This window comes from Eucyclogobius newberryi, unplaced genomic scaffold, assembly GCF_026437365.1.
Source record: "Eucyclogobius newberryi isolate DKJ021-1_F unplaced genomic scaffold, fEucNew1.0.hap1 SCAF_10, whole genome shotgun sequence".
In the NCBI taxonomy this organism is placed as follows: Eukaryota; Metazoa; Chordata; class Actinopteri; order Gobiiformes; family Gobiidae; genus Eucyclogobius; species Eucyclogobius newberryi.
The window spans coordinates 28,089,937-28,298,929 of NW_027315724.1; the positions used below are offsets into that span (position 1 = coordinate 28,089,937).

At 39.4% G+C, this 208,993-nt stretch overlaps 16 protein-coding genes and 1 long non-coding RNA gene across 34 annotated transcripts; 4 read left to right on the forward strand and 13 right to left on the reverse strand.

Annotated features, from left to right (window-relative positions):
* Positions 1 to 20,882: 20,882 nt before the first annotated feature.
* Positions 20,883 to 22,205, reverse strand: fam181b (family with sequence similarity 181 member B). The gene has a single exon (XM_072453182.1). It carries the CDS (start codon positions 22,049 to 22,051, stop codon positions 21,113 to 21,115), a length of 939 nt encoding a protein of 312 aa, XP_072309283.1. The 5' UTR covers positions 22,052 to 22,205; the 3' UTR covers positions 20,883 to 21,112.
* Positions 22,206 to 25,699: 3,494 nt separating this feature from the next.
* On the reverse strand, positions 25,700 to 39,532 carry prcp (prolylcarboxypeptidase (angiotensinase C)). Its single transcript, XM_072453388.1, has 9 exons — positions 39,326 to 39,532; positions 35,865 to 36,005; positions 35,683 to 35,784; positions 35,429 to 35,610; positions 35,035 to 35,192; positions 34,251 to 34,423; positions 27,060 to 27,227; positions 26,657 to 26,844; positions 25,700 to 26,497 (listed from the first exon to the last, which is right to left on the reverse strand). Exons 1-9 carry the CDS (start codon positions 39,503 to 39,505, stop codon positions 26,269 to 26,271), a joined length of 1,521 nt encoding a protein of 506 aa, XP_072309489.1. The 5' UTR covers positions 39,506 to 39,532; the 3' UTR covers positions 25,700 to 26,268.
* A 555-nt stretch (positions 39,533 to 40,087) lies between these two features.
* On the reverse strand, positions 40,088 to 42,946 carry rab30 (RAB30, member RAS oncogene family). Of its 2 annotated transcripts, XM_072453432.1 has the most exons (5): positions 42,784 to 42,946; positions 42,062 to 42,160; positions 41,904 to 41,987; positions 41,642 to 41,825; positions 40,088 to 41,554 (listed from the first exon to the last, which is right to left on the reverse strand). In XM_072453432.1, exons 2-5 carry the CDS (start codon positions 42,152 to 42,154, stop codon positions 41,304 to 41,306), a joined length of 612 nt encoding a protein of 203 aa, XP_072309533.1. In that variant the 5' UTR covers positions 42,155 to 42,160; positions 42,784 to 42,946; the 3' UTR covers positions 40,088 to 41,303. The 2 variants fall into 2 exon arrangements, with proteins under 2 accessions (XP_072309533.1, XP_072309526.1); XM_072453425.1 differs by lacking the exon at positions 42,784 to 42,946 and having other exon boundaries at positions 42,062 to 42,166.
* A 309-nt stretch (positions 42,947 to 43,255) lies between these two features.
* ndufc2 (NADH:ubiquinone oxidoreductase subunit C2) lies at positions 43,256 to 45,580 on the forward strand. Its single transcript, XM_072453442.1, has 3 exons — positions 43,256 to 43,511; positions 43,681 to 43,824; positions 45,435 to 45,580. Exons 1-3 carry the CDS (start codon positions 43,370 to 43,372, stop codon positions 45,482 to 45,484), a joined length of 336 nt encoding a protein of 111 aa, XP_072309543.1. The 5' UTR covers positions 43,256 to 43,369; the 3' UTR covers positions 45,485 to 45,580.
* A 1,794-nt stretch (positions 45,581 to 47,374) lies between these two features.
* cfap45 (cilia and flagella associated protein 45) lies at positions 47,375 to 50,398 on the forward strand. Its single transcript, XM_072453415.1, has 10 exons — positions 47,375 to 47,493; positions 47,568 to 47,712; positions 48,147 to 48,317; positions 48,400 to 48,578; positions 48,653 to 48,782; positions 49,260 to 49,406; positions 49,501 to 49,614; positions 49,714 to 49,907; positions 49,992 to 50,216; positions 50,291 to 50,398. Exons 2-10 carry the CDS (start codon positions 47,674 to 47,676, stop codon positions 50,346 to 50,348), a joined length of 1,257 nt encoding a protein of 418 aa, XP_072309516.1. The 5' UTR covers positions 47,375 to 47,493; positions 47,568 to 47,673; the 3' UTR covers positions 50,349 to 50,398.
* Positions 50,399 to 51,560: 1,162 nt separating this feature from the next.
* Positions 51,561 to 67,037, reverse strand: LOC140366943 (clathrin heavy chain 1-like). 3 transcript variants are annotated; one of them, XM_072453214.1, is made up of 34 exons: positions 66,682 to 67,037; positions 65,466 to 65,673; positions 63,390 to 63,658; positions 63,143 to 63,304; positions 62,955 to 63,068; positions 62,671 to 62,844; positions 62,227 to 62,424; positions 61,944 to 62,144; positions 61,701 to 61,853; positions 61,384 to 61,506; positions 61,163 to 61,300; positions 60,866 to 61,030; positions 60,601 to 60,781; positions 60,338 to 60,501; positions 60,138 to 60,263; positions 59,913 to 60,055; positions 59,596 to 59,830; positions 59,355 to 59,477; positions 59,123 to 59,268; positions 58,799 to 58,982; positions 58,525 to 58,717; positions 58,261 to 58,418; positions 57,799 to 57,963; positions 57,608 to 57,715; positions 57,361 to 57,528; positions 57,127 to 57,276; positions 56,906 to 57,037; positions 56,703 to 56,813; positions 56,401 to 56,571; positions 56,085 to 56,306; positions 55,453 to 55,473; positions 53,561 to 53,598; positions 53,375 to 53,450; positions 51,561 to 53,037 (listed from the first exon to the last, which is right to left on the reverse strand). In XM_072453214.1, the coding sequence occupies exons 1-33, from the start codon at positions 66,721 to 66,723 to the stop codon at positions 53,420 to 53,422; spliced, it is 4,917 nt and encodes a 1,638-aa protein (XP_072309315.1). In that variant the 5' UTR covers positions 66,724 to 67,037; the 3' UTR covers positions 51,561 to 53,037; positions 53,375 to 53,419. The 3 variants fall into 3 exon arrangements, with proteins under 3 accessions (XP_072309315.1, XP_072309297.1, XP_072309307.1); XM_072453196.1 differs by lacking the exon at positions 53,561 to 53,598; XM_072453206.1 differs by lacking the exons at positions 53,561 to 53,598; positions 55,453 to 55,473 and having other exon boundaries at positions 66,682 to 67,036.
* Positions 67,038 to 67,458: 421 nt separating this feature from the next.
* On the reverse strand, positions 67,459 to 86,456 carry vaspb (vasodilator stimulated phosphoprotein b). Of its 2 annotated transcripts, XM_072453403.1 has the most exons (14): positions 86,227 to 86,453; positions 76,089 to 76,260; positions 73,994 to 74,174; positions 72,727 to 72,793; positions 71,737 to 71,840; positions 70,882 to 71,177; positions 70,475 to 70,581; positions 70,330 to 70,384; positions 70,220 to 70,247; positions 70,092 to 70,131; positions 69,928 to 69,975; positions 69,255 to 69,324; positions 69,113 to 69,170; positions 67,459 to 68,720 (listed from the first exon to the last, which is right to left on the reverse strand). In XM_072453403.1, the coding sequence occupies exons 1-14, from the start codon at positions 86,229 to 86,231 to the stop codon at positions 68,686 to 68,688; spliced, it is 1,266 nt and encodes a 421-aa protein (XP_072309504.1). In that variant the 5' UTR covers positions 86,232 to 86,453; the 3' UTR covers positions 67,459 to 68,685. The 2 variants fall into 2 exon arrangements, 1 of the variants encoding a protein (XP_072309504.1); XR_011928098.1 differs by having other exon boundaries at positions 69,928 to 70,131; positions 86,227 to 86,456.
* A 3,729-nt stretch (positions 86,457 to 90,185) lies between these two features.
* snrpd2 (small nuclear ribonucleoprotein D2 polypeptide) lies at positions 90,186 to 91,784 on the reverse strand. The gene is made up of 3 exons (XM_072458589.1): positions 91,653 to 91,784; positions 90,728 to 90,907; positions 90,186 to 90,571 (listed from the first exon to the last, which is right to left on the reverse strand). Coding segments are annotated over exons 1-3 (357 nt in total). The 5' UTR covers positions 91,655 to 91,784; the 3' UTR covers positions 90,186 to 90,396.
* A 4,080-nt stretch (positions 91,785 to 95,864) lies between these two features.
* Positions 95,865 to 97,169, reverse strand: foxg1c (forkhead box G1c). The gene has a single exon (XM_072458601.1). The coding sequence runs from the start codon at positions 97,114 to 97,116 to the stop codon at positions 95,923 to 95,925; it is 1,194 nt and encodes a 397-aa protein (XP_072314702.1). The 5' UTR covers positions 97,117 to 97,169; the 3' UTR covers positions 95,865 to 95,922.
* Positions 97,170 to 98,830: 1,661 nt separating this feature from the next.
* Positions 98,831 to 100,546, reverse strand: pglyrp5 (peptidoglycan recognition protein 5). Its single transcript, XM_072453226.1, has 4 exons — positions 100,495 to 100,546; positions 100,216 to 100,411; positions 99,489 to 99,607; positions 98,831 to 99,423 (listed from the first exon to the last, which is right to left on the reverse strand). Exons 1-4 carry the CDS (start codon positions 100,499 to 100,501, stop codon positions 99,248 to 99,250), a joined length of 498 nt encoding a protein of 165 aa, XP_072309327.1. The 5' UTR covers positions 100,502 to 100,546; the 3' UTR covers positions 98,831 to 99,247.
* Positions 100,547 to 100,925: 379 nt separating this feature from the next.
* polr2i (RNA polymerase II subunit I) lies at positions 100,926 to 102,383 on the reverse strand. Its single transcript, XM_072458613.1, has 6 exons — positions 102,195 to 102,383; positions 102,000 to 102,054; positions 101,842 to 101,915; positions 101,696 to 101,770; positions 101,574 to 101,625; positions 100,926 to 101,470 (listed from the first exon to the last, which is right to left on the reverse strand). The coding sequence occupies exons 1-6, from the start codon at positions 102,254 to 102,256 to the stop codon at positions 101,408 to 101,410; spliced, it is 381 nt and encodes a 126-aa protein (XP_072314714.1). The 5' UTR covers positions 102,257 to 102,383; the 3' UTR covers positions 100,926 to 101,407.
* Positions 102,384 to 102,504: 121 nt separating this feature from the next.
* LOC140371468 (complement C1q tumor necrosis factor-related protein 2-like) lies at positions 102,505 to 103,246 on the reverse strand. The gene is made up of 2 exons (XM_072458626.1): positions 103,165 to 103,246; positions 102,505 to 102,959 (listed from the first exon to the last, which is right to left on the reverse strand). Exons 1-2 carry the CDS (start codon positions 103,217 to 103,219, stop codon positions 102,565 to 102,567), a joined length of 450 nt encoding a protein of 149 aa, XP_072314727.1. The 5' UTR covers positions 103,220 to 103,246; the 3' UTR covers positions 102,505 to 102,564.
* A 1,411-nt stretch (positions 103,247 to 104,657) lies between these two features.
* Positions 104,658 to 105,018, reverse strand: LOC140371471 (uncharacterized). Its single transcript, XR_011928473.1, has 2 exons — positions 104,755 to 105,018; positions 104,658 to 104,722 (listed from the first exon to the last, which is right to left on the reverse strand). It is a non-coding gene; the product is annotated as an uncharacterized lncRNA (long non-coding RNA).
* A 2,707-nt stretch (positions 105,019 to 107,725) lies between these two features.
* On the forward strand, positions 107,726 to 110,453 carry lbhl (LBH regulator of WNT signaling pathway, like). 2 transcript variants are annotated; one of them, XM_072453237.1, is made up of 4 exons: positions 107,726 to 108,239; positions 109,434 to 109,505; positions 109,597 to 109,897; positions 110,158 to 110,453. In XM_072453237.1, exons 1-4 carry the CDS (start codon positions 108,198 to 108,200, stop codon positions 110,226 to 110,228), a joined length of 486 nt encoding a protein of 161 aa, XP_072309338.1. In that variant the 5' UTR covers positions 107,726 to 108,197; the 3' UTR covers positions 110,229 to 110,453. The 2 variants fall into 2 exon arrangements, with proteins under 2 accessions (XP_072309338.1, XP_072309345.1); XM_072453244.1 differs by having other exon boundaries at positions 107,751 to 108,239; positions 109,430 to 109,505.
* A 495-nt stretch (positions 110,454 to 110,948) lies between these two features.
* Positions 110,949 to 112,378, forward strand: c5ar1 (complement C5a receptor 1). Its single transcript, XM_072453255.1, has one exon. The coding sequence runs from the start codon at positions 110,949 to 110,951 to the stop codon at positions 111,975 to 111,977; it is 1,029 nt and encodes a 342-aa protein (XP_072309356.1). The 3' UTR covers positions 111,978 to 112,378.
* A 602-nt stretch (positions 112,379 to 112,980) lies between these two features.
* dact3b (dishevelled-binding antagonist of beta-catenin 3b) lies at positions 112,981 to 124,936 on the reverse strand. Its single transcript, XM_072453268.1, has 4 exons — positions 124,618 to 124,936; positions 115,867 to 115,981; positions 115,355 to 115,462; positions 112,981 to 114,840 (listed from the first exon to the last, which is right to left on the reverse strand). Exons 1-4 carry the CDS (start codon positions 124,846 to 124,848, stop codon positions 113,339 to 113,341), a joined length of 1,956 nt encoding a protein of 651 aa, XP_072309369.1. The 5' UTR covers positions 124,849 to 124,936; the 3' UTR covers positions 112,981 to 113,338.
* Positions 124,937 to 125,834: 898 nt separating this feature from the next.
* On the reverse strand, positions 125,835 to 171,945 carry gramd1bb (GRAM domain containing 1Bb). Of its 13 annotated transcripts, XM_072453279.1 has the most exons (23): positions 171,513 to 171,941; positions 166,801 to 166,890; positions 163,811 to 163,837; positions 142,622 to 142,832; positions 141,992 to 142,012; positions 140,989 to 141,012; positions 140,533 to 140,553; positions 139,422 to 139,445; positions 135,682 to 135,766; positions 135,279 to 135,382; positions 135,104 to 135,199; positions 134,398 to 134,478; positions 134,202 to 134,317; positions 133,439 to 133,601; positions 133,174 to 133,363; positions 132,045 to 132,188; positions 131,847 to 131,965; positions 131,388 to 131,530; positions 131,201 to 131,304; positions 130,335 to 130,635; positions 129,380 to 129,487; positions 129,178 to 129,301; positions 125,835 to 128,525 (listed from the first exon to the last, which is right to left on the reverse strand). In XM_072453279.1, the coding sequence occupies exons 1-23, from the start codon at positions 171,920 to 171,922 to the stop codon at positions 128,439 to 128,441; spliced, it is 2,793 nt and encodes a 930-aa protein (XP_072309380.1). In that variant the 5' UTR covers positions 171,923 to 171,941; the 3' UTR covers positions 125,835 to 128,438. The 13 variants fall into 13 exon arrangements, 12 of the variants coding, with proteins under 12 accessions (XP_072309380.1, XP_072309398.1, XP_072309390.1 ...); XM_072453297.1 differs by lacking the exon at positions 140,989 to 141,012; XM_072453289.1 differs by lacking the exon at positions 139,422 to 139,445.
* Between the last annotated feature and the right edge of the window lie 37,048 nt (positions 171,946 to 208,993).

The window sequence follows — 208,993 nt, forward strand, 5'->3', positions numbered from 1 at the left end:
GTGAGAACGCCATATTGGACAGGCATGTTATAGTGTTCAAATCTGCCATAGGGTGCTTGTGTTTTCTTAAAGCCAGGTGCCCAAAGTATAAGTACACATTTAGGGTCATGTAAAGCTGGCGCTGAGACGGGTAAGCAGCTTCTATTGGACAAACAGATGGCCTCCCGCTGCAGACGCTACTATAACCACAGTGATCTATGACTGCATTTTACTTTAATGTTAACTGTGTAATTGCTTTTCTTGGCTGACTAACAAAGGCCATTAAGCACATGTTTAAATATAATATCTTTCTATGAGACTGTGAATCTAATTTCTCTATCCAATTACACAGCAGATATGATTTATTTTCAGATATATTTAGATGCAGTAAGAAATTACAGTGACATGGAAATAAACCTACGCTGAGCTTTCTCTGTTTGTTCCTGTTTAAATGTAATCCTTTCAGAATGTGCCAACTTCAGAATGCTAAATAACATGTTGTAAATAAACTATATATACCGTAATATGTATTTTGCATAAATGGCTTGTTAGCCCCGCAATAAATGTGAATGCAATAACCCTGCAAACGTAATCATTTACCATAAATAATAAATTCCCTAAATAAGAATTTCAGCTCGTGCAATAAATGCTGCTGCTGCTGCATCACCACCACAACAGTTTGAGGTCCAATCAGCAGAAATATGGACTTGAACTCCTGATACATTAAAGACATTTCAGGAAGCTTTTTCACACTCAATACTGACAGTGGCTCTACAATGTTTCCAATAAATTTAACCAGCGTAAACTCAGAGGTTTTAAAACTTAAAACTGCATTGTAAAAGCCCTGCAGGTTCAAATCTGCCAAAAGGCATTTATAGTGAATGAGACTGGGATTCCACTGGACCCAGAAGTAGCTAAAGTAAGTGGTTGTAAAGGTTTATTAAAACATAGTCATCTGGCCATTGACTGAAAGTATCTGAAAGTATCGGTCATACATCTGGATCATAAAAGCGCCTCTGGGATTTGTAAACGTGCCCTCCTTGTATAATTAAATACATCTCACGTCAATTTGCTTTCCTTTTTAACTCCACGATGTTCCTGTTTGTTGAAAAGAGGGATGTAATTCCTCCTTCAGATGAAAGTTTCCACAGAACCACAGGAGACTAGCCGGACCCTTCTGTGGCCAGTGTCCAGGTAGGACTAGTTAGCGTCTGGAAAGCTCTGCAGCACCAGGGCTTTGTCATCTATAACCGCAGTTCTCAAACTTTTACACTCACAACCCCAATAATGACAATCTTTGGCATTCGCGACCTCCAATTATTTTCAGGATATAGGCCTAAAATTTGGCAGCTCAACAAAAAATATCCTTCATTTACCACTGCGTTTGAATCTTGTTTAAGACTATTGCATAACGTTTCAGTTTTCCCCCTATCATCTGACCCCCAGGTTGAGAACCACTGATCTGTAAGAACGAACAGACAGAGGCACCCTTGCCATGAAGTGTTTTTGTGATCCTAGCTGTATATTTTGGTTTTATTATCAGCTCACGACAGAATTTACAATTTCAATACATACCTGCCACCTTATAATCAATCTCCTGGAGTCTGCATATGTCACAGTCACACAAGCACATTGAAATTCTTTTCAAGACACCCAGTCTTTTCTTCCCACATTTGCATTATATTTACTCATCGTGCTTGAGCAACTTATTCAGCGCCTGTTTAGTAATCAATAGAAAGTCCCCGTGAAATGTATTAATGAGGTCAAAGCAGGGGTTGTTTTCACATCAACTTCACCTGACCAGAATAAAGCTGCTCTGTGTGCACGCAGACTGCAGGGCTGCGGGCAGAGATAAATGTTTATTCAAATGATACGGACGAGACTTCAAGCTTCTGCTCAGGGAAAAGCAGAAAATCTCTAATAACCCGAGGTGACTGAACTGCCACTGCATGTTTTATAAAACAGTGAAATGAATAGGAATGGCATAACACTGTAGCTGCACTCAAAGCCACTAGGGACTGTCCACCCCACGGAAAGAAGAATCTCTGAAGTGCTTTGGAGGCTTATTACAGGGGATTCTACTAACCACTGGTCAAATACACTGCGTATAATGATAAACACTAGGAAAGTTTTTTCATATAACTGGGTCAGGCAATAATACACAGCTAAACAATAGAGCATTGACATTTAGAAACCTATGACTGTTTAGATTTACAAACATGCTCGCGGCTCTGTACTCTGTTCTCATTTTCATACATACACTCGCAAGTATTTCGTGTACTAAGTGAATCCGCTTCACTGACACTGCCCTGGCTCATTTTTTGTTAAGAGGACACTGGGTGACCTTTAAGTGTGCCGGCTATCATAATGTGATCTGAAAAGGTCACGGAGGATGAGGCTCATTCTAATGATATTTGTTCTGATTGATGGAACCAGAGATGTAGTTACACGTAGAGCTAAAAACTGACCAAGTTAATATTTAATGGAAAACTATTAGCCTAAGCCTTAAGAGGACTTTAGTTATGTGCTGAGCGTAAAAGTCTGGAGCAAGGGTCGTGCACACTTAACATAGCTGCATTTCGTGTGTGTGGGAATTTCATAAGATTTAAGGCCAATGTACTGAAGAAAAATACTAAAGCTGAACTGTATGGTCATCGATATTGATTTTTAAATGTTTGTTCTACAAGACCTTTAGTTAGCATGTTGACAATTTAACAATAATTTCGTTTGTACTATTTGAATGTTTTATATAACAAGTATAGACAACATTTTTGGGATTTTATGACTATAACGCAGGGAAACAACCAGCCACTAGAGAACAGCAAAGGAGTAAATTTGTTTTAGTAGATTTATTTGCTCTTAAATTTTGTGGTTTATTAGATGAGCCCTGTTTAAGAAGATTCATATTGGTCAAGCAGTCCTTTTATGAGCGTCATCTTCATCAACGTCATCAACGTCATCTTCTCTCATCATAAGCTTACTCAAAGTTGAATTTGAATTGATTCATACATGTTTGAATAATCCTGTTTTGTGCTGCATTTAAGCTTTGCAGAAAATTATGGATTTCACCTACTCCCTATCTCCGCCCACTTCTCAATAATCTGTGCCATCAGGTGCTTGCTATGATGAAATGCCACTAGGAAAAGGCGGGGCTTCTCAGTTTGTCTGTTTTTACTATGAAGTCCATGGAACTGTTTCTATTATCAAGCCATTTTAGATCAATATTTAAATTTACTGTACAATGAACTAAAGGTGAAATCATGATCTATGCATATTACAGTTTATTACCAGAGTGAAAGTGTACTATCTGTAGTCAAAAAAAGTACACTTACACGACTCAATTACAAGTACTGCTGGCAAATCTGTAGAAAACGTAAAGTGCACAAGAAAAAAGAAAACATAGTAGTTGTTATAAGTAACTTTTTTTTCAATATAATATTAGATCAGTCTTGATTTTAAAACAATGCAGGCAATGTTGGCAATGCAGTGATGTTTGAGTGTTTGCAGGTTTAACTGTTGTACTCAGTTGTCACGGTGATTTCAAATTTAACAAATTACAGTAACAGGGCTAATATTTTACTCACAAGTACATATTTTTAAAAATCTACTCATAAAAGTACAATTACTCAAACAAATCTACATACAGTAACATATGTATTTTCCGGACTATAAGTCGCACTTTTTTCATAGTTTTGAACGGGGTGCGACTTATACTTATATTTATACTTATATATACTTATGCTTATACTCCGGAACAACTTATATGTGATATGATTTGTCATTTTCACACTTTCAACAACATTTCATACTCCAGTGCAACTTATATATGTGTTTTTCTTCTCTATGATGCATTTTTTGGCTGGTGCGACTTATACTCCAAAAATATCACGTCTACAAAGCTTCATACGCATTAAAAAAAAGCGTCTGTAAGCTTTGAATACTGAATCATTTCAACTATAACTTTCCCTCTAAAACATACCTCAGGGCTACACTCCATGTCAATCGTTTCTCTTAATTACGGCGAGCGCTTTAACTCAACAGTGACGGTCATTCGTGTGAACTTAGTGGTTGGCAGGTTCGAAGCAATTTGGGCTCAGATGACAGATTAAAAAGGCCCATTGCAGTTTAATTTGGGCCAGTGTCGACAACAGCGATGAAGTGTGTCGGACAGAAGGGGGGACGTGAGCGCTAAGTGTAAAGCAGAGCTAGTTAATGTAATGAACACTATTTATTTATGATTAATGTTTTTGGACAATAGATCAGACCAACTATTTTTCCTCACATCATAAGACACACTTCAGTTAATCTTTCTTATTAACTTTACTGACAAACATCTTGAAAAACATATCCTCCTTCCACAGATCTGGCCTATAACTCAAGCCTTATGGTAAATCATTCTAAACATAGCAATGACAATGGAGACAAGAAGAAAGCAGCAAAATCACATAGTTTACTTTTTAACACATTATAGAGCAAATATGACAGATAAGGTCTTATTTAACGGTGAAGTGGGCTTTTCCTTAGTGTATTTTCTTCATATATAAGACAATAAAAAGGCAAAATCACAAAGTTAACCTTACATTTATTTTCATATAGTGGGAGATCAAAGCCATACAAGAGAAAATTGAACTTAGATTTACACTTCAGAATGAATATTAAACTTAGACGTACTATTTTATCATCACTCACATTTTCATTGTCAATACCAGCAAGCTATACATCATATTTAAGGCCTTGCAGACATCACCATCCCCCAATTTCAGAACTACAGTATGTATTTGGGCCTCAAAACTTCTGCCATGGACAACATAAATTGGTATCTTTGGAAGCAGGGGAAAAGGGATGACACCAAACCTACAATCAGAACTGGACTTACAATGTAATGGACGTGCGGAAGATGGAAACAGAATGAGATTTTGACTCAATTTGGAAATAGGTGAATTTAACAGACTTTAACATGGTTGGGCCACTATTTGGGGTTTGATCTGTCGTCATTTAGTTCCTGTGCTACCTCTGTTCATCTTTCTAAATATGGCTGCTGCGGTGAGCCATATGTTAATGAACCCCTATTTCCCAACAGGGCAAGATTAAACATCACACTATTCTTGTGGTCTATAGTATTAGCATCTTGTTAATGGCGGTTGCATTAATATGCGTTGTTGTATTTGCATGCATTAATACATCACATAAGGACAAATGGAATTGTGAAGGCGGTGTCCTAATTATGGAAACACAATATCAACAGTTGTAATACGACATGGACCTGCAGCATACAAAGTAATGTCAATATTTTGCTGTAAGGTTAAGTCATTCTTGTACCTAAATATGTAGACGTGGCTCTATTTTGTGTTTGTCTTTTATGCAGTTTTAATTTGACACGTATTCCATTTCCAAACAAAATCCCTTAAAGTGGTCGCTTTTCTGATGGGCTGTGTCCGTGATGTTACTGCTTATTCGTCTGGAATGTTCCACAAAACGGCATCAATCTTACTTATGTTGCATTTATTCAAATACAGAAGTCGCTGTTGCTAAAAATACTTAAATAATGATTGTGAGTGGGTGCAATTTTCCATAGATCCGACCTGTAAGTTGGCATGACAGTCTTCCATGGAGATAAGAGGTGATGGACCCTCTATTGGAAAAGTTACACCTTTAACTATGCAATAATAATATAGTGAAATCTTCGTGTCACACTATCATTCTAGTGATGCTCTTTGTCCATTTGAGGACTACTAATTTTAACTTTTTTGGTACAGAACAGTTTAATTCAGTTTTTTCAGTTTTATTTCTCAGTAAATCTCATCTCTCTTCCATCTCTATGTGTACATGTGTTTACTTTATTTTTTCATAAATAACAGGTGACGCTTTCTCATTTTATCTCTGTTCACAGCAATTACATCTCACACATAATATATATACATGAGTTGAAAGCAGATGTCGCTGGGAGGAGTTCCTATTTAGAGTTAGTGCACTTTTCCAGCTAACATCAAAGGTTCCCAGGCACCAAACTGAAGATAAACAGTTTGTTGGAAATTGGGGCATGCCATCATTCATAAAATCACTTTGTTCAACCTGCCACAAAACACAGAGGCCCAGCGCGAAGCATCTGTCTCCACCTGGACACGAGCACGCCTGGTAACATTCATCAAATAATCTTAACTAACCTAAATCACACAGCACTGGGGCTATGGGGGAGCTCACATGATCTAGGCTTGAAACAGCATGCAATAACATACATAAGTTACAGGGAAATGCATGCATAAAGTGGTACGGAAATAGCATTGTGTTGTGATAAAAGCTGCAGCATAACAGATGAAAAGAAACAATTTATGCCGCTACAATTGCGTGCGTGTGCTGATAATGCACGGGCGATATTAGCATTTCTTATATAATGTCTCGAGATGCTCAGAAGGCTGGAGCAAAACTGTTCCCATTCACACTTGTATGCTGAAAAACCTTGGCACGGCTCTCCAAAATGTGGCCAATTTTTGCTGTTTGTATTTTCATTTAAGGGGAGGAAAAAGTAGGCGACAGAACACTCCAGGTATTGTGAAGATCCAAAAGGAAGAAGATAAAGAAGAACAAACAAGGCTCGCGGGAGCAGCGCTAACACCACCTGTCACTGCGCTGTGATCTGCAGTGACATGAATACCACATCCAGGCAGCCATATTGGTAAAGTTACACTGATAGCTCTCAATAGTTAATCAACAGCTTTATGTGTCATACAGTTTAGCACTTTTTTCTTTTTTTTTACTGTGCTGTTATATTTGTGGATGTATAAGTGACAAATTCAACTATAGAGACAGAAAACTATCCGTGTATAACAAACTTTCTGAATATACTGTGATATGTTTTAACAAATTAAATATGATGACGGTATTGTTGAGTCATCTCTCAAATAGATGTTTAAATTATTGGCTTTACTCAAAATTTGAATAAAACAACTTTGGTGCAGATCCTAAACATGCTTTTTCAATTTTAAATCGTGTCAAATAATGAAATAACTGTACCACTAAACAGACCGGTGTTTAGATTTGTTTAGCTTTAACGTACTGCGCTGAAAATTGTAAATATAACTACCGGTATGAGTTTTTTTGTGAGTGTGTGTCAATTAAAAATACAATTCATAATACTTTCTAACGTTAATTAATTACTAGCATGCTCTTTTATTTTCTATTGTAGATGCACATTTTCTTTAACTTTTTAGAGAATCAATGCTGAGTCAACTTCTTCTGAAATGCATGTTTTTGCCTAATTTTCTGCTCAAAGCGGCGCCTGAAAAGTCAGTTTTTTTCCCCTGCAATGTTAAAGCAGCAAAAACTGAATAAGAATTTTTTTTGTAAGACCTGCAGATTTAAAATGAAGAGTGTAACTTTCAAGTCATTTCAATGGCACAATACTGTTTTCTCATAATATGTTTATGTATTTAAAAGTGGATCACTGTTATTATGTATACCCAGCATTTATGTCATCGTCCTCATAATGCATCTTAATTTTACATTGATTATGTCTGTAAAAGAGCCTATAATTTAATATTCAGCAAAACAAGCAGAAATTTAGAAATAATAAAAATATAATCAGATTGTTCTTTGATTGATTCTTTGACAGGCTTCTCCAATTGTTTCTATTTATTAATGCATACGTGAGATGCCCTTCCGGCAGCTGTAAATGGAGATTTGGAATGATTTGTATCACCCGGAGTCATAACCGCTTAGGCTTTAAATTGGCTTGAAACTAATTCTCAAACCTTGCTTCCTTCAGATAAAATAATACATTGGAAAACCCAAAGTAATAATAATAATAATAAATATAGCCGCAAGCGGCAATGATCGGCCCTCGCCACGCCGCCGCCACACCGCCGCCACGCCGCAAGAGGAGGGGGCGCTAACGCGCCCCAATTGTCCTTTTATCACGCCTACTGCTGAATCTGTGACGCTGTCACATGTTCTCCCCTTTGTTTTACCATCAAAAAGCAATTTTATTTTGAATTCTTGGCAAAATGTGCGGCTTTGCCGCACAGACACCGTGACTCTTTGAATGAAAATGTGGATAACTTTTGATGGTCCTGAAGATGAGTCTCACCAAATTTCAGGTTAATAGGGCTGACGCCCTGGGAGGAGTTTGTGAAAGTCTAAAGTGTAAACATGTTCTGGCCCCATTGGAATAACATGGGAGGTTTCGGTCATCGTTACGGCAACGCCATAACAATTATGACATGGGTCTCATTGACTTTTTTGATGGGGATGCTAAAATTGAGTTGTGTGTCAAATTTCATATAATTTCGCAAAACTAAACATTTAACCTCCATATAAAATCTGTAGGGGGCGCTGTGGCGCCAAATGAATTTATTTCACTTCAAGTAGGTTTAGGGCAAAGAGTTTAACAACTGATTCTAATTTGACGCAATTCGGACTTTATCTGCGCAAACGGCAGAAATTTTAAATATGGGAGATTTCTGAAATTTTAGTTACAGTTTGCGGCTTCGCCGCACAGAGACCGTGAGAGGTATCAATGTAATTTGGATAACTTTTGATGTCCCACTCCTCAGTAGCATTTTCACCAAATTTCAGCTTTTTAGGGCCAACGCCCTGGGAGGAGTTCGTAAAAGTACGACGTTTGGAAAAACTCCGAAGTCATGTTTAGCCATTTTTGAAGTAATATGGCCGACATTTGGTTCGGGGGACGGCGTTGCCGTAATAATATTTTTTACTTCTCTTGTCACCATCTACCTCTGCGCCAAATTTCATGATTCTACGATCAGATTTTTTTTGGGTCATTTCCCATCTCTCAATGCATTTTTGGTACATTTGGTGGCGCTGACGCGCCAATTTTTTTTATTTTAGAAAAGGGAAATAGCCAGAATGTAGAGAGGCACGATTTTTAGAGGTGTGCAAATTTTTGTGACTTTTCGTCAATGTTCACTGGGTGAAAAATAGGGGGGTTGGTCCCGAGAAGAAGAAGAAAGAAAGAAAGAAAGAAAGAAAGAATAATATTCCGATGCGAAAACAATGTTTCCCATTTTTCAAATATCATAAACTATACATTTTCGGAAAGCGCTCGCGCTTTCCTACCTCATGGTGTGGGTCCCTGGTCACTGACGGGTACTTTCGATAATTTTGAGTGGGCTCCGCCCACTTTGTGTTTTTGGCCCTCTATACAGTAATAATGTTCAATTTTTGCATTACATGCTTATATGCACGGAACATGCAAGAGATGGGGAACGTATTCGTGAGCTACTTAGCGCAAATGAGTGCTTTATATGGGGATGACGACCGCTTCGCGGTCGTCATCCCAATGTAAAGTGCTCGTTTAGTGCGAACTTTTGCACGGGCTTCGCCCGTTTACAACGGTAATGTTCCATTTTCCTACAACTAATTAGTATGCACGGGGCGTGCATGAGTGGAGGAGTGCGTTAGTGAGTGTTTGGAAGTGGGCGAGCGCTTCGCGCTCGATTTCGTGCGCACTACGTGCGCACTTTCGCAGCCGTGCTTCGCACGGCCTTACGAGATTAATAGGCCTCTCGCCAGCTTGTGGCGCTCGGGCCTAAATATAGCCGCAAGCGGCAATGATCGGCCCTCGCCACGCCGCCGCCACGCCGCCGCCACGCCGCCGCCACGCCGCCGCCACGCCGCCGCCACACCGCCGCCGCCACGCCGCAAGAGGAGGGGGCGCTAATGCGCCCCAATTGTCCTTTTATTACGCCTACTGCTGAATCTGTGACGCTGTCACATCTTCTCCCCTTTGTTTTACCATCAAAAAGCAATTTTATTTTGAATTCTTGGCAAAATGTGCGGCTTTGCCGCACAGACACCGTGACTCTTTGAATAAAAATGTGGATAACTTTTGATGGTTCACCCCTGAAGATGAGTCTCACCAAATTTCAGGTTAATAGGGCTGACGCCCTAAGAGGAGTTTGTGAAAGTCTAAAGTGTAAACATGTTCTGGCGATTTCCCCATTGGAATAACATGGAAGGTTTCGGTCATCATTACGGCAAAGCCATAACAATTATGACATGGGTCTCATTGACTTTTTTGATGGGGATGCCAAAATTGAGTTGTGTGTCAAATTTCATATAATTTTGCAAAACTAAATATTTAACCTCCATATAAAATCTGTAGGGGGCGCTGTGGCTCCAAATTAATTTATTTCACTTCAAGTAGGTTTAGGGCAAAGAGTTTAACAACTGATTCTAATTTGACACAATTCGGACTTTATCTGCGCAAACGGCAGAAATGTTAAATTTGGGAGATTTCTGAAATTCTTGCTACAGTTTGCAGCTTCGCCGCACAGAGACCGTGACAGGTATCAATGTAATTTGGATAACTTTTGATGTCCCACTCCTCAGTAGCATTTTCACCAAATTTCAGCTTTTTAGGGCCAACGCCCTAGGAGGAGTTCGTAAAAGTACGAAAGTCCAAACTAGAAAGTTGAACAACTGATTCAAATTTGGTCATAATCGGACTGGTTTTGATCAAATGGGAGCAATTTTTAGACCTGCAATATTCCAAAATAAGTTGTCCAACTTTGCGGCTGTGCCGCACACAGACCGTAAAAGGTATCTCCAAAAATTGGATAACTTTAGATGCCCCACTTGTCCAGAGGACGTACGCCAATTTTGAAGTTGGTGGGCAAAACGCCCTAGGAGGAGTTCGTCAAAGTTTGACGTGAACAAAATGGCTAACACAGCGTGTTTTCATTTTCAAAGGAAGATGGCGGCCATAGGGTAAGTCTGGGGGCGTGGTCACAATGATTTTTTTTTTTTGTCCTCACGAGAGGAATGCGTGTCCCGAATTTCGTAGCTTTACGACAAAGTTGACCTCGGGGCGTCTCCCATAGGCGCAATGTATTTTGACTTTTGTCGGTGGCGCTGTCGCGCCATTTTTTGACGAAAAAAAAAAATGGCCCAGAAAAAACAAAATTTTTCGCCGATTCTGAATTTTGGGCAAAGTTTGGTGAGTTTTTGAGCATGTTCAGGGGGTCAAATTAGAGATCAAAGCGCTGAAGAAGAACAAGAAAAAAAATATATATATATTTTTAGCAAAAACAATATAGCCGTTTCCACTATAACAACAAATTATACATCGTTTGAAAGCTCTAAGCCTTCCCCATGCCGCCATGGGGTGGAATCATCATTACGAGCGCTTACGCGCTCGTCACTCCCTATTCCGTCGGGATGCCCCGCCCACTCCCCATAGACTTCCATTGATTTGAGCAGATACAAGCATGGCCCATGCCTGCGGCATGGATTCTCGCGTACGGGACGATGCCAGGAGGGTTTTTGGAGGAATGCAGCGCTTCGCGCTGCTGTTGTCAACAATTAGTGAATGGGCTACGCCCATTCACTAATTGTTGACTATTTCTGTCATAGCAGGAGTAAGTATGCATGATCCATGCCTTCGGCATGGGCTAGTTCATTGTACTTGCCAGGGGCGACGGGGTACCAAACACCCGCATGTTTGGTCAGACAGTTGCAACGCTGCCGAAGGCCCTCCGCCCTGCTGGGGCTCGGGCCTAATAATATTCCGATGCGAAAACAATGTTTCCCATTTTTCAAATATCATAAACTATACATTTTCGGAAAACGCTCGCGCTTTCCTACCTCATGGTGTGGGTCCCTGGTCACTGACGGGTACTTTCGTTAATTTTGAGTGGGCTCCGCCCACTTTGTGTTTTTGGCCCTCTATACAGTAATAATGTTAAATTTTTGCCTTACATGCTTATATGCACGGAACATGCAAGAGATGGGGAACGTATTTGTGAGGTACTTAGCGCAAATGAGTGCTTTATATGGGGATCATCATTACATGGGGTGGAATCATCATTACGAGCGCTTACGCGCTCGTCACTCCCTATTCCGTCGGGATGCCCCGCCCACTCCCCATAGACTTCCATTGATTTGAGCAGATACAAGCATGGCCCATGCCTGCGGCATGGATTCTCGCGTACGGGACGATGCCAGGAGGGTTTTTGGAGGAATGTAAAATGCTCGTTTAGTGCGCACTTTTGCACGGGCTTCGCCCGTTTACAACGGTAATGTTCCATTTTCCTACTACTAATTAGTATGCACGGGGCGTGCATGAGTGAAGGAGTGCGTTAGTGAGTGTTTGGAAGTGGGCGAGCGCTTTGCGCTCGATTTCGTGCGCACTACGTGCGCACTTACGAGATTAATAGGCCTCTCGCCAGCTTGTGGCGCTCGGGCCTAATAATGCCTTACACTTGCAACCCGCTTTGCCAGCTCGACAAAGCCTCTCAGAGCGCTACTTCAAAACAATGTATTGTGTTTTAAAAATCTGTTGACTTCATTTTTACCAGGACAATTACATTTTGTGCGTTATTAAATAGGTTAGCGTCACATGGCTGTTGCTGCAGGATTGAGCCAGGGCTGGGAATAGTAATGTCGAGATGGAAATAGACGACCCCTAGATATTTCCTGGAGATAGTCTGATAGCGGCATGTCCGACGTCCTTCACCCCTCCCTCCCTATGGCCGAACCAGGATAATTACCAGGGAGGAAATCTGTGACAAGTAATGGGATTTTGTCTGTGTTTTAAAATGATTATGCTGCCCGAGGGACGTGCAGGTGCTCTAATAGGTATAATACTGCTTCTATGTAGATGAAAGGCACATCTCTTATATCTAAGGACCTGCCTTCCGCCACTAATGCCCTTGAACATTAGCACCGCACTGCACCCTGGAAGGGATTTTGCATTACAAGATGTTCCGACATTTAATTCAGACATAATTGCAGCGAGCAACAGGCGGGCGGCATGCTTGGGACTTCATAAGTGTGCAGCGCCGTCAAACGTTTTGGCAGCCAATCTTGACGGTTTTCGCAAAGTAACATCTATTTTGAGGTGAGACTGTTGCTCACGTTCCCACTTTGCTGAATACGAGCAAAGTTCACAAAGAATAAGCGTTATCATGCAGCGCGCGGAGGCAGACAGGGGACACGTTCAATTACCACAAAGCAGTAACACCCAGACGTCGGCTGAGGTGTGAAGGAGCTATCTGCCTCCTGAACGCTTAATGGAATTAGATACTCAAATAATCCTCCTGGTTTCTAGATTTAGCCATGATCATAAATATTCTCTCAGTGAAGCAATGATTTCAGGTTGTAGGTGGATAATATTAATATACACCAAGCAGGCATTACAGTGGAACCAGCTGCTGCCCAATACACAGCAAACTGTTTACAGATTTTACAACTTTACACTCTTTTGGGAGATGCTTTTGTGACATTATAATGATTTGATTTGTTACTCAAATGCGCATGCTTCCTTTTTTTACACCTTTACCATCAAGTTTGTCTTTACAAAATATTTTCTTGCTTCTCAAATTATGCAACAATAGGGTAGATACCGATGGTGGAAGAAGTACTCAATTTTAAAGTAAAAGTAAAGATACAGGAGCCAAAGAATACTTAAGTAAAGTTATTAGGTAAAAGGTACAAAAGTAAAGGTATTGAAGTACCCATCGAGAACTATTTCAATCATCTTGTTGGATGAATGTGCTGATTTTTGTTCCACAGAAGCGACTGAAATTGATTTAATATTGTTTCTAGTCTTTTTGTTCAAGCAGTGTTTCTGTTTGCTCAAGACCCAGACTTAAACTCAAACCGCTTGGCTGGATGTGACCAAGAAGAGGTTCAAAAATAACCCTTCTCTCAAACCACACAGACACCTTCTCTCAAATGTAGTGAAGTGCCCAATGTAAAAAATGATTGAAGTAAAGTACAGAAAGGCCTTCTGAAAAATGTACTTTGTTACCTTCCACCACTGGTCGACACCAGATCATTTTAGTTTCACTGGGCTATTCTCGCACTGTCAGGTAATCCTAACCTCCTAATTATCAAAACACTCTGCTGTAGGCCTTTGAAAATTAACAACCTTTTATGAACTACTTTTACTATTCAGAAATGCATGTGTGGCTACATCCCAGAAGACAGCACAGATTATAAATTACTAATGAAACGTTGCTTTAAGATGAATATTTTACCAGCTTTTCTCCGCAATAGGTAATGCTGTGTTTAAAAGGTAGCCTGTCACCAAAGTCAGAATTTGGTTGAGCGAACACGCATTGAATCGCATTGACCACTTTCATTTCCATGCAGCAGCAGCAGCTGGAGTGGAGCGGCCAATCCGAACAAACAAACAGTAAATAAATAAGCGCTTCTGATTTGTTTTATCTGTCAGCAGTCAGACGAGGCGCGGGCTTGCATTTGAAACCACTGTATTACTGCAACAGAGAGAGACGGAGCTAATTGTGTGTTGTGGAAGTCTCTCAGAGCTGGGACCTGACACACGCTTCCCTCCTCTTCAAGTCTAAATCACTACTATTTCAACAAAAAAAAAAACATATTGGTAACGTGGCACGGAGCTTGCAAACACGTCCGCCCTGGTTAATGTGAATTCAGCTAGAAAGCTTCCTGCCAAAGTCATGTTGGTTTTACACGCATGAAGCTAATCAGCGGTTATGGGAATATGCTAATCCTGTCTGCATGTGTTTGGGGGATTTGGAAGAGGGTAATGACCATGTTACCCTGTGGTTGTTGTGCCTGGAGGGAGCGGGATGGTTTGGATTTGCAGTGACTGACACTTTTTGTCCCAACTTTCTGTTTGCATTATATTAAAAGTGCACTTTGTAACTTCTCTGGTGGAAGTCACCTGCTTATAGTGACCGTCCACCACGAGGTACATTTACCGTTAGTTTTTTCCATAGACTTTCCCAAAAAATTTATAATCAAAATAATTATAAAATAAAAGTTTGAAAGCTTGCTTGTTGCTAATTAGATGTGAAGTAACTAAACACAATAAAGACCTATAATTTGACCAATATTCTTGTTTTGCGCCATCACTCTGGTCTCGTTGTATATTTATTTATTTATTTATTTATTTATTTATTTATTTATTTATTTATTTATTTATTTATTTATTTATTTATTTGGTCAGGACAGTGCATGTTTACCTACGCAGACACGGGGAGAACATGCAAACTCCACACCTAAATTGTATCTATATCACTTTTATTCCACACATTTTGTATTGCATGCCCTTAGTTTATCCGATTTTAGCTTAGTTGAAACATTTTACTATTATTATCATTATACACTGTTTTATGTTGCACCTGTAATGGCAGAAAATGGGTCATGTCATGTCATTCTAATGTTGTTTTAGGCCATGACATGTCACGGAATTAATATCTTTGTTGTTCTCCTGTGTGCAGATGGGATAAGAATATGAGGTCCTGATTATACTGAATATCTACTGTCCGGCGCCTCTTAATCATCAATTAATGCGTCAGGACCGGATTCGGTGTGGAAATGGTCTTTGATTAAACCTCTGAAGAGATGGCTGGAACCGTCACAGACGTGATAGTCTGGTCTCTTTTTGAGCTGATTTGGGTTGTGATTATGTTATGTTTGTTACCACCTATAAAAGGTGTACTTTGTAAATTGTAAAGTTAGGTAGGGACAGAACGACCTTGTCTTAGGGAGAGAGAGGGTGTTTATCCACTGTGCACGTGAATAAACTTCCACCTTTTGAGAGAGACCGAGAGACTGTTTCTGCTTCAAGTTATTGCCTGGTTACTCTTTACTTGATTATTGTTTACAGGAAACTGCCGTAACACACCTTAACGCCGAATCAATAACATTAATTCTTATTCTGATTCAAATTTCTTAAAACCTGTTCTGAAACCTTATAAACCACTAAGTTATGAAAAGATTAAGCCGGACTTTAAATTCTAACATTAATTACCACATTCCCCATGTGTGGACATTAAAGGTTTATCTTATCTTATCTTATAACTGTTATGAAAAATGAACGGGAACTTTATTTCCGAAATCACAGCGGGCTTCAAAGTGGGCGGGACTGTCGAGCTCTATGACCTTGGGATGTTTCACTGTATGGCAACTATCTCCATGGAGACAAGCAGGTGGCGCCACCAGGTCAAGTTACAGGTCAGATCTGTGAGAAGGCAAGCCAGTGCACAGTAAGAATTCCACCTCCACCACCATCAGAAAAGCTCCTTTAAGCACAATAAGTACGAGGTTAGTGATGTAAGAAGGGCAATTGTCTTTGAAAAAAATCAGCTAAATCACGGTGCAACTGGTTCATTGTAGAGACTTTTGAGCCTCAAAAAGTGATTCCTATAATGAGGAAAATGACAGAAATTTGGTATGACGTAAGGTTTGCGATGCAATGAACAAGATGTATTTCCGACATATGGCATTTTTCACACCTATAACCATTCATAAAAGTGCACATTCAGTTCTATATACATGCTATGATTCAGACATGTTGTTTGATGAGGCACTGACAATATTAATAAACCATGGATTCTGATTATGTAAATCGTCCGGGCTAATGAGAGCTGAAGTCTTTGAGTTTCCAGTTAGAGACGCCAGCTTTGGTCTGAGCTGCCGCGAAGACACAAAGAGATAGAGAAATGCAATGCAATACAGTGTCACCTTCAACTGGGATTGCATGTTTTGATAGTAGGAACAGCTAGTGCCGGGAAAATAAACGATGAAAATGTCCTTGTAACCTTATGATATGAAGTCACTGTTAGGATAAAATTGAAATGTGTGTGTATGTTTTCTATACTACAAGACAAAGTGTAGGGAGGGTCATAAGTCTGTTAGCATTCATTTTCTTCTGCATTTCCCATTATTAATATTGTTTTTATGTAGTTTTGCCTAATATTGTTTGTAAATATTGAATTAATGAGAAGTGTATGGAAATGTTGCATGCTTTGGAGTGAGAAAGTGGGATCACAAGCTTCCAAAAGACAACAAAATCAAATCAAAATGGAAAAAGTAAATGTGTTTGCTATCATCAGATTGCCACTCTCAGTTTGACATCTCACACATAGAAGGAGTTGATTAACAAGTTTTAATTTTATTGTAAAAAAAAAAAAAGAGAAATCACTCCTGGTGTAATAGAGCAGCACGTTATCTGAACTGCCGACTTTAATAACTTGAAATGACTGTGATGGATGTATAACTCATTTACATAAATATTAGGTTGGGATAAGATGGAAAGTTTTAAAATACGTCCAAACCAAATTCATCATTCCCAAATTTAAGCAGGGCATTTTTGATTTTTTTTTTTTCAGAGCCCCAGTGCCTTGTCCAGTGGCTCATTTTGTGTGCAACTTTCTTGGTCATAAAGCCTCAAAGTTGTGGCTGCTACTCTGATGGAGCATGACCGCAGATAAGAGGAGCAACCTGGGGAAGTTACATGAAAAAGCATTAGTGCAGCGGGCGTGACCTCAGTAAGATAGGCTGCTTCAAAATAGTTGCATGGTCAGATAGGATGAGACTTCTCTTTAGTGAGTGTATGTGTAAATGGTACAAATACATCGATATTATGTTTTATAAATTTAGCTTTAGCATTCAGTGACACAATTATGTTGGTAATCCAATAACAAAAGACAATTTCAAACCAGTAAATGCACTATGCTATTACAGAGCTAACTGCTGTAATGTCAAGCTCGCTTAAACCAGGTTAAGCAGAGTAAATGTAATTTAAATGTAAGATAACAGGACAAATTCAAACTAAAACAAAGTTCAAACTACAGGTATATCTTTTTGCTGCATAAATGTAGGCATGTATTTTCTGCCTAAAACAATACATTTCTGATACTACCGTCATTAGTCACTAGTCGAATAGTTATACGAATATTTCTGTTGTACATTGAGACTTATACAACATATTACATTTTATACAATACATTTTAACTAAATTAAGGTTGAAATATTGTGACTGACTGATATGGTAATATTTAATTACTGTAAAAAATAATGTATTATTTTAATGACATTTCCATTCAATAATTTCACCGTCTTTGTGATAAAGGTCTTTTCATGTGTTTTAGAGTCAGTTTATATATTATAACGGTTAAGATGATCAAAATATGATTATGATTTGTTGATTAATCTTGACAGGTCTGTCCGATACAATTTGCCACTGAGTGCAATGCATAAACTGATTAGACTTTTTTTTTTACCTTAAGAGCTTTTAATCATCATATTCACACATTTCCAAAATGCTGCCATAAGCCTAAAGTAATATTCAAAATGGCTCCATTTATCCTCGTATGCCGAATGAGCGATCTAATGTTTATTAATCTGGATGATTTGATGATGTCTATCAATGTGGTTGACATCTGCAGCGGTTACTATCCAGCGTTTCCTTTAATACAGTCTGGACTTCTGTCACAGTGTGCTATTGTTATCACACTGTCAAAAACACACAGATGTAAGCAAGCGTCCCCCCAACACCCCGAGGAGCAAAACAGAGTGTCTACTGAAAACGAATGCAGTCTTAAATGGAAAGCATTGAGACATGAAATACATGCAAGAAAAATATTCTGCGCTTTAAGCAAATTGTCTTTTTGGGAGGAATCTCACTTCCACAGACATGAAAGGCAGAGGCACAAATGCATTATTGATGTAACATTAATGCTGCCTGATACTTACTGTTATCACTGTGCAGGCGAGCAGCTCTGCACTGGAGGACAGCGTGAGGCTCATATCTCTTTACTCGACCTTGTTTACAGTGAGCAAATCCCATTGTATGTGAGGCCTTGAAGATGGCAGAACATACAACATTTTTATGATGAGAGAAAACGTACCGATAGGCATATTGCTGACAAAGCAGCCAAATGCATGTCCTGGAAATCCTGAATAAAGTTGCTGCCAGTGCACAGCATGTAATCCCAAGTGTATGTATTAGTATATTTTATAGTTCAGGTCACACATTACCATCCACCCACATAAACACAAGAATCATTTTCAGCAGAGAGCTCATCTATTATGTTTCTTCCAAATGCCACAATATTTGCTTCACTGAAATATATGATGCTTTTCATACATTTCAGGATAATTATAAAATAGAATTAGGGGTTTTATGGTATCTTTGGTCTCATTTAAGTGTCACTGTACGCTTTACTTTTGTGATCTGTTAAAAGACAACCACACAGAAAAGAACAGTCCGTTGGTGCCGTTGGTGGCCATAGGGTCGTGAGTTCGATACTTTGTTGTGTGACTTGTATAGTGAAGAGATTCTTTTGGCATGAATCCTCCACTTTGAGAACTGTACTTCATTCATTTACTCATAATATATATATTTTTTTGCCAAATAGGATCCAGAAAGGAAACCAGCCAGCTCGTGGGCCACGGATTTCACTGGTGTGCTGCTGCGGAGGCATGGACAGAGTTGTGAATCCACTGTGTGCCTGTTGGTGTTAACAAGATTCAAAGATGAAGGCTGTGAAAGGTCAGTACCAGGCCAAGTATGGATAGATACTCAATTTCCAGCCCTCAACCAAGAAAACAACTCAAAAATGCATAGGTTTTTCCCTGGTTCATTCCACACTGCAGCAATATCTCCGCGTGCCTTATGTTTATATATACAACAAGTCCAATCTCACACACACATATTTGCATTTCAGGAATCATATGCCATGCCACACATTATCGAAGTTTACCTAGATATCTGGCACTTGTTATTCAAGTCGGTGCCAGCTCAGATCTTCCTAATCACTTTGACAAACATTACATCTCCTCTGTGCCTTAAATCAAAGCTGGATACTGTGGTTCCATAGAAGTTAATCTGGATATATCAACCACTGTCGACTCAGGGATAGGAAATCCATATATTTCTGTGTGTGCTGTTTGCATATAGGTGTTGTGTGTCCCGAGCTAACATTAACCTAGGAACAATGCCAGATATGGGAAATAGAAAGAATCAGACAGTTTTGGTCGAATCAACCTAAAATGAAAGCTGAGATGTATAATCTTTCAATATGTAAAAAGGATTAATGCTTTATCGCTGGTTTTATATCAGTCTGTGGTCTATTTTAGCCCAAAACAGATTTGCACAGTATTGTATTGTATTGTATTGTAAGCTTAAAATACTATACTCTAAAGCACCATACTCCTTTAGACATAATATCTCTCATGACATGGGGATGACTTTCATTATGCATGGGAGTGGTGGCACTGGCTGTTCTGTAGAGTGTTACTGCCATCTAGTGGGAATATGGAGTACTGAGATGTTTTGTCCACCGAAAGAAGTGGAATTATTTAGGTCAATTTGGTGAACGAGTTATCAACACCCACACAAGACATTGAACAGGGCTGGAGACGCATATAAACTGTCCAAAAACTGGATGCATTTTATAAAACAAATCCTGAAACCGAACTACTGATCCTGAGCGGGCTTGTTGCTCTTGTCAACCTTCCCTAAAATGTTGCCAACATTAGTGACCTGTAGCAAGTTAATTTATGCCTTTATTCGTCAACATTGTTATGTGCAACATAGGGTCAGCTAAGGTTCAGTCATCACAGGACTGTCAGGCCAGGCATTTGAAGCAGTAGCCTTCCTGTTATGATTTGGCCTGTTATGATTTATTGTTTGTACAGCTGTGGAGTTTTGGTGAAAAGTATGATTATTCTATGTTTTAATGTAGTACTTTACATTTAGGGGATTTATTAACATTGTTATTATCTTTTATCTTCTTGATTCTGAGAGAACGTTTACATTTTATATAAATATGTAGTATAATTCAAGTAGCACCAACAATTTTTATGCTTATGCTAGTTTTATTAAGACCGTCTTAGTTTTAGAAGCCAATGGCTAAACCATCATGATTTTTATTGAGAGGTAGTTTCATAATACAAAAAAAAAAAAAATTAAAATTGCAGAATGCTTTATTCAATAAGCATTACTGAATAACGATGTGATAACATTAAATAGATTTAATTTTCAATTTGCAGTGCTTTTACACAATTGTGTAATGTGTCATTGAGCTATCTATTACATATAAGGCCTATGAAGACGTTGGCAATAAAGACCAGCTTTATTTACATTGTATTAAACATTCAGTTCTGTACAAACATTTATCTGTCTAACATGACATGTCATTAAAACAAATAATTTACTACACGGCTCTTTCTTGTCAAGTACATTATAGGCTATTTAGAGCATAATTTTATAGCAGTAACTAAAGAAAGCCAACTCTCATGTTGCTTGCATCAAACATCAAATGTTTTTTTCTGCTTAGGTAGAAAGGCGATATGTTGAAATCCAGCTCGATAAATGAAATATGAAATAGTCTTCATAGTCTCATAGAGATGAATAATTAGGCCTGCTGAAGGCCCCACTTATATCATAAGTGACCTGAGGTATAGAGCAGTCAGTGAAGAAGTTTGGGAAGGCCAAAGTGCACAGTGAACTGTCCTCCATGGGCCCAGAGGTGGCATCTGTGTGACAAAAACCAGACGCCTGTGTGTTTGAGAGTTTGGGCTCAGCAGAGTACAACAGACCTCCAACTAAATGCTGAGATTCATAGGATGTTGGTTCTAGTCCTCCCATCTCCGAGTGCTCTCGAACTGGCAAAGTTTGATAAAGGTCTTGCTCAGTGACCATGCCGCTATAATCCGGCCCTAGGAGCTCAAAGAAGTCCACCGGCTCTGCGTTTCCTCTGTCCAAGTCCTTAAGCATAACCCCGGCTGTGGGGCTGACACTGGAGCAGTTGGCAGGCTCTGTGAAAAAAGATGGGGGCAGGTTGCGGTGCCGGAGGGGTGGCTTTTTGGCTCTCTCGCCCCCTCTGACATCCTGCACGGGGCTGAACAGAGCTGCAAGGCTTTTGCTCTGTAAGTTGGCGTGGACCCCATCGCGTTTAGGCAGGTTTTTACTGTGCAAAGTGCTGCTGGTTTGGGCCATGGGGGGAGACCCGTTCCTTTTCACAGATGGTGATGGTTCCCCGGCGTTGCTCGGTGCGATGATCCCTGTGCACCTTTTGATCTGTTTTTGAAGATACTTTCTGTGGTTGACTTTTCTCTTCGACTTGACTGGCTTGTCCAATGCCAGTTTGATGTTGCTGGAGGCAGAGTCTATGAAGCTGAGCAGATCTCTGGTGGTTTCTTTGTAGTCTTCCTCAGTCTCCGCCTCACCCAGGATACTGCCGTCATCCAGACTTTTCTCCATATCATATTCCATCACTGAACCATGAAAGCAGAAATTAAAAAACTGCGGGTTCATGATTGCTGCCTGCACAGCCATAACTCTGTTGGACCCAGAGGTGACACTTGTGGCACGCTTTTGTTATCCACGCACCAGAAAGTTTTCTCTTCAAAGCATCTCTCGATCTCCACCTGGTCCTGATGCAGCTCATGTGCTTCCTGTAAACATCTCAGAGTAGAACTGGCCCAGCTCGAGGGAGATCTTTCATGGGGAGGGGCCAATGATGTCAGAACATCAAAGGGGAGGGGCAAAAGGGGGCCGCGGGACTTAACTCTTTGCTTGGGCCCGACCACCTGCATTTTAAGAGGGATTTGTAAGCGGCTTCCTGCTGAGCTGAGGACAATAACTTCTGTCAAAACTTCCCTGTATAGTTAAGAGTACACATAAAGCTAAAACCCTTTGATGTAATGGGAGAATATTACTGTAACAAGTCTGAATTCGATCTGGATTCATACCAATGAATATAGTATTAAACTGAATTTGTTTATATATATATATATATATATATATATATATATATATATATATATATATATATATATATATATATATATATATATATAAACTGTAAATTAATATTGTTTCAGTGTCATCGTTTTAATTTTATTATTTGCAGCCCATTTCATTATGACAACTATTGTATTACTGTCTATGTGATACTGCTATGAGCTCTCAAGGCTACAGTAATGATAAAAGGTTTTTGTGTGGGAAAATGACTGTGCCCAAACAGATGCCACTATTTGGGAGGATCTCCCCAACAGTTTACTTGTCTTAATCTGCTCATGGCAAAAGTTGATTTCTAGTGCATTCCCAGGCCAGTGGGAATTTCTACCCCGGCCTGACAACTATTATGGGCTGCCTTTGACATAAAGCCTTACAGGGTCTAAATAGCCCCTATTCTTCGGGCCGGCAGTGAAAGGGAGCTTTGTGCCAGAGATTCATTAAATTGCACCTCACAGCCCCTTCGTAAAATGGGTCTCAATAATGAACAGTCGATTTAACTAGAAAAGCTGCCGGAGCTGTTAAATTAAAGGGGAATAAAAAAGTGCAGTTCGGGCTCAGTGTGCCAGAAGAAATGTTGAACTTAAGAAATCCTGGCTATGAAGCTGCTGTTGTAAACAATAACTCGTACTCGGCCTGGGCTGGCCATGATAGATAATGTCTCCAACGGTTTCATTGTGAGATTGTCAGTGAAATGCCATTTACTGTGAAGCTAATGTAACAGTGGTGTTACAAGTTATATTATTTATGTAACGTACAATGTCAAATATTTTGTTCAAAATTGTATGAAAGGATTTTTCTGATTTGTTTCAAGAATTTTCTCATTTGTTTTATTCCTTGTTGGGCTCATTCAACATACGCTAAAAGAAAATTATTGTTTTGTTTATATTGTGTCAAACTGTTTGTTAGTTACTGAACACTAATAATAGAAAGCATAGCAATTATGAAAAAACAACTTCCTGTTTGAAAACCACAACTTGGAGCAAAAGCAGGTCTCTTTTAAACTTCTATACCGTTGTCCTGGAAGAGAGGCCAGAAACTCTTTGTGTAAAGTGTTGGGCGTCTCAAAGCGGCTTCTTAACGCCTGCCTGAAGTGATTTTGTCTGCTTCTCTTTCCTTGGCATTTGGCAAAGTGAAATCATCACAGTCACGACAGCCATGTCCCCTTCTTTCTCTAGTGGATGAGGGGCTTCGGGTTTTGTGCTGGTGGGTCATTCACATCACAGGGGCTGACGCACGGAGCCCGGAAACAACGTTCTATTGTTGCTTAAAGGGGTGAGAGGGCGCGAGGGGTTGGGGCTGTGAGGGGCAAGTTTGAGAATTTAAGGAAAAGAAAAGCACCGTTTTGAAGTTTTTGAGTTTATTTTTAAAGTATTATCTAGCTTTTGTTTTGGTTCTTGTATTTTTATTTGTATTCTTTTTAAAAGCCAGTTGTTGCTCCGTGTATATTGATGATGATTTTGAGATCTTTCAGTACAAACCAGTATCGATCAGTCTTTCACTATTCATTGATTTCAGCTTCTTATTATCAGTGACATTTTGAGGACTTTTGACCATATTAAAACACATCACTACACAGCACCTACCCATTTATCTTGGCTTGGGACTGACAAAAAGTCTACACTGGCATGTTAATCCTTTGTAATTTATCTATTAAAAAAAAGTTGTCTTCTCTTACATACTGTATATTGTTGTATATATTGGCGTATGATTTACCCCATGTGTTCTTTCAACCCTCTTTATTCATCCAAACAAGCACAAGTAGTAAGTTTGTATGCACCCTTTGAAGATGAATTGACTATTTGCTTTCTTCTGCACTAGAGACAATCATCACTAATCTGCTCACCATAGATAATTAGTAAAGACTCTAGCCCCATATTGTTTACATATTGTTAAACATTACCAGTCAACCCTCAGTAGAGAATCCCCTTATTCAGCAGCACCAATCGGCTCTGGGGGTGAGGGGTGGGGCTTGGGTGCTCTGGGTGCTCTGGGGTCTGGGGCATGCACAGGCTAATCTCTTCCTTTGCTAGTGTGTGGTCCCATTCAGTGTCCTGGGACGTACTAGAGCTTTGGGTCGAGAGAATACTAATAACACAGTTGATTGATGGCTGGTGTCACAGACTTAGAAAAGGCTGGTGAAATTAATTGCCTCTCACAGTCCTGAGAAAAGTTAAAGCAGTGCAGACTTCAACGACACTTCCTCCCCCATGTTTAGCTACATTTCCTCACAACTGATTCACTCAGGCCTGAGGTTTTTGTGTCTATTTGGGAATCAACCCACATACCAGTGTGAGACATGCTGCTTTATGCACTGTATGTGATCTTTGTTTGTGTACAATTTGACCTTATTCTAGTTAGTTTATTCTTAGTCTACTTTTAGGATAGTTTAATTAAAAAATATATAAATATACTAATGGTGAGACATTTTATCCTTTAAAGTTGTTTTGTTTGTGCCAGTCCCAACCGTGGATAGATAACCTGGTTGTGAGTTGGAAAGCATCTAGAATTTGCTGTAGTGGCAAACAAAAAGAAAGTATCTGTTTGGTAACAAATTGTCAGCTTCTTCAGTAAATAAGTTTAATTTTTTGTATCTTATATTATCTGCCTGGATGTCTCAAAATTGTCACTGTTTAAAACAGAAAGTAATATGTTTTTAGTAAAAAGCTTGTAATTTGAGAAATGTTTCAAATCTTATAGAGGATGCCAACATTTGAAGCTGAAAAAGCAAGACTAGGTCAATTTTAAGCTTAATTTGAATTCTTGAAGAAAATGTGACTTCTCTGTGAACTACAATGGACTTTTTCTTCGCTTTTAACCTTCCATCCACCTTTGCTCTCCCTGGGAGTTGTATTAATAATATTACTCGCAGGGGGCAACAGACTGGGTTCTATGGACTTCCCTGCTGCTCTAATTCAGAGCATTTTAATGGTGTCGAGTTAAATGAATACGAGCCAAGGAGAATCCCACAGGTCAATCCACAGGGGTAAGGTCAGCCAGCAAAGATGCAATAACCTCCCACCACTTACTTTATTGGCCTCCTCCGATTGGCTTTTTATTAAATCTCAAACATGCATTTGTTCTGCCAGACGTCCAAAGTGGTAAAAAACAGCTTTAGTCTGTGCAAGGTGTGACAGACTGACCTGAGTCTATGATTAAAACACAAAACAAATTCAATATATTTTCAAAAAGCTTTATTGGAAAAGGTAATTAATGACAACTCATTGTGGGAAAGACATTATTTTCGTCTGTAGTAGAAAAAACAAGTTTGAGTGAACAATAATTTGAGGTAGAGACACATTTTGCATAATTTTGTCAGATCTATATATATATATTGCCAAAAACACACATAGGCACAATATTTTACATTCTATTTTCAAACTATTTAATCTTTGGGTCACAGAAAAAGCTTTTAGTTTGTATCACATAAAACAGGACTACATTTTGTGTAGCATCCTGCGTGAAACCAAGGTAAACACTTTACATAAAAAATCAAACAAATGTGCTGTTGAATGCAAAAAGCAGAACACCCTTTACCTAGATACTGTATATTGATTGAATGGCTAATGGGTAAAATCTGATTCTGAAGCACTTTAAAACGGCAACGCGAGAATACCTTTGTAAGCAAGGAATACAAATTTGTAGAATTTTTAAAAAGAACTTAGTCTTTGGCTAAAGCAGAACACTGTGCCATTATAAAAAGTACAAAAAACATCATTGGCATCATGAGCTGTTTCCCATGATGCTTTGTGCTGTTAGAGTCTAGAGGTTAAGTGGGAACGGCGAGCTCTTTTCGCCTGCCTGATCCACTCTTTAAAGTACCTGATCTCTAAAGCCCGGGCCGCTCTCACCGCGGGAGGGTCGAGATCGTCGCTATAGCGCAGGTCCAAGTGGTGCGCTCCATCAGGAATCAGAATGGACACCAGAGACTCCGAGATGCTGTGAGTCACTCCTCCAGCCGACCACGGGTCCAGGTCTCCATTACTGTTGTACAAGAAAACACAAGCAAATCGTGTGAAAAAAATGTGGTGGACGAAGAATTACCGGGTACTTATTACTTCATGAATAGTTATTACTCTCTTTCTGAAACCGGCCAACATTGCAGGGTTGTTTTTTACTGTCGATGTGGCAGTTGTCGCTCACCTGAAAATGATGTTGCTGTGGGCGCTGATGTCTTTGCCCCCGTAGACAACTTCTGCCCAGTCCGCGCGGGGCTGCACACCAAACATGGCTTTACATTCATCCGAAAAGGCCTGGAAGTCCCACTCCTCTGGTTCAAACATGTCATTCACTCCATCAGTGCACATGGGCATCACCATCTCCGTACAGGCCTAGAGGTGACAGGAGGAGGGTCAGGCCGGGGGCAACCATAACATATACACACCTTGTATATATAGACACAGTCGCTCAAAAATACAGACAGAATGTATCTATATCAAGTGTATTGTAAAATAAACTGTGACAAAAATGCAAAAAAAGCAGATTTTGTTTTATTTTCCATTAATAATTCAAAAAATATAAAAATCCTGGGTCCTTAGTAACATACCTGATAGAACCATCCCAGAACGCCGAGGTTGCCAGTGGCGGTTTGAGAGATGTTGAGACAGGAGCTGCCTCCGGTGTAGTTATAGTAAACCTTAGCTGCTTGAGACACACCTTTCAGCAGAAGTTTGTCTGATGCCATGGAGTCCATGTTGAGTGACTTGCACACAACCTTCAACATGGTCAAAGGAAACACAAACAAAGAGATTACACATTTAAACTTGTGTTTTACAAATTACAATCATTAAATGACAAATTAATGGTTAGTAATAACATCAGTCTAACAGTTGGGCTTATTCATTTTTAACACTAGGACTCCCAGAATTCTGAAACTACTAGAAATCCCAGAGCAGTCATTTTGACCTCTCCCATTAAATCCAATATAATTCTGAGGGGAGTAACTGCCATAGGATGTTGGTTGCCTGAAATACATTGAAATGAATGGAGTAGTCAAAATTTGCATCTTTTGTTTTTTTTTTTAAAAAGGAAGAAAAAAAGGGGGGGAAGGTCTAGAATAGGGTTGCAAAGGGGTGGAAAATTCAAGGACGTTTTCCCAAAGGAATTTAGCTTGGGAATTTGGGAAATTTAAAACAAAACAAAACAAAGAAATAGATCTAAATGCTTAAAAAATACACAATATTTTTTCCAGATTACTTTACTGAATGTCAATCATTGACTTTTAAACTGTATAACAGTTTCTTACTTATTTGAACCAAAAAATCTAATACTGAAACCCCAACCACACAGATCTAATTAAGTCCTAATTATCCCACTCCTCTTTATTGTCACCGTTAAATTTATGTTTGTTGAGTCCCGAAGCTGTAATTTTTTTGTTTGTGATCCTAAATACATAATCATTTGCGCTCAGATGCGACTGATCATAATCAGTTTGAGGATCTTTGAGACCCATAGTACCCGAGACACTAATAACACCATGTGACATAAACAATTAGAACACACTGCTCTACAAGGCTTAAATACCATATTACTAGTTTGCCTGGATGCCTAAAACGTTTTCCTCATCCAGCCCTAGTGGTCACATCTTTTATGCTGTTACTTTCTTGGCTCTGATGGTAAAAACTTGACAGTGTATTTGCATGAATTCAGGTTGTTATGCGTCTGTATTTTGTACATCACTCCTTGTCCAGAGACAAAGACAAGAAACGGATTAATTTCCTGTTCATTTCTAATAATGACCTTAAATTCCTGCTATTGATAACTATTATGATTTATGTTTTCAGTCTATTTATATAGTGCTTTTCCACCTTCAAGGCACTCAAAGCACTTTTACAAGGCAATGAGGGTGAAGTGTCTTGCTTAAGAACACAGCAATATTTCCTCTAGCGCCTCATTGTGGCACCTGGTGACCGGGCGGGTTCCCATCCAAGCACATCCAAGAGGCAGATAGCGCGCTGACGTTTAGGGACGGTCAAACATGGGAAAGAATCAATCTAAAAGCGATGTGCCCATTCCGGAGATGCCTGTCACGCTGGCAATGTCAAATAAATATGGGAAAGAGTGTCTGGAGTGTTTGGTTTTCCACGGACAAAGTGTATGATTCATGTCAGCAAAACTGTTAAATTGAATGAATAGAAATTAAGGTTTTGTGATTTCTGCCATGTCTTTGTGATTTTAACAATTTTTTTCCTGTTGGGTGAAGCACTTTGAATTGCCTTGTGTACGAATTGTGCTCTACAACTAAATTTGCCTTCCCTTGCCTTACTAACCAGGCCCTGTCCTCCTTAGCTTCCAAGATTTGACAGGATTGGGCATTGGCAAGAAGGTACGGCAATAGTTCTTATGGAAATGTTCCAGGTTTTGCAAACCCATTCCAGAATTAAACCACTTAATAATGTCAACAACTGTGTCAAGTCCTCACCCTTACTGCTGGCAACATACTTCCCTAGAGCCCCAGAAAGTGTTTTTCACATAAACTCTGGTGGCGCCTAATTTGCATACACAATTCAATGAGCCTGAATTTATTGCTCCGATCTTGGCCATTCACACACCCACACTGAAGTATTTGCTCCAACCTCTATCTTTTTCTTGTAGTTTCTAGTATTTTCCTTGGTGCTACATTGATTAGCCATAGATGATTTCTCCAGACTTCGACTAATATTTGAGTTTAAGCTTTGTGCGATTCTGGTGCGTGTTGTTATGGTGGCAGAGTTGGCCGTTGTTGTAAGCTTTTTGTGAGGGGTAGAAAAAGTGGGCTCTCTTGTTTGGAGGTGGGACCCTGCAGTCTGTTACCAGGGCTTTTGTGTGTCAGCCCGGGGAGGAGTTGGTGGTCGACGGATGAGGAGGGCCACAGACATGTCCGATCGAAGATTTGCAGTGCGGAAAAAAAACAAAACAGCATCACCAAAGCATCTTCTCCTCACTTTTCAGACAGGATTAGCCGTATACATTCATCTCTGCCAACAGATTTCCCTGCTTTAAGCCTTCAATAGCCCGTTCTCACCCTCACTCAGATAATCACATTAGCTTTGTCATTAAAAAAAAGGCTCCTCTTTGCACCCATTGCCTAAACCGCTTAAACCACCCATAGGGGTCGCATACATTACAGGCAGGTTGCCAAAAATCTTTAAATGGCCTTTTAGTGTTTATTTCAGCAAATACAATGCACCTGGGGCTATTCAGAGGCTAAACAAAAACATATGAAGTTAGCAGGGGCCATGCTCAATGTGGGGGACTGGTGATGTATTCAAACAGTCGGGATCAAGGTCAATAGCGCAATGTGGTTTATGCACGTGATGTACTGAGGAGGCCGAATACTCGCTCACCCTCGCGGAAACGGTCACGGAGACAAAATGTAGGGTAGAAAAATAACAAAGAAAGCAATAATTGATTAAAAAAGCGATTATGTTAAACTACTGTATTTATACGCAACCGTAAACTCAGTCGAGGTAGTAGGAAATACCGGTGGATTGATTTTCTTTGAGTTGTAACCGTTGTAACCCTGGACTACTTGGTTGTGCGGTTGTTTTGTTAAAAGATTTACTGTATATACAACCTACAAGGCCGATGTAATCCCTAATTCATCCAGGAACGGTCCATAGTAGAAAAGGTTTCAAAGCTACAGTGATTTAGATGACGTTTATAAAATTAAAGGCAAGTAATTTTAATCAGATGGAGCTGGCATGAGAAGCTGTACTTTTTTACTGCTAAGTTTAAAGTATAAATAAGAAGTGCAGTAACCTTTTCTACTGAACTAAAAAGCCATTCTCCAGCCACCCAGCGAAAGGGTGACTTGTTGCACATGATTGATTACACAAATCAACGTACTTTATATTACATTTTGGCTGTATTTGGGCTTTTCTCTAGTTCTACATTGAAATGAATTGAATTCCCACTTAACAGGAAATGAGTGGGTTAGCAGCGGTCAGAAATAAGTGTGGGCGGGGCAGAATAAGCTGGATTGTAATTGTATTGAATTAATATTTGAATCCTACTCGCAGTTTAAGTATAAGCAGACCATCGTCTTGTCCTTCAATGCTATATTTATATACCATATGTGCAAGTTTTGTGGTAGTTCAGTGTTTGTTACAGTGCTTTTGAGTGGGAGCACTGACCATTTGTATAATGGGCCCAAGAGCAATGCTGGGCCCTTTACTGCGTCTCATAGGAGAAGACCTCGGAGATGTGCTGGAGTGTGCAAATGAAAGGGAAGCTGGTACAAGCAGAGAAAAGAAAGCGGGATTACGTGTAGCTGCGCATCTAAAGAATACTTCAAACCAAACTAATAGAGCTAGATCCTTATGAATATTGATGAAGCTAATTGACAGCTGTGGTAAACTAAAGCTCCAAAGACCACAACAAACACTTGTAACACAATTGGCTCGATTATTCATTCAATCCAATTAAAGAGCGACAGTCAGGCCAAATTGGACGCCTTTAAGCGCTGAAAAACACTATTCAAAAATAAAAGTGCTCTGAATCTAGTTTGATCTCTAAATATAGCAGAGCAGCAGGCACTCAACACCATGAGGGAAAATAAATGTCATATGCCTTTAAATTATAACTCATGGGTTTCAGCTTCCTTATAGAGGCCATTTTGAACATTATTCACAGGTCAAAAGATATATTTGTTTTGAATTGCCACGCATACTACGCAATTGTTTATTTGTGTATTTTAAATTCATTTTGTTTTATGTTTAGTTCAAATCAGAATCGTTTTAGTTCCATTGTCAGTGAGCAAAATTCACAAACTAGGAATAATAATAAGAAATATAGCCGCAAGCGGCAATGATCGGCCCTCGCCACACCGCCGCCACGCCGCAAGAGGAGGGGGCGCTAACGCGCCCCAATTGTCCATTTATTACGCCTACTGCTGAATCTGTGACGCTGTCACATCTTCTCCCCTTTGTTTTACCATCAAAAAGCAATTTTATTTTGAATTCCTGGCAAAATGTGCGGCTTTGCCGCACAGACACCGTGACTCTTTGAATAAAAATGTGGATAACTTTTGATGGTCCACCCCTGAAGATGAGTCTCACCAAATTTCAGGTTAATAGGGCTAACGCCCTGGGAGGAGTTTGTGACAGTCTAAAGTGTAAACATGTTCTGGCGATTTCCCCATTGGAATAACATGGGAGGTTTTGGTCATCGCTACGGCAAAGCCATAACAATTATGACATGGGTCTCATTGACTTTTTTGATGGGGATGCCAAAATTGAGTTGTGTGTCAAATTTCATATAATTTCGCAAAACTAAACATTTAACCTGTTACCATCCACCTATTTTCGCCCTGTGCACAATGGTTGGACATACCCAAATGGCATTGCTTATTAAAAGAGGATCTTATGTTCCACATGCAAGTGTGATGCATCATTAGAAAGCTTAGGCCTTCTAGTTTCTGCAGATGTGCACATGAACACTGCCAGGGCTTCAGAACTTACACTACAGAGGCCCAAACATAAACAAAACATCCTTTTTTAGTCTCGCCTGAATATTGTTAATTTGTAATGGTCCTAAGCATGACATACTTCATTGTGTGCATATGCTGTTCACTGTACATGATGTTTATCTTGTTGACAACAACTGTGTAAAGTTTCAGATGTCTAGGAACAGGCATTTTGGTGCTGTTGACCTTTTTGTATCAAAAAGTATATTCGGAACAAGTGATCCAAATATGTGCCAACTGTGCCAAACTGTTTTATTACAATTTTAGCTCCTCTATGATCATAAAACATACATTTTGATGTTTTGTAGGCCACTAATAGCAATTATAACTGCTAAAAAAAATATATGTGAAAATGTGTAAATATGAGTTTACCCATGAATTTCCCATATAGAGGTTAAAAAAAAAAAAAATAATAATATTTTTATTTTATTTTTTTATTGGTATAACAATACATATATCTAACAAAATGCACGTCCAAAAGGCTAATAAAATCAGAAAACGTTGTGCGCAAAATCCTGCCGAGAAATCTGTCTCTTTACAGCCTTCCCGGAGCCTTACGCACGAGAATACAGAAGATTCTGTGTCAATAAGCCCTTTGTCCCGCCCCTCTTTCTAAAGCTATTCTCATTGGCTAGAATAATATGTCAATCAAACTCAGCTACGTCATTCGCACGCGGCGCTATTTAGATGTAAACAGACTAATCCATGTGCGTCGCAAGCGGCGCATTTTTTTTTGCGGAGGCTGTAGCAAACAAACCAGTGGACAGAAAAATTGGTGGATGGTCTCATTCTGTAGGTAACAGTCTGAAGAAAAGAAGGATATCCAACATTATTTTATAGGTCAAACAGGTAATTTGTTATGGACGGAGAAATGCGCCGGACAAGCGCATTCTCGTCCGACGAGAAACGAAGAAAAGTTTGTTTACTTGACAATATCTCGAAATCGGATAACTTCAGGAAAAATACAAGTGGATATTGTTTTTCAATGGTTCCTTACGGACAGACTGAGTACAAGGATGTACAGAATTAAAGCCGTTTCGTCCGTCATAAACAGCAAACAGGTAGGACATGCGTTTGTAAAAGTTGAGACTTTCTCACAAACTATTGGCAATTGCTTCTTGGGGCATATTTTTCAATGTAAATCAATGACATATTCGTTTTGATGAGAAAATAAGCTTTAAAATGATGTATGGCTTGCTGGTATTGACCACGGAAATAAAAGTGATGATGTAAGAGAATATTTGAGATATAGAAAATGTTCGCTGGCAGACAGGTGGGTGGTAACAGGTTAACCTCCATATAAAATCTGTAGGGGGCGCTGTCGCGCCAAATTAATTTGTTTCACTTCAAGTAGGTTTAGGGCAAAGAGTTTAACAACTGATTCTAATTTGACGCAATTCGGACTTTAAATTTGGGAAATTTCTGAAATTCTAGCTACAGTTTTTTTTTTTGGGGTCATTTCCTATCTCTCAATGCATTTTTGGTACATTTGGGGGCGCTGACGCGCCAATTTTTTTTATTTTAGAAAAGGGAAATAGCCAGAATGTAGAGAGGCACGATTTTAGAGGTGTGCAATTTTTTGTGACTTTTCGTCAATGTTCACTGGGTAAAAAATAGGGGGGTTGGTCCCGAGAAGAGGGGGTTGGTCCCGAGAAGAAAGAAAGAAAGAAAGAAAGAAAGAAGAAGAAGAAAGAAGAAGAATATTCCGATGCAAAAACAATGTTTCCCATTTTTCAAATATCATAAACTACCTCATGGTGTGGGTCCCTGGTCACTGACGGGTACTTTCGTTAATTTTGAGTGGGCTCCGCCCACTTTGTGTTTTTGGCCCTCTATACAGTAATAATGTTCAATTTTTGCATTATATGTTTATATGAATGGAACATGCAAGAGATGGGGAACGTATTCGTGAGCCACGCAAATGAGTGCTTTAATGTAAAGTGCTCGTTTAGTGCACACTTTTGCACGGGCTTCGCCCATTTACAATGGTAATGTTCCATTTTCTTACTACTAATTAGTATGCACGGGGCGTGCATGAGTGGAGGAGTGCGTTAGTGAGTGTTTGGAAGTGGGCGAGCGCTTCGCAGCCGTGTTTTGCACGGCCTTACGGGACTAATAGGCCTCTCGGCAGCTTGTGGCGCTCGGGCCTAATAATAATAGTACAATGCAACACAAAACTGAATACAATACAAGCATTTGAAGTTATGAAACTGTAGTAGTACAAACAATCCACTAAATACAAATTCTACTTTCTCAATTATATATTGTCTTCATCTTGATCTGGTGCAGTACCTGGATTGGCCATCGGGGAAGTGGCTGGAGAAAGTTGGCTTCATACGGATAGTCCACCATGGCCAGGTTCACCCACGTTTCCTGAAGCCAGTTTTTGAAGCTCACCACGTCCTTCTTGTTTTTGAGAGAATCGCAGAGACTAAACTCCTCTGACAGCCACTCGAGACCAGACACTTGAACAAAAAAAACATGTACAAAATGTCAGTTTAATCACCGCATTTCTAACATAGAGACACATATTCGTAGATGTTTTTTAAATAGAAAATGGTTGATGATTCTAAATATACAGAATTGCCAAACACAAGGTCTTATGCTGGTAAAATGCAGGTTTATTTTTAATCTTATTGCAGTAAATGTAGCTCTGACTTTCCAGGACATTTCAACAAATAATGCACAAGCAATCTATGCAAATGTTGGTGCAAAAAACACATTTACTTTGCAAATGTAACAGAAACAGTCTCTTTTGCTGTGCTCGGCGGTGTAAGGAGCAGGTAGAGCGTGATGTATGGGGCTCTCAGCAGAGAATTAAGTGCAGCGCCTCTCTTTCCAACCTGAGTGGAATACCAAATCTCTGAAATGGTGTGAGTTATGCGGGTTGTAAACTTTAAGGATCCGACACATTCAGTTTCTCAAGCTGTCCGCTGTGGCTCCCAGACTCAGCACTGCCTGTTCAGCAAGCTGTTAAAACCTACAACTAGTAATGATTTTTACACACTCTATTGGCCCGCTTTAATTCACTAAAAGACTGAATATTAGGAATGTGTAAATATTGGATGCGACATACCAGAGGAGGAAATATTATTTATGGCTTGCCACGATTTTCTGATGTTCACTTCACAGTTAAAGCCACTTTTGGCAAAGTCTTGAGTTACTGTTTTGTAGAAGGCTCCACATGGCACCATACCAGGGAACTGCCATATTGGAGCGGAGGCTGCCAAAGCTCTGAAACACAAAGCCAGTTCACACTTATTTTTCAAACTTGGTTGCATATGCATTACCTTGGGTACAGGCACAGCAATTAAAAATCTGAAACACCAGGCAGTTTAATATGAATATTGGCAGTTTTTGGGGGACTTTCTGTCTTCTTGTGGGTAAAAAGATGACTAAAACATTAAAAAAAAAGGTTGCAAGCAATGATTTAATTTGCTAAAAAGTACATATAGCAAAACTTCACTTACCCGACAACTATATTTGGGTATTTCATTCTAAACCAGGCCGAGAGCATCCCCCCATAGGAACCTCCGATTGCAATCACAGGACTCCGTTGGGTTCCCGGTATGATGCTTTTTAAGTTTTTAATCAGAACTGCAAAATCTGCCAGTGCCTGCTCTGAAGTCAGGTAGTTCAGATGTTTGCTGTCCTGCGAGCAAAAGAGTACAAACACATAACGCCAGGAAGCGATTTGCAGACGTATTGTAACTGAACCGCTTACACTGTACGACGCCTCTCCGAACGGCATAGATTCTCCATAGTAACGGTGTTCTGCAAAGATCAGCATGGCGCCCAACTCCTTCGCAGCCTCCCACATGAATCCCTGGAAAACTCAAAACGTGTTAAAACCCATCGCAGTTGCGGAGTTGCAAATGCCCGCTGTACTTTCCCCCCGAGACTTACTGTGTTGTTGCAGAACCAAGCGATGTCGCCTTCATTGCCAGTGTAGAACAGAACGGGACCTCCAGGTTGGTGCCAGTACTTGTCCGAGAGGAGGTAGCGCTGTTTGAAAGTTCCATCTTCGAGGAATCCAAAATGGTCGATCTGGAAAATGGAAAACGGTTTGGTGCAATTTGCTTTCCTAGTCTTCTCGCAGTGATTTGCTTGACTTTGCACATGACCCCAGTCTGCTAGAACTACTTTCTTTTCATACCAGTTTGATGGCGGGATCACTTTTCTCATATCAAAGCAGAACTTCAGTTGACACCAATATGCAGTATGATTGAGATCTATTGACTTTGCTAAAACATGTCCCAGGACTAATAATTATAGTAATAAATAGCAGACGATGTTTCAAAAGCAGTTTCATGTGGAGACTGCCACGACATTTTCAATCTGGTGGTTTGAGCAATGCTAATAATATTAGTAATAAATGCCAAAAGAAATTTAGAACGACAAGATCAAAATGCAACAAGATTATTAAATCATATTGAAATCAGGAGAAGGATTTTGTGATATTTGACACCAATCTGCAACTATGGGTTGGATCACTGATAAAGTAGCCTTATTTCTAATGTTTGACTTTATTTTTAGGATAAGGTCCAGGCACATTTATTTGCCAGGCCAAAACGTAGGAATCTACATTTACCGCTGCATTCGAAGGGTGATAAAATGTGTGTAAAACCACTGCATACAGTTTATTTAAAATACTCCCATCCCCAGGTAAGAACCACTGGGTTAGATGACATTAGACACGGGAAGAGAGCAATTATCATTATTATAATTAGCTGAAAAACAACGATTTGACTGAAAATAATGCTTAAGAAAAATGGCATAATATAAAAAGTGCAGTAACTATAGACTAATTATAAAGATCATGAATAGGCCTATATATTTAATCGTATCTAAACTCGTCTTGTCTGTTCTTCGTGCTTTGTATTGTCTTGTCTTATGATATTTGTGTCTTGTCCCACCCCCAGCACTTTCTATTGACAATTATGAATAAAAAACAATAGAATATGTCAGAATAGTCCGCTTTGCGATGTAGATACAGTGTGCTGGACCTGCTGTGATCAAAAGCTTGGCCCCGCTCCAGATTTGGGGCTGTGAGATGACAACTCTTGACGTCGGAATTTTCTGTGTAATTAGCTCCAATTTGTATGAAAAATGTTGGTGCCAGTTTAAGGGAAGCCGCATTAGTTCCACTTTAGCTGAGTTCTCGGAATGATCAAACCTCTGGGATTCTGGGGTATCTTCCCCCTTTCAACTCTGTTTCCTGTGTTCTCATGCAGACAAAAGGAAAACAAAACAACTTCACAGCGAGGACGACCCCATGAGGCTGAGGCCACGCCAGAGTTATCCAACGACTCAAACCGCTCCAGCAGCGCCTAATACTAAATGTTTTTGTTTAGTGATTTTTTTTTTTTTTCCCACTCTTCTGGCTCTCTAGCTCTTCTCAGGGGAAACAAAAGAGGCAGCAATTTTATGAGCCAATGACAGCTAAAAGATTCTGGGGCCTCAATGTGTTCATTCAGCCCTCGACTCCTTGGTGTTTGGCAGTGCTTTAAAGTGTACGAGGGCCTTGAGAACGTTTAAATGGAGGTTGGCAGAACACTGGCTCACATGTAATACCCCCTTGTCAAAAAAAACCCAACAACTACTGAATGAATGAAGAATATTGCATCTCAGCCATAGAAGTATTGGGTAAACTTGTGCAACTGATAACAACAAATGACTTCTAATTCTATGAAAATACAGAAAATTAAACATTGCAAAAAGTTGAATGAGTAACTTTTGCCCCCACTTAATATGCAGATCACAAATCTACTTTTTATAAGTTTTATAAGTAATGCAGACATTGATGACTAGTGCCCCCGTGTGGTGACTAGTAGTGGTGTCAAATTTACAGTGTTGAAAATTGATCATTTCATACTTTGATACCTTTGCATTTTGCTGTGTATGTATGTATGTGGCAATGTGTGACAAAAGCAGAATGACAAATCATAGGAGGGGTCCAGGAGTCTGCGAGAAGGATGCTATAAGACACTTCCATTCATTGTCTTGTGCAGAGAGTGTTCAGGAGGATTTCCTGTGGACATCGACTGATTAGTGGCTGTGCTCTTCCTGGCATCCGCTTTGATTGAGGGTGGAGTAAGGTTTAATGAGTTACAGAGTTTAGTAGTAGTAGTAGTAGTAGTAGTAGTAATAGTAGTAGTAGTAGTAGTAGTAGTAGTAGTAGTAGTAGTAGTAGTAGTAATAGTAGTAGTTTAGTAGTACTGTAATGGACAAAAACAATGCTTTACGTTGCTATAGCCCACTGAGGAATATGTTTATTACGCTCAATAAAAACACAGAAGCACAAATTATTGTATTTATCGGAGAGAAAACTTGATCGAACAGGATGCTGCAGTGAATTGTGAAAATCTGAAGGAGAAAAATAGGTTGACTACTGTAACCATGGCCTTAAAACTGAGCTATAATTGAATTTAAGTGCAACATTATATAAGAAACAGTTTGCATTTCAGTAGGCACACTGTACTATGCCTTTGTTTAGTCTCCCCTTCATTCAAAGCAGACCTGTGCGACTGACTTTATGGGTGAAGCTCACAAGTCAAGTCTTGCAGCTGCGCTCAGATACCACACGCAACTTGAAACATGACTCTATGAGAAGTTTTGCTTCATAGGCAGTGTAAAGCTTAAAAGAAGCCCGTGGACTTATGTTCTCTTTACATTCCCTTGGCCCTTGAAGCCCTCTGAGGCAGACAGCCAACAGGATATTACAGTAGTAGCAGCAGGAGCAGACTTTTCACTACAGGAAGTCATCTCAGATTACAATTGTCTCGCCACAGCACATAAAAAATAACTGCTTAATTAAGACAGTATAGAATTAGTGCAGGGTTGAAATCATATGGTGGGTGTGTGTCAAACAGAAGGGTATAGAGCCACACTGCCGGGATACAACCTGATACAGTCCTTGTTTTGAAGGTCTCAAGTCTTTGGCATCCAAGTCCAAGTCCAAGTCACTATGCTTTGAGCTTCAGTTTGTTTTTTTATATTTTTTTTTTTTTTTTGCAAATTGAATATCCTAAAAAAACAAACACAAACACGCAGGATAAAAAATTGAGAAGTTGAGAGTGTATCAACGCGTTATTACCATGTATCTATTATATTACGGTTATTACCACAAATAGACATGACAGGGAGACATGTTCCAGTCTGTCAAATTAAGCACTGCACTTATGAACTCACAAGGCTCCAAATCAAGTCCAAACAGAGTCCAAAAAGTCTAATTCAATCAAAAATAGTGGCTCCAAATGAATAGTGAGTCACGAGATGTAAGTCCACACCTCTGTCATGTCAACACAATAAACACAAACAATGCAATAGTAAAGACTAATATATGCCTAAAATAAGTCTGCACTCACCTTTTGATCAATGTACAATGTTTTATAGCTTATTGGGCTCTCTCTCGTGCGGGTCAGTCCTCCAAACCGCGTGAAAAGTTTGGATTTGAGGGCGATCGCGTGTGGAGATCCAACACAGAGCGTCAAGATACAAACGTATGTCACGAAACCGTCCGAACGCGCAAAAGCCCCGGTCCTCATTGCGGCCGCGTGCGTGCGTCTGTCCGGTGTAACGGCAAATGGATGGACCGCGCGGGGTTTATGTTCTACTCATGACAGCGCGTCTCGTGAGCTCCGCGGGACGATGACACCGGTCGGTCCCGTCCCGTCCAGAAGAGGAAATGAGAGGTAAGATATTGTCAGCTCAGCAAATCCGCGGTGGTGTTGACAGCACGTGATCCCGACAGACGCAGACGCTCTTCCTCCTGACTGAGAATATAAGCTCATAAACGCCTTATTTGACATACAAAGTCTACTCTTTTTAAGCCGAGCGGAGCCGGCAGCAGACTGTGTCTTGTTGTAAATACACGCGCAGGGGCTGATGGGAGTTGCAGTTCTGTACGAGGAAGTAGCTAAAATAATCAACTTATTAGACACTGGTGGTGGACAGAAAATATTGTTCAAAAATAAAAAAAATCATTTACAGCTTTGCAACCATTTCGAAATCCATACATCAAAATTCATGATATATAAACATTATAGCCGTAGAAGATAAACTACATTCATAGCAAAGGCAGATATCTCATTTTTACATTTTATGCAGGCGACACAAAAAGACACACATGGGCATTGTATTTCTTTTTTTTTTATAGACATGAAGTTAATAGAGATTAACAATAAGTAACACGTTGGATCTAGATTCAAATGCAAAAGATAATGTCAGCCAGTTTAACGAAACTAAAATATAAAAGCAAAGTGCTGAGATGTACTACAGTTTTGTACAATAAAAGACACATTTTTTTCCGAAATGTGCAGTGTATGGCATTGTGCAATATGGTACAAACCAGTTATGGCAAATGAATGTAACATAGACACTACATATGGCAAAACATGCTGGAGCGTTCATTTCCACAATAAATGCACATCTCAACAGAAACTACAAGAATGGCCACTTACTGGCATAGCAACAACAAAGGCAGGAATAGTCACATCAGTGCAGTTAGATCAGACAAGGTCAAATTCAAGGTATAGAAAACATTTGCAAAAGAAAAATGACAGCGCCAATTTCCTTTTCACTTAAGAGCCACTGGCTAAAGACAAGCAAATAAAATCAACGAATTACATTATTTAATACAGTTTCAGTGTAATAGCCTATTAACTGTATGCGTTCACTTAATTGATGCTGTTAACATTAAAATATTTTAGCAGCAAGTACAAATCTTCTATAGGTATCAACTCCAGTATTTCACAGTTAAAAGAAAGAAAAGAAATTGGTGCAAATAACTACTCATAAGAAATTAAAAATACTAAGAACCATGTATTCTCAAAAATTGTAGTGGAAAACACATGATTGTGCAGACCAATGGAAAGTTTGATTAGAGTTGGTGTTTCCAACGGGTACTGAATGTAAACATATTTTACACTACTCTATTCATCTCATTGTTTTTACAATTAGTGTGGTAAGATCAGTGACAAAACCTGGCCTTTTAAATCACATAAACACTGCTGGTGAATACTGATGTTAAATGCAAATGCTAAACCGCTATAAAAGAATGAATAGGACAAAACAGAGCCCTACTCGGATTGCCAAGATGCATCAGGTGGTCAGACTGTTGCATTGCGGACAATATAGTCCATGGCAGCATTTTAAAATGCTTCTTTCTGGCAGGCCAAACCAAAGTTGACTAAAACTCCTTTTTGTTTTAAAAGGCGTGGGTATTGGATATAAATGAGAGGACTTAAGTGGTGGCTTGACGTCACCAGAAGAGACTGAGGCATAGAGGCTCAGCCATCTGCCGTCTGCTGTCAATTTATACTGAGTTACAACAGCCAGAAGGCTCTAATTGACGTTGCAGCAGCTCAAGTAACTGATGGTTTTACCCTCACCAGGCATCGGGGCAGTATCATTGTTATCCAGCTTGTTTTGCTTAGCCTCTCGGATGAGCTCACAGGCCAGGTCGAGGAAAAGTTTCTCAACATTGTCAGACTCTTTGGCGGAAGTCTCCAGATAGAGCATGCTTTGAGCCTCTGCAAAATCTTGAGCTCTCTGTCGGAGAACCTCTCTCTTGTCTGCAAGGTCTATTTTATTACCTGCAAAAAAAGACATTTGATTACGGGATTGACCAAACATAAAGAAAACATGAACTAACCAACAGAAAAATATTAATGTATGCTTACCGACTAATATAGTCACAACTTGGTTGTTGGCATACTGTTCAATCTCCCTCAGCCACTCGGGAAGGCACCTGAAGGAGTCCTCACAGGTAATGTCATATGTAAGAATGAGAGCATTGGCACTGCGGTAATAACTCTGAGTAATAGAACGAAATCTCTCTTGCCCAGCTGTGTCCCATATTTGTAGCTAAAAAAAAGAAAGAGTAGAATTTAATTTATGATAGAGCTTCATACTACATTATGTGAGAATAAATGTTGCCTTTACCTTGACTTTCTCGCCTTTGATTTCAACGGTTTTAATCATGAAATCTACTCCAATAGTTGCTCCCTGTCCAGGTGGAAAAAGGCCCTGGAATAAGACGTCAATATTCAGTTAAAGCATTTTATTACATGAAAACCATAATGCCAACTTGTGACTCATACCTGAGTGAAGCGCCGGACGAGGCAGGTTTTCCCCACTCCTGCATTTCCAATGAGGACTATTTTGAACAGGTAGTCATAGTCTTCCATACTCATCCTCACCTGCATCCAAATAACCATAGCATAGTGGAACGCTGCAAACACTGTTTATCATAACAGGCCAATAATTACAGATTTTTTTTGTCCAATCACGTTTAATAGTGAATAATCACCTGGCTTATAACAATGTAATGCAATCCAATACAAAATCTATGCCATCATCTAAGTATTCACATCTAAGTGAGAACAGAAAGATTAGGGTACGCTCTGTTGAAGTCCAGTGGATGGCCATTTAATGCTAATCAGGGTTCATAAAAATACAACAATGCAACAATGTGTTCAGGCAGTTATCTTTCCTGACTTGGAGTAAAAATCATTTTTATCTAGGCAAAACCAACATTGGTTGCAGTAATACACGCGCATTTTCCTTTGCTCCGTTGCATCAGCATCGTCATCATGTTTGCGTAGCAGTTTTGCACTAAATGTTAGATTAAGTTTGCTGGGAATCTGCGGCACCTAATTTTCAAAGACATATTATGTATCAGTCAGAGTCGAGCAGTTAACGGTTTTGGAGCTAGCGCCGATAGCAACAGCGGCTACCGGTGACCATGGCCATTTGGGCCCTGCGTGCAGATACATTGCATCTTTGTTGATAACATTGTAGAAAATAATATATTTGCACTTACCAAAAACACGGGGAAGTCCCCGCTTTACACCGTCTGTGTATGCATAGGTGAGTGTATCAGATGGGTAAAGCTGCAGCAGGGCAGGGCATGTCCCTGTGCGTCTCCTCCGCAGCTCCACAGCCTGGACTAAAGAGGACTGCTTCCCTATGATGTCACCCATACGCGCTGTGTGCTGCGTGGGAGCATCAACTCAGATGCACTCTGCTTCAAGATTTATGCTTTTATTGTGGTGTGAGGTGTTGTTGGATAACTATATTACAAAAAGTGTTTTTTAACAAGAAGTTAAAATATCGTGAAGCTAAATATGGCTGTGTTTAATTTCAGACAGAGACACATATATATTCTACCTAACTATAAATGAACCAATGCGCTTGCATGCTGTCTGCTGCAGTCAGATGTTTCCATAGATAGAAAATACAAATACATCTGATCCTGGGGCAGTTACAAAGCGGAACCATGTTCGTTCAAGTTTTACCCGGACACTTTTCCCGGTGCACCGCTGTCCTTGACTTCTTTCAGTTGGTGTTAGCCGTGGAGCTAAACTGCACACGGAGGTCAGAGGTTTGCGAATCAAAATTCCGTAAAGATGGTCCTTAGTTTACCAGATGAGGCCAAAGCTCTGCCGCCTCCGGGGATCGTGAACAGAAACTCCGTGTGGCTCGGGGCTATCGGCTGGTGCGTGGCCATGTTTCAAAACGGAATAAACAACAGGCCGCCTCTCAAGTCAGGTCAGCATCGCCTCTGTTTGCGACACAACTTTACTGTTCACCCACTGTATTTCTGAGCTGTTTAAAGACTCCCAGAGAGCAGGAAGTCTTTATGCATATTAGTAATGTGTTTGCACGGGCCACATTGTGTTACATTGTGTGTTATGTTCTAAATGTCCTCCTTTTTCAGGTGCCCATCGGCAGGCTCTCTTTGCTACTGTTGGCTGGTTCCTTGGATATCATCTGACTAAAATTGAAAACTATACATATGCCAAACGTGACCATGAGATGAACGGTTATATTAAGCTTCATGCAGAGGACTTTGCACCAAAGGGTAAGTCAAAAATGAGTGTCATAAGAAATGGGATAACTTAAAGCACTATGTAACTTTTCTGGTGGGGGGGTCGCCACCTGCTTGTCTCCATGGAGATTGTATTGTTTTGCTTGAGTTGTTTTACACTGACTACAGTATTATGGAAACAAACAAGTGATGCCTTAACCTGACTCATGTCAGATGAAGTCTTGCAATATTTATTCTACAAACTGTCGAGAATCCATCTAGTTGTGCTTACGCATGGGTCTGTTACAATATCTGGATCTAGCTTAAACCTTTTGAGAGTTGGACTAACTGTTTGTGGCCAGTCAATTGGAACTGCAGCAAAACTATCCTTTTCATTTTCCAATAGAGCGCAATGTATAACAAAAACTGTTAGTACTGAACACTCGCAATACTGACCTAACCTAATACTGATGTGCAATTCTGTCATATGTGCAATTACTGTGAAATTCATGTGTAATCTATGTGCTGTCGTGACACATATTCATGTGCAATTACTGTCGTTATCACATGCAATGGTATTTATGTATTTATTTATTCATTTGTCTATGGGAGTTTTTATTTATTTATAGGAGATCTTCTACTGAAAGTGTTTTTCAGACTTCCTATAAGTGATCTGTTCTGTTCTTCTGTATCTACCTCTGTATCTACCTGCGTTGCACCAATGAAATTTCCCCATGTGGGACAATAAAGGAATATCTTATCTTATCTTATAAACAAACCGCTCATGTTTGGCTGACAGGGCACCTACAGCTTTAACGAAGGTCAGATTTTTGTGGGGATTTTAGCCTATTTTTGGATATTTTTTCCCCCGGTTCAAAACCCTTCAGTTTTCTTAAAAAATGGTTTTAAATCTTTAGCTTCGGCTCACTCTGCTGTGCTCTAGCAGCTGTGATTGGTCAGAGTGGTCGCTTGTTGGTACTTCCGGGCCAACCAACTACTAGATGTAGTTGGCTGTTAAAGACAAATGCACTAGCGAGCACGCCCCATTAACTTGAATGCACCGCCCTCTTGCTCGTAATTGTGGTGGTGATGGTCTTGGTACTTTTAATGGCCAACTGAAAAGGTGCATTTACCACCACCTACTGTAGTTGTACATATGTGTTTTACACTATACTGTAAAAGAGAGAAGGAGCGAGTTCATGTGACAGACCAATCGCAGCGCAGCATTGTAGTTTTGGCGGAAGTCAAAAGGATGTAAACCAACATGGCGACGCTGACAGACATATTTTGGCCTAGTTTAGCAGTTTTACGTAGTACTTTGTTAATTTTTTTCAAAACGTGCACATAGGAGAGCTTTGTGTATTTGAGGACAGGGATTTTGTGATTTTCGAGATTATAGCACGTTTAATGAAATACAGTAAATCTAAGATGTTTAATGACATAACATCAATATGGAAACAAGTTGGCAGATCTAACAGTAGAAAGGTTACATAGTGCACTTTTAATTGGAGTGGAGAAATGGATTTGTCCAGATTGCACTGTGCATCTGTAACGCATATCTGTGTGTGCTATGACAATTAAGAGTCAAATAAAAAATACAATAAAATACATGATTTTTCAGTGTATAGTAGTAGTATTTACCTTTTTTCCTTTTCCATAAACAGAGAAGAGGACCTTTGCTGAGATCGTCGAGCCCTTCCATCCTGTCCGCTAAATGCTTAATTCACTTGGCATTTATTGGGAATAACTATGTGAATTTGTTCTGTTCTAATGTATGTACATCAATATGTAAATAAAGAGAATACATTTATTGGTTTGTTGTCATATTGGTTGCGCTGACCTTGTTATAAGACGATGCACATTGCTTGGATTTAAATTAAACCTTTTATTGTGGTTTCACCCTTAACCAAAAACTCAACATTCACTAAGAACCACATCCTCAGAATACAGTGTCGCAAAAGAAGGGAGCGTGTGGTATAATTAGGGTAGTTACTGTCCTGCTTCCAAACTTTATTAATGAAAACAAGTTTTTGCCTGTTTTCAATTCTAAATATCAATAGCATTTATAGTATGTCAAATGATAATTATGAAGATAAACTTTTACACACTGTATTATGTCAAAATAGGTTTTACTCACAAAATATATGGTTCTCTCTGGCCTACTTCACTCCAACCCTAACCCTGCAAATCGAATAAACTGTTAAGTTAGATATTTAATTAGACAAAATACTGCAGGTCCATCCATGAGTTTCAGAATCATGAGAAATTAGGACTGTTGCCATACCAAATACATTTAAATTGCATATCTTTTGAATGGGAAAAAGGCCTAAACATGCTGTATCCATACGTGTCATGCAGCACGTTATTATGAAATGTACATTATAATGTAATTATAATATAATTAGTAAATTAGGTATGAATGCATTGCACACTGTATTTAGAGCTGATTGGCCCAAGATGGCAGCGCACCATTCCATAAAGCACTTGTCTCCTTCCCTTCGAGGAGCCACTCAGGGAAGAGTCACGCTGTTTCCGATTGGCTCTCTCTTTCAAGTGGGCGGGACTCCTGCCTGAGGAATCGAGGAGTTGAGGCATCGAGGACGCAAATGAGCAGAAATGAGACGCGCTCTTTGAATCCATCGCCACCTTGCTTTTGGCGTAGTTACCATGGCGACAGAAACATAACACGTCAGACCGAAGTGGGTTTACTTTGAAGTGCTTCCGTGTGCGTAATGTGTTCTTTTATTGACGCATATTTGCTGTGAAGTGTGTTAACTTTAAAGTGCCGTTTAACCAGTAATGTAACAGGAAGAAGAACTTGGATACCGACCGCAGAAGAAGATAAATTACAGATCGCATTGTGAAAGAGACAATTAAAAATAGGGGCTGAATAATTGTTTCTTTGGAAGCCGTGGACATGGTAAGATGGCAAACTTTCCCTTGCACATTTTCAGCACCTGCTCCTAAACACAACTCTGATCCAAGAACGTCGTAATTGCAAAATGTAAATTGATGCCGATAACTGCGTAATGCATGGCCATATTGTGTACAGTCGCCATGACGATTATGTCACAAATCACCAACATTCCGCCACTCTGAGAACTAGGGAAATCCTGAAAAGACTGCAAGACCGAGGAACACCCAAAGTAATGCCAGTTTTGAGACGAAAAATATCTTCAAAAAGAAAGAAAATAAATATCAACATAACAATACATTATTATTTATTGGCTATATTCATTTTTTATATATTTTTCATGTCTTCTGAATTAAACCAGAAGCCAATCATATTCTGACCCCCAGCATTTTGTCATAATTGGCTCGAGCCTTCCAGAATGGAATGGATTGAGACATTGTTCTTATTATTCTTATTATTTCACATTAATGTTCACCCCATTGCAACTTTTGTAGTGCTCAGTCTCCAGTAGTGCGAGTTCCAGGCTCAGCGGCCGCTCTCAACGCTACCGCACAAGGGCCTCCACGTCTGAGGTGGACGAGAGCCTGTTTGGGAGACGTGTATGTTTATTTATCCGCACATTCTTTGTCTAAATTGGCATAATACGTTCAAGGAATCACCAATATTTGTGTTCTTTTTATTCAGAAACCAGCAGCCTCAGATAAAGACAAGCAAGATCCCCCAGCAGTCAATCCAAAAGATGGTTTTCAGAAGAAGAAAAATAGGGAAACTCTGCAAATCATCACCCAGGACCTTATCCGTAAGCTCAGGTATGTGTCAAGTATATCTCATAGAAACTCTTCAACATTTACAATAAAGTGTAGCTAATGTATGCTTCTTTCAGGGTCCCATATGAGGATCCTTCAGGACAATCTACGATTCTGCCTTCTACTGTATTGAACCAGACCAAAGCCAGTGCCCGGGTTCTGACCAAAGAAGAGATTCAAGCCATGAAGGAGGATTTGCAAAAGAAAAAGGACGAAGAAATAGTAAGTCACAATACCACATAGGTCCTCATGTTTTTCTGATTGTGACTTTGCTTGGTGTGATAGCCCTGTGGTAAATATTGATCATAATTATACATCAGTTAAGTGGCAGTTTGTGCAGAAAAATTGACAAATGAACATCAAATATTGTAATAAACTCATCAATAAGAGACCATTTGTTTGACAGTTCAAACAATAATTTAACAAAATAAAGGTGTTATGGGGCATTATTATTTGTCAGATCATGACCCTGTTGGCCCTTGTTTACGTTACAGTTGCTAGGTAACTGGAAGTACCTCAACCCATGTCACATCTGTTGCTCATGTTCAACCAGGAAGTAATCATGTTCTTAGTTTTTAGCCTAACCTGTCACTTTAAACAAATATGTATCTGTAATTTGATGTTTTGTGTTGTCGTTTTTTTTTTTTTTAATGTAGGTGGCATCAGAGGTGAGGAAGCATAAGATAATCGAGGCAGATCTGTTGAAATTTGCAAATCCGACTCTGACAGAGGAGGAGCTGGAGGACCGAGATAAGACTCAGTTAATGTTGGACAAGGCCCAGGTCCTCAGGATGGAGCAGGAGGACGAGGTCAAACAGCTCAACAGAGTAGGAACTTTGCAGACCCGCGTGTTCATACTGTGCGCCGATGCAAATATAACACTAATTGCCCTCTGGGTGTTCTCGTCAGGTGATTCTAGAGGTGAAGTGTCAAGCTTCTCGTGACGCCCAGATGCAGGAGAAGGCTGTGATCCGAACAGAGCTGAGTGAAGAGGAGAAGCGTCTGGACGTCATGATGGAGGTGGAGCGACGCAGGGCCATAGAGAAAACGGAGCGGGTTACCGAGCTGCGCAAGATGGAGAGCTACAGGTCTATTGTCCGCTCCACAAACTACAATATGACTCCAACATACGGTCTGTTGATGAGACGTCTACTCTTTTTAGCGGAATGCAAGAAATCTGCAAACAGATCAAAGAGCGAGAGGAGGAGCGTCAGATTGAAAGTGAGATGAAAGAGTTGGAGAAACAGCAGGCCCGGGAGAAACAGCAGAAGATGATCATGGAGGACCTTCAGGTGACATTAGAATTTATTATAATTTAAGTACTTGTAGTCAAAGGTGTTCAGTACTCTGTTACATTTACTTGAGGAAAGTTTTGAAGCAATCGTACTTCGCTGAGTAGTTCTCAGACACCATACTGTTGTTGTTGTTGTTGTTGAACTATTTGAGTACAGTTTAGTTTGAAGGAACAGTACTTTTATTGTGGAAAAAGTTTTGGTTAATTATTTTGAATTATTTGAACATTTGTTTCTTGCATCTCAGATGTGATTTAGTTTTTTTTTCCCCTCATTGTTGTCTAGTATTTGTCCTTCCAATTACATTAACTTCAAATTATAAATCAGTCAAGATAGTTGCTCTTACTTGAGCAGTAAGTTCCTCCAACTCCTTGTTTACTCTTCTCTGGACGGCTACTTTGTAATAAATATTTCTACTTGAGTAATTATGTTAGTTGTAGTAGTAATAGTAGTTGTTTTACTTCTCTGACGTTTTAGGCGTTGGAGAGAAAGAACAAGGAACAGCAGCAGCTACAGGAGGAGGTCATGAAAATCAACGCAGAGACTCTGAGAGCCAAAGAAAAGAGGCTGGAAGAGGAGCAGCTCGCCACTGCGCGGGCAATGGAGTACGTCAAGAAAAAGATGGTAATATCAACCAATCATAATAAAATACAAACATACTCCGCCTGCTTCAATTTGAAGGTGTTATGGTTTCCCTCATCTTTCCTGTTGTTTTTAGGAACGGGAGGCCAAGCATGAAGCCGAGCAAAACCGGATCAAGAAGGAAAAGGAGTTGGACATTGCCAGGCTGAGGGCGCGACAAGAGAAAGCTACAGACTATAAGGCCGACCAGGTCAGAAACACGGACATGACACATGTTCCTCCTCAGTAAAGAGTTTCAATTATTCATTTAACTGTGTGTTTTTCCCCCTCACCTTTTGAACAATAAAAGGATGAACAACGCGCTCGAAGAAACCAAGAACAAATAGACAGAGAGTGGAGAAGAAAAGAGAAAGAAATGGTTGAAAAAAAGGCTCAGGATCAAGCAATGTTGAAAGCTGCAAGAGCTGAGCAGATTCAGAGCAAAGAGCATCTCCTGTCGATGGAAGCTGGTCGGGAGAAGGTGGAGTTCGAGAGAGTCCTCAAGTAAGTCGTGAAGTAAATCTTATAAAATGTTTTCTATTGGACCACATACAGTAGATGACCCTGCATGGTAATAATATGTAACAGAGTGCAACAAGAGGCAATCCTGAGGGAGCAGGAGGAAGCGGAAAGGCTCGCGTTGCAAGCGCGGAGAAACGCAGACGCCATCCGTCAGCAGGTGAAAGAACACGAGCTCCTGGCCATCTCCAAACGCAAAGAGATGTTCAAAGACATCGAGCAGCAGAACGAGGAGAACCGGCTGCGGCAACTGAGACTCTGCGAGGTCAAGGAGAAGAAGCTGAACGAGCTCAGGTGAGACAGGGATGGATTACATTATGCACAACTTTAAATTAAAATATTATATCATTGTGTCTTTCTGTCTGCAGGGCGACTGGGCTTTGTGAGAAGTACTGCAATGCAGTGGCAAGGAAAGCAAAGTTTTAAGGAAAGGAAAGTTTTAATGCACAAATGGTACGACTGATCTACAAATGAGTTTAAATTAATAATAAACAAAAGTGTGATGACTACGGAGCCCATGAAGCATATTATAGCATATTTTAAAAATAGTTTCTTGTGCTCCCGAGTGTGGATTTACATAGCGCGTTTATCTACGTGCTGAAAGCAGCACGTAGATAAACGGTTTGGCCACATTCATATACTATGTGCCGCTTTGTGTGCCTTGGAGACCCATTTGAATACAATGGGAAAATTATGCACAATGTTTTGCTCCTTATGTTTTAACAGTTACAAACAGTTGGACATAAACAGGCTACAGTGATGACAGTTTGAGATTTCATTAATTTTAACTTATGTTGCCTAAATAAAAGGATTCACATTGACCACACGGATGATGCACTTGGGATGACGCAAGAGCCCTTATTTTTTTTTTGCCAAAGCCACTTGTGGGCTCCGTAGGTGACTAAATTGCTACAAATAAATACAATATATGATGAGAAATGCATTTGCGTTCATATGTTAGTACATGTTCACTAAACACACACACACCCAAGAAACATGGGACAGTAGGTTAATTTTTAAGTAAGCACACAGAAGGGTGCACGATATTGGAAATTATAGCGATATAGCTGTTGAGTACTGCAATAACATCATTAGTACAATATTAAATATGTGTGTGTATACACACACACACACATATATATATACACAAACATATACATACATATGTATGTACATATATACATGTATATACACACACGTATATACACACACACGTATATACATATATACACACACACACGTATACATACATATACACACGTATATATACACACGTATATACATACATATATACGTATGTACATACATATACACACGTATATACATACATATATACGTATGTACATACATATACACAGACACAATTTCACTTAAATAAAAACAACCAGCGATAAGAGACTTAATCAAGTCTAATTGAAGTAAAATTGTGAATAAAATATGCCTTAAACATTTTGAGACAGTACGTTTCTGTCAGATGGAGGACCTTGACGTTAGTGCAGTATTGTTACTTTTGTGCAAATAGCATCAGTCTTTAAATAATAAAATGTCATCATAAACTAATTTAATCCAAGCATATTGCATGTACTACAGAAATACTTACATTACATATGCCTATACAAAATAAAAGAGCAGATAGTGTCCAATTTTTAGTTTTTATTTCAGCTAGTAGTTCCCTTTCAATAAGGTCATGTTCTTCCATTTATTAATGACATCCCCTTAATTCTTAATATGCATGACAACAGAAAAAATGAACTCAAGGTAGGGTTAGATGACACTTTACACAGCTTAAAGCATGTCCGGGGGTGAAGTACATCAAGATAAGTACAGGCTGTAACACCAACCATTCTGGACAAATAACTGGATGTACGGTCAACTAGTTTCTTCATCATTATCATCTAACACAGCTTACAGGAGTGCTTATGGAGCTAATCAAGATGTCACCAAGACACTGACCTGCCGCCTCTCGCCTCCTCGCTGGACCGGAGGAGGGTTTGGACAGGTAAGTGTGTGGAGGAAAGATAAAGGGGGACCTGTTAAAGTCTGTAATGGGTCAAGTTCACACCTGTGCACGCAGAAAAGTAATGGTGACCAATGGGGAAACGGCACAACACCTGGCATACAGGGACCTGAGCACAAGGAGGGTTAGAGTAAATACACACAGTACGTTTAAGGGAGCCGCGGTCCTGTCCTTGCACATACAGAGTCTCACACAAGCACTGTACACGGCACGAGAGGTCACCTAATACATGGAGCATATGAAGGAGAGCGAACATCTACAGGTGGGGCCCGGTGCAGGCTCATAGGGAGTTAAAATCTTTAGACACACACACTTAGCACACACACACATACACCCATCATTCAAATTGTGACATACTGCTGTATGCTTTATAACTCCATAAAGCTACACGCCTGTGCAGAATATACTATCATTACTTAGTGTTGCTAGCTATAGCCATTGGAATGGCAATATATTGTTCAAATATTATATGTTACCTTTTTTCCTCAGAATATACAATGATGAAATGCATTATACAGACAATGAGACAATGTAACCTTCACATATTCAGTACGTCAAAATTAAGAGCTCATCTACTTTAATTTCTTCATGAGTGCAAATCCAATGCTCCTCCACCTACTTCAAAAGGTTCATTGCTGAGCTGCAGCAAGTCCACCTCTGCACTTTAAACAATAAAAATAAACAAACATACACAAATAACAATCTTCTAAACAGGAAATCATAAATATGGAATGTGAAAAATAAGAAGACATGGTCCAATTTCTTTTCAAACAATACAAATAAAAGTCCTTGGATGTGTTCAAATGTTCTCTTAAATCACAGAACAGTGAAAATAGTGCTCCGGCAGAGTGTGGCTGCTTGTTTGTCCCCTGCTGTGGTAGAAGACCATTAGGAGGCTGGTGAGGAACAGAGAGACCGATGGAGATGGAGGAGGGGTCGAGTTGTGGCGGCTTAAGAGGAGGCGACTTCACATGCCGTAACCAAAGCCGGGCTGTGGGGGCGGGGCATACCCTGGTGCTGGGGGGTACCCATACCCATAGGCCTGTTGAGGGGGCACTGCCACGTTGGGCCCCGCGGTGAGCATGAGCTGAGGAGTGCCTGAAACCAAGACAAATGTGTTGAGGAAAAGCAGCAATGGCCGAGTCAACAAGACATCAGATAACGGCATCTTCTTTTTATCTACTGCCTCTTGTAGTATTAAATCATTTAACTTAATAATGCCAGTCTTTGTTGTCGTCGCATGTTTTACAGTTTGTATACTCCAAATAACATCTACAATTATCAAAATAAATATGATTGTCAACTGGTCGCAGTAATTGACTCATCTTTGAAGCCCTAACTTTTATTTAGACATTAGTATGTGTTTTACTCTCAAATAACCCTGAAAAACATAAAATATTGACCTTGTTAAAACCGTAACAATTAAGTGTTTTACCGTAAACAATTGGTTGTGACTCGGTGGCCTGTTCCTCTTGTTTCCTCAAGGATTCAGAGGCTTCAAGCTTGTCCACCTGTGAATAAAGCCACATGCGTGTTAGGGCTGAGCTGACGTGTCCTGCTGGAGGTTAAGGAGAGGCTCACGGAGAGCGTGGGCTGAGGCGCAGGTTTGGATTAAACTGACCTCTGGGTTATTTCACTGGCTGACGGATGGGACCATTCCTGATAGTTGAAGATGAATACAGTCCAGATTTAAATGCACTGGCCTTCATACTCAGAGGCACACTAAAGGTTACAGGGACTACAGCTAAGAAGAACTATCTGCTACTTAAACACTAAATCACTGCATGTTCTCATGTGGAGAATGAGGCGGTGTAATCAGGATTTAAAGCAGGAAAAACACATCTAAAAAGGGAAATAATGGTCCCACCATCCAGCCACTAATATCAGCTATTCTCAGTGATAAGTGTAGAGAACCAACCCTCACCACCAGACTACATACAGTAACAACATTAACATACCTGTATGATAAGTCAGTATAAACTAATATAAACTAGAGATATTGACTCATTTAACCGACTCCTGAATCCTTTTATGCAGGTCTTGATTAGCAAACAAATTAATGTGTGTAGCTAGGAGAGAAAAGCAGGAACTATAACTGTAAGCAAAAGCAAAATCTGGCTTTGGGTTCAGTTCTCTACAACACGTTGTTACAGGTTACTACATTGTCAAACAATCAGGTTAGGCAGGCTGTTTAGAGAAGTTCAGGCCGTTTTCTTTAGTTTGAGAAAAAGAGGGTTGAGAGACATGCGGAAGCGGCCATTTCTGTTATTATCGTCTTGAGGAGTGCATGAGAAAGATAAGACAGAAGCGGAGAGCCAACGTGGAAGGAGTGAGGGTGCGGGATGATTTGTAGCCAGTCCAAAGTTTTCAGAAGCAAGCACAGCCAACAACGATGCTTTGGAGCCAGGCCTTAGTGCTGCTCAGGCCGTTTCATGCCCGACATACAGGAGTTTACATGTACGCTCCCTCAAACTCCAACGTTATTAATGACGGACCAAGCATTAGCTGAAGTGTACTGAAATACACATACCGTTGCGTTGGGCATTAATATACAACATGTCCTTCAGTATAGTCTTTAGACACTGGCATGACGTGTGATAAAGATTAAAGCTACCGTTTGTTTATTTTAGTTCTGCAACAATAACTGAAGTGAACGCCTTAAAATTATTAAGAAAGTAAAGTTAAAGTAAAGTAAAGTCTCTTATTTTTGAACATTTTGTCCAGATATGTGAGAAAACACCCTGGAAACAGCTGGGGAGTTATCCAGAAAGATGCTTCTTAACCCATGCATCAGGAGAACTTATAGTTTGGGCATGAACAAAACACATCACAGCAACTCAACACGCCCACAAAGAGGCTTGCTCGTCTTGTAAGGGGAAAGTAGACAAGAACCACATCCTTAAAAAGCCAGGGGTACACGATTAATTTTGACTCTTTACATAATTCCCCACTTGTGCAATGACTTGAAAATTTGGATTTAACCACTTCGTCTATGTCGTCATAGTCATGCAAGTTAGCCGATGCTAGTGCCACTTGCCAACTGTTCTGTTAGTTATAAACGTGAAATGAGGGGAATGTGTCCCGTACATGGCTGAGCTGCCGGTGTGTTTGTTTTTACCTTACATATTTGCGAATGTAGATGCAGAGAGGAGGGCTCTCTGCAAAGACTGTAAAGTATCAGACACTGCTGCCGTCTGTCGCAGCTCGTCTTTGGAAGCAAGTTCTCTTGTTAATTAATCTTGGGAGTCGTACATCTCAGACGTGCAAAATGACATAGTGTACACACAGGTTAACATAGACAGCAGCCTCCTGAGGCAGAAGTGTTCAGAGCATCCCTCTGGTGTGAGACAGAAAGTAAGGCTTGTGGAGATGTGGGTTTGAAATCAGAAGCAGCAGTGTGACACAGGGAGGTTTGTCATGCAGTTTTCTACTTGTACCCCTCCAAACTACAGGCTACAGGACGAGGACAAGGGAGGGGCCAAAGAGCGACTAGAAAATGGATTCGACTTTCACCTTTTCCTTTATCGCATGAACCTGTAAAGGAAATTCAGAGAGGCAACTTAAGGAGGAAAGAAAAACAAATAGAAGTCTCCCAAAGTATAAATTTATAGTAAGAAAAGAGGAAAAAACAGCACTCACCACATAAAAAAGCAGGTAAAATTGCTACTTTTGATACAAATGTAAATCTAAAAAAAGGTTTTGAAAAGTAGGAACCAAAAGTGTCATACTTTTTCCTATAAGAAATAAATTGAATAGTGTTTTCAAGAAGCCTGCATTTTGCAAAAGAAAAAAAAAGACTTTGAAATATAAAATGTAGCTGGTATTGAAGCCACATAAAAAATAAAAGAGCCGTTATAAAACCCCATAAAACATTTGTATGAAAAAGCAGCGTTTGATGGAAAACAAAATGAGGGGAAATTTGTATGACTGACAGAAGCACTGACAAAAGGAGATATGAATCCTGTGGCTGTGTTAACCTTCAGAAATCAGGTCTGCTGCAAACATACACGTGAGATGTATGGCCCTAAAATATACAGTCAGCTTGAAGACTAAATAAAATCTTAGCATAAACTGATACAATGACTTAACCCAATTGCAAAGTGTAACGTGTTTACTTTACATATCTTTTGTACAAAAACACCCACCTTACTGAGGTACTCCCTCATGACCTGGATGAAGTACGGCATGGAGAAGTCCATGATGTTGTGCCTCCAGGCGGTCTCCAGCACCACATCAGGCCGCAGCAGGTCGTAGCAGGTGAATAGACACGCTGCAAAACACTCCTTCTTATCTTCACTCAGAAACCAGGCCAACAACTCCTCTGCCAGCTCGATGTCTTTGGACTCAGACGCATACTGCATCGCATCCTGGAAAAAACAATAAAGAAAAAAACAAATATAGAACAATCAATCATGGCTGATTTGATTATTGACAGCTGTGGAAAATTGTTTCTGTAAGCACCTTGTAGAGCTTGTCCTTCTTGCACAGTTCCACACTCTGTTTCCAGCGATTGTTGCCTTTGAAAAGGTATGCGGCAATCCTCCTAAACTCAATCAGCTCATGCTTCTCCAGGCCCTGAGCCAATGAGATGTTGTCAAAGTTGTCATAGGCGTCGATGGATGTGCGCAATGCCTGGATAGAACAACAACAATTTGACATATTTTTCAAGCAATATAATGTTTGAAGTAAACAAGGTTAGGGTGTGTTAAAAAAAATGCATACTAGAACAATATGTATGTTGTATACAGTACAATACAACTTACAGCAAAGTCTTCCTCAATGATGAAGAGATTGTTGAGAGCCTCATTGACACCCTTGTTGTTGTGATTCTGGACTGACCGCAGGTATGGCTTGACAAGAGGCAGCTGTTTCATCTATGGACAAGTAAGATCTCAATGTATGATATCGTTCAACTGTCACTGTCCAAGTTGATAACGTGCTTATGCGCAGGTATATTTTCACTAACCTTGCTGAAGAAGTTGACAGCGCGCGTGTGGTCGAGTCGTGGAGATAGAACGATCAGAAGGTCATTCAGTAATAATGGTTTGAACTCCAAGTAGAACTGAGTAGCTTTGTAGTACAGCTCCACATTGGCCACCTGCCACAAAAAGCAATATTAAACATTTGTGTAAAGAGCTAAAGATTGTATCTGTATTTTCTCCATCCAGCCTCCATGTCATTATTTACCTTGGTCACAATGTCTTTGAACTGACCCTCCTTCCATGCATCAGCTGGGTGATTCATCATGGTGATGATGGCGTTGTCATACTCTTCGTACTTGTCATAAAGGAAAACCAGCTCTCCCCATAGATGGGCCTGCTCTGCTGCCCTGAGAACCTAACACAGACATTTTGTTACAGGAACACTAGTAAACAATAATAATAAACAACTTCAGGAAGCTGCCTTTGATTTTTAGCGTACCTTTGGAATGTTCACACGGGACCAGAAGAGCTCTAAGTGCTCCCTCATTTTTTGTGGTTTGAATTTGGAATAAAGTATGGCCAGCTCCGTAAACATCCCCATGTGTGCACGCTCCAGTCCCAGGGCGGCCTCCAGCATGGTGATCAGCTCTTCAAAATATCCACGATCCTAAATGTGAAGGAAAAAGGGTTTTTGTTGTGTTATGTTGCTTTAACATCTGCTAAACTGTCACATCCACTGAGCATACCTGATAGTAGTTGATCAACTCCTCTAGTTCGTCAGCGTGCACAACTATATGCAGCCCACACATCTGAGCCAGGCGGAACTCTTTCCCATCCACACATGCAAAACACACCTGGAAAAAAAAAGACAAATGATCAAATATTAATATCTTGATTATAATGAAGAAAAGTATTGCGAAAGGTAATGGTGTTTTACCTCCTTCCAAGTTCGTGTGCTGTTGGCTTTTCGAGCCCCATCCACAGCGGCTTGGTACTCTCCCAGATGCACCAGAGTAGAAGCCAGACGGCCAAAATTTGACACATTATTGTAGAGCAACTTTGCAGCGTCATACATTTTGTCATCATAACACCGGTCACCAACCTAAGGGGAAAAACATATCATATTAAGACTGCACGGCCTGGCGCTTTTCTTGGGAATTGGTACATTTTGTTTTCGTATATTTGTGACAAAATCAGAACACTGTCTGCATGGAATTTTAAGAACATTTTATTGATTGTGAATGCGAATCAGAGCGCCAAGTGTTATACTTTGAGATGAGAGAGGCAATGTGGAAGGGTTTATGAACTATGTAAGAGTTAAAATATCTATCAGCTCTTTTGATGTTTGAAAATCAGTGTTATAATAAAGCTAGCAAAATGCAGGTTTTAGGACACGTACTTGTTGAATGTGTGCATTATTGGGACCATTGATGAACTCCTCCAGCTCTGCCAGGCGGTTGGTCTTGGCCAGGGCAAAGATCAGCTCAGTTTCAACATACGATTCACGAGCCTTCTTTCGGGCCATCTGCAGGAACTTCACCAAATCCTCCCAGTTCCCTGAGAAAAAAAGCAACCAAATTAATGATGTACTATGTAATTCCTTATAAAATAAAATATTTTGTACCACTTAAATTTAAAAAAATCCAAAGATCGTTTCTCTTACCGCTTTGAGCTGCTGCTTGTCCCACCTCGATGTAGGCGGAGGGGTCATCAGCCTTTATGTAAGAGTCAATGGCTTCTTTGACCAGGCCCTTCTGGAGCTGGGCTTTTGCCAGCTGACTCCACACTGGAGGCTCATTGCAGCGCTCTGCAAACTCATACGCTCTGTCCAGATTACCAATGTGCTCAATCAAAACCTAGAGTAAAATTAATAAAATGTCAGATAGTGTGAAATAATAGCACGAGAGAAACTCATAAAAGCACAGTAGAGCTTGCACCTGCACTGCAGAAGTGTTGACATCAAATTTTCTAAAAATAGCAAAGGCCTCCTCAAACAACTCATTGCTGATGGCGATGTTTGCAATGTCCGGGGCGTCATAATTGTCAAGACGGTTAATGTACTCCATGACACGTGTCCGGTCCGCCTTAATAGCTGTCAGGATAAGCAGATTCTGGAGGTTTCTAAAACACAAATTTTAAATATTTTTAGTACATTAAAATAATTCTGCTTGAAATTGAAATGGCTTGAGTTCTGCAAAAATAAATTTAGAAAGGCTGGAAAAATAAATTTAGAAAAGTTGGGAACATCAAATCCTTCTCACCTGTGTTCACTAAAGACAGAATTATCCAGGACAATCTTCTCCAAAAGCTCAATAAGCTCATTGGGGAGGTCAGCGGTCATGAAGGCCTTGACTGTGACTGACACTTCCTCTGGATCCTGGGTTTCTGACAATGCCGTCTGTACAACCTGTGAATAACAAAGACCCAGTTAAAACAACTAAAACTACAATCGGATGGCGCTTGTATTCTAAGGGTGGTCTTTAAGAGCCAGACCTGGTCAATGAGTGGTCTTCTGAAGTTGTTGGTCTCCAGAAGAACACTAGCCCACAACTCTGGGTTCTTGCGACGCACAAGGTATCGAGATAAACTCTTGAACAGGGAATTCTCATTGCAAACCTGACAAAAAAGGAGATTCAGCAAAAATGATCGTTAACAGAGGGCATCGTCTTATCTACCAAATGACCCTTTATAAAATATAAGATTATTTATTTATTATTAATTATTCCAAACTTACATTAATGAGCTCCTGATCGCACTGTCCCCGCTCATAGGCCACACATGCCAGGTGCGGGTCCCTCTTTTCGCAGTATTTGCCAACGACGCGGCTGTCGTAGAAGGGATTCTCTCTCAGGAAGCGCTCAGGGTTGTTATTGCTGTCGATGTAGATCTTTGCTAGTGCATTGTGGGTAGCAGGCTCTTCACAACCTTCATGTATACGAGCTTCCAGCCAAGGCAGAAGAAGTTTTAGTCTAAAAAGAAAAGAATCGTGTGGTTTATTACATGTTTTTGGTTTTGTGGTGTATGCTGCATTGTTTAATTATAACTGCGTACCGATTCCTTTTCTCCACCTCTGCAACCAGTTCATCCGTGGAGAATTGCCCTCTCACCACCATGATCAGGTTTTTTATTACATCTTCTGCACAGTCTACATCCAACAAACCTCCAATGACAACAGGCAGTCTGCTTGGGTTCACCTGCAATTACAAGTTCAGATCAAATGAGCATGACGCTGTTGCTAGCCTTGTTGACAACATATCTAGAAATAGAACAGATTACCTTTTGCACATAGATTTCAATGTATTTCTGCAAACTGTTGCGGTACAGGTACAGGACCAAGTCATGGACGAAATCAAAGCGGTCACACACAATGATTAAAGGCAGTTGATCTGTTAACTTAGCTTCCTAAGAGAAAAGAAGATGTATATTAAATGTAAAACTGGTCTTCAATCGTTTTAACAGTAATGTAAATGTCTTACTTTGAGGAAGTTCTTCACTCTTTCTGGATCGTAGCAGTTGCTCTCTCTGCAAATCCTCTCAACCTCTTTGATCTGGCCAGTTTTGCAGGCGGCCTGAATGTACTTGAAGTGTACCTCTGGATCCTGGCTGAAGTTTACAATGGAACCCAAGAAGTAGAAAAGACCTACACAAAAATAAAAAATAAAAAGCGAAATGCTCATAAAACCCACACTAAAACTACTTTGGCTTTATCAAGTTAATCAAGATGCCATTTTATTCTCACCCTCAAAGCTTTTGAATGATTCAAATAGTTCAGTAAGCGACTGGGTTGTGAGCTGTTCGTGGTATTTGGAGGCCACTTGGACGCAAATCTGAAGGTTTTGACGAATATTGGCGGACAGCATCGCACGAAGACACTCCAGCGAGTCCTCCACTGACAGAGAGCCAAAGTAATTCACCAACCACTGTAAAAATATATCGATGGATTAGACACAATTCACGAATGAGTAAATATAATTATTAACAAGAATTGGTACGCTCTATTGTACCTCTGGGTTAAGGAGGTGAGTGTGCACGACGGCTCGTTTGATATCGTATAGGTCAGTGTAGTGCTCCAGTGCTCTCTGAAGAAGTCCAGCTTTTTCACACAGCTGAGCCACATGTGCACGGTCATAGTGGGTGAACATCTGGTTACCCAGGATGGCGTCTGCGACCTGAAATAACATTATTGCGGAAATGTAAAGGCAGATTTCCTTTGATGATTTCTTAACCTGAACATTAAACTAGCAATAATGAAGAAAATTAACTATTATGTGAAAGGTGCCCACAGGGCCTGGCTTATGTACCTGAGGTGCGTGGACTAAGTTCATTTCTAGCAGGCGTGTCTGCAGAGGTCCCTCCATGGGCCTGTTGTTCTTCAGCGCGTCTAGCAAGAAGGATGTGCATTGCTGGATCAGGTTGTACTCCATGAACACATCAACAATCTGCAAGCACAAACATAGAATCAACAGTTCCATATTGACTTTCCTACAGATCAGAAATTATACGTTATATGTTTTAATTTAACCTGTGTGATGTCAGCCAGTGGCTCCTCATCTTGAACAAGCATCTGGGAGAACTGAAGGCCCTGTTCAGGGCTAATTCGCATAACATTTCTAAGCAGAAAAATCCAGTCTGGAGTGTAGCCCACCTAAAAGAAAAACAGATTAAAATATAATTCAATTATTATTTATAGACCTTTATTTAACCAGGAAAGTCCCACTGAGATTTAAAGGAAGTCCTGGCCCCAGAGGGGGAGGAGCCTATTGTACATGTTTTAGTGTTATTAGTATTAAATAAATAAATCTTGCTTCCAAATTAATACTTTAAATGACGAATACAAACCTTCTTGGCATAGAGGACAATCTTCTGAAACTGTCCGGTTTCTGCAAAGCACTGAATCACCTTGTTTGGGACATTGGCTCTGAGGTAAACACTAAGGGCAAGAGTTGGATCAACTGACTTAACCAAGTCTCCAAGTTCCTCAGAGCATTCCAGCTAAAAAGACAAAAAAAAAAAAATCTAAATGACTAAATTCACAGAGAAACATTTTAAATAATGCACCGTAACCTTGAATACTAAATATACCTTGTCCTCTTTTAGCCATTTCTCCAGGAGCTGCTTGCGTCCCTGCTGCAGGACAGGTCTACAGAGCTCCAGAGACTCAAATTTGTTCAGTTGGCCTTGGTCCAGCAAGATGCCAAAGTACTGAAGCAGAGGGGAAGTTTGACCAGGCTGGGCCGGGACACTCTGAAAGCGACGGATGGTGTCTGGGGTCCGCAGAATACCCTAGAGGGGTTGCAATATTGTGAGTTTGTCAAGAAATCTGAGCAAGAGTCATATTTAATGCATTATAACATATGGGCAGTACCTTGGGCGCATTGGCTGCCACCTTAGCCGCCTCAGAGTAATTGCCGGCAGCAAAGAGCGTGTTAAACTTGCGAGCAAAAAGCTCCTCGGCACCAGCCAGGTTGTTGCGGACAGCCATGCGAAGAGCGAGATCAGGGTTCTGGAGCACATTGGTGATGTAAGGAATTATGTTTTCCTCTTCTACGCACACTGACAACACCTGGAAAAAACACATTTGTCAGTTTAACCATCTGGGCGTATAAAATATTCAGTACAAAAAAGAACCACAAGAGACAGCAGATGAAAATCTATTTAATTTGTATACAGCATTAGAACAGTTAATCTTATATATCACTTATGCCAGGAAATTTATTTGGAGAATGTACTGAAATGTACATGGAGGCAAACAGACTTACACACTTCACCAAAGCCATAACAACATTTCCAACATGCAGGTTTGCAGTACCTGTCCTTTTCTGTTGACTCCAATGATGCCAGCAGTGGGCTCATGTGGAGCTGTGACAAAAATGGTCTCCCCGCTGATCCTGTTCATGTAGATACAGGTCCCTGTCTCAAGGTCATAGAGGTGGATGTAGCCATATTTGGTGATGAGGAAAACAACGTCTTGCTTGGAACTTATCTAAAGATTAGTAAATAAAAGAAAACAAATCAGAAAAATTTATATGTAAATTAATAAGTTTTACTGTTAAATTTTACTTTGATGAAAGACTTAAAAGCAAGCAATCAAACCTGCATGGCAACAGGGAAATCATTCTGTGCTTCTGGGGGAAAGAAAACATCTACAGCTTTCTTTGGGAATGGCTGGTTTCCAGTGGGAGGAGTGCCCACCTCAATGATATGCAGCTAAAAACAAATTAAGAGGGAAATAAATATACAATTGTACAAGGTAGAGTTAATCCTTTAACATTAATCCATACTTTTCCTCCTGCCTGTCCTCGCACTGCAAAGCAAAACAGGGTCGACTCCTCAGTGTTTCCTTCCATCTTGAACTGTGCAAAGCCTGCAGCGTGACCCTCAATGGGCTGAGACACCTTTCTATCAACTGAATACAGTTGCATGGCCCCAACCACTCGATTTTGCTAAACATATATAAAAATAAAGACAAACATTTTAAAACACAGCTCTAATCTAAAAGCCACAAGTATAATTTATGTATATAATGACCTGTGCCGAAATACCAATAAGAAGCAACCACTTCTGTTTGGCGTCAGTGCGATAGTTGATAATCTGACAACCTGCAAGACTAGAGTGGCGGTCAAAGACTTTGATTGGTTGCGAGTCACCCTCCATGCTCCAGTGGTATACTGCGTTATCTGTGACTAGTGCCACCGTGTTGAGGGAAATCCACTTCCAGAAGGTCACGTCATCTGTCATTGTGTGGGCCTTCATCTTACTCTTCATCTCAATATTAAAGATCTGCAGGGTCTTTGCAGCTGAAATAGTAAAAATAGAAATTGAATTTAAATGGAAATAACAAAGCCATAAGTGTAGAAATGACCACCACCAGAAATGTCTTGAATCTAAAAAATGTATGTGCAACCAATTTCAACAGCTGAGGAAATGCTGATGTGTGAGGGTCGGATTTAAATCACACAAAAGACTACACAACAAGCCAGTATCAGGGTCAAAACAAAGAGGCAAGACCAACAGAAGGGCAATCAGTGATGGATCTGCATTCAGTTACCGCTGATGCAATAGCCTGACAGGGAGGACAGTTGAGGAAAACCAATGCTTATCTATTATGAAGATGGGATTTACAGTCAGAAATGAGCAATGGCGACCAATTATGTATTTTAATGAGGAAGCAGTCTTGCTGCTGCAACCATAAGACCAAATAGTGTGAGATTTTGGTGAATTTTGATGAAATGGTGCAGTTAAATCATACTATAATTATAATTCTCAAAACTAAAATCAAAATCACACTTATCTTTGAGTTTATAGACTGCAGATGCAGTTGCTGGTTGCATAACATTAAACTTGTAAAACATACTATTAAAAACTAAATTTGAATGCAAATCAGGCAACAAAGCACACCAGCGTGATCATGGGGAAAGACTTTGTAATTTATTATTACAGCTGTGTTCATATAGTGCAATAGCTGCTCGAACTGTCTGAAGAGATACTTAAATATTAGCCTGTTTATATCTACCCTTTGTCTCCAGTGGAGTACATTTCTAAAAAATATTTTCTTAATTTAATCACCACCAACATGCATGTGTGTACTTCAGTAACCCATTAATCTACTCATAACAAGCTCAAAACACCTACAAGCACTTGTTTTTGCGGTGGAGCAGTGTTAATCCATCGCAAAGCACTGACTCCTAGTGATTGGGAGTTTCCATGAGAAAGTTTACTATGGCTTTTATGTGTTAATGGGTAGCGGACGTAATAAAGCCCAAAATGTTTGTGTTCCTCCGTTTCTGTAAACACAGTATTTTATATTGCTACCAACCATTTTTCCAAAGATCTATTGCAACTTTCTTCTCTAAAATTGTTTCTAACTTTCTGAAACAATAACTTTATTATAACTTTGCAAGCTTAAAGTCTGACAATATACAAATTTGGCACAATTGTAACAAAAATGTAGTACCTGATTTAATATTTGAAAAATCAATTTTAAAATAATTTGATGGCGTGCTATTGGAAACAGAATGGACTAAATACACAGCATAGAAAATGGTCAATAGCATTGTAAAATATGTGTAATAAATAGGAGAAACACACATTTGGTTGAAAGGAAAAGGAAACAGCCATTGAAGCTGCTCTTTCAATTGTACTGATTTGCCTTGTAATTGTGAACACAAGCATAATTTTATTTCAATCATCAGTCCTGTGCAAAGATTTGACAGTGCATACAAATTAGACTTGAATAACTCATGATATGTAAAATTCAACTCACCGTCTGCAAACGAAAGAAAGCCGGAAGAAATGAAAAAAGAGCAAAAACAAGCAAAATAGACATAGGATTCATGGCTGAATGGCATTTTCACTATTATTTGCTATCACTGAATGCGTTTTCTAGGGAAAATGTATTTTTACAGTTACAGCTACATAAACAAACAAATGAGATGACCTACATAAACATCAAATAAAAGCTGGGACAAGTACGTGATTGGCTGAAAATGCAAACAAAATGTAGGGGGCCTTATATTTGCCCAAAATATTCTATGACTATAATGCCTAACTGACCCTTTTCTAGATGAATTTCATTTTTAGATGTCATGACGAGCTGCAACGTACCTTTAAGTGCTATAACTTTACTCGCTGGGTTCATGATGGCGCTGTCCGCAGAGATGGGCCTCCGGATGGGATTGTTAGGATCCGCCAAGTCAATGATGACCACCTGGGCCTGCTCACCCACCTTTTCCCTTATGCAGATGAACTTGTCAGACTCCATCGTGAGTGTGCTGAAGCCAATGTTGGCTGGGTTGATTCCCAGATTCTGGAGCTGAGATTCACAGTACATGGAAACACAAGAGAGGTTTTTAGTCAAAAAGTATGTTCAAAATATAATTGTGACTATATTTAAAATTATTATTATTGATTTATGGTTATATTAAATCGACTTTCATTAAATAAAAGATACATCATATTTATCATCAGTACAATTGATTTGAACTAGTGGGGTAATGGTAGTATTTTCCCTGCAGAATAATATTGCATCTATGAGTCTTTATTGATACTCATCTACTGGTGTTTCATTGTGCCATTTTATTATTACAAAAAAAGTTTTCCCCCTTTACAATATGGTTCAAATGGTTTAAAAAACTGCTAAAATTGTCATCAATATGATCAATTAACGTGAAATTGTCTGCAGACAATCTAAACATCGAAAAATGTTTTAGTGACAAGCCTACGTTAATTTTTGTACACACGTGTATGCAATGTTGGAAGGGATTAAACTATCAGCTTTGAAAATAAATAAGACCATCTTTAAAGGAATACAACGTCCCGTCGTGACTAGCGGTTTAACTGCAGCTGAAATGTCACTTCAGTCTGATTACATTCATGTCAAAATACACAATGATGCACATTTAGAGGTGGTGCACATTGAGGTGGCATCCAGTGAATTTACGTGACCTAGTTTACAAAAAAGTATTGATGTATCGTTAGGTTAATGCGGCTGATGCATCACCCGATCCTGAAGCTAACACCTGTTAAAAGAGGCGGCGCACAATCGGTTTATTTCGCAACGTCATTTAAATATAGGAGGATATACATTAACCTAGTACTAAATGTATTACTGACAATGTTGTGTTCGCACAAATGTCATCACAATCAAGTGGAAGAGCCGCTAGTAGCGGAGGCAGGCTATTAGCTCGGAGCTAAACGGGGGAGGGGAGGTCATTCATTTGCTGCGGGATTGACGTTAGCTTTAGCAATCTGTCAAATTTCTAAAATGCACACTGTATCAAACAATATTAGCATGTGTGTAAATGAAGCTTGGTCTACGCACCTGTAAATGCTCCTGGAAGCGGATAGGCAGTATTTGAGCCATATTTCTTTCTGGAGCCTCGGTGGAGTCTTGAAATACAGCTAGCTGTGCGGCTAGCTAGCAAAGCAGCTAGCTACGACCTCCTCACCGATGTGTAGGTCGGAGCCAGGCAGTGTAAAGGCGGATCACGGAAAAAACTATGTACTTATGATTATTGCTACGATTTCCGGAAACTACGGTCAGTAAAATATTCCTGAACGATGCCGTTATGTTGGTTTCGTCGGCCCCGCATCAATGGATGTAGCGGTGAGCGCTGGTCTCCGTCAAAATCCGCAATGGCGGAAACTGCTCAGCGCCTCCAATCCGGAAGCATCGAGAGCTGGAAGGACACTGGTCCAAGATGGATGAGAGCTATCTAAGCTTTGATACCCTCATTTACTGACATGTATTTGTGTCAGTGTAACATAGTGAAAATCAAGTTTAGAATAAATAAACGTTTGTCATTAGTCTATTTCATGAATTTCTTATCTGTTTTACTACTGTAAAACTGTTAATTTAGAAGTAGACCACCAGAAAAACATTACTACTTTTGCTTGACAATGTGACATGCATCAACACACAACTAGAAATAGGCTAAATACCTCGTGCATTCTCATGGTGGTGAATTAAATAAACCCTAGTGAGCTATTGCCTGCGCCTTTCGTTTTTCTGCCTCTTGAGACTTCTAAATATATCCAAGATAGCGTGTTAAAGTTAAGCATTATGCACTTTGAAAAGGGTAAAAAGACAAGACAAGTATTTGCATTTTAAAAAGCAGCTGTATTCGACTATAAAGGCATTTCTAATCCAGTGTCTCTAAGCCGTTCTCTTTATTTTCAGTGTAAAAAGCCTAGAATCTATAGAAAAAAAGTAGTACACCCAAAAGGACATCTCATAAGAAAACAATCAAATGAACCAGATACCCATTCACCAGGCAGTTCAATTAAAATAGAAACACCATTTAATTACCCTCAAAAGATATATATTTCCATATACATATATACTTATTCTCAAGGCTGTTGGTCTTGGCCAAATAAACTGACCTCATCTTGGCCATATCAATATCTCAACATTTGAAAACAACTAGAATGGAAATAAGAAGCACAGTAAAATACCACTGGCCACAAGTAAGATCTCATTTTGAGTGAGGAAATAGTCTATAAAGGCAGTGTGACATGCACACAAACATCCTCCAAAACAAGTGCATAGACACATAATCAATAATACAAAAACACTCAGGTTCCCTTTGCCCATCTTCTCCATACACAGCACCTTTGATACAGCAGTTAGGGTTTAAGTTATTTTCACACAAGCTCATATTTGCTGTCCAAAGTTTCTTTGTGAACTATGGCATCTCAGGTGCTGGTGCATCTTGTTTCTTTTCTCCATTTCACCTGGTAACCTTCTCATACATTTCCAAATTGTCTGTAGCACTTCTGACGCAGTGGTTGATTTCAGAAAATGCAATAATCTGTTGACAATCACAGCATTCCAGCATTTTGTTCTTACAGTAAATATGGTCATACATTATCCCTGAATACAAAAAAAAAAAAACCTGATTGAAATCAGCCTTATAACAAATAAGAATTAGCAGGATTTTTGTGTAAAAACATGGTTACGCTGAATCAAAATATTAACAAATGGGAAAGAAAGCTGTGCCTATTGTTCTACGGCCCATTGTTATTTTAATCATCAAAAGCACAACAAGAACATACAAAACAAGGACATATGGCATTGCCGGTGCGCTTTTGGTGAGTACTGAGGCCGTGCCCGGGATACTGTATATATGAAAGTGATTTTGCATGACATAGTACACATAAGCATTTGTCTGATCACGTGTGTATGAGGAACCGAGTATCAGCGAGTTTAAGTGTCCAGGAGAAAACGACATTCCTGGGCTTTAAGGGAAGGCGCAGTGAAGATGGATTCCTTTGGCCCGGAACCGCATTTTATCTCTCCCTCCGTTACATCTGATACACGCCACAATTACGTGTCTCTCTTTTGTAGCTCCTGAATAAAAGCTAGAACCAAAAAATTAAGCAACATTAGTCATCTTTTACAGTTTTACACAATGGCTTAAAATGCACTGCGTAACGTCTCTCCATGGAAATATTGTTGTTTAACTTGGAAGTTCCACAGTGGCATTTAACATCTCAACAGACAAAAGCATGGAACGCTACCAGGCTAAGTTACAGGTCAGATCTGTAGACAGGCGAAACCACTCAAAGTAGGAATGTGTTTATCGAGACATTTTTGGACGATAAAATAACAATAATTGAATAAATGCAAGCTCGATATGTTAAATGTTATAGTGTGGAACATTTCAGACAATGTAATAACATTATGGGCATTATGAGGTGGCAGACCTCCCACTAGCAAAGTTATATAGAGCACATTTAAAGTTAAATCTCACCCCCAATTATCTCCTCTTTCACCTTCTGTAATTCTTTTCGCACCTCTTCAAGGATCTCCTAAAAATAGAAACAAATAGAAGAGCATTATATTACTTATGTATTTATGAAAGTACATCAAATGTGTAGTTTTTGGGCACAAACCTGTTTCAGTTTTTCTAAGTCAGAGTCCTCAAAACCACCACCTGAATCATTGTTGCCTGTTGGCTTTGGTCTAACATAATTCAAAAAAGAAAAATTGTTAGTTAGTTTGAGAAACAAAACAAAAATTAGATCTGTTTTTTTGTTGCTTAACTGCAAGAGAAGTCACCACCATCACAAGGAAGAAGGAACATTTAAGTTGTGCAGATAGAAACAAATCGTTAAATCTTTGTAATTATTATCATTATTATTTTTTTCGACACTGCATTAGTCACAAGTGTTCCAGACTTTCACCACAAAACATCTATACAGAAAGGTTGAATGAGGTGAGTCATTAACAGTTTTTTTCCGCCCTAATCCCTATGAGCACATGCCATTTCCCCCTCTTCCTCTCTCCCTTTCTCTCCCTCCGTTATTTCCCTTTTTCTTCTTCTTACGGTATAGTGTAAAACGCATACTTTGAACACGTACAACTACAATAGGACTGGCGGTAAATGCACCTTTTCAGTTGGCTGCCAGCCGGCATTAAAAACACAACAACATGCCATCTCCTTCACCATTAGAGGGTGCTATCTGTTACAGAATAGAAAAGCCCAGCAGTTTACAGCCCTTTGCAAACCTGAGGAAGGAGAAAGCCAAAGGAACTGAGGAATGAATGACGCAACAATGAATATACCTGGAACCTGAGGAAACGGAGTCCATGTTCTTGCTGATGGAGTTATTCCTGTTAGTAAGACATAGACTGTGTGCTTAGAAAGGTGATGGGAATGCGGAGGCCCTGGTCCATGGAGGAACATCACACAAGACCAGACAAAAACAGACACGCGTTTTGACACCCACCTGATCATTGAAGACTTCTCCCAAGGTCTTCTGACGGAGTCTGTGGACAACAAGAAATGTCTGGAATAAATTACAAACCCTTTTTTAAGATTAGATTTTTAAAAACATATTTGTGGCAAAGTCCTCACCGCTTTGATTTGGAGAGCTCAAATCATCCTTACAAAACAAACACATACAGTTAATAAGTAGCAGTTCTTGACAATCATGTAAATCCAAAGCAGAAAATCGGAACTCCTACATTATTTTCATTTTTTTTTAAAGGTGCCTTCTCACCAGAATTTGCAGCTTTTCTTCTACAAAAAAGCAAGTGTTATAGAAGCCAGCTTGGTGCAATTGGCATACAATACATTTATTGCTTGATTGCTTGTTCTAGTATAACTCACCTTCGTGCTAAAATGGCACTCATCTCACCCATCAGACCTGCTCCTCCTCCACCACCGATCGAAGAATTACTGCTGCGACTTGCATCAGGTTTTGGTGAATCCTCCTGCTGAAAGAGAAACAGAAGACATGATTATAATTTAGATATAAATTCAGGAAAAATTGCAAGCATCAAAATGGCCTTGACATTACAAGGAATGTAAAAGTAACAAATTACAAGTGAGGCATACAGAAGAAACATTGTATAATACAGTGTTCCAGAAGACTACCTTTGAAACTTTTTCTACAATGTTTTTAGAAATACAAAGAACCAGTACACAGCAAGTACAAAATAAACTACAATATTGTATGAATATGTATTGCTCAGTGCAAAGGGGAAAATATATAACTCCATTATTGGTCAACTGACCTTTGAAACTTTCCGTAGCTTGGTTGCTGCTAAAGCTGCCGCTAAGCCCCCACCTCCTCCCAGACCGCCGCCTCCATCTCCTCCACCAGAGGGCAGTGGTGGTGGTGGTGGGATCCCACCTGCAGGAGGGGGACCTGGGGGTGGAGGAATGCCAGCGGCTGGTAGGCCTGGTGGTGGAGGAGGGGCTGGAGGGGCAGGAGGAGCAGGTGGGGCAGGTGGGGCAGGAGGGGCAGGTGGTGGAGCAGGTGCTGCAGGGGCCATGGGTGGAGGTGGAGGGGCTGGAGGGGCCATGACGACTGAAAGAGAAGAGGACATTTACTACATGTACAAAGGAGACAAAGATACCACTCCATGGCAACAGTGGCTGAGCATTTTTGCAGAAATTAGCACATGGCTACATCTGGTGTGATTACACGCATTACACAACTGTACACAACTGTACACAAATATACACAACTGTACACAAATGTACACAACTGTACACAAATGTACAAATGCCCTGACCATAAACCTCACTAATCTATGTATACATTGTAATTATACAAGTTGTTTAATGTGTAATCATTATTGCTAAGGTAATAATTAATGGGGATCCAGAATAAATAAATACCAGCTGATTGTGTTTACACAACTTATCAGCAGTGTTGGGTAAGTTACTCACAATGTAATACATTATACATAGTCATAGTGCTAAAAATGTATACATTGTAACCACTCACATTATTTTTGAGTTACTTTTGATGAAATTAATGAAAAGAAAATTCTTGGAAATTAAGGGTGGCAAGATACAGACTGGATAATGGACATAATACCTCAAACCTCATATTTAGTCTTCTGGATGTGACTTTTTCTGACCTGCAGCTGCTTGTCTTTCTCTCTCCAGTCTCTCTCTTTCCAGGCGTTCACGCTCCAGTCTCTCTCTTTCCAAACGCTCCTGCTCCAATCGTTGTTGTTCCAATCTAAAGATACAAAGCACAAGGTCACCAAGGTTCTCTAGTAGACTTATCATAAATAAAAAAATACACTGACAAAGATTCAGATGAATTTAACCATCTTAACGGACATATAGAGTTGCTCATTTGTAAACAACTCAATGCACATGATTTAGCGGACTATATGCCATTTAATTAATGAACATCTGGTAGGCCCACAGCTGGATAAGATGGCCTAATTCAAGCTGGATCACATTGCCTCTGTCACATCTCCCTGTTTAACACAACTCCCACAACTGCTCTGTGTAAAATACTATTAATATCATTGTTTGTTGTCACAAGCTAACTATGAAGATGAGATTAAAATAGTTTACCCAGTTTACAAATTACACATATATATAATAAAAGATTAGTTTAAACCATACTAAAGCAATTATATCAATACTACTTTACTATTAACAGTCACTAAGGAGGATTTAAAACACGAGGTAGAACACGCGCTATCTGCCTGACCAATCAAGTCTTATCCTGCAAATGATCTTCTAGTCTAAATAAGATTAAAAGGTTATGCCAAGTGTATGCCTGGTATCACCACACAGTCTCTCTGTAGAAAGATACTGGTGACTTAATATGAATGGTGTATGTTTGGCTGTCAGAAATATAAACGCTACTGGAGCTAAAGCAGGTTTATGCGCTGTCAGGCAAAGGGCATTAAATCCACATATGTATGTGGCATAAGGCAAACCCAAGGTCAGAAAAAAAGATGTGCATTTAGCTATAGCATTCAAATTAGATTAAATTAGTTATTCAGGTGCATTTTTGTCATGGAAACAAATTTCGATTTTATTGTTAATAAAATTGAAACCTAAGGATAACTATACTATGGCCCTCAAATTGGAGCGATCAACATTACCTTCTTTGTTGTTCGATCTCCTCTTGAGAGGGTCCATTTGGCACTGCTCGAGGAAGAGTTGCATAACCTGGGGGGAAAGAACTTCCATGAGTTCATCAGCACATAACTACTTTGACAATTACAAATCATATTTTACGTCATTATAATCTTAGCAGCCTCCAGTTTGCCCTTATGGTCCCTACAACTATGCACAAGGGGAAAGTCTAAGGCTCCATCCGAATTGGTTATACAAGTCTAGGAAGCTCGTTTCCTGATCATTGACCTAGATGTGTGTGATCATCAGCCATGTCAAGGGCCTTCCAAATTTACAGCAAATCATTTAAGTTAGGAACGAGTCAAGAAAGGCGCAGTTAAGCTTCTTTAGCGTAGCAACCGCAGGAGCTTCCTAACCAGTGCTTAAGAGGCATGATGAGGCATCCCAACACTCAATTTGAAGAATTTACAAAGTACACTTAAAACATATCCTTTTACAAAAATCATCTGTATCAATAGACTCCATATACCCACATCTGCCCATTTTGTTATGAGTCTAAAATGTTGTGCACTTTTGTTAACAACGCAAAAAAAATCAGCGCAGATCTTTATTTAACAGTAACAGTAATTTAACTCATGCAGTTACTTGTGTTATTTAGGTACAGTCGTGATGGAATCATTGATTGCAAACCTGAACATTTTGTTTCTCAAATTCTCATGTCAGCCCAGTAGAATTGTGAAGGTTATTTTGTGTTTTTAGTACCAAATATTTTATTTTAAACTGAATATATGTATTTTAATGTTTTAAATTTGAATTATTTGAACGGATTTTTTTTAATATCCAATCAAGTAAAAGATATTCATCATTAAATATGAAAATTATGTTGAAAAAGTCAGTACAGTGCGCCATGCTTTAAAAGGATCAAGCTGTAACAGGATTTTAATCTACAAAATACACATAAACATCCCCAATGTCTTAATGGGAGTAAATGTTTAAAATATATATATATATTCCTATATGTTTTGTTTGTGTGTAATGTCGTTTTAATGCAACGCAAATTTCAAATCCTGGATCTGACAAAGTATTACCTATATATTATAACTCAAACACACACGGAGTTCTGCTGTGGGAAGACTAATACTTTATTAAGGAATTAGACTGAGCAACTCAGTAACTCATTAATGGACATGTGGACTTTAAGGATTCTACGGGCCCCAGACTTATAAGGAAAGTCATGGCACAAAATGAAGAGCAAAAGTCTTAAGTCACCTGTTTGTTCATGTATTGCTATACCTGCATCTGCCATGGAGTTGAGCACCTCCAGAGCATGGGCCATGCCATTGGCAAATAAAGTCGCATCCTCCTTGCTGCCAAAGTTGAGACCCCAAACTTGTCGCGCATCCCGCCATTGGTGAAAGTTCGGTGTGGCCTGGTTATACTTTAAACTTCTTACTATTGGACAATTTATTACCACCTGCAAAACAAAAGAAAACAAATGATGTGCATACTAACGTATGTCATAAATAAAAGAACAGAAGTTGGACTTGACACTGTTGATAATACATTTAGGCATACTGCCATCGTTTTATGTGGCTTTAAAAGAATGATTAGTTGTGATTCACACCTTTTTCTATCTAATCTAAGAATAATGATACAAAGAATAACTACAGCTTTTGCCAAATAAATGAGAAGCACAATAATTATCAAATATTTATTCCAGCCAGTCGGGTGAGTGAAGACCACAAAACAAGGAAAAATAGTTTTGGTTTAGAGGGGAGCCTGAAAGTGCCGAGACAACACTAGTGTCTAGATTCCACAGAGATGGGGGAGTGGAGTAGAGGACAACAAACACAAAGAGGCCAAACAAGTTTTAAACCTGTCCATTCTTTAGGCATTTCAAAAAATAAACAAATCTCCAAATGGACAGAGGTACATTTGAAGGATGGTAGTTTTGAGTTACTTCTTTTATGTTTGAGTAGTTGTACATTTTCTATCCATGTCTCAAATAACACACAGTGAATGAACACTAGGTCACAGGAAATGGTTGACAAGGCAAACTATCTCACAGGAAAAGCAATCCACTCTAAAAAGGCATCCCCGGGGAGCTATTTCAGGCCTAAATGTTTAAACCGTTAGAGACTGAGGCAGCAGGGGGGATCTAGTCATGTCCCACCCAAAGTTACTTTATCATACTGTAAATCTGCTTGCTCAACTTTAATTACTCAAGTGAATGTGTGTTAATTATAAGCAGTTTTGGTCATAAAAATGGCCAAGCACAAAGCCAATATAATATACATTTTCTGCTACTTTGTCCAAGTCAAACATTTGAAATAAAAGTGAATACCAATACTAATTAAAGCCGCGGTACCAGCAATGATGGCTCTCGCCTCCCGTGCGACCGTGTTTTGATCTTTAGACTAGATCCTTGGAAGACGAGATCCTTGGAAGACTTTATTCTTCTAGACTTTATTCTTCTAGACTTTATTCTTCTAGACTTTATTCTTCTAAGACTTTATTCTTCTAAGACTTTATTCTTTTAAGACTTTATTCTTTTAAGACTTTATTCTTTAGACTTTATTCTTTAGACTTTATTCTTTAGACTTTATCAGACAATGTTGAGTTTTTCACACAATGGGTAGGTATAGAGTAAATTTGTTACATGGGTATTAATTATTTCCAATCAGACCCTAAAAACGTATTAGTGAGTGAAATATGAGCTCCGTAGATCAATTCCAAAAGGCGTGACTTGTCCTTGAAAAAACAGGAAATTAAGCCTTTTTGAGGGCGTGTTACGCGGAGACCATAAGGAATATCAACATTGTTTTGAATATTTATTCAATTTCAATGTCTTTAGATGTCCGATTGTCGATCTGACAAAAAACCTAGGACAAGTACGATTTTGAAAAAAAAAAGTAAAACGTGGCGGTGCCACTTTGATTCGACATGGCTGACTTCCCGTTTATCTTAGAGCAATGCTGCCAGGTGCGTTTTACTCGTCAAAGGTAGCTCTATCACTGTTCCAAGTGTCATGTGCATAGGCCAAAGATTAAGCATTACCTGTTTTTTATTATTTGAACTAGTCAGCACTGTTGCGACGGGCGTTCTTGCAACCTCCCTTTTATTCAAGTTCGGGCCGAGCCGATCGCATCTATGTCCCCATGTGGGACTTTCAATGTTCAGGGGGTCAAAAATGCCCGAGTTGTGGCAAAATGACCGAGGAGGAGGAGGAGGAGGAGGAGGAAGAGGAAGAAAAGTATTTTAATTTAATTGATTTAATTTATTCCCTTCAAATTAACTTATATTAACTACTTACGGTTGCTGATAGCCCTAGAATAATCAGCATGTTAAGTCACTAAAGAAAGGTTCATGTAGCACAAAGCTGACATACCTGCTGGTCTGTTTGCATCTTTCGTCCCACTATCCTGAAGGCATTGTTGGTTGGGTTGTGATAGATCTGAACTCTGCTAAAAGCTTGGGGTCCATCACCTGCAGGAAGCCACTTCTTATTGCCATCATCATAGATCATCACAGTGGCCCGAGCCTGGCAAATACTTGACTCACTGTAAAAAAGCCAACATATAAAGATTATTAGCGTGGACAAATGATGAGCCATAGTGAGTGCATTCAGTTCGCAGATTACTAAAAGAAAGATATTCTATTTGAAAAAAAGTTGCTGGGCAGTAGACATAAAAAAATTAGGCAACAAAGGCAGGAAGTAGTGTCTAGGTCCAGTGGATACAAGGCTTCACCTGCTCTGTATCATACCTACAAAAATTGCCCTATTTGTACACGCTTCAAACCTGAATATCAACACCGGAGAGAGGCAAACATAGTTATACATTGGTATTTATTTATAACTATTCAGAAAGCTTAACATGAAAAATGACTTGACTTGAAGCATTAAATGCATCGACATGCTTTCCCCCGATTCCTGATAAAGTGCCTTTATGCCAAGGATGCAGTTAAGTTTATAAACTAATAATTATACTGCCCAATCGCCCCACTTCCCTTCTTCTAACCCCTGCGCGTTGCTTATAGTCCCATAATCCACTTCTCCCCCCTCCATCTGTCCCACCCGTGATACAATCTGCTTCCTGTGACACAGCTCTGCAGACACCGCCCAATTCCTGTTGCCCAGGCTGCCTAATAAGGAATGTTTGACTTTAAAAAAAAAAAAGTATATATATCAATGTTCACAGGTCTAGGATGCTCCCGTTCAACTGCTCAAACTTAAGCTTTCCATTTAGAAGTTACAGCATTATGCAATTTTTAAAATAAATAAAAGATTATTACCAGTGCAACATTTATTGGATTTCGCTTGAATGTTTGATTTTATCCAGATAGATGGACATTGTTTTCCAGGTCACATCTCATCCAGCCAAATAACCAGTCCACTAATCTCCAACAGCACAACACAGATACTTTGTATAGTAGTGTCATAATAAGCTGCAACAAAATATATGTATTATTTATATTGGTACAACTAAGACCACTCAGACATTTAAACTAGTATACAAAATAGACACTCATTTGAGCAAGTACTGTTATTGAAAAAATACTAATAATAATGTTTTTAAAATTACATAATTGGGACAACATTTTACCTTTTCTGAATAGTTTTAGAATAGGCATTATCTTTTCTCAGGCACCATGGGAAGACATAAAGCTAATGTGTAGGCCAGGCGAAGCTTATTGGATAAGGAGGAGGGGACAGACATAGGAACGGGAAACAGTTGCATTTTTAATGGCAGTGAAAGCGAGGATTCAAAGTGAGACTGAGAGTAAGCGATTGCATTATTGATACAACTACGGACACTGAGACCTTAAAAGCCGATATGCCGCACACAAGGACAGGCAGGTGCACACAGCCACACACCTGTCAACCTGCACCACACATGGGCCACTGAGCAAGGCCCGCTGGGCAGGAGTTCCCTCCATGGGTCTTGTAGTACGGTAACGAGACGCTGGCCTTATTGGAATAAATCATGACAGCTGTAACTATAAACAATCTATTCTGGTCATTTTGGACCACAAGCCAAAAGTATGAGCTGATGGTGCTAAGCTAACCAAGTCAGCAGTGTTGCCCCAAGATATTTTTATCTTGACCACAAATGCGTCAGAAGCTGATGCTCTAGGAGGATTTGATTAAAAAAACAACCTTAACAGCAACAGAACTGTGGTGTATATGATGTGAATATGAAGTAGTGCTCTGAAGTATTGTTTGGAGCTTCGTCATCCCTGTGCAGTGCTGGTCAGTGAGGGGTTAACAGGAAAGCGCAGTGCAAGACTGGAGCACTTAAGACATGTCTGTATAAGGCTGTGCACTAAGTGCTGGCAAGTACAGTCAGGCCCAGTGGCTGTGTGTCCTCCCTCTGCTGGTGTTTACCTGACCCTCCCACTATACTCCGCTCTCACTAAAATAAACCATAAGAACAGTGGCTCAAAACCTCAAATACAAAGATACTTCTCATTGGGTAATATTTTCAAATACAGTTCAGGTGACCGCAAACATAACCCCATATTGGTAAAGCGGACAATGCATTTATTATCAGTAATTGAACATTCACACAGAAAGGGACGGCAACATGATGATTCTGTAACTGCTATTGTGATTTTACTAGTATGTGTGTGTGTACGTGTGTGTAATTTATTCACATGTAGGGATGTCACAATGTAAAATGTTTGCATTATGAGTATTGTATTGTTTAATTTAAACGTCTTGATTTAACTATTAACACCAAGACCAAACAGCAGTAAAATACATCATTTTTGATAACATTTCCTCTGGTCTGTGAGCGGCTTTATGAAATGATAAAGTTAATAAGTTAATAATACACTTATAATAATACAAGTTAACATAAACAGCATCCTATAAAAGCCTTTTACATTCAGGTTTACACTTTCAGAGTAGACCGAACTAAAATACTTATTTTTTTCATTTTTTTGTGTGGGATTATAATGTGACCTGAATAATCATGATGATCGATTAATCAAGGAATTAACTGCAGGGATACAATATTAACGGTAAACCATCATTACATTATTAATACACATCCATACAATAACACATTGTATTTTAATGGAGAAATTGTATAACAAAATGTTAGATCAGGTTTAGGTTGAGGACTGAAAGGACATTCATCTATTGAACCTGGCCACTAAACCAACATTTGTTACTTTGCACAATGGAAGTGAAAACAAGAAGTGAACAACAACCAGAGCCAATTTGGAAAAACCCAAGTCTTAACAAGAACAGGAGTATCAAATTTGTCAAGGGCTAGTTACGCAAGTGTGGGAAATATGTTTGCATAATACATAATTATTGCTCATATTCATATTTTTTATAGAGAACTTTACCTTTATTCAGAAATGGAGACTATTGTTAAATGAAACAACATTTACAGTCTTTCTCCTCATCCGCATGTTGAAGCATGCCACTCACAGCAGTCACACATGAGCTTGCTGCGGGCTACTGCTTTCCGACATCACGAGTCAGCAACAGAGACAGACCTCTATCTCAGCCATTCTCCAGAATTTGTTGTAAAACTTTGATTTGCAACGACATGGCCAACGTCTGCACAAACGTGTCTCCACTGCTTACAAAACCTCCTGGCATTCTTTCTGCGCTTACTCACTCTTTGCCTGGCACCGTTAGAGGTGACTTGTGGGATACTCGCGTCCAAAACCCATTCATCCGCATGCAGGCTGACCACTTCACAGAAACAGTTCCCTGCCGTCAGTCATGTGCATGTGGCAGGGGCAAATCTGGCACTCTCAATACCCATATTTGGAAGGAACTCACCTCTGTGTGCTTTTCTCTCTGCTCAATTCCTTTTACAGGTTGGTGCACATCCCCCAACCGACTATGAGCCTGCTTTGGTGAATGAAAATAAATCTACACAGCTGTTCTGACTTGCACACAGCCTTTTGCCTCGGAGCACGATGACTTAGAAAAATCTAGAGTTGACTTGAGACAAAGATACAGCTGAGGCTAGGGCAAAGACTACACTATGAGAACTGTTATAGCACATTTTTCAGCTGTTAAAACTGATAAATGAAGAAAAGGGGGGCGGTCATATAAAAAAAATTGTGTAAAATAGGCCTGAAAAGATTAATCGCAATCAAATTGAAGTCTTAGCAAAATGTCCTGAAATACAAGTGATTCTTTTATTAGTTTTATCCGTTTCAGTCTTTGACAATTCTCCAGGATGCATGAAATGTGAACAGAATTATATTATTGAAACACAAATCTAATCGCAAGGCATTAGACATTATCCCCAAATCGTGCAGCTCTATTTTAAAACAAATGCCCTGCCTCTCAAATTCATTCTTTCAAGATGTTTGTTTTGACCCATAAGATATAGAAGTGCCATCTACTAAGACTGTATATCTGTGTTGCTCAGATTTATTGCTCCCATTGATTACAAATATGCAGAAATCAAGCCAAAAATAATACTTTCCGTTTTGAATTAAATGGGCTCTTGTTTTTATTACGCCGAACATCAATCACAAAACATCACACATCATCTTTCTGTACACAGCTTACATTTTGACTGTGCAGACATAGTTTCAAATAATCAGTTTTAACAATGACCCAAATGATGATTATTATTATTTATTTATTTTTCTTTCATAACCGAGGCAAGGCAAGTTTATTTGTAGAGCACAATTTGTACACAAGGCAATTCAAAGTGCTACACACAACAGGAAAAAAATGCATTAAAATCACAAAGATATGACAGAAATGACTTCATTTCTATTCATTCAATTTACCGTATTTTCTGGACTATAAGTCACACCGGAGTATAAGTCGCACCAGCCAAAAAAATCCATAATAGAGAAGAACAAAACATATATAAGTCGCACTGGAGTATGAAATGTGGTTGCAAGTGTGAAAATAACAAATAATATAAGTGTATAAGTATAAATATAAGTATAAGTCGCACCCCGGCCAAAACTATGAAAAAGGTGCGACTTATAGTCCAGAAAATACGGTAACAGTTTTGCTGACATGGATCATACATTTCGTCTGTGCTTCGTGATCCGCCAGATGGAAAACCAAATCTATTGGACCACACTGTGCAGACACTCTTTTCCATATTTATTTGACATTGCCAGAGTGACAGGCGTCTCCGGGACGGGCACATAGCTTTTAGATTGATTCTTTCCCATGTTTGACCGTCCCTAGACGTCAAGGCGCTATCTGCCTCTGCACACCTTTGTGCTGAGCGTATGTATCTTTTTACCACAAGCAGTCTTAGTATGACTTAATAGTTTATCAGTAATCAGTGCATACACCAGACATGGAAACAAACATTAACAGTCCTTTGTTAAGTTGGGAGTAAAAAAGACATGCGTTTGATATCAGCTTCACAAAAGTGCAATCCATTATGCACCATTAGGCAGTGGTCCTCCTCTGATGCTGACCGTACAATACATCACCACTGCCTTCAAACCCTGAGAGTATTTGGACTGACCAAAACAGTAGACCAAGACCACCGCTGAGACCATTTCCCACACAGGCACACAACTAGGGATTTCAAGATTACGCAGTTAAACGTTTATGTAAATTGTAAAGTACTAAAAGGGTTAGACATCTAGGGTTTCATAGATTTTGCAAGCAATAAAACGAATATAGATCTTGTGTGAGGAGTGTGTGTGTTTTGTACAGTGGCCTCCTGATCCTGCTATATAGAGGGATGGGTCAAATGCAGAAAATGAATTTATAAAAATATACCGGCTTACCTTACTTTATTTCAATTCAATGTGTAGTTAAAATGTAAACCTGTCCTACAAAAGGAGAAGTAAATTGCTTTTTTTGTTTTTTCAAAATCTATGACTATTTACATCATATTAACTTACATAAACTCAGTGTTTGATTGGAGATATATTTGCGGAATGGTCACCAGATATGAAAGTGAATTCAAGTTTTTACTGTCATTTATTGTCACTGTACAATTGTGATGTTACTTCAATAATAATAGTAACAATCAAATCTGATATAGTGACATCTCAAACTTACAATTATAGCACCGAGAGAGTCTTCTTCTTTAGACTAAGGCCAAAATTCTGGATTACAGTTTGAACGAACGCTCAAAAAAGAGGTTTTGTTTACAGCTGAGGAACCTATTTTAGAATCAGAATCAGAATAGTAGGCATGTATTAAAGAAAAACTATTAAAATCTACAATGAGATAAAAATAAAAACAGGCTTACTAAGTACACAAGCTTACCATGTACACAAATTCACAAACAATAAAAAAGGAAGTAGATATTTAAACCTTTCTAACGTCTTCCTAGCTCTCACGATCCCTTTGGCTCATCACTAGTATTCCCCTGCACAGCTAATGAGCAGCTCTCATCACAGAGTGACTCATGTGGCTCTTTCTTACAAGTTTGAAAAGATAAAATGTTTAAACAATTAGATGAAGACTGTTGAGGAAGAGGTCTGACTTTTTTACAAATACACTTTCCAGGGGGGAAGACAAAACATACCAATTATGAGAGAGAGAAAGTTGGACAGCTTTAAGGTTAAGCATTGAAATGTTAACAAGCAATGCCTAAAACCTCTTTTCCAAATGGAGGATGTTCCAGCACAAACAGTGATGCTGCAGCTGTGGCTGAATGGTGCCGGACGAGCTTAAGTAATCATGTAATTAGATAATGTGCTCATTATCAGAATCTGAATCGGCTGTGGAAGACCAGGGTCCAATCTTTCAAAAATCTCTCCGAAATGTTGGCCGTTATTAGATTATCTTGCTCATCCTCTTCGGTTGGACGTTATCAATTATGCATTACTAATACACTATCAATAGTAACCTGGACACTAGATTTAAACTACGTCAAACAAAGGTAAAAAAGAAACATTGTTAGTTGTTGAGGAAACTAATGACAAAGTGCACAATAGCAGGTCTTGTAAGAAAGGCCACACACTAATCCACATCATATAATGGCCTATTTATGAGTATGAGAAGTGGGAGGACCAACTGGGTTAAATTGTTACCGTTGTGGAGGGAGTCACCACACAAACTTTACAATATAAGAGTGTTTTAGTAATGAGTGAGTTAAGTGTTGGGCCGACAGGCTGCCACACATCAGGACAAATGCAGACTTCCGTGAACAGGTCATAAATGTCAATGGAACATTTGTGTGGAACTATTCAGTGTAAAAACTTGAGCTGAATTATATTTTTTATAATTATGTTTAACAATGTTAATATGAAAGTTGCAAGCATAGTCATCTAGGGATGGGATCAATATAAATAAAACTACAATTGTTTTGCGTTGAAAATTACAAAGAATTAGACCTTTACCTTCATATCAAGATTTATTTTTACTATCATTACAATAGAGTCATCAAATGATGAAAGTACTGAAATCTACCATCTGAATGAATCAAATTACAAATATAAATGGTAACTTTAAAATTAGTTTGGTCCGTATAAAATGTGATTTTGCCCTATTTAAAAAAAAAAAAAAAGATCTTGCGCAGCTTTAGCCATAACAAATATTCATGAAGCAAGAATGTCCCAGTGCAAACAAACACTTAGTGTAGGACAGGCTCATTTCACAGTTGTTCTTAGCAGTTGCTTTGGAACTGCTTTTGCTAAAAGCGTTCATGAAAAACACTCACATACACAATACAGTGTGGCATTGCTAAGCATGAAAAATAACTGCTACAATGCTGCTGGACATAAGCTCATGATGCCAAACACTTAGTGGAGATAACAATATTAACATCACTGGTGAAGCCACAATTCCTTCCGGATGCCGGGACACAACGAAGACTAAATAGAAGAAGGCCATTTCCTTGCTTTTAAGGCTGATCAATAAGTTAGTTTCAAGTCTACAAAGTGCGTAGGATTGTGCTGCGGCATCAGAGGGCCCTTTTTGGCATCGCTTGCAGGTATGTACAGAAATGAAGAGGAAAATCATTAGACTGTAGACAGTGTTACACAGCATATTACTCCTGTCTGCTCGAGCACACACTTCAGAGAGAAGAGTGAAGCAGCCGTACTCCAGTCACGTACAAGAGTCAGAGCAACCTCGTCACTGAATCACAGCAGAAGACGGTCACAGCTCTAACAATAAACACTGACTCATCACACAGGTGGTGCACTTCCTGTGTCTGAAACAATAGGACAGACATGATCAATTGATGAGGACCTTAGTGCAACAGTCAAATGAAACGGGTCACGTTATTGCACAATATGACCATATTATGAGGCCATATTCTAAATTAAGGCAAATGTTGAAATTATGTCTTAATTCGTGGCTTTCAGATTCTATGAAGTGATAATGTTTCACAAGGAGCAAGAGTCATTTTCCTTATTTATTACTTATTTACTTTACCTTTCATAATATTTGTATTTAAGATACATCTGTTTGATTATAGTAGTCAATATTACAACACAAATCAGTGAACCAAAGTCATTTTATGTGCCCCCCATACAATACAACATACAACACTGTTATGTCATGGTAAGTCATGTTATGTCTAGCACAAAACTATACCAAAGCATTATGGTCAGTCACAGGCTGTCAGACTTATCTGTTCCACTTGGTTAATACAGTCCATCTACTAAGTAACTATTGAAAAAAAGGCTATTCACAATCCAATCTATTTTCTTGGACACTTCAAAAGCCGGTCTGGTTTGTTTCTTTGCCACTTTAACCATGTGTCCCATGCAAACATCAACATACATGTCCAGGCTTACATTTTTGTATTAAAATGGCAAATTAAAATCCCAGGCAATGCAAAATCAAAAGTCTCGGTGTGCGTTTGCATTTATTTGGGCTAAAATTGTGAACTTTTTGTCCAGTCGGTTGGACTTCTGTGTCAACATTTACATTCCACAGAGACAATGAACATAAACATGGAGCAGCATTCCAGTCTTCACCTATTATCCACAAGGTGAAACGAGCTGGCTATAGGCCTCACTCAGAGTGACCACAGAAATATCTAGAGCTTGACCTGCAATCAAAAAAACACAAAAGGCCATCCCAAAAGTAATAGATGAGAGTTGGGATGGGCGATATTGATACAAATTAATATCAATATTTTTAGCAGCGTCTCGATAACAATATACAAATTATATTTTCACAATGCATCAAGAAAGTGTTAAAATAAGTCTGTGAATGTTCAAGTGCCACACAAAATGTGAACCATAAATGGCAACAATATCCCTTGGGAGACGGCACAAAGTTTTCAAGCTCTTTTTTCATATTCAAATCCTAGACAATACACTCAATATTCAAAATTATATTATTATTATTATTATATTTCCAAAACAACAATTGCATATTTAAATAAATCTCACATCTCTAGAGGAGTATTGTTAAGTGCACAAAGCTATCCGTCCAATGCCAAATGAATCACTGTTACAACTGGAAAAGATGTGCAGAATAGATACTACAGACCAACCCAATCTGAGACCGTCACCGAAATTGCAGTGAGATAAAGAAACTAGTTACACAGGTTATCGACACTGAAAACAGCACATTGTTCCTGACTCAAATCTAGATCAGACAATGTTATCTACAAGCGCAAGTGGGGGAAAAGCAGCCCAGAGAAACCCCAGCCCCAAAGCACTGGTTTCAGACCATGTAATTGCCAACTGCACAGGCTGTAACAGGATGTGGAATTTGTGGACATGCGCTTTCCATGGAGCTATTCAGTTCCTGGTGCGAAGATCTACGTTGCCAAAGAGAGAACATGGCAAAAAAAACAAAGTGCAGGTTTAATGCTGTGGTTGTGTGTGGCAGCAACTGTGCAAGTGGAACTGCTGCTGCTGCTGCTGCTGGCACATCAGACCAGGAATTTACCACACAAATGGACCATGGACAAAAATAAACCACCTTTCTTTTTCCAATGAATGACCAACTGTGAAAGTGCTACACCACATATCTGGATGACAAAAAGATAATTCCACCAGTGCAGAGGGGAATGCATTCAAAAGGTTTTATTTGGTACTAAATTGTGCATTGTTTGCCCTGATGCGAACTTGGGTTGATCCAGTGCCAGTGATTGTTTAGTTCTAGTCAAGTCCGGGTTTAGTTTTGGTTTAGTCCTGGTTTAGTCCCGATTCGGATGTTGTGTGTGCGTTGTGTGCGTTGTGTGCAAGTGTAAACGCACCCCGAGACGCACAATTACATTATGTGTGCAAAAGCCTACAACTGTGATCCAACCGACTTGACCAAAAACAATCCTGACAAAACCAGGCCAGCTTCAAAAATCCTGCCAAAACAAAGCGCTATAAAACACGTTGGGACAGAACGCTCAACTGAATACAACACAAAGGTCATAAAAATAAAAAACTGCTTCGCCAAACGTCACCAAAGTTGGAACGCCGCGATCAACTTATTCCCAAGTACAATTTTAGACAAGACGTTCGCGTCCCGGACAGGTTCATCCACACCCATGAACTATGTCCTCTTTTTTGTGGAGGGGGGTGAAATAGTCGGCGAAGCGCAAATGTAGCCTGGGAACACAATGAAGATGAAGGGGATTTGAGCCGCTTTTACCCACCTCATTGTTCGGCCAGAGTGGAGAGGTCGAGTCCGCCCGCGCGTGGAACTTTAGCTGACTTCAGTGCGCAAATCCCCGCGTTTCAGAGTCAAAATAGCGCCATGAGGATCGCCCCGCAAGCCGAAAACAAATGTATCTAACCCCGCATGTGTGGCAGTCGGTTGCGGGATAAAAGAGCACACCTCGACGATTTCCTGGTTGTGTGGAGCTGGAGAAGAAGAGGAGGGAGGGACACACGCGCGCGCCCACACACACCAACCAACCAACACACGCGCGCGCGGGGGGGAGTCTACAGTGGCGCGCGCGCACTATTTCTGTTGTGCTTTCTACGCGCCGAACCAAAAGTACACGACTCCGCGGAAACACGCACGCGTCTTCTCCCGTTGTTTGTGAAGCGGAGAGGGGTTAAAACAAAAAAAAGCCGCGCGCGGGATCGTGGGACTTTTCCGCCGCGGTCCGGTCGGTCTTGTCACGGAGTAATAACGTGGCCCAACCCGCCAGCTTCAAAGTGGCCCACAATCCCAGGGTGCGTTCGCGTACGTCGGGACGCGGCAGGACGCAAACCGAACACAAGTCAGTCATGTCCTTATAGATCCATGGTCGTGTCCAATAAATGTCGACAACTGGCCTGACAAATAGTAGACTGCGTGTAAAGACAACGAAAACTTTTTTTAAGCTGGCTGTGCGTTTGACTACAGTTGCTATGAGACAGGTTCGGTACTTGGTGTTATGGGATTGCGCGTGTCGGTTTTTACGTCAAAGCAACATTTTATCCAACCAAAGTCCAGGCCAAGTCGCATGGCCCGTGCTTCTTCAAGGGGTGTTTTTAATATCGTTATGAAAGGAAAATGCATGTTGAGTGTCTAATACAGCCTAAAGATGTATAGATGCAAGTTTATGAAATGGAATGATAAAAAACTGAGACGGCAATGGTGTTGTCTATGTGGAGAGTTTGGTTGTTTGTTTGTTTGTTTGTTTGTTTGTTTGTTTGTTTGTTTGTTTCCAGTAATAAATACAACATGGCCTGGACGCATCTGGGCCAAGTTTAGATTTTTTGTTTTTGCCAAAGCAAGATCTATCTATAACTATTTGCCCATGACAGTAACTTCCACTATAGGCCACTATAGCCTATTAGCAATAGACTTAATCCCTTCTTTATAATAGCATTAGCCTAGCCCACAAGAAGTCATAATGATATAAACACTACTTAAGAGCGGTCCAAAGGTTAAAACCACCATTTAAACATAACTACTGCAAAAAAAGATAGAAAGTTGTGCAGTAAATTTACGTCTTTCCATCATTATTTTTTCAGTGATAATTTCACATTTTTCATTTGGAAAAAGCACTAATAAGCCTTTGTCTTGTCAGAAATTGTACACTCACTCAGCCCTTTGCCTTCCTAATGGAAGTAGCAGTGGAAGAGAGGATGAGAAAGGAATGCATTACGTCCATGGCATGTGTAAACATCCAGAAAGCTAATATGCCTTGGTCTCACCACGGCACAGACTGATAGACAAGCTGCTGACTGCTCTCGGCAACTGCAAGAGCCTGGTATTATTATAACCCTTCTGCTAAATACACTATATTAGATTCTGGGGTTATTGGATAGCTTAATGGCTATAACGTGAAAAACATTGCTGGGATAGCTCTTTGTACATGTGTCGTAGTTGTTCTTCTTTTCTGTGCTTTTTAAAACCATAGCCATAATTTATACTTTTGATGTTTAGCAAAACATGAGCTAAACATGGATAGTAGTAGTTCTAAATAAACTCAAAAGATTAAGCATACACACATTTAGAGAAACACTGGTCTGTAAGGAGACTTCCTTGAGTTGAAAGGGTCCTTTGTCTTGAGGTCAGTGGTTCAAAACCATTTGTTCCTCAGCGACCAGTGATATGCAGTAACTGACCAAAACATCCTTCTCCTATACATGAAAAGCAAGTATTTATTTTTAGTAATTCTTTTTCATTAATAAAGATTAAAGAGCAGTACTAAGCCTATAAAATACTGTAAGCAATAACACTGTAATCCCTTCATTATAACTCAACAAATGGAACCCATAGGTTGGGAATCACTGCATTAGGCAACTTAAGTCCTTACTATAGGCTACAGTAAGATAATTTAACCTCACAAAACACATGTAGGTGTAAATCGGATATAATATATATATATATATAATCTTTAACCAGGAATGTTCCATGAGTCCCAGTCCCAGAGGGGATCGTGCTGGACCTCAGTTGGACCTCTTATCATTGTCCCAGTATATAATAGTGTAGTGCAATCCTTTTCCACAAGATGGCAGCATAGGTTCTCTTTTTAACCTGCTACGCTACAGGTTTGATCCCAGTTCAATTGTATAGGTTAAATGTTAATATGTTTACGGTACTGGCAATAATCAAAGTTTAGTCTAGATACAAATCTTACGCGTTAAAGGCCTATCTGGGCTTTTAATCTTGATTTTTGACTGCATATTCTTCTGCCGATCTTCAGGCTTCTTGTTATCTTAAAATTAAGATCTAGAACTGTTTAATACATGCATGGTGGTACAGTGATTGTTGTTGTAAATACAGTCTGTAGCCCCACACCTGATCCCAGAGTGTTGTGACAATGTTTCTCAGTTAAAGGTGACTGACGTGTGTCCTGGACGCACGGTACCTGGCCCCGGGCTCCTCTCACCTCGGGCCCGCTCCGCTGAAGGCTCTGGTGAAAACAAACTGCGGCGAGGATCCGGTTTCTTGGCCGATCGATGAGCTGCCGCTGCGGTGTCATGTGGCTCAGGATCTCGAGTGTCGATGCACGGCCGATTGCTATCATAATCACACTTCCCCCCGCCTATCATTTAGCTGCTGAATAAAACATCTGGCTTCCTGCGCCCGAATCTGGCCCAAAACACTTGAGCTTAGCTTTCCTCGATGTCTTTGGTAATTAGAAAACTTTTGGTAATAAGGTAGGCCTACATTTTATACCCACCGGAGGAAAATTAGTCCTCTCTGCATTTGATCCATCCAGTGGGGGCTGCACTAGGTTTGGTCAGGACTACCGTGGAGGATTTGACCTGTTTTAGATTGGGTGATGGGCATCGCATCCCAACACTCAATATTTGCACGGTACAAAATAGAGGTGCTGCTGTGGTATCTCAAACTTTCGTTTTTTGCTCTTATATTTCAACCTTCTGTTGGCCATGCATTTTTAAATGTAGCCTACACATTTGGAGATGAATTGTCCCAAATCAAAACATAGAGATCCAAATATTAAGTAAGAATAAACTCGACTCCCCCCGGAGGAGTTAGAGGAAGTGTCTGGGGAGAGGAAGTCTGGGAGTCCCTGCTCAGACTGCTGGCCCCGGATAAAGCGGCAGAAGATGGATGGATGGATGAAACTCGACTCACAAAGGCATTTCAGACCTCTCCATGGCCCAGAACTAAAGGCCTATATCATAAGTTGTGTACAGGTGACTGCCTAAGGGCACGGTTATCAGTGAAACCAGAACATATTAGCAACACTTTCTTTCAAATATTTTGTTTCTTGTTTATGTTGGCACAAACACAATACTAAATTTGATCACACAATCAGAGTCCAGTCGTATTAGTTAACCGCTTTATCAGCAGAACGGTTAGATGCCACGCACAAGGAGAGTAAGGTGAGCCTTGCTGTTGGCTATTAGCACAATTAACAAAGTGGTCAGGAGGGGCCTCCGAAAAGAGGTGAACAGCCTCAAATGGAGCGATGCGAGGGTGTGAAGTAACAGTCGGCACATCTGGTCTCATCTATAATGCAGCAGGCCTTTAAACGGCAGTTTGTCACCTATTGAGCGCTGTTGGCTGAAATCAAGCCCGACACCCAAGATGCCACTGGGAAAGAGTGACAGAGGGTATGAAGGAGTGCGATAAGGATAGTGAAAGTAGAACTTTCTATAATTAAAACATCAGAGGACAAAAATAGTCAGTAGAAACTTAAGGTTTATTCATTTAATCATTTTATTATCTAAAATGAAAAAGATTCCCAAATCAAGGCCAGATTATTCTCTTCTTCCTAGAAGTCAAAATAACAAAAAACAAAAATAAAAAAAACACTTTCTACAAAGCACTAAACATTTTGTGCCTGAAATTTTGTGATTCAACATCAACCGATAAAAATGCTTTCAGACTCATTCACTTGGACGTAAAAAGTTCATTTTCCAGTGATAAGAGGATTTCTCAAAACGACAATGACAGAATCTCCTCTGAGGAACATTTTAGAGATGTAACGATCCTTATTCACAGGCTTGGACTTCTTCTTTCCCTTCCCGCTCTTTGGCACTTCAGTCCACATCTCCTTTACATTTTCAAGGACCATGTTACAATGTCTGCAACAATATAATAAAAAAGGACAACATGATCAAATACATAATTAACATACTTTCTTGAAAACTGAAAATGCATTATGTGGAAGTATAACAAAGCATTGTTTAATTAAAGCTCAACTTAAACAGTGCGTTAAGTTTAATAATCTCTTTTGTTACCTGTCAAATGCCTTGACTCTTCCCAGTAGCTTTTTGTTGTTGCGACAGTTAATCAGGACCTGTGTGTTGTTTTTTACCGACTGTGTGAGCACAGACAATGGACCAGTGTTGAACTCCTCTTCCTCACGTTTCTGCAACTCCTCTGGTGTCATCTCTGATTTAGGCTTGGTTAAAAGACTCCTGCAAGTGACACAAAAGTTAAGTTTAAAGCAAGTAAAACAATCTTTCATGCAGTGTTTTATGCAAGGTATCATCACTGCAAAAAAAACATTTACATGTTAATGAGAGAAAGATAAAAAAAAATAAGTACGTTTCCTGAATACACTAACATTTACTTTGGTAGAAACAAATTGAATACGTTTAATTATTTCAAATCTAAATTGTGTTCCGTATTGACAATGATGTATATGGGTGCCTTTAATGTGATCATTTATAAATAAAAAAATATATTTGCTTTGTTCAAAAACGTGACCAAACATGTTTTCCTTTTAGATCGAGTTCATGTCTAAAATAACAGGCGTTTGCATAATTACCTATTGTTATCAAGGTCCAAATATGAAAAAATGCCAGAAAAATATTTATGCTAGGGGAAATAATGTGCAGCCGCTTTCCGTATAGCATAGGCTAATTGTAGCATTGAGCTAGGTTTTGCTGTGGTGTTTTAAAGTCTATTAAAATGTCCCGCTTAACTTTATACACGGACCCAGATTTGTAGCAAAGAATAGCGTTGTGTGTGCAGTGCATAGACTTTATATAGAGCCCATGGTAGAGGGGCTAAAACTCTGAAAACAAACGAAAGGACGGCGGCGGCGTGGAGTCGGTCATTATTCATTCCAAAGAGGGATGTAACCAACAAGCGCCACAACATTTTAGAGTGAAAATTGCATTTACAAAGATATGCAGCTCAAAGACGTAGTGTACTTACATTGTTGTTGTCTCGAGTTTAACGATCAGAGTGTAAAAAACTTGAAAAAAGCCTCAAACGCTTTCTTCGTTCAAGCAACGATGAATTCGAGCGGCTCGTGTATAACAACTACTTCCGGGTAAACAACTACATGGTATTTCCGGGTTGACTTTTTTGCCGCTACCGTTTATTCTGTGTTTAGTGAATGGATCTATTGTGCCATGTTTCTGTGCCTTTTCCTGTTTTTACTCTTATTTAAACAGCGTAAACGTGCGTATTATTAACACGAGATTCTGAATTATATTTAAATTAATTTACAAAGATAAGCTTAAGTAAAATAGTTAATATTTTCTATGATTAAATTACTCAGATAAGTCTGTTTTTTTTTAAACATTCAGCACAAGAGCACGGATGTAGTAGATACTACACAACAGCAATGAGACATGTCTCATTGAGAGATTGGTTTTCTGTCCAGAGACAGAAAGACGCCTTGAGGTGTACAGCCCACTCCACGTCATTTCAAAGGGTGGTACATATACCTGTGGAAGCCACTTGTTTCCAAATAATAGATTACTGTGTTCAGCTTAGAAAGGCAAGTGTAAGGGGTTGATTTCCCAAGCTTTAGATACCTTATATCTAAAGTACAAAGTAGTAGTGTGTGGTCCAGTATGTGAAGACATGCTTCCTGTATGTAGGCTCTGATAATGTAAGGCCTATACATGATTACGTGCTTATTTCATATATTCTGTAGATGCCTTTCTTAAAGCCCTAGTGGGTAACCTTTTACATATTTTTTTGTTGTTTTTGTTGCACTGAAAACATGTCATACTGTCAGCAGGCTTGCATCTTCACAAACTTACTTAGCTTGGAAGAGTCTCTACCCGCTTGTCTTCATGGAAATGTTGTTTGTTTAACTGTAATATGCCATAAAAAAAAATATGGCATAAAATAAAATAGGCTATACGATCAATGCATAAAACATCTATTTCCTCAGAGAAGTGTGGTTTTAACATAACACCTACTGAAAGTGACGTAATAAAAGTTGTATCCTTCAGATCCTTTCAGAGGTCCAGAATTGCTGTAACCCATAAATTCAAAAAGCTATTTGTCTGATTACTGCCAACTTGACTAAGAATGCCGAGATTTTAAGTAATTTCAACAGCAGATCCGTCAGAGCTCTGCTGCCTGACAGCCAACACTATCCTCTTACCAGTCTATCCTCAGGGTAAAACATCAGTTTCCAGCAGACTTGTTGGTTCACTGTTCTGTCCCTTTACACAGCTCATGCCAGAATTGAAATTATGTTTATCCTCTTATCTAGACATAGAGTTTTGCCAACAGCCGTGTCAGTTACCTGATCCAGCCCAGTCTGATTTAACCACAGGCGACTGCATGTGTGACTGAGACCAGAAAGGTGACGGACTGCACTTTGTTACAAAGAGTCTTTTGTTTTAAAACAGGCAGATGTTCATAAAACTGCTCAATATATCCAAACACATATATCATTATTATGATTATTTTGCTTGCAGGGCCCAAAAGGTGAGGAAAAGTTCGTCCTGTGGTTCAGCAGTTTTGACACAAGCTTCTAAAAGTTATTACCATTTCACAACTGTATTTTTAACACTAGGAATCCCAGAATTCTGAAAATATTAGAACAAAATAACTGCTCCCATTCAAACCAACTGCCATAGAATGTTGGAAAATAGTTACATTTGAAAATTACACAGAAATTAATAGAGCTGTCAAAATGACTGGATAAAAGGATGGCATTTTGTTATAACCATGTGTTCTTGTTCATTTATTTTAGCATTTCATTGAAATAAGTAAACATATACATACACTTTATTGTAATTTATATTATATAGCATCACATATAATTGATAGACTATTGGATACATGCATAGTTCTTTTTGTGTGTGTCAAATAGAAGTTAACAGTACGGTGCATGCAACTAACTAGAGAGACTTAATGAAAACACAATTAAAAATGCAACAGCCAGTTTGCTATTTTTAATTGCATGAAAAGAAATAATTCAGGTATATGACATTTGTAACATGAATCACAAGGAACACTTAATACATATTTTACTAATATCTACATTGACTGATGTTTATTAGTTATTTTTTTGCCTAAACTACATCCATGTTAATGATAATTTAAAAGACAAATATAGCTTGTTGGTGCCTATTAACTACTGTATTATTTAACAGCACGCAAACATTTGCATGCAAGAAAACATTAAAATTGGTGTAACAAAACTATACAAAATTGAGGCAACAATTTCAGTCCAACATATTTGGTTCAGCATTTTTGATAAGGCTTTTTCTATTTTCAGATTTTTCTATTTTATATTTTTGACAAGAAAAAAGTGCAAATCGTAAGAAATTATTATTATTATTGTTATTATTATTAGTATTAATAATACATGTTAACAATCATAATAATAATTACAATGCTATTATAATACTACTACTATACTAACAATAACAACAACAATAATACTTACTATTATTATAACAATAATAACAATAAATATAGCCGCAAGCGGCAATGATCGGCCCTCGCCGCGCCGCCGCAAGAAGAGGGGGCGCTAACGCGCCCCAATTGTCCTTTTAGTACGCCTACTGCTGAATCTGTGACGCTGTCACATCTTCTCCCCTTTGTTTTACCATAAAAAAGCAATTTTATTTTGAATTATTGGCAAAATGTGCGGCTTTGCCGCACAGACACCGTGACTCTTTGAATAAAAATGTGGATAACTTTTGATGATCCTGAAGATGAGTCTCACCAAATTTCAGGTTAATAGGGCTGACGCCCAGGGAGGAGTTCATGAAAGTCTAAAGTGTAAACATGTTCTGGTGATTTCCCCATTGGAATAACATGGGAGGTTTCGGTCATCGCTACAGCAAAGCCGTAACAATTATGACATGGGTCTCATTTACTTTTTTGATGGGGATGCCAAAATTGAGTTTTGTGTCAAATTTCAGATAATTTCGCAAAACTAAACATTTAACCTCCATATAAAATCTGTAGGGGGCGCTGTGGCACCAAATTAATTAATTTCACTTCAAGTAGGTTTAGGGCAAAGAGTTTAACAACTGATTCTAATTTGACGCAATTTGGACTTTATCTGCGCAAACGGCAGAAATGTTAAATTTGGAAGATTTCTGAAATTCTAGCTAAAGTTTGCGGCTTCGCCGCACAGAGACCGTGACAGTTATCAATGTAATTTGAATAACTTTTGATGTCCCACTCCTCAGTAGCATTTTCACCAAATTTCAGCTTTTTAGAGCCAACGCCCTGGGAGTAGTTCGTAAAAGTATGACGTTTGGAAAAACTCCCAAGTCATGCTTAGCCATTTTTGAACCAATATGGCCGACATTTGGTTGGGTGGACGGCGTTGCCGTAATAATATTTTTTACTTCTCTTGTCACCATCTACCTCTGCGCCAAATTTCATGATTCTAGGATCAGATTTTTTTGGGTCATTTCCTATCTCAATGCATTTTTGGTACATTTGGGGGCGCTGACGCGCCAATTTTTTTTTATTTTAGAAAAGGGAAATAGCCAGAATGTAGAGAGGCACGATTTTTAGAGGTGTGCAAATGTTTGTGACTTTTCGTCAATGTTCACTGGGTGAAAAATAGGGGGGTTGGTCCCGAGAAGAAAGAAAGAAAGAAAGAAAGAAGAAAGAATAATATTCTGATGCGAAAACAATGTTTCCCATTTTTCAAATATCATAAACTATACATTTTCGGAAAGTTTTCCTACCTCATGGTGTGGGTCCCTGGTCACTGACGGGTACTTTGTGTTTTTAGCCCTCTATACAGTAATAATGTTCAATTTTGCATTACATGCTTATATGCACGGAACATGCAAGAGATGGGGAACGTATTCGTGAGCTACTTAGCGCACATGAGTGTTTATGAGTTTATATGGGGATGACGACCGCGAAATGTAAAGTGCTCGTTTAGTGCCCACTTTTGCACGGGCTTCGCCCGTTTACACCGGTAATGTTCCATTTTCCTACTACTAATTAGTATGCACGGGGCGTGCGCGAGTGAAGGAGTGCGTTAGTGAGTGTTTGGAAGTGGGCGAGCGCTTCGCGCTCGATTTCGTGCGCACTACGTGCGCACTTTCGCAGCCGTGCTTCGCACGGCCTTACGAGATTAATAGGCCTCTCACCAGCTTGTGGCGCTCGGGCCTAATAATGACTTCTCAATCTACAGGCCTCAAACACTGCTGAATTTAAGTTAGAGAAAAAAAGTGTCTTCTTTTTCTTAAGACTTATTCTATTTCTCCAGATTCCAAGATGTTGGGCTAACTTGAGGACAATAATTTGTGAAGTCACTACATCCTCCGAGCTCTGAGAAACGTTTGGTGAGAAAGTGTCCCGGAGAAGTTTTCGATAAGGCACATCCCTCCGGGGCCGGACTCGGACCAAACGGGATTTGGTGTGAATAAAAGTACCTGGCTTGTCCTGTGATCCTATTAAAAGAGCACGGATCGGGCAGCGGAAGAGGGCACGTGGGCATGGATGTGGAGAAAGTGCATGAGCCACCGACTTGATGGCGGCGGGCTTGAGCGCAGCTTACACCAATATAGGACATCTCCTGGTGCGTCTGCACAAAACGCTCTTTGTCTGCGGCAGTTGTTGCGCTGAGCCTGGACCGCTGCGAGACAACAGACGCGGCTTGGTTGGAAAAGCTGGGGTGCGCGCCTAGATAACTCCCCGTGCCAAAGTGCGTGCGCACTGGTGATTGAAGCGGCAGAAACGGCGGCACAGGCCAGTAGAAATGTCCTGCCGTGGCCAACGTCACGGCGGAGGTGCTGGTGATCGGCAGGCGACCCCCCTTTTTTGCCCTGGAGCCTACGGAGGTCCTGCGTCTCAGTTTCCCAGATGTGCCCCCGATGAAGACGTCCTCGCTGCAGGGATCCAACATCCAGTAGTTCCCTTTGCCAGGGTCGTCGTAGTGCCGCGGCACCTTCACAAAACACTTGTTTAGGCTGAGGTTGTGCCTGATGGAGTTTTGCCAGCCCTGTCTGTTTTGTCGGTAGTAGGGAAAGTTGTCCATGATGAATTCGTAGATGCCGTTCAGAGTGAGTCTTCTTCCAGGGCTTTGACGGATTGCCATCATTATAAGTGCGTTGTAACTGAAGGGTGGTTTCTCGGATTTTGAGCTTTCGTCGGGCTCAACAATATCTTTCTTTGCTTCTTCAATGCCCGTAGATATTTTGGCACTTCTGGGCATGGCATTGTTTCGTTCTGTTGACAGTTTCAAAGAGTCACTGTCAATGTTTTTCACCAAGCTCGGTGTCTCTGTGCGCGTTTTTGGAGGTGGCGGAGAACATTCCCGGTTAGCCATGAGGTCTTGACTCCATAAGAGATTGCTGATGCTAAAAGATGACTTGTGGAAATATCCACCTGGAATTTTACAATCTTCCATTGTTGTGTATAGATTACATCCAAAAACCATCCAGGGCATAGGACTGCATCACTTGTAGCCGCTTTGCGCTGGTCCACAACTGTGCGTAAAAGCGCACAGAGAAGTCAGGATCTGAGAAAAGTGATGAGACACATATCTGAGCGGCAGTAGAAGTCCACACACAATATTAGTTAGTAGTAGTTCATACTTTATACACGTACTGCATTTCAAAGAGTCAACTACCAATTTAAACTCACCTTACGCACAGGAGGAGCTGAAGGGAAGGATGTCAGTGTGACTGATCGGTGAACTCCACAGCGCAGTGATAACACTTCCGTGACTCATGAAATTTAACCTTCAAACACACGCCTTGTCCTCTGATTGGACTCACTGTCAATTTGACTCTCTCCCCACCTTTTGTAGACAGCATCACACAGTATCAAGTCAAGAAGAGAGTATGCGAAATAATCAAAAATGGGTTTGTGTTTCATCGACATTGTCCAATATCAAGTATTGGACAATTATGTCGATGCATTTGGATAATGCGATATATTGTTCTGTTGCACAAGCTAAGACCATTTATTTTATTTTACCGACTGAAAAGTTACAATACATTTGTGAACAAAAAGAAAATGGTTACAAAACAGATTTAAATGGCATGTAGGGACTCATTAATTCTATCTTTAAAGAAGGGTTTGTGATGCATTTCATACGACACACAATTAATTTACCGCAATCCCTTAATGTTAATCTTCCAAGCCAGGAGGGGAAATGGCAAATAAAGCTCAAATAGACATTTAAAAATAAAAATAAAAACATGTTTTAACGCCCTTATATAGTACCGCAAATGAAGTAGCATTGTGACAACTGTTTAACATTTGTATGTGTTCCATGTCACATTCCTTATTGCGCTTAGAGCAACTTCAGCCCACTTCAGTTCTTTCAACTGCTGTATTAAGTTACATTGATGCAGTCGCTAATTCATTTTGATATGGTTGTCCCCAGATATTCTCTTTACTGCACAAGCCAGTACTTGTTGTGAATATTTCTGGTTTTAGAGAAAGCACACTTTGTGTCTCAAAACTGGTTATCCCCTCTGTCGAGTTGAGAGACATTTCCATCACACCATTTTAAATAAAATACACATTTGATGGAGTCATCTTATACCAGTAGTTATAAAATATACACATAACCAGTTTGACTATATATTTGATATATATATATATATATATATATATATATATATATATATATATATATATATATATATATATATATATATATATATATATATATCAAATATATAGTCAAACTGGTTATGTGTATATTTTATAACTACTGGTATATATATATATATATATATATATATATATATATATATATATATATATATATATATATATATATATATATATATATATATATATATATATATATATATATATATACCATTGTGTACTATGTGCAATATTTTCAATTTAAAAATGTCAGTACAAAATGGAAACTGGTCTTTATGTGGTTTTAAACTTTTAGATAACTAATATCTATTTATTTTACATTTTAAAGTGGCATCAAGTTAAAGGAAATATTTATCATAGTTTTAAATCAGTCAATTGGCAATTTGTGAAGAAACAATTACTACTTCACAGGAAGTAGAGCTGAGTTCTAAAATAGATTTCCTCTGTCATCAATAAGACTTACCATCCCACATGCACGGCAATTTACATACAACTGACACATGACAGTTTAAACAAGCATTTAACTAAATAAAAGTCGTGTCAGGTATTATTATTTGTTTAATCATAAATACTGTGTACTTTACATGAATTTTAGTCATTGTTAGTATGGTTGCTAGGTAACAACGGTGGAATTACATCTGCTGCTCATGTCTAACCAAGAAGTACAATTAAAAAAACTTAACCCAAATTGCTTAACTTAAACTCATAGTACATGAATAATAGTGTGTGGCTGCGCGCCAGTCAGAAGAAAAGGACCCTAAAACCACTGAGTGCAATGCTGTAGCACCCCCTGGTGCATCATGAGAGTAGTTTGTGTAATACAAATAACGAGTAATCTGACACGGACTACGACAGAGTCTGAGGACTACGAAACGTTTGAGGATTAAAGTCTGGCGGTAATGCAACACTCGGATGCCAACCGCCATAAAACAACAACAACAACAACAACAAGTTTATTTATTTGATCTCAATTGCGGCAAAGCTGAGTAGAGGTGGGTTCCTGGACAGGCTGTATTTCCCAGATCTTTGTGCCCAAACAGCAGAAAATCAGGGAGAAGAGACCCCTGAGAGACTCCCATCACAAGGAGTTGTTTGACTGATGTTAGTGCCTCTGAACTTGGACTTTTATCTGAATAGAAAAAGTTTTTATCTATTATACATTTTGCTATCAAACCAATAATTATGAGTGCTTACCAACAAAATTCCCCATGAAGGCGATCCCTAATGAGTCATCATTGTGGCCCTTGGTGTGAGCTCCAACCACACTCCATCCTCTGCCTTCATACACAGTGCCATCATCTCCTACAAGAAAGCTAAAAAAAAACATGTACATATGTCTTAAAAGTAGCAATATGTATATATATATATATATATATATATATATATATATATATATATATATATATATATATATATATATTGTTTGCAGGGTTGGGAAAAATACTAGTACTACTACTGTATTCTTCTGAATAGATTACTTTCACGTTGAGAATATATTTGAGTAAAACACGGCATAAGATTTAAATCGCTTTTTGTTTTTGTTTCAATGTTTGTTATGCATTTATTTATAAGATAATCTTTATCACAAAATAGAGAAGGAAAAATTATACCATCACAATAAAAACTGTGTTTTCTACTTTTCTCACTAAAGACTTTTGAAGACTAAATTGTGTGCTCAAATACTGTGATGTATTCTTCTGATTCTAGAAAAGTAACTGCATTTTTAACACCACCAAATGAAAGAGTAACTACCGTATGCCAAAATACAGTTACTCTAAATACACATTCTGAATATGTATTTTCTGTACATATATTCAGCTACTTCCCAACACTGATCGTTTAGGAAAATTCTAGTACAAATTGCTTTTTTCCACTTTTAGCGTAGCATCCTAGATGTTAATTTTACTTATATAAAACTCACTTGTATCCTATGTCATCAAAACGTCGTTCTTGCATATGCACTCTCTGAATGCTTTGAAGCTCAGTGAAGCTCTCAGATCGAGTTTTGTAGTGTCTCATTGCTGTGTGGTGAATAATGACTCTTTTCGCTGGTGATTTCAAGTCGTCTTTATGCTTTGGCGTAAGGGCTCCCCATTGTGCACGGGAAACAATATTCACTGAAACATGACACATTAATATTATTAGAAATCAAGCATACTATTATTAAAGTACTATTATTAAGAAATGTGCCTTTCCTTACCTGCCATGACTAAACACGTCTGACTACTGAGAACAGCTTCTGTACCTTTTTTATTGTTGTACATAGGAGGTGTGGCCTGGGAAAACACACACGGTGTGGGCTTGCCCATAAAAAGCACACCAGCCATTAATAAAGGTTGCATAGTTGAGTCAGATGTTGCTCAACTGAAACTCAAACTGTTTGAGAAAGCCCAACATACCTAAATGTCTAAGAGTCAAGTCAACATTCGAGTTTTTCTGCCAGAGGATCAGACTTAACAGCGTTGTGTGGGTGTTATGTACAGTATACAGGAAGTCTAACGAGGAAACCACTGATACTGAATAAACATAATATTAGTGTCAATAGAAACGGCAAAGGCTCTTGAGAAAAAATTGAAATCTGAATTTTTTTTATAAATAAAAGATTTCTATTAAAAAATAAAATAAAAGACGTTAAGTTGTGAAAGATCAATGTTTTAATCCAACAAAACAGACAGCAAAATGTCAAATACTATAAAAACGATCAATAAAAAAATCATGACATGTATACAAGTCATTAGGGCTTTACAGGTTTTTTGGAGAAAAACAAAATTAACTGGAGTATTGCAATTAGTCTTGACATATGTTTGAAAAGTAGGATTCTGTTCAGAGTGCACATTGTATTACAAATCCAGGAGCATTTGAACATTTGAGAGGAGACTGAAATATGAACTGTTGAACTAATATAAGAATCCTATGCATTTTAGAACATGTTTGTAGGTCTAAACAACAGGTACAAGAAGATTTTTCTTTACAAAAATATTTTGCTCTTTCTAAATAATTGCAACCTTTGCAATTATCAAATTGCACCAAATCAAATTGCAATTTTGAATCAATTATAATACATTGTGCAGCCCTACAATAATAGTTTTGGAACAAATAAAATAAAAACAGCTTCACTCTGTCCATCGGTGTCCACAGTGGGGTGCTGTGCAGACATAATAAAGACGCATGGCATCCTGGGGAAAAAAAGTTAAAACTATATTAGTTTCGTTTACATTAAACAAATGTTCAGTAGATTATTTCAACAAAACTAAATTAATTAACTTATTATTTACATACCTCAGCCTTCATACTGTGAGATTGGAAGAACACTGCCTCCTTGTGGCCGCATCTGAAAGGACAAATTGAGCATAAATTGAACGTTGGATCAAACGTTGGATAGAATACTTAGTGAAACTTACTTAGGACAGGGGTGATCTTCTGTTCTCGGTAATGTGGGATCTTGAGATACATCAGCAATAATTTGGGTCAACTCACTGAAAAACAGAACGCGACATTAGGACCAAAACATTTCACACTTATTACGTCTCCGGATGATGTTACTTACTCGACTTCATGTGTGATCTTGTTCACATATATACAGCTATTGTCCGCCTCCTGTTGATAGTCACAGTTTCTACACTGCAGGGTAAACACATGTTTAGCATTCATTAATACTGTATATAGCAATAGTTAAAGCCCTTCTGGTTTGGAATGGAAACCTACCGCATAAAGCAAGATACGGTTTTCTTTGTCTTCTTTTGGGTACAACATGTTGTTACTGAAGAAAACACATTATAGTTGCATTATTCATCACTTTAAGACACGCTGATCTCTAAATTAAAGCGTGGAGTACGTGTGTAGCTTTAGCAAACACGAGCTAACATGACACAAACTACTCTTAAATCATCATCCGCTCACCATTCTTGGCAAAAGCGTATTCCGACGAAGCCCGGCTCGTAGTTTCCCGTCTCCAAATCCATTGAAAATCCACTAAAACGATTTAAATTTACACTTTAGTGGCAAACGTGCTGGTCCTTGAGTGATTTGAAAATAAAACGTCTGCGCATGCGTGCGGTGCAGGGGTTTGAAGCATTGCGCCCCCTTTTGGTTTGGCGATGTCATTACAATAAAGTGGAAACGACACGAAAACATATCTATTAAAGATAATCTTAACAACCATATTTATTCATTTTTTATTGGTGTATTGATACCAAGAATTGCAAAATAGAAGCAGCATGAGAAACAATACAACTGGAACATGCGCTGGCCGTCGGAAGCATTTTTTTTTTTACCCTAAAAGAAAGCCGGTGAAGACTGTATCATTGTCTTCAGTGGCCAGAATGTCATATCTGCTCCCAAAGACCTGAATCCACACCTCGTCTTTCTTCGACAGCTTCAGCACACTGCTCATGGAGGCCACCTGGGTGCATCTGTCGTCCCCGGAGTTGGCGTGATAAAGGGACGCAACTTTTTCTCCGTTGTGGTAAATGGCGCAGTGACCGCGTCCGTAGATTGACGCGTTAATAGCAAAGTAGTAGACGCCATCTAGTGGACAGACGAAGACACCACTTTCTCCGTTGAAGCCGTGTCCCTCGTTCAGTTTGACCATGGTGAATTTCATTGGTCCTGGGTTTTGGGGACGGCTGTGATCAGAGCACAGTTTGGCTGTGAATGCAACTCTCCCTGTTGATACACGAATGCAACAAGATGCTTTATTTTACAAAACCCAATCTCTGTTATATAGTTAAATAAAAACAGAAATAACAACAAAAACAACAAACATCCATATATATAATAGTAATTACATGTTTAATGGATATGGTGACGGCCCTGGATTCGAGAAATGTATAGATGGATAGAAATGTAAATGTATAGAAATGGTATCTACCTGTAGAATAGTCCCCACGATCCATGGCTTTGTGTTGGTCTGGCCTATTGCACATGAATGAAAGGAAATTACAATCATTGTAATAAAAGCTTGTTAGTAGCAAATTTACACACAAAAAATGCCAACATATGTGTACACTGTAAACCACAATGATATGGTTTCAAATGTGTTTAGTCTTGTATAAAATGTAAGCTATTTCTTATAGTTGCACATCTCACTATTAGCCTATATGTTGCATGAGTAAAGTATCTGCAGAAATTATCTTATTGTTGAATGGGTTTTGTTTGCATTGTATTGTTTCTCACTGTAAATCAGGGACTGTAGATGGAAATTAGCCACTGAGCTACAATCTGGTGCAGAACATCTTTGTTTTTACCAGCTTAATTTCTCTGTACATTGTCCCTTCAAGTGATAACCAAACTAAACAAGAAGGCTACACCCTCCACCTCCTAAAACAGAAGAAAGCATACTATATTATATTTTAGCCACATGTATTTGCTATATCATTGGACAAGGCTCGCCCCTGTTATATCTTAACAGAAGAGGATCCTTACCTGAAAACATCCAGCAGAAGAATGCTCCGGAGTGGAGAAATACTTGCAGACACAGGAACAAGTCGTCTTTCTGGTTTCAGGGTCCCTTCTTTACAGATTCTTCAGTGGCATGTTGGATAATTAAAACCTTAAATCTTGCCTTAAATATTTTTTTGTTAGGATTTTATATACATATTTTGTGTGTTTTGTTTTTGTTGCTTTGTTAGTTTTATAATTATTATTATTATTTTTTTTATCAATAACTATGGTCATGGAGGTGTTGTTTGTTGTTTGTGTGTAAAGCACTTTAAATGTATAAAAAGAGCCATACAAAGAAAGTTTGATTGATATCCTTTCTATTGCAGTTATATTGCATGATCAGCACAAAACTCCCATCGTGCACATCTCCAGTTTGCATGGCATTAAAAAAAAATACACAACAGACTATTTATGTCACTCGACTCAGTGAGGCGATATAACCAATGCAACTTTTACATTTTTTTTAAAATTTTGTTATTATTTTCCATGTTGTTTATTGCGATTTTGTGGTGGTATTCGGAAAACACTTCTGGTCAGGTCCAGCCATGTAATTTTCTAGTTGTTGCAACAAACTGGTTTTGGGGTTGCATCATTCTTGCTTTTCTTCCTCAAAGCATGAAGACTCTGAAGCATCTCATAGTTCTCATTCTTACAAAAATATTTTTTTGTGTAAGAAAAAATAAGAGGTGAAAATAACCAATACTGTGTGTCCGAGATGAAATAGATTAATATGACAACATTATATTCAATTTCTTCCATTTATTTTTGTCCTGCTCAAAATCACAAGTTTAAAATAAAACCAAAATATGCACTGATTGCTTCTGCTTACCAAATGGCCTTAAGTGTAAATGCAAATCTTCCGTTCAAGCTTTATCGCGACAAAACAAAATCATACTACACAGAATGCATTCCCAGGATTTAGTTTCACTACAAAACACCTTTTATTAAGTCAACGACACACACATTTGACATAATTTACTGATTTACTGTAATATTCAGTTTGAGGTAGAGTTAAAACTTAAGAAACAACTAAGAATAAAGCATATTATCCCAAATAAAAACCAACAAAGACTGTATCATTGTCCTCAGTGGCAATGATCTCATGTCTTCCATGGCCCCACAGATTGACCCACGCTTTATCTTCTTCTTTTAACTCCATAATAGTGCTGATGGTGGCAACCTGAGTGCAGTCGTGTGGATGACTCGTATCATACAGTGTTGTCACGCTCGCTCCGTTCTTGTAGATTTCGCAATGGGCCCGTCCTGCCACCGACATGTGCACAGTAAACTATTGCTAATTAAATGAGAAATAACTTTTAAACTTTGCTACTAAGATATAACGTAGACCCAGGGCCGGCCCAAGCCTTCAGGGGGCCCTAAGCGAAAAAAAAATTGGGGGCCCCTCACCACGTTATCAGAATCAGTTTTATTGCCATTGTCAGTAAACAATTCACACATGGGAACTTTTTTCAACGCAAACAAAGCGCACCAAAACTCCAGGGCATCCAGTTAGTTTATTCTCAACACCTCACAAGCTCAAATATTGATAACTTAAATCCCACAATGTAACTTGGTATTCCGCTGACATCACCTCTACTCCCTGTACAAATAACACACGTCCCAGATATGTTTTTGGGCGTATTTGTGGGCGTTAAGGGTCTACAGCCATATTAGCACATTAGTTTAAATTAATGAACCTTTTTCGTGTATTCTGGTGCATTTTAATGTGGTCCAGCCGGCTAAAGTAAGAGTAAAATGTTGAGGTTGTAATGCTATAAAATGATGATGTGATAAAACTGTGCCAGGAGAAAATGATTAAAGCCAGTTATTAATACATTAGTGTACTTAATTACTCAATACAATATTGGCTATGAAAAATAATTATGATCAAATTGATTCATTTTAACTGAAAATGTAAAAGTATTAGTTATCCTTACTAATTTATCTTTTACAGCTCCCAACTGTTCCTTCTTGCCAAAGTGACAAAACAAGTTATATTAAATTAAACAAATGGCATAAGCATTGCTTGATTAACAATTAACACTGATAAAACAGTGCAAAAATGTTATTCCCAGAGAATGAACAGAACTAGAAGTGAAGGTCCAAACCCAGCTATAGTGAAGAGACTGTTTCTGCAACTTTGCCACTTTTATATACAAATATATAGTATTATTCTATAACAGACGTAATCATAATATGTCTGGTTATTTTTCACTATCAGTTTATTATAATTTATAACAAATAGTCTAATGATGCTTTTTAAATAAATTGAAAAGTTTTATTGCTCTATCAAAAGTTAATTACAATATAAATGTTTGTTCTGATCTGAACATCACACACTGGACTCCTGCATGAAACAATGCTGCGATGTGATTGGCTGATGGACCTTACATGCATAAACCTTTACGTTCCTCTCATTGCACTTTAAGAAGTCAAACAGACATCACGAGTCACGATTGATCTCACACATGGTGATGTGAGAGAGAGGGGACCAAACTCAAACCCGCTCATCTCTAACTGAGGCTGCACAGGGGCCCGGGACAGGGGCCCGGGACAGGGGCCGCACACTGTTCACTCCAAAGTCTCACGTCAGAGGTTCTGGACGAGACGGCGCTCGTCTGGACCGGATCTCCGCCTCTTAGTGACCCGGGGCATAGACGCCCCTCACCGGCCTCACCTGCAGCTAACACTACCGGGCTGGTGTAAATGTTAAGTTTAATATCTTTCATTCAGACATATTATTGTGCGCGGGGCAGAGCTCTCGTCGCCTTCAGCCTGAGCGAACTAATGTGACAGAATCGTGTTCTTTCAAACAGCAGCATTAAGCGTCTCTTTGTAAGAGAAGTTCAATACCTGGAGAGTGTTGTTGAGTTTGCAGTTTCTTTACATCGTCAAGAAGTTTCTTCTTTCGTTTTTCGGCACCGGGAGATATATTCCTCTGGACATGACATGAGGACCACGCAGGGACCACGTTGTGTTGTGTTTATGTTTTGCTCTCGAGCTCCTCGCGCACAATGAAGTTGCCCAATCAGCGCAGGTTTGGTGTCTCGGTTGCCAGATTGTCATTACAAATAAATGCGGTTTGTGCGTCATGTTACCGCTGTGTGCGCTGCCGCGCCAGCAGCGCTACTACACTAGTGGCGCACGCTGCGCTTGCACTTCGCATAAGACGGGTTGCCAGATTAGGGGCCCTATTAACGCCTCGGGGCCCTACGCGGCTGCTTAGTTCGCTTATAGGCTGGGCCGGCCCTGCGTAGACCTCTGGTTATGTACAGTGCAACAAACGGACAACAATAAAGAGCAGATATGAAGTGTCACATGATTACTGCAAGTTAATGACACATGTACAGGGTGTGCAGCCTTTATTTTAAATCAGCAGGAAGAAAAGACCTCTCCATATCATTCCCTCAAGATAGAAGGCTTGGCTTCACACTCATATCTTTGTATGCTGGGGCACTGACTGGTCTATAACACTTTGATATTACTATAGTGTCTCACAGCAAAAAAATCCACAGGTTTGACACTGTGAGACATTTCTATTTGAATAATTGTGTGTGAGTGGCCGGGTGCTCCACTAAAAAGATTAGAATATTATACTATGTAGAACTGCAACATCAGAAACACCCCATCCAAGTGTAAATCATATATAAAATATGTTTTCTGTTTTTTTAATTGAACTTTGACCAAAAATATTCACACAAAACTGATGCGATTCCTTCCTCCACTCTGCATTAGCTGTCCATATTTAGCTTATGACTTATCCCCCAGAACAGATTAGACGCTCCTGTTAGCAGTTGTCTGTTTAGCAGTGGCTGTTATATGCTATATATATCCGCCCCCTCCCCATTACTCAGCCCTTGATCCCTGGGCTAATTCCATGGACTGTCCAAATCTAAATCCACTGATGCAGAAGAGTTGGAGAAAAGCGAACAACTTGACTGCAAGCACAAGACACATATGAATGCATGTCCAAATCTGGTGTGTCCATTGTAGTGCAGCCTGCCTTTATCCCACACATGCAACAGTTCAAGTGCTAGCTCACCAGAGGAGATGGTCAAGCCCCAGTGACGTCAGCCGTCCCGCCACTGTATAATCGAAAGAGACAGTAATCCCGCTCCTCTCCAAAGCCTGCCGGTGGAATGGACTGGTCCAGAGAGGAGAGTTGCGGACAAAGGATGGAAGTAAGAGTACATGGGCGTGAATGCAGGCTTTAGGATTTGAAGAAACAAACCAACAAAGTGACAAGTTCAACCTGTGTGACAGGAGCACCTGAAAAGCCATTTGTATCCTGGGACATTTGACGGGGTAAACCCTTCCACACCCTCATTGCACCCTGGAGGCCAGAAGCCTCCCCGAGGGCCCGGTAGAGGAAGAGTGCTATAGCAGCATCCCGTTTGCTTCTGCACCCCCTCCGGAGGCACGGGGGCCCATCCCACAAGAGTCCAGGTTCACTGTGGAGCTATGTCGGGACAGAGATCCGGGCTGCATAACTTCAACCAACAGGTAAAACGATGAACTCTTCCATTGATAAAAAAAATAACCTAATGCTTCAGTTGACTCAATACTCAGTCAACTCAGTCAATAGTCAGTATAATGGACTATAAAAATATTAAAGTCTGTGTGTTTTTAACAAATGTCTTATGAATGTCATTTAGCCGAGTTATGACAGATACTGATCAAACACACAGGATGTGACAGTGTAGGCCACTGTTTGATATCTGAGGGAACATCACAACTTGACAGATAGATTTCCTGTAATAATGTTCCATTTTTCGGCTGAGGCCCACCACAGACAGGTGTTCAGAGACAGCCTATGGCAGGGATTACATGGAATGTAAATTACATGCACACAAAGCTGGTTAGGCACAACATGAATGGACACTTTCTGTAGCTATATGTAAAGAAGAGGTTCCAGAGTTTCCATTCATGTTGTGCCTAACCAGCTTTGTGCAGATTGGAAACACAGTTGTGGTCAGAGTAATATCAGAAAGATAGTGCACGCTCCAAGGGCCAGAAATGACAGCAACCCCTTAAATCTAATCCTATTTAGCTGTGCATGTTGTCCTCATTCAGCAGCAAAGTGCATATAACAATTTCTCATCTGAACCACTAAAATTACATTGTAACATGACATTACATGTAAACAAAATTACATTTATTAATATTATCATTCCACGTTTTATTGGCTAACACTCAGATTGGATTGAAGACTATTATTATTATGTTTTTAAGTATATCAATGACTTGAAACTGGCTCCAAAGGAAATTCAGACTCTTGTCTTGCTGCTTCAAACAACAAACTAAACTGAGATGCTATACACGTCAATTTATCTCTTGAGGGTTTGTATTCCCAGCAACAAAAGATATATCATCTCATTGCCATTTGACAAAATACGAATAAATTATTTGTCCTTAGGCTCCCTTTTGCTAAATGAAATGGGAGATCATAATCCATTCTGAATGCCCTTTATCCGTGCTGTACCACACATAACTCAAACTAACCAATGAGATTGGGGAAATCTATGGCCAATCAAATGGCAGATTACAAAAGATACTTTTTGATGGATTTATTTATGGATTACCACCTGCCTTTTTGTGAAAGTAAACAACCTAACCCCAAACACTGCATAACTGACACGTGACTCTTCTTTAAAGCTATACACCATAACTCCATAAGCACTGATTGTGTGCAGGCAGCTGGAGGGCATGGCTGGGCACGGCCTAAATGCTGCTGACATACATGACAATGACCAAAGAATACCATTTCAGGTAATTCATTGTTGTTTTTTATACTTAATGTAGGATTATATTTTCTAAAATGTGGTTAAATACTTGCATTGAACTTCCCTGTCCCTTTCAGATCTTCCCTGAGCCAGTGGAGGTCGTCTTGACCCCTCAGCCCCATTTCAACCATATGGAGCAGAACCAGGAGGAGAAGGAGCGGCTGCCCTCTATTGTGGTGGAGCCCACTGATGTGAGTGAGGTTGAGAGTGGGGAGCTGCGCTGGCCCCCCGAAAACATCGACATGGATGACGATGAGGAGGACCTCTTCCTGGAGCAGTGCATTCCTCCGGCAAATATTGCAGACTGGGGAGAGGAGGAAGAGGAGGATGAGGAGACTTCTGTCATATTCAACCCACAGCCTGGACTTACTCTTATTGGTATGTTTGTTACAAGGTGACTGAGGGATTATTGAATGCTTGTATTTAGGAACCTAAATTCCAAAGACAAGGTGCATGATAGATACATGTACTCAGGTGCTGGCGAAGAGAAAGAGACTCAGGTAATTCATGGCTTGCATTTATGGAGTAAGTGAAAGCTTGGAAAGTTTTGAAACACTTACCCCATATAGTCAGGAATCACCTGGAAATCAATGCTAATCCCTTTTCAAACCAGTCTCCTCTACATTTTTCTTTTACAGATCTTCAGTCAGATGCATTTCGAGATGACACGCCCACACTGCCACCGAGCAATGCGTCAGTTCTCAAATGACTGAAATAACGTTGATGATGATGTCACTGCCCTAAAGATTATTAATACTGACTTCAAACTATGGGCGATGTCAGTCTACTCATTTCAAAAGTGCACATTTTTATTGCTTATGTTTTAGGTTTTCTTTATGTGTGTCCAAAAAGTCAGTCTGTATAAGTATATGAGCGCCACTTTTCTTTTTTCCTCTGTTTGTTGGGTGTATGAAAAGTAATGACGATATTTGTAACAAATTCGTATGAGTATGTTTTTTTCTCCCAGTGAGCTTCCAATGTAAAGGCAGCTTGAGTTATGATTGAATATGTTATGACACTAGGCTAGTGGTAGTAGTCATTTCAAATGAACTGTAAATATGTACAATTTTAATGTGTTTTTGTGTGTTTTTCTCGCTTCGAAATAATTAGCTGAATGTTGACTCTAAACTTTTAGAAACCAATGTCATGCATTATTAAAGCAAAAATCTTAAGAAAAAATATGTAGTTTTCATTTTATTCTTTACTGTTTAAATATGTTTTGTATAGTCAAAAGGTTTGATACGATCTTGAGCAAGTGTATTAAGTCATGGGGCGGTGTTTGAAATGGTTTAAAAGCGGAACAATTGCTCAACTTCCTTTCACTGGGAACTGCAGCATCTAGAAATCATGTGAGTACGACTAATTAATGACATGATATCAATGAATCTGTAGTCTTTAATTTAATTTAGTTTATTTTTTTTCAGTAACAATGGCAGACTATGATTACAACTACACAGATGTCTTAACAATCCCTGATGTTCTAGAAGGGGCCACTCTGATAACACCCGCTCAGATTGTATCATTGGCGTGCTATAGTGCAGTCATCCTCCTGGGGGTGCCTGGCAATGCCCTGGTCGTGTGGGTGACGGGCTTCTGCATGCCCCACTCGGTCACCTCACTGTGGTTCCTAAATTTGGCCCTGGCTGACCTCCTGTGTTGCCTGTCCTTGCCTCTCCTCATGGTGCCTCTCGCGCACGATGACCACTGGCCCTTTGGCCCTCTGGCGTGCACCATCGTCAAGGGCCTGTTCTACCTGGTGATGTACTGCAGCGTCCTCCAGCTCGTCCTCATCAGCGTGGACCGTTACTTGCTGGTGACGAAGCCGGTTTGGTGCCAGAACAGGAGACGACCCAGAAAAGCGGCCTGGGTGTGCGCGCTCGTCTGGTGCGTGGCGCTCGTGGGCAGCACGCCGCAGTTTCTATTTTACAAAGAGGTTGACGCGGGGCTGATCAAGAAAGAGTGCGCAACAGCGTTCCCAAAGGCAAAGGGCCTCCCGTGGATCGTTTATTCTGTCCGTTTTGCGCTGGGGTTCGCTCTCCCGTTCCTGGTCATCTGCGTGTGCCACTGGAAGGTGTACAAGCGCGCGGGAACCGGACTCTCCCGTGGGCCCCGCTCCAAACGCACGCTAAATATTATAATTGCCGTGATGATCAGCTTCTTCTGCTGCTGGATCCCACTGCACATTGTGGACTTCATTCTCCTCGGGACCCCGCGCGACTCCCCGCACAGGCCCAAGGTGTTCTTTGCGCACACTTTGACGCTTTGTTTGGCGTACGTCAACAGCTGTTTGAACCCGCTGCTTTACGTGTGCCTGGGACGAGGCTTTAAAGATAGAATGCACCGGTCCATTCGTGGGGTCTTGAATTTCGCAACGGAGGAACCGCAAAGCAGGACGAGCGTCACCAATAATGAATCGAAGAGCACGAGCACCAGCGTCAGAGAAACCAGTAGAATCTGACCAGAGTTAATGAACAATGCTTCAACTTTGCGAAATGTTCAGAAATACCTAAATATTATGTGTGGTTTTGTCTAAAAAAAACACCCAAAAGCACATAATGTTAAGAGTAATATCCATACATCAGCACAATATTGTTAAGCAGTCTATAATTATCTTTTTTCCTGTCAGCATTTTCGCTTCAGTGCTTCTGTTCCTTCCCTTTTCCCACAAAAATAATTTCAACTGCAACACGATTAATTATAAAAGCAACTGTATAGCAATGTTGAAATAGCATCTGAAATGTTGGATTTTGTTTTACATAAGCCAGTGAAATATGGCCTGTACATTTCCTGTCAGTCAAACCCAGAACTTGCATTTTTACCCGCGACCACTAGAGAGCGCTACAGTACGAGCATAGTAAATACACAGTTCTCAATTATGTTACCGTTGTGTTCCAAATAAAGTCATATTTCAATGATATGTAACAACTGTGGTTTTATTTACAATCGTCCAAACAAGGCCACATGATGTACGTCGTATTTACAACATTATCATACTGTCTTGTGGTTTTTCTGATGTTTTTGCACTGGTCTGAAACAGCACATTGAGCTTTAAAATGAGCTTAGTTTATACAAAAAGAGGTAGTGAGAAATGAGGCTTGATTTTCTCCTGAATAAGCATAATGAGGTCAACTTAAACCAGAGAAGTGTCTTGTGCGGCTCATAAGTAAACATAGCAGCAGTGTTCTCAGTAGGTCCAATAGATGTTAATGGTTATGACTGATACAGCATCACAATTCACTTGATGAATTCACATTGGTGTCACTATAATAGCAATATCAAATGAGTGTTCAGTGAAGATGGAACTATTTTTTCTTATGCTAAATATTATACCTTTTCTTTGCTTTTTATTGTATATTAACATTTGAGCTGTAGAGGGTTGAATAATTAACACCATGATTCATCATTGTGGATACTAGCTATGTGAGTTTTTTGCAGCTCATGTTTTTATGATATTGTTTTCAGGGAATATAACTTTTGGGTGATTTCAATATGATTCTTTATCGTGAACTTTTCGGTAACAGTATATCACACTTAAAAATCTGTTATTGTGGCAGGCCTATAGTCGCCTAAAAACATTTTTAGTCTTACAAGATAATGGGACTGGCCTGTTTGACATGCAAATGTGAAAAGAATGTTTTTAGTGAATATGTCAGACAGATATTTGGGTGTAACGCGGACATTAGTGTAGAATTAAGCCGGATGAATCCCTGTGGTGATGATAAAAAACAAAAACCACACACATGACAATTTACATTTGCGTTAGGTCCGTTGAAAATGGCTTTTAAAAATCATCATTAGGTCAGTGAAACGTCTTCTTTCTCACACAGTGGTCATGACTTTTAGCGACCCTGAGCGGAATCGCAGGATCTTCTTTTTGAGTGCATGGGAGGCTTTAATCTTCACAAAAGCTTTGGGCTGGGACGAGCTGCCATTCGCTGCTGCAGTGGCCTGAGGAGAGGGCGAGGAAGAGGAGGAAGACCCCATGGCCAGTCGAGGGGGCAGCTGCTGAGGCCACACCAACCCACCGCTCTCATCCGAGTCACTGGACAGCGAACTCGACCCCGGAGAGTAAACCTCGCTCATGCTGGACTCAGATTCAGGTGGGGCAGTGCGCAGGTATGCCCCTTCCTCCTCCTTACACAGAGGTGCCCTCTGCTGGTAGTCACAGTGCTGCCACTGTTGTCTTGGCTGCTGGTAATGGGGATGGCTTTGCTGTTGGTACGAAAGACCGTTGCGTTTTCTAGGTGGTCGTCTGTTCGCTTGAGGTGTATGGGATTCGCTTTCGTCCTGGCTCAGCTCCAGATTCGAGCACCAGCGTCTGCTGCCACTGCTGCGACCCATTTGGATGGCCTGGTTATAAGCAGGGTCCGCTCTACCCTGGGGGCGCTCCGTCGTGCTGTATCGCCGTTCAGGTAGCACGCGTTGACTGAGCAGGCTATTTTCAGACTGCGATCTGTTCTTGCCATTTGATTTCTTAGCTTTCTGTCGCTCATTGTGGTTCTTCTTGGACGCTTTAGCTTTATTTTGGTGCTCAGGGGAGGTGATAGTTTGAATGGGTCGTGTTGATTGACCAGGAATGTAATGCCGTGGAGATTGTAGGGCGGCGCGACCACCTTGTCCGGGAACAAACTGTGCATTTACAAGGTTTGTATGAATAGGAGGTTGTGGCTTTCTGTAATGCTGGGGGGATGTGAGTTCACCGCAAAGGCCAAGAGCCCCTGCACCACAGTTGGGGTCTAGGAAGGGCAGAGGTGACGGTAGCCTTCCAGCAAGAGAGTGCGGCCTAGATTGGGGGTAGGGTAGAGCCAAAAAACAGTCCTCCTCCAATGATGGGGCCTCTCCGCCACAAGCCTCCCCTTCATACAGGTCATAACCCCTGATTTGACTACTGGGATGTCCTAAAAGGTCAACATTAGGCTGAAGGTACGGGTCAAGGGGGCGTAGCTCGGAGGTAAACGATGGTGTCCGGCGGTGTAAGGATGAGTTGGAGTATGGGGAATCAGGGCTAAGGGTGGTGCGAGGTTGGCAGGGCCGGGGGGAGAGCGTATGTCTCTGGATGACACTCAAAATGTATCCTTCTACCCTCAAAGCCTGCTGGTAGTCTTCCTCTTTTAGGGCCTCAGTCTCCTCTAGGTGCGCGTCCTGCTGCTGATGTTGTGGCCATGTTTGTGTGGTCTTAGTGGGGTCCCAAAACCAAGAATCAAGTCCTGAACCTTCCTCGGCGATGCCCTCTAGAGGTGGGTACGGAGCTGAGAACGACCGAGGGAGAGTGGTGCGAAGAAATGGGATCTCTATGTTGCCGTTTGGGGAAAGTGAGTCACCTGCAAGTAGAAAAAAGAAATAAAAAAACATTGAAATTATTTTGGAAAAGAACATTAGTAAGATTGCACGAGCCAGTCTCTCTCCAGTTCAAATGCAGAATGGTCTGGAATCGGATCATAAGGGAGCGTTAAACTTACTTGGGACGGTCCAACCACCGCCGTTAATTTGTAGCTTGTGTTTCTCAAATGCGGTAGACATCTCCTCTAGAATATTCTCATATCATTCAGAACAAAATATTTGACTTATTTTACTGCAGTTACATAAAAGTTTAGTAACTTCATGTTATTTTTGTTTCCCTTATTACTATTAAACCGCCATGTTGTTTTTTTTAGACATAATGGACCATGCATTTTTCTGATTGGTTAGTCTGACTGTTAATCACGCCCATTGGAAATTTGTGCTGGATATGAGTCTTGGCTGGCCAGGCAAAAGGATTGCAGCAAAGTCACTCTTACCATTTAAACAAATATAAATATCTACATTTATATTTGTATATATTTACTGTTTTCTTACCTGCAGACTTCGGTCTGTCATTGCCGTATGCCCATGATGACTGTGTCTCTGTGGGCTCCGCAGAAGATCTCCCCTTTGGTGAATGTCCCTCACTAGATTCGTAGAAACCTGTGAAAAATTAATTTTGCATTTACTGTACGATTGTTCTGCTTTTTATGTCACATTGTATTTCACAACAAGAAAACCAAAACACTGGCATTTAATTTAAAGCTTTATCGACCGCTTAAAATCTAGAATGGGGGCAAAATGAAGAAGAATAAGATAACTCACATTAGATCTAAATGCTAACGTCCGCCATTGAAATCACAATTGCTTTAACTTCACTTTTGACTGAATTGAATGAATGTTTTTGTTCACCACTTTTAAACGGTCTCATATAAGCAGACAATAGTGTGAAATACTGTGTCAATTTCACAATCCATTGCACACTGACACACATTTTAAGGATATTCATGTAATCATCTCCTGTACGGCAAAACAAGCACGGCATTATCGTGTGAGGGGCTGTTTACCAGAACTGGGGCGACTGTCGCTCCCGTCTCCCGCGTTGTCGGTGTCTATCCTGAGCTCTCCCACCTGCTGCTCCAAGGACTGGATCAGGGCCCATGGGTGGCTCTGAAGGGCGCTCTGCAACAGAAACATAGTACATGCTCGTTTATTGTGCTGTAGAGAGGAAGGAGCAAACAACTAGTAAATATTCAGACTGTACTTGGACTAAAATGACAGGTTTGAAGAGCTCAGCTGTGAGATTTACTGCCTGTTCCTGCACCTGCAAAATCAAAAAACTCACTTGTGTATTTAAGCCTTTATTTCTAAGACAAAAAAAAAGAAAAAGGAGTGAGCAAGTTAAATGAGCAAGAAGTTATAAAGTATTTTTTAATGAAATTACATGGCCTTGGTGGTACATCCCAAGATAGTTGTGTTTTAATAAGATGTTATTCAGATAATATACGTTTATTGTCATATTTATGTTAAAAGCTTTTCCTTTTTTCCCCTTTTCCTTTCCTCGGTTGCGTACTCTTTTCATGACTCAATATTAAAAATAACCATGACCCATTAGTTTTGTAGTGTTTTTCTGTTTCTATGTGTCCACTCACATGGGCAGAATGTTCCTTTTGCACTATTTGCACAATAAAATAAATAAAAGTTGTATCTATTTCAGCTGAGATGACAGAAACAACGATGCTCGAGTGCGGAAACACAAAGGTTATCTAAAGGCCATCTCTAAAGTGCATCTTCGTACAAATCTGTGTGTCTTATGTAAGCAAGCGCACAGAGGGAGCAGCCGACTGGAACAAATATAATTCAAACAAGAGGCTGAAGCTGGAGAGTAGTCCTGTGCTGCTGAATTAAATGTATTTTTATTCAAGCTCAGTAGTTGTGTCGATTTATGTTAATTTACTTTGAAGTATTGCAAAGTTTTATTTTGGTAAGAAGGAAAGTCAAATTTTGCACAGCAGTAAATTGTAGTATGTTGAGTATTAATCAAATATTTATGGACTTTTTCTAACCCAACTGGAGTATAATAGAAAATCTAGTAATAGTTGTAAGAGTATAGTAATGGATATTAAGTGTATTGGTAATGATAAGGTCACATAGTTTTTACATTTTTATAAATACTTTTGAAGCTCCACAGTACAGATACCACACAATTCATTACATGCTCCAGACATTTGAAAACATATTTATTTTTTGTTTGGTAGCTTGAATTCACTGCTGTGAGCTGGGGCTGGTTAACATTTCTGGCGGACATTACCAGCACGCAATTGGACATGGAAATCTGACAATTACCCACGGCCTGAAGTCAGCGTCATCCGACACACTCGCTTACAGGATCAAGTACCGCAACTGCAGCAGCTGACAGTCTGGGTTCATCAGAGGTTTCATTAACAGAAGATGAAGCGTGTCCTCATGACAAGGCGACCGCTTTCATTTCACAGTGTTCACATGATGGAGACACTGTACGACAAGTGTAGACATCTGCACTTTTCCTGTCGGTGCACATCTGTGTCACTTTACTGAAATACAAAGTGTGAAGTCTCCTCTATGGAAACATGGCTTACCTGATGCCCTTCATGGTTTAAATTGTCCTTGACACAACTGAGACCAACACAAACATAACTTGCATAACACTACATTACCATTACAGTTATTATTGTATTTAAATAAGGCAGCAGCTAACACATATTTTGGTAATAGATGAATCTGGCTATTATTCTTTTGATTAATTGATGACTTGGTTGGATAGCAAAAGGCCAGTGAACAAGAGATTTTTACAATATCTGACCGAGATGATGCTACAGAAAATGTTTTTTTTTGATTAAAAAACGCAATTTTTTTGGGGGTAGTTGCTGCTTTGTCTGAGTCATAAATTATCTCAGCACACAACATGCTCTGAAGCCAGTGCGTAGTTCAGAAAATAGTTATTAAATGATCAAATAGGTTGGCAGCTATTTACATAATCTTGTTTTAGCCATAAATTAAATGTATGCAATATATGTATTAAAAGGTGCACTATGTCACTTTTCTGATGGAGGATTCGCCATATGCTGGTCTCCATGGAGATGTTATTATTTTAATGGTATATTCCAAAATATGGCATTAAACAATATCTATCTTGCATTTATTCAATGATGTGTGTTTACTGCTCCTAAATGCCTTGAAAAACATTAGTTTGTAATGTGAGCAGGGTCTCCTCTCCACAAATCTGACCTGTAACTTGTCCTGGGGGCGTAACCTCCTTGACTCCAGGGAGATAAGTAGGTTTAATGCCATACTGTGGAACATTCCAGGCAAAGCAATAACATTTCCAAAGAGACAAGTGTAGGCGATGGTCCCTGCACCAGAAAAGTTACAAAGTGCACCTTTAACTGAGCGGTTCCGGGCAAAAAGCAAACTACAACTCAAGTAGTTTGTTTTAAATTGCGCCTTCAGACTAAATCAGCCAGAGCTCTTGCTTCTTTGTCCTCCAAGCTACACCCATCCATAATGTGAACACTACAATGCAGACAGAACAATTGACCCGATCTAACCCAAGCTAACCTCTGCCGCTGGCATCACCTCTCCACCAGAACCATGTCAGACCGTTTTATCTTCACAAACGGTTCCATTGTTTTACACTAAGCACTGTGTATTTACATCATTTACATCCTTGTGTGGCTCAAAGATGAAAAGTGCGATCCTTTAAATACCAGCTGGAAGTGAGAGCTTTGAGAGGATATGGGGGAGGCAATTGGGAATCATTACATCAATAAGGCTGTTGGACATAATTGATTGGTTACCGCCCTTATTGGACTTGAAATGCAGAGTGCTCTGTGCATGTATTCAACATGGGGAACCAGCGAATCCTTTGTGACGATGCTTAGTCTAGAATAAAGGCTAAAGCATGATAATCCAGGACTAAACCAGAACTAAATGCCTTAGATAGTGAAAAATAAATAAAAAAAGAATACATTTAATCCAGACAAAAGCAAGTACCGGTTTGATCCCTAAACCAGTCTAGACCGCCCTTAAACGGGACAAAAAACAGATGCATTGAGATTAAATGCATTGTTTTTCAATTCATTAAATGGGCAATGTTTAAATAAAAGCTTTTTAACGTCAACCATCCTATCAGATTCTAATCTTTATTTTGTAATAGAGGAATTTAACCACAATCTCCGAAGAGCACATGATCGGTTTAATTGTTTTGACTTTATTTTACACCAACATCTATATAAAGACAGACGTAGCTCTTCATTAAATCAAGCTTTCCAATTTTTATTATACCTTCACATCTATGGAGCGCTCCCCAAATTCTTTTTGATTTCAGCGACATTTATTTTGTGAAAATCTTTGCGGCAGGTCTTGCCACCATCTTTCAGTCTCTTTGATTGCGTTCCATTATTAATGGTCACACGCTGCTCCCCTGACACCCAGTGCACTGTATCATTGCTGTTTTACTGCATCCTCTGCGGCTCTCCTGGCTGCTGTGGGGGATGGGGGCCGCCGGCAGTGGACCTTTTTGCAGACTGCTTTACCTTACCATTAAGTTGTTAGGTTTATAACACATAGGGCCACCACTCTGTGTTTAAAGTACTGAACACCATGTGAACCAGGGTCAAATCCTGGATGTGCAGACTGTTTCGACCACAAAGAGGAGACACAAAAGAATTTAAAGGGACATAATCAAGTGCCTGGAGCATGACTAGAAGAAGATGACATTTAAAATTTTTGTTTTGTTTAGTACACCTTTATCTTAAGCATTTTTTTTTTAGGCTTAAATCACGGTTAAATTCTTGAGTAGATTTTATTCAATCCTGTTATTTTTAAATTCATTTTTACGTTGAGATAAGAAAAGCTTTATTTGTTACCTCAATGTTGCAATACAGTAAGTAAGTAAAAGAAGAAGTAAAAGTTTAGTCCTAACTTGTCTCTAGTAACGGTTTGATTATCTAAAAAGGCCCATTCCCTACACTCACCCCTGCAGGTCTTGTTTTTCATGGTGGTTGTTGGAGGAATTTGACAGTCAATGTCACAAACACATTTGTCCATCGAGTATTTAACCTTTTTAGAAGGAAGTCGAGTTCTCGGTCTTGTAACAGTGGAGAAATGTCACTGGAAAACACATTTCCCAGAACAGTGAAATCTACTGCAGGGAGCACAAACAGTTTCCCGGAATAATTGAAGCATTGTTGTGACTGATTCTGAATGCTTTACCTCATTACCTGTCTCTACCACACACAATTACAATAAACCATATTAATTGTTTTGATTAATACATTCTGCCATTCAAGTGCATATTCAAGCGTTCAATTATAGAACAAGGGAAAGAGCGAGGGTTATTTCTAAATTACAAAACATATCAACAAAAAGGTCCTTAATTGACCAAAAATTAAAGCAAACTCGTGAAGAAAAATTAAAACCAGTTCTTGTCCAAATCTAAAGAGTGAATAAAGAATGAGTTACGTTTGGCTAGGGCTGTGTGATTTTGACAAAAATGAATATCTATATTTTTTTGGGAGAATTCTGTTAACAATAGACAGACGATATTATGTCAATACAAGAGAAATGTGCTAAAACATGTCTTTAAACGTATTAGTTGAGGTTTGATTATCAGACAGAAATATCTGTAAGACGAACCACCTTATTAGAAAGCTTAAAACACATTAACATTTTCAATCAGCTCTTTTTGTAGCATTTTCCACTATAGACAATGTACTTGATATTCAAATGTTGCATACCTTCAAAATAACATTCACAATTGTATCTACATTTTGGTATATTGCTGTACATTTCTGTCACGTCTTCATTTTCAAAAGCCAAGTGCAACAGTGTAGTGACCGCTAACTTGGCGCCTTTGTCCGAGCACACTGTGTAGTTTGCACAAAGGAAGCGGAGGAGACAAGCTCGTTACAGTTCTGTCTTTAAAGTGCGGTGTGAACAAACAGGAGCCGAGCGCTGCATTGATTTGGCTGAGTGATCCGACGGTGCTGAGTGGACGAAGCCCTCCACACGATCCACTAATGATACACTATCTGAGCACGGGGCACAGGATGATCGATGACGACGCGGAAACAAAGACGATTCCAACCGAAGGAACCAATGAGACAAAAGTGCACATGTTCACATAAATGATGGTTCAGGGGAAATAGTTTTTTCTGTGTCAGCGGTGTCACACAATGGACCATGTCAGCCGAGGCACTGTAAAAGGACAAACCTATTTCTAATGGTTTTCTTTTATATCACATTAACATATCATTTCCTCACCTTTGATGTAAATGAAGAAAAAACAGGTATCTCCATTTTGAAAAATTGTCAAAAAGTATCCATCGTCCATCCATCATTACCATCTTCTACAGATATTATATTATATTCAATCAAAATAAAATTGAGTGGATTTTATTAAAGGAAGGATGATATTATATTTGAATTGTAATAAAAAACAATTGGCTTTCGAATCAACGTTGCTGTATACAGACTAAACCTCAAGTTTTTAATCATTTTTTTAAAATTACACTTTTGGGCTAACTAAAATTTAAAAAAGTGTTTTTTTCCAAAGTTCCAAGTTTCCAAAATGATTTATATCCTACTAATCGATTCTAAAACTGAGAAACTACAGAAAAATCCCACAAATAGGAGTGTATGGAATATTAGGCTGCATTCAATTGCCAAAAAAACAAATAGTCAGTGTGGTATTGGTGTATCAAGACTTTTTCTAGTATCAAAATCGAGTATGAGATTTGAATATTGTGAAAACACTTTTATTGTTTGCACCTATATGTGATATGTACCTTTCCTCACAATAAAACAAAAATCTTGATCTAGACCTTTATTAGAACTAGTATAAGACCACATGGTAATAATAAAGTAATTTTGTGTGAAAAATGTGTGTTTTTATTATCATTATGGAATTATTATCACGGAATCACATTGAATATCAAGCCTTTTACTTGAAAAAAGTGCAATTTAGATGGCAATACTCTATTATAAGCACAAGTTATATGTTTGTATGATTATTTATGTTGTGTGAATAGTAGGGCTGGGCAATATAGTGATACAAATCTAATCCTGAGCTCATTCAATGGACTAATTTATATATAAAAATGTGGCTTCAAACCCTATTTCAAAGTGTGTAACCGCCTGTCAGGAAGGAGTGCCCGATATTTGTGGCTCAAGGTTGGTAAAGCCTAAGGTCCAGTCAACCGCATGTACTGTATGTGTGTCATGCATTCATACACAATTCATATATGCTGGCTCAGTGGCTCCTCTGACACAGTGGGGTACAGGGGTCAGCTGCTGTCTGGACGTCCCGCATCTGTCAACACCATCCATCTACAACACCACCCGCGTATTATTATCCAGGAGGAGCACAGCAGGCCCCTCCGTCCCAGTAAAAGGGGGTCCTACATTCATGTTCAAGGACGCTTACTGACACTGATCATGTTCTCTATACGTGCAAACTAAGCCACACAGGAGAAAATTTGTTGTAGGATTTGCTTCGGACACAGATGGTGACCTGCCAGCATACAAAATCTCCTCAGAGGAACACCCTTGTAATTACTCACGCGGTTGGATGGGCAGAACTCTTAATATACAGTGATACGGACACGACTTGTGCAGAAAGTAACTTTTAATATGCAACCCCTAGGCGTAATTTATTCATCATCATTGACTTTTTGGGTTGAATTTAAGGAAAAGGGTCAAGATTTTAACCCCCTCAACCATTTATATTCTTTTATTTTGTCTTATTAGAAACAAATAAAATGGCTTTCGTTATGAATTTCCTGAAGATAAACATTACATTAATTTGGGCTTTGAGCAATTATATAAAAAAGGTAATTTCTTCAGACAATAGTTTGTTTGTTTGTTTGTTTGTTTGTTTACCTCAGCGCAGTCAAAATTGTCAGGTAAACAGACTCTGGTCTGAAAAAGAACCTTTTAACTATTGTAATGGCAGAAAATGGGTCATGTCATGTCATTCTAATGTTGTTTTAGGCCATGACATGTCACGGAATGAATATCTTTGTTGTTCTCCTGTGTGCAGATGGGATAAGAATATGAGGTCCTGATTATACTGAATATCTACTGTCCGGCGCCTCTTAATCATCAATTAATGCGTCAGGACCGGATTCAGTGTGGAAATGGTCTTTGATTAAACCTCTGAAGAGATGGCTGGAACCGTCACAGACGTGATAGTCTGGTCTATCTCTTTTTGAGCTGATTTGGGTTGTGATTATGTTATGTTTGTTACCACCTATAAAAGGTGTACTTTGTAACTTGTAAAGTTAGGTAGGGACAGAACGAACTTGTCTTAGGGAGAGAGAGGGTGTTTATCCACTGTGCACGTGAATAAACTTCCACCTTTTGAGAGAGACCGAGAGACTGTTTCTGCTTCAAGTTATTGCCTGGTTACTCTTTACTTGATTATTGTTTACAGGAAACTGCCGTTACAATTTCATGACAGATTTTTAATCAGTGACACACAAAATAGGTCCAATATATTACTCATGCTGTAAATGTAAACCAAATATAAACCTCGTGCTTTTTCGGACAGATTATTGGCAATAGACTGCCAAAGCACATTATTATTATAGAATTTCAATAACAAATCTATTTATTGCACAGCTTGTTAAAATGGCAAGTTTATTTGTATAGCGCAAATTAAATGTAACTTTTGTGAACCAAAACACTATTATTCCTATCAACTGTTGGACATGTTGATCTGCACCGCCATAAGTCACGTAGGATAGACATGTCTGATTGTTTAAATTTGTAATCATGCTTAATCTGGCACCAGAAAGTCATCAGCTTTATGCCCATATGATGCCATGATACCATGCTTAGAGCTGGGGCCTCCATCAGCCTTCTTCATCATTAGTATTCAGCCCCACATGCGCCTATTGTTGGAGAGCCAGAGGAGGAGAGAGAGGGAGGTGTGAAGAGGAGGCGGCGGATTCAATTTCTCTTGCACCCAGTTCAATAATAGCTTCCTATTGTGGCAATGTTAGGACATGTGAAGTGCAGCAACAAAGCACAACAATCACTCGAAAAGAATAACATTAGTGGAAGAAAAAGTAGTCAGATTTAACTTTAATAGACTAACCTGATTTTCGTTTTTACGCATGCTGATTTAGCACAGTTAAAATGATCATAACGTCAAGTCTGATATGTATTACTTTTATCATTTGTATTAATGTATAAAGACACAGAGATGCCACTACTCACATGTCAAGCACTAGTTATTTGAGAACTGTAAATGTCACAAATGTTGTCAATTGCACGTATTTAAACACGAAATAAAGACCAGCGGGACAGATTACAAGTTGTCCATAGCCTATAACTCATGCTTTTCAAAACGCTCATGGAGTAAGTGCTGAAGGTGAGCTTGTAAACTCGTGAAAACCACAAAAGTCCGTGATGAGAACAATGGGCCATTAAGAGTCGGTGTGTTCCCCCAAACGTCACCCTGCTATGGCTGCTCCACCCCCTAATTCCGTTGCCCTGGCGCATAAATCTCAGCGCGAAGCCCACGAAATGCAACGCGCCCTTTGAATGTGAGCCATCAATCAAGTTTAGTAACTTTTTTAAGCACACGGAGGTCACATTCATACAAAAGACGCAGCCCTGACTGGGAAACGCGCAAACGGTCAAGTGGATAACAATGATGAGACATTGTAAAGCGTTTTTATTTTTTTTATTTTTTTGGGGGGGGGGTGTACACGTTTGGGGTGTGGTGATGTGGCTGTAACGTGCACGCACAATAACAACAGTAAAAGACTTACCAGCTGGCGCCTGAGTGTGAGGTTGTCCTGTCCCCAGATGGTGAAACATGCGTCGGCTCCTGGGGCGCTCTGCACGGGGACGGGGTCACCGAGAGCCAGCGCCCCGAGCACCAGGGACTCCTGCCTTTGCTTGCGGAGTTCAAGCTCGCACAGACCGGCCAGACTCGCCTCCAGACACCCTTTGGTCCGACTGCGCTCCACGGTCATTGGGAAAGTGAAGGCGCGGTGCATGGATGCCACCAACTTGCCAGTGGTATCTCAAAATTCCTTTATTGGTAATATCCTACTTTTGCATCCACAGCGGACTGGAGTGTCGCATGTAAAAACTGCATCTTCATGGGCCCCCGCAACAGCAGCAGCAGCAGCAGCAGCAGCAGCAGCAGCAGCAGCAGCAGCAGCAGCAGCAGCAGCAGCAGCAGCAGCAGCAGCGTGGTTCCCCCCTTTAGAAGCCTTTCTATAACATCTATTGCCCCCCCCCCCCCCTCTCTCTCTCTCTCGCTCTCTCTTTCGTGGCTGTCAAACGCAGACGCCAAGCCGCGCCCCCTCAGAGGAAAAAGAAAGTGGGAATCATCCTCCACCCCAAATGCTGTTTTCAAATCGCGCAATTGGATGACTTGGGATGCTGCGTGCGTAACGTCCCATCCCCCTTGATTCATCACAGTGACGCAGTGACCTCACCCTGCCACATCTCCTGCCACAGGGACTAATGCATCTTATTTCACTCATATAATACTCTGATTTTTATGGACTCTATAAGCTCCTGGTAAAAAGCTTGCATATTTGGCAGCTGTATGTAATGATCTGTTCAAGTAGGCCTTGGTTGTTAAATTGCAGTCAGTGCAAGATTACTGTTACAAGGCACTCACAAAATATGTTTAAGTAAGTAATCAGTAAAACAATGGACATTCAATTATATTTTTGGTGCTATTTTATCAATAATTTCTGTTGTGTTAAAGGGGGACTTTCTTTATTTGTTTTTGTCTTTCTGTGTTGACCATGGCTGACGTACCAATTTACCGATAGTTCCATAGCAACCACATCAGGCAAAATAAAAGGTTAATTTATGTAATACTAAAGTACTATTATTTTATGTAGCGTATTGCTACAATATTTATATCTTGTTTATTCCCAAGCATCTGTGATCCCGTCATTACATTTTCTGCATTATCAAAAAACCTAACATTGGACTTAGATGAGTGACCCACATTCACACAGACTTTTAAATTGTTGTTTTATTCATTTTTCAACCTCTACTTCACATGAACCAGGAAACAACTTGAGTCCTGTCTCTATGAGGCAGGGCAAACCCAAACCCAAACCCAAACCTACGCACAGCGCAGGCTGTCAGTGTGATGCAACTGCAGATAAATGCAAAATACTTGTATCTTGTGTATAAATATCACTAAAAGTTTCCTAGAAATTAATGTGTTTTCTAAAAAAAAAAAAAAAAAAAACATACAATAGAACAGAATTACACAAGTCCACGTTTATCAAGACACACTGGAAAAGAACCTAAGTTTGATCAGCGGTCGTATTTTGTGAGGTTTTATGTGTTAACCCAGTCTGCATTGGTAGGGCCATTGCCTTTATAACAACGAGGCTAATGACAATTAATACAGTCAACAACAATAACACATTATTCATAACATGTCACAACATGGTTCATGATTTGCTTGGAATCCAATGCTGTGCATCAATAGCAATTATACAATCATTCATTGAACTAAGATTACAGCATGAGGGCACACTAAAACTGCAAATAAAGGTAGAGAAAAATACTACATGTCATGAGTGAAGTGCTGTGACTGAGATGTTGTTACATTTGCAAGAACATGATGATAAATCCTGTCTGAAGGTAGTGTGCGTTATACAGCAGTTCAAGGGTGTGCAATGACCAAGTTCCAAACAGTTGTGATTAAAACTTTGTATTAATAAAATATCCATGACCAATCATCTTTCTGTATCATAAAAAAGGAAATGTGAAATATTTCATTATTAACAATATTTCAAGAGAATAGGATTTCCTAACCACTCACAATCACTCTGGGTCTTCAGTAAATATGGAGGTATAGAGCCTATACACAGCAGCATTACATCTACAGTCAGTCTGTCAAAACATGCCAAAGTCAAGGCATGTTGTACCATTCTCTTAAAACACCCTTTTATTCACTCAAGTATTCAAAAATATGTGGGCCTTGATAAACAGTAGCATAAGAAAATACAGTGAAACAGACTATTCAGACTCTAAGACCTGCATTTGCCTTCAGTCCCAGCTGAAACATTTTACCTTTGACATTCTTCATAAAAGTATCCTAAAGTGCATTTCTATACTAGGAAGATAAAGGAAGTACTCCTCGCGCCTAAATCTGCCTGCTGTTGGGGAATTAGTAATATATACTCTGGGTTTGGAGAAATTTATTCCAAACAATAGCTTTGAGATTCATGTGTGATAAAGGATAAAATGGTTAAGAAAACAAAGTTGAAGTCGCTGCAGATGCTACATATCTCCTTAATATGTAAAGATGATGTGAAGGACAACCACTGATTTGCCACTTTATCAACAGTACAGTGAACTCTGTAACTAGGCATGTTTAGAGCAAGTTAAACTCTCCAGTGAAACAAACGTTTGTGTGTAAACCGTTACCCTGGCAGGGCTAATGCAAGGCGGCATACAAATGCATTAGCATCAAAAAGGCAGCACTGGCATTTTAGCCAGAAATAATAAAGATAAAAATGAGAAACAAACAAGAGAGGAATGATACAAACACAAACTCACAGACACTCATCTCCTGCTCTCACTCACTCATACACTCACAAAAGATAATTCACTCAAACATGGGAGCGCGTACATAACCGCGCCATTCAAGCTGCTGCACACTGGACATGTCACAGACATATCTGGCATGCATTTCATTTCTGAAGAAAACACTTAGAAATTCAGCTCTAAAGCTCTGATAGTTCTTTTATGTACATAAATTAGGAATAAATATAGGTAATATTTATGTATATTTTAAATCTATATATAATAAATACTGTAATATCCTCATATATTTCAAATATATTCATAGAATTCTTCATATTTAGGAGCATAATCACAGTTTAGTAAGATAAATATAAGACTTCTTCTAAAGACAGGCTGCAGCATCCCTTTTTTCAGACATATGATCAGTATCGACCTTTAGAGCAGTACATACATTCTCAAAAATGGAAAAAAAGAGCTTAGCTCTCTCCCACTGCAATGAGGATTGTAATGCCAGGTTGCAGGAAATAATAAAAAAATAAATACAGTCTGACAAGGAACCAGCCCTGAAAGACCAACAAAGCTGAAGCAATCAGCCTAGCTACAACACCTATTTTGGTTGTGAGTCAATACTGCGTCTGATCAAGTGAATGCAATGGCGCCCTCCAGGGGACAAGAAAGTTGGAACAGTCGAGAGCGAAGAGAGTCCTTAGACTCAAACACACCCTCTGTAGGACCCATCTCTTCTCATTTTTTGACACAAATTTGACCTGGACCACAAGTACACTAACTGAGGGGAGCTAGGGGGGCAAAAGCATGCAGTGCCATCATTCCTGCCCCTCTCCCCTCGTTAACATGGCTTACAGTAGGATGCATTTGAGAGTCACAAGGAACAGTTGCAGTTTCCCAGTTTCAGGTATTTCCTTCTGTAAATATTTGGATCCATTTAAAGGGTCCATCTTGTCTTGTCAGGTAGAGGTCTCCGTTCTTCCACCTGTTTCCGTTGGACCAGCCCTTTTTTGAGCACCCACTGGATACTGATTCTTCTTATTGCACAACATGCCCATGAGCCCTTGTGTTGTCATTGATATTGACTTCTCTCTTCAGTCTCTGAACTGAAGTCCCTCAAACCAATCCCTCTTTGAAGATTCAATAAAGAGTCTTTCATCTAAGAAAAAAAACGACAGACACAAAACCAAATATGTTAAACATCAACATCAATGTTCAGAAAGGTGACATCTTTGTGAAAGGAACATGGTGCATTATTACATGGAAACAGTCTGTATTTTCATAGTTCAGCCAACATTTCTAAGCTTCAAAGTGAGTAGCAAACTGTTACAACCCAGGTAAGAGGGTTGTGGAATACTATTTCAACTACTTTTACACATTGTGGTAGATTAATCGTATTTAATAAAAAAAGAGAAAAGGTAAGATAAAATGTGCAACAACTTGAGGAGCAAAATGTCAATTCTAGGGCTTCTATTTCACAACATCAGCAAAGACACACAATTATCCAGTAAATTATGTGTCTCACTGCCAGAACAAGACGTATAGAAGTTAAGTGTTTCCATTATTGTTCATGACCAATCGTGATCCTTGACACCATGACAAAACAATAGTGAAATCCACATTGTCGAAAAGATTACATTTGCTTTACATAATATGACTTAATTATATAAAAAAGTAAAGCTAAAGTGACTGATAAAAAGCTATTTACAACTGTACTAATCTATTATTGTGACCTGAATAATTATGATTATCGATTCCCTGACTAATCTTGACATCCCCATTTCTATTAAAAGTTGTGTCCGGCCGTTTACCTGATCTAACAATGCCACAGATGACTTGATGATCTCCCTCCACTTCTGCAGCTCGGAGTCGTGATAACGCTGCTGCGCCTCTAAGAGCTGGGCCCACTCCATCTGCGTCTGGGGCAGTTTATTACTAACACAAGCACAGAGTCTGTTTAGAGCGTACTGTCAAGGGAAAACACGTGAAGGTGAAGTATTTAAGTACAAGTACCTTTCGTGAAGACGCAAGCTCTGCCATGATGTTAAAGACTGGGCCGAGTACTCCAGCATCCAAAGCTTGTAGAAGAGCAGCATGTTGAGGAAGACCAACAGGACCAGGCTAAAGGGAAAAGAAATACAAACATTAAGCTTAACCAGAAAATAAACACAATACGGTATCACACATGAGCTTTAAATAGCCGCATCATCTGCCTCTTTAGATGTCATATGTACCTTAGACAGATCCTATAGAATGGCAGTAAAAAAGAGGAAACAGGAGTAACATTAGCTTATTTTACTATCTATGAAACATGTAATGGGTAACTATTCAAATAAGTGTTACTAAGGATACTACTGCCCATAAACCTGGAATACATGTCTTTTGTTTCAAACTATATGAGCAATTGGTATTCACATTTATGCTGATAACTGATTCTGAAAAGTATGCCCCTTTTCAGAAACAAATAAAAGTGCTATGTTTTAGTAATAAGAAATGTTTCCATTCAAAAGAAAGATAAAATTAGAGAACGAGTCTCTACTAAAATTCAAACTAGAGTTGGAAGGTAAATAATAAAAATGATAATATTGCAAATTAGAATATCGAACTATCGCAACTAATGGTTATTTTAGTAGTTGATTAGTCAGCGATAATTAGATAAGATTGATTAGTTGACTAGTCAGACAATTATTTCTACTGTACATTGAGACTTTTCATACATTAGAGAGAATATTTTGTTTCATGGATGAACATTTTCAAGGTCCAAATACGTGTTGTCCTGTACTTGAAGCTCATCCAAGACATTTACAGCCACATTTGAGCACATTCTTGACTCATAGTTAAAATATCGTCTAAATATTTTCATCAAGATAATAAAATAAATAAATGTTGATAAGTACATTTCTGCCATTATTGCCTAATTCCAACTTTATGGGCAAAACCATGGCCTAGTGTAGACTGTTCCACTCACACAAAGCTGATGATGAGCAAAAGTCTGGAGACGCTGTACAGAGCGAAGGTCCCCGGCAGGTGCTGGTGGTCCGGACCCTGGAATCTGGTCTGGGTGGATCCTGCTACATGTTTGATCCTCTGAATCACTTCCTCGTCCGTCGGCGTGGTAACGGGGCTGAGAGCCTCCTCTAAGTGTTGGCTACGGATGTGAGGAAGGGCCCTCTTCTTTCGCCGAATAGTGGAGTTCTTCACAACTTTGACTTTTGGAGACAACTGATGGGACTCGGTCATGATCTCCTCCAGCTTCGACAACTCCAGCTCTGGATGAGAAATGTGAAATAGACACAAGCAACTTCAGGTTTAATACAAATGTGTTTTAGTTTCAGGAAATAATACATTTTAGTATTTATTTTCTATTGGCCCACTGTATATTTATATTTCTCCAGTAATAAAATAAAATAAATGAATGGATCAATGTATTTCATAAAGTGTGTACTGAATTTATAGTGGGGATGCAACAATTAACTGACTAATTGAGACTAGTCGACTATAAGAATAATTGTAGTCATATTTTGATAATTGTCATCTGAACAAAAAAAACATACAACATTTAAACTTTTATGACAAAGAGAGTGGCAGTTAAATTAAAATGTCACAAAAGAATAGATAATATTTATGGATTTCTTTTTATTATTGATGATTATTAATACATTTTCATCAATAACACATTTTTTTTCTGTAAATATTCCAATCTAGAATCCTTCAATCACCACAATTCAACTTAAAAGCCTTTAAAAATGTATTTAAAAAGTACAATAACACATCATTTGACAAATAAATTACAAAAATAATCGAACCGAGGTGCACAGGATAATACAAATGTACCAAGTTGGCGGAAGTTCTCTTCTAGTCCACTCCAGAAGTTTTTCTCAATAAAACCTTTGACAAGTCCCCAGGGCTGTTTCCTGTAGCGCAGCTCAGTGGAAATCCTGACGGTCCGGAAAGAGACATTTAGGAGATTAGACTGCGAGTGGCGAAATAAACAATGAAACCCAGAAAGCAACTATCTCACCGTAATCTACACTTGTTCTTGGCCACTCTGGTCAGCATGTAGCGGTTCAGTGTGTAGAAGTAATCATGGTACGGCACGTCGTGTGTGATGACCTCAGCGTCAATAATGAAGCACTCGCTCTCCACACTGGCTTTGTATAGAGTCTGAAACATGAGGAGCGGACATTTACACATGATTTATAAGACCTGACCAGCAATATAAGACAAAATAGCTCTATTTTGTTTGTTTTTATGTATGTATTTATTCACTTGATAGGAATATAACTATTTAAACCCGTTGCATTGTTTAAGTGTCTTCACAAGTGTTCCTTTTCTGGCTTGTCTGTCTGTACTTGCCCAAGGAGCTTTTTAAATAGTTTAGTCCAGAAAGGAATGTTACAAGTTCTACACAAAAAGTCACACAAGGCAGAAACGAAAGACAATTTCGAACATTATGCGATCAGTGGTTTAACATGTTTACCTGTGTTTCTGTGACGGTGGCAGTTTTTGGAGCCAGTGGGTTGGACAAAGATATTGTGTACAGAATCTCTCTGCTCTGGTTTCCATTCTCCTCCTTCCTCCACGGATGGAACACTATTTCTGAAACCGTACGATGATCAATCTTGTTACTCTTAAGTCCAAATATATGACTTACATTGATTCAAGTGATATTACGGACCAGAGAATCGCCGCTGCTCCATGAAGTCGCTCATGAACTGTGATTCTGTGAAAAGGAGGTCGTAGAGTTTGTCCACGCTGAACTTATACACCTCGTTGATGTGCTGTCGGCCATTGAGATCTTCATGGAAGGCTTGTACTTCACCTGCACACAAATATTTACATTTAAACACTGTTTCACATAAGTTCCGTTCAAGTTTATGTCCATCCATCCATCCATCCATCCATTTTCTACCGCTTGTTCCCTTTCGGGGTCGCGGGTGACTGGAGCCTATCCCAGTGACTTCGGGCCTTAGGCGGGGTACACCCTGGACAGTGGCCAACTTGTCACAGGGCCAAATTCAAGGTCAAGTTTATGTACCAAAGTAAACACACACACAATAAAAACCTCTGATATATAATGCAAAAAGCAAAGGAAAGAAGGATAACTTAATAGTTAAAGTAGTACTTTCCATCTACTGCACTTTATTTATTTCATACAATACTTAATCCAAGTGATAATTTTTTGACCATTAAACGTGGAGATGGAAATAACTTATACGTCACTATGACAGGCTGGACTAATATTTAAGCGTAATTATATTCAAAAAGACTTAGATTTAACATTTTAATTCCAGTTAAGCATTTTTTTTCCCTACCTTTTTAAACACCTTTATTTTTTTTAAGTTGGAGTCATAAAACGTGTGTTATTTGGAAATAATTGTGAGTTTCTCTAGTGTCATGTCATCAAGATGTTTTAGAAATCTGCTCTTCTTGTCTAGTTTTATTCACAAACTGCTTGATTGTTTTAAAAAAGATAATCTATATCTCCAACAGGTTATATCCCGTTATATTTGAAATTAATCAAAACCTGTCAAATGTATAAGTGATTACAATAATGGTGTTTTTTTTTTTTTTTTTCATCTCCAATGGGCATTCAAAGACCTTTACATCAAGGAACCACTCACCCATTCACACACACAGAGACACTGAGGGCGAGGCAGGCAAATTAAACTGTCAACCCGCACTATTCCAACTGAGCCCCGGCTGCCCGAGCACGCACACATTTTTCACATTCTCCTTTCTCATATCATCGCGCACAGCTAAATGCATTCGATGTATCCCACTTTCCCTCCGTTTCGTCCACTTGCCTTCGTCGTGTGTTTCGGAGGAGTCGCTCAGCTCAGTGGGGAGGTCTTCGTTGTCGTTGAAGTCCAGCGACGGCGACGAGAGAGGAGCACCCGGCTCGCTGGGCTGGTTATTGTCCTCCACCACCAGAGGGAGGGCTAAAAGATCCCCGTCTGTGAGGCAGTCTGCAAACTCCTCTGCGGGGAGCTCAAACTGGTGGAGGAAAAATCACTCTTAAAGCTGTTGTAGATGTGCGGCGTTCGTGTGGCTCGCGGAGTAAAAGCTTACAGAGATCGGAGAGCCGTGGTTGCCCGGACTGGGGAGGGCATTGTTAGGCAAAATCTTTTTATGAAGCAGAGGAGGGCTCCCGTCAGGCTTGGAGTCCACATTGTTTTTAGACAAGTTGTCATTGTTTATCTCATTCTCCTCAATGGGGATCTCTTCACTGAACCTACAGATACACAGTTATTCAATTCGTTTATTAGTTAGGGTTATTAGCAAATAGTTGTTTTACAAAAGAGACTACTACTGGAAAGTATAAAAGTAAAAATACAGTATCTGTCCTTTAGTGAAGTAATTTGTTTTACAGTTTTACTTTTACGTCACTACATTTCAGAGCAGGTATCAGCACTTTCTACTACAATATATTTTTGAATTTGAGTAATTTGAGGGGTTATTTTTAGCACGTTCATAGTGACATTCTGCCAAAAGGTTTTGAGTTCAAGTCCCAGCTTTGAGCAAAGAAAAATACATACATAATGTTCACAATTTGAAATAACTATGTATTGGAATGAATCCTGTTGATCATAAATAAGCACAATTATCAATTTCACTACATTTACGCTTTCAAATCTGTGTCAAATACTTTAACTTGTAACTCTCCTTTTTATACTGGTACTTTTTGATGTGTTTACTTTTACTTGAGTCATTTATTCACACATGTATCTGTACTTTTACTCAAGTAACAAAATTGAGAACTTCTTCCACCACTGACTACTACTGCTAATATTAATGAAAAAAAGTAAAATAAATGAATGAAAGTCAAACCAACCCCATCGTGTTGAAGTCGTCGTCTGGGGGAACATAATCTTCGTCATCGCTCGTTAGACCCAGTTCGTTGCCATAACATTGGTGGACAAAATGCCAGAGTTCTTTTGGGCAAAGGGGCTAAAACAAAGTATTCAAATGTATTTAAAGAAGACAAACGTTACACTGTCAATAGTATCATACGGCACAAGTAAACTCACCTTTTCTAGCAAAGCATTCTGCCACAATCTAAACATCATCATGTACGTTCTGTCCCTGGCTCCAAACGACGTAAAAAAGTGCTGAAAAACAATATAAAAAGGACTTTGAAATTACAACGTACCTTCAATGTACGTTCACAAAAACTAAAACAAAACAGAGACACAAAACTTGTCACAATCCGTTTATTTATTGCATTAATTATTATTTATTTGGTTTTGTTGTGGTTATTTTTATTATAATTCAAGCGGATCTTTCATAAAATGCTTGACTAAAAATGTTCCCAATTCAAACTGAAGCTGTTCCTGAACCTACAAACAAATGTCTGGACTCTTTGTGAAGCTGAGAGTCTGCAGTGTGATTTACTCTAATTATTAGTGGAAATGAGCACTGCACAAAGGAAAAACAGCTTTCAAATCCCGCCTTCATTTTCTTTGGTGAACAAATGAAGGAGTAAAGCTGCTGTTGGAGGTCAGGACTGACAGACTGTAGATTGAGCATTTGTCGGGTTTTGACAATTCCTTTTCCAAAGTTTAAGCAAATTTCACAACAAAATACATTTTAAGAGGCGAATAATGACTGGTTGAGCTGAATAGATAATCTTTTGTTTTCATGTCAGCACTTGTGAAACTGTTATATGTTAACAAAGTGTGTTAAATAAATAAAGGTGATTAGGTTTCAAAATTAAAAGAACAAAAACTGCTTTACCTTCTCAGAGTCTGTGCAGACCTGAATGGCATTAGGAATGAGGCGGGCTGTTTTCTCCTTCGTCATTGAGCAGATGTCTTTTAACCGCACTGTCAACTACACACACAAATATGTCAGGAAACAGAACAATGACTGTATAATTCACTGGTTTAATTCATGTCACTTTCGTCCATACCAGTGTTTCCCAACGAAAGATGTTACTGTAGAAACAGATCCAGTTTTCTGAGAGGTAGAGGCGACCCTGAAGTAGAATGTCCCGCTGCAGTGCACACGAGTAATCTGAAATAACATCAACAAGACTTAAGCTCTGTGAACAAACGTATGACCGAAAAGTAGGACTGGGCAATAAGTACAAATAAATAAATCTAAATGTTTTCCTCATATCTCCATTTTTGATTCAATTACATTTTGCCTTTTCAAAAACAAAGTGAAAATGCAATAATTTCATAAATAATTCACTATTGATTTTATGGACACAAACAAGAACATCTTTACCAACTCTAAATTCAAGTACAAAGCAGGTTTGGGGCACCCCTTTATCCCTCCTCCCCATGCGCCTTTGAGGATTCACTACTCACCCACAATGAGCCTCTCTGTGTCGGGGAGCTGCTTGAAGAGTTTCCTAAAATCTTCATTGCGCTGTTTGTATGTTGGGCTCAGCACCTGCAGTCACACATAGACACACATGTAGTTTCTCACTCTCACCTGCGCATAGTTTCCAATCCAGGAAAATGAACAGCAAGCAAAAAGTATGCAAATATTGTACAGTTACAATCCATTCAAAAACATGCTGCTTATCTTGTACCATTGATAGTGAACTGGTGGATGTGACAATGAATGCTTTGTTGTGCATAACAGGCAAGTGCCAAAAGCAGTCAAATATTATGTTCATATATATTTAAATCTATTCTATGACTGTAGTGTTTATTCCCGAATGTCTGGAGTAAGAGCTCTCACTGTCCAGGCCAGATGCTTTCCATCAAACAATATATAGTATCAAGCTGACTACAACACAGTGGGGTGTTTTAATGGTTAAAGCTGTGATGTAAAAATGTCCTTGGAATAAAGTTTTCTTCAATAAATGCTATAATAAGATGGGCAAAACACTGAGGCTAAAACAGATCTATAATAAAACCAGCATCATAACATATATTTTTTTGAGTTCTTCTTGGCAACAATAAGAAATATTATGACTATGACAGCAATTTTCAATAACATCAAAAAGTCTAGAAAATACAGCAATGTCAAATTTTAGTGTTACAATTATTGTTAAAAAAAGAAAAGAAAATTTAACAATTATCATTGATCACTGAGTTTTATTAAATTAAACTATACTAAAAATAAAGTAAATGTGACAAAAACAGCCAGATTAAAAAGTACTGAGCGAACGACAAAATAATTCTAAAATAGTAACGATATTATCTTTTAGTTCTTAAGATTTTTACTATTGCAATTAATGCAATTAACGCAGTAATCGTCACACACAGCACCTACAGCTGCATTAATCCTTAACAACGAGGACACCACAGCCTTGAAAACCATCAATCTGGCAGCCAAACTTACAGCAGGTATCTCCTCATTGTCCAAACTGGGATCTTGGATGTCAGATACCGCCCAGCCCCACTCCCATCCCCACTCTCCTCGCGCGGGACCCTGAAGAAACCAGCCCGCCAACGCCTCGTCCAGCTGCAGGACGGCCTCCCAATCGGACAACGCGCTATCCTCCTCGGAGTCCATGATGTCAGACCACGACGGGGCACACCAGTTGCGTTTCGACCACCGCCACAACCAAGAAAGACACTGCGAGCGTGAGCCGAGCTGTCTGTTGGTATGAGTGCTGCTGAATCCGCCCCTTTCACTCAACCCACATGATCCTCTGTCTCTCACTGACAGCAGAGGAGCTATACCGCTGTTGCCCTGTAGTAACCCTGCCCCGACAAGTCCGTTATTATCACGGCTGTAGTGTTTTCCGTCTCTTCCACTGAAATCTACTCCTGGTATACGCTGGAAATCACCCCGAATGACACACACGCAAAGTCTAAAAGAGGCGACGAAGACGCATTCGACGTGATACAATACATGACCTGCTACGTGTCAAGAATGTGCCTCAGCCGCTATGCAAAACTAAAGTTAGAAGGAGCAGTGTAACCTCTAGTAACCTCAGTGGCCACAGCATCAATCATGGCCTGGGAGCTTGAAGGCGTGACAACAATCCTCCCATTGTTATATTTCCAGAGCCTTCATCCAACACCAAATCAATGCATTATACAATTGGAACCCCAATACACATGTAACTATTTTACAGCAAGTTTTTGTATTTATTGGAGTGCAGCTGCCGTAGACGAAAAAGTGATTGGCACACAAACTTGCACACAAACACGCAATCGCCAAAGTAGTGTCAGTACAGTGCAGGGCATCCAGTGAAGCCAAAGCATGCTTTAGTAACATCACGAGGAAGACATTTCAGTCAGATAAGCCAATGAGAAGTTTTAGCAGCATCTGAGAAAGAGTGTTTATTTGCAGCGTGTTCTGTCCATTTACTTCCATAATCAATAAGTAAAGAAAGAGACTATTGTGCTGCTGTGGATGTGTGACATATAATTAACTTGAGATGAGGCGTGGCTGCGTTGGCACACGGTCAATGATTAAACCTGTGGGCAAACAGTGGGAGATAGCGGTGACTGGTACCGGCACCTGGTCAAACAGGGTGTTGGCTGGCTTAAAATATGATGTCATTGTCTTGTAGAGCCAGTCCAGGCCTGGGTTCGGGTTTAGGCCTGGTTCTGTTTCAGTCCCGGTTCAATTGATATATTATTTAAGGATGTTCACTGTTGTACAAATACCAAAACAAAATCGAGACTAAACTGGGACTGAACCATGTCTTGAACAGGGTCAAACCGAGTCTACATCGGGTTAAACTTTGGCTAAAACCAGGACCAACTGTCAAGGCTCTTAATTTAGACATGGTTTTGTACTGGAACATCCCTGACTCAATATTTGCTTGGTTTAAATCCAATTCTGTTATTGTCTTGTTTTCCTTGATTCGTCACCATGCATTCATTTGACAAATTCTCTTTTGGGCTTTTATCGTGCAACTAAAATTGAATAGTGTGTGTCTCTAACAGGCTCAGAGCATTTTGGACGGTTTGAGTTGTAATCATGTTGTTTCAGGGCCATGGTTGATCGTCATTGCCGTATAGAGAAACACACACATTCATCTCGTGTCTCATACAAGGACAATGCGCACACACGTTTCTAGAACTAGCTGAACAGAGTATAATTTAAGGCTTTATCTTTTACCGAGGTGTCATGTTTATACTGATTTGTAAACACTGTAAATATGTAATAATATTCACTGTTTAACTACAGTAATGATGAATTTGAATGTATTTATTTGATCAGGGACAATGCATCGCAAATATATACGGTAATTATTTATAGATTCATCTAAACGTGGACATTTATTCAGTTGCATAATAGTTGATTGTATTTAAGAATAAGGCTGTTTTTTTGGGGGGGAACATTTTATATTGCAATTTTTTCTGACGAGCATAGCGATTGCGGATAGATTTGCAGTATATAAATTATAAAGAGTATGATTCTGTTTAAATTGCACGTTGTAAACACCTCCAGGATGATTCACATTTGAGATAAGACCTAGATTTGAATTGTTAAAACTAATACACAAAATCCACGCATGTCAGAACCAGAACGTCTGTAGAGGTGTCTTATCTAAACAATTTCATAATAATTTGTTTAATGTGCCAACTCAAATTTTAGTCTCAATCAGACTGCAATATATTGTGCAGCCTTATTCTATAACTTTAGTTTTATGAGCTTAAAATAGGAGAAAAATCGGTGCAGCTAATTATTATTTACAGAGTTAATCGCAGACATAAGTCTGACCAGTAACACAATAACACAACAACAAAAGAACTGAAAGCACCCAAAGCAGCATGCTCCATTCAACTGCTGTTCAAAGGCACTTCAGGCAAAGCTCTTGTTGATTTGTTTAGTACAGTGAGTAACCAAAAGCACATGCTACCACCTGTTCAAACCCAATTTAGCGGTCTGGACACGAGACACATTAAATCGACAAGGCTGGAGATACTACAACAGGTTTTCTTTTGTAATTTAATAAGTTGTAGTCACTGAAATATGCAAACAGCTTTACTCAAGGTGGTAACAGCACTCAGAGGAATCAATGGAATGAGCACGCTGCATGGAGAGTTATTTTTATCTACTATTTTGACTATTTTAAAAAAGAGCAAGAGTTTAGTGGGTCATCGGGGCGACACAGAGGAAGGGTCATGCTTACTCTCAAGATGTGCTGCCTTTCATGCTGGGGAGAGACGGGAACAACAACAACATCAAAATATGGACCAGAGCACACTGTCCTATGTTTATCCCCCTAATAAATCATCCACTGTAGACACACATGAAGTTAGCGCTCCATCTTGTGGTGAAAAAATACATTGCATGAATACAAAATTAAAGACTTTGGCTACGTTCACATGGCAATAAACTTGTTTTGCAGGTCAAATCAGATTTTTTTTTCCTCAAATGTGACCCGAGCTACTTTCATATGAGGGATTAAATCTGATTCCAGTCCGTTAATCACATTAATCTGATTTCTACAGCGCTGAAATGCTACAGGTAGGGATGTCAAGATGTAAGGTTAATTGATAATCGTGATCATTCAGGTCACAATGGAATCGTAAGAACAAATTAATAATAATTGTGACAATTTTAGAAGCGAAATTAAGTATTTTTTGTACAATACTCTAACTTTATTTTGTCTTGTAAAGATTTCGAATTGGTTTGGTCACAGTCTGAATAAATAGTCGTGAATAATCCTTAAATCGTGATGTTTTTACCCACAATATTATATTAAACACAAATTGTATATTGTGACATCTCTAGCTACAGGTGCTGCATTTTGTTTTTAATAGGAAAAGACGTAAAATAAACAGATTAAACCTACAAAAACGCCTGCACAGCAGCAAAAGAATGAAGTTTCAAACTGAATTGGTTTGTAAAGTGTGACAAATTTTGCCTATTTAAGACAAAAATTAAAGATAATCTTGTATTGACAAATGGTACATCCTCGTTATAGCCTGTCTCATAATGTGACAACAGCACGACTCCTGGTTTTGTCCTGACCTCTCCAAAAAAAATCTGCTTTGGGAAAATAACCTGAATTTAGCGCCAAAACCAAAACGTGCAGTGTGAACGCAGCCTTTGTCTCGCTGTTAATCCCTGACTGAAGCGTGAGTAACTTTGAGGTCAAGACCCAGGTTCTCTCATCCCGTAAACAGCCTTTGTACAGTTGACTCACTCACATTCATTCTCACTCAAACACACAGCAGCGAGCACCGGTACTGACACAATTGTACGCTCAAAAGAGTAGAAGATAAGAGGTTACTTACGTTATACCAGCTTTGGCTCTTCTGTAGAAGTGGAGACAGAAAAAGAGGCTGGTTAAACACCACTCACACAACAAAATTGTTAGGAAGTTCTCTACAACAACACAGTACAGGTAAATGTCTGTTTCCCAATGTCCAAACTACTAAGAGCATCAGATCTCATCACTGCTTTGTTCCCCTTCCTTTCATAAAAATCGTATGTTCTGTAACGCTGCTTATCTCATTTGAAGGTAACAAATGGTGTGTGCGGTATTATGTTTTTGCACCTACAGCTTTATCAAACATATTAAATAGTCATGTTATATTTATCAGAACATACTGCCCTACTTCGCTGTATAAAAGGAGAGAAAAGGGGCAAGAACTACACATCTACATTACTACAGAGGACTAAAGGTTTACGCTGTCGATTGAGGGGCTGACAGGGCTTGTTAGTAGGTGAAAACAAAGAGAAGTGCTTACTTTGATTAAGTTTAGTCTGTCATACTGAAAAAGTAAAGAAAAAGGCACAACATAAGACTTATCTGGGACAGCAGCAAAACCTGAATCCAGCCCAAAATGACCGAGAGGCTTTTTATTGCCGTGTCATTATACTGTGCCCTGGTTTTCGCTGCAGAGATGTGGGGCACCCCTTTAACTCAATGCTCTATTATTTGGATTGCATTAGCAGCAGGGTGGTCGGGCTCACGTTGTGGGTCAATCTCACGCCATTCCCTGTCGTGCGACCTCATCGCTCACGTGGGGCGTTCAAACAGGGGTTTCAGTGCTTCGGATGTAGCACAAACAGACAATGATGTAATCGGCTAAGATTAGTTGACGAAACTGACGCCTTCAAGGCAGCAGTTTGCTTGAAGCGTATGTGGACTTTGACGCACATTCTGTGACAATTACACAACATTTAATAAGGTGGGATTTATTGGCCACGTCTTGTCTTATCAATTTGAAGCTAACATAACGTAAAAACGAGGGTAAAAACGTCTTTCCAAATGGCAAATTTAGTTATAACGGTACACCAGACCCTTTGTGTTCACAGGAATGCCACCGCTGAATGAGACGGAGTAAGTTTTAGATGAGAAAATCATTGAGTGACATGGCCTGGGTCTACACATTTGAAAAGTATTGCACCGGCATCCTTTATTTATTTTCCATTTACATCATTTTTTAAGATAAAGCCAGAACACAAACAAGTCTTTCCTCAAAATAGTGGACTCCTAGTAGTGATTTTTCATATTTCCATAATAACTTTGCTCATCGGGATACAATTATGCTGTTAAGTAGTGAAAATGTTAGTTAATCAAGTGTTTTGTAGAAAGTTTGAATAATCTTACAGCTGAACGAAGAATATACAAGCAGGAAGTAGAATTAAAAAGGTCCAGTGTCCATTGAGAGTTGCAGAATAAGCAAATATAGGCAGACAGTGGGTAAATGGTAGTAACGTGTGAAAAACAGAAAAAGTGATGCTTACTTTGGAAAGTCGCTTGTGAGACTAGCATGCGATGAGGAGAAGAACAGAGAAAAATCAGAAGACAACAGAACAAAAAGCAAGAATCAACAGACACAAGAAACACATTGTGATAAAGCAATGTGTTTTACAATGCACATGTAGTGTAGCAGGAAAAAAAAAAAAAAAAAAAAACTATACATGATTCTAAAAAAAACTAATTTTCAAAATAAAGTGTAAAGAAAAAGATTAGCTAAAACAATTTGAAAGAACAAATGAGTGCTAAGCGGACACAAACATAAACTCGACGGTAAAACAGGAGTTATTTACTATTAAAGAAGGCTTAAGCGGTGGTGACATTTGTGATGAACTTGACAACATTGATAATGATTAGTTCTATAATTTCCTTTTGACATTTAACACTACAAATCCAGCCCTGAAAAAGTTGTCAAACTTCAAAATCGGGAATAACAACAGAATATAAAATTTTTTCATTCGCATATAAAACCTAAAAATGTATACAAGATGCATTTGTTGTTTGTGAATACATTTTGCATAAGATTTCCAAAAGAAAACTGTACACATTTTCCTCCAGTTCTACATTTTGAAATCATCGTAGTTCTGGGAATAACCTGAACACATGGCGAGACCCACCTTGGAGTTCTTGCCCCCGCTGCGCGAGGACTGCAGCGAGTATGTTCTCTGGACGACCTGCTCTGGCGTGGAGGGCGACTTGTCTGAGGAGTGGTCCGAGCCCTTCTCCACCATGTTGTCCCCCTCCGGGCTCTGCGGGCTCGGGGAGTGCGAGCGCTTTCGTAGGACCGGCGAGCAGGCGGGGGTGCTCTTGTTGGAGTTACTGGCAGTGCTGAAAAACAAACAGGACATGAAGGACTTTTTACTTTTTCTCAGGTGGGTTGCATTGGCTGGCGCAGTGTACGGGAGAATGTATTCATCGCTAAAACAGAAGAAATTGTTATTTATTATAATATTATTCAAAGTGTACTGTAAGATATGAGTTTAATTTGTTGCTAAATACATAGAAATATTTCATGAACGCAAAGTAACATTAGAGTTGGGGGATAATACTACAAATTACTTTATTGTCTCTTTGGGGAAATCTGTTGTGTACTCGTGATGTAGTTTCTTAAGTTAAAAACTACACAATGCAATCATACAATTACAGGCAATAATATCACTGCTGATGTTTTTGAGACATGCCAAATTAGAATATTGAGTATTTTATTGCTTATAATCACGACTATAAAAATTACCTTCAAAAAAGTCAGAAATGTCTAGTGTAATCTCACAAATAAGAGATATTTCTGCTCTTTTGTGGTTAATTGTTTATTCCATGCAACCAAGACATTCATACATTCACATTTTAGTACATTCTGATGCTTTGTGAAACTATCTTCTTAATATGTTATTGAGATAAAGCAAACAACAACAACAACAACAACAACAACAACAACAAGAACAACAAAAACAACAAACCAATTGCTCAACCCTAAGTGAGATATGAGTCCTTTATGATAAAAGCAGTGGTTAAACAGATGAATGGCTAGTTTGATTTATTGCCTAAAAAACAGAAATCTATTTGATAAACGCAACATTAAATCTGATTCATTTATAACACAAGCACAGTTTATATCAGACACATGTATACAGTATTTGGACATTAATAATAAAACTGAAGCAGAAGGTCCAAAACGGCGTAGGCTGAGGATTATGCTTATTAGACCAAATGAGAAACCATTTATAATTTGCAAATGAGCAAAAGGAAACTGTACAATAACAGATACAAAGTACAATTTTGTCATAAGCTAAGACTCAGAAATAATGTAGCAGTTGAGACTTATACGTTCAAACTTTTTTTTAAAGTAAAAGTGTTGAAGTGAACTGTTCTAGAGCTATACCCTTTAACAGATTTAATAGACAATTCCATAATATTTTAAATGAATGTTTTAAAATAAACATCTCTATTACTCTAAGTTTACATTGGCTATCTTTTTTTAAACAGATTCTGTTGTCAGCTTATTGTTTTACCTTTATCTCCATTTTCAGTGTGAATAGTTCCACTATAATATAGAATTTTATAGAAAAGGTTTATTTAAAAAGTGCATTTGCTGGTTACTATACAAGTTGAAAATTGTGTATGCTCTATTGCTTTTTTCAGGGTCAATATAGTATATCATATATTTCATTTTGACTTATTATTATTATTTCTGTAAATTCATTGTGTGAACAAAGGAAAGCTCATTCCATTACATAGCATCTCTTATTCTCGACGGGCAATTTTCCTTATATTTAGCCATTAATTAGGCCGTGTCTTAGAAAAAGGAGATGGCAGCACAGATACTTCTTGTGCCACAATATCTTTAAAGTGACTTCTAATTGTAAACAAATGTAAACAATAAGATGTAAGAGTTCAGCATGAAAGCAAAATTAGAACCAACAGGCCTTACATCAGCTGAGGCTTAGCAGGGTTCAGCTACATGTGCGTTAGCTTAACAACAGTTAACAACAGAAACAACAACAACAACAACAACAACAACAACAAGAAGCAGGAAAGGAATGATTGTCCATGTACTTTTGGTGAATACTTGATTTTAATCTAAATGTAGAAATGGGACACCTTCCAATAAGATATAAGGTTGAACGTAACCTTAAGTAGTATTTAAAAGTACTTAAGTATTTGTACTTTTTTAGGGACTTTTTACAGAAAAAAGGATAGGCGTAACAAGCCACAACTGATTGATTTTGCTTCATGTAAACTCATTTACCAAAATAAAAACTCTCTCTGCTAAAAGATACGATATGGCCTTATACCCTTACTACAAGTTTACAAAATAACTTCTTTTGATTTGTTTTTTAAATCAGCTCTCCTCATAACATTTTTTACAATATATATTCTATATTCAAATGTTTACATATCCTCAGCACCACATTCATGATTTTTGAATATGCCCACCTCTGATCCAATCTAACACTTAGTACCTGAATTCTGACATGCCCAGAGCACAAATACGCTGCTGTCAGTAGTCAGACCGACAGGTGGTCAGGTGGCCCCTGGTTCTCCAGGGCACACACCGCTCCTATCACGTATCCTCTCTGCACCACGACTGCACATTTTCCCCCTCAGACAAAGACACACAACAGAGGCTCAGCTAACGGTCTTTCCTTAATGTCGGAGGCTAACAACAAAAGCCCATGTTAAGTGATCTGTGCGGCCGTGCGCCTGTCGGGCCTGGTTACTTGACAGGGTGTTATGCAAGGCCCTGACGTCACTGCTGGCAAATGTCTGCTGTTAATGGACATGAATCACTGATCGAAATATTCATTGAGTCCATCCTAATTGGAATAAATGCAATTAGCCAATTGTAAAGCAGTTTTCATTTTTCAAAATAAAGTAAAAAAACAACAAACACAAAAACAGAAGAACTGAAAAAAAAAATATGGTAATTTTGTTGTACCTAATATGTCAACAAAATTAACTAATAAACTAGTAAATTTTTCCCATAAAATGCCTTGTTTCTGTAGACTTTACACGATGAAAAACTTGCAATACATTTTTTGTATTTATGTGAGTAAACTACAGGAGAAGTTTCAAAATCATATCTTTAAATTTAGGATTTTTTCCTTTTCCCCTGTATTTTCTTGCCTTAAATGCTTGTGATTCTTCTATCAACTATGAATTTCACTGTTCTCTCAAAGCTTAATGCTCCTGGATATGAGTAAAATGTTCACTGTGAATTGAATCCTGATTTAATAAGTAAATCTAGTCACAATGGACATATTTTCCCAATTCGTCAATTTGGTGTTATAATTGCTGAGTAGTAGATTTCAATGGATTGAGAAGCTGTTAAAGTAATATAGTACAGCGCAGTAATTAATGTAAAGCAAAAATCATGAATACATATAAAAATACATAGTCTTTTTGAATATCATGTGTGTGTTTGATTGGCATCTATACAAATCTCTTCCTGTGTCATTACTTGAAAGAGGAGTTTAGAGGCACACTTGCAGTAACTGTTTGTCTGCTTTCCTAATTTTGGCAGTGTAATCTAATCTCACTGCGCGTTCTTTAAGAGCACTGCATGTAAACGAAATGGCTGCCATGGTGATGTTCCATAACCACCTCTGTCCTTATAAGATCGATATGTCCTTATGAAGGGAAAAAACAACAACAACATGACCCACCTTCAGCTTGTTCATGATGAAGGGAAAATAAACTTTCTGTGTGACATTAGCCCACACATGGGTAATTCACATATTTTCAACCTCCATATGAAAGTCAATAACTAACTTTTTACATAAACAAGTCCTCTGTTTCATGCAGTGCAGCAGTATGCACAACAAATATTACTAAAACTAGAATTAGGACAAGTTCTTCTCCACATGATTAATGTATCAAAATCGGTAAGTATTGAGCATGTTCCCTGGTATCAAAATAAGAGTAAACATGTTTGTATTGCGACAAAACTAGATGGTAGATGAACATAATTTTTTTGTTTATCATGAAGCATTAAGAAATGTTACTCATGTACTAGTTGGAGAAATCGGCATTATGCGTATATATTGTTACTCAAAAAATGTGATCCTCACTTTGATAAGGTAATAATCCAAGTGTATTGAAGTATTTCAGTAACAACCAGTATTTTAAGTATGCATTCACACTTTTGTCCTAAATTCAGCCCATTTTAGTCCTGATGTGGACTTGGTATGGTCCTGTTCTAGTCCTTGTTTAGTCCTGATCTAGTCCAGGTTCTGTTTCTGGTTCAGTTCTGGTTTAGTCCCAATGATCAAGTGCAAGTGTTAGTTGCGCAGGTAAAACATAAAATAAAGCAGTACATTTGACTTAACTAATAACTACAACATCACTGCATCACAATGAAAAATAGCAAACTGTGCAGCGTAAACAAAAAAGTACTCAAAGCTATAAACAAGCACACACTACAGTAAACATGAGAGAAAATGCTGCAGAAAGGAGAGGGAACCACTAGACTACTGAAAAGCCCCAACAAAGCTCTGTTAAGACTGAATATCTCTATAGCAACAGAGAAGGGAGAGAGTTTAAATATTCAATGTGCAGCTAAATATACTCGGCCAGTCTTTTCCTGTTAGTGATGCTGTTAGAGTGGGAAATACAGCAGAGGCCAAATGACAGACGATGCAGGACCAGCCAATAGGAGCGCACGAGCAGACACAACCAAACAAGACACGTAATGACGTTAGCATTTATAGTTTCTTATTGATTTTTTCGTCAACTAAGCAACATGTTATCGTAGCACTAAGCTGCACATTGTGAGACCTAAACAAGGCACATATGTCAAACAGCTTTTAATGGATGGAAAAGAATCAGACGAGAGATTCAGCAGTTAAAATCATGAGCAGTTAAAATCCTGAGCAGTTAAAATCATGAGCAGTTACTGTCGCAATGTGCTTACTACTGTTGAAGCATGTGGCTGATTTGATTATGACAAGGACATCTGGCCATAAAACCCGTCAAATCACTATAATGCAAATGGATTCCACGTCAGCTGGTAATGTTGCTGACACCAGTATAATCCCAACATCAAGGTCTAATTATTGAGAAATTATGAAAGCTTTAAAACCAATGGAAACATATAAAAGTATTGCGTTATGGTGAGAAGAAAGGCACAAACATGTCCAAAGCTAAACACATCCCAAAGCCTATAAAATCATAAGTGGTAATGCAAGGAGGATAGAGGGCACAATTATGGTAATTTTATGTCAAATAAGTCCCTCTGTGGGAACAGAATAAAAAGAAAGGAAACAAGGCTGCTACTTGCACCACTTTGTAACAGTCCTTTCTTTGAATAAGCTCTAAAGCTCTAAATCCAACTGGCTCAAGCCGTCCAAACGACCCGTCACAATGGACACAGTTCCGGATCTTTCTGAGGGCCTCATGGTTTTCACCGTTTTGCTGACCCTGGAAAATACCCATCTGGCACTGGCCCTTCAGCTGTGTTCAGCTCAGTTTCCACCTGCCACAAGGAGCAAAATAACAGAAAGCGCTCCTGCATTCACTGAAACGCAAAAGTGTTACATTGTAAGTTGACATCTTTAGCTTGTAAAAAAAATATTTTGTTTGCATTACAACAATAGTATGTTACATCTTTAGTGTACTTGATACGTTCAAGTGCAGAGACAAATGTTTAGGTTTATGAATCCATATTTTACTCCCAGTCACTGCTTGACTGCATAGAATTAAACATTTCCCAAAAGCAAGACACTAAGTCAGGAAACATCTTCCTATTTAGAACATTTAGTCTCAACATGTGGCTGGCATACAAATCTGGTTGGCCGTAGTGAGTGACTACAAAACCAAACCAGCCAAAACTGAAATGGCAAACATACATTGATATAAGAGCTTCTTAAGATTGCAGTTATAAAAGTAAAAAGTGAGACAAACTACTTCATGGAAAACAATGCAGCTCACATGTCTTCACCCAATGCACATGCCGTAGAGATCCAGACGTAAACATGACACTGAGCATCACCATTAAGACCGAGCGCTTCTTTTTAAACAATAATGCATCTGCTATAAATACAATAGCGCTATAACGCACCTCTTTACTATCACAGTATTAAACATGCAAACCCACATCCATAAATTAGCATTAGTTAACCAGACTTATCCACCGCAGCTCCCTTTTCTGTCACTATCACACATCTACGCACCTACGCATCTACGGGTAAAGCAGCCTGTCATACCCCTCTTGAAAGTCCCTCAACAGCTCTCCGTAGCAGCCTTGAAGACAGCGGCATGCCCGGTCGGCCACTGTCACGCACTCCAGCACCACCATGTCCTCCTGTGGGCCGATTCTCCGTAATGAGTTGTTCGCTACGCACGGATCATCCCTGAATGCACCGCAGACACCAACACAACATTAGCGCTATTATTGTATGAGAAAGGTAGCTGATGGCAAATAGATGGGGGATGGAGAGATTTTCTTTAGCGGGCTTAGAGCTACTGATCTTCCCTTGGCCAGCACTGATCTCCTAATAACAAGCTTACCACCACCTGCTAGAACGAAAGCGCACACAGGCTACAGTGGTGCAAGTTTTTTTTTTTTTGCCCGTTGAACATGCACAGGGGAGACAGTCACGGGAGTTGATGACTTTATGCAATTCTGCAGGCTGCACTGACCTGATTGTCGCCATGTAGAGAGACGCTCCACAGCGAACAGACCTTTTTCAAATGGCTTCATTCACACAGCGGGTGCCATGGATGAGGCATCACAGCTGAGCGAGAGGCGAGGGAGGGGTGCGGTGCGAAGGAGAGCGAGCGCCGGAGGGACCATGCTAGGACCACGGCAAGCAAGCAAAATGCACAAAAACAAAAAAAAAATAAAAAAACACACAACGAAAACAACAACAGTATTGTTCAAGATCTGTATGCTACTGTTGCAGTGTCTGATTTGTGGTTGCTCTTCCGTCTATCTGAGGCTGAGGCGCTCGAAGCATATTTCCATTTTCTATCCATCTTCTGACTTGCCCCGAGCTAACGCATCACCTGCCTGCCTCCTACACCAAGCAGTGCCTGTAGGTTAAACACACCAGCCTCCTCTGCTGCTCGGCATTCTGGAAATTTCACAGCTCCTGACTGACAATAGATTGGAAGGAGATTGAGTGAGCAAGGAGAGAGAGAGAAAGAGAGAGAGAGAGGATAAGCAGCAGAGCAAATGAAGGAGAAGAGATGCCTTTCACTTTGCATTCCTGCTCGTCTTGGTGCGGGTGCAATGTGCCTGCTTGAGTTTTAATTATTCACATGTTTCATGAATGGAGGCGGTGACATCACTGGCATTCAGGTCGTTTTACATTTACAGCTACCTCAGTTATCAGTACAGTAACAAGTAAACACACTTCAAACAGTATTATTCAGCCTATGTTCAAGCCTGCGGCAATTACTTTTTCATGTGCAGTAGCATTTATAGTTTTTACCTGCCGTGCAATGCAAACAAATGCCAAAAAATGCTCCAAAAAAAAGCGCACCATGCATTTGTTTGCTTGAGTGTATTCACAAATTCACACATATTCCAAATTCACAAATTCCCTATCAAGAGGTTAAGTGTGATAAATATGGCAACGATGCATGAGGTATGAAGTTCTTTCTACTTTTGAGTACCACTATACTTTTTTTCCTTTTTATGTATACATGTTTTTGACACGTTGCTCAAACTAAATAACTACAACTAGAACTATTATGGAATGGAAAAAAAAAACTATTTTTTTTTTTATTTCTTAAATGTGGACTAAATAAAGCCTAGTGAGTACCTAAGATGAATAATAGAGCAAACCTATCCAATGATTATAACAATTATATATAACAAACAAAAACACACAAACAACCTAAAAGTATTCTCAAATAAAACCCTTGATAGACAGGGGTGCAGTAGTCTAGCAGACAGACGACTAGAGTGACTAATGGTCTCTGTTTCTCCTGCAGCAGAGTCAGTGAAGTGGCAGGTTGGTGTCGGAAAGACTTGACCTCTGGGCTCTGGCCCGCGCTGGCCTTTGAGGCACTGCTCAGCTCAGGCACGCTGCTGCTGCAAAACAAAGAGCTGCTCCACTCTGTTCAACCACAGTGTGTGCAGCCAGAAAAGCCTTCACCAACTCATTTCAACAGCTGACCTACTTAGCAATGCCAACTCTGATCTTACTGTTGTCACTCCTCTGGTATATTCAGAGGGTAAGTGAGCAACAAAGTACTGCAATATACGGCAAAGATCTCATGTAATGTAATGCAATAATGGTATAGTGCTGCTCAGTTCAATGCAATAATGTGACAATAATGTATGGAGTCTAAAAATGCTATTCAAAAATCACAATCACAGTAATGAACATTTTTCTTCTGCAGCTTTAGTGTTATACTGGAGTATGTTACTGCACAGGCTACAACTAATGATTATTTTAGTAGTTGACAAGTCAGCGATTATTTTTTACAGTTAATCGACTAGTTTATTTCAATGATCTCTATTGTACATTGAGTCAATAACTATACAGAAATACATTGTCAACCATAAAGCTTGATATTTTTGGACATTTTGATTTAAAAATGCGGCAGTTATGCAAACTCTTTTGGCATGTGTTTTACAAGTCTGTGTAGAACAGTTAACTATTATCAAAATGAATAGCCAACTAAGGTCATCATTATTCAGATTCAGCCTTAGTTAGTGCAATGCTACTGTATAAAACAGCTTTGTCATCGTTTATCTAAGAGTACTGTTTACAGAGTTGTCACAGCAACCACAATGTGGCCACACCAGACTGGTTGAGACTTTGGAAATGTCTGTCAGGATCCCTCTGTCTCTATTCTGCAGTTCTTTGTATCAGTGAGGAGTCTGGCTGCACTTTATAGCAATTCAATTTCACATACAGTAATGTGGTTTGGACTGAAAATGTCACGGGAAATCCCTAGGAGCCAAGTAGGGGACAAAAAGGGATGAGCCCCTCCTGATTACTCGATTAAAGAGACAAGCATACAAGCAAATAACAATACGATATTTAAAACAACAAGTGCTTTCATTACAAGAAAATTATTCAGTGTGTTGTGGTTTTGCTAAGTGGATTATTCAAATCACATAAAAAAAAAAAAACTGACTGACTAACGCCCCAGTATTTACTGGACTAAAGACTAAAGACAAGAAGACTACAAAAAGGACAACTGGCCTGAAGGTGATTTGAGGTTATGTGAGGTGGTGGTGTTGGAGAGGGTTTAGATGGGACAGGAAACTGGCAGCCAGCTTAAGCCCCCATGGGACAATGTGTTCCTCGGAGACGGGACACGACCATATGTGGGGGGAACACAGGTGGAAGGAAGCAGGCTGGGCAAAGGGGTAAGGGACGCGTGGGGAGTTAAAGAGGACTTTTTGAGGAGTGAGCCTGCTGTATAAGACTTTCAGATTAGCAAATAAAACAAAGTATAGTCAGCAGTGCCAAAAATATCACTTTAAAAAGAAAACGAAAAATAGAAACATTGTATGCGTCATTTAGAAAATGCATGACAAAAAATTATAAATTAGCAAACAGGTAACAAAACAAAATTTCTCATGTCTGTTTTCCATCATCTACTGCATGAAAGTAGCTTTACAAAGTGTGGCGTTGTGTCTAGAGGTGTTAGGATTAGTATACTTTTCCATTAAGAGTTGAACGTACAAAATGTTTGTCAATCACAAGCTGAGATGCGAGTGTATAATGTGTGGGATCAGCTGTTCAATTGAGAGAGAAGAGAAATAGGATCTGACTAAATAGAACATTATTTTATTGTTAAACAGATGAATAGAAAGAGAGTAATGTACATGATGCACATTCAGTCCATTAGCAGATGGACAGGAATAAGTCACATTTAGTAGTCACTAATTGTGCTTCTCACCACTAATAAATGATCTGCTTAAGAGCCTTATGCCTTTCTGAAAACTTTATGGTTTTATCTAATGACCCGGGCAGTGTTTCTTTTCATTGGGAACTACAAGTGAAAATGATTTTCTACAATAACATAACATATTGGTTATGCTTAGTGCAAACACTGGTACAATATTCAGTAACAATGTGCCGTGTACTCAGAGATGACAAATGGCTTTTGGAATGAAGTAGTGCTGAAAAGAGCCAGGATGAGAGAGAAAGAGAGACAAAATGGGGAAAGTGAACAGAAAGGCAGGAGAAGCAGAGATACTTAATAACTGTAGCCAACGGGGAAACAATTCTGCAGTTTGTGCAGAGCCCTGCTGTGAAACTGGAAGTCCACTGTGGCCCAGTGATGGCGCAGTGCCTCATCCTCGAGGATGCAGATTTAACCACACAGACTTTGGATCTGCTTCATCTTGTAACTCTAGCACTATTACTACATGACCAGCTACTCACAAGGATGAAAAATATTTAATGTATCATTCATTTATTTCAGCTATCATGCTATGTGAATCTGTATTTGGCATATATTGGAGATGGAAAGTTGCTTTGTTATAAAAACACAACAAGTAGAAAGAGTTATAAAAAGTGGACTCTCTCTCCCTGTCATACTCTCCAACAAGTGAACTGAGAATCCTTCAGGCTAATGACTGATATGAGGACACTAGCTGACACACAGGGCCACGTGTCTGTGCTGCTGCTGGCTGTATGTGCACATCTGGACCATACGCTGTGAGCACTAATTCAAGTCACACCAAATGTCACATCAAGAGCAAACATCCTATAATGGTCGCGCTGCCAAAGCCTTCGGACATCATCCAGGTTTAAACAATTCTGCAGCAGACTCAATCATAATATAATTTACAAAGTTGATCATCTTTGTGAAACTTTATTTTTTCACACAAATGCAGCATCCACCCCTAATAACAGACAACTGATGCACTGAGCCCCTGACTGATGGATGGAATAGTATACATATAAACCACAGTCTCATGTCAGTTTTGAGCAGAGATGTATTCTGCTACATACAGCACACCTGCTTTATACTACTCACGAACGATCGGGACACGCACTGGAATCGCTTTAAATTAACTTGTTTTGACTTTATTCGGCTGGATTGAGTGTTTTCGTCGTTGCGATGTTTTTTGGCTCTGAGTCCCCCGGCTCCGGCCCCGCCCCCCGGCTCCGGCCCCGCCCCCCGGCCGGCGCCGTACCGCGTTTCCACAAAGGAGGAACTCATGAAACTGCGGAGAACTGTCGTCTTACCCGGAGATCGTCACGTTATCCCGTCGCAATACTGACCTAACCTAATACTGATGTGCAATTCTGTCGTATTTGCAATTACTGTGAAATTCATGTGCGATCTATGTGCTGTCGTGACACATATTCATGTGCAATTACTGTCGGGATCACATGCAATGGTATTTATTTATTTATTTGTCTATGGGAGTTTTTATTTATTTATAGGAGATCTTCTACTGAAAGTGTTTTTCAGACTTCCTATAAGTGATCTGTTCTTCTGTATCTACCTCTGTATCTACCTGCGTTGCACCAATGAAATTTCCCCATGTGGGACAATAAAGGAATATCTTATCTTATCTTATCTTATCTTAATCAACCTGTGACTGAAATGCATGAGACGTAAGCTATGCCAAGCTGCGGAGTACCAACAGTTTTGACATTTGCTCTTCACTCAAATAACATAAATAGTACATACACGTTGCATGGATTTATAACATGAGTAGTATATATTGCCTCTAGTTTAACCCACTGTGCTAAAACTGTAAAACTAGAAGGAACTAAAAGTAAAATGTCTGATAACCAACAGACAAAACAACACAGCACAGGGACAGCGCTGGAGAGGGATGGAGCTTGTTCCTGCTCTTTTCCCATCAGCCACGTGAACGATCTCCTCACCTATTCTGCCCTCATCAAAGAACAGGAAAACACAGCATACGGCCACATACACCCTGACACTGCCCTTTCTGGAAATGTAGTAACTATAAAGAAAATAACAAAATCACAATTCAATGGGATACTTGAGCCTCTGTTAAGTCTGCACATGCAAGGATATTCAAACATACAGATCCAGTGTTATTCTTACCAAGCAAGCTTGAAGCCTTTCATTAGTACAGTGGAAAGTGTCTAACGTCCATTGCATGTTGAGGGCACTGGGCGGCCCGATCACTCCATTGCATGCTGACTGCCAGTCAGCCCAAACCTCAGCTCCCATGCATGAAGCCGAGAGAAGCCCAGAGCAGAGCTGGAGGTGCACAGCTGGAGTGTGAGAGGACGCTGCACTCCACTGCTCTGCCCTCCTTAAAGTTACATTACTGTGCTCATTTTTGGTGCCGCAGTGTTAAGACACTTGAGCCAAAAATTCTTACGTCCCCAGGACTCTTCAGTTTTCCCACAAGAAAAGGACGTGCCATGCACTACAACATGCACACCCCCAAAAACAGTAGGCAGTGGAACAGCAGAAATAGAAAGTGTAGACACAGAAAAGGCCTGTTAGCATTCCCCTCCAACACTTAGCGGCAGTGTCCCTAAGCTTGTGTTGCTTGCTCAAACTCTGCCTCAGCCTCCGCTGCAGATGAAAGCTGCTCTCATCGAGCTCACAGTGAGCAGGCGCAGGCCCCTCCCCCTCCCTCCGCCTGTTCTCTATCTGCTTCCCTAGATGGCTCTTTCACTATCTCTCCACATTACACTGGGGCACCCTGCAGGACTGGGACATGACAGCTCAGGACTGTATTAGATGATGTGAACACTGCACAGCACTGACCCACATGCACTGCACCATCCTTTGTGATAACACACAGTACAAAGCTTTACATGGGAAAATCTTTGCTGCCGTATTGGACTCCAGCCTTGATCAGTGTCAGCAGATAACAATTAATCTCCTAATGCACTGGCTGTAATGGGGTATTCATGTGTTTATGGCATTCATTCAAGTCAATACGACATAAGACGAATGTGTGTCTGCATTGGACCATATATAACTGCAACCACTCATTAAATTGCATTCTTGATCATTGCTGCGCTAAAACGTGCAGCCTCGGAGGGATGTACACTTTAATTAGAGCTGTCAGTGGCATTGGCTACACACAGACAACATTTGTGCATTGGACACACATAACAGACATGTGAGTCTTAAAATCTACATGGGGCTGGTGCTTAGTGCTTTACCCTCAAATATCACCTCCTGTACAGGAGCAATAAGAGTACATAATCCCATTGGGCAAAGCAACAAGTTATACAAGCTCCAGAACAGTCCCCCACATGGACACCATCTGCCATATGCTCAGGTAGATCAGGTCAAAAGATAACTCAGTGAGATTGTATCAGTATATGGTTTATGTGTAGGTTATGTATAGGTGAACAAAGCATTTTTTTTTTAATCGAATCATCCACTAAACTGCATAAATATTAGGGTTACACAATTTATTGGTGCATTTTTCAAAAGCTACATTTGGGATACTAGAATTAGTATCAGTTTATTTCAGTCTTCTCTCAAACGTTAATGCTCCTGCAGTTTACAAAGTGCATTCTAAACAGAATCCTGCTTTTTAAATTGCAAATCCAATCACAATAATAAAATCTTATTTATTTTCAAACCCACACAGCCCTAATTAGTATACAGTATATTTATGCCTTCATAGAGTGGTGCTGAATGGACAGCTCCTTAAATTAATTCTTGGTACTATTTCCTTCCCCCTAATGCCCTCTGCTGTCTGTAGAATTATATGCATCTTTAACAAAGAGGTAAACACAAATCTACAAAGAGGAACATTACTGACTTCAGCAGGGCATAAGGAAAGTACACAGTATATTTGTATATAGTTAACAATAGACTACCCAGTCATATCTGCATTAGTTCCCAGTTTGTCACATGTTACCATAATCTATCCCTGAGAATTTTCAATGAGGTCTAAGAATAGCACGGCCTGATAATCTGGATTATTCTCTTGAGTCAACAAAGGCATTGCTCGTAGCTGTTCTTCATTTGGTAACACATTAGAAAATTATGCCTGTACCAATAACCCACAATCACTGAACTATTATATTACCATTGATTATACAACTGCTTGGTTGTTTATAGTTACCTTTAATATAGAAATTATTATCCATTATATATTTTTCTAGTATTATACATTGCAGACTATTATTACTAGTGGTACTGCGCCAACAAATATAATACATATTGTAGAAAATACAGTCATCTTGCATTTCATTCAATAGAGCTTCAAGACATTTGCTCCTATGCATAAATAGATACAAACGTCTAGGCACAGTGAATGCTATTTACTGTAAGCCTCTAAACTAGAGCAAACAGCATTGCATTACCCACAGTGCTTTCCAATCCCACACTAAGGTCAGAGATGATAAAACATGGCTGACTCATATTCCCGACTCCAAGCTCCACAAAAAAACATGTCCCTGGGTTCAAAACATAATGTCACGACAGAAGCGCCAGGTTCTGCTGGTGTCCCTGCTTCCAGGAGGAGATTGCTGTTTTTACAACATCTATATGCTGTCTTTGCTGTCTCTTTTGGGGTCAATTATAAATGACTTTGATTAAGTTCTCAAAGTATACTGACTCTGAATTGTGCTGTAGAACAAAGCTGGTCAAGGGTTGTTAAAAATGTATACCCAGATACTAATGAATCCCTACCTAGTATGTAAACTATATACTCATTTGAACTCATTTGAAGTATCAATACAGAGAAAACATTACTTTGTCGAATTTGGAGCGTTATTGAATAGTTAATCAATGGTCTTGGTCTGTAAAAGAACTAGATTAAGACCACATGGTAATGCAAAAAGAGGTACTATGATTTTGTGTGAAAATTACTTTTCGTTATCATTGTGGTATGAAAATTGGTATCAGGCCTTTTTGTCTTGTCAATAGAGTGGGACATTTCAGTATCTTGACAATTCTCAACAGGACACACACCTTTTCTCTAAACTTTTGTCACTGAACAGCAGTAATGAAACGTGAAATTAATTATTGAGGACCCAAGGGTATGATTAAGCATAACTACTCCACACTACCTTCATTGCAGCACAGTATTGATTGGATGACTAATGACCTGAATGGCTGTGCAGATCATTATATAAGCTCTGTCGTCACACAATTATGAAAACACTCCAAATTACCGCATCACCACGAGATAACATATTTGACATGCAGAGGTGAGATTCTGTTGCTCGGGGGTCATTTCACTTAGTAACACACACATAAACCCCCCAGCATCCTGCCATCAACCTGACCTTCACTTAATCATTACGTTTACATTAGTAAACAATAAAGTCTAATGTGAAAATGATATAGGGCAACGCAATAAAAACTGGAATGACACAAGATTTAAGACTATTTTTTAATTGCAAGGACCTTCGGACAGTCAAATCTGCAAACAATTTATCTCAATAAATGTCTCAAACTGCTATGTGGATGAAATAATGATCTCTGAGCCTAAAACAGAATTATATCCAGCAATTTAAGAATTCATGAAAATTGCAAACATGATGTGCTTTTTGAAAATATGTGCTAAGTTCGTCTGTGCATGTAGATACTGTATAAGAAAACTAGCAATATAAAATTGGGTACATAAAAATATATGGCATTGATTATCTGTATATTATAGGTATAACCTGTTCTGTGTAATGCGTGTAATGCATATTCTCATATCAAACCTCAATGAGCAAAGCATTTGTCCAAGAAATAAATCTACTACAGTTGAAACTGAATCATAAGAGCCGCAATAATGATGACGTCCCACTGCCAACCTTCAGCAGTAGTGCTGCAGGGGACAATGCTGACAGTGTTTCAGTAAATGATGCTGCTGCTGCTGCTGCTGCTGCGTATTGCTTCATTTCCAGGATCTTAGCTCTGTGAAACCTGAGGAAGGGCAGAACATGTCACATTGTCTAGCTATGAATTTGTACGGGCTCCCTCTATTGGCATGTTTTTGTACTACACTTTGTAATGCTACATGAATACATATTTTGGTTTACAGCGACATTACCTTAGGGTTTGTATATATATATATATATATATATATATATATATATATATATATATATATATATATATTTGCATTATTTTAGGTAATAAACTAATACATCTTTTTTAAATGTGTTTAAGTGTAATTATTTTGTAAAGATATAGTATGTGTTTTGTTTTAATCCACTGTTGCTATCAATGATACATTTGGCTTTTGCTCAGATGCTCTTTGCTCAATCAATGAATTTTCCACCTCACATGTACCTATTCATTCAGAGCAATTTCCTCCCACTGCTATAACCAAGAGAAACTCAAAGCAGCTAATAATAGGTTGGCATAAAGTGCACCTACTCCAAGTCTGAAAGCATTGATGATTTTCCACATGTTGCTGTTTACAGTTTAAAATAGCTACAAACCACAAACAACTAAAGTCAAGACCAGGAATCATCCCTTTATGAGATCTATGGTGTCTTTCACTTACATGTAAAAGATAACAAAAACCTATCTGCAAAAAGAAAATTGTGAGCACAAAGTAGTAAACCAAACACTTCTAATTAAACCACCACTGTGCTATGAAAAACTAAAATAAAGACATTTCTGTGCATCTGAGGAAGCCTGGCTTTCCTATACTGCCATAATACATTTTGAAGCACTATTTTTAGCTACAAAAATATGAATAAACACGATCTACATATGAAAAATATAAATATCTATATATAGGTCATTAGTTGAAAAAAAAACAAAAAAACAAGACATGTGTATGGCTGCTAGGTGCACATTTCGTCTGCTCTCAAGTGCTGTGATGTGTCACTAAGGCCTTTGTTCCCACAGAGTGTGAAGAACACTGGTGCCAGGTGATTTACTGTTGCATAAAAGCTCCACTATTACACGGATGTCTGTTGAATTTGAAATATAAATAGGACCAAAACTGTATATTATTTATACTTCAACACATTGCGAAAAAAATACTTGAACACACTGAATCTAATTGAGTCCCAAATAGGCCTAATACCTCAAGACGTTAGCCCCATATTCTGCACACAAACTACAAAAGTATGAAATAATCTTATTAGGAATTTTAATGAATTTTCTAACATTTGAATCAGCTTTTTTTGCAGTATTTAAATATCTATTTATTTATAATCAACCAATATTGCAATTTAGCCTATTTACAACTTTACCACCATTTACATGTACAGTATTGCAAATGGCAATCTCCACTTGGTCATATAACTAAACTGCGCTGTATTTATTTGAGTTTTCTAGTGTTCAGTTTGATCAAGGGTGACAGAGGGTGAAACGCCCAAGTATCAGCAGCAGACAGGCCTCACTTATACTTCCAAGACACGGCCACACTGACTAATGACTAGTGGACCGCTGTCAACTCCAACTGCAGACAAACAGATAGAGAGAGGGTCTATATTTAGTGTTGATACCATTAAAAAGGCATATGTGCATGGCATATCATCTGCGGCCCGGGCCCTTGTGAGCAGATGTCCAACCGGCATGAAAACGAGAGCACAAATTCAGACTTCTGCTGCAGACAGGATTATGAAATGAATCAATGTCCACAGTGACATCCACAGCTGGTCACAAACAATGCCATTTGAATAATGACGACCGGGGAAAAGGTAGCTTGCGTAAAAAGGAGTAATTGTGTCTTCGATGTATTTGTCATTTTGATCACAAAGAAATGGTGCGCTTCAGGTTGTGATTGTACAGGAAATTGCGTAAAACTTTCAATACTGTACAAATAAAGAAAACAGTGTCACAGATGGCTAATGTGTAAACACTGGAATTTTCCCAGTATAGGACAAATTGGCAACAATGGACTTGTTGCAAGTTTGTTCCGACACAGAAAAACATATTCGACATACTTCGACTACGTAGAAACACAGCATTTGTATAACTGGATCAGTGTTAAATGAAAATGTAAAAATTTAAATTTGTGTTTTAGGAGGAGAGAGTAAAGTAGTCACAATCCTATAAAAATAGACAGGTGGCATATTGTCCGTTTTATTGGCCACTTGCCTCCTTGTTTTCCTCTTGTAAAGCAAATGAGCCATAGCATATATAAATGTGAATTCAAATGTTTCATGTTGAAGGGAAAATGAATGGAACAGGTGTAATTTACAGTGATGGATAGAGAGATAGATGAATAAATACATAAATTAATAAATAAAATCAAATTGCTTTGAATGCCAGGGGAAAATATGATGAAGAAAATGGCAATTGAAACGTCCTTCACAAATAATTTAACCAATTACCAATTACCACTTATGCATAACTTCAGAAATATAATCCTTTATTCAGATTTGTGAAGTTTATGATTTACGTTGACCTTTGTTGTCTTGTTAGTATTAGTATTGGTTAATTTGCATAGGGACAGATAAAACATTGACCCAACAGCCCGGTGCATGTACAGTACCAGAGAGCTTGTAGCTAATGTGCAGGACACAATACAACAGAGCAGAGGAATGAAATGACATTGCTCTGGAGACATGTACAACATTGGACACATCACAAACACCTTCAGTATGTTAAATCTGAATATCTTTAAACTCAAAATACTTTAAGAGATCACAACAAGATGAAACTGAGTGTGTCCCAAGTTTAGATACATTTAAACGGGAGCCTAGTATAGGAAGATTAAAGCTTTGTTTTTTTTTATCTTTGATCCAGGGCTTCAAACAATGACTATTTTGCTTATTTATTATTCAGACTTTTTCTTTACTTTATTGTAAAAGGTGACTATGAGATGTGTTAGTAAATTTCAACCACATGACGCTATAACTATGGACAACTTTACAGACAAACAACTAAATATAGTCTGCTCTGTGTAAATAAAACAATTTTGCCAATGTTTTCTTGCCATTGAATGAAGTCGCGACTCTACTGTGCGGCGAGAACATGCTGAGTAAGAACGCTCTAGAAATGATGACAAAGTATGAGAAATAGGATCTGACCTTGCGTTAGTGCACGGTGAGCAAGCAGACACCATCCTCGCCTCTCTCCCGGCCCTCATGACCTCTTGACAATCGCTGTGCCCATTCACACTCAATTAGCTTTCTCTGTGAAGGAAAACCCTTTGCGGCCAATCCAGTGCTGGTTAAGTTGCAAAGAGGTGACTCGTGAAAAAGGGAAAACGTTGCGGATAATCCCACATAACTCCTGAAATAGCAGGACATCCATAAAAATGCTCACAAAACAATTGCTATTACGTTCTATATTTGGCAGTGCAGGCGGTTGACAGCCTCATCTCTCATCTATGATATTCCCTCGCATCTCTTTTGCTGAACAGAGCAGTTGTAGAGAGGAGGATGGGTCAAGGATGTGAGCGCTCTGATTGGCTGGGGGCCCTGTGGTGTGTGGGCCGGTCTCTGAAGCCGGTGCCCTCAGAGTGGCTGCGTTTGATAAGGGTGGTCCTTCACCTCCTCATACACCTCATTATCGGCCTGACTCCCTCTCCTCTCGTCGCACTATCTGCTTCATAAACCAGGTGGGAGCGCCTTAGTTAAAGTGAAACTGAAATAACCGGTAAAACTCAAAGAAATGCAGTGAAGTCCAGGAAATGAGAACTGAAATTCACACTCGCACATACGCCAGATTAAAGTTGACTAAAGTTGACTAAACCAGGACTAGAACAAGACCAAACCAAGTCTACATCAGAACTAAACTGGGCTCATACCAGGACTAAACCAAACGAAGTGTGAATGCACCCAAAATGTGTTATTGTATACAGAAGTAGGCAAAATGTACAAATGAATTACTATTGAATACATATTACAAATATTTGATTCTTACATGATACTTGTATTTAATTGTTGTTTGTTTATTTTGATAACTATGTCTTCTTCTGATTGGTTGATGATATTTATTTCCTGTATAAAAGTAATCCTGATTTTGAAAAATGAGTAGCGGCAATGAATAGTACTAGATGTGGACAATATAGCGGATTTTAGATAATATTGTGAATGTTGTTTTGAAGAGTTTATCATTTATGTCACAAACTGTTACAAAACGAGTTGATTAAAAAGTATATATACATTGTAAACTTTTAAATAAGGGTATACGGTCATATTGCGGCACTTTTTTAATAAATTACATAGGCATTTCACATTTGTATGATAATCGAACCTCAACTAATACTTTTAAAGATATATTTAACACATTTCTGTATTGACTATCTGAAAATAATAATAATAACACATATTAATAATAATCGAGATATAATGGAAGTATAATGGAGTAATGTAAGCAGCCTCAACTTGGTTTTGTCCATTAATAACAGAACTTATACATTTGTAAAAAAAATACCTTGAATTAATAGGGTATTGTTCTTGCTGTAGCAAAGACTTACACAATATTTCTATAGTATTATCCCCGCAAGATCATGTTATGTGACAGTCAGCACACAAGGGAACGCAGAACTTGGATCAGATTTTATGACCTTCAAAAGCGCCTCTAACCACAGGAACAAATCAATTCTCCATGCAACAAAAGAGAATACAGGACAGGTCAGGAGATACTAACATTTATATGCAAAGTAAACATATTAAAACGGAATCATTTCAAACCATTCTGTTACTAGAATACTTTTCCTTGTAATATTTCTCTCGTGCAGCCATGAGACCTCATTCTTGCTTACTGCAGCCACAGACCCTTTCTCATGCATTATTTACAATTTCTCCTACACAAAACAAATCAATCTCCTCCATCACAATACTTCATATATAAATTCATAGGACTTTTCGTAGATGGTCCACGAGACATTAAAGGAAGCAATTTTATTTTTACATTAAAAGGCTATTTAGAGTCAGCAACAATTAATCTTCAAAATATTCATTCGATCTATAAATAATATCTTTCTTTCTTTCTTTCCAGTATATATTTTTTTTCATATGTTTACTTAAATAGTACTATTAAGTAACTAGTAAGTAAATAGTAACTGCTTTAATCATCATCATCAAGCAAATTTGGGCAAAATAAAAGTGAAATGTAATTACTGTATTATGTAGCACACTTGGATGAATCTTTTTTTATATAGTTTGACACCAGGTCAACAAAATATCTTAAGTATAACAAAAATATACACAAGTCAGCCAGTCCCAGTGCAAAATGAGCTGCTTACCTGTCTTTGAGGCCTGCTTTTACACAGCTGACTCGTGAATCTCCAAAAGCTCAGCTGTGGTGTCCCACTCACAAAGCTTTGTTTGTGCCACATGTTATTTGTCCAATAAAGCCAAACAAAGGCATTCCACAGCTTGCAACTGTATTCATGGCTTCAGCATCCACACATTCACAACACACTTGGGCACAAAGCTCGGAAAATGACCAGCACGTTGCCTGGTCAGTGCAAGTAACAGCAATAACACATCAAATATGAAAGAAATGTGCAGTGGGCCTACCTCAATTTCCCCACTGCACTGTCCGACCTGAAAAGACGGAGAGAAAAAACACATTGAGAACAGAGAATGTTTGCAGTTAAAGCATCAAGCATCATTTATTGAACTATTAATTGTGAAAACTAACAACAAACAACAAGTTGCATTCACACCAATAATGTTATAATTTCAGTTGTAAAATATGGGCCTAGATAACGCTACTGAGATACACTCAGTTTTGGAAAAATATTGAAACGTCCAATCCATAAATGTAGAACCTTATGGTTATTTGTTAGAGATTAGCTTTACACATTTGCCATATTAATCTTATGGCCTCAAATCCTTTTAAATGACAAAAATCATGTCTTTGGGTTCAAATAATGGCACCACGCTCTGATGCTTTTTGTGGGAAAAAAATATATAATTTAACTTTTGTTTATTTGTGCTGACAGTTTGTGTTTCCCGTGGACAGGCGAAGTAATTACTGTGACATTAACCATAAACCAGGTCAAAAGCAAATTCTGACCTTCCTCCAGCTTAATCTTAAACTATTGACTCTAATATATTGTGCAGCCATGTGAAAATAACTTATAGAACACTGCAGGCTTTATTTTAAATGGAACAATCTGTGGTGTGTGTGGTAAAAGGGATTTTTCCCTGTCTAAATATACAGACATAAAACACCACTGAAAAAGCTGTGTGGTTTTAACAGTTAGGCAGGTAAAATGAATTGGTTTTCAATCTGAAAGACGTGAAAATACAGAGCTGTAAAACATTTCAATCTGTATCTAAATTGTTAATTACATATTCATCAATGACTTTTGAGGTAATTGAGGTTATACATGATGACACATTTACTCTGTCTAACAAAGACACTTGAAATTACATAACCCCAATTAGCACAGTATAGTAGACACTCCAACACAAACCAGTGCAGTATCATAAAGCAAAGTCCTGTCAGTATTAGGAACTATGCACAGATCTGCAAATAAACCACAGCTTGACATGCAGTGTTCAGCATATTGCTAAGTCAGCGAGCTAATGGTTACTGTGCAAATGATGAGAGCAAACTTAGCCCTGCAGAGGAGAACAGAGAGAGAGAGAGTTAAAATACATTTGGAGCAGCGTTAGGCAGCAGTATGCAGCGGTTTTTACCTGCAGAGGAGACATGACATGCCCTCTAAAGCCGGCTAAACAGCGCTCCACTCCCCACAGCCTCTGCACATGTCAAAGTCTACGACGCTATCTGCAGCACAGCGTGCACGAGCACACACAGAAACATGTCCCATAGATCCTGCTGCAGATCCTACAACGCAAGAGTGGACGACACAACGGGAGGAAGTGCGCAGGAGCCAAAAGAGAGAGGGGGCTGACTACAGTGATGCAAGAACAATGTTAGACCAGAAAGGGTTAAATCATGCACTTTTGGAGAGCTGGTTGTGAGAGGGGCAGTGGTGGAAAGTAACAGTGTACAAAAGTAAAAGTATTGTACATATCTTTACAGCTGATACTTTTGACTTTTAAGTTACTACATTTGAGAGATGGTATCTGTACTTTCTACTCCTTTAGATTTTTTAACTTGACTGAAAAGTAAAAGTATTTTTTCAAGGGCTGTTGTGGCCAAACCTAAAAAGTATCGCCATGTATTTAATCCAAACTGCACTCAGAAGACTACAACTCCACACAAATTCATGCAAAAATAAAAATTTTAACAGAAAAGTACTAGTAAACAGAATGTATATATGTTGACTTTTGAGATAACTCACTCCATATCTTTTAGCTGGAGTCCCATATATAATCTTAACTTACTATTTTAATTTTAACTTTTAACTTCCTACGATTTTAGATCCGTGAAAGGGCTGAGTTTATGATATTTTGCCTACTTTTTTGTTCAAGTCCAAGCTTTGAGCAAATAAAAATAGGCTTTACATACATTTTTTTTGCAGGAATATTGATTTTTTTATTTTTATCAAGATCACAATTTGATGTTTTAATAGTTCTCAAAATATGTGTGTTACATTTTTTTTTAATGCTTTAATACTTTTTTTTATCATTGCTCTTGTACTTTTGCTTAAGTAACAAAAAGGAGTACTTCTTCCACTGCAGTTGAATGCAATTGAAAAGGCCTGTAATGAAGTTAAGGGTATAAAATATGTTTCAGTATGTTTCTGTCCACTAGAAAAGTGTCACTATGCAACAGGGAAAGTCTGCAACCTGCTTTCATGGAATGAAACGTATCCATCTCCAGGCCAGATCTATGGAGAGGCGAACCCGCTCCAAGTAAGAATGCATGAAAAGAGCAATAACAACACCAAGTCCTTGTAAATAGTCAAATTTAGCCTGCATTCCAAATTCTACCACCAACGCATTTAAGTTATTGAAATAAATTTAATTAATTAATTCTTTGTTAAACTTTGCACCCAGCATATACTTTTATGAAGCAAATCCCAAATCCAAACACACAACAAAAAAAACTAAAACTGTCAGAGATGTCCAAAAGTGACACTTTGGCCACTGTTTCTACTTTGACAGGAAAACTTTGCATTAAGTACATTTCACATTTCGAGGAGACACCTCCAGATTTCCACCGGCCTGTCACTGCTGCTCACGGCAACTGAGATATACCAGGCTAATAATAAGGCTTGACTGGAAATAACCTAAAAGCCTGCAGCAAAGTTGAACATTATTATATATTTATGAATAGAATAGGTCATATATACATTGGAGTGAAATGAACAACATTTCCCAGCTGTGGTCCAAGATTAGAGCATTGAAACAACATAGACTAATAACTTCATGACCAACATTAGAAACAGTGCAAAGAAAAACACTGAAAAGAAAAGACGAAGCTTCACTGCCCTCTAGTGGACATTCAAATATGGTCTTCAATGGAAACTGAACAAAAATATTTCTGGCAATCGATCAATATTGCAAAATGGCTGCCCTAATAGGCCCCATTGAGACCAAATCCAATACAAATGAATGAAATGCAAAAAAATACAAGATAAGCTCACCTTTCCTGTCTGATCAGTGGAGTGAGGAAGCGGCTGCTCTCGTCCTCATGGCTGCTCTGTTGGCTGCTCTGCTGACTGCTCTGCTGACTGCTGAACAAAACATAAAGACAATTACATTACAATTCAAGTACTAAGAAAGTTATTATATGAATATTTCTCACTGCACACGTTATCCATGTTTTGTATTTTTTGCAATGTAAATGCATCTGCAATTATTTAGAGCTTATAGCACTATATTGGATGTAAAAGTGCAACGACACACAGCCTTTTTGATGGTAAATTGGCAGTTTCACACTACAAAATAGGGCTGATGTTGTAAGACAACACTTTGAACACTAGAGGGCGTTATATTATCTATGCTGTGTACCATAGCATAGTTTTCCTCCAGTGAAAGATGACTAAAATGTTTAAGTGATAATCATTAACAAAAGCACATGAAAAACATGTGGTCTGATATTACAAGTAGAAATCAAAGAGATCCAAGAAAAAGAGTGAAACTCAAGCTAATGTGTATGATATATATGTGTAAAGTTAAACATGCATACATTCAAGTGCTCCATCACAGAGTTTCTTTATTTCATATTTATTTAGCCTTTCTTATGGTAGTAAAATATAGGCCAAACTGGGAAACAACTCTAATCCTAATCTGATTTCAGCAGCAAGGGAACTGTGATGCCGAACAGTACATGTGGAAGCAATGTCACATTTTACTGTATTCAGTAAAGACTACAGGGGGGAAAAAGAAAATGAAAATGTACTTGTATTTCAATTCAGTGCTCCTTGTTGTAATATCAGCATGAGCTCTGGTCTTTGATGAATAATGTACCACTCATAGACAATTGAGGCAAAACACGCATTGAAAATGATACGCGCATGAAACAGAACACGGGTATAGCACACACAGCTCAAATAGGAACATGTAACACCTACTGGTCTATACGTTTAATACAAAAAAATCACCTCATGAAGATGATGTATGACATTTTAACCATGCAATAAAAGATGACGTCCTTGTTGTTTTGTTTTTATTAGCAGAGGTGGCTGTGTGTAATATTTAATGAGCACAGAAGCTCAGTGGAAGATGGAGTCACTCACTCAACACAGCTGCTATAAAGGATCTTCTCTATACATCTACAATACTATACTACATTATACTCCAATACTATACTCCAACACTGACTAAATGAGAGAGGCTGGAGAGAAACAAGGTTATACACAGTGACAAAGTAAGAAGTAATAAATCATTCCGGTCCAAATCTCAATGTTAAAAATCTTAGATACTTACAGCATTGCCATTGCCTCCTTTTAAGAATGCAAGCTTGTGACCTTTGCAAATTCTGTACGTAAGTTTTACAAGAGTTTCTGTCAATTATAAATGGTAGTTAGCTTGTCATGTTTGTACATCATTAACCTGGTATTTAGAAGTTGCTTGATTTAACAATTAAATATTAACAGACTATAGACACTTCAGTCATACTCATCTTCAACTGAGTAGATTTAGAGTAACACGTTCTATGCTGCTTCAATTTGACAAGAACTGACAGAAAACATTCAGGTTGAAGTAGATCAGTGAATAGATGTTCTGCTTACATTCACTCGCTTTCATTCAGGTTTTAATAACTGAAGAGTAAAACCAAATCAAGGGAAAAGGGACCGTTTTCCCCCGTATAACTTGTGAGGTTTAAAAAAACAGGCAAAAGTGATATTGCATTTTTGCTAAATAATAAATGTTAGTTTGTCATGTTTGTATATCATTGACCTGGTGTTTAGAAGTTATTTAAAGCAAGACTTATACATCAACAGACTACAGATTCTAGAATATAATAAATTTTGTTTTCAGGACGATTTAATCATAATCAGTAAATTAGTAGATTGGGTAATTTAAAGAAATAAATCACTCTGCAGCTATGATTTCACAAGGTCTGAAGCAATTAGTGCAACAAACATTCTGATCCAGTCCTTTTCATTTATATTGCTCACAACACAATACCAAACCAATGAATTATTTGTAAAGTTTAGAAAGTTGGCAAATACGTGATATTTCTTCCCAACTCCCGAATAGCATAGTGGGTTTAACAAATTGAATAGATCTTTTCAACCTTATTTTTTGTATAGGAAATTGCAAGTAAGAAGAAAATCCTAAAGGCAGCAGGTGAATATAAATGAGAGAAACTGCAGCAGTCTCCAGTGTCATTGAGCAGACAAGGAGTTGTGACACTTTTTATACCCTGACATAATAACATCCATCACCCACTGGATGGGCAGTGAGCATCAGTGAATTAATAAACCATTGAGAAAGAAATGCTTATACAGTAAAAGACTTTGGGGATTGTGCCTGAAATGATGTTGAATTATTTACAGTAAAACATTTAAGTCCAACTTTTTGGGAAGAGAAACTGTTTAAAAAATGTAAGTTTAAAGGTGCACTATGCAGACTACTTGTCTCCATGGAGAAGACACTGCTTTGCCTAGAAATGTATACAAGATTGCAATAAACAACTCCATGAAGCCAGCAGATGGTGCCCTCTGGCCAAGTACAGGTCAGGGGTCTCATTCATAAATGGTGCGTACATACAACATTTTGAAAACCATGCGCACAGGAATGCACAAGGTAATGGCTCATTTTGTTTCACTTAAGCAAAATATTAAGTTAATCTAAAGCAGTCGTGAAAGGCTAAAGGCCATTGCATTTGAGCAAATGTCAGGGCAATTTAGTCAGAATATCTGAGTTTTCACAAAAAACTCACATGGCTGTGTCTCTGCCCCTCCCTCTTGGTCTCTGTGAGTCACTCAAACCCGCTCATTATTGATCATGTTTAGGTTAATATCATTCATAACTCACTTTGTATTGCCCTTTGTGGAATCATTTCTGCTCAATGTTTGAGGATGAAATGACCTGCTGAAATGGGTACTGAGGGTTTTATAAATGTGAATATTTTTCTACGTTCATGAAGTCTGGGTTTTGTCCCCACGAACTTAGTTTCACACACATTTTTATAAACGAGACCCGAGACCTGTGAAGACTCAAACAATCACAGTAAGAATGCATGTTTTTGACGGTATTTTAATGTAATAAAAACACCTAGATATATCAGTTTAATGCCACTGTAAAACATTACAGGCAAAGCAAAAACATCTCCATGGAGACAAGCAGGAAGGGGGATCTCCCTCCAGAATAGTTACCTTAAAAAATAAGAGTCGGAAGTGTCTGTTAAACTTACATATAATTTAAATGACTGCTTTTTTAGAAATACACGAGAAGAGAAAATACTGATGACTCGACAGATGGCATAATGATGATGAAGCTCATGAAGCTGTTGTAAAAGATGGGACTGGAATGTGCATAGTAAACATCAAGTATAAAGAAAACAACACACCGTACATGAATATTATGCACAAGTTCTATTTCCTCGATACTATAGAGCACTTCATTTGAACAGCTTTATGTGCCTTATCTCTGAGTGGCACTACGAGCTGTGAACACCAACAGCAGTATTGACCCTGTGACCTTTCTCTCATATCACTATCTCACTCCTGTGTGCACTAAAGGTATTGATTCTGAGCATCGCATGACCTTTCTTCTGCCACTACACCAGATCACCTACACAGCACTGTCTCCTCCTGATCTAAAAACTACTAGTGACTTCTTGTCAAATGACATGTATTAAGCAAGGATTTGGTGTGAAAGTTGGCCAGTTTTACCAATGTTTATGTATATTATTATAACAAAATGATTTCCTTTATCTATTCTATCCAAACAACACCAACTGCATACTGTGTTTAAATAAGCCATTGATAAGTGATGTTGGTACGATTCATAAGTAATAATAATAATACATTTTTGATAGCCTTAAAGAACAATTCGTTTACTAAGAATGATTCAGCCTCAACTTCTTAAGTGGGATTGATAGAGTAGTTACTAAGCGTGAATCATTCTTAAAGGGGCTGTATCCTGTAATAAAAATCTGTGTTACGACACAAGTTACTGTATTTTCCCCTATATAGGGTGCACTGGGTTATAAGGCGCACTGTCAATGAGTCTATTTTCGATAATTTTTCATAGGCGCACCGGACTAAGGAGCATTAAGCGATTAAGTGTACCACACAAAATTGCTTCGAGGTCATTAAGCTCAACCAGAATGAATCCATATATAAAGAGCACTGGATTATCAGATTATCATCGTTTTTTGAGAAAATTAAAGGCTTTTAAATGCACCTCATAGTGCAAAAAATATGGTATGGTAAATACGGTATATTATAAAAGCATCTATTCGAGACCAGTGTGTCCTGTTGGCACCTAATTATAAAGCAATTATAGACTAATTGTTGTTAGCTATACTGTAATGGCAAAATTGGCTTGCGAAAAGCGCTTTTAAACTTAAAAATAAGGATGCAAGTTATGTATTAGGTAAGAGAGAAATACATGTTGACTGCTGCAAAGAGATTTTTTTTCCTTCACGTTTTTAAGACAGTAAAAAATTTGTTCATTATAAATTAAGTATCTTTTCATGCTTTACAAAGTCTGCATTATTATTAAAAGTTATAGTAATGTTAGATGTTCTGTTAACATGTGTTATACTGTCTCGACACGATATAGTGGCCACATGGAGCTGACCTTTAAAGAAAAGGTTAGTGCAGGGACTTGGAAGCAGCATGGAGGCAATAGGAAAGGCAAAGGGGATTGAAATGAACGGGACAGTACTTATACCAACCTGCTTTCACTTCCTTGCTCCTTCTTTTCTCTGACCTTCAGCCACTTTCTCAACAGGAACCTCTTACGTCTCGGAGAGGCGCTGGGCGTGGAGCAGCTAGACCAAGAGGACAGAGCATCCTCATCGCTGGACGGGGTAATCTCGATGGAGGGCAACTGCAGGTACTCCTTTGACCCTGAATGCGATCGGGCGGTCAGGTGATTTTTGGCCAAGCGCGCCCTCTCCGCGTCCCGTTCGCTCGGCACGTTTCTCATCCGCCGCATTTTGAAACGTTTGCGGCGAAGGGTCGGCGTGGAGGAGCTGGAATGAATGCAGCCATCGGACACAGCGGTACAAGCTCCGTCCGAGTAGGCCGGGGCGTCGGACGGTACGCTCACCTGCAGGAGTGGAGGCTTCGGAGTGTCGTTCATGGTTCCCCCCGAGTTCGACCTCCGACCACTGTCTGCTACGATACTTGGATGGATGCAGCTTGAGGCGGGATGGCTCAAAAAAATGCTCAAAAGAAGCACTGGCTATCGGGGTTAGCTCCAACAGAATGAAAAAGTAAGTCCAAGTAAAAATACCGAATAGTTCTGATAAGTCTTGAGCCTTTTCTGCTATTCGTGCCTTGTTTTTTGATTGTGTCAGCAGCTTTACCAGCTTACAGACTGTAATAAAGTGTCTGTGGATGTACTGGTAGAGATAGTTCTGAGAGAGAAGTAGATGAAACATGCATAAGGGGCTTGAAACCCAACTCCTCCACCCGTCCTCCTCCGTGAATGCCCGGACAAAGTTACACCCGCTCACACATTGTCCTTGCTAACCGTCCAAGCTGTTACCTTAGCCGCTAATGCTAACACTACAAGAAAAGGCTCTAGCCACTAAGTCATTAAATATTGATGAGGATGTAGCGTTGATGACTGGAAGGTTGTAGTCTTCGCTTTGATGAAGGAGTTGGTCGGTTGCGAGTCGTCGAGGTGATCCGGTCCGCTTGAAGTTACTGCCTAAAGGTTAAAGGGAGGTGATAGGTTTTTGCAAGGTTCAGGCAAGGCTAGTGATGATGAGGTTATTAAAGAAACAACAGAAGAAAGCAGGAGGATGCATGCACACAGACAGGCGCGCACGTCGTCCACACCAGATAAAACCAATCAAAGGAAACAGGAGATAGGGATGAGACGCACACACAGGCACAATCCCACTCTCACATGTTCTATTTCACCACCGTTCATCAGCGACTTGTCAATACGAGGTCAGTGACCCTATTGGAGTTAAGTTTTAACAGCACAGACATTGCTCTAGACTAGGCAACTCTCTGAATGAAGAAGCAAACTTTGTAGCAGACATTATTGAAATCTTTAGCCATATTAAAAGTAAGTCACAACAACAACTATTGTCACAATGAAACTATTACATAAAGTTTACCTGGAATGTAAAAATCGGACATATAAATTTCATCTGGGGAAAACTATATGTCTACAAAATTAAGTGGGTTTGTCTCTAAGCTAATGCTAATATACAATACATGATCAATTATGTTAAAATAACACCAATATCTGAACTAACCTTTTTATAAAAAACACTTAACTTGGCCTCTATGCATTTTGCAAGTTTGTTTTATATTTAAGCTAGTGTACCGGTATGTTAGACCTTAACTTTGAGACAAAAACACATACTTTTATAAACACATAATTACGAAATACGTAAAAGTCTTAGCATGCTGCCAGCTATTATCCATCTGTAACTCTTTTTGTATCTTTTTCATTTAAATTTTTTTTTTCTTCCTATCTCTGTATCTTTTTTCTTTTTTTGGAATGAGAAGTTCACAAGAGGTGAAGATCTGCACTTTTACGGCAACTGGAACTAGCTGGGTGCTATTGTGAAAAGGGCCTTTTCTCAAATGTGTACATCCCAAACATGAAGTTGAGTAAAACAACTTAAATGTTTTCTCTGTTACTCCCAGACAAATATTAAGTTATGAAAGTTGCATTTGCAATTTAGGAAAACAAAAATAGTCAAAGAATGAACACAAGGTCATGTTAGTTATTGCTGAAAAAAAGCCAAACTGCAGTTCACACTGTAATTAAATTGGACGGCAGCCAAAGTGTAAAGGAGAGAGGCCTTTTTAAAAAGACACTACGAAAAAAAGGTCTGATCTTGAAGATGATCCAGGGATTTAATCAAAATGGAATTTGACACTCTAGTGCACAACAAAGGACACTCAGGCAAATAATCCTGGCAGTAGGTAAACAAGACGTATCACGTACTCTTAAATAAAAGGGCCCTTGATCTGAGATAAACTGTTATATATAACAGTCAACTTTATAGGGAAAAATACTGCTTTTGTTAACATGAATGCAACCATTAACTTAAACTTAATGTTGCTTACTCTTTTTAACTGACTAGATAGAGTAAACATTTTAGTTGGAGGCATATTTATCTTAAAATTCATATAGGCTCTTGCATACGTGCTTGGCCACTGTACATAAATAACAAAGAGCCTCAAACTGCGTGTGAAAGGAGAGTAAAATCATGCATTAATTAAGTCCAGAGACTGTTTCTGGTTTCTAGTTTACACGTTTGTCTCGCCTCTGGTCAGAGCAAGGCACAGATCAGGTGAATGGGGAAAGCATGGCTGAGAATATATTCACATATGTTTGTCAAGGTAGAATGTGCATGTACTGACATACTAAAACATGGTTACTGTCCCATACTCATGAATAATAGAATAGAAGAAATACTCAGCAGTCTACTTGGGGGCGTGTTGATACACCTGGGCTCTGTAGGAGCAGAATGCAAAATAAAAAGCGCAGCAGGAGGGGCCTAATGGTCAGGCCATCTTGTGTGCCTTTGCTCTTTGCCATATACATGAGTGGAGTCAACAGATGGACCAACTACAGTGGAGCTTTGCTGATACAGCTGACACAGAGAGAGGGAGAGACACCTGTTTACTATCACAAAGTGCAAGGCAAAAAATATCCCGTAAATTAGGTGAATTATTAGCATATAAAGTACAATGTATTTATAACCCTTGATGTACAATGACAACATCAAAAAGCTAGACTACATTTGCTCAAATATCAGCAAATACATTTTTCTATGGTTGCACTTGTTTAAAGGTGCATAATGTAACTTTTCTGGTGGAGGGTTTGCCACCTGACATAATTGCTTTGCCTAGGCCCTAGAATGTTCCACAGTATGGAGGTAAACTTAACTATTTCCATTGGAAAAAAGCAAGTGATGGATAGGGTATTGCTAGCTTGAACCTGAGTGAGTTGGTATTCCTTTCAACATTTTTTATTTTAGGTATTTTGAGAAACTTTCTAAGCTTAGCAATAGGAATGGTGCTTTCATTTGATGAGCTAGAACAGACAATACCCTAATTAACATTTGCAAATAAAGTCACTCCATTTGTTAAGTAAGCAGCAGTGCAGATTCCATTGTGAAAATAACTCAATATAAAACCCCGAAAAGATTAAAAAAAACAACACATATCTGTATAAAACACTTTAGAAGAAGGAGGAGGACTTTTGACACTATAAAAGACGCTGTTGAAGTGGAGCAGTGCTCCTATTTAATGCCACAGAAACAAGCTGTGTTTCATATGATGAAGATCAAGGTCAGAGAGGGCAGGATTACAGTGCACTCACTGCAACATCAAAGCAAGAAAAGTCAGAATGGCATGAATTCAGAGGCAAATAATGATGACATAGAGTAACACGCGTTTCCTTATACTGTGTTTGTGCTGAAAAAGTGCAGATGGCAATGCTTTGAAATCAGCCATGTGAAATTAAACATTGTAAAAGTAAAAATCATCTGCACATCCCCAGTGATATGAAGCGTAAAGAGCACAGAAACAGTGCCAATGACGAACACAGATGAATCCTTCAAAATGGACACGCTTCCCTTATTTTATATCACTTGTTAAACTTATACTGTGCACAGTCCACAGAAAACAATAATTAATGGTAATAGTAATTATAATAGGCCTACCTTTTCCCAAAATGCTAACAAAATCAAATACATAGCCTACACAAGACAACAACAAAAACATCTTAACTTAAACTTGACCCCCGTATTGCACATAGCACTTTTCTCCAATATTATGCAGCCCTAAATATGAGCATCAATTTATCTATTTTCTGCCTCTGCCCAAACAACCAGGCCGCAGCACCTACCTGTTATGTGATTACACGGTGTGATTACTGACCATCAAAGTTCAGCCCAATGGTTCTGTGCCTCTCTATTCTTAGCTCTGTGTCCCCGTTGGTGCAAAGTTAGAGGCTGCGAGAGATTACAGAGGCATGCATATAGTGAATAAAGTCACTCATGAAATAACACGTGGCATCAAGTGCTCTGATTAGGCAAAGGATTCTTCACAAAACATACCGCAGTCAGAATGTAATAATGTTGCTGATTGTTTTTTATGTTTGCTTGCAAGATTTGAGTAATTTCTTTTTAGATAAAACTGAAAAAAGTAGTAACATTTTGTGAAGATAAAGTGATCTTTTCATATAGTATCCAATATCCAATAGTCAAAATATTACTGTAGGTTTGGAGACTTGGGGATATATCTTTAATTATTATTTATAGTAGTCTATGGCTACTATTACATTATTATAGTTTGTTTATTACACCGTAGAAAACTGTTCAATTATTATGCATTATGAGTCACTGGTTATTTTCTTCTCCGTCCAAGCCCAGTGTTATCTTTAAGCGTGAGGCAAACCATCAAAGACGTGTGCACTCCTCAATCAAGACTTAACAGACTTTACGTAATCTCTCGTCGCCGAAGTGCACAAATGCTGATGCACTCTGAAGTGTCCTTACTAAAGCCAATATCAAGTCCTCATCATTGAACAATTACTCACTCACACAGGAGAGAAGCACTGCAGGGCGGCTGTAAGTCATTGTGCCAGAGCAACTCCAACACAAACTGAAGCAAAATCTGAGTCTAAATTGCTCACGTAACGACTTTAACTCTGGTTTACCTTCAGGCTTTCTGTATTTATGTATAAAACCTTACCATGAGGGTTGATTGCACACAGACCAGGCGGAATCTACACCTGAAAAATGTTAATTATTACGTATTATATTATTTCTATTGTGCTAAAGGTTTCTTTATGTTGTACTTTAGTTGTACTTCTACTGAAAGCAACAGTAGGTAACCAACAAGGCATCAGAAAAAATATTCTTTGTAACATTCTCCATGTAGATAGATAATACTGAGATATAATAACCAAAATAAATTATATGGAAAGGGGGCTTTAAGGGGCTTTAAGTTACAAGCGCTTTATTATTAGTAGTATTGCTGCTTCTTTCTAGAGATGGGCTTGATTCACAATTCAATGTTCTCTTGAATGCAGCTCTGTGGACAAACAATGACACCTTTTCTCATCCACTTTTCCTACTGCGTCAGCAATGCTCTGAGTGACTGACTGAACCTTACCAAGCTTCCGGCTACAGCACTGTCCTCAAGGCTGTCCCCCGGGCTTCCATTAGACTGCAATGTACAGCCTCTTTACGTTGTCATGACGTTCTTCTTATCAGTCCCCACAGCTCATGCTACATCTCAGCGTTAGCTTTGTGTCTCTTTCTCTTTGGTCCATTTCTCCAGAGATTTCGCTGTGGTGATCAAAAACCCCGCTTTCATCTCTTATTTAGAAACCCTGAGCTAAAAATAGGTTCATTACGACACTATAGACGCCAGCACATCAGAGAAAAGACACTCTGTACAAGTGTTTGAAGCTGTTGCATTTACAGATGTGCACTCAACCTGAGGAGAGGTGCAAAAACAAAACTAATGCAACAGCTTTCCATGAATAAATTCAATATTAACATTGTAAAAACTCAAGCATTTAACAAAACTGGCACATTTACACTTCACAATACACGTCAAGCTGTGATCAAATGTAGTTCATGATCATTTAAAACTTGCACATGTTGGAAAAAGTTCAGTTTTCTGGAGCACTCTAGCTCAGCCACATGTGCTTTTGACACTCGATATCAATAGCAGTTTTACCACCCTCACTTTACTAAAATTGCATAAAAACAATGATAAAATGCCAGGAACAACAAACGTCACTATGTTTTTATTCCACATAAAAAAAATAAAAAAACTCGCACTCCCTGTCCGTTCCAAAAAGCCTATTCCGATCAAAATGTGCAAGGTCAATATAAGAAAAAAGACAAAAAAGGAACCAGAGAAATGTATAAGACTGTGCATGGCTCATTCATGAACTGTCATTTCCTGTGTGTTACGAGGCATTTTCCCAGGCCATCAGCTACAGCGCAGAGGAAAAGAAGAAACAGAGAGTGTGAGGTGCATTCAAAGTGGGCTCACAGGACGTCCCACCAAACCACACCAGCAGCCTCTAGCCAACTGTACACACTGAACTTACCCAGGCTATCCACTGATTCTAATACAGGTGATTGATAGGTTGTAATTCAAGGGTAATTCAACAAAGACTTTTGTTTAAAGAATTCAAAGGCGCCTGGATATTGACATGAGTGGTTTTGATGAAAAAATATGTTGATGCTTGAAAATTAAAAAATGCATGATTAAAATATGAAAAACTCTTGGTGTAACGTAAAGGCATACATACTTTTGAGCTGAATGCAACACCTCATCGCCTGTGAACTGAGTGTGTGATATTATTGGTTTTGTGGTTGTCTGCTCTTGAGCTGAATGTGCTGCAATGCAGAACAGGAACTTGAACGTTTTTTTTAACTGAGGCAGGTCTGTTCAGTATTTGTATTTGATATTTTCCTGTATAAATTATAAAATAAACTTACTGTATAATTAGCTTTTAGCCTTGAAGACAGGAACCTTGCTAAAAAAAAAAAAAGCAATACTGACAAAGCCAACACTATGTTCTTTATGAAGACAGATCATTTTCTTCTTTATCTTTATTTACACAGGGAAAGCCCGACGAGAGCGTAGAACTATCTGTTACACGCGTGCCCCGTTTGCAACAAGAAAGTGCAAGCTTTAGGCAAATAGTGTAAGCTTGTTACTCGAATGAACAGCCTATTGTAGCATTATAACGTGGTAATAATTATGAGACACTAAACTACAGCGCCATCTGCACAGCCCTCAGTCGAGCAGCCCGCAGAACAAACTTTCACTTGTTTTAGGCTGAAACAAACGCCATGTGCAGCTCGTGCCTCACTCTCTCAGCTGAAACCCGCCGTCACATCCTTCATCTCAGACATCGATCTTACCTCTGCCTCCACTCTCCGGATCGTCCCTCGGCTCGCTCACTACAAAGTTGAAGTGTCGGCTGACAGACAGACAGCGGTAAATCCTGGCGCAGAAAATGCGGCGTAATCCGCGTTTGCCGCTGCGCTGTGGGCGGGACCCGAGCGCGTGTTTCACGGATGAGAGGCGCACAGAGCAGACCACTGGTGATGTGACCTATCACTGCACTACCTCCCTCTACTCTGTCATTAAAGACCATGCACCATGTCCCTCATTGTGATTAATTAAGCACAAATAAAGCGTTTCAAACTACGAATCCCTGTAATTCCTTAATTAGCTATGGCAAGAATACAGGGGTGCAAAGTCTCGTAATTGTACAGATTTGTGGGGGATACATTTACTTTCTGAGTACATTTTTAAACATAAAGCCTACTTGTAACTGAGCACACGTCCCAATCATCCCAAAGCCCAGCTTCACTGCTGCTCTCCTCACCTACACACAAAAGATCCTCTGCTCTGATTGGCCAGAGCTCAGAGAACACTTTATGATTTACAACTACTTGATCAGCAAGTTTTGAATTAAAGGCTGGTCAAAAATGCTTCTAAAATGATATTAAAAGTAGTTATTTGAGTAGGGCTAGTATTTTTCTTAAGTATATAAGCGACTGACTGTGTTAATGTGAACACAAATCAGCTGGCTCCTCTCGACGTGGAGGAGCAGTGGCTCTTCTCCGAGCTCCTCCCGCGTGACTGAGCCCCTCACCCTATCTCTAAGGGTGCGCCCAGACTCATTTCAACCGCTTGTATCTGCGATCAGCGAGGCAGCCATTGGACAATCAAGGGCAAACACAGTGACAGACCAATGTTTTGATGAAAAGGGGAACAATGAAAAAATATAATGCCTTTTGTACCTTTTGTGATCAAACTTTGAGATAACTGCTTGCATGGGCAAACCAGACTATAAAATAAAACCGTTTGGGGCCAGGTTCAGCAATATTTGAAAGACAGATATTATGCATGATTTAGTATTGTTATTGAAATTCAAACATGAGTACCTTTACTTAAGTATCTCATGTTTTAGAACAAAACAACAAAAACAAAACAACAAATTACTTCATGTCACTCAGAGTGGAGTGTTTTTGACGCACAGAGGGGAGAGGAATTTCTAACCAGGATTTATCAAACAAGCGTGAAAGAAGCTAAATGCATTTTAAAAGCTCGAAAAAAGTCAAGGACACAGATATGTGTCCTTTAAGAATCAACCTCAATAAGTTCATTGACCTCTTTGTAACTGTGTTCTCTCATTATTAGTTTCTCAAAGTTGTATTTTGATTGATTCATGCATGCTTGAGTAATCCCTATTGTATTGCATTCGAGGCTTAAGTGAGTGTTCAAAATGTCCCCCCGTCCACATCCATGTACTAGTGGAAAAAGTAAATAACAGTTTGCTGGTGAGGCCATTCAGTGCTGCAGTTTTGAATGGTCCCATCAAGAACAAAATATAAAATTATTATCTATTCATTATGTTATGTCATACTTTCTGAAAAAAAAGGACTTGTTGGTTGTGGTTGTTTTGAGGAGTAGGTCTCTTCTGTCACTTTAAACTGTAATTGTGCCATAAGTGAAGACAGTCTGGAGTAACATGTCATAGATCTTTCGCCGTGATCTTTCCTCTTCTTGGGAACAAAGAGTTAAAGGTCACAGACTAACAGGGTGGACACAGCATGTCTTCTGTCAGAGAGCTGTCATATTTTGGTACGTGCACACTCGGACTGACTGTAGAGCACTGTCCATGTTTCGTGCCAATGAAAAACTCATTCCGATAAAGTACTACTCTGAAATTGCTGTATTTTTCCTACCAAATGACATTTTTAAATTGACTTTTGCTCTAAATAATATACAATAGTTCAGAGCATGTTTGGCTCCTTTATGCACTGTGAGAGAACACAAATAAATTTCCCAAAATGCATGTTCTATCTTTTTTCGGAATTCAGCCACAAAGATGCAGTCCATGCCGTTTTTTCAAAGATTACACCACTTTGACTTACAGTAATGATTTGATGTACATTTCTACAATAAAGGGTATGTTATACTTTGTAGTGTACAACAAAGCATTGAGGCCAGTGAAGGCTTTCTCAAGACTTCCTCAACAAAAACTAGCACAGCGGGGATGTCAGCGCGTGAAATGAAAATGAAAAATGCCTATACCGATACAATTCTTTTTTGTTTCCATTTTAGATTAGTAGGTCTTTGAGTGCCAGGAGGTCTGTGGCATCAATGGGAAGTACTGTTCCTCTCTACCAAGTCTAGGCCCGAAATAGCTTCAGCTTGATAAGACTCCAATTACACTGAGAATGGTTTCAGTGACAACGAGAGGAAGGAGCTAAAGTACTGGTAAATCACCACAGGACCAGTTTTAATGTACTGAAAATCACTGCAAGTTGACAGAAGTACTTATGCAGACATTAATTACAGACAAATTAAGACACAATTGTAATGCAAATCGTCACATGAAATGGTGTACAATAGTGAGTGTAGCAACTTGTATTTTAGTAATAGTAAAACATCAGATATATAGATCATTATTTCATATTTAAACAACAATATTGATCAAAATAACTTATTAATAGAAATGGGTCCTGTTACATCCTGTTCAAAACTGCATAAATGATTCTCCGCTGCAAGGACCCCACTCCTCATTTTAACATTTCATCGTAACTGTCAGTTGACTTTGAATTACATAGTTTTTGTATGTAACTGGGTGAAAATAGGTATCTATGAAAATGTGCATTGTATAGCCTGTAGTTGTTTTCATTAATGGGTTGTTGTAATACCTGTTTTTGTAAGACGACGTTGCTGTTTGCCTCATATGAGCGTTAACAGGAAATGCTTTTGCGCTCGTTTGTTTTGGAGTTATTGCTGAACTAAGGGCATTTCAGTTTGATGTTGTTTATTCAGTTGATGTAATGAAGTGTATTTTGTTTTGTTTCTTATGTACGATTCACCGCTGTGAAGTATTTGTATTTCAGGTGCTAACCATGCTGTAGTAGCATCATTTCGTTCTTGGGCGTGTTGACACGTTCGTATGGACTGACATGAGGTTCATACCTTTTGAACACAACATAAAACAGTTTGAGAAATAAAGAACCCCGTTTTCCAATTGAAGTACTGTGTGCTGCTTTGCCCTGGCTTCATATACATTTTTTGATTGATACTAAACATGTTTGAACATTTGTGTATGACCCAGAGTATGTACATGTACAGGGTTGTGGGAGGTATAGAAAGTAAGACAAAGAAAGTCAAATTTAATATTTTCCCAGTGTAGAAAAGCAGATAAATTTAAGACCACTGTGTGTTGTCTGCATCAGATTGTTCAATCCTCTGCAAACCAGGAAGTGTGCTGTTAGGCTAGTTGTTGTTAGCATTAATGTGATGGCAATAGTCTGTCTTCTTGTGAAACGAGTTTATAAACCCATTCACGGTGAATACTTATGCAAAATATGCTTTTGAAAAGAGAGGAATTAATTTGGAACAAGTTCAGTACGTCTGTTCTCAAGACTATAAAAATCAGGTCTTTAGAAATAGAATCACTCATGCATGAAATTCTGAATAGGCTAACGATTAATGATGAGGAAATACCACTATAACATGTCTAAAATGTTGGGTAAATTGCATTATGTGCATGGCTCCTGTAACGGCATGCTCTGCCCCTGGATCTAAATCTGTTTCTTGTAATGAATATTGGATCATCATCACTCAGGACAGGGCGTACAGGAGGGACATTGGAGATTGTGGGAGCACTGCACTACTTTCACATGTTGTAATTGCTGCAACATGGAATTCGTCTTTAGCTGCTGGCAGAGACTTGTACTTGCTTCTCTAAACTCCCCCACAATCCTGCTATTATTCATGAAAAGACTTTTCAGAGTGACATCCCATATGAGGCATCAGTTTCTGTTGCTTTTATTGTGTTTTATTGTCTGCCCAATGCCACTGACAATGCTGTGTAAAAATCTTTGTGTCTTGAAATATAATGGCCCGTACTCTTGCTCAAACGTCCTCAAAAGTAAATGCTATAGGAGACCACAGACTAATCACACAACTAATTTGTTTTTAATTAGTTACAGATCACCAGAACAGTGATCTGGATTTAGCATATATAATAATGAATTAGCAAAAATGCCATAGCTGCTAATCAGTGACTCATGTGGTTGATGTTTGTCTCTTGAAGTGGTAATTGTTCTTTTGTCATTGCTCTTTTAATTGGATTTAAATAAAGACTAGAGGTGAAGCTTGTCTGCTAAAGCTCGCCTCCTGGATGCTAAGTTTTAAGGCTTTTCCAACGTGGGTCTCAATATACCAGTCCAAAATATTGTGTTAAAGCTTATTCTTTGGCCCCTGCAGCCATTCATTTACATGTATCAGTCACACAATTCCACAATCAGGCATGGTAAGAAAGTATGGCCCTTTTACAAGCCATATCTATTCCCTCGTTCTATGCTCTAGCCACTTGATTTGATGCGAGTGCCCTGGCAGCTGGATTTAGGGCCCTACCGCTGTTCAACCTCCATGTGTTTAACCTCCATGTGTTTAACCTCCAGGTGTTTAACCCCCATGTGTTATACCTCCATGTGTTTAACCTCCATGTGTTTAACCTCCATGTGTTTAACCTCCATGTGTTTAACCCCCATGTGTTTAACCTCCATGTGTTTAACCCCCATGTGTTTAACCCCCATGTGTTATACCTCCATGTGTTATACCTCCAGGTGTTTAACCCCCATGTGTTATACCTCCATGTGTTTAACCTCCAGGTGTTTAACCCCCATGTGTTATACCTCCATGTGTTTAACCTCCATGTGTTTAACCTCCAGGTGTTTAACCCCCATGTGTTATACCCCCATGTGTTTAACCCCCATGTGTTATACCTCCATGTGTTTAACCTCCATGTGTTTAACCTCCATGTGTTTAACCTCCAGGTGTTTAACCCCCATGTGTTTAACCTCCATGTGTTATACCTCCATGTGTTTAACCTCCATGTGTTTAACCTCCAGGTGTTTAAACCCCATGTGTTATACCTCCATGTGTTTAACCTCCATGTATTTAACCTCCAGGTGTTTAACCCCCATGTGTTATACCTCCATGTGTTTAACCTCCATGTGTTTAACCTCCATGTGTTTAACCCCCATGTGTTTAACCTCCATGTGTTTAACCCCCATGTGTTTAACCTCCAGGTGTTTAACCCCCATGTGTTTAACCTCCATGTGTTTAACCCCCATGTGTTTAACCCCCATGTGTTATACCTCCATGTGTTATACCTCCATGTGTTTAACCTCCATGTGTTATACCTCCAGGCGTTTAACCCCCATGTGTTTAACCTCCAGGTGTTTAACCCCCATGTGTTATACCTCCATGTGTTTAACCTCCAGGTGTTTAACCCCCATGTGTTATACCTCCATGTGTTTAACCCCCATGTGTTATACCTCCATATGTTTACCTCCATGTGTTTAACCTCCAGGTGTTTAACCTCCAGGTGTTTAACCTCCAGGTGTTTAACCTCCAGGTGTTTAACCTCCAGGTGTTTAACCTCCAGGTGTTTAACCTCCAGGTGTTTTGACTCCATGTGTTATACCTCCATGTGTTATACCTCCATGTGTTATACCTCCATGTGTTATAACTCCATGTGTTATACCTCCATGTGTTATACCTCCATGTGTTATACCTCCATGTGTTATACCTCCATGTGTTATACCTCCAGGTGTTTAACCTCCAGGTGTTTAACCTCCAGGTGTTTAACCTCCAGGTGTTTAACCCACGCGCACACTCAGAGGCAATTGGTTTCAGGTGTGACTTAATATGGGAGAGTGAGTGGAAGGGGAAATGGCAAGAGAGTAGACGCCTCTCAACCGTGCAGCACCTGCACAACCCTTTTCTGCCCCCATGTGACCTTATTCCACCCCGTAATTTGTGTAAAATATCCAATGTTCACATAACCAACGAGTAAACTATGCATCGATTCCCCTGACGCCCCGAAAACGGCCTTTGTGTAGAACTCATTTTCTCTCAAAGTCGGCAGCCCCAACATATACTGTATATACATAATAACACATATACATAATACAACCGGAAGAAGGTCGGGCTTCCGGAATATGGTGAATAGAGAAAATAAGCACCGACACATAAGGTCCACAGCGCCACCTTGTGGCTAGGAGACCTTATCACAAAGACCATATCTCAAACTAAAATATATCTGGTTTTGTGCATAGTGTGCATTATAAATAGGACTCATGTTTATTTGGCTTTTTATGAGTGCATTATATTTTCACAGTTGATTTGTTTTGCTAAAGGCAGCTCCTCTAAAGATGTATGATAATTGTTTGAGAAGCAGCACACTCTCAACAAACTAAAAAACAAGATACAGCCGTCTATAAACACGCTGCCTTTCTAGAAGCTGTATGTTGAGACAAAAAACCCTACAAAAGATATCTAGATTGTGTATCCTGTTTACAGAATATGGACCAGATGAAACTCACAATGCAGTATCAAAGACTAAACGTGTCCTGGAAATCCTCCCTCTTAACATACAGAGCATTGTATGTCGTTTGTGACTATTTTAGACATTTTTGGGTGCTAATTTTCTACAATTTGTGTAGCTGAGGCTGAGCCAATTCATCTGTGAGACTGAAAATAATAGAAAAGAGTAAAGGACAGAATATCACACTCAGAAAATAATAAACATTTTACAATATGCTTTTAGCAATGTATTCTTACCTCAAAATACCAATGCGTCATGAATACTCAAGTAAATATTGAATAAAAGGTGTTCCATTTTAAAACTGTTTCATCCTCTATATCCCATCTTGTTAGACAAGGCAACTCAAGGCACTAAGAGGTTTTTGCTTTAATCTTGTGTGAGTCAGAGCAAATCAAAGACAAAACGACAAAATAAAAAACAATAAAAATAAATTGCACAATAAAAATCGGAGGGAGATTGTGTTGTATTATATCAGCCGTTTCTCACTTCTTGAAATGACTGTGCAGGAATGGTATTTGTGAATTCATCCCACAAGTACAAAAACAAAACAAGTGCAGAGTAAAATAAGAGACATTTACAGTTCGTAGCTGTAGTAGAAAACAGTCCTCGCCATGGCTGGCTCCGGAGCCTATGGTGCCCACAGCACAGAACACACACTGCTACTGTGGTGGGAGGGTCGGCCATACTTTATAGTAGGAAGCTCCTCCCCCAAATCAATTAAGTTCAGGTTAGCCAAGCCCTAGAGAACTGGATAAAGAACACAAATGTGGGACTGAAGGTAAATGGGGAGTACTTTTTAAATAAAACACTGTGTATACTTACACAGCAATAAATCATCACCAGTTGGTGGCGTTAACACAACTGTCATGGATGCCAATCGCCATCAAACCTCACAAGAAGAAGAAGCTTGGGTTGGCCGCGGAAGTATAAGATCTAATAGATCCATAGTTGGCCGCCAAAAACATGGAGAGGACGATGAACAAGGACAGTGTGTGAATGGGAGAAAACGTTATGGCGAGATGTATCAGCAGCAGCAGACAAGTGTGCACCCGTGACTGCTACAGAGGGAACAAGGGACGGCTATCGGGCAGGTAAGAGAAACGCCGGTACAGGTGTGTGTGTGTGTGTGTGTGTGAGTGTATCTGCGCCGTCGCCTGCCCGCACTTGCTGACAAAGCCAATTTAATTTAATACATCATGGACGTAGCTATGTCACAAGTACACACAAAGATCACTGAAAAAAGCTCTTCAAGAATATAAAGGTCTGGGGTTAGTTTTGTTGATGATGATGGTTGTCAGTCAGAAGGGGAAAATGTTAGGCTTCTTAGTCGGAAATCCTATGCCGGTAAACAAAATAGATGGATTGTTTTATCTAAATATGTTGTTTTTCAACTATGAATCATTAATTGGATACATTTCTGTAATTCATCACTTTGATTTATGAGCCTGAGTATTTAGTAAACAATGCTGAATGAACAATTTCCACTGCCTACACATAAATCTATATAAACTACAATCTTATGGCACTGATAAATATATTAGTTCTCATTTTGCGCAGAGTGAGTTTGGATCCTGTGCCATGTGCTTGTGAGTGAAGACCCTCTCACACCATGCTCCTCATTACAATTTCTTCATCTCATCCTTGCCTTCCATTTTTCTACCACTGGAAAGAAAATAATGAAGCTGCGAGTCACATACAGCCTCACTCCCACCTCTATGACTGCAGATGCCAACATGACATTTGTTCTCCTGCTAAGACATTTTCATTATCCAATCGTGTTTTTCATATTTTGCTTTTACAACAGCTCACACCAGCTCACGTGAAGACCTGACCCTGTCTGATGACGGACGATAATGAATTTGATGCTTATTAAAGAAGCTTTGCAGACAGATGCCAAGGCTATTTCTGTTACTGGAGTGATTGTTTTTTAATTGTTGACTTTTGTACAATCAATATAGTGTTGATAGCTATGGAAATGCTTGTATAGTGCCTGGAGTCGTACAGCCTTTCGAAAATGAACTGTCAATTTGCCAATGGCAGTCTGGGTAATGCCCTCCATATCCCCCCGTGTCCAATCTGCTATAATGTTCTTGTGGCTACTGGAGTTCTTACATCCAACCATTTATTTTATTCACTTAAGTATTTCTATTTGGTGTTGGTGATATAAAGAGAGATTACCAGCTCTGTGTCATGTTGTGAGGTGTGAATCTTCAAACATTTTACCTGAGGCTATGGCCCCCTGAAGGCTCATACTGGCACTAATGACAAATTGGAAATGTACAAAAGGATTTAACATTTAGAATTTATCAGACCAAACTAACCATCTTAGTGCAATCAGTCAACATTTACTGTCAATTACACAATCCTGCCATTCGCTCAGACCAAATTGAAATTTATAGTACTGGTGTATAAGGAAGAATGCATTTATACAGTGTATTGTGCATGGGCTGTCAGACACAAAGTATTCATGGGAGCATATTTCCACCTCAAAATGCCTGTGCCAAGAAATGGCAGTGACACATACAGTCAGGAGAGAGAGGGACCATCTGGAAAAGTGTCTAATTATTTCTGAAATATATACACACCTCACCAACCGTGACATAAAACATCTACAAAACCCTCCAGAGACTGCAATTAACAAAGAAACCTACCATACCATTTTCTGCAGTGTACATGGTCAAGTATTTAGTCTATTATTTGATACAGAGGGTGCAATACTGACAATGGCAGTGAGTCAGCGTGTGTTACAGTCCAATGCACCAGTGTTATTAAAACGATGGTTCAGCATGTTTTATTTAATCAAAGGAAAGTAAAAACATACAGTATTCTGCCTTTGCGTTCACTGACAGTGACAAGTACTGCGATCATTTAGATTATAACTTTTAGCTGTAGTACTGAAAATAGCTCCTTTAGTTCTAGAAGTTTAGAAACCATGTGTAAGCAGTTGGTGAAGGGCATTTTCTCCATTTTTCATTATATGCCAACGCAGTAACAATGTTTAAGATACAACACCAAGCATCATTTATAGTACTAGAGCAATGCCTCGACAAACGGTCAAAAACATATAAGCTAATGGTCCATGGCCACTCAAAAGGGGACACACATTGCATCAGTGACTACAGGTGATAAATCCATTTGCCTACATACATGTCTTACCTGACAGCGTTTAATATGGTACAGAATCAATGAAAGTAAAATTAAAATCTTCAACCTCCAATCAAATTATCTGAAAAAAGGTTTTGGCACTGGCACCCTACTTGAATTCAGAACTACCGGTATATGTTTGTGACTCAAAACCCTTGCTATGGATAAAATAAGTGATTCATTTGGCGCATCGTTCTTGCTGCAGAGAAAAAGGCCACACCATTTTTTTCATTTGACTTATTGGACAGTCTGTGATGTATGCAATGACTTGTTGAGATGTCTTCTTGTGCCATGTGCATGTGTTTGAGGTGCTCCGGTGAATTGGCCAAAAACCCCCACATGATCTGCAAAATAGGCCAGTCAGGCGCATCACACTTTACATCGTCATCAGATCTGTCTTTGAGGCAGCTGATCTGTAAGTTATTGCAGTAGTGTCATTTAATCTCCTAATGAAATCTTCTTCTGATATGGTTCTTTAAGTCCCTATGTTTCCACCATCTGCTCCTGGAGCAGACAACAACACAGAGCCAAATGTGTCGTCTATCAGCCGTATGAGGTGACGCACACTCAAACTGAGCCAAATGGTTGCCCATTGCATCCAAAGAAGGCACAGACTTCACTCGTTCACAAGTACGCACAAGCTGGTGATATACTCATTAAAAAGTGACAATGCCATGCATACTTTAAATGTAACAAGAGCCAAGGGCCCGTGAAAGTTGTTGTGTCTTATTTTGATGACAAAAGTGATAATGCCATGCATACTTTAAATGTTACAAGAGCCAAGGGCCCGTGAAAGTTGTTGTGTCTTACTTTGATGACAAAATTTGCTTTTCAAAGATGTACAGCTTCCCAAATGACTGAAAGTGAAAATTCAAAGCACTTAATGGTTTTGTCAAAGTCGTGTATGAAAGCGGCACCTCACAATGACATAAGTTGTCCTCGCTGCTCTCTTCTGCACATTTTCACATTTCCTTCCTCAAACTGTCAAAACTGCTCAGAGGATGAAAGCCTGCACCTTTATATACTATTTTTTCCTGCGTGCTGGGCCAGATGCACACCGCAGCATGACGCGCACATGAATGGCACAAGTATTCATTCAATCACGGCGGTTAATTGATGAGCAGAACCATATTAGAAGCTAAAATTGCCAAGAAACCTCCTTTGATCCTATAAACTAGAAAGATTTTTTCGAACTTCATCAAAAGCATTTTTTGCAATAAATTATGTAAAACATATTTAGTCAACAAGTCAATGTGATCGGTATCGGCAGATCAAAATGTCAGATAATCGTATCGTGATCGGCCTCAAATATCCTGATCAGAGCAACTCTAATTACAACCCAAGTTAATTTTCCAATGTCAAAAACATTACCAGAAGGAACAAAATAGGAATCCCGTTCACTTAATTAGAACAGCTGCTTCGACATAAAAGGCTTTAGTGCTTAGTAACATAAGCTCATATTAGCGGCCTGTTCAGTGTGCTTCATTTACTCACACATGACACTCGGTTTAAAACAGCACTTGAGACATAATAGCGGGAAATAGACACTTCTCCTTTGATCTCAAAAGCCTCAATACGAAGCTCCTGCGACGAGGGCCCCATGATGTCACAATTACACATATTTTACTAAATACATTTACTCTTTTCATCTGTTCTAAAGCGTTATTGCAAAATGAGGGTTATTGCAAAACCCATCAAGTATTCAACTCTACAAATTAATGTTTCACACAAATATTTATCAAACATTCATGCATATTACGTTAAAGAATTATTGACCATTTGAAGGGCTTTGGAAGTAAAGAAGAGAGACATAACAATTGATTAAAGATTAAACACAAAGTGATTTTGTTTACAGGCAACTCAACCTTGCAAGCCAGTCGTTTCAAACAGGCACTAAATGCAATAAAACGCATGATCTCTCATTAAAAAGTTTAATGAATGAGGGTAACTTGAGCACAGGCTGAACTGTGGAGTTTGACAGTTTGAATTGGCTCACGTTAGTGTGGAAAGTACTTTATGACAAACATTGACCAAACTCTGTCCATTTATCAATATTTTTTCTGGGAAGTAGTTCATTAAATGTTTAGAATGTGACAAGCATCAGACTCACTTCAGTGGTCTGAGCCTCCGATTCCTCTAAATGAGCGTGTGGGCAGACAAATGTTCCCCTCACTGCACCTTACAGAAGCCTCACCTGACACATACGCCCTGTGTTTGTTAGCGCTCTGCAGTTTTCACACATACGAAGTGCTAATATCACAGCTAAACACTGCTCATTTTCCATCCTGGGTTATTATGGGGTGTGGAAATCTACTGCAAGTGACACTTCCTTGTAGGTTTATCAACAGTATTACCTGTTGAGAGAACTTTCTCTACTTTCCCAAATGCAATGCAAATATAACATGGCCACTGATGCAGAATAGATCAAAACAATTGCGCATTTTATACCGTAAGCCCATTTTTACACAACCTTCGTCTTTTATTCAAGACTAGACTAAAGAGTACAAGAGTTGTGGCTTTTATGGTTGAGTTTTCAAAGGTATTTTTAGGGCTGTGCACATAATAAACATTTAATTGAGAGGTCCACAGTAAATCCTAAGTGAGTAAAAGCATGTGGTTTGAGCAAAGTTCAGGCTTTGCCAATGATTAAAAGTCTATGTTGTTTATGTTCAGGAAATTAATACTCAAAGCAATTTTTATTTGTTATGAGTAAGGCAAAATAAAACCAAATTTAAAAAAAATCATGATTTACTGATACATTTTCTGCCCAGCCATTGGTTGCCATCTACACTGGGTGGAATTCTAACTTATTTACTGACAAAACACTTCATCTCTTTGAGCATAGATTGTCTTCTTTGCTCCTTTTCAAGCTCTGATGCGCAAAGTTTGGAGTTTTTGGATTGAACTACTCATTTCTAAAGTTGTCTTTTAAAGATCACAACGTGGAAAGTCCCGTACCATATTAGTATGTACACACACTTTATAAATGAGACCCCTTTTCTCATTTATAAAACTGTACTTTCTCAATCACTTTATATTATTGAGTATAACCTTCATATGGGTGCCACATTGTTATAAAATTACTACTATTTTGAGAGGTTTGCAAGTGCATGAGAAGTCAACCACTCACACCATATCAACAGGAAAATAGTAGATCACACAAGTAGATCAGAAAGTAACAGACAAAACGGAAACTTCTTCTTGCCAATGGGGCTTTTGTGGGTTTTTCTTTGTCGTTGAAAAGGCAACACGGAAAACACAGAACATCCCACAGAGAAAAACAAACAAGTTTTCCATGTATCTTTGCCCAAAATGTGTTAAATTAATAGCAGGAACGTTCTGAATGACCTTTTTGTTAAATGGTTGCCCTGACGCATGCACACAAATACATTATGTAGGAGGAGCAGGGGAGTCTTTAGGGGAGCTGAAAAAAACCTTTGCACAATCCAGGTGTTTGAGGTTCGCTGCCTGCCGTGCTCCCGCCTCCCGTCCTGTCTCTGAGCAGGTGATTGTTGCTCACACATTAGGGTCATCGTGATTTATGGAGGCTTTTTTAGGATGCTTAATTTGTCTTTTACTACGCGCACGTGAATGCTTATGTCATGGGTTTTAAATGTCAGCGTGTCTTCATTCTTGAAGCCTTTCATTTGTGGGAAGGTTCAACAATAAGTGCGAAAAAACGTTGTTAAATCCGGGATTTAAGAGATTCAGTCTTGGCAAGGTCAGTCTTTGGCCAAGGACAAAATTACAAATGCTTAATGGGATTTCCTCTGCCTTTTTACATACAAATCAAACGTGCAAGCTTTTCTTACTGAATGATGAAAGGTATGCTGTATATATTTCCTCAGGTATGAAATGATCAATTTAATTTATCCATGAGGAGTGATCTACTCACAATGAACAGTTAAAACTCAAACAAATGTCCAAGTGCAGCTCAACAAGAGGGCAAGTATAAAAGAGAGCCTAGTCCTTTGAACCACACAAGCTGCATTTCTTAAATTCCACAAATAAGTGTAATGTTTATTTTGAATTTTATTTAATATTGGACAGTGCACATTAATCAACATGTGTAAATCCTTCAAGTAAATATGCCAGAGTTGCCATGCAGGCTAATTTTCATCTTGAGTCTCATTGGCAGACTGATGGAGACAGAAATATAGTGCATGTAACAAAACACATGCCATGTTGATTAATTCACAGTTACAAAAAGACATGTTGCATGATGTAAAATATGTTTAGGTTTACATTTTGTGTCGTTTGTCTTTAGGTTGCCAGATCCTGTGGCTGAAACCAGTTTGTTGCTGTTTGTCTATGATTTGATGTAATTCATTTCAAACATCAATGTGTCTTTTTCTCCTTAACACTATGCAACACCCAAAGCTATAAAGCCAATATCACTGCGGACATACACTGTTGGTACAAAGGCTCCGGGGCATCTGGTGCATTCAGGCAGCAGCAGCAGCAGCAGCAGCAGCAGCAGCAGCAGCAGCAGCAGCAGCAGCAGCAGCAGCAGCAGCAGCAGCAGCAGCAGCAGCAGCAGCAGCAGCAGCAGCAGCAGCTTTACTCTTCCTCACAAGGACAATGATGACAACCACTAATTATCCCGTGTAGAACTGTGCAGTAGAGGACCGTGGGTTGTGTTTTGTTTCTGCTACTTTAGTGTGCTCGTTTAATTTCCCGGCGGTAACGGGCACTTCTAAATGATCATGGAATGTTATGATTCAGATTAAAAGCATATGCACAAACAATATATTTAATGTCCTGGAGGCTGAGAGTCAAAGCAAACTAACTTGCTCCAAAATATTCATTATGACGCATGCAGCGATTTGCACTAAGCATATAACAGCCGCAGTAATGAGAGGAGGGTAGAGTACATACACATTGTGAGAGTAATGCTTCAAAATAATGTTACTCAAGTAGAGAAGTCATAGAAGTACAAAGTAGTGGATTACTGAACAGTTCTTGGGAAAACTACTTCTGAAGTAAGAGTAATTGTCTGGATGTAATATCTGATTTATAATTCAAAGTTGTTTTATTCAATTTGAGGGAGCGATTTGAGGAACACAAATAACATTCTCTTGTCATAAAAAAATAAACCTTTGTCACTTTTAGACTCACTCACACAGTAGGAAGAAAAAGCAAACCTTTTGAGTATCGGTAGTATGTAATATGTATTGGTATGTCAAGTATGCAGTATGCAAAAATGTCTTTAAATGTTACTCAATTGAAAATGTAACTGAGTAAATGTACTAACCTCACACTGTCTAATCCGAACTTTATTGCATGGAAAGAACTGCATGTAATTAGATATAAGCATTTCCCTAAATCTGGCTTATTGTAACACCTGATAATACCCTTAAAATATGCTACCACAGAGTTTTTCTGCGATTATCCAAAGAATGCTGGTAAAGTGTGTGATAAGGTAGAGAAAGAGTTGTAGCGACATATGTAAATCAAGGCACGATTCTGTGAGGCAAGATTTGGAGCCAAGCGTTCTGCAGTAATGAGATGGGATAATGATACGGTCCAGCGAGGAGAACACACAATGACAAAGCTCGTAATAACAGCTGTAATTTAGGAGCAAGGGAAAAAAAATTGTGAGAGAAACAAACATGTGTACAGACTGAATGTTGGTTTACTGATCCAGCATAATTATGACCAATCTTCTATTATTAGTGGTCAAAATGTAGCCTACTACACAGCGAGGACTGGGAATTAAAAGGGTGAAAGTGACATAGTATATGAGGTACTGTTTGTACATAAAAACAAGTTGTTTTTGTGTTGTACATTGTCTACTGCAGCTTTAATTAGTTAAGTAATTTGCTTTTACTCCAACATCTGGCTATGTGGTTGTCTACTTTTGATAGAGATGTCGTCCTCCCATGTTGTTGTCATTATGTCGTCCTCTCTTGATGTTGTCATGCCCTGTTCTATTTACTACAGGTGCTAGATAAAAAATATAGGCCTGGGTAAAACATCCATTTTCAGGATAATGTTTATTTTATAACATTAAGCAGTACAGCAGATTATTATATTTAATAGCCCACAATCGTTTAGAAATCAAGTGAAGAGAAAACATAATTTTAGTTAAGTTAAGTTAATCCAAAAACAGCGTTTTTGGAGGTCTGTGCTCACGCTCCTTGTCATATTCACTCAAAGCCAATTTATTTATTCATTACGTCTTTATTTATTTATTAATTTTTTCCCCCCATAACACAACTCTCTGAACAAAATGTTCAGCTACTCCAGACAGATATAGCTCTTTATTTTTTATACAGAGGGATATCAGTCTGGTCACCTCCTCCATCGTGTCCCGAGCCCGATCAGTTTTGTGTATTTCAGTACAAACTAGCCCATTGGTCATTTATCATTTAGAACTAAACCAAACTTCTCTTAACTCATATTCATTTTGATACGAACAGACCGTGCCATGTCCCTGATTGTCTAATCCACCTGTTAATCACGCCAACCTGAACTTGGGGAGATGAGAGCGATGACTAGACTCACATCTTTGTAAAGTTACAGAGAAGTGTGTATTCTGGACCTCAGGCCGACAACATTTGCCTTGATGCAACGATACAGGACAACATTTATTTCAAACTCCACACAGGTAAACAATAACTCATCATTATGTAATAAATAACATATGTCAAAGCTATCGTTTTCATCTTTATTCTGTATTTCCTTTTTCACTCTTTTAGGCTATTGGATATACTTACTTATATTTATTTTTCTTTGCTTGTTAACAAACATTTGTCCCCTTCTTTGTAATTATCATTCTAATGCTATGTTCACTATTCTTACATCCCTCGTCGATTATTGAAGTTTGTCTAATTGTTTAGATAATTCTATTGTAATTAACATTTTTTGCAATGAAGACATCGTTCATAGATGATGTTTTTTCTTTTCTCTTACAAAATGTATTTCGCATAATATCAATAACATTCTAATGACCAGTAATGATCACATTTCCGCTGCCTTCAGCACTGTGACACACCATGACTCATCCAGGGTCAAAGGTCAAACGCCGCTCGTTGCTCTGCTCTCAATGAAGTCAAGTGGGCAACGAGGCTCCACAACACACTGCAGTAACTCAAGACAGGATGTGATTGCATCCTCGGACGTGTCCAGGAACATGGACCGGCCTCCTGCTGGTGCCCAGAGTCAGGACTAAACATGGACCGTCCTCCTGCTGGTGCCAGTGTCAGGACTAAACATGGACCGGCCTCCTGCTGGTGCCCAGAGTCAGGACTAAACATGGACCGGCCTCCTGCTGGTGCCCAGAGTCAGGACTAAACATGGACCGGCCTCCTGCTGGTGCCCAGAGTCAGGACTAAACATGGACCGGCCTCCTGCTGGTGCCAGAGTCAGGACTAAACATGGACCGGCCTCCTGCTGGTGCCCAGAGTCAGGACTAAACATGGACCGGCCTCCTGCTTGTGCCCAGAGTCAGGACTAAACATGGACCGGCTTCTTGCTGGTGCTCAGAGTCAGGACTAAACATGGACCAGGCCTCCTGCTGGTGCCCAGAGTCAGGACTAAGCATGGACCATCCTCCTGCTGGTGCCAGAGTCAGGACTAAACATGTACCAGCCTCCTGCTGGTGCCAGAGTCAGGACTAAACATGGACCGTCCTCCTGCTGGTGCCAGTGTCAGGACTAAACATGGACCGGCCTCCTGCTGGTGCCCAGAGTCAGGACTAAACATGGACCGGCCTCCTGCTGGTGCCCAGAGTCAGGACTAAACATGGACCGGCCTCCTGCTGGTGCCCAGAGTCAGGACTAAACATGGACCGGCCTCCTGCTGGTGCCCAGAGTCAGGACTAAACATGGACCGGCCTCCTGCTGGTGTCCAGAGTCAGGACTAAACATGGACCGGCCTCCTGCTGGTGCCCAGAGTCAGGACTAAACATGGACCGGCCTCCTGCTGGTGCCCAGAGTCAGGACTAAACATGGACCATCCTCCTGCTGGTGCCAGAGTCAGGACTAAACATGGACCGGCCTCCTGCTGGTGCCAGAGTCAGGACTAAACATGGACCGGCCTCCTGTTGGTGCCAGAGTCAGGACTAAACATGGACCGGCCTCCTGCTGGTGCCAGGGTCAGGACTAAACATGGACCGGCCTCCTGCTGGTGCCAGAGTCAGGACTAAACATGGACCGGCCTCCTGCTGGTGCCAGAGTCAGGACTAAACATGGACCGGCCTCCTGCTGGTGCTCAGAGTCAGGATTAAACATGGACCAGCCTCCTGCTGGTGCTCAGAGTCAGGACTAAACATGGACCGGCCTCCTGCTGGTGTCCAGAGTCAGGACTAAACATGGACCGGCCTCCTGCTGGTGCCCAGAGTCAGGACTAAACATGGACCGTCCTCCTGCTGGTGCCAGTGTCAGGACTAAACATGGACCGGCCTCCTGCTGGTGCCCAGAGTCAGGACTAAACATGGACCGGCCTCCTGCTGGTGCCCAGAGTCAGGACTAAACATGGACCGGCCTCCTGCTGGTGCCCAGAGTCAGGACTAAACATGGACCGGCCTCCTGCTGGTGCCAGAGTCAGGACTAAACATGGACCGGCCTCCTGCTGGTGCCCAGAGTCAGGACTAAACATGGACCGGCCTCCTGCTTGTGCCCAGAGTCAGGACAAAACATGGACCGGCTTCTTGCTGGTGCTCAGAGTCAGGACTAAACATGGACCAGGCCTCCTGCTGGTGCCCAGAGTCAGGACTAAGCATGGACCATCCTCCTGCTGGTGCCAGAGTCAGGACTAAACATGTACCAGCCTCCTGCTGGTGCCAGAGTCAGGACTAAACATGGAGCGGCCTCCTGCTGGTGCCAGAGTCAGGACTAAACATGGACCGGCCTCCTGCTGGTGCCAGAGTCAGGACTAAACATGGACCGGCCTCCTGCTGGTGCTCAGAGTCAGGACTAAACATGGACCGGCCTCCTGCTTGTGCCCAGAGTCAGGACTAAACATGGACCGGCTTCTTGCTGGTGCTCAGAGTCAGGACTAAACATGGACCAGGCCTCCTGCTGGTGCCCAGAGTCAGGACTAAGCATGGACCATCCTCCTGCTGGTGCCAGAGTCAGGACTAAACATGTACCAGCCTCCTGCTGGTGCCAGAGTCAGGACTAAACATGGAGCGGCCTCCTGCTGGTGCCAGAGTCAGGACTAAACATGGACCGGCCTCCTGCTGGTGTCCAGAGTCAGGACTAAACATGGACCGGCCTCCTGCTGGTGCCCAGAGTCAGGACTAAACATGGACCGGCCTCCTGCTGGTGCCCAGAGTCAGGACTAAACATGGACCGGCCTCCTGCTTGTGCCCAGAGTCAGGACTAAACATGGACCGGCCTCCTGCTTGTGCCCAGAGTCAGGACTAAACATGGACCGGCTTCTTGCTGGTGCCCAGAGTCAGGACTAAACATGGACCAGCCTCCTGCTGGTGCCAGAGTCAGGACTAAACATGGACCGGCCTCCTGCTGGTGCCAGAGTCAGGACTAAACATGGACCGGCCTCCTGTTGGTGCCAGAGTCAGGACTAAACATGGACCGGCCTCCTGCTGGTGCCAGGGTCAGGACTAAACATGGACCGGCCTCCTGCTGGTGCCAGAGTCAGGACTAAACATGGACCGGCCTCCTGCTGGTGCCAGAGTCAGGACTAAACATGGACCGGCCTCCTGCTGGTGCCCAGAGTCAGGACTAAACATGGACCGGCCTCCTGCTGGTGTCCAGAGTCAGGACTAAACATGGACCGGCCTCCTGCTGGTGCTCAGAGTCAGGACTAAACATAGGGAATCTACAGTTTTACTTAACTGATGTCTGGAACAGTCTTCCTGAAGATGTGAGACAGGTTCTACTCTTGAAATGTTCAAATTTAAGCTAAAAACTGTTTTGTTTAGCTGTGCATTCGACTGAAATGACTTTCTTTGCACTCTTCTCTTTCATGTCTCGAACTGTTTTGTGATTTCTGTCATGTCTTTGTCATTTTAACGATTTCCCCCCCTGTTTTGTGAAGCACTTTTAATTGCCTCGTGTACAAATTGTGCTCGGCGAATAAACTTGCCTCGCGTAATGTGGCTCTCTCCACTGCCACCAAATAACCACAGAAAGCTGCGAATACAGTCGCATCAATCATCATCCAGAGCTGAGTCAATAAGGGCTAAAAATACAACACAACACACTGAAAAAATGTCAGCAGGTGAACTGAACTCACTCTCCGGTTCAGTGGAAAACAAATTGAGGTAATTAGTTTTATTAATCTTGTTAAGAATGTGTTCATGTGCAAGGTGATTATATTGTTGTTTAGCAGGCATAATAAAAACCAAGCTTTTGTCAACCTCTTGTGCTATCCAATAATCCAATAAAAAAATGTCAATAAAATAAAACAATGCTTGAACACATAACAGAAAGTGGTTGAATTCGACTGGCACTGTTGAAAAATCCATTTCCTATTTATAATTAAACTGACATTAGTTTTACATCAGAATGTACATGGTTCATAATGGTAATTCACTGCAAAATCTTTACCAGATTCTCAACATCTGAAGCACATGCCAAAGCTTCCTGTTTCTTAAGGTTTTTGTAACTCCTCTTTTCTTTAGAGGTGTATAGACTGTATTTAGTATCCGTTCACACTGTATTTTATGTATTTTTGATGTGTGTCTGACGTATGGCTGCCGAGTCTGTTAAATATTTTATCAGCTGAAAGTATAGTATTTCTTTCACATGCATTTATGTGTTCTCTGGAGCTCTCTGACTCACAGCCATCTATTAATATATCACCAAGACAAGCAGTACATGAAATAACCAATCATGAAACATCACTGTAATACAGCCCAATTATGAAACATTCAACAACATAAAAACATCAGATATTTTTAACCAAAAAATAAACCCTGATCACGATGTTTTATTTAGTGTTATTTGTAGTGTTAATTTTATGTGCAGTGATATTGCTCCATATTTCTTATGATCAATGTATTCTAATTTTGATACTCTTTAATGTATATTTACACTAAGCAATCAATGTGGTGTTATCTTTTCAGACATTTCGGTAAAATATTGATGACGCGTTGATCTGAAGCAATCACAAATAACATATTTTTATCCGTTTTGATCCTGCCTGCCTTCATAATAAAAAGTTGCTAGCTAAACTGTAATTGTTATGTTTTTCCATTCACAATATGATAGAAAAAAAAAAACATAAATGTATCTTTTTTTGTATAATTGATTTGTTTTTCCTTGTAATTCTGCGTGCAAATTCAAAACAAAATCAGTTTGCAAAGAAAATAACTATTATTACAACACAACTGTTTGACTGTAACTTAGTTTAATGTGCACTATGTAATTTAGCGTGGCGAGATGGCTTGGGAATGCGTTGCCTACGAATTTCCACTGAAGGCAAAAAAATAATATTTTTATCTTGCATTCAAGCCTCTACAGGTGGTTTTATTACTAAAGAAATACATTAAAAAACATGTATTCTCACTGTGAAAGAAGTCGCCTCCCCAAAATTGCGTAAGTGAGTTTCCGTGTTCAGTTTGTGATCCATAAGAAGAAAACTTGAAATGAGCTAAAAGTGGTCCAAATAATAAAATCATTTGCACTTTGAGGGATTCAATCAAGACGAGAAGTTTGCAAGTTTGAAGATGTTTATATATTTTGGCCGCACATACGTTTTACATTTTTTTACAAAGAATTCCATGATTTTTTTTTTATTTTTTAGATGATCTGTAATTAGGCTTGGTGTGTCTCCATGGAGATAGATACGCTTAATGCCATGTTGTGGAATGTGTTAGGCCAAGCACTACATCTACATGAAGACAAACAGGTCCTGTACTTTGTTTTTCGTTTATTTAATCCAAACCCATAAAAGATATTTTGACACCAACTGATGTTAAGTGCTTGTTCAACTATTAATTGCTTTTTTTCATCACTCATTCAGCAGGTTCCCACTTTGATGATTGCACCTCATCATTTCTCAGGCTCACGCTGGGAAGAGACCGAATTAGACAATCTATGGGGTTTTTTGTACGTTATTAAACTGGGGACATGAGACATCCAATAGAGTAAAGGCATTATCTTTTTCCAGTCAAATGAGTCTCTGTGTCGTGTTCTATGTCGTTTTTCCTGTTTAAATTCGAAGCGGGTTGTTTCGCCATAGATCTGACCTGTAACTTGGCCTAGTGGCGCCACCTGCTTGTCTCCAGAAAGATATAGAATGCAATACTGTGGAACATTCTAGGGAAAGCCATAACATCTCCATGGCTCTGACATAAGTTAAGCAGTGCACGTTTAAGATTAGACTTAGATTTATTGAAGTACATGATGTGCTGATATATTTAAACACAAAAAGTCATTACATTACAGCTATAATTTAAACTCGGCTCTTGTTTCTGATCCCGACTTCCCTTCCCTGAACAATCTCAATCTATCTCACACCTATTTATCAAAGGAAATTGAACAATGTGATTCCTGCTGACTTGGGTCTTTGTCAAAACTTTCTGGAGGGCTTTAAACGCACGGCTGGCAGTGCTCCAAGGAGTCATGTGACGTTAATCCCAAGTAACAAACACTTTCATATATAGGGCAAGAAGTATGTCAGATCCTATATGATGGTTTTGCTGAGCCCCACGTTGGTTATTATTGTACGCCTCGCAATTGCCAGTATAATAGTTCAAGGGGATTTACACATCGAGACCACTTTGCATATTTTCAAGTCAATTGTTCTTTCAATTTGTACAAAGAATGATCCCTGTCATGACCACTCATTTCCTCCGTGCAAACATATCATTTCAAAAGGTTGTCCAGGCTTCAATAACAGCGTAAAATCCTCCAGTGCGCACAACTCCAGCTTGCTATGGTGCCGATGAGGTGGTGATTGAGCTCCACGGGACTTTCCCCGGCATTTCCCTTCTCTCTTACAAACCGAATCTCCTGCATTCAACTTCCACATTCATTCATACAAGAGCAGCCAATGCGAGCAGCAGAGCAGAATGTACTATGAGAAAAATGATTGTGCACAATGAGAGGTCAGACGTACCTTCAGGGAGCGATTGCGCGGAGTAAGTCAAAGATCACATAGTGCCGGTGCCATCTGGTAATCTTCTGTCCTCTTTCCTCTCCAACTACAAAGTCCTGTTTTACGCACAAGGAGAGAGAGACTCATGGGGGGAATCCTCCATCAGCCGTTAAGCAATCCAGAGCTAGTGTTCAAATCCCTCAAGAGAAGATGCAAGAGCGCACCTTTCGTTTGCTTAGGAATCGCTTCCTGCACTGGTACAATCTCTGACAGCAGAAAGCACTCGCTCCCCTGCCTCCCTCCTTCTCACTTTTCTCTCTCTCTCTCTCTCTCTCTCTCTCTCTCTCTCTCTCTCTCTCTCTCTCTCTCTCTCTCTCTCTCTCTCTCCTTCTCCTCTTTCTCTCTCTCTCTCTCTCTCTCTCTCCTTCTCCTCTTTCTCTCTCTCTCTCTCTCTCTCTCTCTCTCTCTCTCTCTCTCTCTCCTTCTCCTCTCTCTCTCTCTCTCTCTCTCTCTCTCTCTCTCCTTCTCCTCTCTGATCCTTTCTCCGTTCTCTCACTCACTCTGGCATGCTTCCTTATCCATCGTTGCACACAAACACATGCAAATAAGAAACAGCCACAGCACATGCTCAGACTCCTGTTGGATTGGGCTACTTTGTTTGTTGGTTTCGGGACGTGTTGCTGATTGGTCCAAGGGGAAATCTGCTCCTACTTCCACAAATTCAATTGAAAAATGTAGGGCACATCTTATGCATATGCTGCAAATCAAACTAATCTTTACAATGTGAATGAGCAACAAGACTTTATGGAGCTCTATATGAAATAAGTGGAAGGGCATCTTACCAACAATCATTGCCGGTGCCTTCAAGGTGAACAAAGGGATAAAAGAAGGTGGTTTGAATATTGAACGTGTATGAATACCTCATTTTAATATTTATGAGATTTACCGAAACATTATTGAGAATGTTTTTTAAAGGTTCACCAAATCTAACTTTTCTGGTGGAAATCCGTAGCTACCTTGTTTTCATGAGAATGTTATTGCTTTGCCTAAAATGTCTTTTATTCCATTTCATTCCATTCCAGGTTTTTATTGTTAAAAAATGAATTTAAAAACATGTATTCTAATGTAACCAGGCTCGCCTCGCCACAGATCTGACTTGTAACTTGGAGAGGTGGCATCACTTGGTTGTCTCCATGGAGGTAGATACATTTAATGCCACACTGTGGAACATTTCCGGCAAAACAATAACAACTCTGTGGAGATAGGTAAGGCAAGTTGAAAACAACATTGTAGGATAACTTGTGAACACATCAGTGAATAATTAATTTAAAATTGAACATTTCCTTTCCTCAGAGACATTCCCTTGTTGGGGAGATTGCTGGTATATTTGGACTGACTGAAATGAAATTGTTCTCTGTAATTCATCATTGTATTATAAGACCTTTTCCCCCCTTCAGTTTCACTTTCCAAAATATCACATGACGGAGGGATACACTGAGCGTGAATGGGCACACTAAAGTACTAAAGGCACAATTGGGCTCCACTCTCCAGGGGCGTGCTATTTTAAGCTACAGTCACACTGCACACAAATCCTGCCACAATTATCCAGCCACTATTATAATAATCTCTTCTATAGCTACATTTCCTCTCTCTCCAAAAGCCAACACGGCTCAACTTCCTGCATTTCTTTCCTTGCTGAAATCTCAATGGCTGAAATGGAAAACAACAGGAGAGAGTAGAGAAGGATTATGAGACAGGGGGGGATAAAAATAGTTCTAATGCAGCTAGAAAAGACAGGTATTATAACCATGGTACAATCTCTAACTACTATAATTTACAACACAGTATGTTTACCACCTCAAAAGTGTTACGAGACTGGGACTAGACCAGGAACTAAACCTGGACTAGACCAAGACTAAAACAAGACTAGAACAAGCCCAAACCAAGTCTACATCACAAATTAACGAGGTTCAAACAAGGACCAAACCAAACATATTTAGTTTCTGCATTATATCCAAATCATTTGATTCAATAACGAAAATCAACAATCCTAACAAGTCCAATTGAATCATCTCCAACGTGTTTAAAATGGACGAAGAAAAGACTGTTGCAGGGTTAGAATAATCTCCAATAGTTAGAAAAGAGGTCATAATTCCCAATTCACCCAATTAGTTGTGTTAAGTTTTCTGCGAGGCGTTTGCTGTGTATCAATAATTCAAAACTATGATTTTATTTTCCTATTAATAAATTACCGGTACTGCCATATATGGTGAGTTTACTTTTACTTGTTTAAGGTGGACTGTGTAACTTTTCTGGTGGCAGTACAGCACCTGCTTGTTTGTATGAATATGTTTTCGCTTTGCAAAGAATGTTCCTCAGTATGGCATTAAAGTATTTAATTTAACTGGTCCTTGAAAAACATGCATCATAGTGACTTGCAGATCTGACCTGGAATCTGGCCTGGAGGAGCCATTTGTTTAAGTTCAATGTTATAGTTGAACATTATAGGCAGAGGAAAAACATCTCCATGGAGACAAGCAAGTGGCGTACCATCACATGTTTACACAGTTTTAATAACGCACAATCCTTCTGTATATCTATAACTTCACAGGGACCAGTAATGAGCTTTTTACAACCATTTAGCATGAAAAGCACATTAAAACTGCAGAGGAGATCGGGGCAAACAGCCGCTCTAAATTAAATGACAAAACCCTGCTGAGCTATGACTTTGCTGAGGCGGGTTAGTCAGCTGAACAAGGATGAGGACAGCAATATTCATATGGAAGTGCAGATGCAATTTTAAACAGGTACATAGAGATAATCTAATTTTCTGTTTTCAATACAAACAGAGGCCATGTTAGGCTGTTTTCAGGTGAGGTTAATTTGTCCAAACCAGGCAATATGCTACTAAAACATCTACTAATTGCAACTATATGTGACAAATGCTTTATGTAAAACTTGTATAGCCTTTAACTCATATAATCTTAATATTGTCTTTGTGTTTTAGCTCTTTTCTTAAGTCATAGTGACAAATGGAAGCTTTTGTCTCATGAAGAGTAGACCTGACATAATACGACACCACATCGACCTGACCATTAGACAAATGTCACTTTGCCCCAGCGGAGTCAGACTGAGGCTCAAGTCACATCATTTTTAAGAGTTTAAAGTTTTCTCTGAACTGGTTTTAAAGTTTGCTCTCTCTTCCCACTTATTTGAAAACATAAAACATGTATTATGGCTTTGGTGGATCAAGGATAGAATAAAAAAAATATAATACATGTATGTAGTCATTTTGTTTTGTATTGCAGTGTATTATAGGAGATTACATATTATAGTTGATTCATTAATGAGCCCGAAGTCATTATCAACAGAGAATTGTATTTTATGTTTTATTTAGAAAAACAGAGCACTGAAAAGGTAGTACCAGATACATACAGATAAACCTCGTGGACAAAATGGCCTTCTCACTGGGAGAATAAGCTCCTCTTAGCGCTTTAGCCTCATGGTCAGTTTAATGTGATTAAGGATTTGAATAGAGGTTTTTTTTCTTTTCTTTTTTTTCTAATGTAACAATGGGATAGAGAAATGTATAGCATCTGAAGTAAATTATCATTGTTTTCAATAGTTTTGTTATTTTTTTTTTGCTAATAGTGGTACTAGAGATCTAGAGAACACATATCATCACTGTGTTTAGTACTCCAAGTTCATCAAGCAGAAAGTATGGCCCGCCCATTTTGACCTTTTCTCTTAAAGGTTTTCCTAAGGGCAAATCATGTGTTGTTATGCAGTGGTTCATGACCACTGCATAACATGATGATGATAATATGATGATAACCATGATGACTTAAGAGTCCTTGAGGTTGTGTTTCCCATAAACAATTGAATGCAATATAATTTAATTAAGTGCAAAGCTTCAAAAATGACTGATTCATGTGGAGTGCCAAGGACAGGTCTTGAACCAATATATATCACGGGACTATCACTGACATACCAGAGACTGTTGCAAATATTAATTTCAAGTTGGTTACTCTGGACATGGCATGCTGGGTAACAAATCTTCAAGTAGTCAAGAACAAATTCCAAAATGGCCTTTCCGACCACACACAACATTATCCATAGGCCTGGTGGGTGAAGTGTCTTGCCCAAGGACGCACTTCACTTCAGCCTGTGCATCCTATGTGTTGTTTTCGTGATAAATGGACCAAACACAGTTTGATGTGATCATGTGTCACTCTTTTAGCTTTGTCACTATGAGACAGATGATTCTTATTCAATAACAGACTGCACATTACAGAATCCGAATAATGGGCTGCACAGTAGACTGCCCAGCTTCCTAATTGATCCGAAACAGACCTGAGGCATTTCAGCTTTTTAACTTCTGTAATAATTTATCCCCTGATAGCGTTATGGTGTTATAACTTTGACTTTTAAAACCACACAAGTTTTAAAGGTTGGACTCAGGCCTGACACATTTGGATCAACTTATGTGGACTTGAGATAACAAAATGAAGCTGTGAGATCTAGTGACTATCCTATTGAGGCTGTCCTTTATTATCTATCATTATGGCATACTTTGAGAAATAACTTAGCTTACATGATGAACCAGCATTATATTGATCTGGAAGAGTGATTTGCTTCAAAAATGGCAGATGTTCTGAAGACCTCAGAAAGGAAGAGCCAAAGGACAGAATTAGACATGGATGCGTTCTTTTTGGTTGATTTGAAACAAAAAGCAAAAAACAGGCCTCACAACACAGTCAACATGTTACAAAACAGAAAGTAGTCGCTGACAGTGAAGCTCTGGCTTCTTAGATGCACTCACCCCAGTTGGTGAATGATCAAAGCTGTGTCTCTGCATTCACAGCAGCCCCTGAGGCCTGGTCCTCTGAGGGCGCTTTATGCACTCTGTTTAACCTCACAAACTTCTTCTGTCTTACTATTTTATTCATCTATGTGGAGAAGAGTGTCTGCTCTTGTGTCTTTTGATTTCTATGATCAAATCTGATTATTTCTCACAATGGGAAACAGTTTGTCTTAGACACACAAACCCCTTGCAAACTTTCATTGCAATGTTTTACTCTTTCATTTTAAGTTTGTGCTTAGTTTTATTCTTGTTTTTGTTTGCTGCTAATGGCAGATCATTATTCTCAACACTCTTGGACTAGCTTATTGGAAGTTACCTTCTCCACGCTCCACAATGTTGGCAATGCTATTACTATACTGCCCCTGTGTGGACAGTAACACACATTGCACATATTCCATACCAATTCATCTACAAAATGACTGTTCGTTGAAAGATGGGGTTTGTATTTTCAGAACAAATATCGACAGTAAGACTTAATAATGCAATTTAAATGCTGTTTTTTCACTTGACATCTTTGTTGACATGAGCCGTTTATAATAACTCTGAGCATCAGACAAGTGCTCACCTTGCAGAAAGGTATGGCACTGACAAACCATCATGTTGCATTTATTCTACCAAAGGAAAGTAATTGTACATTTTCATGCATGACTCTGACAGGCGGGACATCTTGCTGAGAATTGAACCCACAACCTCCATGCTGCTTGGTACCTATTACATTAGTATTAAAGCAATTAGAGTAGGCCTCTGCTTCCAGCTGTACGTTCTTTGAAGCCAAAGTAGCTGTAAATTTAGAGTAGATTATGTTCCTTGTCATGCAGTAAGAATTAGCATATAGCCTGCGGTGAAAAACAGGGCTTAGCTTGGCATCTTTAGAGTCATTAAGGTGCCTGCTAACAGTTCAGGATTACATATATTCAATATGCTCTCTAATTAGATCTGAACCAGCATTTTATTGGTCTATAATTAATCTGAGTGCACGGGCAAAGAGGCAGGCAATGGCTTTAGAAGGCCTTACTGAGCACTGGCCCCGGGGATGCACCTGGTTTATCTGGCCTGCATGGCACACAGAGAGTGAGGCGGAGACTAAATCAATGTTTCTGCATTAGCTCATTAGCGGTGGGCTTTGGGTTTACATGCTTCACTGTGATGCCCTTGGAGGAACGTAGATGACCACAGACACAAGCAAGGAAGAACAGCAGAAAGAAAGATACGTTTCACATGTACATTGTTGATAGCAAGCCTGATTTATTCAGATTTCACCTCCCTTAAAAATGGTCAAAATCTAAAAGGTTTTGTAAAATCTAGTTTACTCAAATGCTAAATAAAGTATTAAAAATAATTTTAATAATTAAATTATTAAAAATAGATTGCGTGCGTGTGTGTGTGTGTGTGTCTAGGTGTGCATGTGTGTGCGTGTGTGTGCGCGTGTGTGTCTAGGTGTGTGTGCGTGTGTGTGTGTGTGTCTAGGTGTGCATGTGTGTGCGCGTGTGTGCGCGTGTGTGTCTAGGTGTGTGTGCGTGTGTGTGTGTGTGTGTGTGTGTGTGCGTGTGTGTGCGTGTGTGTGTGTGCGTGTGTGTGTGCGTGTGTGTGTGTCTAGGTGTGTGTGTGCGTGTTTGTGTGTGTCTAGGTGTGTGTGTGTGTGCGTGTGCGTGCGCATGTGTGTGCGTGAGTGTGTGTGTGTGCGTGTGTGCGTGCGTGTGTGTGTGTGTGTGTGTTTAAAATGAGATTATATGAATCTACAATACAATTTACCTTATTTCCAGACATTGTGTTTCCATTTATTTATTTTTTGCACTTGCAATTACATGATTCTCTTCATCAATTCAAAGCTGATTTAACTTAGTCAAGTCAAACCAAACATATTGTCATTGTTCATGGAATAGAACATTTGATTTAGTAACTCAATAGTGTAAACAAGACACTCCAACATCCCAATAAAAAGTAACAGTGAAAATTATTGCCTCCTAAATCCAGCCATGCTTATGTTGGTGTCAGAGGACGCGGCCAACTCACATTTCGTGTGTAAATATGGGATGCGTGAGCCAATAAACGGTTTATAATATCTCCACAGGCATGAGCACAGCCAGCAGAAGGTATGCATTCTAACAGGATTAGGCCTATTGTTGAGGGGATTCTCAATCTAATTACCTCATAGAAAAAGCATAGCCGACTGCAACCCATCAATATGATTGATCTCAATTTAGTGTTTACAGAGAAATAAGTGAAAAGCTGACAAATTCAAAATTTAAACACATCAAATACAATACATAGAGCACGACAGTGACAGAAAGGGCAAAAGAAATACATTTAAAAAAAAAACATTTAGCACAAGACATCCAATGAACATCACATATTCATGTGCAATTACTGTCGTGATCACATGCAATGGTATTTATGTATTTGTTTATTTGTCTATGGGAGTTTTTATTTATTTATAGGAGATCTTCTACTGAAAGTGTTTTTCAGACTTCCTATAAGTGATCTGTTCTTCTGTATCTACCTCTGGATCTACCTGCGTTGCACCAATGAAATTTCCCCATGTAGGACAATAAAGGAATATCTTATCTTATCTTATCTTATGAATGAAATGAAATCACAACAGATTGTGTCCAGCGTTTAAGTTCAAAGTCTGTGAAAAATGTCAATATTCATATTAAGTCCAAAGGTTGTTTTTATTCATTTTTTTTTTTTTTTTCATTTTTTGAATGTCAGTGCAGTCCATGATTATTGGTTCAGTTTTGTTTGTTATACCC

Excerpts from the sequence above, each read along its gene's own strand:
- fam181b (XM_072453182.1), bottom strand. The coding sequence starts at position 22,051 with ATGGCTGTGCAGGCAGCAATCATGAACCCGCAGTTTTTTAATTTCTGC.
- prcp (XM_072453388.1), bottom strand. The coding sequence starts at position 39,505 with ATGAGGACCGGGGCTTTTGCGCGTTCGGACGGTTTCGTGACATACGTT. Across the intron at positions 36,006-39,325 it reads CATTGTACATTGATCAAAAG|ATCGACCATTTTGGATTCCT; the intron begins GTGAGTGCAGAC and ends TCCATTTTCCAG. Across the intron at positions 35,785-35,864 it reads CTTGGTTCTGCAACAACACA|GGATTCATGTGGGAGGCTGC; the intron begins GTAAGTCTCGGG and ends TGAGTTTTCCAG.
- rab30 (XM_072453425.1), bottom strand. The coding sequence starts at position 42,166 with ATGCAGGTGAGGATGAGTATGGAAGACTATGACTACCTGTTCAAAATA. Across the intron at positions 41,826-41,903 it reads TCAAAGGCGAGAAAGTCAAG|CTACAAATATGGGACACAGC; the intron begins GTAAAGGCAACA and ends TCTTTTTTTTAG. Across the intron at positions 41,555-41,641 it reads AGTTGTGACTATATTAGTCG|GTAATAAAATAGACCTTGCA; the intron begins GTAAGCATACAT and ends CTTTTTTTGCAG.
- ndufc2 (XM_072453442.1), top strand. The coding sequence starts at position 43,370 with ATGGTCCTTAGTTTACCAGATGAGGCCAAAGCTCTGCCGCCTCCGGGG. Across the intron at positions 43,512-43,680 it reads CAGGCCGCCTCTCAAGTCAG|GTGCCCATCGGCAGGCTCTC; the intron begins GTCAGCATCGCC and ends CTCCTTTTTCAG. Across the intron at positions 43,825-45,434 it reads AGAGGACTTTGCACCAAAGG|AGAAGAGGACCTTTGCTGAG; the intron begins GTAAGTCAAAAA and ends TTCCATAAACAG.
- cfap45 (XM_072453415.1), top strand. The coding sequence starts at position 47,674 with ATGAAGGAGGATTTGCAAAAGAAAAAGGACGAAGAAATA. Across the intron at positions 48,579-48,652 it reads CGCAAGATGGAGAGCTACAG|CGGAATGCAAGAAATCTGCA; the intron begins GTCTATTGTCCG and ends TACTCTTTTTAG. Across the intron at positions 49,407-49,500 it reads AGTACGTCAAGAAAAAGATG|GAACGGGAGGCCAAGCATGA; the intron begins GTAATATCAACC and ends TGTTGTTTTTAG.
- LOC140366943 (XM_072453196.1), bottom strand. The coding sequence starts at position 66,723 with ATGGCTCAAATACTGCCTATCCGCTTCCAGGAGCATTTACAG. Across the intron at positions 58,419-58,524 it reads ACAAGCAGCAGCTCAAAGCG|GGAACTGGGAGGATTTGGTG; the intron begins GTAAGAGAAACG and ends TTTTTTTCTCAG. Across the intron at positions 56,307-56,400 it reads AGAAGGACAAGCTCTACAAG|GATGCGATGCAGTATGCGTC; the intron begins GTGCTTACAGAA and ends TGTTTTTTCCAG.
- vaspb (XM_072453403.1), bottom strand. Across the intron at positions 72,794-73,993 it reads CAACTCCATGGCAGATGCAG|GTTATGCAACTCTTCCTCGA; the intron begins GTATAGCAATAC and ends CTTTCCCCCCAG. Across the intron at positions 71,178-71,736 it reads AGAAAGACAAGCAGCTGCAG|TCGTCATGGCCCCTCCAGCC; the intron begins GTCAGAAAAAGT and ends CTTCTCTTTCAG.
- snrpd2 (XM_072458589.1), bottom strand. Across the intron at positions 90,572-90,727 it reads AGAGTCAAGGCATTTGACAG|ACATTGTAACATGGTCCTTG; the intron begins GTAACAAAAGAG and ends ATATTGTTGCAG.
- foxg1c (XM_072458601.1), bottom strand. The coding sequence starts at position 97,116 with ATGCCCTGGATGGTTTTTGGATGTAATCTATACACAACAATGGAAGAT.
- pglyrp5 (XM_072453226.1), bottom strand. Across the intron at positions 99,608-100,215 it reads TTTGATGACATAGGATACAA|CTTTCTTGTAGGAGATGATG; the intron begins GTGAGTTTTATA and ends GTTTTTTTTTAG. Across the intron at positions 99,424-99,488 it reads CTTCATGGGGAATTTTGTTG|ATAAAAGTCCAAGTTCAGAG; the intron begins GTAAGCACTCAT and ends TTTTCTATTCAG.
- polr2i (XM_072458613.1), bottom strand. The coding sequence starts at position 102,256 with ATGGATTTGGAGACGGGAAACTACGAGCCGGGCTTCGTCGGAATACGC. Across the intron at positions 101,916-101,999 it reads ACCGTATCTTGCTTTATGCG|TGTAGAAACTGTGACTATCA; the intron begins GTAGGTTTCCAT and ends TTTACCCTGCAG. Across the intron at positions 101,471-101,573 it reads CTCACAGTATGAAGGCTGAG|GATGCCATGCGTCTTTATTA; the intron begins GTATGTAAATAA and ends TTTTTTCCCCAG.
- LOC140371468 (XM_072458626.1), bottom strand. The coding sequence starts at position 103,219 with ATGTGCAATAGGCCAGACCAACACAAAGCCATGGATCGTGGGGACTAT. Across the intron at positions 102,960-103,164 it reads TCGTGGGGACTATTCTACAG|GGAGAGTTGCATTCACAGCC; the intron begins GTAGATACCATT and ends GTGTATCAACAG.
- lbhl (XM_072453237.1), top strand. The coding sequence starts at position 108,198 with ATGTCGGGACAGAGATCCGGGCTGCATAACTTCAACCAACAG. Across the intron at positions 108,240-109,433 it reads TGCATAACTTCAACCAACAG|CTGGAGGGCATGGCTGGGCA; the intron begins GTAAAACGATGA and ends GTGTGCAGGCAG. Across the intron at positions 109,898-110,157 it reads GCCTGGACTTACTCTTATTG|ATCTTCAGTCAGATGCATTT; the intron begins GTATGTTTGTTA and ends TTTCTTTTACAG.
- c5ar1 (XM_072453255.1), top strand. The coding sequence starts at position 110,949 with ATGGCAGACTATGATTACAACTACACAGATGTCTTAACAATCCCTGAT.
- dact3b (XM_072453268.1), bottom strand. The coding sequence starts at position 124,848 with ATGCACCGCGCCTTCACTTTCCCAATGACCGTGGAGCGCAGTCGGACC. Across the intron at positions 115,463-115,866 it reads CGACAGTCGCCCCAGTTCTG|GTTTCTACGAATCTAGTGAG; the intron begins GTAAACAGCCCC and ends AATTTTTCACAG. Across the intron at positions 114,841-115,354 it reads TGACAGACCGAAGTCTGCAG|GTGACTCACTTTCCCCAAAC; the intron begins GTAAGAAAACAG and ends TTCTACTTGCAG.
- gramd1bb (XM_072453279.1), bottom strand. The coding sequence starts at position 171,922 with ATGAACGACACTCCGAAGCCTCCACTCCTGCAGGTGAGCGTACCGTCC. Across the intron at positions 135,383-135,681 it reads CACAGAGAGGCTCATTGTGG|ATTACTCGTGTGCACTGCAG; the intron begins GTGAGTAGTGAA and ends ATGTTATTTCAG. Across the intron at positions 128,526-129,177 it reads CTGTGGCATTGTTAGATCAG|ATGAAAGACTCTTTATTGAA; the intron begins GTAAACGGCCGG and ends TTTTTTTCTTAG.